Below are 288358 nucleotides of genomic sequence, written 5' to 3'. Positions count from 1 at the left end.
GCTTTTCAACCATAGATTTCAAATACTTTACCAAAAAAGCAACAACCCCAAAAGGTAAGTAATGTATCTAAGCCTCAGACATTAAGGCTATGTTTACTGCACGTTTATTTCGAAATAACTCATGTTATTTCGAAATAGAGTGAATGTCTACACAGTAAGCCCGTTATTTTGAAATAACTTTGAAATAATGGGTTTCTTATTCCAACTTCTGTAACTCTCATTTCACAAGGAGTAAGGGAAATTGAAGGAAGAGTGTTTTTCCTTCCACTTCCTGCTGTGTAGACAGCATCAAAAACCAAGTTAAGCTATTTCGATGTCAGCAACACAATTAATGTAGCTGAAGTTGCATCTCTCAACTTGATTGTAGCCCACAGTGTACTTACTTACTATGTGCCTTACTCCTACAGGTCAGTAATAGAGTTACGGGTAACTGTATGCCAGTCCAGTACTCTATGCACCGCAAAACACACTTTCTGTGATCATGTAATATCATACATAAATCTGGATGAAATACCATATGAAAAGACATGCCTGATAAAAAAGAAATAGTACTAACGTATCAGAGTTTTTCCTAATATCCAACCTAAACCTCCCTTGCTACAATTTAAGCCCATTGCTTCTTGTCCTATCATCAGAGGCCAAGAAGAACAATTTCTCCCCTTCTCCCTGTGACACACTTTGAGATACCTGAAAAACATTATAATGTCCCCTCTCAGTCTTCTCTTTTCCAAACTAAACAAGTCCAATTTCTTCAGCCTTTTCTCATTGCTTATGTTTGCTAAACCTTTAATCTTTTTTTTTTTTTTTTTTTTTGCTATTCTCTGGACCTTCTCCGATTTCTGCACATCGTGAAATGAGGTGCCCTGAACTGGACACAATACTCTAATTGAGGCCTAATCAGTGCAGAGTAGAGCAGAAGAATGACTTCTAGTGTCTTGCCATCCTGCTTCTGAGTCCTATACCAAGAACAATTCAGTCAGATCAGAGTAATCATCCCATCGTACACAAACATGAATGATGTGACAACACAGTTTCTTTCACTGTTTGGAGCAGATCTCTGGATTTGTCCATAAGAAGGCCCAATTCTATCTTCAGACACAAGGATGCAATTCCCTTTGAAAATGATGGAAGCGTGCCTGTGTGTGAGGGCACTGTACAGGAGAATTAATTAACTTGCACACTCCATCATGAACAATTACAAGCAAAATGGACAGTTCAAATCAACATCTACCCACCTAATTATGTTAGTTGATTTCTTTATGAACACTTTTTGCACATAAGTACCATCATGGAACCTTAGTTCAGCTAATTCTTGTCATTTGAGCTAAACATAGAAAATAATGCAACTTTATTAGGTAATATTCATTTTCAGGGCTCGCCAGCCACGCTGTCCAGCGATCTGCGCATGTGCATATCGTTCTGTGCCTGCGCAGATCGCCCGAACCTGGCTCTTCCGGGTTGCAATCTACTCGCCACGGGCAAGTAGATTGTATTATTTGTCGAGCCCTGTTCATTTTCATATATAACAGCAAACCTAGTAAGAACTTCAAATACTTCTGAACTATTTTATGAAGACCAACTACTGAATGAAATGCTACTTTACTTCATCTCAAAATTCAAGTTTTTGAAATACTGAAATGAACAAAAATTCAATGAGAATCCATGTTAAGGAAAATATTTACAATTATAATAATTATACCCCAAATCTTTGAAACAAAGGATCAAATTTAACAGTGTCATAACTGACATGGAACTCCATGGAAATCAATGTATTATCATAGCATCTAGAAGCCTCAGTCACTGACTAAGATCTCATTGTGCTACAAATGATACCCCCAAACCCAAACAATGCAGTGGTACCAATGAACACCAAATATTAATTTGGTCCAGTGTTTTAAAAATCACTAATGGAACACTCAGGAAACATAAGCAATAATAAAAGTTTTTCACCTGAAGTATTTTGTTTGTTTTCTATAAAAATGTCCCCTGTAATTAAAACATTATTTTTATCTCTTGTGAGTTTGTCTGTGCCTTCTACTGTTTATGTCTTAATTAATAATCCTTATTGTCACATGATAACATTTTACACAAAAGCCAGGCGTGACAATCACTAAAGGGTTATAATTTCAGATAAGAAGCATTAGAATATATGAGTTCTAGCAAGTATATAATTAGTGGAGGGGGGAAAAAAGACATATTAAATTATTTCTTTCAAACTTCTCACTTGTAGCAACAGTTGTTCTTAATTTTCCTAACTTCGGAGTGTTTGACTTTGCAACTTCTTTTGGTTTTTTTTTCATATAAAATGAATCTAACAAAGAAATTGTAAGAGGAAAAACTGACACACATATTAAGCACTGCAACACAGACTTCTACCATTTGAGCTATAGGACTAGCTGGCAGCTAGAAAAGGCTATTATGCCACTGAACGGGGATGGGCAGCTAATACCAGATCCAAAAACCTGGTCATAAAGGAGGCCAGTGTAGCTATGTCAACACTGCAATGAGGAAGAATGAAGATATACCTGAGTCTTGTGTCCCTGGAAGGGACATAAACAGTGGCCAGCCATGCTTGAAGGCATCTCATATGGCGTCTGGTCAGTCTCACCACAAATGCTGTGCCATCATGTGACCAAGGTTTTGAAGACAGTTGCATACTATTTTGATTGGTGAAGCCTGTACTGAGTCTATGAGGGTAGTGAGGGAGTTGAACCTGTATTAGGGTAGTGTTGCCTTGGCTGTTACTGAATCTAGTCAAGCACCTATAAACTCGAAAGTCTGTGAGGGCTGTAGCATGGACTTCGGGTAGTTGATATGGAATCCAAGAATGAGTAGCACTCTGATAGTTTTGTTGATCATGTTCCGTCTGTCTTGATACAATGTGCCTTTGATGAGGCAATCGTCCAAAATAGGGAAAGGCTATCACTCCTATATGACGAAGGCTACTATAGCCAGAGTTTTTTAAAAGACTCTTGATGCTGTAGATAGGCCGAATGAGAGAACTCAGTATTGGTAATGGTCACTTCTGACTGTGAAACGTAGGAAATGTCTGCGTGCTGGATGGATTGTAATATGGAAATAGGCATCTAGGAGGTCGAGGGCTGAGAACCAATTTCTGCGGTCTAGTGCCAGTATGATGGTTGCTAGCATGACCATCTTGAATCGTCAGTATGTTACATACTTGTTGAGTTTTCTGAGATCTAGTATGGGTCCACTCCCCATCTTCTACTGTGAGAGGAAGTATTTTGAGTAAAATCCTCTCCCTTGATAGGCTGGTGGAACTAGTTCTATGGCCCTAATTTGTAGGGACACAGATGTAGGAGATTTTTGTAAGAGGGTCCCTGAAGAGGTATGGCGGGAGGGGGAAGCGTGAGGGAGAATGGATGTGAAGAGTATGGAGTAGGCCAAACTGATGATCTCTAGACCTCACCAGTTGGATATTATTTTGGTCTATTGTTGGAAAAAAGACTGTAGTCAGTGGGTGAAGTGGAGATTGGACGGTTCCAGCAATGGTATGGCAGGGATGTTGCTCGAGCCCTGGACCAAAACTTCAAATTTGCTGTTTTGATGTGGATGGTTGGTTCGGGTTGAATTGCTGCTGCTGGTGTGGTCTGTGCTTCTGTTGTCTGAAGTCATATTGTCTTTTAGGTTGCCTGTGTGACTCCATAGGCCTTGGATAGGTGTTATATCTCTGGCGTTTGTTGGGCGGTATGTACATACCCATAGTTCTTAGAGTTGTGCGACACTCATGCAGTGCAGCACTTCGTCAGTTTTGCTGACAAATATATTGGTTTTATTGACAATGAAGTCCTCCATTTTGAGTTGCAATGCCCTTGGTACCACCAAGGCTTAGAGCCATGAAGGTCTGTGCATGACAATTGCTGTGGCAGTGCTGGTTGCAGTAGTGACTGCAATGTCTAGAGCCACTTGGAGTGCCATATGGGCAATGGTGAGGCCCTCTTGAATTATGCCCTGAAGTTGAAGCTGCTTCTGTTCTGGGAGGAACTGTAAGAGTTCTTGCAATTTTGAATAGTCAGTATAATCGTAGTTGGCAAGGAATGTTGAATCGTTGGCTACCCGTAGTTGTAGGGTGATGGTGGAGTAGACTTTTCTGCCCAGTATAGTCGAGCCACTTATGGTCCTTTTTCTGAGGGGTGGACCTGAATTGGTGGTATTCGGCTCTGTGATGGAATGAGTCTACTACTAGGGAGTTTGATGGGGAGGGGATGTGACTTATACTTACTATAAAGTATATTAATACTGGTACATTTTCTATAATGATATGTCTAAACTGCACGGCTATTTCAAAATAAGCTATTCTGGAATAGTTATTCCAAAATAGCTTATTTCCAAATAGCACAACTACACTGCAGGGAAGCCTCAAAATTAGTCCAAGGCAGACTTCCCTAATGTTGGCATGCAATCTTGAATCAGAGCCTCCAAGAGGCAGTGGGGAAGAATAACTTAGAATGGCCTTGCTGAGGGGCTATTTTGAAATAGCAGCAGTGAAGCATCTACATACGTCTTATTTCAAAATCGATATTTCAGAATAGGCATTATTCCTCGTAGAATGAGAATTACAGATTTTGGAATAAGCCATTCGTTATTTTGAAATTATTTCAAAACAACAGAATGGCTATGTAGACACTCAAATTGGTATTTCGAAATAACGCTAGTTATCTTCAAATAACTGTGCAGTGTAGATGCACCCTCAGTTAATCAACTCAGTTTATCATACAAATGGGGAACAGTTTTCAAGTAGCAATTCCTATACTTCTCTGAACTGCACCAGTTCGCCAGACAGACTACTTCCCCAATCAACAAAATCCTGCCTATTTCTCTTCTAAGTATGTTAAGTATCAAGTAATTGACTAATTGAATAGTTGATGCATTTTTCATCAACTATTTGATTAGTCGATAGGGTGCCTCCCTAGGGCTGTTGCTACACTTCAAAGGTGAGAGCGCCGCATAGAGCCCAGGGTCAGCTGGGGCTTCCCCCATTGACCCCAGACTCTATGCAAGCGCTGCTGCTTTGAAATGCTGCGATGGTGTTTTGAAGCAGCAGTGCCACATGAAGCCCGGGATCAGCTGGAGAGCTCCCTGCTGATCTCGGGCTCCACATGGCACTGCTACTTTGAAATGGTATGAGGAGCCTGACACCAAGCTCCCTGGGTATTTCAAAGTGGGAGCACTGCTCGGAGCCTGGGATCAGCTGGGGAGTTCTCAGCTGATCCTGGGCTCCACACAGTGCTGCTGCTTTGAAATGCCGTAAGGAACCTGATGCCACACTCCCCGGAGCATTTTAAAGCAGCAGCACAGCACGGAGCCCACAGAGGAGAGTCCACAGCTGATCCCAAGCTCCACACAGTGCTGCTGATTGGAAATGTCATATGCAGCTGGGCAATACCCCATTTGGCCCTGGACTGCATGTAGTCTGGCCCCAGACTTCAAGCAGTGTTGCCGCTTTGAAGTACCCCCTCTTCTTCCACCCCCTTTGCTGCCTCTCTCTGATAGAGGCAGCAAAGGGGGGGAAGCAACTAGTCCTTCACAACCCTATTTTCTTCCTTATGGCCAAACTTCTGTATGAGTTATAAGCACTCACAACTGAATAGGAGTAGCAGTGGAAACATATTGGGATTCAGTACAGAGGCTGGATTTGCTTATCCATAAAGACAAGAGGAGGTTTGCAAAGGTTTCCAAAAAGGGGGGGAAGGGAGAAGGTTGGATGGCAAAGAACCCGTTTAAAAATTCTGAAGCACCACACTAGTACTCGCCAGAGGTTGAGTATTAACCTATTCCAAATGAGCCCTCTGTCTTAATATGCTGATCATTCTTCAACTATTCTTAACCACTTTTGGGAGTACAGGGATCATCTTTAGATGATTCTCCTTTTGCATACCAGATTAAATATTTATATGTGTGTAACTGATTGTTCCTTCCTAAGAGGAGTACTTTGCATTTGTCCTTATTAAACTTCATCCTGTTTATCTCAGACCGTTTCTCTAGTTTGTCCAGATCATGCGTGTAGTCTGTAGCATTAACCTATAAACTTTTGCTTATCAGTTAATCGGTTAACCGACTACACTATTACATCCCTAACATTTATTTGTGTACATGTTAACTGCTGAATTTTTTAGTGGTTACATGTTTACATGCAGGGCAGGCAAGCGGGAGCCGGTGCTCAAGAGGAGCCAGCTTCTAAGCTGTCTCCCTGTGCAGATCAGCTCCTCCCTGCCTTCCCCCTGCTGCTGCCTGCTGATGGGGCAGTCGGCTTTGCAGGAGTGCAGTAAGCACAGGGAGCCGGCTTAAAAGCCAGCTCCCCACGGGCACCGCCTCCCGCCTTCTCCCCCACTCCCTTGCTGACTCTGATATAGAAGCAGCAAGGGGTGTGTGTGTAACCATTAGGATTAATCAGTGAGCCCAGGCTTATCAGTTAATCGAACAAACGGGTACACACTAACATCCGTACTATATACACTACCCTCTTAATTGAACTGTTTAAATTACACACACAGACACCACCTGATTTTGCTTTTACTAGTATAGCTCCTTTTCCTATAGCCTTTTAAGTTCAGGCCTGCTATCTTGCATACAAAAAATGGTACAGCCATATCACTCTCATACCGTGACATTCTTTAATTTCAGGATCCACTTTAAAACTTTCCATAGCATTTTTAACTTCCTCCATACCTTTATGTACCTGCACATTTCACTGACTAGTCTGAAAATCTTCTGCTTTCAGTCTCTGCAATCTGAACAACCATCCTTTTATACTGCTGCCTCACCAATTGCCCAAATAATTTCAAATCTCAACTAAAACAAGTGTTCTTCCTTTCTGAATAAGCCTTTTAATTTTACTTTTCACCGTTTTAGCTATGAAAGCTACATGAAGGAGAAGTCTTTGGCTACTATCCTAAATGCAAAAGTGAAGAATATATACCTGCCCAAATATAGGTGGGGCATGTCCTTGGCTGCAGTCCTTTATTTATCTGTGAGATTCCACCAAGTGTCCATGATGCCCTCCACAGAACTGGAGGAAATTGGAACAAATATCTCACTTTTTAAAAAAGTGAGTGTCAAAATGCATGAATATGTTACCAATCTCATGCTTTAAAAGATAATAATTTATCATTTTTAGTATTTAGACAGATTTTCTGATTCCAAGGTTACAGATCCCCTTTTTCACCTGATCTAGAAGCCCCATCTCTGTTAATAATGGTTTCAATTCTGCATAGGTATCTAGTAATTCAGCACCATCTACCCAGTGAAATCAAAGAAACTCTGCATAAGTACAGGATTTCACGTTAGCCGTTCTTGATGCAATGCAAAATCAGAGTCTATGTCATCATCATCATGAGGCGAAGCCAGCAGCACAGCAGCCACTCAAGGGAGGATAGCATGGCTACATGAAAAAGAAACAGAAAGCTACTGTGTCAGATAATAGCAACTATTTGTACACATACAGGGGTGAAAGCACAACTTTCTTTCCCCAACTTTTCTTTCTTTCTTGGTGGGTAAGAGAAAGAAGGGAAGTACCCTTTCTAACATTTGTTGCTTCTCCACTCTGGAGCTGAGTGCTGTTGACAAAAGAGAAGGCACAGTGGTGACAAGCATAACAGCCCCAGTTAGCATAATATTACATCAGATTTTGCCCACAACACCTGGAAGCCATTAAATCGTCACTGTAAACAGTAATTCAAATTATTGCAGAAATAAAAACAATGTTCTTCTAATGATATTATATCAATATGATACAGTAGAAATTGCAGAGTTAAGTGATAAATTGCATTTTTCATACACCTTTGACAGCCTCACCTGCTCACTGCTATTATCCATCTTTGTCAGGAGTACTTATATTCCAAACCTCTATACAGCCACTTTTTCAAATCAATTTGTTACATGAAGATTTCCTACTTTCTCCAATATGTGAAAATTCCAGTCCCAAAATTACACTGCTCTGAGGACAGGGACAAGCAATAAACAGTCCTACACTAGGAACAGGATTATCATCAGATACCTCATGAACCATATGAGCTAGAAACAGAAGTACTGTAACACAGCATTTTGTTCCAACTGTAGAAGGTCCCAAGATAGCATACTTTTATGTATAGAAAGCTAGTGGATCCTTTTCATAGATGTTTTAATTTCTCTGTCTTTGTGCTCTGTACAGCTGGACTCATGATAATAATGTATTTCAGAGGGGTAACAGAGTTAGTCTGTACTGTAACAGGAGAAATTTAAAAAACAATAGTCTTTAAGGTGCTACTAGTCTATTTGCTGTTTAAGTTTTTTATAATAATGAAGTATCTATTTCCTTCAGAAGTAGGAGAAATACAAGAAATAGTGACAAAACTTTAATGCCATATCATCCCACTATGTACTCTCTACATATATAATTTACATACAAAACATGTATGTAGATTTTATGACAGCTAGATGTGCATGAAATAAATTTACTAAGTTTTCTCTCACTAACAGTATCATTGGGGGGAAAAGAAAAACTTCAAAAAAACCAAACCGCTCAATATGACATTACTAACCAAAGCAAATGTAAAATCTTATTGTGATAACTGTGTCTTTCTTTAGCCTTCTACTTCCCTATATTTGTTTTCATACTCATCCTATTATGTCCTATTTTAGAGTTCAGTCTAGTACAGTGTTTCTCAACCACTGGTATGAGTACCCCTAAGGGTACTCGAGAGAATTCTAGGGAGTACATCAACACAACTGAAATCTGGAGAAAACTGATTTTTTGTTTTACGTTTTAAAGCATTTTATTATTTTTGCACTTTTTACACCAAAGAATTTCATTGCCCGCCCAGCTACGATTAAATTGTTTAAACAAATGTGTTGCAACAATAGAAAAAAATTGTGTTTCTGAAAACCGTACTTTCTTTTTTTAAAGGGGTAAAAAAAAAAAGTTGAGAAGCACTGGTTTAGTTCTCCCGTACGTGGGTGAATAGTCCCATTGTCTTCCTCACTGGGACAATGAATCCCATGAAAAAGAGTTTGGCAGATTAGACTCTACAACTGTATGTTCTTCAGGGCAGGGAGATTATTTATTTGCCTATAAATCATGATATATAATATTGTAGATATAATCATAAAATAACAATAATTATACAGATGACATCTTCACTTTTAAAATGTGAATAAAAATTACAAATTTATTTATGAAAAATGTTCTCAAAAGTGCAGATTGAAGAAATTGGAAATGTATTCCTCTATCTACAGAACATTTATAGCACAAGCAGAAATGTAAGAAAACTCTGGGAAGTCTCTTCTGTTCTGGAACAACTGTACTGTAGGAATGATAAGATGAAACTCAACCAAGTTTACAAGCTTGTGTGAGACGTCCCAGAGTTTTCTTGCATCTCTGTGTGTGCTATAAATGTTCTGCGAATAGAACCCAGACTCTAAACCATCTTGTATTTGGCGCAGTGACATCAATTTAAGTCCTTTCTTTGAGAAAATTACTTCTCATGTGTTTAGAACCTAAAGCCCTTACTTATCTACCAAGTTCCATTGGAGGCAACAGAAGTTGTAGATGGCCACTTTATATTAATTTTATTGTCATATGTGTTCAGTAGATCTTTTCTGATTTCAACTTTATAGACTATATTTTCTCTAAAGATATATTTTAATAATTATGGCCCAGATCCTACAATCTGTTCAGTACAAACTGTTTTTCCAAGGGGAGTCCTATTGATTTCAATGGAATTCCAAGTAGGTACAGCTGCCTGTATAGGTCCAAATACAGGCTGCCTGTACAGAGCCACATACAATTCCGCCTATATATACCCTACTACAATAGTAATACCTACACAAGTATTAATGTACTGTACAACCAAAAGGATATTTTTGCTTCCCATTGGAGACCAGTACATGTCCGAACAATCATGTATCTCAGTGTTTCTCAAACTGTGCTCCGTGGAGTCCCAGAGGTCGCAAGACATCTCCAGGGACTCCGCGAGGCTGACAAACTGGAAACATCGATAGGTACAACACATACAATCAGTGGACCGCTGGGGTTCCGCATAAATTTTTACACATGTAAAGGGCCCCGGAGCCCAAAAAGTTTGAGAACCGCTGATTTATCTCACACAAAGGCACAAAGAAATACACTAATGACAATTCTGTGAACTGAGTTTTTTTGTTTTACTGTGTCTTATGTAGAACTATAGCTGATGTACTCTCCTCAAATCATCTTAATAAAGTTCAAATGTTTACTTTTCCTATTGCCAGATGAACTTACTTTAAAATATGGTTCAATTATTTATTAAAATAGATACATAGATCAATGCTGTTTCATAGAGAGATATATTAAGAGTGTGTCAGTCTGTGTGTCTGTCTGCAAGTCCATTTTTTTAAGGACTCCTCCTACATAGTAAGAACTAGGTTTTTAGTTTGCAGCCTCCTCTTCTCCTAACCTAAAGCAAAGTCAGAGTTTGCTTGTGCCGGGAGAACTGGAAGCCCCAGGAAAGGGACAGTTTTTCATAATATGCAAAGGGAGGTGCCACTTTTGTAGGGATGCAATATGAGAGTTGCCACTAGGGGCAGTGAGCCCTTAGGGGAGAGCTATATGCAGTGTGATCATTGGGGTAGCCATACCACCAAGGCTAGGTCTAGACTGCAAGCCTCTTTCAAAAGAGAGCGTCTAGACTGCACGCGGAACTTTCAAAAAAGCAAGCCGCTTTTTCGGAAGAAAGCAGCAAGTGAGTCTGGATGCTCTCTTTCTAAAAAGCCTTGTTTGCTTTCAAGAACGCCTTTTTTCGAAAGAGCACTTTCGAAAAAAGGCGTTTTTCCTCGTGCAATGAGGTTTACCGCCGTCAAAAGAAAAGCCGCGTTCTTTCGATTTAATTTCGAAAGAACGCGGCTGCAGTCTAGATGCAGGTGAAGTTTTTTCGAAGAAAGGCTACTTTTTTTGGAAAAAACCCTGAGTCTGGACCCAGCCCAAGGGAGTAGCCACCATCTTGCCTGCCAGCACACCAGTGAGTATCCCCACTGTCCCAAAACCCTTCCCCCTGCTCTTGGCTGCAGCACCGGGAGAGAGGGAGGGGGAGGGAGAAGAACAGGCTCCAGGTAGACTAAGGATGTTAAATTGAGGTTATTTTAGTAATAGAGTAGTCGATAGAATTTTTATAGACTACTTGATAGGGGAAGGCAGCTCTGCTCAGTCCTGGCTCACTCTGGGACCAAACCCCGCTGTGGCTCTGTAATTTAAAAGGCAGCAGGAGTTGGGCAGCCTGCCCCCCCCCCCCACTAAGTTTTACAGTTCAGAACTGCAGTGGGGTTTGGTCCCCTACCCGGTGCTAGAAGGGACTGAGATGGGCTGCCTGCCCATCTGGCTTCTGAGTTTAGTAAGCTGGGTCAGTCCAGCTCAGTCCCTGCTTGTGCCAGGTCGGGGACTAAAGCCTGCTGTGGCTCTGCAATTTAAAAACACAGTAGGAGCCGGAAGCAGGCTGCCCGGCTCCTTCTGCCTTTTAAATTGCAGAGCCGCTGTAGGGTTTGGTCCAGCGCAAACCGGAACTGAGCAGTACTCCCTGCCTTGCTGCTAGAAACCCCTGTCCCCAGAGGGTCCCAGTTCCCTGCTGGGACCCCCGTGGACAGGGGCTGCTGACTGCAACATTACCAGAGCAGCCCCCCTATCCGCCTCCCTCTGCTGCTTCTGATAGAGGCTGTGGGGTGGGGGAAGAGCAGAGACAGTGCTAGGGGGAAATCAGCTTGTAAGCCAGCTCCACCCAAGACCGGCTCCCCCTTCTGCCTCCCTTGCTGCCTCTATTAGAGGCAGCGGAGGGGAGGGGGAAAGGAGAGAGAATGCAAGTAGTCCACTCAACTACTTGATAAGCTTAAACTGTAGGACATGGGCAACACCAGGTAAGTCGGCTAATATACAATATGTTACTATTAATTTTTGACTGGAAAATTCTCAATATATTTCCAACTAGATGAATACAAGTAAACAGAAAAGGAGGGTTTTTTTAAATAAAAATCACATAAAATGCATTCATATTTCTAAATATTTAACTGTATTAAGCAATAACAGTGTATTGACCAAGAGGCGTAATAATGGAACCCTACCAATAATGATGCAGTTATTTATGCAATTAGTATTGCAATTTAATTTTGGAACTCAGCACATTTTTACTACTACACTCTATGGCAGCGTTTCTCAAACTGTGGGTTGCGAACCCCAGGGGGGTCGCGAACAACTTGGGGGGGGTCACAGCTGGATTCGGTTTTTCACTTGCGACCCCTCTCCCCCGGGCCGCGAAGAGCGGCAGGGTGGCGGAAGGCAGCTGCCGGCAACCCGCGCAGCGTGGCCGGGGCCGCGGGACTCCAGGAGCGCTGCTCAGCTGCAGGAGGCAAAGTGGCGGGAGAGCGAGACTGGCGCCGGCACAGGAGCAGACGCACAAGGGGCTGTCCAGGGCACAGTTGCCAGGCGACCGAACACTTCCCCAGCTGGGAGAGGGCTGGGGAATTGGGTCGGGGCAGAGGACCCAGAGGTAAATAAGGGCACATGGGGGCCAGAGAAGGAGGCATAGGAGACATGGGAGACAAGTGGAGGACGGAAGAGAGAAGAGAGAGACGGAACCAAAGGGATGAGGAGCAGAAAAGAGGCACAGAGGAGAAAGAGACGGAGGGAAGGAGCCTGCAGGGAGGAAGGGTGTTGAGGACCGCAAACGCCTTGGAGGAACCCCAGGGAGGGCAAGGAGTCTGGTGAGAAGGGGGGAGAAAACGGCCCAGGGCAGTGGGGGGGGGGGTCACACAAATTCATCTAGCATTTTAGAGGGTCATGGTATCACAAAGTTTGAGAACCCCTGCTCTATGGTACTGTATTTATCCACAGTGTATTTAACTACAATTTATTGCATGCTATTCAACTAAATGACTTTCATAGAATAGTACATAGTACAAAATATACAACCAGTTTACGTTGTTAAGGTTAAAGAACATTTTATGATTTTACATTTTAATATTTAAGAAACTGTCTTCAAAATCATGATCTGTACCATTTATTCCACAAATCCACATTCAGAATTTGTTCATCTTTCATCGAGAATTCTGCTTCAGAAGCCCTGTTTTCAGTTTTTAAATATTACATTTCTAACCCTTGTGGCTGCAGAGATAACCTTGGAAACATGACCCAAGTGTAAACCAATGCTGCAGTGTCTGCCTAGGTCTGCAAAGACCCTGAAATAACAGCTCTGAGACACGTGAACTGTACCATTCATCTCAGTTTGTTCCTATGGATTCTGCAAGTCCACAGCTACAGAATTTTTCGCAGACATTACAGAATTCAACGTTTTTGTTGCAGAATCTTCTATTTTGTTGCATCCAGGCACTTGACATTTAATTCTGTCTCCCTGTCCCGGTTGGATCTGCTTGCAGCTTTCCTTTACTTCTAGTCTTTCCCACAAGTGGGAATTAATACTCCATGAACTGTTCCATAGAGACAGACAGTGGAAGAGGGGAAGCCAGCAAGAGGGGGGATGTCATTGAACTAGAGCTGGAATCGAACTGCCAGCCAGGGAGCCAGAAGGTGAGAGGAAAATCAGAAGCACTGATTGGTGAGCTAAGCTTGTCAACTCGGAAAAACAGTACAGAAGCAGAGACCTATGGAGCCAGTTTGAGGAGCTGCTGAAGCTGGCTATGAGTAGAGCCCAGCAAATCCAGGAATATGCACTTTATATCCGTGGGTATCTATATCCACGGATATGCATGCAGATATCCATTGCTCTTTTTTTTGTTTGTTTGTTTTTTTGCAGATGTGGATACAAAATTGTGTATCTACACAGGGCTCTAGCTAGGAGTTCCCCCCTTTCCTGGTACAAATGCTGAGGAAAAATGTTTCTGAGTCAGACCAACTGGGCAATGTGATAAAAGTCTAAGAAGTGGAGTTAGGATACCTAGAGAGCATAAAAAAGATCCATACTCAAAAATAATCACTGTTGAAAACAGTAAATGAATCTCATGTCAATTAGATTTTCAGCTATGAGCCATACTTGCACATTTATGTAAGGGTGGGAACAGGTACAGCTAACAGGGGAGTTTTGTGAGGGAGTTTCCAGGTGAAGGAAAGTGTGAATACATAATCCTAGGACAAGTAGTTGTCTGTAGTGTGTGTATTTGGGGTGTGCTTGCTGCTTGTCCAAAAAATACTGTGTGCTGGGCTTGTTTGTTTGGAGGACCGTGTGCTGAGACTAGCAACCTGCTAGGCAAGGCTGAGACTTAAGGAGGCTTTGATACCTAATCCCTTTAACACCCATGAAGACTTAACCAGGGGGGTAGGGCTTCTCAGAAAGGCCAGAGCTTTAAAAAGCCCAGAGGAGCGACCAGAGGAGCTAGTGAACAGCAGCAGCTAACAGGGGAGTTCTGCACAGGAATTTAGAGGGAGAGTTTGAAAGGGGTTACATAAACTAAACATTCTTTAAATGTCTTTAAACCAAAACCACCTGATTTAAAAAAAAAACACTATAAAGTAGGAGTAAAAAGAGAATGGACTCAGAAGCCCAGCAGAGTGGTGGCTATCCAGTTTATTGCACCCAAAGCAGCATGGATAGGGGACAGGTGTGTTCATTTGGGGCAAAGAGTTTCCACCCCTCAGAGACGGAGTCTGGCTTTGGAGACCAAGGTGGCTGAACTGGAGCAGCTAAGGGAGGCAGAGAAGTACACAGATAAGACTTTCTGGAACACAGTACAACTCTCTCATCTCTGTGTGGTTGAGGAGGGTGAAAGGCTCAGAGAAGGGGAACATTCAACTGTAGCAGAAGGAAATAATCCCACAGTTGGGATTCTCCTTCCAGATGATGTTGTGGTATCCTCTCACACTGAGGAAAGAGAACTCCAGTTATTAGGAAAAGACAGGTGTTAGTAACGGGGGACTTGATCATTAGAAACATATACAGCTGGGTTTGTGATGACCTGGAGCATCACATGATGACGTGCCTGCCTGGCACAAAAGTTGCAGATCTCTTGCCACATCTAGACACACTTATGTGTAGTGCTGGGGAAAAGCCAGTGATCATGGTACATGCAAGTACCATGACACAGGGAAAGACAGGAGAGAGGTCCTTGAGGCCAAATTTAGACTGTTAGGAAAGAGATTGAAATCCAACACTAAAAAAGGTAGTGTTCTCTGAAATGCTTGCAGTTCCACATGCAGGACCAGGTAGACAAGCAGAACTACAGGGTCTCAATGCATGGATGAGATGATGCTGTAGGGAGGTGAGGTTCAGACTTATTAGGACCTGGAGAAGCTTTTAGGAAAGGGGGAGCCTATACAAGAAGGATGGGCTCCACCTCAAACAAAATGGAATCGGATTACTGGCACTTAAAATTAAAAAGGTTGTAGAGCAGTTTTGAAACTAAGGGCTGGGAGAAAGCCAACAGATGTTGAGAAACACATGGATCAGACAGAGAGGTCCCTTACAGATGGTCTTTTAATAGTGATTCTCTATGTCCTAGTAAAGAAGAGAGACTGGAAGATGACAAAATATAGTTAAGATCTGATGAGAAACTGTCAAATGAAAAAGAGTCCCATTCAATCACATCATGTAATGGCAGACAGCTAGTGACAATTTTGAAAATGATTATATACAAACACTAAAAAAATTAAATAATATGATGGGTGAACTTGAGTGCTTCATATTGAATGAGGATATTGATATGATAGGTATCACAGAAACCAGGTAGAATGACGATAATTAATGAGATGCAGTAATACCAGGGTACTAAATATATCAGAAGGACAGAACAAGTTGTGCTGGTGAGGGAGTAGCACTGTATCTGAAAGGAAGCGAAAATAAAAGGACATAAAAAAATCTTAACTGAACTAAACTGTTCCATAGAATCTCTATGAATAATACTCTTCTTACTATATATTTTAGAAATGTGTGTCTGTCTGTCCTTCTATGAAAGAACTCAATGGTAAGAGCTAGAACCATCAAATTCGGTATGCAGCTTCCTCTTATCAAAACTTAAAACAAAGCCAGGGTTTGATAATGCCAGGATAATGGGATGTGCATGGAATTCAACTGTTTCTCATAAAATGGAAAGGCAGGAGTCTGGTAGGAAGGAGTAACACTGCAGAATGACCACAGGGAGCAGCAAGAGCTGGAGATGGGATCAGACAGCTATAACACCATTGGGCTGGCATGGGTGGAGAAAGAGAGAGCTATCTACTCTATATTTCAGAGAATTTGTGTGTCTGATTGTCTGTGCGTCTGTCCATCCCCCAGCTGGGGGAAATGCACTCCTCCCCGGCTGTTCCATCTGCCGTGGCCAGGGGACAGGCACTTCTCACCTGGCCCCAAGCTGCTGCAATGAGAAAGAGCTGGGGCAGTCCTCTCTCCCCAGGGCAGCAACCTGCATAGCGAACCACTCATCCCCAGTTCCACCCCAGAACAATGATTTACAAAACAAAAACAAAAACAAAAAAACTTATTTGAGTTATAGACCTGAGCAACGCCAGGTAAATCTTTTAATAATATAAATATAGCAGTGATATATTACCAACCATCTGACCAGGATGGTAATAGTGAAATGCTAAGGAAGATGAGAGAGGCCATAAAAATAAAAAACTTAGTAATAATGGGTGATTTTAACGATCCCCATATTGACTGGGTACACGTTACCTTAGGATGGGATGCAGAGATAAAACTTTCTTGAGACCTTAAGTGTCTGTTTTTGGAGGAGCTGATTCTGGAACCCACAAAGGAGAAGAAATTCTTAATTTAGTCCCAAGTGGAGCATAGGATCTGATCCAAGAAGTGACTATAGCTGAACTGCTTGGAAATAGTGACCATAATATAATTAAATGCAACATCCCTCTGGTAGGAAAAACAGCACAGCAGCCCAATACTGTGGCATTTAATTTCAGAAGGGGGAATTACACAAAAATGAGGTTAGTTAAATAGACATTAAAAGGTACAATGCCAAAGTAAAATCCCTGCAATCTGCATGGAAACTTTTCAAAGACACCATAATAGAGGAGCAACTTAAATCTATACCACAAATTAAAAAACACAGTAAAAGAACAACCAAGTAAAAGAAGCAGTGAGAGATAAAAAGGCATCATTTAAAAAGTGGAAGTTAAATCCTAGTGAGGAAAATAGAAAGGAGAATAAACTCTGCCAAATGAAGTGTAAAAATATAATTAGAAAAGCCAAAAAGAAATTTGAATTAAAAAGACTTGGACTTTTCAGTTTAGAAAAGAAGAATTTAAGAGGGGACATGATAGAGGTCTATACAATCATGACAGTGATAAAGTGAAAGTGAGTGAGGAAAAGTTACTTACTTTTTCCCATAAGAATTAGGAGAGAGGGGATCACCAACTGAAATGAATAGGTATCAGGTTTAAAACAAACAAAAGGAAGTATTTCTTCACGCAGCCTACAGTCAACCTGTGGAACTACTTGCCAGAGGATGTTGTAAAGACCAGGACTTAACAGGGTTAAAAAAAGAACTAGATAAATTCACAGAGGATAGATCCATCAATACTTATTAGCCAGGAGGGGCAGGAATGATGTCCTTAGTCTTAGTTTGTCAGAGGCTGGAAATGGTGACTCGAGAGAGATCACTTCATTATTACCTGTTCTGTTCATTCCCTCTTGGGCATCTGGCATTGGCTACAGTTGGAAGACAGCATACTGGGCTAGATGGACCCTTTGTCTGACCAAGTATGGCCATTCTTATGAAGAACAGTTAGCCAGAAACTCAAAAAGAGCAAAAAATGTTTTTAAATTAATACAGGGTATCCCCACTATAAGTTGCCCTGGTATACCACTGTTCCACACTCAAGTCACTGATACTTGTAGGAACTGATGAGTTATAAGTCCTCCCATTCCCTGCTTTTAAGTCGCACAAAACCCCCCTGCAATTTGCACAAAAGGAAGTCAGCCACAGGAAAAAAATTCCATGCTTTAAGTTGTTTCACTTTATGTCCAAGTTTTTTGGAACATACCTTGGACTTATAGCAAGGATGGTCTGTACATCAGAAGCAGGAAGCTTGCTAAATAATCAATGGGGCCACTGACTGATCAAAATGCTAAAGGAGAATCAAAAATGATAAGGTCAATGCAGAGAAAATACATGAATTATTTGCATCTGTCTTTATGGCTGAGGATGTTAGAAGGATTCCAAAACCTTGGCCATTCTTTTTAGGTGACAAACCTGAAGAACTGTTCTAAATTCTCGAGACCGAACATGATATTCTTATCAATAAACTAGGCAAATACAATTTAGATGGGGCTACTATAAGGTGGATGCATAACTGGCTGGATAACCGTACTCAGAGAGTAGTTATTAATGGTTCACAATCCTGTTGGAAAGGTATAACAAGTGGGGTTCCGCAGGGGTCTGTTTTGGGACCGGCTCTGTTCAATATCTTCATCAACAATTTAGATATTGGCATAGAAAGTGCGCTTATTAAGTTTGCAGATGATACCAAGCTGGGAGGGGTTGCAACTGCTCTGGAGGATAGGGTCATAATTCAAAATGATCTGGACAAATTGGAGAAATGGTCTGAGGTAAACAGGATGAAGTTTAATAAAGACAAATGTAAAGTGCTCCACTTAGGAAGGAACAATCAGTTTCACACATACAGAATGGGAAGCGACTGTCTAGGAAGTATGGCAGAAAGGGATCTAGGGGTTATAGTGGACCACAAGCTGAATATGAGTCAGCAGTGTGATGCTGTTGCACAAAAAGCAAACATGATTCTGGGAGGCATTAACAGGTGTGTTGTGAGCAAGACACGAGAAGCCATTCTTCCGTTCTACTTTGCGCTGGTTAGGCCTCAATTGGAGTATTGTGTCCAGTTCTGGGCACCGCATTTCAAGAAAGATGTGGAGAAATTGGAGAGGTCCAGAGAAGAGCAACAAGAATGATTAAAGGTCTAGAGACTATGACCTATGAAGGAAGGCTGAAAGAATTGGGTTTGTTTAGTTTAGAAAAGAGAAGACTGAGGGGGTACATGATAGCCATTTTCAGGTATCTAAAAGGGTGTCATAAGGAGGAGGGAGAAAACTTGTTCATCTTGGCCTCTGAGGATAGAACAAGAACCAATGGGCTTAAATTGCAGCAAGGGAGGTTTAGGTTGGACATTAGGAAAAAGTTCCTAACTGTCAGGGTAGTTAAACACTGGAATAAATTGCCCAGGGAGGTTGTGGAATCCCCATCTCCGGAGATATTTAAGACATTTATCTAACCTACTCTATCAGGGATAGTCTAGACATTATTTGGTCCTGCCATGAGGGCAGGGGACTGGACTCGATGACCTCTCGAGGTTCCTTCCAGTCCTAGTATTCTATGATTCTATGAAATTGAGGTGTCATTAGAGGAGTTTTTGAAACAAATTGATAAAATAAACAGAAACAAGTCACCAGGACCAGATGGCATTCACCCAAGAGTTCTGAAAGAACTCATATGTGAAATTGCAAAACTACTAACTGTGGTTTGTTACCTATCCTTTAAATCATCTTCTGTACTAAACAACTGGAGGATAGCTAGTGTGACACCAGATTTTTTTTAATTGCTCTGGAGGTGATCCTGGCAATTACAGGCCAATAAATCTAACTTCAGTACTGAGCAAATTGGTGGAAACCATAGTTAAGAATAGAATTGTCAGACACATATATGAACAAAATTTATTGGAGAAAAGTCAACATGGTTTCTGTAAAGGGAAATCATGCTTCACCAATCTACTAGAATTCTATGGAAGGACCACAAACAGGGGAGGTAGCGGGTATAGTGTACTTAGATTGCCAGAAAACCTCTGACAAGGTTTTTCACCAAAGGTTCTTAAAGAAAATAAACTGTCATGGGATAAGAGGGAAGATTTTCTTGTGGACTGATAACTGGTTAAAAATAGGAAACAAAAGAAAGGAATAAATGGTCAGTCTTCAGAATGGAGAGAGATAACTAGTGATGTCCCCCAGGGGTCTGTACTAGGACCAATTCTATTCAACATATTTATAAATGATCTGGAGAAAGGGGTAAACAGCGAAATGGCAAAGTTTGCAGATGACACAAAACCACTCAAGATAGAGGTTTAACCTCCTTAAACTGGGAGACTCTGCTCTAGGAATGTCTGTGGTCCCAAAAGAACCACAGATGTTCCTAGACTAGAGAGCCCCAGTGGCTGGGAGCCCTGTTGGACAGACAGCAGCAGGGCCGGCAATCCAGCTGGCCCAATGGCAGGTGAGTCAACAGCCAAGAGCCCTACTGCGGCATGGAACCTGGCTAGGTCTGTGGCAAGGAACACTGCTGGGGCCAGAAGCCCAGCTGAAATGGCAGCAGGGCTGACAGCCAGGACTCCTGTTGGGCCAGCAGCAGCAGGTCCAGTGGCTGGGAGCCCTATTGGGGCTGGGAGCCCAGGTGGAACAGCGGCAGGGGGCTAGGAGCTGGGAGGGGAGTTTGGCAGCAGGGGACAGAAGCCAGTAGGGGAACCCAGCAGCTGGAGGTTCAATCCATAGTTAAGTCCAAAGCACACTGTGAAGAGGTTCTAAAGGATCTCACAAGACTAGGCTACTGAGCAAACAAAATGACATATGAATTGTAATGTTGATAATTGCAAAGTAATGCATATTGGAAAACATAATCTCAATTAGATATATAAAATAATAGGGACTAAATTAGCTGATTCCACTCAAGCGAGAGATCTTGGAGTCATTGTGGATAGTTCTCTGAAAACATCCACTCAATGAGCAGCAGCAGTCAAAAAGCAAACAGAATTTTTTGTTAGGAACCATTAAGGAAGGGCTGAAGAATAAGACACGGAATATCTCACTGTCTCTATATAAATCCATGATATGCCCGCATTTTGAATACTGCATGCAGATGTGGTCACCTCATCTCAAAAAAGATATATTGGCACTGGAAAATGTTGAGGAGAGGGTAACAAAAATTATTAGCAGTATAGAACAGCTACCATATGAGGAGAGATTAGTAAGACTGGGACTTCTCATTTTAGAAAAGAAACAACTAAGGGGGACTATGATAGAGGTCTATGAAATCATGACAGGTATGGAGAAAGTAAATAAGGAAAAGCTATTTGCTTGTTCCCAGAACACAAGAACTGGGGGGGGGTCACCAAATGAAATAAATAGGTAGCAAATTTAAAACAATGCAGAGTCAACCTGTGGAACTCCTTGTTAGAGGATGCTGTGAAGACCAAGACCACAACAGTGTTCAAAAAAGAACAAGATAAATTAATGGAGGATAGGTCCATCAACTGTTAATAGAAATGGTGCCCCTAGCCTCTGTTTGTCAGAAGCTGGGAATGGATGACAAGAGATGAATCACTTGATGATTACCTATTCTGTTCATTCCCTTTGGGGCACCTGACATTGGTCACTGTTGGAAGAATCGATACTGGATTAGATGTTACTTTGGTCTGACCCAGTATGGCCACTCTAAATTCATAAGAAAATAAGAATATCTTATAGAGATACAAGAGATTAATGTTGCTGTGGAATTTAGCCCTTTTGTGCTATGAAGTATGCAAGGTCCTGATCATAAAACATATGCTCTAGGGGCAGAGATAAGGTTGCACATTCAACCTTAAATTAGGTCATTCCTGACTTGTCATGTCTTTACTGTGCAAACGTAGTTTTATATGAATACAGGCTATTTTAAATTTACATTTCTTAGGTCTCTCAGAAGTAAAAAAAATTTAGTAGGAAAAAGAAAAATACAGAAGAAAGCACTTTAAACTTCAGTGCTTCACGTCCCGCTACCTTGTCAAAATTTACAAACTGTACATGTGAATTGCACTATCTGGCCTCTGCAGTACTTGACTAGGGCCACCAGTTGATCAAAGTCAACTGTGCACTGACAAAAGTATTTGGCTATGTGATATGAATATATGTCAGACCTTATAAACTTATACCTTCTTAACATCTTAATCACCATTACATTACTTGGCATTTACTCAATTTATACCTGAATTAAGGTAATTATCATTCAGCTAACTCAATTTCCTGGAAAATGATCAAATAAAACAAATACCCTAATATAACATATCCCTGTAAAGCTCTGTATATACTGCAACTTCTACATACACCAAGACACTTTACACATTAGGTTCAACAGCAGTACCCACATTCTTAAAGTTAGGCACAGGCATGAATACATTGCAGAATTGGGGCCTATACAGGCAGTCCCCGACTTACGCGGATCCGACTTATGTCGGATCCGCACTTACGAACGGGGCTTTCTCGCCCCGGAGCTCACAGGCAGCGGTCAGCCACCTTGACCTCCGGGGCAAGAAAAGCTGCTCCCGGTGCCCCTGGTCTGCTAGGGACTGTCTCCAGCAGACCAGGGGCATCGGGAGCAAAGCAGCAGCCCCGGCGGGTTTGCTCGCGGTGCCCCTGGTCTGCTGGAGACGGTCTCCAGCAGACCAGGGGCACCGCAAGCAAACCCGCAGCCGTGGCAGGTCCCGCGCTTCTGAGGCTTTGCCAGAGCAAAGCCTCAGAAGCGGGGGAACACGCCGCTGTTGCTGGTTTGCTCGCGGTGTCCCTGGTCTGCTGGAGACCGTCTCCAGCAGACCAGGGGCACCGCGAGCAAAGCGGGTCCCGTGCCAGAGCAAAGCCTCAGAGGCGAGGCACCCCGCTGCTGCGGCTTTGCTCCCCGTGTCCCTGGTCTGCTGGGGGGGGGGGGCGCAGCTAGTGTGCCTCCCCCCAGCAGACCAGGCTTTTGTTGTGGACCCTGGGGCGGGGCAGAGCGGCTGGGGCGCTGCCGGTTGGTCCCGCAGCGCCGCTCTGGGCACTACTGGACCAACCGGGCAGCACCCCAGCCCTCTGCCCCAGGCGTCCTGATTCAGCCGCTGCTGGTCAGTTTCAGCAGCGGCTGAATCAGGACGCCTGGGGCAGAGCAGCTGGAGTGCTGCTGGGTTGGTCCAGTAGCGCCAAGGAGCCGCGCTACTGGAGCAACCCAGCAGCATCCCAGCTGCTCTGCCCCAGGCGTCCCCAAGTCAGCCGTTGCTAAAACTGACCAGCGCTGACTACAGGAAGCCGGAGGCACAGTTGCTCTGCCCCGGGCTACCTGGAATCAGCGGCTGATCAGTTTCAGCAGCAGCTGACTTGGGGTTCTTAAGTTGAATCTGTATGTAAGTCAGAACTGGCGGTCAGTTTCAGCAGCGGCTGAATCTGGACGCCAGTTCCGACTTACATACAGATTCAACTTAAGAACAAACCTACAGTCCCTATCTTGTACGTAACCCGGGGACTGCCTGTATACACAAAGCCATAAGGAATAGTAGCAACCTCAATTTAACTATTTTGAGGCTGAACATTTAATCCAACTCTGTTTAGACTTGAACTTTTTGCTCCAGAGTGACTATATTTATTTGAAACTGGATGTTTAGCCACTAAGCCCTCAAGCAGAGTCCAATGATCCATCACTACTGTAGATAGAAAATTAAATAATGAAAAACTTTCTTAAAAAGTCAGCTTCTCTCTTTCAGAAAGATTTGTACCTAATATCATCTAATCTCTTCTATTCCTTCTCTAGGAGTGCATTCCAAATTACATATTCCCTAAGGAGGGAAGATTGTTCTCCCTCTCAGGTATGCCATGCTCTTTGCTCTTCCACACGATGGGGCACAAGTTAACACTTTGGAAATAGTTTTTATTTATTAGTATTTATTTTCAAATACTCAAAAGCATGGTAGGCATGTCACAGAAATAAGAAGAGAGACAGTCTCTGCCCCCCAAAGAGTTCCCAGTCCCAATTATGGATGAGTAAACGTTAACTTCAAGGAACTTGCTTAGGGTTGTATACCAAATAATGCCAGACCCAAAACTAAAAGCCAGGTCTTTTGCTGGCTTCCGGGACCATGTCTAATTCACTGTACTCTAGTGTGTCTTCCAAAATAATTCGTACTTCAGTAATTTCAAGGGACAATCAAGGACCAGAGCTGCACTATTCAGACACATAGAAAAAAGATAATCCCTGCCCCAAAGAGCTTACAATCTAAGTTACTGTTTTAACTTTTCTGTGTCTCAATTCTCCATCTGCAAAACATGGCGAATACTACTACTTTGAACTAATATGGTGCTTTCTCTACTAAGATTTAAAAGGCGGCAAGCATTAACAGCCCAATTTTATACGTAGCTAAACTTCTTCCAGACTCTGAACCTTAGTTAATTCGATAAAGATCTTACACATCAGGTACCTGAGTTCCATTCTCAACTCTGATATAGGTCCGCAGTGTAACTGGCTTATCTTCTTGATATTTCAGGCCTGGTCTACACTACAGTTAGATTTCTGTAAAGCAGCTTATGCTGATCCAACTGTAAGAATCCACACTAAAATGTAGTTCCCTCTAATGTAACCCACTCGCAACACCCACTACCATGACAGGCATAGTGCTTAGGTCAACGTAGTTAGGTTGAAACAGTGTCACTGTACACACTGTGTTGTTTACATAGGCTGTGTATACTTTTCTGAAGCCATATGACTGACAGCACTCCTGGTACAAGCACTTCTACTGAGGGTACGCATTGCTGATACAAGGAGCCTAGTGTGGACATGCAAAAGTGATTTAATTACTGCAGTGGCTGTAAGTCAATATAATGGAGGTCAACTTAATTTTGCAATGTGACCTGCCTTCAGGCACCTCACCTGCAAATGAGGGCAAATTATATTACTCATTAAAGCAGAGGTGGGGAACCTAAGGCCCAGGGGCCGGATGTGGCCCCCAACTTGCTTGGATCCGGGCCCCCAAGCATTGGAAAGCCCACAATGGAACTTGAGCCTCCCAGGGCTGGTGCATCCAAAAATCTACCAACCTGGGCCCCCCTAGGTTCTGATATGTGAGGGGAGTGTGGAGTGTGTGTCTCTCATTCAGGGGCCACATCAGTGAGGGTTGCTGGGGTTGTGTGGTTTTTTATTTTTGTTTGGCTTCTCACTTGCATGCGGCCACTGACCCAAAAAAGTTCCCCCACCCATGCATTAAAGTGTGTTAAATGCAAAGAATTAAAACCTGTCAGGTGATGAAGGGAAAAGAACTCTGAACTTCTTGTCTCCCTTAGGGATGTTAAGAAACAAGTAATTAGTTAATCGTGTAGTTGACAAAAATTTCGTTGACTACATGATTAGTCGATAAGAGGTAGCACTGCAACCATTCAATCCTGGCTCTGGCAACTACCCCCGCTGTGGCTCTGCACTACAAACACTTGAAGTGCAGAGCCACAGCAGCATTTGGTCCCAGCATGAGCCAGGATTGAGCCAGCCTGCCCTAATGCTGGCTCTTAGTGCCAGGACCAGCATTAACCTCCGCTGCAGCTCTGCAGTATAAGCACTAAGAGCTCGCACAGGCGTTGATGCCAGGTCCCAGCACAAACCGGGACTGAGCCAGCCTGCCCTCAAGCCAACTAAAAATTTACTTGCGGGGGGGGGGGGGGGGGGGGGGGGGTTTGCAGGTATTCAATAATGTTAACTGATAAGGATCTGCTTATCATACACTATTATATCCCTAATCTCCCTGACCACCGCCTTACTCCACTTCACTCAGAGAGAAGCATGGTCTTGCACTATCATGCATTCTGTTGGTCTTGTTTTCCTGAGTTTACCCTACATTTGAAACCTAAATGGTTACCATAGCTATTTTTGTATCTGAAAATACAAACTCAATTTAACACTGATTCAATTTGACATCATAAAACAGCCTCCATCACTTTTCACCAGATAGCAGAAGACTAAACAGGTCTTAGTGTAATCACAATAAGTAAAGCTGTTACAAAAAGGTTATATTTTTGTAAATTACAAGTCACTGCATGTAACTGTCAGTTTACAGATATATTTAAGTACTTACAAAGAAAATCAGAACTGTGTGTAAACACTCAAGGATTGTGTCTTGCCACAAATAAATATATATATATATATATATATATATATATATATATATATATATATATATATATATATATATATATATATAAATAAATGGGTATTTGTAAATTTAGAGGCAGAGAATCCAGATCATTATCTCCAAGAGGAAGTAAAGCCCATAGGAAGGACCCAGGGGGAAAAAACCCCACAAAGTTCACTTGACAAAGTTTTTACCAGCTTGCTCAGAAGTAAAGTTCACCTTTCACTGAAGATCTCAGGGATCCGTTGAAGGCCAAGGCCATCTGCACAGAGGCCCACTTTCTTCACATTTGCTTCAAGGACTTTTTTGTTGAGTTCTCAGAACAACTTTAACATAACTATACTGCCACTGATTCCCCCATTTGCTTCCGCTTCCTGACATCCCTCGCCCCACGTACAAGTTTTTTGACAATGAGGCTGTATTAACTTTTGAGCAGATTCCTAGAATAGTTGGTGGGGAGACAGCATCTGTCTAAATGAGGCTCTGTCTACACTGCCAATTAAATAACAAAACTTTTGCCTTTCAGAAGTATTAAAAAAACCTGAAAGACAAAAGTTTTGTTGCGACAAGCGCTAGTGTGAACAGCGCATTGTCGGCAACTCCTGCCAACAGAGGTAATACCACATATTGGGGGTAGAAGTATTTTGTTGACAAAATAGACAGCATTGCCATTATTTGTTGGCTAACTTTTAGCAACATGGCTGTAGTAACAAGCTGTGTTGCCAAAAACTGCATAGTATAGACAAAGCCCAACTAACTCACCAAAAGATACCCTGAGATTTGAAATGACCAAAAAAAAATTTAATCTAAAAAAAAAAATCAAGTTTATCCTTGACTGTAGAGGCACCAAGAGTGCTACTGTAACTAAAACAAAATTCTCCATCCAAGTATTTAAAATACTTCTTTAAGCCTTCAAACCAAGGCCTCAAATGCTTGATGGATACGCAAACTATAAATTATTTTCCCTTAAGAAAGATTTTTAAAAAGTACACTAACAATTAACAGTCATACATGATCTCTACCCTCGCAATCATTTCTGGGTCTGTGATAAAATTAAATAATACAACTTTTTAAGGTGAAGCAGAATTTTCTAGTAAAACCTGTAGATATGTAAAATGGCAACTTCCCTTTCAGTGTTATTCAAGGATGGACAACACCTATATCATCTACTCCGTCTCCCTTGTTCCAAACAGTTTATTTTTAAATGAACCATGCAATGGTGTTTCCACCATCTTCCTTGGCAGACTACCGGTATATACCACAATAGAGTAGATCTCACTTTAAAAGTATTGTTTCTTAATTTAATCCCATTATTCCTTATTACAGTCCTTTACACTATTCTAAATAATTCCACCCATTAGGGGTTCCACCCAATGTTAAAAGTTAAATGTTTGTAGGTTGGATATAATCATGGTCACTATAGTCAAGCAATACATATTTATCTCAGTCTTTTCTTTAAAAAAATCAGTTCCTCCAGACTTCTAAGTATTTTGTTGCTCTTCTCTGAACTCCTGTTTGTCCCACCTGGTAATGAGATGCTGAAAGTAAAGTCAATATTCCTAATGTAGTTACACTGCAGGCTGAATCTCTCTAGTTCAGCACCTGGGGATCTGACTGGTGCTGAACTAGAGAATTTGCCAGACCATAGGAGGTCAATATAGTCTGCATTAGTGACACTTCCACTGCTTACTGGACTCTTAGAAACATTTAGGGGTAAATTAGAGCAAAATAACAGCACAGAACACTGAGAGCTGGGATTGGTGGCTATAAACTAAATTTATGGAACCGCAAGAAACCTGGTCATTTCCATGATAAGTGGAACTAACTAAAATAATGCCAGACCACAGATGTTGCCAGACCAGAGAGGTTCAATCAGCAGTGTCATAGAAGACAAGAGAAACTATTACCCCACAGTTTCATGATGTGATGCTCCGTGTATGCTGCCTAAAATTATACTGGTCTTTTCTGCTGCCATTGCATATTGCAAACTGGGGCCTGATCATTCTGCAAGGCATGAAGAACTCACATTAATATCAATGAGAGCTGCATGCATAACTGACAGGATGATCAGGCCCGATATTTCATTTGCTATTCACTATCATTCCCATCTCTTTTTCAGCATTACTGCTTTTCCAGGTTATTCCCTCACAATGAATACCTGTTTTGGATTATTGCCCCCCAGATGTTTAGGTTGCGTTTTCAAAACTAAATCTCATTTTCTTATTTGCTGCCAATGTCTCTACACAGTCTAGGTCTATTTCTTTTATTTCTCTGTACTCACTGGTATTTGCAACTTTCTCCAGTTTAGCGTCATCTGCTAATTTCATTAGTATGCTGTTCATTTGCTCTTAAATATCATTAATAAAGACAATAATTATGATCTTGAAGCTATAATGGACTGACTATATGTGAAAATGTATTTACACCAGTAGATCTCTTAACAGAACTTAGGTCTTAAACTGGACACAACAGATCTCCGCAGTGCCTAATATTACATGTCTCCCATTCTTTGCTGTTTATCATTTTTTGTTTATGGCCCTTCAACTAGTTTTAATCCACAAGACTGTCAATATTTTGAACTAATTTAAGAATGAGATTTTGAGAGACAATATTTCCAATGTTTTACTCCGATCTAAATAAATTCCGCTATAACTTCCCCTTTATCCACTATAGCCCCGGCCCCTGATGCTACAATCAGATCAGCAGGGAGAGGAATCTTTGCATTCATGCAGAACCCACTGATGTCTGTGAAGGTCCAGTTACAGGATTCAAGCCTAATTTTGAACATTTTATTGAAAAAATAGGGAAAAATCAACTTAGTATGGCAAAAACTGTATATATTAAGAGGGGAATTTTCTCAATATTTGTTTCATTATTTTAGAAGGGTCTAGCATTATTCTCCTTATTTGAAAATCAGAACCATGTCTGCTTTTCTCTTATCCTGTATTACCTCAAAATTCAGCTGTTAATAAAATTGTTCAGATTTTTCAAGAAATTCTACTTACTCTTCATAGTTATACTTATAAAGTTTACCTTGGTTCTTAATTGCCTAAGCTTGTTTATTTTTCCTCATTAAAGACAGAATTTGTTTAAAGGGTTCAGTATGGTGGTCTTATTTAAATAATTAATTTTGTCCCTTTCCTCATTTATTAACTGACCTACTTTCCTTTTACTACTTTCCCCCTTCCCCCTCCCCCATGATATTTATTAAAACCTTTCTTATTCTCCTACACCCCCTTTGGCTAGCATTAACTCGTTCTGGTTTTTGCAGCCCTGATCCGTAGCATGAGTTCACTTACAAACTAGCTTCACAATTTCTTTAAAAAAAAAAAAATCACAACCATGACTACAATTTAAACTTATTCTACCTGATAGGCTAAATATTGTTCCTTTTAAATAATTCCTCTATCCACCACAAATATATTAAAAGAAAAAAATCACATCTGTAAGAAATTATTTTTAATTCAACCACCTATACTACAGTTGCATCTTTGGTTTTAAATTCTCTTTCCCCCACCTTCTGTCCCCCAAATACCTCTATAGGCACAGAACTTACAAATAGATACATCACTGTAGGTTTATGCTCATGTGAAGTCTCACTAACAGGACTCTACACTGTTTGTATGACTGGGGGCCTACTCAACCATCACATAAAATAAACTTCTCTTTTTTTCATTAAACTTCTCTTTTGACAACATGCTTACCAAGTAACAGCTGACAAGAAATGTAGAAATTATGCTTATGACCAACATTTACATGTACTGACCCATTTAATATACCAACAAAGTAGTATATGGAAAATGCTTTACTAATTCATCTCAATTGACATGAAACAACTAATTTGCAGTAAGATTCAAAGGAATTACACTAATTGCTGCTGTAGAGACTTACACCACTATATTAACAAATAAAGTCTATCAATGGCTATTGGCACTGTGGTTTTTGATGGTTCACTACAGAAACATAGCATACAAACTGCTGTACCTGTCAGACAGCTCAAACCAACTAAGTAGTCAAAATTTGTGATCAAGGCAGTCTCTCAGACATATATTTTGGGGGGAGGAGGGAATTGTAGCTTATCTGAATTGTTTATCATGGAATCAAGAACATATCCAGTTTTAAAATTATGTTTTAATGAAGGCTCAAAACACATCCTTTCAGTTATCTGGCAAAATTCCACAACAGGCAACATGAAAAAAATAGTTACAGTTTAAAAACAACAACCCTACCTGGAAAAGGGTGTGGTATATCTTTGACAAGACATTCAACTTGATGAAGACAAATGAATCACCAGCACGTCATGCAAATAGTTAACTAGCTATTTAAGCAATAATTTTAAATGACACTACCTAAAGAGATGGTATAGCAAAACAGGTCAATGGTCCACATATTTTAATATCTTATCTCAAACAATGTATAATGCCAAACGCTTCACAGAAAAATACAACTTCCTACCATCACAACCTATCAGGGCTCCAAATCTGCAAAGGTATCCCTGTGCATCTTCTTCTTAGTGTATATGTGCAATGTCTCAGATGGCATGACAGCCAACATCACTGAGTGCCATAGAGTTCAACAAGGCACCTATAAACTGCTGTCTGTGCAGATATCTCTATAGGATCCAGGCACAATGTTACACCTGGGGGAAAACGTATAAGGTTGGTAGGCCCAAATTTTGACCAGCTAAGTTGCAAAAGTCCTTAAAACTTCTGGTCCAAGATTCTGAAAAGTGACTAATGATTTTGTACATCTAACATGAACTCCCTCACAAGGGTATGATTCAGAAGGTAGATGTCCAGCAATTCATGAAAATAAGACCTTTTTGAGGAATATTAAGTTAGGCATACAAACACTGAGGCACTAAAAATCACTAGTTATTTTTGAAAATACTTGTGTTGGTGGCTTTCTTCCGTCTCTCACACTCCCAATAAAAAGCTTTAATAATATATATAAAAAAACACACACACACAGAAGTCAGTACCCTAGCTACAATCTTACAGTAACAAATCAATATGCACAGAGTGGAGGTAAAATAAGTTAATTAAGAAAACAGTCCAGCGAACATCTTCCAATGGGATTATTACCAATAAATAAAACAATAGCAGATATTATAAAAAAAATCTAGAACATCCATCTAAAGATGGAAATCCATGAAAAATATGGAGTGTTTATAAAAGATTGTCATTTTAACAAATTTTAAAATTTTCTTTCCACTAAAATAAAAGTACAGTTCTTTTAAAGTTATGAACATTTATGTACATCTTTTAGAAAAATTTGGTATTTTTAATACCCTGTCAGTACTACTATGGTAACAACATACAATTTGGTCTACTAAAAATTTGATTTATTTGTAAATAAGAAATAACATATTAACCATCTTCTGATTATATACTTAAACTACTTATTATTTGATTTTACTAATAACCACATTGCACAAAACACTTTCAAAACACAGAAAAAGCCACCGTAACTATCCCAAAGAATATACAATCTATTACTGCAACAAACTTCAGTGTTCTCACATTTAGTGAAACTATGGACATGAAGGAGGGGAGGGGTAAGGCAACAATCAGCATAGTACAACTTTAGTTCATTTTCGCATGAGTTTGAGAACTCATGGTCCATTAGGAGAACTTAAAAAACAAACAAACAATTCCTGTCATCCAGCACATCTTTAGCAATATTCTCCTCATGCTGCATATTAACAAAACAAACAAAAATAGATGGAAGATGCTCAAAAATGAGATCCTACCATATTTTGAGGCCACTAGTAGCCATTAATATAGTAACTAGTTTTCAAAAAGTTTATTTCTTTAACTGGTATGGATTTTAAAGAAATAACATGCCATCACAAAACAAATCCAATAGCTACAGATATCTGACTAAGGTTTTCCAGACTTCATTGTAACTCAATAACTGCTCCACACAGTGCTATGAACTCTACAGCTTCAAGCTGGAAGTCAATCTAGGACAGCCAATAGAAAGTGCACCTGTGCAATTACTGCATTTTCTAATTCAGAATGCTAAACCTGAAACAGATATTGCTTGTGTGCATTGTGAGAAAACAAAAATCAACAATTAAAACAACACAGAGAGGATATATGACATACAGAAAGCTCAGCCTGCATCTATTTTGTCATTAAAAATTGGAAAATTATTATAAAAATATAAGTATTAGGCATATATTTAGAAACTTAAATGTTAACTCTTTAAACATATGGCAAACATCATTTTAAATCAAGAGGCCATGATTATTTCTAAACATATATAAAAATATATTCATACAGATTATAGTTGATAAAAGTTTTAATTAGCATTAATAAAAGACTATTTAGTAACCGAAGAATAGCTCTCACACCAAACTAAACGATGCTAAGCTTCACAAAAGGTCAGAACAATAATCTTTAGCACTACATTAAAGAACTTAATAAGATCACTGAAAAAAGTATCAGGAAACTGATAAACTGAAAAAAATTAAAATATCCTATCTGACAATTCAAGATGATAAAAATCTATTGAAAATATTGTATACTAAGAACAGCTGATAACTGTACATTTATATACTGTTGAGAAGCAAACCATCTTTCCACAACAGGATGTATTTTTAAACCAGAATCTACCTTCATAAACAGGTAACCAAGTTTACCAATAAAGACATTTTATTGCTCTGAAATGAAACAAAGTTTCAATGACTATATTAATTTGGCTGGTAGTATCAATTTTACTGTATTGCCAATTTAAAATAATCAGTTAAAAATGCCTCTGACTATTGTTTACATACTTGGGTTTACCTGACAGGTTTAAGGCTGGCAGATGTAAAATACAAATATAAACAATAACAAAACAGAGTTACTTTCAATTGACCACTGAACTAGCTCGCTAATCAGTTAGGAAGTGCTTTAGAGTATTTTTGAAGGGGGGGATGTTTTTATTATTACACACGTTGAAAATTAAATGTTATCCCATGCTCAATACTACTGAAAGAGCCCTTATCAGCACTTACCGCAAGTAATACTGTTTTAAAGCGAAGGCAGCGTTAGAACAACTTCTGGGAAAGTTAAACTCCTCTACAATTTCTCCCCACTGATTCTTCTCAGATACCTGTCAAAAGCATACAGAGATACACAACACAGACACATACACATCGTTGACAGTGAACATCACAAGGAATATGGGCTGTCATGAAACAAATAAATATATGATAAATATTTATATATATATACACATATATACATAGATCTCTCTCTGTATATAGGATATATGGCTATATTTCTTAGCCTGTCCATGGTGGTCTCGCCTAACATATAATCCTGCTTTCCATCGTATTTTACATTTTGTTTAATATATTTGGTTATTCTGGTGAAAACAGGGAGATTATATTATTTGGGGGTTGTTTGTTTTGTTTTTACTGCCTGGACAATAACCAATCGGGAGTCCCTCTGTCGCCCCCTTTTAAATCCTTACGCGGTCCGTTAAAAACCCAAAGAAGTTTAAAATGATTCACGAAAGTCTTGGAGGGGGCGCCCATTGGTCTCCAGGGTTCAGGGGAGCAGTCCCGGTAAGTCTCCCCAAGACAGATCCATAGACACAGACAGGCCTTTCTTTTGAGGCCTACATTTCTGTCCCTAGCCTTGAAGCCTAAAGATGGCTATTTGATTACACACCGTCTTGGGTGCCCCTTTTGTTATTTCTCTCCGGGAAGGGCTCCGAGGGCAGCGCCTGGTCCCCCCCGGCTGCGAGGATCATTTCCTAGCCCATGCTCCGTGCCGATTATCGATGTTAAACATGCCCGCTAATTTTGAGTTGCACTAAAACTGCACTCAGACGCTCCTCTCCGTCTCTGCCTGTGTGAAACACACACAGAAAGCAGCAATCGCAAGCAAGAGAAACTGACTCACACGCAAACCTACACACTCTGCTCTCTCTCCTTATCCCAGGAAAGAGGGGAAGGGGAAAGGGGGCTGTGGAGGAGGAAAGGGAGGCACAAGCGGTGTGTACACTGCTCCCCCAACGATCCCCCTTCATCTCTCCACCAACAAGGCCAAGCCACCAACCTGCCTGCCTGCTTCCTTCCTTCTTCCACCCCCCACCTTCCCTTACCGGCTTTCAATGGGACGCTTCCCGACCACCCCACCTCCCCTCTCTGCCCCTGAGGGTCAGAGGAGACTTTTGTGAAGAGGTTACTGGGAGGGAAACCCAAATTAAAACTTCCACTCACCTTCCCAAATCCGCCTAAAGTGGTGACTCTGGTGTAGAGAGCGTGAAGATCCAGCTCCTTCCCACCCACCACAGGGATCTTCTTAAAAGGAGACCTGCCAAAGGCGATACACACAAAACAACACAACTTGTCAACTCTGCCCCCCTTTCTTCCCTCACGGGGACTGCCGTGTCCTTCAGGGAAGGGGCTGGAAGTTGGATCTGGCCGGTTTAAAAGCCTCCCCCCTCCCCTTCCATCTCCCCATTTTCCTCACCCTCTGCTGTGGTGAAACTGCCGCAGCTCGTCCAGGAAAGCGAGTCCCTTTCTCCGCTGGTCTGGTTGGGTTTTACCCGTCGAATTTGCCATTTTTTGTATTAAAAAGATTTTCTTTAAAAAAAAATCCAATAAAAAAAACAACAACAATCCCCGGCTCCTCCTTGTCTTTACGAGACCCAGGTGCCCGTGCTCGGCCGGGGATCAGCCATGGAGAGGGGCTTGTTTAAAAAAAAAAGTTTAAAAGGAATAAGGGAGCCCCCGAGAACGTGGTAATAGCGAGTCCCGTCTCCACACAACACACGGGCAGAGAGACACACACAGGGAGGGAGAGGGGGCACCTCTCAGTAATTCCTGCCGCTGCCTCTCTCAGCACCACAAACCCAACCGATCCAGCCTGCACATGAGACTCAACATGGTGCTGCTGGATCACACAATGAATTGGGTTAGTGTTGTGGTGGGGCGGGGGGAGCTGGAGTGAGGTATTGACAGTGTGTGTGTGTTACAGACGCGGCTCCATGCAATCCCCCTCTCCCTCGCTCACACACACACACACACTGTACAGCTACAGCAGCGGCGGCGGCGGCGGCGGCAGCGGGATTCACTTCTCTTCTCTCTCAGACAAAAAGATCTGAGGCCGCCGTGCGGCTGCCTGGGCGAGAGCGCAACACAGCGAACCCCAGAGGCCGGCCTGGGTACTACAAAAGGCAGCTCGAAAGGCAAAAGCCAGCACAGCCCCAGCAAGCAGTTCCTGGCGGGGAACAATAGGCTCCTCTCGCCGCTAAGGGCTCATCTGCAATGTGCCGCAAACTTCACACAAAGCCAGGCGGAAAGAGAGAAGGAGTAGAGGGAAGGGAAAAAACGGCTACTACCGGTTGTTCCAGAGTTAGGGGCAGGGGAAATGTGCCCTTCTTCCCGGACTGTAAAGGGTGACTTATTCGAGGGAGAAACAAGGAGACAGGAAGTTTGATCTGAAATAACTGTATTAAATTGACCTAAATCAAATTTAGTGATTTAAATAAGCTGAAGGGATCATGGGAGAATTTTCATGTTAAAAAAACTTTTGGGTGTCTGACTCTAAGGCATTTTGAATGATTAAGGGACATTTGGTATACTATATTGAAAGGCTCCCAAACTGGTTTAAGAGGTTAGACAATATAAAATTTTCCCAATGAGGAACTCTGACCACTTTCTTAAATGATGATACCTTAGGCAGGTATGCCACTAGGGGAATTAATTGTCTTGCTCGGTAACTTAATTTTTTTTCTGGTCCAGAAGTGATAGTCTTTGTACTGGAACACACTTACTAAAATTACCCACCCTCCCTTAAACTCACATACAGTATATGCTTAGGAGCAGTTAATGAGATTTCCACCTGTATGCTTCTAATATATTTGACCTCATACCACTGGGGGGGGGGGGAGGAGGGATTGTCCCTCATATACATTGACTAAGACCTCTTTTATCTGAGTCCAAGCCACCAGCTGGCAGCCTTGGCCTGGGCATACAATAAATGAGACTCCAGGTAAACTCTTATCCCTGCTACAGAATGTAGGAACCCAAATGAATGCTTTTACAGTTTTTCAGTCAGGCCACCATCTTGCTCCCATTAAAATAAAGGGGGAGGGATGGAGTCACACATTAAATGGGATCCCAGGTGAGTCCTCCCAGGATTTCAAACTCCTCCCTTATTTACAGACCAGTAAGTGGCAATCCCGGTGGGCACTTGTCTATCTCATAGAGTAAATAGGGCTCCAGGTGAGCACTTATTCTACTTTGTGAGACTCTAGAGGAGCTTTATCCTTCACATACAAAAAATTGAAATCTAAGGTTCTAAGCAGCAGTTTTTAAGCAGAATTCCTCATTAAATTCAGTAAGAAGTTCTGTTTTTAAATCAATGGTACATTATGGCTTCAAGTGAGCATTTCAAGGAAAGCAATAACGACTTTCTACTCTGTACTAAAGAGAACAAAACATTTTTTCATATGTTTTTCTTTTAACTTGACTGCTCTTTCAGCTTGAATATAACCACCAGAGATCTAGTAAGATGTTTAGAAGGAACTGTCCTCTATGTGACACTCAGTGTGGAGAGGGGAGACAGGAATCCCTCAGTTTGGAATTAGTTCTCAGGCAGTATTTCAAGCCTCTCTCTCTCTCTCTCTCTGGGTGGAGGATTTTGCTGTGTATTTCTGTGTGAAGAATATCACTCAGCCTTATTTTGTTTAAGTCCCTTATTCAATTTGTACCAGAAGAAGCTTCAGATTAGCACTCATGATATTTTGAGTTTTGCCATTTCAGTACTATATGCAAAGCTGCTAAAACTGGGACAAAACGAATGAGAGCTTTAAAACAAAATAGGGAACTGCGGTCTAAATGTCTCATTGAAATATACACAGCAACAGCCTTTGTCACAACAGGGAGACAGTTTTAAACATGCCTCTGAACTCAGGAGGTGGTCAGGTCTCCTCTAAGTGGGGGAGACTTGGTAGAGGTGAGTCATTCTCCTAGCCTGTATGCAGTCAGGGCGCGGGCAGAGGGAAGGACAGTAGAATTGCGTACCAGGGTTAGGTGGGTTTCCGTGCTAAGCACAGCAGTTGCGCACGGTCCCTTACGTAACTGTCAGCTGGGGATTCCCTAGAGGGGGGTCACTGTATTCAACCATTACACAGACCCCTACCGCCGTTCCTACACGCCTGGGCTGCCGTTGCCGCCGCCGCCACTGAGGCTGCGGCTACAGCTAGAACCGCGGCTCCTCACAAAATGGCGGCGCCCATGGAAGCGGCAGCAGCCCCATTTTGTGCCCACAGAGCTGTCAACAAAACACGGACTTGGCCGGGGCAGAGAGGCGGAAGGCGGCAGCTAAAGGGTGTTTCGGGGAGTGAGGGACTTCACCGGTCCCCCGCCCCCGAGGAGAGACTTTCTATAAAGCGTGCGCGGGGGAAGCGAGCGGCTGGAGAAGCGGCGATTTGAGCGCTGGGATCAGTCGGCAGCGAGGGCTCCGTCGAGACCTTCCGGAGCGGTGGCTCAGTGGTCGGGGCGCTGATAGCTCTGCCCCGTGCGATCCGGGGCGCTGGGCAGCAAGGCGTTGGCCCCATCTCGCCGGCGGGGAGGCTCCGGGTGGGGGATTAGGTCTCAGACACAGGCTGTGCACTGCGAGTGGGGATGGGAGAGATTTGCTGTCTCCCGGAGACCTTGTTCTGGGCTTGCTCCTACTCTTCAACCTCTCTCCCTTCTTGGGCTTGTGCTTGGCAGCTCGGTTTTATGAAACTTTATTGTTATAAGACTCTAGCAAGCTTGCAAGGAGCTGTTGGAACACCTAGATTCTTAGAGTAGATAGTTATTTAGGCTACTTTCCGCACTTAATTACTGTTTACTTCCTTTTACTGCGTGCCTGTGGAATCAGCCGTCTATTACGCTAATGCTTCAGTTTACATTAGCTAACAGCAAGGTACAAAATGTCTAGTGTCTAACCCCCGTGACTCTGCCATCTTATTATGTATTTTTAAATTTAAACAATACTTTGGGCTTCATATTTTAATTTTGAATAGGTTACATTTGATATGGTTTTGTAACTGTTTGCAGTATTGCAATGCTATTTATTTTATAGTAGTAGAAATGTCCCTTCGAGGTAAGCGTTGTCCGTTGGGGGTGGGGTTGGAAGAGTATTTAAATAAAAAAATGAAGATTTTTATCCAATTTCTCTAAAGCTGTTTTTTTGTCTAGGTGAATTGGTCATAGTTATGATAGGCAGTCTACTGGTGGTAGAAAGGTTTTGGTTTTTTTTAAATCTGGAAGTCTAAATATACAGCAAACACTTGCCATATGTGGTGTTGAAAGCTTAAGACTTCTCTTGTGCTGCCTATTAAGAAGTCATAGATCAAATATGGTAGATCAAAACACCATTGTCTTACTGTAACATCTCACTATTGTATGGTTCTTATAATCATAACTTAGTTTTATTTTACACCGAAAGTGTTTAGATTATATGTAAAACCAATATGTACAAGGCAGCTGGCTTACTTTATTTTTATGTTTGTATTTGTGGAATCAATGTTCTTATGGATCATGCAAGTTTTGTGATTGATGTAGGATTATTTACATTGTAAAAGTTTTTAAAAAACGGGTGAGGGTGAGACAGATCTAATTGTGAAACAAAATCCTCACCACTGCTCTATATCATAGTTCCAGTCAGTTTGCAAGCATAAAACAGTAGTGGAAATTCAACCTATTTGTCCATCTGCTGCTCTCTACAGGCCAGGCCACAGCATGCCACTACTGTGTTTTCTCCTTTCCAGAGGATGAAATGTGGGTCACTTCTTCCCAAGGGGCCTTTTCGGTGTGTGGTGTTTTTTTTTTTTTTTTTTATTCTTGCTGCCTGGAAATGTTACTGCTCATCAGAATTGTAATTTTGCTAATCAAATGTTGATTGGAACTATTATCTCTTAACAGTAACTTGTAAATTATTGAAATTGAAGATAGTGTATTTTCTCTCTTGGTATTTTTTTTGCTAATTGCAGTCTATTACATGGGCTAGAGAGGACAGTTACATAGTTTATTTCTTAAATTGTGAACACTACTGTGTGCAATGTACGATAAAATCCTGAAAACGAGTACTGGAACCATAAATGTGGGTTGACATTTGGCTAGAGAAGAAATAGTCAGACACTTGACATGACAGTCATTTATATTTCCAGCATTTTTAGTAACAACACCAATGTAGTCCTGGCCTTAACTTCAGGACTTCTGTGTTTGCACAACTATAAAAAAGTGCACTCTCTAACAAGGGGTACTCAGCAAAAAGGAAAACAGGTATTCTATTCTTTCTCCCACGTTACTATTTAACACTCTAAATTCTTATTACACTTTAGTGTACTGGCTGTTTGGAAAGAAGCTTATAGGCACTAGCTCTGCCTACTTGTTTTTCCCTTTGATATTTTCATTCCCTCTGATCCTTGTTTCCCACCCTCTTCTCTTTTTTCCTCCCCTCTCCCTTCTACTCTATTTATTTTGTGTCTGCGCATCCTAAACCCATAACTCTGGTCATCTGAAGAAGTGGGCTGTGCCCCCGAAAGCTCATGATAACACCTATATGTTTTGTTAGTCTATAAAGCGCTACCAGACCTTTTATTGTTTGGAAAGAAGATGTTACTAAAGACATGCAAATTGTTGATAAATAGCTTTAATGAACTGTACAGAATTCATCCTATTAAGGGTGCCTTTTAGCATATGCTAAATTTTAGTGTACCATGATTGCTTTGTTATATTTAAAGTGGAAAATAAACTGCAATATTATAGCAGGTCTGCAGATTCTTACTCAAGAGTAGTTCCACTGCAGGTGGTGGGCTCATCATGTAAGTATGGGCTTGCAGGCTGACTCTTCAAAACAGTGTTGATAACAAATAACATCATCATAAAATTATTCATTTTGAAAACTTGTCTTAAGTAAATTCATAAAACATACTTCCTTAAAACTTTGTAATTTTTCTATTGTTTGTTTTTTTTCCTTTTAATTATGATGCTACTGTATACAACAGACACACATGAAAGAGAAAAGTGACTATATACAAAGCATTGTTGTATGCATGTAAATTTTTTAAAAAGATGCTTATATGTTATGTGACAATCGCAGTGTTGCTAACTCCTCTCAATTTTATTGCGATTCTTACAGTAGTTGATGGATGTTTTTTTCCCCCAACATCCCAATTAGTTTTCTTTCAAAAAAATGTGTATAGCCCTCATAGGAAAGCTTGAAAACATAAAGCAAGACAACCCTAACATAGAAACAATAAGTCAAATATAAAGAACCCCACACATTTGTCATCTGGTGTCAAAGTCATGATTTGGAATACTTGGGGTTGACAATACAGTATAAGCATAAAATTTTCACACTTTAAAAACCCAAATCTTTTACGTACAACACAGTGAAAACAAAATTACTTGCAGTAAGTTCAAGACTATCATTTCTATAATGCAGAGATATTAAATATGGGCCTCTGAATGTTGTGAAATTGATATCCTAGTGAATATATCTGGGGAACACTAGAATTCAGGTATTTTCATATAGACTGGCAAACTAGTATAATTCTTAAAAGAATTAGTGAGTTGCTTTAAGCAAATGAATTGACTCTCTAAACATGACTAGCCACTGTGAAAGCATTGGTTTTTTATTATGCCTGTTTGGTATGAATTGGTTGGTAGTAATCTTTCTGCAGCCACGACAGCTGTACTTTAATGCTAGTGTTGTATGGGGGGGAGGGGAGATATGAACATTGAATTGAAATATGAAACTGGGCTACATTCCATATTGCTGAATCTGTGGAACTCCTTGCCTGAGGAGGCTGTGAAGGCTAGGACTATAACTGGGTTTAAAAGAGAACTAGATAAATTCATGGAGGTTAAGTCCATAAATGGCTGTTAGCCAGTATCGGTAAGGAATGGTGTCCCCAGCCTCTGTTTGTCAGAGGGTGGAGATGGATGGCAGGAGAGAGATCACTTGATCATTACCTGTTCAGTTCACTCCCTCTGGGGCACCTGGCATTGGCCACTGTCAGCAGACAGGGTACTGGGCTGAATGGACCTTTGGTCTGACCCAGTATGGCCGTTCTTATGTGTTTTTGCAGAATATTAAAAGAAAATTATTATTCTAAGTTTAGAGTCATACTTAATCATGATTCTTTTTTGTTTTTATTTTTAATTTGAACATTTTCACAAAACTAAAGACCAATAAAATGTTTGGAAAACATTTGGGGGAAAATGCACTGGAATTAACAAAAAAACATTTCACCATAGTGTTTCAAGTCCAGATGTTCCAACATTGTGCTAGAATAAAAGGTCTCAATATATTGGAAAACTGGACAATAAACAAATAGTCCTTGAAATATTTGTTGGTCATGTAATGATGGCTTGTATTTCTTTTCCACCTATAAAACAATAGATAGCTAAAATACACAAAATGGTTTCTGACTAAGCAATTGCTTTGATTAGCAGAGATATTTTATGCAGTTGTAAATGAAAAAGGGGAAGTGATTCCTACAATCACCAATATAAGGCCAGGTGGTCAATGAGACAGTTGATGAATTTCAAGCCTAATCCATAGTATGAAAACAATTGAGGAAACTCTTCTAGTTAATGGAAACATGAAAGCAAGCCTGACAAGTCAACTTAAGAAAATTGAAATAACTAGTCTAGTCCCATTATTCAAGCTGATTGAAATGCTTTAAATAGTGTCACTGGTTACTTAAGGACATTTAATTTTTTAAAATAATGACTTTTAAAGCTACTATTAAGATATATAATATAGATATAGATTAGGTAATATTAACTATTAGCAGGTGAGCAAAGCTGCACTGAAGATGCTTAGCAGATATTGAAGGGACAAGTTGAATATCACATTGTACTTACAAGTTACACTTAAGATTATCAAAATTGAAAGAAGCCAGTGGAAAACATTTTTTTTTCTTTATCTGAGGTTCACTTTTAACATTTAGAAGCACTTCATGTAGTCTGTTTCAGTTCCTCTTTCATGCACTAGCATGATGGCATGGTTCTTGAACTTCTCTGGAAAGAGCACATGGACTGATCTTGTCCAGATATTGAATTAGTTTCAGACCCATAGAAAAAGAATTGTTGCTACTTCTGAGTTTTGAGCCAACAAGTTGTCAAGTTTCAGATGCTAGCTTGAGAATGGTGGGAACAAAACCCCCTATGCTCCCTTGCCACCAAACCAGGTCCAGGACACAACTGAAGCTCAGGAACAGGTTAGCCACCCAGCCTTGTACATAGAGCTAAGGAGTAATGGGAAGCAGGTAGGTCCTAGTTCACTTCCAGAGATTCCCTGGCAGATTTAGTGGTGAAGTTAAGGAGTTGGTATACTGTGTTTCACTTCCACTGAAGAGGCATGTTGGTGAAGGGATTAGAAGAAAGGGTAGGCTCATCTATATTTGGTGGTGCTCTTAGTATCTCAGGTTTTCCATGGACTCAGGAAGATAGCACTGTATGTTTTCATGCTTGTCATATTCTTAAGCCTTTACAGGTATAAATGTTGAAACTTTGATTATGGACCACAGCTTTCTGGCAACAAATTGTCTGCCCCCCAAATCAGACTACTTGAGGATTTTACCTATAGGCTGCATCTAGACTGGCATGATTTTCTGCAAATGCTTTTAACGGAAAAGTTTTACGTTAAAAGCATTTGTGGAAAAGAGCGTCTAGATTGGCACGGACGCTTTTCCGCAAAAGCACTTTCTGCGGAAAAGCATCCGTGCCAATCTAGACGCGCTTTTCCGCAAAAAAGCCCCAATCACCATTTTCGCAATCGGGGCTTTTTTGCGCAAAACAAATCTGAGCTGTCTACACTTGCCATCTTGCACAAAAGCTTTGCACAGAAGGGACTTTTGCCCGAACGGGAGCAGCATAGTATTTCTGCAAGAAGCACTGATATCAGACAGTAGGAAGTCAGTGTTCTTGCAGAAATTCAAGCGGCCAGTGTAGACAGCTGGCAAGATTGCTTTTGCGGAAAAACTTGCCAGTCTAGACACAGCCATAGTATATACCTTGATGAAAACTGAATTGTGAGGTAGGGTGGGGGTTTTTTGGTGGGGAGAGGGGAAGGCAAGGGGGACTTGAATTGATAACTACAGTCTTTAGATGAAACTACTTGTAATGTCGCTTCATCTTTGATCAAATTACTCTAATTTATTAATTAGTTTACAAATGGGAATTCTTTAACGCTACAAATTTTGCTTGTGTATTAAAGTAATAAAAGTGAAATATACTTGATGAACCTCACTCAAGGTTATTTGTTGTAATACACACATTTCAAACAGTCTGGGTTCATTGTTCTCTCTCTCCCTATTAAGTTTTAGAAATTGTGGACCAGACTTCCCCTCCATACCACCAGAGACTGCTGAATTCTTATAGCTCATATTGCCTTACTTGGAGTTATTGGTATTTAGCACTTCAGCAAATCAGGCCCTGTGGCCATAATCCAATGTACTTATTCAAATATGTACAATATTTTAAAATCAATATTGCAATAATATACAGTAATTTAGGGAAACATCCATTACTAAGCACACTTCAGGAATTCTGGAGTATTGTCTGTCTTTAGGCTGAAAAACTTTTTTTTCAAAAGCACTTTTTCTAAATTTGTTATCACAGAAATAAAGTTCTTTGTTTTGAAGAATTCTGAAAAACACATGATATGTCATAGTGCACAGAGTCCTGGACTGGTACTTAGGGGACCTCGGTTTCATACGTGCTGCTGGGTGACAGCAGGCATCTCGCTATGTGTCTCAGTTTCCCAGCTGTAAAATGGGAGGAGATGATGATGATACTGACCATAATTGAAGTATTTTTAGATCTACTGATAAAAAGCATAATATAAAAGCTATTATAATCACAATGACTTTGTTTTTCCTCTGCTGTTGCAAAAAGGCAGGGGAAGGGGGAGGTGGCTTTGCAGAGCCAGCACTTGAAGAGAGCCTGCTTTTAAGCCAGCTCCCCATGCATGTCGACTCCTGCCTACCATCCCCCAGCACTGCTTCCTCTGTGGGAGGCAGTAAGAGGGGAGTAGGCAGCTCTGGGGAAGCTGGCACACTTAGGGAGCCAGCTTAAAAACTAGCTCTCCACATGTGGTGGCTCTGTGGAGCCCCCTCTCCTGCCTCCTACAGAGGCAGCAGCATGGGGGCAGGCAGATGGGAGCTGGTGCTGGGAGAAGCCATCTTAAATCTGGCTCCCCACAAGTACTGGCTCTTGCAGAACCACCTGCCCCTCCCATGCTGCAGCCTCTAATGGAGGGCAGAGGTTGGGGGGGGGGGGGACAAGGTTTTTTCAAGCACACTCAGGGAGCTGGCTTGAAAGCAGCTTCCTTTATCAGCTCCTCTGGTGCTGCCTCTTTAACAGAGGCAGCAGGTGAGGGAGAGGGGAGGGAAGCTGGCTTTAAAAACTGGCTCCTGCCTGCCCTTCCCCCCCCCCCCCCATCCCCCATGTGTAAACATGTAACTACTGTAAATTCTAGCAGGTATTATTATTTGTGTAAATATGTATCCCTAAAGTGGATACTAACTGCTGGGGCCAATAATTTGGTTTTTTTTTTTTTTCTTTCTTGGGAGGGTTCAGAAACTGAGGGTAGGAAGTGGTGGTAGGAAGCAATCCACGGAAGGTGCCTTAGAGGGTCCCTCCCAGAGGCCAAACGTAGATGACCTTCCTAGGGCTATAGGCGCCTAGTGGAGTGGGCAGACCTAGATTCCCCTACAACCAGTGCTTTTTTGTGATGGTACTGACAGTAGGCTTACCTGCAAAGATCAGAGTACCAGCACTTCTGTAATGAAAATGGCTGACAGTTGGCTGGGTCTTAAAGAGTACCGGCACTTTTTTTTTTAACAAAAAAAAAAAAAAGCACTGCCTACAACCAAGTAGATGCCAATTGCTAGACACCTTGCCTACTGAGAACCCCATTAAAATAATTTCATAGAGCACTGAGGCCCAGAGGATTAGATTCCCAAAGGGACTTTCCACTGATTCACAAAATCACTGCTGCCTAATCTTGGATGTGCCTGTTTGTCAGCAAACACATGTAAAACCACTGAAGTCCTGATGCTGCTAAATTGCTTAACATTCTGTCTCCGGATTAAATCTCAATGGGATTCTCAAGATGGGTATTCCCTTTCCTGCAATGTCTGTTTGGTAAGTGTGCTCAAAGCACTCCTAATCCTCCCCTCTCCTCCCCCCCCCCCCCCATTCCCAGAGAAAGCTGGGGGAGAGGTGTCCTTCCTTCTGTTTTCCATTATACCCATAGCCTAGTGGTTAGGGTACTCACTTGGGATGCAGGACACCTAGGCTTTAATTCCTGCTGTGCATGATCTAAACCCAGATATTCCACCTCTCCCAAGAGTGCCATAACCATAGGGTAATTGAGACAAAAGGTTGGGGGGGTCTCTCCTGGGTTTGTCACGAGAGAGTCCTGATCTGATTTAGGCACCTAACTACAGGAAAGGGTTCACATCAGAGAATCCTGTCAGGAGGAGACATCTCCTTCCAGCGTATCAATTAAGTTCCTATGGCCCTAAATAATCCTGCCCCTTCCTGTACGTTTCACTTTTGGCTATTTTAAGTGGCTTCCTGCTCAATATGGTGGCTTCTGTGAATCATTTTCCTAGGCACCTAGCTTTCCCTATATAATTCCCAGGATCTTGGTTTCCTAACTTGGGGCTGTGAAAACCCTATGGTGACAGGATGCATAGGAGTTGGTGTTACAATGTCGAAGATGTAAAAATGTGGTTAAAAATGTAACTAAAAAAATCAGAGTGGTAACAGGCCCTGCAAACTCTGCAGTATAAAGTTTAATAAGTTTTATATTGCAGAGCCCTCAACAAAGCCTGTCCAGGACCAGGGAGCTTTTGCTGTCTGCTCTGCAGCGGGCTGCCTGTTTTGGGGGAGCCTGCGTGTAACCTGCAGTGGGCGCACCAAGGACAGGAGCTGCTCTGGTGAGCTCTGTAGGACTGGAGCTTGCTCAGGGCAGCCAGGGAGCTGTTCCAGTCCCTACCAGTTAATCTTTTACATCCCTAGTCCAAGCACCCTTTTTCTGAAGTTGGTCCAAAAAAATTAAAGTCAAAAGCACCCACTAATAGTCAGTAAGCAGGGAGCTAGATTATTTAGTATTCTGGCACTTTATTTTCAAAGCACAGCTCTTTTTTACTTCATTCACTATCACCCTGTTCCTTTTTGTGATGCCCAATGTCAAGCAGCCAGGATGGACAATTACAGAGACAGTCCTGCTCTAAACTTATAGCTACAAGCTGCAGCATGCTCAGTGAAGACAAGATTTTTCAGATAATTTATCTGCTGACTTTTAACAAAACTCTGCTGATGGTGTGCAAACTGAAACTTTTTCAAAGGCTCATAATTTGGCCTAATTTTCTGTTTCTGTGGAAAAACTGCCCAGAAGGTCCATCTCTAACACAAAGGCAAACCCACTGTTAATTTCATGACGGTGCTAGAGCTTCTCAATGAAAAGGTTATGATCATGATTTTCATGAGTAAATCATATTTTTTTCTTACCTAAGACCATGTGTACACTATGAGATAAGGCCACAAAACGGGGCGCTAAAAAACTGACCTTAATAAATTTGAAGTTGAAAGTGCATATCCGCACTGAACACACAAATTCAACACAGTTTGAAGTATAATACATCCTCAGTATGGTGGTTGCCGTTGACTTTGAGAATGATGCACTGTAGGTAGCTATCCCCACATCCTTATTGACTATTAGTGGGCACTTTTGACTTTAATTTTTCTGGGCCCCTTTGCATTCTGAGTTATGCTCCCAGAGCATGCTGACACCAAAATTGTGCAGTGGGTGGTTCTGGCTGCATGTCATCAGTGGCCCATAATGAACTCATTTCCTCTCTTCCCCTCCTGCAATGACAAACAGTCCATTTCTCCCCTTTTTGCTCTTGCTGGTTATCTGTGCAGACACTGCAGCACTGTGAGCATGTACCCCGTCATGGATCTTGTTCATCATCAAAGCTTTATGATGCCTACATTAACCTTTTTGCACATAATGCTGGAGTATGTCCAGAGCATATCCAGGATCCACCAAATTGAGAAAGAAACTCAGGAGGCCATGAACATACTGTTCTGCAAAGCACTTGCATTGAGCAAATACTGCTGGAATTTGATCCTCTGGACACAGTGGAACACTGATTCTGATGCTGTGAGACAAGCACAAACTGGTGGGACTACATTGTGATGTTGGATATGGGACGATCAGCAGTGGCTGCAACATTTTGCATCGTTAAGGCCACTTTCATGGAACTTTGTGAGTTGCTTTCCTCTACCCTGAAGTGCAGGAATACCAGAATGAGACTCGTTCTGACAGTGGAGAGGCGAGTGGCAATAGCCTTGTGGAAGCTTGCAATGCTAGACAACTGTTGATCAGTTGGGAACCAGTTCAAAGTGGGAAAATCTATAGTGGACACTTTGGTGACCCAAGTAGCCAAGGCAATTAACACACTTCTGCTACAGAGGCTAGTGACTCTGGGAAACAGAAGCCATAGTGGAGGATTTTTGACACGCTGGGGTTCCCTAACTGTGGTGGGGCGATAGAACACACATCCACATCTTGGCACCCGACCAGCTTGCCAAGGAGTTCCGCAAGGGGTACTTCTCAATGGCACCTCAAAGGAGCTGGTGGATCACGGGCTCTTTCACGAACATCAAAATGGAATGGTTTGGAAGGGTACATGACACGCGCCTCTTTGGGAACTCCTGCCTGTTCAGCAAGCTACAATCTGGAACTTTTTTCCTGACCGGAAAGTTATAATCAGAGACATTGAAATGCTAATAGTGACCCTGGGAGACCCAGTCTATCTCTTTCTCACATAGTTCATGAAGCCATACACAGGCAGCCTGGACTGCAGCAAAGAAAAGTTCAACTACACGCTAAGCAAGTACAGAATGGTAGTAGAACAGGAGTGGGCAATAATACTTACGGGGGGCCACTTAATGAATTTTGGTATGTGGTCATCGGTCAGGTCCACCCCTGGAAGGGGCGGAGCTGGGGGTGGAAGAGGCAAGGTTGGTGACTAGCCTCACTCCAGAATTGTCTGCGGCTAGAGACTTTGAATTAAAAACCCAGGAAAGGACTTGTAGTTTCAGCCCCTGCTGAAGTAATGCTGCAATTGGGAGCTATTTTCCATTTAAATAAGATCCTACTGCCTGAGCCACCACCTGGAAATTCGGTGGCATGGGCCACATCTTGCCCAGCCACAGCCCTGTATGCAAGAATTTCAGGGGGGGTGATGCTTCCCCAAGTAAGTGTGCTCTGGCCAGCCAGGGAAAGGCAGGAGAGGTGCTCTGCCCAAGCCTCCCTCCCCCCTGCTCTGGCCAGCAAAGGAAAGGCTGGAACTGATTTCCCCTGCCCCCAGGAGCAAGGCCAAGACCCGACAGAGAGGGAGGAAAAATCAGCCCCAGCCTTCCTCTGGCCAGCTGGAGCACAGGGGAGGGACACCTTGAGGGGCAATAGGGGGATGTGCATTTGCACCCTACATCCCCTGTGTACAGGCCTGAGCCCTGTGGCAGAATGTGCTTTTAGGCACTTTAAGGGAATGTTTTGCTTAGGCACTTAAAGGGAAGGTTCCACAGTCTGCTAACTAGGTTAGACCTTAGCAGATGCAACATTCCCATTGTGGAGTCATGGATGTAATGGACTGCATGCCGCACTCCAAGACTCCTTCCTGGACAGGCACCTCTTCTCCTGGTGCAACACTCTCTCCTGGTGCTTCACTTCTCATTCCCTGCATGCTTTCCTTTCCTCATACTCTGCACACATGTCGTCCAGCAGCGTATTCCTGCACTCACTTATAGGGATGTCAACATGTGGTCCACTACACGATTAACTGATAAGCCTTGATTTATCGTTTAATCTTATCGACTACACACACATACTCCTTGTTGCCTCTGTATCAGAGACAGCAAGGGGGAAGTGGGAGCTGGTGAGGAGCTGGCTTTAAGCAGGCTCCCTGTGAGCACTGAATCCACCTGCCCTCCCTCCATGCTGCTGCCTCTGATAGAGGCTGCCCAGAAGTGGGGCTGGGAGCACACTGGCTGCTGGCTTTGCCTCCAAGGACTATCAAATAGTCATGTAAACATTAAGACTTTATGGGCAGGGAGTTACTCCTGCCCCATGGGGCCTGCTGGAGCATCCCCTGTCTGTGGCAGGCCTGGTCACCCTTCTCTTTCCCCATCCCAGGCTGGCTCCCTGGGAGCTGGCTTTACTGACACAGCAAAGACTCCTCACTGGGAGCAGGTGTGGACAGGGGCTGCTGGGCCCGCTCCTGTGGACGTTCTGCTGTGGGCTCTGTAGTCATGCATGTTTTCTTTCATAGCAGTCATAACAGTTACATGGTTAAACACACTGTGGATTCTACTGTATAAAGCTTCACTGCAGGCTCTGCAATCATGCATGTTGCTTTCAGCAAGGTGCCCCTGTATTCAGTGTGCTTCCCTGCTTTGTACTGCAGAGCCTGCAGTGTGTGAAACTGCTATGATTTTTAGCGGTTACATGGTTACATTTTTAACCACATTTTGACATCCCTAGTGCTGACTGAATGTGGCCAGAAACTTGGCCCTTACTCTGCAATGCTTTGTGCTGCAATGATGCCAGACCATTTACTGCCTTATCTTGGTGTGGTAAGATGTCCTACCACGAAGGACAGAATAAGGCAGACTTCTCCAGCAACCTTGTAAGGAGGATTAAAGAGTTCCTTTATGAGAGCTTTATGGAGATGTGCATGAAGGATTTCTACTCCAACTACAGACATGTTAACAAGCTGTTCCAGGGACCCCATGCTGTATGGGCATAGTAGCATCTACAGATCACATCCACTTGCCTTAATTCACTGTTAGCAAGATAAAAAATGTAAACTCACCACAGTGCCCTTCCTGGAATCTGTGCTGACTGAGAGACATCCTGGGCGGAGGGGATTGTCTCCAAAGTTATAAAAAGTTCTTGGCTCTCAGTGACATCGGTTGCCCTGCTCTCTTGCTGACGGTTCTTCTCCATGCTGTCCTCCATGCCACTTCCCGAGGCTGCCTGAGTGTCTTGGGAGGAATCCATGGATTGACTAGGAAAGCTGGTCAGGTCCTCCACTCCCCCAAAGATCTCAATCAGCTTCTCATAGGAGTGGCATGTTTGCAGCAATGCTCCAGTCCATCCATTTGACTCCTTTGTCTTTTGATATGACTGCTCCTTTATTTTTATGCAGCACTGCTTGGCATCCCTGGTGTATCCTTTCTCCTCAATGCCCCTTGCAATCTTGTCATATGTATCTGTGTTTCTTTTGCTGGTTCATAGTTCTGCTTGAACAGATTCCTCTCCCCACACAGCAATGAGGTCCAGGATCTCCTGCATGCTCCATGCTGGTGTCATCCATGACCCTGGGAACTCATGGTACTCATGGAACTTGAACTCATGGTCAGGTATGCTGCTCAGGTGTGCTGCCTGATTGAGGTATGCTTGCCATGCTGGCTACATGGGAAACAAAATTCATATTTTCCCAGGGCTTTTTCTGTTCACCTAGAGAGCAGTAGAATTGAAAGTCATAGCCAGACCAGTCATTGCAGGGCCTTGGGGGACACCTCTCGGAGTGACTTTCACAGCACTGCATCTGAACTACCAGAAAGTTGATCATGCAAGATTGAATTCAGCAGTTATGTCTCGTGAAACCAAGCGTACAGAAATTGACGTTAACAGCCCATTAAGTCGATGGAACAGGCTTGGTATTGTGGACTCATTATTTAGAAAATCAACCTAATACAGCTAAGTTTGACCTATACTCTCAGTATAGACGGGGTCTCATTTTTAGTAATGACTAAACCTCTTTTTATGAAACATTCCAGAACAATTTAGTCTGTGGCAGACACTGGAAAATATCAGCCAAAATGGTTAGTTTGGCAAAGTTTATAAGCAAAGAAGCACGGTTCTTAAAATGAAAATGTCAAGCAATTTGAACTCTAGGCAAAGATGGTGGCAGTGCCTATAATACTCAGTAACAGCACATTTTTGCAAACACATCTGTTTTATGAATCCAAAAAGATACATACATAGGTAATGTAATATGGATTGAAGAAGCTAGTGACTTTTTTCATTTTAAAACAAAGACTACATTAGTATATAAAATTCTGTTGCCTTAATGGTCTTTCATATGAGCTAATAAAATGGAAATTAAAAATGAGCTGTGTAATTTAGGTCTCACAACTTTTAAATAGATTTACTTGATCCTACCACAGGAGCCACTTGAATTCTATTTGAATAACACACACTCCTCTCCCTCTTTCTCTTCCAAGCTTTTGAACCCAATTCTAAACATTTTTATAGCAACTAGCTAGGAAATACATTGTCCAAGAGCCTGGGACAACCAAGATCTCTATGTGAATAATGTGAAACTTGTGAATTATTGATCTGCAGACAAGTTTCTGCATGCACTTAAAAGATTATGGATGACCCAGATGTGTCTATTCTGGGAGACAAAGTCACAGCCCTCAGTGCTAGCACACTACATACAGAAATTCCTCCCCAAATCTATGCATCTCTGAATCCATTTATTCACTCATCCTAGCTAACAAGTCTTTGAGATAAGGACAAGATTCTCATCTACTATAAGTTTGCATTGTGCTACAGACTTCAGTGGAGATGCACAAACTGACAATTTGGTGCAAAATCTTTAATGTGGGGCTAAGAAACTGAAGGTTTGTTTTTTCAATTTGTGGGAGGTTCACTTTAAAAAATCAGGCTCTTGAATATGTAATAGTTACACAGTTGGTTCTAGATTGAGTAATGGAAAATCTCCTTCTGGGTCCTTCCTCTCCCCCTGCCTCTTCATAGTAATCAAGGATGAATCATCAAGTCTCCTATGTAAATGAAGCTCCTGCCCTTCAGGCTGTGGTGGCTCCCACTCTTTATCTACAGACTTAGGCTATGTCTACACTGCATAGTTATTTCGGAATAAGATATTCTGGAATAGTTATTCCAGAATAGTTTATTTCAAAATAGCATGTCTAAACTGCAGGGAAGCCTCAAAATTAGTCGGAGGCAGGCTTCCTTAATATAGACATGCTATCTCGATTTAGAGCCTTAGGAGAAATAACTTAGAATGGCCCTGGTGAGGGGCTATTTTGAAATAGCAGAAGGGGAGTGTCTACACACATCCTTATTTTAAAAAAGGTATTTCGGAATAGGCATTATTCTCAGTAAAATGAAGTTTACGGAAGTCGGAATAAGCCGTCCGTTATCTTGAAATTATTTCGAAATAACAAAATTGCTGTGTAGATGCTCGCATAGTTATTTCAGAATAATGGCCATAATTCTGAAATAACTTTGCTATGTAGACACACCCTCAGTGAGCTAACTGCATGGAGATAGAGTCAAAAGACAACTTTCGGAGCAGAGAGAGAAGGGGCAGGTGCTTTGGACATTGGAGCTCTGCCACTGTCACTAAAGTGAAAGCAGTTGGATGGAAAATGACAGCTGGGGCAACTACTTGCTGTGTGGCCCCTGAAAAGAGCAGGATCACAGGTCACAAGTCTAAGGATGCTGTAGAGGATCACTGAAATGCTGGGCCTTAAGACTGAATTTTTAAGTTTAAAAATAGCTAGGCCACAGTTAACTCGTTACATTCTTGATACAGTGAAATATTAGCCAACAGTACTCACATCTTGTCACATCTTGTCCTGGATATTTTGTTCTCCCTGTGCCGTTGGCTTCTTTTGCGTCTTTCTTTATTCAGCTAATTCTTCTATGACACTAATCTCTTACATTCTATCCTACTGCCTATTCATTTTCCTTCACTTCCAATTCCTGCCAGTGAAAGGCACTGACAAAACTGTCATTTCGCTTGTTTTTCTTCTCAACAATCAATTCCAACGGTCATGGAACTTTCTAATTCTAACATTCTAACCCATTTGCTTATTGCGCAAACAGAAATAGGAACAAAGAATCACTCGTTATGTGTCTTATTGCACTCTGATCAATCCAAGAGACCTGAAGCAGAAAACAAAGTTGCCCTCCTCACCAGCAACAATTTCCTTGTAAACATCACCAAAAAGGGTGGTGAAATGAGTTCATTCACCTACTCCTCTGCCAAAGTCTTCCTCTAGCTCCACTTGGCCAGTCACAACCCACACTACACTTTAGAAGAGGTGCACCTGGCTGGCTAGCTAACTGTGCTTCATGCATTCCTTCTGTGCAATATGGAATACAACTGTCATTCTGTGGTATTTACAAGGAGGCTGAAATTGAAAGTTATATTTCATTTTAAGTGCAAGATTCTTGTGGGATGAACAGAATATACGGTAATTAGATGAAATATTTTGGCTACAGTGATCATCACTACTGTACTGTATTTTTCTAAGAGCAGACTGTGCATGCTCTCTGGCTGAATACCCCCGAATGTGGTAGTATTACGCAATGCCTAAAATTAGAAAGCTGTAGACCTAGCAGGGGTAGAGCTCAGGGACAAGTTGCCATACTTGCTGGGAGTCTTCCAATGACACATTAAAGGTCTTTGTGGATTGGAAGATAAACCTTAATGCTTCCTGTAGCTTATGATTAACATGAAAGGACCCAGCAGTAGCAATAGAATTTCTGTACATTGTAAATCTTGTGCATTTTGAGGTCTATGCATATTTGAATTGAGCATAGACTATAAAACCTGCTTATCCAATTGTAGTATGCAGGGTTGGAAGAGATGGACAGCAGGACAGGTTTGAAGGTAGGCCTAAGGCAGTCAAAATTAATAATTTTTATACTTTCCAATATAGGACCTATCTTGCCACAAAAAAAATTCATGTTCGTTATGTGAAATGGAGTGGAGGATAAGGGGAGATGGAAATAAAAATGAAGGAACAAAATTAAGTTACCTATCCCTGTTTTAAAAGTAAATATTACAGACTTTAGTTCCAAAAACCAAGCTGATGTCCTCCACTCAGCTATTGTGCCTTCCAAGAAACTGAAAAACACTCTATAAAGAGGCAAATGTTATAACTGCATTTCCCTTTCATAAGAACCTGAAACAGTTCTCCATTCAGCACTGCAAGTAAAATCAAAAGAGCCAGGTGCTTCTGAACTGCTGTCACTAAGCTGGAAGGGAAATACAGCAGTTTGATGTCAAACCCAGTCAGCAGTGCTTCAGAAGCAGATAACTTCTTTTAACATTTTTTTTTATTTTAAAATGCTGAGAAACTCATAAAGCAACTCTCTTCCTGCAAATACCTCCTTAAACATATATCTGTTTTAATGCCTAAAAAGCACTCAAATAGCTAGTGTATATAATTTCTTAACTTATACCAGGTCCTGTCCTCACACTTACCTTTTTTTCACCTGTTACTCTTCTCGCATGATTAGGCCTTGAACTTGCAGATATTAAAAAAATGCTCTTTAACTGTACAAACAAGTGGTGTCACTGATGTCATGGTCTATTCATGCAAAAGTCAAGAATGTATGTGTTTGAAGGATGAGAGCCTAAGAATGCAAGCACTTTTGAGTCAGGAGTGTCTAATTGTTATCCCAATACAATTCAGCATTCCCAGTTAAGTTACTTGACAAAATAAAGTGTAAGCGGAACCACAGCTGGGCGGTAGTGTGGTTGGAAGAACACGAGAAAAACAGCATTTTAAAACTTCCCTTCTGTCAAGTGACAGTGTTAACCCTTTGACTATATTTCTGCTTTTTGCTACATAGCCTACGTATGGAACTTTTAAACATTGACAGTATAGTATTTATAATTGAAAGAGACTTGGACTACATTCTGTACCTAAAAGGCAATCCAGCTTCAAAATAAATAATAGGAGTGACAGTCTGAGGGAGAAACAACGTATACATGTATATTTTTGAAGGGCTGAGGATTAGGTAAAAGTTGTCTACTTATCCTGAAAGTTCAGTGCTCTCCATTGAGGAAGTGAGAGATCTGAGAGTATTATTAATTGGGATCAATTTGAAGGATGTTTACCTACTCATGGACTTTGAGAGAGACTTTGAGAGGAGAAAGTGGCTTGACATAGTAAAATCATGTGACAATAAGACATGTTTGGGTGGGAGGATAATGAAATCATTGTGGAGTTTAATGAAGCACACTGTTGATTGCCTGGGGACTTGCTTAGTAGTTATGGTATACTTTAAATACTATATTCTACTTTCACTAACATCCTGTTTAACTTCAGTGTTTGTGTTTATGAAATTACTTAATGAAAATGCTGTCATTGGAATCACTCTTTTGAGTAATTTAATATCCTTAAAGGACTATATTTGCAATTAAGCATTTCAAGGAGAATTTCTTAATATGAAAAGGCTGAATTAAAATAGTATCTTCTCTTGCAAGATGTGTGATAACAGATGCCTATTATCCTCATATGGGGCATGTCTAGACTACAGGGTTTTGTCGACAAAAGTGGACTTTTGTCAACAAAACTATACCTGCGTCTACACTGCCACTGAGTTATGTCGACATAACATCGACAGAACTCAGCAGTTTTGTCGACGGCTTTAAACCTCATTCTATGAGGAATAATGCCTTTTGTCGACAGAGTTCTGTAGACAGAAGGTGTTATTGCATCTACACTGTCCTTTACGTCTACACTGTCATGTCAACAGAACGGCTTGCTTTGTCGACAGAACTGGATGTAGTCTAGATGCTCTTTGTTGACAGAAGCTTTGTCGACAGTATCTGTCGACAAAGCTTCTGTAGAAAAAAGTCTGTAGTCTATACGTACCCATGATTCTGATCAAGCTCAATGTAAGAAAGTAGTAACTATAAAGAGTAAATATTTTTATAAGTACAGAGTACGTGTCTGCTCTATGTCCCTCTGATAACACACATGGCACATTCTTATGTTTATTTTAAAGAAATACAGAGCCCAATTTTCCACAGGTGTAAGAGATTATGCAATATATAAGACAGTGAAGAACCAGTGACATTATGTTGAATGAAATTATTAAGCATATCATAACTTCTGTAAAGTGGAGTTCAGGTTTTTTTAATTCTAGCATTCCATCTTTAGTTTGAGAAATAATATCCTCCTTTTATGTGGCAAAGTAGTTAAACCAAGAACCCTCTGCTCCTTCCCTAATTATTGTAATAGCAATTAACTGACAAGTACATGTTGACTCATACTCTGTTAGAAACACAGGCAGACAAGGTTTTCCAAGTGGGGAAAAAAAATTCATGGGAGGGATAACATTAGTTTTTAGTTTTCTTTTAAAAGAGTTGCCATTGATCCAAAATGCATAAATTTGTAGAGCATTTAATAATACACTAAGTCTCACTCAAACATTTTCGTTATAAGAACATATAGTCAGGAAATCGGCCCTAGCTAATTAGTCTTCTTTTTCACCCTTTGTTCAAGAAAACATTCTTTGTTTCTAAGAACTTTGAAAATGATAGTCACTAATATACTCCTTAAGAAGTAGTTTGAAGTTTGTGATATAACTTAAAAACAAACCAGCAAGGAACCTTTACAATGTTTCAGTACCTGAAAATATCCTTGCAGTACCATGGCTATTTAAAATACTACCTATGATCATGGAGAATGCTGTGAGAGGTGCAGACTATTATTTATATGCAAAGTATAGAACATTTACATAAATAGGACCAATAAATTGCAGGTTAATGGAATGCTGCAGTTAATTCATGATTAGAGCATTCAAAAATCAGGAATAATGTAAGAGTGCAGCAAGATAATCTAATGGATGTTATACATTTAAACTTGTATTTATGGACTTAAAGGTTATTTTGCAATGATGATATCTTGCTCCTTCCACAAACCTTGTATCAAGCTTACTGAATCTGTGTTCTTGAGAAAATAGAAGTAGTCGACACGACTGTAATCTGTAGAAACCTTTACTGAATTGAGACAGCTCCATCCTTTAGAAATTGCTGCTCATCAGCTTGAAACTGGGCTGGAGGACTCAGCAAATACTGTGCAGTACCATCAACTCTTGTGAGTGAGATACTGTAATGCAGTGTTTCCCAAATGGTGTTCTGGGGAACACTGGGGTTCCGTGAAGTGAAAATAAGGGTTCAATGAAAAAATTCCATTACAATAACATCTTGTTATTAAAATAATAATAAATATTAAGCATTTATGAATTTTATTGAAACCAGTTTTCATTTGTGTTGATCTCATAACCTTGTTTAGCATTTGTTTATTATTATCCTTACTTATTTGTGGTCTACTTTTTCAGCTCCATATATAAGACTGCTATTAGGGGTTCCACAAAATTCTTTTGAGTTTAAAAGGGTTCCGTGGCCAAATAAAATTGGGAAACACTGCTGTAATGGATAGGAGGTGTGTTGGCCAGCACCCAGTGACTAAAGAGTAAAACTCAGATAGCTAGCAGGAGTATTGTCAGAAAGCCGGGAAAACCAATAGAAAAGGCTGTTGAAATTGTATATAGATACCTGCTTCCTTTTCTCTTTGTGTGAGTTTTAAGTTAAGGGCTGGAGGAAGCAACGTGCAGTAATCAGAATGACCATGCCTATAAGCTTCAGAGGGGTAGCCGAGTTAGTCTGTAACAGGAAAAACTTAAACAACAACAAATAGTCTAATAGCACCTTAAAGATTAACAAAACTTGTAGATGGTATCGTGAGCTTTCGTGGACACAACCCACTTCTGCAGATGACTCATCTGAAGAAGTGGGTTGTGCCCACGAAAGCTCATGATACCATCTACGGCTACGTCTAGACTGGCATGATTTTCCGCAAATGCTTTTAACAGAAAAGTTTTCCGTTAAAAGCATTTGCGGAAAAGAGCGTTTAGATTAGCATGGAAGCTTTTCTGCAAAAGCACTTTTTGCGGAAAAGCATTCGTGCCAATCTAGACGCGCTTTTCCGCAAAAAAGCCCCGATCGCCATTTTCGCAATCGGGGCTTTTTTGCACAAAACAAATCTGAGCTGTCTACACTGGCCCTTTTGCGCAAAAGCTTTGCGCAAAAGGACTTTTGCCCGAACGGGAGCAGCATAGTATTTCCGCAAGATGCACTGATTTCAGACAGTAGGAAGTCAGTGTTCTTGCGGAAATTCAAGCGGCCAGTGTAGACAGCTGGGAAGTTTTTCCGGAAAAGCGGCTGATTTTCCGGAAAAACTGGCCAGTCTAGACACAGCCTAGATGTTTTGTTAATCTTTAAGGTGCTATATGCCTACAAGGAATATTGGGCATGGGAGTGAATTGAGCCTTAAAGTATGGATCAGCATGGATCGTGAGTAGCGGGAAAACATATATTTAGTCACAATCAGGTTATTTTTCTTAACTTTGCTGTTTGGTATACCTTCTCTGTGTAAAATCCATGTGCTTCCCCCATTCACTATTTAAGCCATGCCCAGAGATATCATTTTTTCTCGGTGTTTTAATCTGTTCTGTTCTTAGTTGCTCTGTGACACCTAGCAACCAAGTATGCTTTATCAAGTATATCTTTTTGTTTTATTAATAAAATCACCTTATTTTAAGTCAATGATCTGATTCTTGTGTCCTGGAAGGAAACAGGAAGTCTGTGTCTGTGTATGCTTGCCTAAGACTGAGAGCTCAGCTACCAGAGACTGCCGTTTGGTTTCTCTCTCTCTCTCTCTTTTTTTTTTTTTTCAATGTCTTTGTGGTAAAAGCACTTGGGATGCCTCTCTGGAAGAAGTGTAAGTGTTTCCTTCTTGGGTACAAGAAGAAAGAGGTGTCTTTTGTTTCACTTGCTGGTGGCAGCTACTGCGTAAAGTCAGAAAATGTGTGACCCTGGGGAGTTTTTATAAGCAGAGCCTATGGAGGCAAGGTATTTAAGGTCTCTTGCAGGCCGTCACCTTCTACACTCGAAGTGCCAGACAGATACATTTTCATGGAACATTATCTTCATGAGATGCAAAACAAAATCTGTCTGGGTCTCAGGTGCTGAATGGAAAAAATCGCACAAGGATAGGAATGAGGAGATCTAGATTTTATTTTCATATTTGATATAGACTTTTGTGTAACTTGTGCCTCAGTTTCCCCATCTTCAAAAAGATTATACTTGTCTACATCCCAGCAATATTTTGAGACATATTTCTGTTATATGTTCTGACATCTTTGAGATAATTTTTGGAAACCTCTCTACTCTTTGGTCTTTTCTTTAGTAGAAAGTGACTGTTTGAAGAGCCATTCTCCCAGAATGCTTTTTAAGCATTTCATATGCACATTGAAAAGCATTTTAATCCAACTAATTAATATATTCCAAGAATATTTGACTTAGACTTGTTTTCAGCTGATCTAAGGATCATTTTATTCTGAACTCTTTTAGTAGCAGTGTGGATGCAAATTAGTTGAACAATTCATCTAATCATTTTACTATTGTGTCACAGTATGCTGGTGGCTTCTTGAAACTCCCAAAATGCATTACTTCTATGAGATGGTCCAGGAATTACAGGCCTAATACTCTGAGACTTACTATAACGGGATTGATTTACATTCTATCATATTCTGCATAGAGCTAGGTGAGGCTGACTGGCATGAAAAGGGAGGATAGCCTCCTCTTGCAGCTCTTGTCCTTCTTTCTCCTGCTACTTCCCTTCCCTGGAGCAGAGAAGGGTCTAAACAGCTATTTTAGATCTTCTAGTATATTTTTAGATAGGGGAGGAGCAAGGGAAGAGCAGGTCTGCTGGACCAATCATAATTTCATAAGATGGGTGGGGAAGGAAGGAGCAGAGCTGGGCTCCGTTTGCTAATAGGTTAACTCACTACTTGTTCTATGAAAAGTGTCAGGTCAGCAGAACTGCTTCCTCATCACCTGTCCCCTTGTGAAATGAATGGTTTGTTTCCTTTGTAGCTCCTTACCTTACCTCTAAGGCTACTTGGAAGGATGCGGGGAGGAGGAGGCGAGGGCAAGAGGTAGAAGAAGAGCAAAGGAACCACATCTGCAGCTCAGAGTTCATGGGCGTTCACGCCTCAGTTCTAGGTAGGCAGGGACTGGGAGTCTTTAATTGTGTGGAGTTGTGGGTACTGGTGTTGTGTGTATTTTGGAGGAGTCTGGAAAGATAATACATTAATTGAAGATGTCCACATACACTGTATAGGGAAGGAACAGGACAATAGCATAAGCTTTAGGGAAGAGCTGCTTTAAAGGTGGGCTTCATTTGGGGCTGCTCCTTTCCCTCCTTATATCTCCCAGAAGCTTGGGTAGGGCAGGGGTGCTTAAGATGACCTTCAATAGTGTCCCTGTAGGTGTTCCACTGGAGTGTATCGGTGTCCCTGCGCTGCTGATTGGAGAACTTCAGTAGCAATGTCCATTCAACACATGCATTCGCTGTCCTCCTCCCCTTGTATACCGTGCCACAATACTAACCCGTGCTGCAGGTAAACCCTCCTTGGGGTATGTCTGCACTGCTCACGTTACAGTGCTGCTGCCACCGTTCTGTGCTGTGGGCAGTGTAGTCATTTGTTATCATTAGAGAAGAGCTCTCATGGTGATTTAAAAAAAAAAACCCAACACCCTAAACAAGGGGGTGGTAGCCTTAGTAAAGTGTACCTATTCTGGCACCTTTCAGCACTAAGACTTTTAGCACTCCATTTTTTTTCACATCCCTGAACAACTGAAGTTTTAGTTTTGAAAGTGGCAGTGTAGATAAAGCCTATGTTCCTTCTCTGTCATCCCTGGCTTGAGACAGAGCTTTAGTTATCCACTAGTGGATCATTAACCTCTTCAGAATTGTTACTCTTCATTACTTTTTGGACTTTTCTTTACTCCATGTATCTTTTATTTTGTTATTCCTTTAAAAAAATTGTTTTTGCACTTTGTTCTTTTCTTCAACCCCCTGTCTGTGTTTGCCTGGCTCTCAAGGCTTCAAGAAATGTATTAGTTGCAAGGAATCTATCCCAGTGACTGCTGAACACTCTCAATGCATCCAGCTAACTAGGAGAGAAACACATCTCACAGAAGTTATGGTTTGTGCTAGCAGCTGAAACCCAGGTCCAGAAAGAATAGAGAAGTAGACACGCTAACTAATGGAGGCAACCCTTCAACTAACCAAGCTGCACCAAAACTCCAGACCAGGAGTGGCCAAGATCCGGCCTACCAAGCCATTAGATCGGGCAGATGGCCTGCCCTGCTGCTCCCTCGCCTCCAGGTCAATCGAGGGCAGGGGAGTGCCCAAAGTCATTCTCTGTTCACAGAGGCTGGCGCCTCCCCCCCCCCCGCTAGGGGTGTGCATGCCTAGAGAGAGCTGCCATCTATTTTGAACAGCGAATGACTTTGTGTACTCCCCAGGTCCCAATTGGCTTGGGAGTGAAGGAGAGCATGAAGTCTCCTCCCCCATCCAGGGGCGTGTGGCACCTAGAGGGAACCATCAGCTGTTCAAAATGTCTGGCAGTTCCCTCTAGGCACCGTACTCCCCTGGCAGGGTATGGGCGAGGGGAGAGAGATTTTGTGTGCTCCCCCAAGGCCCTGATTATCCTGGGGGTAGGGGATCGCTGAAAGTCTCCTCTCCCTGCCAGGGGCATGCAGTGCCTGGAGGGAACTGTCCCTTCCACCTGAGGCCCAACTCCTTCTGCCTGAGGCCAGGCCTTTTCTGGGGGCAGAGCTGGACCATGACCACTACCAAAAATGGTAATGTGGCCCCCCCTGCAAAAATTATTGCCCATCCCTGCTCCAGACCGTGGGAAACCTCACGGCAACACTCTATTTTTAAGGCAAGTGAGCCCATGAGCCACTCATTCAATACCTCTAAGAAAAGAGACAAGAGTTCCCACAGTGACTGAGTGAAAAACAATTTCCAGCTCTATTAGTATCATTGGTACTGATGGCATCAAAGCTGTCCAAATCCAGTACCCAAGGATCATATGGTACCACTCCAACAGAGCACATTCAACTATCTACAGCTCCACTGAGCACAGACAAGAAATCATTGGTACTGACTGGGTATCAGAGACATAGAATCCACCCTGCAAAAGGGCCCTGTGGAATGGATATTGACATCCGTACCACCAGGGGCATGCCAGGCATCGACAGATCATACCACCAGGCCTGTATCGCTGACTCCTTTGGAGCAGACATCTTGGCACTGATAGTCACCGCCAGTCCCAATGCCTTTGGCACTGCTGGATTTCTAGTACGTGACAGACCTTTCTGTATCTGCATCAGATTGCCTCTGCTCAGTACCAAGGCCCCGTACTGAGTTCACCTGGAGTTCCTAACTCACTGGCAACCTCATGCTGTGCACCACCTTTTTCATCCACTGAGTTTGACAGTAGCAAGAGGACGTGATTTCCTGCCACTGTTCTCATCTTCGTATGGTGTCCAATTCCCTTATGGGGTACAATCATACCATCCATCTGTTTTCCAGTCTTCCTACTATGGGCATTCATGGTACCAATCACTGGGCCTCTTCCCATCCTCTAAATGGCCATATTGGGATCCTTGGGCTCAGACAATTTGCCTCTCATAGCTCCAGCATGGCCTACCAGCAGCCATGAAGACATTTACTGGAGGGGGATAACTTATGATGGGCTATGACTGATGTGAAAGATGTCAGTTGTAAACAAGGAAAGGTCCTATTATTTAGCTGTAGTGGAAAATCAAAAACTCAATATGGATAGTTGAAGAACATTTACTTACTGTTTGTTGGATGAAACATTAGCCTACACTTAAACCTTCACGTGTATTCCTAAAATAAAACAATGCAAAGTTCCATATTCTCATAAACATACCTATAATCCCACTAACCACACTACATTATTAAAGGGCATTAGTGGCCCCTAAGCCAGTTTACCCCTCAGTGGCTCTACGAAGTCACTATTGTGTCAGAATTAGTTGATGTTCTAATTATTACAATGAATCAAAAGGCAACTCAGGCAGCATTTCAGGCTTTTCCCTTAGTCATTGCAGTGAGAGGAAGAGGAAGAACTGCTATGCTTTTCTGTCTCAAGGAGATTTGGGTCTGTGTTTTTCCATGCCACTCGCTCTTTCTGTGGTTTTTTTCCTCTTTTGTCACGGGGTGTACTCGCCCTGCACTGAAAAAGGAAGCGTATACCCTGCATTGTGGGCTGAGGAAACAATGCTTCCTCGCTTCTCCTGGACATACTCCAACTAAAAAAGCAGTATAAAAAGGAACAGTTCAGCTCTGTCTGGGCCGGTGACAACTTCTGGGAGGGACACAAGGGGGGGGGGGCACCGGTCACATGACCTCCTTCCACATGATTCTTCCCCATGCCACCTCTAGCCTGGAAGAGGACCCTCTCCTGCTCTGCTCACTCCCTGCCTCTGCTCCGCCTCCGCCACCTCTTCACCTCACCCCCATCTCACAAGCAACACGGGATAGGAGATTAGCAGGGGGCTTAGCTCTGGCCGCAGTTGTCAGGCTCCCATAGTCACTGGCAGCAGTAGGGGGAAGAAGAGTGCCCCAGCTCCAGCCCAGTCTGTTCCTTCATGTCCCAGCCATGTTGCTCTGCTTCCAGTTACTTCCAGTGAGTGTGGGAGGATGATCCCTCCTGCCTCTGCCTGTTGCAAAGGCCACATCACTCAGAGAGGGGGCTTGGAAGAAGGAGTGGAAGTGCCCCTTGGAAGAAGGGGGGCAGCAGGAAGTGGAGTGATGCTGGGACCTGGAAGAGTGGAGCAGCCTGGGGCCAGGTTGCTCTGCTTCCCACCACTGGTGGTGAGTATGGAGGGGGCCAAAACCTGCTGCTGACACCAGGCCACCCACTAATCCTCTCGGCTGCCCAGGGCTCCAATGGGCCCCCCAAAGTGCAAGGCCTGGGATGGCTCTGCCCACTGGCTCTGCCCACTGGTTTCTCTTCCCACTGTGTTTGGAAGGCATGTGACCCTGAATGCCCCCACCATACATTGCCCCTAGTAAGGATTGACCACTGAGGAAGGGGGATGCACATTATCAGATCCATCCCAAGATCTGCTGAAGCCACAGATTGCAGAAGCCAGACCTATGAGATCCAGGTGGGACCATACCCAGCCACCTGAAGACATCTAAAAGAAGGAAGAGCCACTGAGAACTGCACAGGCCAAGGAACCAAGAGATCCTGGAGAGGTCCAGTCTATTGCTTCAAGAGACAAAGTAGGAAATAGTCCAGGGAAACTCTACATTGCTAGAGTTACAGAACCCTTCCTCGGTGGTCAATTCTGACTAGGGGCAATATGAGGGGGGAGATGGGGAGAAGTAGTGGGATCCTTGCTGACCCAGTGAGAAGTGTACTCATCACTGACAGGATCCCAGACTGGGACTCATTGAAGTAAGGAGGGCCCAAGTTCTCCTGCCACCATCCTGGGCAGAGGGCTATTCCTGAACAGCCATTAAACCACACCTGTACTGACTGGCCATTGGGCCATATTGCCTTGAGGGGGAAGTTATCGGTACTGATTCTTGCCATCAGGCAACATTGCCCTGAGGCAGAGGGTTGCCATTTTGACTCTGGCCATTAGACCACACAGCCCTGAGGGAGAGGGCACTACAGTGACTCTGGGCACTAGGTCAGGCTACCCTGAGGTTAAGGGCGGGCAGGTGGGCTTAGCCCTGGGGTACAATGCCCTTGTCCTGCCCAAGATAGAGTCTGGGTATGTTCGGCCCACAACATCTTGCTCTGTGTCCATTCAGCTCCCTGCTACTGTTCTCATACTCTGAACTCAGGTTTCCTAGTAACTTTTCCTCTTCTCAGAGGGATTCTGCTGCTGCCACTCCTCTTTGCTCATCTCTCTTCTTCTAACTGCTCAAATCTAATTGGCATTAAATCTTGTAATTAAAGTATTCCATCCAGTCTCCTATGTAAAAGGACATTGCCTAGAAGAGTCAGCTTGCTGTTCAGATGCCTCTCCATGTGTATCCTGTTGCACATTGACTTACCTGACCACAACATCTGAGAAGAGGATGTCAAGGAAATTGGCTTTCCACTTTTGTTTCTCTGTAGATGACTTGCCTGCCTGAATTCCTTCCATGATGTGGCTCATATAGTTGCATACCTTGTTACACTTTCAGGAAACTGATAATTAAATGTGTGCTTTTCATGAAGTAAAATATGGGTTAAAATGCCATTCTGCTGTCAGAAAAATGAGTTGGGATTTATTTTCAACCACAGTTTGGACACACCAATTAAAACACACCCAGAGTTTTAATGCAGATCAAATTAGTAGATTGCCAATCCACAAGGAAAATCTATATTTTGGAAATTTAAGATACATTAGAAGAATGGGTAAGAGGTAGCAATGCCCAAGTAAAGGAAGTGTGGCTCTTAGTTAATGCCAGTCATTGTTTATTTTTTGCTTCACTACTGTATTCTAACAATATAACTCTTAGAAATGTCAGTATTTGCAGTGGGGAGAGTTGAAGTTTTTAAAAATAAATATATCTTTGCACGTTTTTTATCTCAGGACAGAGTTTGTGTTTACTCTGTTAATTTCAACAGCAGAATTTAATTTGCCTTTAGGGGAAAAAAGGTGTGTGGATAAGTGGGGAGAGAGGAATAGCAACGCCACCAACCCAATAGAAAAAATATATGTAGTATCTATGTCTTTTGGTAGCGGGAGGGAAACTTGGACAAAAACAGAGTGACAAGACTAAAAAGGATCTACATTCAGCCACTAGAAATAGCCAGTATTTCCAGATATTAATATGCTAACTAGCTTTTGAAAAAAATATTGTTGATAAAAACAAAGGAACTAAAAGGTAAAAAATTGAAATGAGCTTTTTGCATAGCTAAGGCCTTTCTTAGCATTTAAAGCACCAGAATCAATCCCCTTTCATGCACTTAATGATATCAAATAATTATGTCAGCTGACAGGAAATAGGAAAGTTCCTATGGCAACTAAAAATATGCACAGGAGGAAAATGCATCAAACAATGTAGCAAACCAAATAAAAAAGAAATACATTGATGATAAAACAAAAGAATACACATATGCTCTACCTTAGTACATGCATTCCTTAATAGCTTATTTTTAGTTTTATTTCTTCCAGGTGGGAAGCAATTCCTGTGGTTAATGGATACTTTAACTATGTCAAATTGTTTCCTAAGATACAATTCACTCGAACAGGTTGAGCAACACAGGAAACAGAATGCCACATATTTATTACATGCTGTTTCTTGATAGATATATACCAAACCAGCCCCTTCACCACAGCATGGGCTGGAAAGGAGAACTTACTCAACAAAAGTACAGGTAAGCGTCAGCATTTAAACTGTAGCGCCTGTGTTTCTACCCATTTAAAGATGTGTTTTGAAAGAACTAGATGTCTATAACTTGACACAAGTGGCTTGAAGTAGAAATGAAAAAGAGCAGTTCTGTTTATGTACCTTACTAACTTACATACTTGGGTAATCATCTTCTTAAGCATTGAAGATGATTACCACTACTCAACATGTAATGGTATATATTCTCATGACAAGACAACTATAAGATTTTTAAGGGGAAGGGGACTTTGGAAGAGCTTCTTCAAGAGAGGTGATCATAGGGGGGGTGACAAATACTTCAATGGAAGAGTCAGGTAGAATTAAGATGGTATGTGTCACTAGAAGACAGATGCCACTAACAGCTGCAGAGACAACAACAGCCATACAATATATAATTGCAGGATTCAGGCGGCTTGTTTCTGAAAGGACATCAGTATGGGTCGGAATGGTGAGGGGTCAGTTACTCTTTAAGAAGCTATATTTAGCAACAACAGTAAATTATTCAAGTACAGAAGGATCCTTCTGAAGGCAGGCCCACTGACGGAAGGAAGTGGCCAGAGGGACCAATTACCCAGGGGCTCAGAAATTTATAAGAGCCCAGGGGTCCCAGTCACTGAGGCAGTAGCTTTGCTGAAAAGTGTCTCAATTGAAAGATGCCTTTTATATGGGAACTGTTTTCCAACCAGTTATGCACCCATCTTATTGTAACTCCATCTAGTTTCCCTAGTTTGTTTATGAGGAAGTCATGCAAGACGGTGTCAAAAGCATTGCTATAGTCAGGATATACCACCTCTACCACTTTCCCCTTATCCACAAGTCTTGTTACCCTGTCAAAGAAAGTGATCAGGTTGGCTTGATATGATTTGTTTTTGATAAATCCATGCTGCTACCTATCATCTTATTATTTTCTAGATGTCCACAAATTTATTTTGTAATTAGTTGCTCCACTAATTTCCCTGGGGCAAATTAAGCTGACTAGTCTGAAATTCCATAGGTTATCCTTATTCCCCTTTTTATAGATAGGCACTGTCTTTTCCCTTTTCCAGTTCTGTGGAATCTTATCCGTCTTTCATTAGTTTTCAGAGATAATCACTAATGGCTCAGATATCTTGTCAGTCAACTCTTTGATTATTTTAGGATATATGTCTTTAAGCCCTGGTGACTTGAAGATCTCTAACTTGTCTAAGTAATTTTTAATTTATTCTTTCCCTGTTTTAGCCTCTAATCCCTCTTAATTTTCACTGGCATTTATTAAGTTAGATATCAATTTCTACTAAATTTTTTGATGAAAAGTGAAACAGAAAAGTCATTTAGCACTTCTACTATTTCCTCGTTTTCTGTAATTGTCCCCCCCCCCCCTTGCCCATTAAGTAACAATCTTACCTTGTCTTTAGTCTTCCATTTCTAATGTATTTGCAGCAAAGGCAATTGCTGAGGAGGACAGCAGGAAGGGGGGGGCTGTGATCATTCCCAACATGAATCCTCCCCATGTCACCCTAAGACTGGGAGAGGGCCAGGACAACCTCTCCTCTCCAAGCTCTGCCTCTGCTCTGCCCCTTCCCATTCCCCCAGCCTCTTCCCCATCCCTTCTTTGCCTCTGCCCCACTTCATCCTCCCCTGAACGATGTGGCCCAGTGGACTAGTGGAGGGGACTCCCGCACAATCATAGGCAACAGTGGCAAGCAATCTAGCCTCAGCTCACTCCAGTCCCCCAGCTCCCAGCTGTGTTGCTAAACACTGGGGAGTGTGTGGGGTGGTCCTGTCCCCTCCCTTGACTGACATTGCTAGGGGTCCACAAATTGGTTTAACTGGGAGCAGAACAGGCTAGGGACACATCATTCTGCTTTCCCCTGCTGCTGCCAGTGAGTGGGAGGCAGAATGAACCCTGCTGCAAGTACCAGGTGGCCCCAGTCCACCAGTCCATCCAGAAACTCTGATGCTACAGGCTGCTGACCCCTTGTCCCTCCTGGCCATGGAACGAGGGGGCACATAATACCTCCCTTGCTTCCCTTCCCCCCCACACACTTTGCCCTTGATTTGCAGAATGTTTTCTTGTTGCTTTTTGAGTCTCTAACAAGTTTAATCTCATTTTCTGCCTTGGCTTGTCTAATTTTGTCCCTGCATACTTGAGTTATTTGTTTATTTTCATCCTTTGAAATTATGATCTAGTTTCCACTTTTTGTAGGATTCCTTTTTGAGTTTCAGATCAATGACGATCTCCCAATTAAACCAAGGTGGTTTCTTGCTATACTTTCTGTCTTTCCTATGCAGTGAGATAGTTTGTCTTGTGCCCTTAACGATGTCTCTCTGAAAAACTGCCAACTCTCTTGAACTGTTTTCCCCTTGGACTGGTTTCCCATGGGATCTTTCCTAACAACTCCCTGAGTTTGCTACAGTCTGCCTTCTTTAAATCCATTATCGTTATTGTGGTGTTTTTCTTCCCACCGTTCCTTAGAATCATGAGCCTTGTCATTTCACAATCACTTTCACCCAAGCTACCTTCCACTTTCAAATACTCAACCGGTTCCTCCCTATTTGTGAAAATAAAATCTAGAGCTGCCTCTCTCTCATTAACTTTCTTCACCTTCTGAAATAAAACAATTATCTCCAGTACATTTCAAGAGCTTGTGCTGTTGGATAATCTGTGCCTTGCTGGACCCAACAGATGCCTGAATAGTGAAGTCCTTATGACCACCAAGTTCTGTGCTTTGGATTATTTTATTAGTTATTTATAAAAACCCTTGTCCACCTCTTCTTCCTGGTCTGTAGTAGACCCTTACCATAGCATCACCCTTGTTTTTTACCCCTTTATTCTCATCCAGAGACTTTCAACAAACCTGTCTCCTATTTCCATTTAAACCTAACTCTAACAGTATACATTTTTATACATAAGGCATCACCCCTCCCTTTTTTCCTTGTCCTTTCTGAGCAAACAGTATCTTTCTATACCCCTATTCCAGTCATGCATGTTATCCCACCAAGTCTCTGCGATGCCAACTATTCACAGAGTTAATGTTATTAACTAGTATTTCTAGTATTTCCTGCTTATTCCCATACTTCTTGCACTAGTATACAGACATCTAAGCTATTAAATTGATATCCCCATGTTCTTTCTTGTTTCTGCCTTATCCCTGCTATAATGGCCCACAGGCACCCCAGTATCTGACCCTTCTCACAGTTCTCCATGTGTTTGACTTACCCATGAGTTTTTGTCTCCTGCTCCTATTTAATCTAGTTTGAAAGCTTCCTCATTGATTTAGCCAAATATGCTCTTACCCTTCTTGGTAAGGTGGACTTCATCACTGCTTAGCAGTCCTTCTTCCTCGAACCGTATCCTATTGTCCAGGAAGCTGAAGCAGTCAGCCTTGCAGCCAGGCATTCTGCTCCAAGATGCATCTGTCTCTGCCTGGGCCTCTACTCTTGACCAGAATGATCGTGTCTCCAGAACCCTGCAGTCACTTCTGATCTTCTTTGGGTCATTCCTCGCAGGATCATTAGTGTCCACATGGATGTGTAGCATGGCGTACTAGCCAAAGGAATGGATGATCCTGAACAATCCCTCTATAATGTCTTAGATATAGGCACCTGGCAGGCAGCATGCCTGCTAGGATGCCAGGCCAACAGATTGGTGCCTCCATCCCCCACAGAAAAGAGTCACCAATCACCACTACCATACATTCCTCCTGGGAACTGCAATCCTCCTCCACATGTGGGGGTGATTCTTCAGTGCAGGGGTAGCATAACCATTCTTCACCACTATAGGGGAGAGGGGTTGGAAGCAACGGTGGAACATTTCCTCCTGCCAGAAGTAAACAGCAGCCAGTATTCTCCCTGGCTGCGTCTAGACTGGCAAGTTTTTCTGCAAAGCAAAAACTTACCAGCTGTCTACACTGGCCCCTTGATTTTGCACAAAAGCACTAACATTCTACTGTCTGAAATCAGTGCTTCTTGCACAAATGCTTTGACGTTCCCATTCAAAAGCCCTTTTCCAGAAATGTTTTTGTGCAAGAGGACCAGTGTAGACAGCTAAAAACTGTTTTGCGCAAAAAAGCCCCAATGGCAAAAATGGCGATCAGGGCTTTCTTGCGCAAAACCGCGTCTAGATTGGCATGGACACTTTTCTGCAAAAAGTGCTTTTGCGGAAAAGCGTCCGTGCCAATCTAGATGCTCTCTTCTGCAAATGCTTTTAACGGAGAAACTTTTCCGTTAAAAGCATTTGCGGAAAATCATGCCAGTCTAGACATATCCCCTGTGAGGAGCCATATCATCTTCCCACAGGGGTGTGACAGCAATCTCTTTAGCTGGTTCAGCGTTGAACCTCTTCACGTGAATACTTCCAATGAATTCCTCATGTGCACAGGTGCTCCTCATCTTAGCCACATCCTCTTGTAGCTCTCCCAGAAGACATCTTTCATAGTGGATAGTTCTCCTAGCTTTCTGAGAGTGGGAAAGGTAGGCCACAGTCTCGGCAAATACACATCAGGATCTGGATAGAGGTATCCATGGTTAGGTTTTCTGTCTGGATGTAGGTGCAAGTGGAGGAGACAGGAGCAATGCAGTTCCTCTTAACTACAGTGATAACATTATGACTCCCTTTTTCAAATTCCCTCCCAAGCTGCCCTGTTTGCAATCCCATGGTTGCTTAGCCTCTGACATTTAAGGCCTTCTTTCCTTGGTCAGCCATACCCCCTCGTTAATCATACAGGGAGAGAGTGATAGCAAGGCTGATCAAAAATGATGAAGGTTGATTCAGGGAACAAAATTGAAAGTGTGGCTAAAAATCCCTGTGTAGATGAGGCTTAAGTCTACAGCCAGCCAGACAGTTGACAACAGCTGTGCCAAATGAATCACTGAATAATTGTAGTATATTAAAAGGAGATGCTGATGATCGATTGTTTGAAATTGAGGGTGTGATATATTTGAAACTTTCAATTTCAATACAGAATTTGTAACTATTAAAATAATTTTAATATTTCATTACCAAATTAATAGCATGTTTTTTCAGTTCAGAAATATCCATTTCTTGGATAACCAGTCCAATCAAAAATGAAAAATAAATGGCAATTTCATTTAATGCACTATATCGCCAATGTAAGTGGGTAATCAGGGCATCAAATACTTGGTTTATATTCATTATGTAAACTTGATTTGAGGTTAAATTAATATTTTCATCATCTGACACATCAGTATCTAATCTTTTAACTTGTCTACTTCTTTTTGTTGGTAACTCAGGTAAAATTTGTAATTTATTGGCTAATTCAGGTGCTTCTGTTTCTAATATATCTTTAATAGTACAGTTTCTGATTTCTTGAATTGTGTTTTTTAAACCAGGAATTAATTTAACAGATAAACAAATGGTCATATCTTTCTTTTGAAGAGCTAAAATAATAAATTCTATGTGCTGGAGAATTTTATTCCAAACACATAAATTACAAATACATTTATAATCTATATGTTTGACAAAATTCTTAGCTGCAGAAATTGTTTCAGGGTCTAAAGAGTCTTCAGAAATTTTTAGAAGAGCACATTTTTGTTTTGTTAGCTGATCATGCATAGATTTTACTGCCAGAGATTTTTGATGACCAACGAGTATTAACGTAATATCTATAGAATTCATTAAAATCTCCCATCTAGTAATAGAACTTGAAAAAAATACACTAAAACCTTTGGATTGTGCTAAAAAATATAATCATGTCTGCGGATACTTGGGCAGCATAACAACAAACTAAATTTAAGGAATGCACTGAACACAATATATATTTAGCTAAAAATTTATCTCTAGTACTCTGGCCTGTACTCCTTTATATGTCCCTGCCTGTCTGCGTACATTGTTTATATTAAGTCCATCTTGTTTGGTTTTATTCAAAATTTCAGTTGACAAACCAAGTCCAGTTTTTATATAAGATTCTATAAAATCTACAAAACTTTCTTCAATCCTAACCTTTCCTTCGCATACATAAACATATGTCATAAATTGCGACATTTGTTCTTTACGTGAACTATTGGGAGTACAATCAAATATCAATGAATAATATTTTGATTTTTTTTATCCTACTAATGATTTCTAAACAAACTTTATTTCCTAATAAAGCAACAAATTTATTTTGAACTTCAGGGGCAAAATATCTTATGGAACCTTTTTTATATGTGTCGATATGTTTTTTCAATTGTGGATTGTAGCGACTAACTAATTTCATTTAATTTAGGAAAAGGCCAGCTTGCAGGTGACCAATAGTCTGACTTGTTCCTCTAAGTGCAATGTTATTCTTAGCATTAAAAAGGATAACACCCAGAACTGTTTTCAAAATCTCCCTCCAATTTTGTTTTTGCAATTTGTATGGCTTTTTCTAAAGCATCATCTATGTTTTCACCATTTCTTAACCATTTTTCTAATAATTTCCATACTAAATAACTTTTCTTATGATCAGATGAATTTCTGTGCTCTTCCAATCTATATAAATGTTTCCCATCTGTAAAACCATTTTTAGAATTAGTAATGTTTGACATCTGTTTCCCAAATAATATACAAGAAAAGCAAAAGAGGGAATCCTGAGTTTTTGAATATATTAACCAGTTTCACTCTGCAGACTCTCCATTTGATAGCTTTTTCAAAAACCAGTCTAGTGAAAAATGCCATCCATCTTCAGACACTGAATTTTGAAAATCAGCATTTTTTCTTGATAGGGACTGTGCTCGACAAGCCAACAACTTATTTTATCACTCATGTTGGGCCAGGATCGGGGACTGTTGAAATTAAAATTTGGAGTAATAATATGTTGATTTTTTTCATCTGTATTTTCCTGTTGTTGTTGTAAAGATTCTTGATCTCTATTGTTTTCCAAGTTATTTTCTAAACAATCTTCGGTTTCTTCTTCCAAATATACCTCAGGATCTTTATCTTCAGCTTCAAGTAATTGTATTTGCTGTTGTATATTTTGATTTTCACCCTGTTGCTGACCAGTGTACCCTCTAAACTGAGCTGACTGACTGGGCAGGGCTGATTAATCACCTGTTAAACTGTGCTGCCCTGCACTTTAGAGGAAACACTGTTGTTGACTAGTACTTGCGTTATTAGTCAACCATTTTGTCCACCCACTGTTTAGATATTTTTTTTCTTCATCCTTTGCTCTTTTTCTTCTTTGAAACTCAGCTCCAAATGGATGCTTTGACATGATCGATCTGTGAGATATTTTAATAAATAAACTTATTACACATTATTAATAAAATATAAATTGTTAAATTTCAGAATATGACTACTAAGTAAAAACATCATTTTTACTTACTAATAAGTGTTTTATATAAAATATATTTAATTTAGACACGTTACCAAAATATGATCTAATTTATATCATTTAAATATTTTTTTAGAATTTTGAAAGTTACTTTTGATAGGTAATTGAGAAGTTTTTGAATACGCCATTTGTTTAGGGAATTTGAAGCAAACCTATCTATTTATAATGTCTATGAATGGAAAAGCGTTGTAGGGGATCAAATATCTATGCCAAGCATCAATACCAAAATACCTGTAATATTCGGATTCAGTAGTGAGCGTGTTGACAGAGTATTCACAGGCACACATATTGAAAAAACACTGCATCCAATGTGAACTATTCATGTCGGTAACACTGTAAACGCTCAATATGTCCAACGCTCCATGTAAATGGAGCAAAGGAAGCTGAAGCCTGATGCCTTTCCCAAAAACGTGTAAACAGAGCCTTTTCAGCACGCCTGTTTCATTTCGTGTCAGGCCTGGAGACAGGCTTGTGTAAACTGGGACTTAGGTTAGAACGTGTGATGCTCTTTACTTTTGCAGCTTCTTATTTTTGCTTATTGCGTCTTTGCATCCCTGATTATGATGCTCCCAAGGTGAGTGCCCCACTTGCCCTTCCCCTGTTACGGTAGTGGTACCTGAATCTGCAATAGCAAATTATTTAGTTTATTCACTCTGGCTCCAAAATGCACTCTTCATCAATAGTTAGCAACCACTGAATGGCATCTGTCTTTCATTAACTCTTGTATTTGTATACCCTTTTTATACTAGGAAATGGCACTGTTTCAACAGTTGAGATTCAGCAATCAGCTTAGGTGATTGCTGGCCATGGTTTAGCTGTGGTCAATACAAGTTCAGCTAACTCAGTTATTAAAACAATATTATTAGTGTAGAAAGGAGAGTGGTCTCACAACAAAGGAATGAGTGAATAAACCTGAAATGTTAGCAGACTATGCAGTCAAAAAGTATGATCAGATTGCTAGAACAGCACTGGGACTCTGAGTAAGAAAACTAACACTGCCACATTGACCTTCATCATGAATTTTTATATCAATCATTAGGAGATACTTGGAGTTAAGCAATGAGGTTTATTATAAATTATTCTGTATTTTTTAATAAATCACTTTAGAATTATATATGGTACTTTACTTCCTCTCCCATTTCTTCCCAATATGCCAGTGAAGCACAAACCATTCTGATTTGCTTTATCAGTTACTCAGTCATTAATTATTTTAATTAAATACCTTTCAGTGATTTTGATATCACTTAAATAATGCTGATTAAATTAAAGAGACAAAAAATTGAAAATTGTACCAGAAGTAAATCCAGTTCTATGCAAGAGGACCTTACTGCAAGAAGAAACCGTGGGCATTGGAGTCCACCAATGACACTGCAAGGAGGAATTGTATTATTACACTCAATTAAAGAAAAAGCAAATACTTTCATTTACCAAATCATGTTTACAGAATAGGTGTTAGTCACATTGTTCTTATTCATATAAGAATATTTATTTATACATTTGCAGACCAGTTTGATTTTGCATTGTGCTTTTGTCATCTTAAAGAATTGAAAGGGGTCTCTGAAAGCCATAAACCACTGTCTCCTGGGTGGCAAGGCAAAACTAGGCACAGCCTACTCAAAGCTGCAGCCATTCTGGCCCTGGCCCTCCTGCGTCCAACGGCTACTTGGGGTTGCTGTGGAATGTTTAGGGTGGTTCAGGCAGGTCCCTGTGCGCCTGGGAAGGCAAAGAAGCAGGGAGCCTCCTCAGCAGCCCAGCCCTGAATCTGTATGGAACAGACACAAGACTTGAATTTCAGTTACATGGATTCTCCCTGCTGCTGCCTGCAATTCCATTCATCTGACTGGCTCCAGGATGATTGCTAGCCCTGCTCTGCAGACCATCCCACCCAGCTTGCTGTGTTCCTGCTGCTGTCTCTTCTGTTTGCCGGTTTCTGCTCCTGCTCAGCCCCTCACCCCATCAAGCCCCGCCTCTCCCCCCCCCCCCACACCTTGGCAGAGTGGGCTTCTTCCTTGCTATCCCCCCCCCTTTCTCCTGTTTTGCACTCTCCCTGCTCCGATGGTTCCCTTCCCCTTGCTAGTGTGTGGAATGGGGGTGGGTTTGGTTTCACTTTCCCAGCCTAGTTGCTACTGAGACTGCTGCTGGGAACTCTTCTCCCCTTGCCAAGTTGCCCATTACCCACGTGTGCTCCCATAGTCCCTCTTCTCCTTGCTAGTGTGTGGAGTAGTGGAGGGAGCCTTGCCCAGCCCAACAAGCCTTGCAGAGATAGCTGCCCAATCCCCTCCCTTTCGTGCCCTCTCCTCCATGCTTCCTGTTTTCTGTGCCCGGCAGTGCAGTTGGGTGGGCATGAGCGGTGGGGAGGGAAGGAGGGAGGAAGGGGAGAGGCTGTGGAGAAGGAATAGAGAGTGAGGGGAATGAGGAGAGGGGGATGGAGAAGGAAAGGGGATGAGAAAGTGGGCGGGGGAGGGAGCAAGAATGTCAGCAGCAGCTGGGGCTCCCTGGTGAAGCAGGCCCATCTAACCCTTACCCTGACTGACCTGCTCCCCTAAACCTGGACTCATTAGAATCATAGAACTGGAAGAGACCTCAGAAGGTCATCAAGTCCAGCCCCCTGCTCTAGGCAGGACCAATTCCAACTAAATCAACCTGGCCAGGGCTTTGTCAAGCCAAGACTTAAACACCTCTAGGGATGGAGACTCCACTACTTCCCTAGGTAACCCATTCCAGTGCTTCACCACCCTCCTAGTGAAATAGTAATAAAAATGTAGCCGTGTTAGTCTGGTGTAGCTGAAGCAAAATGCAGGACTATGTAGCACTTTAAAGACTAACAAGATCGTTTATTAGATGATGAGCTTTCGTGGGCCAGACCCACTTCCTCAGATCAAATAGTGGAAGAAAATAGTCACAACCATATATACCAAAGGATACAATTAAAAAAAATGAACACATATAAAAAGGACAAATCACATTTCAGAACAGAAGGGAGATGCGGGGAGGGGGAGGAAGGTATGTGTCTGTGAGTTAATGATATTAGAGGTGGGGAAAAGTAGATGTCTGTGAGCTAATGGTATTAGAGGTGATAATTGGGGACGCTATCTTTGTATTGGGTAAGGTAGTTGGGGTCTTTGTTCAATCCCCCCGGAAAGTGTCGAATTTTAGCATGAATGACAGTTCAGAGGATTCCCTTTCAAGTGCAGATGTAAAAGGTCTTTGTAGCAGAATGCAGGTGGTTAAGTCGTTGAGACAGTGTCCTTTCTGGTTGAAATGGCAAGAAATAGTTTTTTCTTTGTGATCTTGTCTGATATCTGTTTTGTGGGCATTAATCCTTTGGCGAAGTGTCTGAGACGTTTGTCCAATGTACATAGCAGACGGACACTTTTGGCACATGATAGCATAAATTATATTTCTGGATGCACAGGAATATGTGTTCTTGATCTTATAACTCACTTGGTTAGGTCCAATAATGGTATCAGCAGAATGAATATGTGGACAAAGCTGGCAACGGGGTTTGTTGCAAGGGAAGATACCAGGGTTGGGATTAGTGTGGTATGTCCTGTGGTTGTTGGTAAGAATCATCTTGAGGTTAGGTGGTTGTCTATAGGAGACTGTGGGTCTGTCTCCCAGAGCCTCTTGGAGTATGGTATCTTGTTCCAGTATAGGCTGTAGTTTATTGATAATGTGTTGGACAGGTTTAAGTTGGGGGTTGTAGGTGATGACAAGTGGTGTTCTATTGTTGGTTTTCTTGGGTCTGTCTTGAAGTAGATGGTTTCTAGGTATTCGTCTGGCTCTTTCAATTTGCTTTTTTATTTCTCTGGGTGGGTAGTTGAGATTTATAAATGCTTGGTAGAGATCCTGAAGCTTCTGGTCTCTGTCAGTGGGATTAGAGCAGATGTGGTTGTATCGAAGGGCTTGGCTATAGACGATGGATCGTATGGTGTGTTCTGGATGGGAGCTGGAAGCATGTAGGTAACTGTATGAGTCAGTGGGTTTTCTGTAGAGAGTGGTGTCTAATTTTCCATTGTTGATTTGTACTGTGGTGTCCAGGAAGTGGATCTCTCGTGTAGAATGGTCCAGGCTGAGGTTGATGGTGGGGTGTAGGTTGTTGAAATCTCTGTGGAATATCTCCAATGTTTCTTGGCCATGCGTCCAGATCATAAAGATGTAATCGATGTAGCGTAAGTAGAGAAGGGGTAAAAGGGGACGGGAGTTGAGGAAACGTTGTTCTAGGTCAGCCATAAAGATGTTAGCATACTGTGGGGCCATGCGTGTACCCTAGTGAAATAGTTTTTCCTAATATCCAACCTGGACCTCTCCCACCACAACTTGAGACCATTGCTCTTTGTTCTGCCATCTGTCACTACTGAGAACAGCCTCTCTCCATCCTCTTTGGAACCTCCCTTCAGGAAGTTGAAGGCTGCTATCCATTCAACAAGCTCCCCACACCCCTAGTCCACTGATCCCCAGCAAGTTGCATCTGGACCCCCTATCCTATGAAGTCCCACTTCCTCAGCACCTGGATCCCACACCAAACCCCTCCCCTTGACTCCTCCACTGACCTCAACCAAGGTTCCATTGGCCCCACACCAGAACCTTCCACTGAGCTGTGCATTCAGATCTTCCTTTGAGCTGCCCACACTGCCCCATATCTGGATCCCTCCACAATAACCCCCACCACACTTGGCTCATGCTGGGCTGAGCCTGCCCAGCCACACCTGGTATGCCTGGCACAGAGGGGCAGGGCCAACCCTTACATAGTGTCAGGGTCAGGTGCAGCCTCACTGCCAAGTTCCTGTACTGGGGGAAGATGGGGTTTTAGGGTGATCTCCCCACCTCAGTGCAGCCAGTGGCCTGGGCTCCCCTCTGCTAGAAATGTGAATATATGTTTTCTGTGTGACCTTCCTGTCACAAACTTCCAGTATGACATTGGATTCATCATTTAAGGCTTGGTCTCAAGGGGAGTTTTTCAACTGATTAAAAAAAATGGTGACTAAGGAACTTAATTATCCTGTGCCTCGGTTTCTCCACTCCCCAAAATGGATAATAATAATACTTGCCTGCCCCACAGGAGTTTGTGTAAATTCATTGGTTTTAGGTAGGTGTTTTGATGTCGTCAGATGAAAATTGCTGAGAAGTGCAAGTTTTTACAATTTCAAAATCTTTCTGCATTATTCATGCAGTAGCCACTGCTCCTGGATTACAGGAGAATTTCAGTTTGTGACTTTATGGGATGACTCCTCCCGTTGTATGATGCTGAAGCAATTTGCCAGAAGAGGCAAGGATAGTGAGAGCAAGGCTCCCCCATCATCAATTTTCAAAGGACTAGTAAAAAATGCAGGTATGCCAGCCAGCCTTGTGCTGTTTTTGCAGAAAGTGTGTGTACTGCAGGGAAGGCGGGATCTTTTGTGGCAGTAAGTACCCTGTGCTGGCTTGCTCAGTGGAACTGGGCAGAACACTGAATGGATTCTCCTCTACCTGGGCCAGAGGAGCCCTTCAGAGCTTTCCCACAGGTAAGCAGTGGCCTGAGCTGGAGCAATTTACATTTTATTTTTTTTATTTGTTCAATTTCTGTGATGGTCAGGGCAGAGGAAGCACTTGGTTGGGGAGGGCAGTGATCTTGAGCCTGGGGAAAGAGGGCTATGGAGGGAAGAAAGAAGGAGCAGAGGGAGGAGGGGCATGGTGTCAAGGAAGAGAGAACTATGTAGCACTTTAAAGCCTAACAGGATGGTTTATTAGACCAGACTAACATGGCTGCATCTCTGTTACTAAGGAAGAGAGAAGTTATTGTTATGATAGATCTCAACTTTTTTCAGTGGTTGGGAGATTGTTTGCTTCGTGAGAAAAGGGCTGGGGATTTGGTTTCTTCATTCCTAGGGATATTGGGCCTATCAATTTGATACATAAAGCTGTATCAGAGTGAACAGATTTCGCTGGTTTCCTTTATGTTGCCTGTTGTGAAACTAAGCAAATATCTAAATAAGACTTCTTTGTATTCCCAGGAGTACATGTATCTCTGCTTCAGAAGTTCTGTCATAGACCAAATCTTCCATAAAATATAATTCTACCAAAGACAATGGAATTATTCCAGCAACATGTAACTCCTAAAAACACTCATAAGTCCATGGAAAGTTTCACACATGGAACTGAATTCTTGTCTAAGTTACAACTTGATCCTTCAAGGCACATGTGGTGGCATCACACAAGGGCATTGAGTTGTTGCAATGTCTATCATTATAGCACCTAATATTCAGGTGCCTAGAAAATCTCAGGAACAACACTGCTGTCTGCAAAACCAAGTTAGGCTCCCTTCAGAGTCATTCTTTCTAGTTCTCTCTCTTTGGCCCAATGACTGTTCCACCGTGGAGAAATACTTAAACTGTCAGGGTATGTATGCACTGGCATAAAAGACCCACAGTTGGGTGGGTCAGCCAATTTGGGCTCATGGGCTCAGGCTGTGGGGCTAAAAATTGCCATGTAAACATTTGGGTGTTTAACTCCAATATTGACATATTCTCATGGAGAGAAAGAAACTTTGTGATCCAGTGGTTAGGGCTTCCACCTGGCAGCGGGGAGACAGGTGATCCAATCTCCCTACTCCTATCATTCTTTATTTATTTATCATATCCACAGTGGAATAGTTTCAATAGGAGAAACTGAGAGAGCCCTTGTATCCCATGGCTCAGTGAGAGATAGGAGACCCTATTAAAACTCTTTCTTGCCCTCTTGCAGAGAGAGGAATTGAACCTGTAATTCCCAGGTGACTGCTCTAACTTCTGGACTAAAAGATGTAATGATAGTGTCAGCAGCAGCAGCACCTCCTTCTTCTGGATTTTGAAGAGGACCTGGTCTGGTAAGAATGCTCAGAGGCCACCTACGAGAGCGGGTGCCCCTGGAACTTAGGCAGCTGAGTTCCTATCTTCCTCCAGTTCATGGATCACTTTGGGGTTTAGTTGGCAGATTCTGGATGCCCAGAAGGAGGCGGCAAAGCACATGACCAACAGGAGTGGCAATAAAAAAATGGTAGCCCGCAGGGTTAGTCCCTGGTGGGCCGCCACTGCTATGTTTATCTGCGCCTCCACAGGTATCAGAGGATCACAGCTTTGGTTGGCCGCAAATCACAGTTTGCACCAATGCGAGTGGCAGGAAGCATCATGGATTGGGATGCCATTTCCTGTTGCTCACATTGACCGCCAATGGCGATTCATGGTCAGCGAGAGCAGAAATCCTCTGATACCTGCGGAGGCTCAGGTAAACATGGAGGTGGGGGCCCACCAGGGACTAACCCTGCGGACCAGATCTGGCCCACAGGCTGGAATCTGCCCATCTGTCTAAAATTTAGATGTCTAGGAAGTGGAAAGTTAGGCATTGAGTCAGTTTAGGTGCCTATAGGTTAAGTGGCAGTCAGGCTGGAGTTTCCTGGGTCACAGTGGTGCTGAGCATAGGGTTTTAGGTGCTTAATTCTGGAGGTTAGACACCTAAGCTGGTTTGTGGACCTTACCATTAGCTCTTCCTAAGAGTTACTATATGCTTTTGACTCCTAGTTGAAGTTGCTCAGCACCTTGTAGAATGGAGTCATTAGTAATTAGGCATGATTACTCACATGCTGAGCCTTAGCAATGAGGTATGAGATTACATTACAGTCTTTTTATATAATAAACTTTGCATTGTTAAATATAACAGTCCCATAAAAGGCTCATTGCCCATATTAACCTGAAAAAAATGTTTTATTCTATCAGTAGTTCAAAATATTCAGTTGTCTGTTTAATACATTGAAACACCTCAATTGAGAGTTAATTTCTTTCAACTCAGGTACACAATTCTACTTTTAGATTAGCATATTTATTTTTCTTCAAGAAACAATCGTTTGGGAAGTAGCAGAAAGATGATTTATAGGTTAAAATCAAACACAGTGGCAAATTTAATATCTAATGAAGTCTTTTTACCTGCATCTATGATTTACTAGTAATTGAGAAATATGAATAAATGTATCTGTGTGCTTTGTAACAGTTAATTTTGCTTGCTATTTTAAGGTCAGGAATGCACTGTCGCTTAATTTTCTTCAGCATTATAAGTGGCTCTTAACCTTACTGGTAAAGTTGAAGAACACCAGTCTTTGAGATAATCTGGTTACGTCACATGTGCAGTGCCAAACACATGCAGTGTGAAGGTTTAGGTGGTGCAGAAGTACACTTGCATTGTGAGGGTATTTCATGAACATTACATTTTGTGGTAATACATATATGATTTTATAAGTATGCTGGAATGTGTTATTTAAGAATAGTAACAAAAATGTGTTAATGGTGCTTACCAACAAAGATGTTTGTATTCTTATTCCCACATGCCACAGGATGAATTCGATACACCTGGGACACACCTATCCTTACTCCAATTTCTGGCCCTTTAAGAATTGGCAATGTGGGATATATCATTCTAAGGGAGATTGCAAGATAAAACCACTTGCTGGAGAAGAAGCAGGGGTAGGAATACAGGTGCATCCCTTCTCTTCTTGGAAGTGCAGCAGAGGGCAATAAGCTGTTTGTTACTCTATGAAGTCAGGTCCAAAATAAGTGAAGAATGGTTCCCTCTGTGGAAAGAATCAGGTTCAGATCCTGCCAGGATCTCAACACAGGGCTGCTGGGGGATATGGTCTAAAATAAAGAGGAGCTTTGACTTTTGAAATAAAGCATTTTGGTGCTTGATTGTGCTTAGGCAGTTCATAATATAGGGTCTGTATACTAGCCTGTGTTACCCTTCAGTTTAGTTTGGTTTTCCACTGCTACTAGCTCCACCAGAAGGGAATCGCATCAAAGTTGCATAGACCCTAAAGAGAGTGAATAATTTGCTTTGAGCATTTGTTTATTTTGTCTTATTTTGGATTTTGTTTATCTTGGATGGGCCAAATCACCTATATGTTTCTGAGGAAAACTTAGTATCAGAGGGGTAGCCATGTTAGTCTGAATCTGCAAAAACAACGAGAAGTCTTGTGACACCTTATAGACTAACAGATTTATTGGAGCATAAACTTTCGTGGGCAAAGACCCACTTCGTCTTTTCGTGAGTCTTTGCCCATGAAAGCTTATGCACCAATAAATCTGTTAGTCTATAAGGTGTCACAAGACTTCTTGTTGAATGAAGAAAGAAAACTGAGGCAGAGCTGCACCCTGATGCTGGGAGGAGGTGTTTGCTCACATTTCTTTAAAATCAAACACTGATTTCTATATGAACTGTTAAATTGACCTAGTGTTTTGTTTTGGCCTCCTCCAAGCTTCAACAGTAAACAGTCTGCAACTAAATCAGTTTTCACTGTTGCTTAGCTTCATATGTCACACAATAAAAGATCTGAGAATTCTTTTATAGTCAGGGAGGTATCCCAGCATGTAAGAATGTCAGTTTCTTTTGTGTGTTTTGTTATTTATATGTGTAGGATATAAAATAAAAACTCAGAAATTATGTTAAAAGAATGTTACGGTAAAGTCAAGCAGCTAACCATTTAGGAAATGCTATCATGGTAATCTATACAATTTTAATTGCCCCCCTTAAACATCTGCATTTTGACACAGTCTTTAATTACATGATAACACATTCATTTTGGGGGGGACCCCTGCCTTACTCACTGCTCAGCATATTCAATGTTCTCTTTTTCTTCCTTGTTCTATGTGTCGCCCTGACTGCTTATTTTCTGCATATAATTCAAACCCTGGAGAGAGAGGACTTCACCGGAGGGAGGAGGAGACACAGTGTAAAAAGGGAGCCAAGTGACTGTGCCATGTGTTGCTTCTTGAAGGAACCTTCCAGTCCCTCTCCCTGGGCCAGGGCAGCCAATCCCACCAGCTCCTGGGGGCAGGGAGCCCCAGGAGCAGGGGGCACATACCTCTGAGCCTGGCTGGAGTTGTCCCTGGCCTGGAGAGACTCTCAGAATCATGAAAGCTCATGATACTCTCTCTAAATTTTTTGGTTAGTCTCTAAGCCCTGGTCTACACTAGGTTCGAAATAACTCCCCTTATTTTGAAATAATAAGCAGCATGTCCTCACTATCAAGCCTGTTTTTTCGAAATAAGGGGCTGGTTATTTCAAACTAACAATTCCAGCTTTCCATGATGAATAACACTTATTTTGAAATAGTTATTTTGAAATAGCAGTAATGTGGATGCTTCGCTGCTGCTATTTTGAAATGCAGTCTTCCTGGGGCTCTAAGTCAAGGTACAGCTCCCACATTAAGGGAGCCTGCATCAGACTAATTTGAGGCTTCCCTGTAGTGTGTAGCTATTTTGAAATAGTTATTTGGGGATTTATTATTTCAAAATAAGTTATTTTGAAATAATTTCCTACTGTAGTCAGGCCCTAAGGTGCTACAAGACCACTGGTGTTTTTTAATTACAGACTAACACGGCTGCCCGTCGGAGACTCACAGACTCAGTTTCTCCACTGAGCTCCTACGTCCTCATGGACACCTCAGCAGGGGAGGTGCAGGGCACAGGCAGTGCCCCTCATTCGGGCTGAACAGGGAATCTGCTCTTGACACTTTCCTCAGCAACCCCTCACCCTGTGCTCAGGGCTGCTGCATTCTCCTAGGAGGGTCTCTGCCCTTCTCCCACTGTGGCTCCCATAACCAGAACATTTCTGGCTTACTCAGTCCCTGTCCCCTGCCAGGAGCGGGATGGAGCTGCTTCTCTCATGCGGGATGTCTGTTCAGGGTCGCTACCTCTGTGCAGCATAACAGCTGTCTAAGTGTATGTCTACACTACCCCGCTAGTTTGAACTAGCGGGGTAATGTAGGCATACCGCTCTTGCAAATGAAGCCCGGGATTTGAATTTCCCGGGCTTCATTTGCATAAGCGGGGAGCCGCCATTTTTAAAACCCCGCTGGTTCAAACCCCGTGCAGCGCGGCTACACGGGGCACGAACTAGGTAGTTCGAACTAGGCTTCCTAGTTTGAACTACCGTTACTCCTTGTGAAATGAGGAGTAACGGTAGTTCGAACTAGGAAGCCTAGTTCGAACTACCTAGTTCGTGCTGCGTGTAGCCGCGCTGCACGGGGTTCGAACCAGCGGGGTTTTAAAAATGGCGGCTCCCCGCTTATGCAAATGAAGCCCGGGAAATTCAAATCCCGGGCTTCATTTGCAAGTGCGGTATGCCTACATTACCCCCGCTAGTTCGAACTAGCGGGGTAGTGTAGACATACCCTAAGAGAGCCTGGCGGGGGAGGTGGCAGCCAGGGCCATCCTTAGGCATACTCAGAGTACGCAGTTGCATAGGGCACCACTATTTGTGGAGCACCACTCTGCCGGGAGGGACAGCCCCGCCAGAAGACCCCACCAGACCAAGGGACTCCAGCGAGGAGGCCAGAAAGCTGACCCCGGCTGGGGAAGTACCAGGCCAGGGGAAGGGAAAGCGGGCACGGCCACGAGAGGCGAGAGCATGCTCCATCAACCCAGGCGGCAGTGGATAGGCAGAGCCGGGGCTGCGCTGGGGACGGGGTCACTCATGGCGCACCAGAGGGGGCGGTGCCATGTCGGCATGATGTTGCGGCGCCATTTTTTAAAACAGCCAGCCGCGGATTGGGGAAGGAGACGCGCTGAGCGTGGTGTGGGGAGCAGAGCCTGGCTAGAGGCAGGACGGCGGTGGGGCTGGGAATGCTGCCCAGGCACAGAGAGCAGCTGGTCCTCTCTCTCCTCCTTCCTGAGGCCTGTCCTGCCTTTGCCAGGGGCGCAACCCCCCGGCATTTCCCCCTGCCAGCGTCGTGCTCCAGGCAGTGGGATGGTACGCTCTGGACAGAGGCGGGACCCTGGGTGCAGCTCCCATTGCGTGGGCCGAGGAGGTGGACCCAGGCGGTGGCTAGTGCATGCTCTAGCCATGGCTGCACCACGGGAGACACTGAGGAAGAGGCAGGGGCTTGGAGATTCCCTCCACCCCCCTCAAGCACCCAGCCATGAGGAGGGGGAGCATGTGCCCCCTGCCTGCCTCCTGCTGCGCCCAGGTACCTTCTGGCTGAGCAGGATCGTGCTCCTGCGCTGCTCTACTGTGAGTTTCTGCACCCACCCCAAGTGCAGGCAGTGCGCAGCTCTCCTCCCTCCTCTCCCCAGCGCGCAGGGGGCGGGAGGATGCCCCGCAGGCCAGGCTGCCTGCAAGGAGGAGCCCTGCTGGCAATGCGGGGACCACTCTTCCTCCCCGCCCCAAGCACATGGAGGGAACTTTGCTCACCTGTGCCCTCTTGTTGTGGAGGAAGGTCTCTGCACTCTGCTCTGTAGGTGCCCACCCATGTCTAGCCAGAAGTGCAGGGACTTCTGGGGCCCGATCGCAACAGACTCCAGCCCTGCAAACTGGAAGGCAAAAGGGAGGAATGCGGGAAAAATAGAGGGAAGGGGTGGGAGAGGAAGGGGCTTGTGCTGAGGGGAGGGGGACAGGTCAGGAGAAGAAAGGGACAGGCACCAAGGGACGGGGTGGAGGAGAGAGACAAATGGGGGGGGGCAAGTGGAGACAATGAGGAAAAGGACAGGAGGGAAGGTGTCAGTGGGAGGGGAACAGGGTGATGCTGGGACAGGAGAGGGTAAGGGCTGGAGGGGGAGGTGCTGGGAGAAGGCTTGAAAGGGGTAGGAATGAGGAAGGCAGGAATGGAGCAAGGCATGTGTGAGGGCATGGGGGCAGAGGGTGGGCATCAGGGAAAAAGAGGGCAAAGGGGCAGGGGCAGTGAGGAAGGGGGAGAAGGGGTAAGGCAATTTTGGGGGTGAAGCAGAAGGGCAGACACCTGCAGGGGAGGGACCAGAGGAGAGAGGCAGAGCAGGTGTGTTAGGAGAGGGAGGTGTTAGGAGAGGGGATGAGGAGGGGTAGCTCACATGATCAGAGTGGGGCTACTGGAGGAGTGGGCACAGGGGGAAGAGAAGGGCTGGTGGAGGGGGGCATGTCTCAGGAAGGCTGAGGGCAGTGAGAAGGGCAGGAGTCAGGACAGCAGGGGAGGGTGAGGGGTTGGGGGACATCAGGCACCAGGGGAGCTGATGGAGCAAGGGGAGGAGACATGGCAGCAGAGGGAAAAGGTAGAGGTTTATAAGATATTTATTAATAACTTGGGTGCCACAGTGGTACATCCAAACAAGCCACATGAACTCAGTATTGGTGCACAACACAAAATTCATTCTGCTCATGGGAGGAAACTCTTAGAGGGAACACTTCCTCCAGCCTCTCTGCCCCTGAGTTAATGTCACACACATTGGGGTAATGCAATTGCAGGATAGTTGCATGAGAGGGGTTTAGTGGGGGCCAAACTAATCCCTACTGGTAGGAGGATGGTGGGAAGAGTCCTTAGAGGGGGGGTCACATGACACCTTTTACTTTTGGTCACGTGTCCATCTTGTCCTGAGAGTGTTGCTTCCAGAGGCGTGGCTCATGGTTGGCCAGGGCGTGGTTAACAGGGGGTCAGGGATGTGGCTAATGAGGGTCAAAGAGTACATTTAAAAAAAATTCTTTGGGTGTACACCCTAATGAAATGTGCTGTGCACGCCTTTGACAAGAAGCAGTGGAGCATGTAACAGCAGGGCTGGGTCCTAGAGAGAGCTGAATGAGCTGCCTGCAGTACAGTCTGAGGGAAGGGATTGGCTGCTGGGGTCTCTGGGAAGGGGAGAGGGTAGGAGGTGGAAAAGCAAGTCAGGCATAGGGGCACCAGTTTAATAATCCCGCCTAGGGCGCGATAAATCCTAAGGATGGCCCTGGTGGCAGCAGCGCACACCTGGTTCTCCCAAAGCCCGGCTGCTGGGGAGAGGGGCCCAGTGAGCCAGAGTCCCCTCCCCCATTTCTGGTTTGTTTGGCTCCTGTCCCCTGCAGCCATGTCTGGGTGGAGAGCAGACAGGATTGGCCACTGCTGTCTCCCCAGCCAGGCTCTTGCAGGACCTGTTGGGCTTTGCAGAAGCAGCGAATCTGAGTGGAGTCAGCCAGTGTGAGAAGTGGCCCTGTCTCTGCCGGTGGTGGTGGTGGTGGGGGGGGGGGGGGGTTAAGTGGAAACACTTAGGACTGGACAAACAGGGCCCATGCCCAGGGCACCATGGCCAGAAGGTGAGGGCCAACTGGGCATAGGTGTTGCTGGACAAAGGGGGTGGAGGATACTGGGCAGGGGAGCAGCGTGGCAGGACATGCTGGAAGTGCAGGGCTGGAGTTGGGGGCACAGGTGGGAGGACTCCACATGCTTGTGATATGAGGGGCTGGTATTTTTATCCCCATTTTGCAGATGAAAAACTGAAGCACAGAGAGATTATTACAATCTAACATTTCTAAGTTTTAGTGCAGTAATTCTTCATTTGGCACTATAGATGCGTTTCTGAAAACGTTCGTGCTAAGCAAAAATGTGGTGTGCGGGGTCAATTTTCCCATTAAAAATAATGGAAAAGATGGGAGTTGCGTTTCAGGTGGTGGTGGCAGCAAAGTTAATTTTTTGTTGGTGCTCGGTCATCAACGTCAACATTAGATATCTAGCAACACAAGTCGCCATGGTTTGTTAAAACACAAAGATAAACACGAGTGAACGGAGGAGCGCTGTGACCATGTGTATTCATCCACTTATGCGTATTACCAGTTTTCACCAACTTATACCGCCACACAAAGTAGTCCGCCACTTGATTATTTTCGTGTTATTTTGGGGACAATCATATTATTCAAAAAACGTTCCCTAAAAAAAAATATGTTTTAAGCGGGCACATGTTAAACGAGTAATTACTGTACCCAATTTGAAATACTTAGGGCCTGATTTTTTTCAGTGCACATAGCATTGAATAGCACTTTATATTCAAATCACAGCTCCCTCTAACTTCAGTTGCAGCACTGAGTGCTAAACATTTCTGAAAATCAGACCCACCCCACCCCGCTCTCAAGACAGAAAACATAGTTAGTGTCTACCTATGAAATTGTGTGTTAAGTGACATGCCTAGCACTGGACAAAGGAACTCTTTGGCAGAAGCCTGGGTAGAATCCAGATCTCCAGGGCAGGATTCAACTTTCTTAACCATGAGACCTTCTTTTCTTTTCCGGACATTCTTCACATCATTCACTACGCACCTTTTAGTTGCTGATATATGTGAAGTAGGATTTCTACAAACAATGATCCCCTTCACTAATCTACCCTGAGAAAGATCCATCTTGTGAAGTGCATGAGGCTAGCCTCCTATGGAGAAAAATAGTAGCTGATCATGTAATTAAAGGCATGGAAAATGTCAGCCCAAACAGTTTGTTTGAAAATGTTATACTGAAAACAGTATCTTATAGTGGGAAGCATTGGGTTGTAAGCTGAGTGTGAGTGAACTCTATCCTGGCATCTAGTGATGAACTGGGAGGAGAGACCTCAGGAGGAGATTTTATTTGCATAGCCACACCTACTCTCTTGGGGCTCAGTAAACAGACATATGTTGCCACTGTGATCTATTTTGGAGTGTTTTGGATTAAAATTTATTTTATTGAATGCTAGGGTAATGAAATATTGACATTCTTATTGTGTGAGTAAAGGATAGAAGGGATGTACTTAGCCTGCCCTAACTGAGGGGGTCACCTTATTTTAATGTCACTTGCTAAATGGGTGTAGTGATGCCAAACCCCAGTAAACATTGGGGGTGGGAATGACACAGGTGTTCCTGTTGGTGGTCTGTACCTGTTTGAAGGGGTTTAGAAGCTATTTGACCCTCCCCCTTTGGTTTTTATAGCAACTAGACTTATCTAAGAATCCTGTGTCTTTTTCAGTGATTGCTAGAGCTGAGCTCACTGGTAAGTTGGTCTAAGGGGCTGAACTTTAAACCTGGTGTGGATACATGGTTCTGGTGAAAAGACAATGGAAAAGCAGCAGTGCAGAGGTCCTCTTTTACCCAGTGAAATCTCCAAAGAGCTGAAATCACTCAGAATTAGGCTAAGTGGTGGAAATCAGAACACAGCATAGCAATGAGAGGCAGCAGTGATGGTGGCAGCTGTGAGCAGTGGCAGTGATGGCTATGGTAGCAGTGACAAACAGTGGCAGAGACCGCTGAGTGGAGACAGAGGCATCAGGCAGTTACCCTCTCAGGAGTGAGAGGTGAACCCGCTCAAATGTTTCCCTGGTTGTAGGGACGTTGCTGATCTCAGACAATAAATTGTGAGTGGGGCTCAATGAAGGGAAAGGGGAGTAGTGTGTTAAAGAGCCATTGATCTCTTGGACTTCCCCACCACTAGAAGAAAAAGAACACTGCTTAAGATACTGTCAGGCCTGTGTTTTACTTATTGATGGTGCACTTTCAAATAACCATTGTCGTGTTTTCCCCAACTGAATACTGTATTTTCTCTTTTTATTAAAAGTTTTCTTTTGTTAAACACAGACTCCGTGCTGCCTCTTTGAGGTGCCTGGGTTAGTGTTTATTTTTCCCAATTTACTGGGTGGGGTCTTGAATTGGCTCTGCTTTGTATTGTCAAGAGGAAGCACAAGATATTGAACCCAGCCCTCGTTGCTGTGTACAGTACCTAAAAATAGATTGCAAGTCTAAACAGCCTTACCAGCTCAGTCTAGAAAGTGGATGGTAGAAACATACTGCTAAAAACTTAACCTGTATGCCAGTATATTATGATAAAATTACCGATAGTAATAGATGCTTTTCCTTCAGTACACATAATAATGAAGTCTCTCAGCTAATTTATTTCTCTGTCGAATCAGAGAAAATAAATCTAAGTAAGAAATTACTTGCTTATGTATAAGTGATATAGTGTTAACCTCTACATTGATCATGTTATTTTACAATTAATATCAGACATGACAGATTTAAGATACTTACTGTAGATTGCTACTCAGCTTTTATTAAATAGGTCTGATGTGAACAAGATACATACCACAGTATTACATGATTAGCCTTGTTCTTTAGCTAAAGTTCAGTATGTACTAGTTATAGTAAATCATTTATGGGTTGGTATCAGATGGGATAATGAACAACATATGTGTCATTTCCACGGCTTAGCTCAATGAAAGTCCAGGGCTACGTCTACATTGCACTCTCTTGCACAAGAATATATGCAAATGAGCTGCCATTTTGCGCAAGGGGCTTTTACGCAAGCAGGAACAGTCTATACTGCTCTTTGTTGCACAAAACCCCCTCGGCTATGTCTACACTGGCATGATTTTCCAGAAATGCTTTTAATGGAAAAGTTTTCCATTAAAAGCATTTTTGGAAAAGCGCGTCTAGATTGGCAGGACGCTTTTCCGCAAAAGCACTTTTTGCGGAAAAGCGTCCCTGGCCAATCTAGACGCGCTTTTCCGCAAAAAAGCCCCGATCGCCATTTTTGCGATCGGGGCTTTTTTGCGGAAAACAAATCTCTGCTGTCTACACTGGCCCTTTTGCGCAAAAGTTTTTTGGAAAAAGACTTTTGCCCGAACGAGAGCAGCATAGTATTTCCGCAAAAGCACTGACAATCTTACATGAGATCATCAGTGCTTTTGTGGAAATTCAAGCGGCCAGTGTAGACAGCTGGCAAGTTTTTCTGCAAAAGCAGATGATTTTGTGGAAAAACTTGCCAGTCTAGACACAGCCCTCTTGTGCAAAAAGCTGTTCTGCCTGAAAATAAGCGGCAGAACGTCTCTTGTGCAAACTCCCCTTGTGCATGCATCATTTGCATATGTTCTTGTGCAAGAGAGAGCAATATAGACGTAGCCCAGGAGTGTGGTGCGGCATCAGAACGTACATTATATACTTCTAACTTTAGAACAGTTACGAAAGAATGGTAGGTTATTCGCAAGCAAGCAGGGGCGGCCCGTGAGCCTAGGCAGACTAGGCAGTCGCCTAGGGCGCCGCCGGCCGGGGGCGCCTGATGATGACATCACGGGGCGCCCGAGTGCCCGATGATTACGTCACGGCCATTGACAGCCGTGCAGGCGGGGGCGCTGATTGCGCCTTCAGCCTGGGGCACCACTGCCACAGCCGGCCTCAGGCCGCTCCTGCAAGCAAGGAGTGTGCAGCTGACTTCCCAACCCCAAAGTCCTAAAGGCATGGCTCCGGCACACCCAGCAGATGGCTCCACGTTCTGCCACTCTGATGAGCAGCCCCGGGCAGTGCCTGAGGCAGCCCTTAAATAGCCTGCTGAAACAGGGCAGATTATAGTCACATGTCTGCTGTTGCTGGGCAGACTTGGGTCCCCTAACACTGGGTTTTCCCGCCAAAACACAGGGTTTTCCCGCCAAAGCGTGGGAAAAGGAGGGAGAAGAAGAACAACCAAGATGGAGTCCGGTTGTTGTTGTTTCAGACCCCAAAATGGTGTCCGTGCCCAAAATGGCTTTTGTGAGGAAATCTCTCCCTACAGTCAGACAAAAGTTTGTGAATGGGTTTGCCGGTTCACGGTATAAAAAAAATTGGGAATCACTGCTTTAGAACATGCAGAAAAGAGGTCCCAGTTCTGCATAGTGTTGAGTCCTGTCAGGTATGTGTATATTGCAGCTAGGAGTGAGCTGCCCAGCCAGATAGCAGGCTCCAGCTAGCACATTAAAAATAGCAGCATAAACATTGTGGCTGTGCTGGAGACTTCGGCCGGTCATCTGAGCTCAAGCCCCCCTGTGGTATCTGGTGGGCTTGAGACTACAAACTCTAACATTCACGCTGCTATTTTTAAACACTAGTTTAAGCCCCATTCATGTGAGTCTGTCTACTGGTGCTCCCAGATGCAGTTTAGGCATATCCATTGACTTTAGTTGAAGCCAGAAGTTTAAAGAATCAAATCAAGAATTATTTAACAGTAGGGGGTACAAAATTGTATTTTTACATCTTTGGACATTTTCAGTCATTTTGTTCATTTATTTCTCAGACTTCACTTACAGACTACTGCTTGGAAGCCTACTAATAGGAGTTCAAAAATACAAGATCAAAGGTATTATATAGTAGGGTATTGTCAGAATAGTTTATGTGTAGATACCAAGTAGGTTCCTTTCATTTGACTTGCTACAGCTGACCTAGTGATCTTGCTTGTGTTCATGAGGTTAACCCCACTACACTTATTTAAATAGAATTGTCACTGTGATCACACTCTTCTTTTCACTTGTGTGTGCCGTGTTATAATAGAATAAAGGAAATCAATTCCTCATGGTGGCACAGAATCTATTGGACCTTGTGAAGCCACAAAAAACCAACATCCTGAAACCAGATTTTATCAGCTTGTAACCAAATGAAAACTTAGATGGCAACAAGAATTTCTTAGTAAGGTACTGGAAAAGTAACTAGAATATTAAACAGAAGATTTGTTTTTTTTAATTAAGTGTTTTCCCCATATTTCAGTATCCTTTATCTTTAAAAATTCTAACAGCTTTTCTAGCTCAAAGAAATAACTTTTTGAATAGCTGTTTTTCAGAATGTTCCATTGCAAAACCACATTTACCCACAACAAAAGCAGATTACCTAGAATTTATAATGTAATATTGTTACTCTGAGTCATTGTAATGATTCCACATTAGTTTATCATCGCTTTCACTCAGCACCAGCACATTATCCAAATGGTGTTAGGTAGCTTGCATATCTGAATGTTGAAGGGTTATAAATGTTAGCTGCTACTCTGATTTAGAACTTGAAGGGACAAATTGATGTTTATAATGAGCATTTGTTTATTAAAAGAATGATAAAATCTTAGGAAAAGCTTTAAAAGAAGATGAGGATAACTGAAGTGCAGTAAAAAGTTGTAAATAAATTCTATGCTAAGTTTTGCTTAAGTGCTTATTGGTGTATTATCTCAGCTGTGATCATATTCTAATAGACAATACTAATATCACATTCATTCCACTAGAGCAGAATTGAAAGGACTTGATGTTTGAATTATTGTCTGGAACCATAGCTCAGATACCCAGCAGTAAACTCATCATTAAGTCAATCTCACTCCCTTAACTTAAATTTTTATGGTGTAACATCACATCTCCAAAGACTATAGTCTACCTTTTTAGTTTATATTGTAAACATCAATACCTAGCTCTTGGCTTTTGTTACCCTCGGCAAAGTGAAAAAGCACATGTCTTGCAATCTATACCCATTAACACAATTTCTCTCCCTAAACATTTTTCTTCCTTTGATAATCATCTGATTTCTCTGTGTGATAGAGACAGCCATGCTCCAAGAGTTGTCATGCATTTTGCTGCTAAACATAAATTCAACCTTTAACTCTTGCCATTGTGTCAATTCTGACATCAGTAACTACATTTGTGGCCACAAAACCTATATATATATCTGCAGCCACAAACCCTATATATAACAATATATTAAATAATTTTGGGTATCAAAATTACCTCTTACTGGAAAAATTTTTGCAGCTTCCACTAAAGATGTGGTGGATAAAAACACGTTTTTTTTAATTCATGAAAATTATATTTTTTATTTTTTTATTTTAAAAATAATTTATATTGTTTATCATTCAAATTTTAATCTAAGGTTTACATTTACTATTTATTTAAAAGATTTTAATATATAAAAATATTCTCTATCAGGGAGCCCTCTTCAAATTTTAATGAGTTAGAAGGTGCTGCTTTTTAATGATACACAGAATCAAAGAAAACTTCTAACTGTGGAAGTCACCTCAAGCTTTATAATCATGCAACAATGTTAAGCACTGCATTAATCATCTATATATTTTGGACTTTACAGTAGCACAAATGCTGGTATGTCTAGGTTTGTAAATGTAAATACTTTCAATTTGTTATGCAGAAAAGCTTGAGCCACAATTACTTTTTGTTTCAGTTTAATTAGTAATTGCGGAGAAAATATTGTGTTCATTTGGACTAATTCATTCAAAGATAGATATTGATTAGGAGTTTAAAAAGTAGGAAAGCTTCATTATCCCCTATCAGTCAGTGATTAAAAATCAGATAATAAAGGATGAGATCTACTAATTCTAAAAAACTTGAAGGACATGGAGCCAGATTTCCAAAGGTATTTAGATGCCTAAAGATGCATCTAAGTGCTTTATGGAATTATCAGGTCTGTCTAAACATGTTAGGCCCTTAACTCCCGTTGGCTGCTTTTGAAAAATCCTACTGGGCTTCTCTTTACCCAATTAAATTCCTTTGAAAATATGGCCCATAGTAACCAGAAACAATCTGTCAATTGAATAATTACAGGTTAGAACAGTCCTACTGGGTCAGACTAGTGGTCCATCTAGCCCAATATTCAGGCTGAGACAGTGGCCACTACCAGAGTTTCAGACAGAGTCCACAGAACAGGACAATTTGAAGAGATTTATCCTGTGTTACCTTACTGGCTTCTGAGCATGAGGTTATATCTGTAACCATCTTGGCTAATAGCCATTGATGGACCTATCTTCCATAGACTTATCTAGTTCTTTTTGGCTACGGCTACACTGCCTTTTTTTTTTGCGGAAGAGGATACGCAAATCATACTCTCATTTCCATATCCTCTTCCGCAAAAATACTGCAGTATAGCCGTAACCTCAGAACCCAGTTATATTTTTGTTCATCACAACATCCCATGGCAATAAATAACACAGGTTAACTGTGTGCTAGGTTAAAAAGTATTTCCTATTGTTTTTATTAAACCTTACTGCCTAATAATTTCATTGGATAACACTTTGTTGTACTATGAGAAAGGATAAATAACCCCTCTCAATGCACTTTTTCAATATCATTCATGATTTTAGAAACCTTTCTCATAATTCTCTGTTTATCATCTACTTTCTAAGATGATAGCCCTAATCCTTTGTAGTCTTTCTTCATACAGACACAGTTCCACATGTTGATCATCTTTGTTGCCTTTCTCTGAAATTTTTCAGGTTCCATTACATGAGTGGTTTTCAAGCTTTCTGGCCCATGGCCTACACCACTCAATACAGACCTTTCCACAGACCACCAGCCAACTTCCCATGATGACAAACTGGGTGCAGAAGGTGGTGGGAGTACGGGGTCTGGCTGGGAGATTAGGGATAGGAGTGGGCTGAGGATGGGGAGTTTGGGTGGGAGGTAGGGTGCAGGAGTGGGCTGAGGATGGGGCAGTAGCGGGGTGAGGGTGGAGGGTCTCAGAGGGAGGAGTATGGGGGCTCTTACCTGGCTCCAGGCCTCCTGCTGCTCCCAGGCACCGCCCCCCACTGCTCCAGTTGAATATAATTCCAGTCAACAGAAGCAGCAGAGAAAGTCTCCAGGTGAGCGGTTTCCTGTGCTGCCATTACCCCAGGTGGCGAGTGGAGGGGGGCGGAAGCAGCAGCACACAGAACTGCTTCCTTTCCTCAAAAACCAAGTCCAGCCTCTGAGGCTTTCCCCCCCCCCCCCCCACACACACACAGTGGGAAGCCAACCTCATGGTGAGGGAGCTGCAGGGCTAGAGCACCAGCTCAGGTTCCCCACTGCAGGGGGTGAGCCCCAAGTCTGTGGCCTACCTGCAAGATGGTTGCAGACCTCTAGTGGCCCATGGTTTTGAGAACCACTGTTCTACAGCATGCAGCAGGTTGGTGCACCAAGTGGCCCTGTTGATCCTGTTTCTGTGCATTAATATTTCCATAGGGTTCTTTGATGTACTGGAATAGTCATAGCTAAAATATTTTGCCATATAAAATAATTTGAATGTGGATGTTACATTACTACTTTTGTTGTATTTTTAGTGTTCCACTCACATAGAGCGCACCTCCCCCGCCAGCCCAATTGACTTGGTCATTCCTGTGGATTTTGATTCTCTCTTGGCTCTGACTCACTACACCCTGAGCCATTCCCCCTAGCCAAGAGGCCCACAAGGGAGGTAGCTCGCCATGCTGCTTGGCAAAATGCTCCTTCACACCCCAGTAGTCTGTGGGGATCTCTGCTAGGGCAGCCCTGGGGCACCCCTAGAAAGGAGCCCAGGGACTGGCCTGTGCGTAACACCTCCTGCAGTCCCAACAATTCCTTCCTTTTATGTAACCCTTTGTGAAATAGTCCTGGAATACTGGAAATGAAGATGTTTGGGTTCTCTACCTGACTCTAAGAACAAACTAGAGTCTTGTAGTTGGATGTAGCATAGCCAAGAGTTACGATACTCCTGTTTGGGTAATCTGTAACCGAATATAGGACCTCAGGACCAAAAACAAGCCTTCATCATTTAAGCTAGAGGACTAGGGTCAATAGCATAGAGAGGAAGCAGGAGCAGAAAGGGATAAAGACATAGTGTCCGTGTGGGTACACAAGCATTTAATTTTGTATATTTCTTCTTTAAAGGCTGTATGGCAAAGTGAATGAGACCAAGGTCTGTTTAGCTTACAGTTGATAGAGCTACAAATGGAACACTCTTAAGTGGTATTGCGACACACTTATATTTCTTATTTGTTAACAAGGGAAGGATACTCTCCTAAGTAGGCATATAAGACCTTGGTAATAATAAAATTTGTGAAGGATGCAGAAATACTAATTGCAATCAGTAGCTTTACTGGCAAGAGTGCTGATGGATTATATGACTATTGGCCATCTTGTAGTTGAGTTAGACATTTTTCCAGTTCTGTAAGGAAATATAACAGATCTATCAAACGTGAGATATGTGACACTAGGCAGGTCTATAACACGACTGGCCTATGTAGAGTTTGGAATTCTCTTGGAGCCCATTTATTTTCTTCTGCACTGAGGGGAAGGAAGGGCTGAGACAGAGAGCAATGAAGAAACTCTTGCATTATTAGGATAATGTGTTTCTACAATCTCAGTGAAAAATCTGGGCCCACCAAAGGTCAACCCAGATTTCCATGATCTAGCAATTATTATAACTCTGATGATCATACTGTGTTAGTAAAGTGCAGCACTACTAGTAGTGTTGCCTGCTAGTGATCATCCTCACTAAAAGTCGTTTGTTACAGTCCAAGGCAAGAACTCATTCAAAGAGAAAAAAAATTACCTGGCAGTTCAGGCAACAATTCAAATCCTCTGCATATCAAAGAGCTGCTTCACTGTTATCTCTTCAATGGGATGGATTCCAGCCACTCCTTGCATTTGCAACTTCCTTTCTTGCTATTTCCTCACCTTCAGTGTTCTTTTCTTCCACTGAACTTGGATTTCTATTAACTTTCTCTCTCTGCTACTTCCCCTTCATTTCTCCATACAGGGATCCAGCCGCTGCTGTCTGGTTATTCTCTGCAGAATTCTCCTCTCTAATCTCAAGATCTTTCAAATCAACAGAAAGTCTCCCATTGACATCAGTGGACTTTAGATTAGGTCCTAAATGACCAAATCCAATTTCCGTAACCTTCTGACTCTGACACTTTATCCCATACCAGCACTCTTCCTTTTGTTTTCTTCTCTAAGGGTACGTCTGCAAGGCTATTTTGGAATACCGAAATAGCTATGCGGCATCCAAGAAACACGTCCACAATTTCAAAATACATTTTGAAATAACAAACGCACTATTTTGGCATCCCTGTAAACCTCATTCCACGAGGAATAAGGGATGTCTCAAAATAGTGCTTTATTTTGAAATTTGCATAGTGCATATTGCATACTTATTTCAGTTTGAGTGTAGTCTAAATGTAGCCCAATTCATATTGCTATACTTTAATTTGCCTTCCTCACTTAGCTCAACATGTTTTGCCCCATAATCAATATTCTAATATTTTTCTATTCCTGGGCAGAATACATTTTTCTATGTTCAGTGAGATATATGTGACTATATACAACCAGTAGAAACAAAAATCTAGCTATGGGCACTCTGCTGATCAGCTGGACAGCATTTGAATCTTTCCTGAGTGGCCGCACAAGTGCCAAGCTTACAGGGAACACTGCATCTATTTTGGGAAGAGTGTGCCTGACTAATTTTGATGTGCTCTCTATAGTCATTCTGTTGCACTTACGAAGATATTGAGGCATTTGGCATTTTTCATTTAGCTTCAGAAGGGTGATGTTAGTCAGTAAATATACCTTCAATTTTCTTTTCAATAGTTTATTCTAAATTGACATCTTTCTTTAGGATACAGAATGGAAAAAATAATACAAGTAAAATATACAGACACTGTACAAATACTCTTTCCTCATTGCTAATATGGAACAATTTCACAATCATTATCCTGTAAGACACTTGATCAGACAACCTGCTAGATGTCTTCCAAGAAACACTGAAAGATCCATCATAATACCAGAGAATAATTACTTTCATTATGTATTCAAATTCATCTGAAAACCATCAAGACATTAAAGAAGTTCTCATCCAGCTATTCTGTATTGATACAATGCTCAGTACTGCCTATAGAATTGGATGTCCTTGATTTACCTGATTAAACAATGGGCTAATCAAGTCTTGCCTTTCTAGAAAAAGTTCCTGAGTTTCCCGAATATTGTAATTTGGAGGTGATGAACTCCAGTTCTTGAAATGTTCTTATCCATGTTGTCCTCTAAGATTTTTCTTTTCCTGGCCACAGTACTGATACAGAGTGGCTAATATCAATATTTTAATCATGTCTTTCTTTATAAATTGATTTCTGCTGAAACATGTCCTACAATAGAAAAATAGTTTTTTATTCAAGGGTACGGTACCTTGTTATGAACCTGGGTGGATCCAATGTAAATCCAGCTTTGGATATTTGTGAGATATGTGTATGTCCATATCCTTCTTACTAAACAGGAACAAATACTCTCTTTAGGATGACAGGGGAATAAAAATCAGGTTATCCTTGGAAAGGGAAAAGAAGCAGAGGTAATCTTAAAATGCTGCAGTACATGGAAGATCAAGGGAAGACCTTCTTTATGGTACTTTATTGAATTCTACTATGTAGCAAATTTAAACACATATCCATTAGCCTTCACAAAGTAAGAATTTGGAAATCAAACAGAATGTGATCTATCATCTGTCCTAAAGGCACATCCCATTTTGTGATAAAACAACGGACAGGGTATTACTAAATCTGAACCGGGGGCATAAATACTGTATGTATTATGTAGGAAGTGAAAAAAAGTAGTGCAGCAGCTACTGCTTGCCCAAACCCAAGGGTCTTCCAGGAGTAGCCTTACCTTTCTCTGACCTCTCTTTCTGCATGCAAGGGGCAGTAGGATATATATTAGAGCTAAAAGAGAAATATACACAGTATGATTTTATCATATATTCAGATGTTCCAGTTGTCTCCTCCAGACTTCTGCTGCTTCATTGGTCTGGTAGATCTCTCTCCCCTCTCCCTCCTCCCCCCGAATTTTTAAGAGAGCACCACCCAACTTCTCCCTTTTGAATGCAGGGCAAGCAAAACCATTCCCCTGTCCTGACCTCAAGAGTATTCTGGGAACCAGGAATTCTATTCTGGTTAGGGTCTTTATATCATGACAGTTGCTATGGTATTTGAGCAACTACTAGAGTTAAAAAGTTTCCAGTGTCAATCAAATGAAGTTTCTTCTCCACCTTCCCCCTAGGTGTGAATCAGGGTCAATTCAGTGAATTTTACATTTGGACCAGAAAGTGGCATAGTTTTGTCAAGTTTATGTTCAGTGCAGAGAGAGAGAGAGACTCATGGTGCTCTGATCATGTTCACTCCTTATGCATGTTACAGCAGCAGTCTGAACTACCCTTTCACTCCAAGAGTATGTCCTTCTACATCAAGTACACTAGCAGTTCAGGGTGGAATCTTATATTACTGTGTCCACATTGTAGTCCTGATCTTGAAGTTTTGATCTACATAGGCAGAGCCATGTCCCTTTGCAGAGGTCCATTGACGATTATGAAATGCTGCCTGCATGGATCAGTGTGCAGGGCCCTGGCTATGTAACTCTCCAGTAAATAGAGAGGACATAGTTCTCTGCTTCTCTTAATATCACATCTGCACAAGCAGTTAAGTTGTTATGATTTTAATCCCTTCTTTCTGTTGCATTCTCACTCATATCTTTGCTTGACCCCTCTCTCCTGGTCCATGGTCTATTCCAATGCTTAATTACCTACAGGCTACATCTACACTGGCCCCTTTTCCGGAAGGGGCATGTAAATTTCACCAGTCGTCGTAGGGAAATCCGCGGGGGATTTAAATATCCCCTGCGACATTTAAATAAAAATGTCCGCCGCTTTTTTCCGGCTTTTAAAAAAGCCGGAAAAGAGCGTCTAGACTGGCCCCGATCCTCCGGAAAAAGTGCCCTTTTCCGGAGGGTCTTATTCCTACTTTGAAGTAGGAATAAGACCCTCCGGAAAAGGGCACTTTTTCCGGAGGATCGGGGCCAGTGTAGACGCTCTTTTCCGGCTTTTTTAAAAGCCGGAAAAAAGCGGCGGACATTTTTATTTAAATGCCGCGGGGGATATTTAAATCCCCCGCGGATTTCCCTACGACGACTGGTGAAATTTACATGCCCCTTCCGGAAAAGGGGCCAGTGTAGATGTAGCCTAACTGTTACACTTTACCTTTCCTAGTTTTAGACCATTACTCTTTGTTTTGTCGTCTTTTGGTAATGTGAATAATCCTCTTCCTTTGAACGAATTTATACAACATGATCTTTTCTCCCTGGAGTCTGTTCATTGGCAGCCTATAGAAGTTGAGCTCCTTCAGTATAACTTCCTATTTTTATGCATCATTCACTAGATAATTATTTTTTGCTGTGTTTTTTCTTTAGCTTTTCAATTCCCTTCTCAGGTTATGGGTCCAAAATGAGTGAGGTCACAGCCGCATTCCCAGCGACAGTATTCTATAACCCAGTGTCACTCTTATGATGTTAACAGATTAAATTTAGTCATCCCCCTGAACTCTCACTGTATCTCTCCACATGAAGAGAACAAGGAAGGAAAAGGGAGCAGCCATTAATCATCTGCCATTCCAAAGTGTAATTAGATAAAAAGCTAACCTCTTGTGATTAGTTAGGACTTGTGGTAAGGATACAGTGAAATTTGCAAAAATCAGAAGCACTGATATCCCTGCATGTGTTGGATTTTTCCCCATAGGGAAATTTGTAATAATTTTCAGAATATCTTAATTGATAATGACAATTATAGATACCCAGTTATTCCGCCTCTTTGATAAGTTTGGATGGATAGACTCTGGCCAAAAGATGAGCAATAATTTCTGATATATAAGCATATTGACAGCAAGTGCTAAACTAATGTATCTTGGGCATTGTTTGTTTATTTTTAGGCCTGATCCTGTGGTCACCAGACTAGATTTACATATAGCTCATTGCAGGATCAGAATTTTAGACTGTAAGCTCCACAGGGCAGGGACTGATGTTGTGTGCTGTGTACACTGCTGGGCATATCATCTGCCTTTCACAAAATAAACTCTCAATAGTATCAGGTATCTTACTTACCTTGTATCAGTCAGGACTTTTAAAATCCCTGGTGTTCCAAATGCAATTTACCTAGGTAATTACATTTCTAAAACGCACAAACAAAGCTAGTTTAAAAATATATAAATATATATATACACATTCTCAATGAGCAATATTGGGTATCTCTGGAAGAAAAGAAAACTTGAAGCAATTATTTTTCTAGTATCCTTATTAGTCTCAGGACATTTGTGCTGCATTACCTTCTTTTTAATATAGTAAGCGATAATTACACCCCTTGGGTACATCGTGGTGGCTGCCTAAACACATCTAGAGTTGTTTTCTTATTACAATAAAAATATTTGAAATTAGAGACTATTTGTTCTTTAACATCAGGAGCACAAAAGGACATATGAACAAACTTCAATCTTTTAAAATGCTTTTGAACTGAGATATGCTAAATACCAAAACTTGATTGGCTCACCCTCAAAATGACCATACCTCTCTGTTTCATTACTTTTATTTTTAGTTTTTTCATCTCTGCTTCTTAATCAACTTTTTGCATTAGGAAATCTAGTACAGATGAGCTGGTTGAATACCCAAAAGGTCTGTATTCTGGCAGATAGGTGCAAGTATTGCAACATTTCCCACCATCTCCACTACACTGATAGTATTCAGTGACTTCATCAAAGTCAGGATTTCAGTAGAGCCTAAGGGTATGTTGACACTAGGAAATTATTTTGAAATAGCTTATTTCCAACTAATAATTCCCAAAATAACTATTTAAAATAAGCTAGTTTGAACTAATATTTCCCGAAATAACTATTTCGGACTGATGGCTCCCAAAACAACTATTTTGAAATAATCTAGTTCAAAATAATTTCCTAGTGTAGACATACCCTAAAACAATAATTTGTCTACCGAAATTATTATAATAACTCCCCCCCATCAAATGAAAGAATAGAATTAAAATTATTTCCTATCACAGTGTGATTACATATTACTTGGAATGTCTATGCTTCTGTACATTAGTTGAACCTGTACCCTATGTAGTTGGCCAGCTGAAGGCTGAGATATCCTCTTATGCCCTATTTTCAATGGTTCTTGAGTGGTGTATAGAGCTTGTGTTGACCGCACAGGTGTGAATTTCATACAATGTGAATGTGCCATTTTAATAATCCATCTTAAGCTACAGGAGAGCAGTAGTCATCATAAATTTTCTCTCTAGAAGAGTGAGCACACTTTGTTACTGAACAGCAACAGAAGTGTTTTTTACTTATTTGCTAGTCTGTTTAAATCCAAACAACATGCGGAAATAGTGTTTTTTAAATTAAAATCAAAGTCCCATTGATTCTGTGGCACAATGTGACTAAAGAGTCAGTGAAGCCACATCTTAATTCTGTGGTGACATTAATGTATTCTATCATTTTGAGCAGCCTTCATTCACTCCTATCTGGACCTTACCTCCCCAACCACATTTCACAGTTAAAAATACTTACCTGACATAACACGTTTTCATTTTTTTCCCACCATGATTATTTTTGAAGATGAGTTTTTTGTTATGGTCTCCTGACAGCCTAGCTTCACTTCTCTGGTTTTGGTACCCCATGATACTGTTCAGGAGATCTCCATCATTCAGAGGCTCTCTCTCTCCATGTGCACCTGGGAAGGGGGAAGCTTGTAACCACCTTCACCAGCTCACTGGCCCAGCTTCTAGGTCTTGGCTGCTGCATAGTTCTCCAGGCTGTTTAGCTTGTTAGCCTAGACATTTGTCTCCCCAACTCCCTGGCTGCAAGCTGGATTCCAGCTCTCATGCTCATTAAAATGGAGCAATACAGGGAGCATAGCTAAATGGAACAGGGCCAGGAGCATTCACTCTAATCCTACTAGCTCCCCCTGGTGGGGAAATATGTAGAGTAAGCGACAGCTGCAGATTTGTCCTAGTAGATTAATCCAAACATAAAATGTCAGATGCAGGGTGTGATATTGCACCCCCATATTTTTTATGGAAAAATGTTTTAAAATATGAATAGAGCTTGTAATCCCCCGAATATGTATATTCCATCTGTGTGCATGTATCACTCCTGTATTTGACGTTAGAAATATGAAGTATAAACCTGTTCATCGAGCTAGGTGGGCTAATGAAAGCCATTTGTAGTATCAATGAACTTAATAGCCAGGTAGGGCACTCAAGACAATGATCTGTGAATAGTCTTGTTTTTCCTGTAAGACTGGACTAAAGTTGGCCAGGGCACTTGTCTTGGCAGGACACCTAATGCTGGAATCCTTTGTGGATATGGTATTTTTCACTGGAGGGAGAAAGCACTGAAATACAAAGGATTCCTTCCTGCTTTCAGTAAAATCTACAGGCAGGGAACCAAGCAATAGGGGAATTGGCAGTTGCCAGACAAAAAGATACCCCCTGCTTACCACTGAGATGACTGCCTGCTGCAAACAGCTAAGACTGAACAGGAGGAAGCATCAGGCCCAAACTAGGATGCTGCCTAGCTTGTGATAATGATGATTAAAACTACTATTACAGTAAGAAACTGCAAGCAACAAGTTTCTTAGAGTATTAAGCTTAACTGGCCTTTTTTGTTTTATTTTGCTTAGTAATTTATTTTGAATGGTCTGTTATCATTTGCAACCACTTAAATCCTACTTTTATAGTTAATAAATCACTTTTGTTTATTATTAAATCCAATGTAAATAATTGTTACGGGGGGGGAGGGTCAACAGCTGTGCATCTCTCTTTCATTGGTAGAGGAAACAAACGTATGAACTTGCATTGTGTAAAACTGTTATGCAGGGTAAGATGTATTTATCTGGGGTTCTGGTCCTGTTGGGGATGGGTACTGTGTAAGTCCCTTTTGACTGACCCTTCCCGGAACTAAGCTGCTTTCAGTGACTGTGTTACTCTGCTGTTGACTGTGACCCCCAACTCTGTGCCTTGCTGGATAGATCAGAGGTTCTGGCTTAGTAGAACAAGGTGATGGGGTGCCCCAGAGGGCAAGTAGGTGGGCTCAGTGGTATAATCAGCCCATCAGGTGACAGTCTCAAGGGGATCTCTGTGAATGAACTGATAAATAGGATAACAGTTACATTGGGAAATCTATGGCAGAAATACTGAATTCTATGGCATCTTGGAAAATACAGAATTGTTTAGCCTACAGGACCTTAACTCAGATGAACAAGATGGTCAGACCCCTCAGAACTAGTTCCTCAGTTCTTCAGACAAGGGCATATAACATCACATTAGTTTACACTCAGTTCACGTTGGAAGTTCTCTCTGCTGTTCTAAGGGGTAAACATAATCTTTTAAAAATGATAAGTCTGACTCTGGTGCACAGTTCTGCAGCAAGGGAGGTGGGGGATTCTTTGGCAAATTGTATGGTACTGGACACATGGAAATCACATGGCCTTGCTAATGATTCCTTAGATTATGGAGTCAGATTTCTGTAAGTTTGCTCTTACTCTTTAACAGGTTACATACATCTCAACTTATCACAGAAAAATCATTGTATATGCACAAACCTTCAGAATTGAAAGAATAATGCTAACAATATGTATGTATGATATGACAATCCATTATTTGCTTGCAACATAATTATATGTTTTAGAAACTTACCCCATGAACACGGTTTTCAGAGTCTGAAAGCAAAGAAAAAGCAGATGCAGTGCAAAACATATGCTACACAACCTACTGTTAAGTGAAAAAAAAAATCAAATGTGAAAATAAAAACTTTATGCTCAGTGAGCTGATGAACACAATTTTTAAAATTTGGCTGAAGAAAGTATGTGCTGTTAATGTCAGTATAAAAAGACACTGAAATTGGAAAGATGAAATAACTACAAATGAGCAACTGCTTAAAAGCTAATTGCTCCTGTTTCCATATAATTCAGAGATAAAATTCACACTAAAATTCATTTTGTAAAGAGGAAGAGATCTGTGAATCTGAAAGAAGAATTTTCCCCTATGTCTCTCAAAAACCCTGGGGCTTCCATGCTTCCATGTTAAGGAAAAACAATAGGCCAGCAGAAGTGCCATTGGTTTGCATTCACTATTTGCAGAAAGAGTGGAATTTGCCCTCTGAAACAGCAGACTCTAAACCTTGTGGATCTTAGCAGAGCCACCAGAAGGAAAGGTCTATCCACAAAGAGGCTTTTTGCCTCTACATAGGGTGCCAGTTGCCTATTCCACTACCTGCAATTGGTATACAGCCACCTGCCTCCCTGCCTCCTCTTGATAGTATGATTCCTGCAATCATTAGCCATACTGCTAGGGATTCTCTATATCAGGTGTGCTGCCATCCCCTACAAAATCTCTTAGTTCCTATTGGATGGAAATCAGCCAATGGGAGATGAGAGATTTTGCTGGGGGGGGAGCAGCGCTTGAAGCCTCTCCCTCCCTCCACGCCGCAGCACAAAGAGCCACATGCACAGCCAGCCAGCAATCTGGGGCTGCTGGCAGGGAAGCCTGAATGAGAGTGCTGCAGGCCAGAAACTGCTCAGGTAAGTGCCTCCTGGCCAGAGCCTGCCTCTGCCACCCCACCCTCTCCAACACCCAACTCCTTCAGAGACCCTGCATCCTCTCCTAAACCCTCCATCAGGTAAGAATCCTCTCCTAAACCCATATCCCCTCCTGGATGCAATCCCCTGCCCTCTGCACCCTCCCATCCCCCAGCCCAGGTCACAACTCCCTCCCCACAGACGTTTCACCCCCTCCTGTACCTCTTTCCCAGTGAGAATCCCTTCCTGCACCCACATCCCCTACCAGACCCTGCACCCAATCCCCTGCCACAAGTCACAACCCTTCCTTCACCCATACTCCCTCTCAGACCCCACGTTCCCTCCTGCACCCCAGTCCTCTACCCTGAGTAACCTTCTGCACCTTACCTCCATTCCAAAACCCTGCAGTCCCTCCATAGAAAAGTGCAGCACTTGACCACTTACCAAAACCTTGGCATGGCTCCCCATCAAAAATTATTGCCCACCCCTGCCCTATACTGTCCGCTGTCCCCAGAGACCTCTGGGTATGTCTATATGGGCAGCAATCCTAGTGATGCATTGTGAGTTGGAAGATGTAGAGAAGAGAGGGAAAGAGTGGCGCTTGACAGCCATAGGCCTGGATCAACATGAAGCCCCTCCCCCGGGACAGGGGAACATAGTGCTGAGCTGGCAGTCTCCTGTCTCTTTCCCTTGAGCCCGGATTCTGGGTTTGTGGTTGCCTCCCATCACAGAAGTGGTGGAGGGTGCAGAGTCTCTTGGGTTTAGGAATGGCATTAGACCACAAAGGCTACTGTGGAAATCAAATACCTGATAAAAATGCAGGTGACATTGACAGATTGTCTAAAAAGACAGCAGAATGACTCTCTAAGATTAATAGACTCTAAAAATAATGACAGTGAAAATAATCCTATTTAGTCAAAAGCATATATCAAAATATATTTTCTTTAGAAATCAATAGCAATTAATCTATAACCACAGTGACGGTATAAACTTAAAACAATCCAGAGCACCAAAAACATGGTAAGAGTAATGTGTTAAAATTAGTCAAGCAAATATAGCAGAAACATTAAGAACAAGATTTTAAAACTGATAAAATCATGAAGACAGTATGCAGGCAAAGGTTCACACAAAGCATTTTCTCTGGTTCAAACCACATTTTATGGGACATAAAATTTTGATCACAATCCAATTTTGTGCATCTGAAAGAATGTTGTTTTTTTCTAGTTTGTTTTGTTTATTCAATTATTGTTTTTATTTTTTATTTTTGTTGTTACCTTTAAAGAAGACGCATAGTGGCAGAAAAGAACTGGTTCTGACAGGGGTCACTGGAGGAGCCTTCAGAAATGTTAAGGTCTTAAGGGCCTGTGTGTCTGGTCCATTTGTTGGATTGTGTCTCAAACTTACAGTGTAAGCTGTGTATGACAGGTCCCATCTTCTTAGAGTCAGTGAGATGTATGGTGCTAGACTGTCACTCAAGAGACGTAGGTACTGTTCCCAGCTCTGTCATAGATCAGAGCTGGGAACACTTCTGTCACAGATCTTGGACAAGTTCCTTCCCCTCTGTTTGCCTCAGTTTCCTGATTTGTAAAATGTGAATAATGATGTTGACCTCCTTGGAAAAATACTTTGAGACCTCTGAATGAAAAACACTATGCAAGAAAAAAGTTTTATTGTCAGCTGTTTGTTTTTACAATGCTCGCCTGATTCTAAGTAGTCATCATCATTGTGTTCCCATTATGCTCCTGGGCTACGTCTAGACTACATCCCTTTTTCGTAAAAGGGATGTAAATTAGACGTATCGCAATTGCTAATGAAGTGGGGATTTAAATCTCCCCCGATTCATTAGCATAAAAATGGCTGCCGCTTTTTTTTGGCACGGAGCTTTGCCGGAAAAAAGTGCCAGTCTAGACGTGGATCTTGCGGAAAATAAAGCCTTTTCTGAAAGATCCCTTATCCCTTATTGATAAGGGATGCAGTCTAGACTTATTGATAAGGGATAAGGGATCTTTCAGAAAAGGCTTTATTTTCTGCAAGATCCGCGTCTAGACTGGCGCTTTTTTCCGGCAAAGCTCCGTGCCAAAAAAAAGCGGCAGCCATTTTTATGCTAATGAATCGGGGGAGATTTAAATCCCCACTTCATTAGCAATTGTGGTACGTCTGATTTACATCCCTTTTACAAAAAAGGGATGCAGTCTAGACGTAGCCCTGGTGTTTAGGGCAGCAATGAAACTGCTCTACTCCTGTCTGTTTGTGGCAAATCTTTCAATGGTTCCCCAGCTGTACCCCAGATTCCCCAGCTTGGCTTCCACTGCTCTTCACCATGTTGTTTATGGGTGATCTTGTTTTTCCTTTTATTTAAGTGTCCATCTTATTGCTACTCCGGTGATGGAATCAGTTTCCATAGGAAGCACATGGCCAATCCATCTCCAGTGCCTCCTAGCAATGATGGTGCTCACATCCTCTTGCCTGCACAGTGTGAATAGAACCTGGTTTGAGATTATTATGGGCCAAAAGACACAGAAGATTTTTCTAAAGCAGGTTGTATAGAATGAAGATAGTTTGGATGGGTCATACTTTCTCATTCCCTAGCATTCGGCACTATAATGTAATGTTTAAAGTTTTCAGCTGTGATAAATCTTGAGGTTGGTTTTGGCGTTGTATTTGGATGATTTCCAGATTGTACTTAAGCTTCTGAAGGTGGTTTTCACTTTATTGATTTTGTTCTGGATGTCCTGACTTGTTCCACCCTCCTAGTTGATGGAGCTGCCCAAGTATGTGTTTCTACATTGCACATTGGTGAAAACAGTCCTCCGTCCATAGTGGTGATGGTGAGGCAATATTAAAGGTCATGATATCTGTCATTTTGTAGTTGATTTTCAATCCAACTTGTTAGCTGAATACATTGAGTCAAATTGTTTTTTTGTATATATGGTATTGTGTATATGATAGGGGAGTGAGATTCTCTGCAAAGTTCAGGCCTTCAAGGAATGGGAACAGTGTCCTCTTAATGCCTCTTGACATGTCTTCTGTTGCATGCAACGTTACCCAGTCAATGGCAATGTTGGAAGAGGATTTCAGACAAGGCACTCCAGACGTTCTCCTGTTTTGACTTCAAAACTGAGCTCACTGCATGTAAAGTTGAAATAGAAACTTTAGGTGATCTTGATTATATGGAGAGGGATTACGTATGCCAATAAAATATGCCATAGGCTGTTCCTGTGAACGCTATCAAAAGCCTTCTCAAAGTCTATGCAATTTATGTAGAGTTGCTATTGACATTTGAAGCATTGTTTTATTATGTTTTGCAGAGGGAAGATGTGATCTGTGTATGTATGTCCTTTCAGAAACCAGCTTGCTCTTCTCTGAGAACCCTACCAACTGTCTCTATGAGCTGGACTATGGTCTTATGCAACACTTTTTTTGACATGGATGAAAGTGTGGTATCACTCCAGTTATTACAATCATGGAGTAAACCTTTGTGGGCTATAGTAAAGATTCCAAAGAAAGAAACTCTCATCTGGCACCTTTTTCCTTTCTCAGACTGATGTAAATAGAGAGGCCAGGATACATGCTACTAACTCAGGATTTACCTTGAACAATTCTGCATTCAAGTTATCTTTGCCAGGAGTTTTCCCATTTTTTAAGAATTTGATGGCTTGAATGATCTAATGATATCTTTGTTTAAGTCTTCACCAAGAAGTTAGGTGGCTATTGGATACTAAAAATGATCCAACAGCGTGACACTGTTGCAAAAAACAGCAAACAGGACACAAGAAGTAATTCTTCTGCTCTACTCCACACTGATTAGGCCTCAACTGGTGTATTGTGTCCAGTTCTTGCAGTACAGTTCAGGAAAGATACGGCTAAATTGGAAAAAGTCTAGAAAAGAGCAGCAAAAATTATTATAGGTTTAAAAAGCATGACCTATGAGGAAAGATTGAAAGAAATGAATTGTGTTTAGTCTGGAAAAGAGAAGACTGAGAGGAGACATGATAACAGATTTCAAGTACCTAAAAGGGTGTTACTAGCCGGAGGTAGAAAAACTGTTCTCCATAACTTCTGATGATAGGACAAGAAGCAAAGGGCTTAAATTGCTGTTAGATAGGTTTAGACTGGACATTAGAAAAACCCCCTGTCATTTTAAGTACAGGAGGCCTCCACTTTACGACGGCCCAATTTATGACCCCCCGCACTTATGACCTTTTCCATAAGTGTGGAAGGGGCAGAAATCCCCCGACTTACGTCCTAGTCTCCACATTTACAACGGCGTATGATGCCTGTTGTAAATGCCGGCTCGAGTTGTAAATGCGGGGGGTCGTAAATCAGGCCGTTATAAAGTGGGGGCCTCCTGTACTTAAAATGACAGTTAGGAAGTTTTTCTAATGTCCCATCTAAACCTCCCTTCCTGCAATTTAAGCCCTTTGCCCCTGACTTGCGACGCTATTCTCAGAACTGATCGCAAGTTGGGGGCAGCCAGTACTGGAATAAATTGCCTAGGGAGGATGCAGAATCTCCATCATTGGAGATATTTAAGAGCAGGTTAAACAAACACCTGTCAGTGTAGGGGACTGGACTTGATGATCACTGAAGTTTCCTTCCAGTTGAATGATTCCGTGATTCTACCTCTTCCTAGTTGGCGTTTCTGCATTGGTATCAAGATCTTCTTCTTCTTCTTAGATGTTTGCTTCCTCGGTTGTTGGCTCCCTGTTCAGCAATTATTTGAAATGCGCTGTCCTGTGCATTTTTTGTTCTTTTTCTTTTGTTAGTAGATGGTCTTGTTTGTCCCCGATGAGAGTGTTTATTGGTGTCTGCCATTCATCACTATTCCTAAGTATTGCCATAATATAAATAAGAAACAAAAATAGAAGGAATCCTTTTGATCATCTTGTCAGACCTCTTGAATACCACAAGCCAGAAAATTTCACCCTTGAGTTTGGTCAGCAGAATATTAGGCCTATTCTTCATTTTTACTGTTGTTTTAATGGTCCTAAGAACAAAGGCCCTGCATATTGATGTGGGGAAAATTATTTCTTAGCTCTGAAGGTAGAACCCAATGTATAGCAGGTGATGAGAATGAAAGAAGTATGCTACATTTCAAGCTGAACATCCTTCTCACTGTATTTGCTAGTTGAGATGGTGTTTTGATGCGCAGGAAGGAAAATAGCTCTATGTAAATGTATCTCTCTTCATTTCTTTCTTTCTCCAGCTGGTCAGCCACAGTCAGGGCAATTCCTACCAATATGCAAAATATGCAGCCACACAGGGCACCACAAAATTTGGGGCACCAAATTGCCCCAAATTCCATGGTGCCCTAAGCAGCAGCATGCTTGGATGAGGTGGCACCAGCTCCTGCAGTCATCCCCAACCCAGCCCACTTTATTCCACTGGCTCCTAGCCACCTTGCTCTGCTTCCTGTGGCTGGTGAATGCGGGGGAGATTCCACCCATTCCCTAAGCCCCCTCTCCCTTGAGCAATGTGTCTGAGAGCTGCAGTAATGGAGCAGTCTGGGGCTGGGTTGCTCTGTTTCCCATAACCACCAGTGAATTTGAGGTGGGCGCGAACCCTGCTTTCTCCCTGCCCTGCTCCAACCCCTCTCCCCAGCTCCTGAGCCCACTGCTCTGAGTTCAGTTCTCCCCCATTGGACACCAAAATTTCTAGGGACATTTGGCCACAGGCTACCTGTTCCTTCCCCTTTTTCTTTCTCAGCACAACCAGAACCATTACAAAGCTTTGACTCTCCAGGGAGTAACTGCTCCAGTCATTTGGATCAGAAGCATAACAAAATCTGAGGTGTGTTCTGCCCCCTGCTGGAGGCATCAGTGCTCTGATACCTGCTACCTATGGGTACGTCTACACTGCAACACTATTTTGAAATAACTTGCGCTATTCTAACTAACTTAGTCCACGGCTACACAGCAGGTAGTTATTTCAAAATAGTGTCAAAATACTGTCAAGCTGGAGGACTTCTTACTCCAACTCCTGTAACCCTCATTGTATGAGGAATAAGGGAAGTTGGCGGAAGAGTGCTCTATTTCAAAATAAGTACTGTGTAGACCAGTGGTCCCCAACCTTTCGTGGCTGCTGGGCATCCGGGGGTGGGGCCGCTCACGCACCGCGCTTCCGGGGGTGGGGCCACGTATGTGCCCTGTGCCTAGGGCCGGCACCGTGCATGTGCCTCGCACCGGGGGTGGGGCCAGCCCAGATGTTTCAGCGGGCGCACATAAATGCCCCGGCAGGCACCATGGCGCCCGCAGGCACCGCATTGGGGACCACTGGTGTAGACGCTCCCTATTTCAAAATAAGCTATTTTGAAATAAGATATGCAATTGATGTAGCTCAATGTGCATAGCTTATTTTCAGCTAAAGCCTATAGTGTAGACGCACCCTGTGAGACGAAGGGTATGTCTACACTGCACGGCTAAGGGTATGGCTATACCAGAGGAATCCCGAAATAGCTAACCTGTGTCTACACAAGCCTCCCGTTATTTCAAAATATTTTACGAAATAACAGATGCACTATTTCGCCAACCCAGTGAATCTTGTTGTATGAGGGATAAGGGATGGCTTGAAATAGCACATTATTTCAAAATGTAGCGCCGTGTAGACACTCCAAATTTCAAAATAAGCTATTTCGAAATAGATTAGAAGTAAGATACGCAATTTGCATAGCACAAATGGCATATCTTATTTCAAGTTTAGGGTGCTATGTAGATGTACCCTTAGTCTTTGAGGCCTAGAGAGGACTGGAGGAGCCAGAGAGCCAGCCGTCCAGTTAAGAAGGCTTGCCTGCTTCCTCTAGTGCTGAGTGTACGTAGGAGAAGAGAAGACCTTCTCAGTGCTACCCCAGGGCTCTAGGGTAAGCACTAAGCAGTCACTTTTTGCGTGTGTTTATAGTTTAAAGGTGCAGACAGCCAAACCTTATGGCTGTGTCTACACTGGCATGAATTTCCGGAAATACTTAAAACGGAATACTATTCCGTTTTCAGTTTTTCCGGAAAAGGAGCGTCTACATTGGCAGGCTGCTTTTCCGGAAAAGCCCTTTTTCCGGAAAAGCGTCTGTGGTCAATGTAGACGCACTTTTCCAGAAAAGAGCCCCGATCGCCATTTTCGCGATCGGGGCTTTTTTCTGGAAAAGACTACTGGGCTGTCTACACTGGCCCTTTTCCGGAACAGTGTTCCGGAATAAGGACTTATGCCCGAGCGAGAGCAGAATAGTTTTTCCGGAATAGCGGCTGATTTTGTACAGTAGAGCATCATTGCTTTTCCGGAAATTCAAGGGCCAGTGTAGACAGCTCGCAGCTTATTCCGGAAAAGCGGCTGATTTTCCGGAATAAGTGGCCCAGTGTAGACACAGCCTACATGTGTTTATTGTTAACTGTTTACGCCTGACACCGATCTCTGGCACAGGCTGATCTGCTCCAGCCTGGGTGCTGCAAGAGGCAGGTAAACTATTCTTTTTAACAAAACAACCCCACCTCTCCACCTAAACTTTAGCCTTCTTGTTTCATAAGAACACCATTTGAAGTACAGCTAACAGGAAGGAAAGAAGGAATTCTACCATCCCACTTTGTCCCTCCAGTAAACTGACCTCACAGCTACTGTAACAAAACTCACAAGGCTAGTATTGATCCAAAGCAGCAGCATCAAGACCCAATGCTTTTGGAAAATGACTTTTCCAGAAAAAGCACAGGAAGAAGAAGGAGCCCAAACCAACTTCTTCTCACAGGTTTACCCACTACCTTCAGGGACAAGCTGCAAGGTGAGTACCGCACAGAGAGCTTGTCAAGAGTTCTTAAGAAAATCCTCCTCCTCCTCAGTCTCATAGTCTATAGTACTGAGGAACCCATTAAAAAAACCATGCTTACTCCAAGCAAAGATAAGTACCATATGTAAGTAGAAATCTGGCAGCAGCTGACTGAAGTTATAACAGGAACAAAGGGAAGTGTCTATCTGTGCAAAGGCAAAACCCGGCTGACAAAAAGCAGACAGATACAATCTGTAGCTATTCAGCAATTGGACTCCAGCTTGGTACTTCATAAAGCAAGCTGTGCACTTATCAGAATGATAGATTATTGGTTAAGGGAAGAGTATGGGTATTGTTAATGGCTTTGGGTCTATTTGAAAAGCCATCTCTCTGCTTTGGTGCCACAAAAATGGTCAGTAAACGCGTGTGGGCTGAAACCCCCTTGATTTAAGAGGGAAGGAACTGTTGTCAGGGAATTTTTCCACAACAGTCCCAAGTTTAGAATACATTTTCCAAGTTTCCTACCTTAGTCTACAACAGCCAAATCTTTCTGCCTCCAGAGCAAACCACAGTCTCTCATATCTTCTCCCAGGATTTTGAAGAATGAAGGCTGAGCTGAGGTTTAGGATGAGAGTATTATGACCTGTGACCAATCTCCCCAGTATTTGGAGAGAAGGTGTTCGTGTGGAGAAGAGACAGTTTTATGGCAAAGGTGTGTTTTGTTCCTGATTTTGGAAGATCTTAAAAAACCTCCTTGCATCCAGAGAACATTTTCCTCAACCTTGAATTTGAGCAGGTTTCAGATCTTGGCTCCTAGGTATCTCCTCTTGGTTTATAGATTGGAAGAATGAAATGTATACTTACTTAGTCCTAGTCTGTTAATTTTCAGTCCATAAAAGCTTTAAGGTCTTTAAGTTTAAATTTTTTTGAGCATATTTAGTAAGGTAAATCAATATATGTTCTCTGATATTGCTCTATCCTATTATCCTATAAAAACCCAGTTTGTTTTAGATTAGTGAATAACTCCTTTCTTTAATTATTTCTAGATCTGTGTAAAAAGGGTAGGCCTTTGAGTAGCAAAACAGACTATTTCTCCCACTTGATAAGCATTTCCTCCAGCAATAATGTCATAATTTGAGAGGTTATTTAATTTTCCTCTGATTTAAATCTTTGATGCATTTATTTGTTGTCTTTATGACAGCATAACATATTGGACCTCACTGTGATGGAGTGTGGTCACAGAAGACACCCTTGGGGGAGTTTCCCAGAATGCTGATCAGAGGCACACAGGTCCGATGATGAATACCCAAGGGGGGAAGGACAGAACCAGGTGGACAGTTTTATCAAATAAAAAATATGTATTTATGACAGTGGTGAATTTATAGTATTTATTCTAAGATTTTTAATAGACCGTGTTAATAATGAATTTACAGTATTTATTATATTCTATGATTTCTAGTTAAACGTGTCAGAGATATAAGGATGGGAACGGCAAGGGGAATAGTCTCTAATCTTAAAATATCCAGCTACACAAATTAAATAACAGTGATAACTACAAACTCTATGTACTACCCAAAACAACTACAACACTAAGCTTATACAACAAGAAAAAATCAAATCATACATATCAACTTACACAGCACACAGAACATTTCACAGATATCGGTTCGGTTGCGAAGGCCTTGGTTACGCCCAAGAGTCGGGGAAGGTGGCTGGTCGGTTGATCAGGCCAGCAGCGCTTTGAAGTATACGAGAAGGCACACGCACGGTGGTACGTGTGTTGCGAAGACCTCCTCGAGCGAACTGTGCGATGGGTATTTATCCCCAAATCTGCACATCGCTTTCCCGTGCTTGCATATTACCATATATGGCCCAATGGTCACCAAGTGGGGGGTCTGTGTCCCAGAGGTTGGGCCGAAACTGTGCAGGTTTCATGCGACCAGGTAAGCCCCGCAGTTCTCACGCCAAGGTGACGGGTGGAATAGTCTGAGGCTATTTTCCCCTTTTCACACCTTCCCTTTTTCTAAAGGCAATGGTATGCAGGAAGGGTGCGGCCGGTTTCTCTCAAGGAGTACTGCAGCCCACTATAGCAAGAGTGGCCTGGACAAACTTTTTTACTGGGGGGGGGGCAGTTTCTTTTCTCTAACAAGGCATAGCGAGGATGTTTTGCACCCGGGGGCAAAGCCCAAATTTGCGCCCCCCTCCCAATCATTTGTTACTGTGGATCTGTTATTATTTCTAAGTCAGCAAAAAAATAAGAACATAAGAGAAAAAATCACAAACACTACTAATAGCCAAAGATCCTTGGATCAATTAGTAGATCAGTTAGTAGATAACAGTAGAACTATCTTAAGGGGGATTGGATTAGTATGGGGGTGCCTGGCTCTGGGAGAAAGGAGGGGAATATTTTGTTAATGTTTTGGGTTTTTTGTATGTATTCCCAAATAAAATCACAAAATGTATATTAATTTTATATCAATAAATATGTCATTTTTTTCAAATTGCACAAAGAATTATATGTTTATGCAAAATTTCAGATTTACAAAGTATCTGAAATTTTCACAAAAACTTGTTCTATTTGATTGACCATGGTCTATACCTGTTTTCATTTCAACAAAACAAGTTATGTATCATATAAAATTTTTTAAAATACCTTAAGTTTATATTTAAATTAAAACTCATTTTATATGAGCAAATAATTTTATACATCAAATTATTGTATTATATTAAAACAAGACCTGAAAAATATTATGAAATATACCTAAAACATAATTTATAAGAATAAATAATTACAACTGCCCTATAGAAGTACATTCTCTTTGATGTCCCTGAAAGCTATCAGTTTTCATTTGTGTGGTCCTCAGAGGGCTTCAAGTTTGACATGCATGATCTACATGTTTGTTAGTCTTTAAAGTGCTACCAGATTATTGTTTTTTAAGTTTTTCCTCTTGTTATAAAGTATCTTTTATTTACAAAAAATAAGTAATATTTTTCAGGTCTTGTTTTAATATAATACAATAATTTGATGTATAAAATTATTTGCTCATATAAAATGAGTTTTAACTTAAATATAAATTTAAGGTATTTTAAAAAATCAATATACTCACCCCTGCCCCAGAGCCAGGAACCCCCATTCCAATTCAATACCCCTTCCCCAGAGCAGGCACCTCAGTCCCCTCCATACCAATGCAACTATAGGTAAGTCTCATTAATCTCTGTATTAATCATTTTCTCATTGATTTTTTTTATTTTAACTTTGAATCAAGCCCTTTTAGTTTTGTAATAAGTCTTTCATTTCTTGTATTATGTCCTTTTATAGAAACCTTGTATACTTTTACAGAACATAGAAACTTTGTATGAAGCCTTTTTACATAGAAACCTTGTATCTTGTAGACTTTTTAGCCCCCCTCCTCCCTTTGCTAAACTGATTGTCCTGTTGAGTGAATGAGATGTGAATGGATAAGGAGTGAAAGAAAAGCATCTCTGGACACTTGCAATGTTTGGAGAGAGGTGGAAGCCAGATTCAAGAACAATAAGAACAATGGGACCTGTGAAGTAAGCTCATTGAAAGAAGGCTGGACCTATGGATGCCTTGGGAGTAAGCAGAACTTGCCTGCTTTTGGAAGGTTCCTTTTTGAAGGTGAATGGGGGAGCATTAAAAAGAAAACCACTCAGAAGAAGGTGCCATAGATGAATAACTGCATATGTATATGATGACTCTCTGCATGAGAGGGAAGACACTATACATCTGTAAGGCATCTTGCAGTCAACATGGGAGCATTGATCTGGCTCCAGTCCCCCCCCCCCCCCCCACCTAACTAATCTGGCCAGCAGTTAGGTGGAACAGCTATTGGTGAAAACAAGACATGTATGTGTGCTGTATTATATGCACAGATTGACTGCTATGTGTGTATTACCAATAAATATGGCATTTTGCCTTTTCCCCAAAAAAGATCCGATGCAGTACTTTTAAGTACAACACAACCATCCCTGCCCCAAAGCCAGCCCCCCCATACATTCTCCCCTCCTCCCCCCAGAGCAAGGCACCCCCAGTGCCGGGGGGGGGGAGCACTCCCTCAATCAAATCCTCCACCCCCCACCCCCAAGCCAGGCACGGAGGAACCTACCCTTCTACAGAGCACTACTCCTCCCACCCTGCTGGCTGTGTTGGCTTGCACTTTGTAGAGAGCCGGTGCAGCGACCTGCACTGGCAGCCGCAGCAGCACTTAGCCGGCAGCTCAAGAACAGCGTGCACTTGGTGCGCTCGGTCCCACACCAATCTGGTACCCCCCTAGCGTGGCGCCCGGGGGCAATTGCCCCCCTCCGCTTCCCCTTCGCTTCGCTCTGATGCTGACAAAGCTACCTTCACTTGCCTCCTTCCTCTTTGGGGCTTCTTACTACCCTGTCCTGCTGGGCCAAATCTCCTGGTCTCCCACAGCCATAGCACAGAGCTAAGATTACCGCCTGTTCCTGAAGAGCAATACAAACACTGAATCTATTCAGGCCTGAAGAGAACGTAGTTTCAAGCCCAGCTTCCAGGAGTCCAACCCTCAAATGGGATCAGAATCCCAAATAAATGATTCGGACAACCCCCCATTTAACAATGAAAGGAGGATGTACACACTGATTGCTCCCCTGGTAACAATTATTTACACTGGTCTTGATAGTAAATAAAACTGATTGATTTAAGTACAGACAGTAGGATTTAAATGATTGCAAGTGAAAACAGACAGAACAAAATGAATTATACATTTAAAATTACAAAAAACACATAGCTAGTTCTCACACTTATTACAAACTTACCCTAAAACTGTTCTTATTTCAGCCAAACTTCCAAGCCAGAGAAGATCTTTTTCCCTGGGGTCTCTGGTTCATTCTCTTGGGAGTGACATGCAAGCCAAAGACAAAGGGACTGCTCACTTCCCACTGTGTTATAGATTCCATTTTTGGTGGGAACTTGGCCTTCTCCCCCACCTTCTATGGAAAATTACATGATCAAACCCTATCAGTTGAGGTGATCACATGCCTTACTAGGACCAACCACTGCTAAGACTTAAAGGACAAAAGAGACTGTTTACAGGTTATCACCTAGACATTGAGGAAAACACCCTTGATGGCTTTCATTTGCACATCTAAAACCATAAACCATTCCATACTCCATATTTCTAACTTTACACACCTGAACGATACATACACCAAAATAAGATATACAGATCCAGAAGACAGGGTGTGTATCTAGACTACATCCCTCTTTCAACAGAGGGATGTAAATTAGACACTTCGAAATTGCAGATGAAGCCGGGATTTAAATATCCCGCACTTCATTTGCGTAATCACGTAATGGCGCTCTTTTGAAATAGCGTTTTTTCGAAAGAGCTCCATTATGTGATTATGCAAACAAAGCACGGGATATTTAAATTCTGGCTTCATTTGCAATTTTGAAGTGTCTAATTTACATCCCTCTGTTGAAAGAGGGATGTAGTCTAGATACAACCTGAGACATTACAACTGATAGGTTACATGAGGCATTTTGTCCAAAGTATCTTCTAGTTATGCATGTCTGTGTCCATAAGTCACAGCTGAAACTGTCACACTTTCTTAGCTACCTAGGTTTCCCTGATAACAATAATAGGTCTTCAGGACTATCACCCATGAAGTTCAAAAGGAGAAACTTACACAGATGCCCTAGTGTTCTTTTTACACAGATGCCCTAGTGTTCTTTTCTGTCAAAACAGCTAGCATACGAAAAGTAATCACATTCCCTGGAATCCCAATGGACAAGTTTTCTTAGCATCTTTTACAGAGCATATTTTAAACATACAGCCATGTTATTAGTGCCAGAATGGCAAAAGTACTTTTGTGGTTATTTGGGACCAGATTTTCAGCTGATATAAGTTGACTTATTTTTTTCATGGACAATCTCCAGAGTAAGAATTAGTCACAGAAGAAATTGTCAAATAAGAAATATATCTGAAAATGTTGGAGTTTGAGGACAGTTCACAAAAGAAGAAAGTGATTGGTTATTTAATAAATTACTGATTGTGAATTATTGGCCAAATGCTATAAATAAAATAGGGACAAAAGAACTGCCATCTTGTGACAGACTAGTAGTGGTACTTTCTGGTCTGTATCCTGTCTGATGGCTAATACCTGATGATTTAAAGAGAGGTGAACAAATTCTATAATGAATATTAGGTAGTAATCTGTCAAGAGTAATAGTTCTTAACCTTAGTTTATTCTTGGCTTATGCCTTGCATCATGACACCAGAAATCTCAAAACAAATCTAATTTATTTGCCTCCCCCCTACTATGACCTTATTCATAAAAAGAGGAATCAAAACTAACTTCTAGAATCCACTTATATAATATGCCTTTTTTAAAGCAAATCAAGGTATTGACATGGCAGTCCCAGAGAATGAAGTCCTTTATCCCATATAACACATACAGCAGCATAGGCATTGGGAAAGGAAACCTTCCCCAACTGCAAGGCTGTATATTTTAAAGTATCAGAGGAGTAGCCGTATTAGTCTGTAACTGGAAAAATTTAAAAAATAACAACTAGTCCTGCGGCACCTTAGAGACTAATAAAAATGTACATAGTATCATTAGCTTTCGTGGGCACAACCCACTTAAGGACCAGCTCTGGGATGGGAAGTTGGTTTGGTTTGCACACACAGTTTTTCTTTGGCTGCTCAGACTTCTTTCTGCTGTGAGCTTCATTACCAAATGTCATGGTAGATTTTTGTTACATAGCTACCTCTTCATTGTTAACTTTATTGAGACCAACAATTAATTTCACATACAGATTCTTTGCCAAACACAGGTAACCAAGCATTAAAAATTTTCAGTCACTACTGTGGAAATACATTTTTCTTTGCTATTTGAAAAACTTTTTATTATATATGTATGTGACCTTTTCTCCTGATATAATTCAATTCTCACATTAGTATTTTATGATAATAAGACTATAAACATCATGAATTCTGTGAAACAGGACTTGTCACCAGATGTTTTGAACATTTTGAACATGTTTTTCTTAATGATCAGTGATTATCATGTGGCTTGCGTACATTATTTTGTGGCTATGTGGTAGTTTCTATAAATAAATGTTTGAGCATTGGTTACCTATTTAATTGCTAACATGAGTAGGCATTATTAATTGATGCACCATTACAAGTAATTGATTATGGACAAGATTAATCAGAGAAATGTATTCACTAACACAAATTCTGATACTCTCCCATTTGACTGATTGCCCAATCATTTTCATTTTCACCATGAAGTGAAGGAATTATTAGTTCTCTTGCTGTAAAATGTACATATTTGCAGTCATTAAAATAGGTACTTAACAGTAATGATTCCATTAAAGAAAACCTGCTCATTAATTAAGATTAAGATACTCAACTGTAACAGATATCTTTAAATTATTTCACGTGTATAATTTAGAGATAGTTATTATATATAGATATAATTTAAAGATATTCAACAGTAATGAATACCTATTTTAATGACTGCAAAAAATATGTGTAAATGATCAGAATATCACTTGTACATTTAAGTGATTTCTCTTGCCATGGATGACTTTGATGACTTTTCTTATTTTCTGCAGTTCTTCTTTCTGTTTTCTGTTTCCTTGGAATTTTTGTGCCTTGTGCCCCTACTCTTCTGTTCTTTCAGTGCTTTCAGAATGTTTCACTCCCTCGCTGTCTCCGTGCAACAATTTTTATTAAGGAGCAGGTTTTCTTTCATAGAGGAAGCACTCCTGTCTTTGGAATGTACATCATCTCGCTTTAGAACAGTCTGCTTATCCTGAGCTTTGTTTCCCAACTTAGTAGGGTAAAGGTGTATTTACTTTCTGCCATTTTGTACAGCTAATGTATTCTGCCAGTATTTCATATCGAGTAACACATGAATGGCAGGCCAAGCCACTCTGTTTTCCTAAAATTACATAGAAATTCACATGACGTATGATTCATTAATGACAGTGGGCTAGATTGATACGTAGACATGCCTCCATTTACATGGGTGGAGCAAGTAAGACGGGAGCATCTGGAAGAAGAGCAGTGGTGGGTCTGGTGCGTGCAATCCCCCTGCTTTGAAATCTATGGAAATTCCTCTGTAACTAATAAAGAGTGCATGTTGGGAGAGGGGGGGAAGGGGGAGATACAGGTACTAATATCTACAGCATGTTCCTTTGCCCTGGTGGATATCCTCTGAGGGTGAAATCCTGATGCCTTTGAAGTTATTGGGAGTTTTGCTATTGACTTTAATGGGACCAGGATTGCATCTTAAGAATTCCTTTCAAAAGTTAATGTTGTTATTATAGAAGTAGTATTACCCCCTCACTCCCAATAGCTTATGCAACCATGATGGATTAAAATTATTCTCACTAGGCTTTACATCAAGGGGAAAAGGACAGGTTTTGTTTATATTGTTTAAAGAGCAATATGTAATTCCTCATTTAGTTCTGTTCCTGCTAAAAGCTTTCCCCATCAAATATATTACAATAGAGTTAAAAATGTGTTCAATTTTTACATTAAAATGTTCCCCTTTGTACACATTTCAAACTTTGGCAGGTATGGAAGTACTGTATAAATTCTCAAAGGGATGGTTTTTTTGAGAGTTGGATTTAAGGTGAGAATTCATAAAAATGCCTTTAGTGAGGCATAACTGAAAGACTTCCAGTTATCCATGACAAACACATTTATATTGATTTGATTTTTTAATTAGGAAATTATTATTATTTTTGGATAGTGAAAACCTCTTTGGGAAAAGCATTAATCAGTAGTTTTTGCTCCTAGACGACTATTGGACTGAATTGAATCTATCGACTTCTTCATATAATACAATGCACTATATCATAGAAAACATTTAGATGTTAAACTAATAATCGCTATTAAATGTCAATGACATATCTGAGATGAGACCCTACAGGGTGGTGTTAAAGTCACTGTAGATACACATAACTCAATGCTCAAAGGTATCTTAGTTCGAACTAGGGATGCAAATGTAGGCGACTGAAATTGCTAATGAAGCAGGGATTTAAATATGCCACGCTTCATTAGCATAATCTCTCCCGTGCGCTATTCCGATCGCCAGATGATTTGAACCAGGAAGTGCGTTCTGGGCTGCGTTAATTTGAATCAAACTCCTTGGTTCGAACTAACATTACTCCTCATTTTTGGATATTTAAATCCCCGCTTCATTAGCAATTTCGTTTGCCTACATTTGCATCTCTAGTTCGAACTGGGGTACAAGTATAGACGTATCCTGAGAGAAATGGATGGCAGCTGCTGATGGACAGTTCTGTTTTTTCTTCAAGTGGTTGCTCATGTCCGTTCTAAAATGTGTGTGCGCACATGCTGCATGCATGGTTGTTGGAAGACTTTTCCCTACTGGTCAGCTGTGGTTCCCCCTGTGATGATGTCTCACGGCGTTGCACATATACCCTGCCGACGTAAACCCGGCTTTAGTTCCTTCTTTCTGCCAGTGACGGCTTTTTGCTTCGCAAGTAGTTAGTCCCAAGCATTGAATTCTTCTTTGTTTTTGTTGTGTAGATTAGTTATTTTCTTCGAGTTTCTTAGTGTAGTTAGTTTTGGGTGTGTGTTTCCTCCTTCTATTTTTCATGCTGGAGCATGCAGCGACCCTAGCAGTGTTTCAAGCAGTGTTTGAAGTGTGGCAAGCATATGCACAGAGGGGTTCCTTACCCTGACTGCTTGAAGTGTCTTGGAGAGGGTGTCAGCCGAAATGGTCAGGGCAGTGTGTGCGTGTGTGTTACACCCAAGTCTTCAACTGCTGAGATGCAAAGTCTCATTGCAGTGGGCAGCCTAGGAGGCTGGAGGGCGCCCCGAAAAATAGTTTAACATCTGTGACTTTACTGCTAGGACCGGGGTCCCATCACAGAGGGCAGCCAACAGGCTCTCAGACACCCCGAGTTTATAGGAAGAGCTTATTACACCTCAGATTTTAGCTGCTAGGATACAGAAATCCCTTCACAGCGGGCAGCCTGGAGAGGCTGAGAGGTGCCCCAACAGATCTGTCCCCTGGAAGCGACACGATCCAAAATGCCCAAGCTCTTCCTATACCTGTCCCTTTTGACCGGCTGAAGTTCTTTTGTTTGTGTTCGGTTCGGATACAGAAGCACGGGTTCAAGTCAGAAGCTTGACACGCACTGGCTTATTTATAGGAGAAAGAAAGAGAAAAGAAATAAAGAAACTTGGTTCAGTATATATATATTTATAAGTGAATGAGGGCACCCCACTTATTCCCAAAGTTTATAGCTAAATCACCTTACCAAAGGCAGTTTACAATAGAAATGAAGCAGCTTGACTTAAGAAAACTATAATAAAGTAACTAAACTTACAACAGAGTGACAATTAAAGTGTACACATAAAGAAAACACATTGCAGGTACAATTCTCACCCCTGCGTTCCAGACTTGGCGTGGCCAGCGTCTTTCTCTCAATCCCTCGGGAAGAAGTAGGGCGAGGTTGGGCGTCCCACGGACCTCGGGAGACAATCAATACCTGCCAGCAGGTGTAGGTGATTGGAGCTCAAAGGGGGTGGGCTACTAACCCCCTCTTTATACCCCTTGGGTCACGTAGGCTTCTTCCTGGTCTCAAGTGGCCAATTAGGAAAAATGGCTTTGAACGCCAAGTTTCCCACGAAGGGAAAGTATAATTCACACCTGGGAAGATGCAGACAATGGGCACCTCTGGTATGTGATGGGCAAAGATTCCTCTCCTGAAACAGTGCAGGCATGTCAATTACTGATACTAGCCATCACGGCGATGGGAGGCCTGCCAGTCATCAGCTAGCCCATTTACTGTCTGGTTTCTGTTTATGGTAGAGTCAGGGACAGGCACCACACCTGCATTCCCAGGGCATCAACAGCTGACTGCCTTTCTCTTGCTCTCTGGGGAGGGGGAAACAAGATGGGGTTCGTGTCTGGCTACAGAGGGTCACATGCCAGATAAATGTGGTACAGTAATTCCTTGCTTAACTTGTGCCCGCTTAACACGTTTTTGCAATAGCATGATTTTTTTTAGGGAACATTTTTCGAACAACACGACCCGTCCCCGCAATAACGCGATTTCCCCTACCAGCCAGCTGGTCGCTGGCAGCTGTGCGGGGCTTCCCCAGCCTCCCTGCAAAGCGGCAGAGGTTCGCCACTCACTGCGCTGTTCCCCGGTGACTCCTCCTCACTGGACACAAGGCATCCGGCCAGATGTTGTTTGATTAAAGTTCTCTGTGCTAAGCCCATGTGCCTCTTCCCCTATACTTTAAGCTGTATCCCAGGGATGGAATTTCTCTGTGTTTTTAAATTGTTCTTTTTTTAGTTGCTTTAAAACACCTACTAACCAAGTGAGTGAAGATGGGATTGGGAGGTGGATGGGGCTTTGGAGAAGGGGTAAGGCAGGGTCAGGGTCTCAGAGAAGGGTCAGGGAAGAAGGCAGGGCAAGCGTATTTGGGTTTGAGGTAGATCCTGGATTGCACTTAAATTCATAAAGTGAATTTATACTTTAAAAGTTTGGAGGCCACTGCTCTAAAGTATCTGGCACTGGTCAGAATGGGATATTGAAATATCTAGAGCAAGGTTCTGAACAAGCATAGCCCTTTCTGAGTACATAATTTTAACTATGGTTTCTGAAACAACCCTAAATAGATTATCTGCATGTGCAATAAAACTGCTGAAAACCAGCTCAGTTTCACCCATTGCTGACACCTGTTGTCAGGAATGGATAATTTTCAATATAGATAATGCTGAAGAACCTGAACTCTGCCTGGGAACTTAACTGATGAGAAGTAAATTCATCTACTGACTACAGAAAAGTTATGCCAGAGATTAATTTGGGCTTAACCTGTTTTGCTGTAGTTCTGTCAGTGGAGCTGCATCTCCTGGAAGCATTGCTGCTGCTTTGGCTGTTCTATCTCTCTTTGTTCAAAGCAATAACAGGAATCGGATTGGGGTCAGACAAGGGTGATGAAAATGATCAGAGCCATGAAAAACTCTCCTATGAAGAGAGATTGGGAAGATTGGCATTGTTTACCTTACCTTAGGAAGCGGGTCATTAAGAGGGGACATGATAAAAGCATATACAATAATAAATAGCGTAAAGGAGTGATTTTCAACCTAGTGGTCCTTGGACTCCTAGGCTGTGTCTACACTGGCAAGTTTTTCCGCAAAATCAGCTGCTTTTGCGGAATAACTTGCCAGCTATCTACACTGGCGGCTTGAATTTCCAGAAAAGCACTGACGATTTCATGTAAGATCATCATGCTTTTCCGGAAACACTATGCTGCTCCCATTCGGGCAAAAATCTTTTCCAAAAGACTTTTGCGCAAAAGGGCCAGTGCAGACAGCACAGTACTGTTTTGCGCAAAAAAGCCCCAATTGCGAAAATGGCGATCGGGGCTTTTTTGCGGAAAACCGCGTCTAGATTGGCCATGGAGGCTTTTCTGCAAAAAGTGCTTTTGCGGAAAAGCATCCTGCCAATCTAGACGTGCTTTTCTGAAAATGCTTTTAACGGAAAACTTTTCCATTAAAAGCATTTTCGGAAAATCATGCCCGTGTAGACGTAGCCCTAGGGAGTCCTCAGACTATGTCCAAGATTTCTATAGGAATTTTTTAGGGGTCCATAAATGGAAAGGGGTTGAAAACCAGTGGCCTCGAGGAGTGAGACTGGAAGCTTCTCTTCTCTGTATCTCATGACACAAGAACACAGAGACATTCAATTAAATTTAAAAGACAAATTAAAAACCAGTAAAAAAGAAAACACTTTTTTCACACATCACACAAACAACATTTTAGCAAAAAGGGATTGGGCATTTATACGGGTGACAAGAATAACTAGAGTTGTAATAATTCTAACTAATTTTGGAAAAGATATTAACCTCATACTTCAGGATTTAAAACAATCTACAACTATTACAGGTTGGGAGGAGGTTAAATGTTGGACTGTCAGATTATACCACATCTGCTTAAAGTAAAGTTTCTTGCAACTACTTCTAGAGCACCAGATGCTGGCCAATGTCAGAGACAGCATAGTGAACTGGCTGGACCATGGGACTGATCCAATCTGGCAATTTCTGTTATATATTTCTATTATACATTAAAATACATTAGGACAGAGTATCCTGAGTCTGAATGCACCCCACTACCACCCCTATTTCTGTGCTGGCATGGAAGTGACTCACACTTTGAATTTACATATTTTTGCATCACTGAGAACTTTGGACAGTTAAGTCACTTACCAGAGCTTTCTGTAGTTGTAAAGGGGCCCTCCAAGATTTTTCACACATTCCCTTTGATTCCCCTTCTCTCCCACAGGCATCACAGAGGGACAGACCATGGCAAAAGAGGTTGAGACTGAGCTCTTGTAGGAAATCATTAAATCCATTCCTACCCCAGTTAAAGGGGTTGGCTTGGCTAGACAATAACTGAGGTGATCAGTGATAGAAATGTAGCCGTGTTAGTCTGGGGTAGTTGAAGCAAAATGCAGGACAATGAGGTGATCAGTGTCCCTGTGGTGCTCCAATTGGGAGTTAGCTACCTAAATACCTTTGAAGATCTGGACCTCAGGGGCTTGAGTTATGTTCTGAGCCCCTCTGCTATTTTTTTCAATTCATTTTAAGTTCTCTCCTTTCTTCCTTCGAGATTCTTTGAATTTTAGAAATTTATTCATATACAGGGATTTACACAGATAACTCATCAACTAATGGGACTCTTGCACTTAAATCCCTGGTGTACTGAGGCAATAGCATAGCCTTTACTCTTTCAAAGCAAACCCTAATTTATGAGCTTTCAGTGGAGGAGTAACTACAAAACTAGCCAGCGCTCTGCCTGCTTTTGGTTATATATCCTTCTCCAGACAACTAAAAGTATGCAGCATACAACCCTAGACAGGTTGTGCTCATCAATCACTAAAGTAAATGGCTAGATAGAGAGCCCTTACAAATGGGAATCTGTTGTGAACATTGAAGATGTAACCCATGGGCCATGGCCCTTCTAATAAAAATATTAACTACCTTCCTCAAAAAGAAATAGATTGCAGGTGTGCAAATTGCTCCTTGTGTCATGCAAATACAGTCAGTAAGTACTTCCAAGATCAGAAGATACAGTTGCATACATTCCCAGAGTACTTTTCAGACAGACTGCCTTCACATCTGAATCTTTCAGTTTGTAGGTGAGCTCCCATGGAGAATGTATACGGTTACTGCATCTTTAAGGCCTAGCACTTTCTGGACACGGAGTACAAAATGACTCGTTAGGTGGAGAAACAAGATGGGTGAAGTAATATCTTTTATTAGACCAACTTCTGCTGCCAAGAGAGTCAAGCCTTCAAGACACACAGAGCTCTTCTTTGAATCTGGGAAAGGTACTGAGAGCACAGCTAAGCCCAAGGTGTGAAACAAATTGTTTAGCATAAGTAGTTAGCACATATTCTAAGGGGCATTCAAGGTAGAGTGGTCTGTTACCACCTCTGTAGTCATAGGATGTAAAGAAGAGGTCAGTAGGTTACAGAATATTGTATTGAATCCTAAATCCACTGTTAAGTGGAAGCAGATGCAACTGCAGTTATATGAAGACTGAAAGAGGTCTGGAAACAGTTGGTAAATGAGGGCTCTTTTACCACATTAAGAGAATAAAGTAACACTAAAACCAAGTTGTTGCTCTCGTAATCCAATTGGAAAAACTTAAAAAACAACAAATCGTCTAGTAGTGCCTTAATGACTAACAAAACGTGTAGATGGTTAGTCTTTAGTTAGATGGTTTTGTTAGTCTTTAATGTGTTACCAAACTATTTGTTTTTAAGTGTTTCCTGTTACAAACTCAGCTACCCCTCTGATGCTTCTAATCCAATTGGACATTTTAGCCGAAATGAATTGCAAATTGGTTGTTTAGATAATGAGAAACATAACAGTTCTACTGTTTCATTGTAATTGGCTAGATGTTCTGAATTTATTAGGGCTTTGACCCCTCAAATACTTTTTACACATGAACAAGAAGAAGTCCTGTGGCATCTTATAGACTAACAGATTTATTGGAGCATAAACTTTCGTGGGCAAAGACCCACTTCGTCAGATGCACAAAGTGGGTCTTTGCCCACAAAAGCTTATGCTCTAATAAATGTTAGTCTATAAGGTGCCACAGGACTTCTCGTTGTTTATGCAGATTCAGACTAACATGACTACCCCTCTAATACTTTTTACACAAACTTAATTTAAAGCAGGAGGGTCATTCCATCGACTTTATGGTGGTGTCTATAGTATCTCAGTTTATGTACATTTCTGTGATTATTGAAGAAGTTTTATCAAAATTTAAAGTTGGGATGTATATGTGAGTGTGGTGTAGTATAGGAGTAGTTAGAGTCAAATATGCAACATGTTTAACACTAAACAAAAATGTTTTGTATACAGTTCCTAAACTATAATCGAATCTAAGACTAATTTGTTGCACTATATTATGAACATGTAATTCCTTAACATTCAGCAATAAGTGAAAAATAATTTGTAAACAATGCAAAGTTTTTTCATGCAATAATTTCATATAAAACTCCTAAAATGTAGCGTGTTTAAAAAAATATAGCAGCAGCTGTACCAACTATTATAGTTAAGGATGCACAAGCCTTTTCATTCTAACCCCCTGCTCTAATTTGCTTGTAAAAATATCTTACACATTTACCCTAATGAGCTGAAATTTTCAATTTTTGGCATGTACCAGTATGAATATTTTTGTGTTGGAAATTTAAGCTAAAATGGTTCAACTGCTTCTGAATAGAAGGCTAGTGGACAAGATATCAAATTACAATAATCCTCATACCTACTTTTTTCCTTAAATTGAAAGGCTTCTGGGCTGATATTAGAAGATAGATGATAGATGAGTCATTTTAGTGATACACATGACAAATGCTTTTGATGCTGGTATTATGGGGTGCTCTGCTCACCACTGGGCAGCACCTTCTTGTGGAGATTCTGGGATTGCTCTGCCCAGGTCAGTGCCTCCCTTGTTTCTTCCACCACTGCTGCCAAGAGTCACAGTATTGCTGTGCTGTGACATGGCCCTCTGGCCAGGTCACACTGTGATTTTTCCCTTCCAGGCAGTCCTCATACCTGCTGCCTTGATTATATTTATATATCACTCCTGCAGTAACTCAGGCAGTCTTCCCATTCACTACTCCATACAATACCACTCTCCACTAGATAGTAGGAGAACTCAGATCTGCCCTCTACACTGGGTTCCAGTCCTGGGCCCTGTGGTGAGCAGTTAAGATGTGTGGCTATTTAGTTGCTTCTCCAAGCTTTTCCTTCACCTGCTTTCCTATACCTACTAGGTAAACCCTTTCTCAGGGGCTCACATTGCCCCCTTCCTTCTGCTCCTGCTCCTGCTGGTGTCACTAATCCACCTTCCCCAAGAAGCAGCAGCAATTAGGTTGGTATAATTATGTGGATCAGGGTACACATTTTCCACATCCATCCGAGTGACAATAGGTTTGTTAACATTGCCACTTTACTACGCTGTAATTTTCTCACCTGGGGTCACACCCTCTTCCCCAAGCACAAGATACAGTACAAAAATCACGGCTACATCTACACTGGCATGAATTTCCGAAAATGCTTTTAACGGAAAAGTTTTCCGTTAAAAGTATTTTCGGAAAAGCGTGTCTAGATTGGCAGGATGCTTTTCTGCAAAAGCACTTTTTGCGGAAAAGCATCTGTGGCCAATCTAGATGTGGTTTTCCGCAAAAAAGCCCCGATCGCCATTTTCACGCTGTCTACACTGGCCCTTTTGGGCAAAAGTCTTTTGGAAAAAGACTTTTGCCTGAACGGGAGCAGCATAGTTTTTCCGGAAAAGCACTGATGATTTTACATGAGATCGTCAGTGCTTTTCCGGAAATTCAAGTGGCCAGTGTAGACAGCTGGCAAGTTTTTCCGGAAAAGCTGCTGATTTTCTGGAAAAACTTGCCAGTCTAGAAACAGCCCACTAGTATAAACAGGTTTCCAGCGCTGGAGGAATCGACCTCCCAGCGCTGTTAGCTACTCCCCTTATTTAGGTGGTTTACAGCTCTCCAAATGCTGGTGCTCTGGCCATACTTTCACTTCAAAGCTCTGCAATGGCAGGGCTTTGTTTTAAGTGTAGGCTTAGCCCTAGTGATATTGATATTGATAGAAATCTGTAGCATAGACCTGTCTTATAATCCAAATTAGAGATGCTATTTTCACATTTTTGGAAATGTATGTCAGTATGTATGTCTTTGATTTCTAGTCAATCACAGAAATTGTTAAAGCTGATGAGTACTTTAACCATCCTTTATTCAAGTTAGATGGAAAGAGCAATTAAGGTCCTTTTCCAGAATAAGCTGAAACAAAAGCAGCCACCATCCAAAGTGCTTGGCCGCGTGGAAAAACTAAGCAAGAACTAACTCATTGGGAATAAGTGAGCAGTTGCAATCAATGTTCCCTCTACTCTTTTCCATCTGTGTGTGGATTTTTTCTATGTGTGGAATACATTTTATGTGCACCAAGACATGTGCGAATGTACACCACAAGTAGAAACAAACAACCTAGCTCTGGGCATCCTGCTAATCAGCTGGGTGGCATTTGAAAGTCTCCTGAGTGGCTGCACAAGCTCACAGCGTACAAGGAACATTGGTTGCTGTCCCTAGGGACTGATTGCAAATGCAGGGAGTGTGTTATAGATTTCTTGGAGTTGTGTGTGTGTGTGCGGGGGTGACGAGAGAAACAATTTGAAAGCCAAAAGCAGCAGTGAGAGAAGCAGTCATATTCATAGAGTACTCATAGACTCATAGACTTTAAGGTCAGAAGGGACCATTATGATCATCTAGTCTGACCCCCTGCACAGTGCAGGCCACAGAATCTCACCCACCCGTCCCAGAATAATCCTCTCACCTATATCTCAGATATTGAAGCCTTCAAATACTTTGAAGACCCCAAGATGCAGAGAATCCTCTAGCTGTGATCTGTACCCCATGCTACAGAGGAAGGCGAAAAACCTCCAGGGCCTCTGCCAATCTACCCTGGAGGAAAATTCCTTCCCGACCCCAAATATCACGATCAGCTAAACCCTGAGCATGTGGGCAAGACTCATAAGCCAGACACCCAGAAAGTTCTCTAGTAATTCCTATCATCCCTCCATTGACCTATTTCCCACTGATAATGAATGGTCAATTAGTTACCAAGATCATGTTATCTCATCAAACCATCCCCTTCATAAACCCATCTAGTTTAATCTTGAAGCCAGATAGATCTTTTGCCCCCACTACTTCCCATGGAAGGCCGTTCCAGAACCTCACTCCTCTAATGGTTAGAAACCTTCATCTAATCTCAAGTCTAAACTTCCTACTAGCCAGCTTATATCCATTTGTTCTTGTGTCCACATTGGTATTAAGCTTAAATAATTCCTCTCCCTCCCTGGTATTTATCCCTCTAATATATTTAAAAAGTGCAATCATGGCCCCCCTCAGCCTTCTTTTGGTTAAGGTAAACAAGCCAAGTTCCTTGAGTCTCCTTTCATAAGACAGTTGAAGCAAAATGCAGGACAATGTAGCACTTTAAAGACTAACAAGATGGTTTATTAGATGATGAGCTTTCGTGGGCCAGACCCACTTCCTCAGATCAAATAGTGGAAGAAAGTAGTCACAACCATATATACCAAAGGATACAATTAAAAAAAATGAACAAATATGAAAAGGACAAATCATATTGCAGAACAGAAGGGGAATGCGGGGGGGTGGGAAGGAGGAGGAAGGAAGGTAAGTGTCTGTGAATTGCTGATATTAAAGGTAGGGAGAGTGGGATGTTTGTGAGTTAATGGTATTACAGGTGATAATTGGGGAAACTGTCTTGGTAATGGGTGAGAAAGTTCAAATTCTTGTTAAGTCCTTGTTGGCAAGTGTCGAATTTTAACATGAATGACAGTTCAGAGGATTCCCTTTCAAGTGCAGATGTAAAAGGTCTTTGTAGCAGAATGCAGGTGGCTAAGTCATTGAGAGAGTGTCCTTTCTGGTTAAAGTGGCAAGAAACTGTTTTCTCTTTGTGATCTTGTCTGATATCTGTTTTGTGGGCATTAATCCTTTGGCGAAGTGTCTGAGATGTTTGTCCAATGTACATAGCAGACGGACACTTTCGGCACATGATAGCATAGATTATATTTCTGGATGCGCAGGAATATGTGTTCTTGATCTTATAACTCACTTGGTTAGGTCCAATAATGGTATCAGCAGAATGAATATGTGGACAAAGCTGGCAACGGGGTTTGTTGCAAGGGAAGGTACCAGGGTTGGTATTAGTGTGGTATGTCCTGTGGTGGTTGGTAAGAATCATCTTGAGGTTAGGTGGTTGTCTATAGGAGACTATGGGTCTGTCTCCCAGAGCCTCTTTGAGTATGGTATCCTGTTCCAATATAGGCTGTCGTTTATTGATAATTATCAAAAAATAACCTTCCTCCAACCTGACAGTTCACCTTTCAATATGACCTGCTGTAGTCTCCCCTTTAACCAGTTGCTTATCCACCTCTCAACTTTCATATTAATTCCTATCATTTCCAATTTAACCAATAATTCCCCATTTGGTACTGTATCAAATGCCTTACTAAAGTTGAGGTAGATTAGATCCACTGCATTTCCTTTATCTAAAAAATCTGTTACTTTCTCAAAAAAGGAGATCAGGTTGGTTTGGTATGATTTACCTTTTGTAAAACCATGTTGTAATTTGTCCCAATTTCCATTAGCCCCAATGTCTCTAACTACTTTCTCCTTCAAAATTTTTTCCAGGATCTTACATACTACAGATGTCAAACTAACAGGCCTGTAGTTACCCGGGTCGCTTTTTTCCCCTTTCTTAAAAATCGGAACTATATTAGCAATTCTCCAGTCAAATGGTACAACCCCTGAGTTTAGAGATTTATTAAAAAATTTTGCTAATGGACTTGCAAGTTCATGTGCCAGTTCCTTTAATATTCTTGGATGAAGATTATCTGGGCCCCCCGATTTACTCCCATTAAGCTGTTCAAGTTTGGCTTTTACCTCGGATATAATAATATCTACCTCCATATCTTTAGTCCCACTTGTTAAGTTACCATTATCCCTAAGCTCTTCATTAGCCTCATTAAAGACTGAAGCAAAGTATTTGTTCAAATATTGGGCCATTCTTAGATTATCCTTAACCTCCACTCCATCCTTAGTGATAGAACTGTAGCCGTGTTAGTCTGGGGTAGTTGAAGCAAAATGCAGGACAATGTAGCACTTTAAAGACTAACAAGATGGTTTATTAGATGATGAGCTTTCGTGGGCCAGACCCACTTTTTGATCTGAGGAAGTGGGTCTGGCCCACGAAAGCTCATCATCTAATAAACCATCTTGTTAGTCTTTAAAGTGCTACATTGTCCTGCATTTTGCTTCAACTCCATCCTTAGTAATTAGCGGTCCTACTTCTTCTTTTTTTGTTTTTTTCCTATTTATATGGCTATAAAACCTTTTACTATTGGTTTTAATTCCCTTTGCAAGGTCCAACTCTACCTGACTTTTAGCCTTTCTCACTTTGTCCCTACATGCTCTAACCTCAATAAGGTAGCTTTCTTTACTGATCCCTCCCATTTTCCACTCCTTATATGCTTTCTGCTTTTTCTTAATCACCTCTCTGAGATGCTTGCTCATCCAGCTTGGTCTAACACACCTGCCTATAAATTTTTTCCCTTTTCTAGGGATACAGGCTTCTGACAGCTTCTGCAACTTTAACTTAAAATAATTCCAGGCCTCCTCCACTTTAAGGTCCATAATTACTTTAGTCCAATCCACTTCCCTAACTAATTTCCTTAATTTATTAAAGTTAGCCCTTTTGAAATAAAAAACCCTAGTCTCAGATTTATTTTTGTTTATCCTTCCATTTAATTTGAAGTGAATTAGCTCATGATCACTCGAGTCAAGGTTGTCTCCTACAGCCATTTCATCTATGAGGTCCTCGCTACTCACCAAAACCAAATCTAAAATAGCATCCCCCCTTGTTGGTTCAGCAACTACTTGATGAAGGAATTCATCAGCTATCACATCTAGGAAAATCTGAGTCCTATTATTATTACTAGCACTTGTTCTCCAGTCTATATCTGGAAAGTTAAAATCTCCCATGATTACGCAGTTTCCATGAGTATTTACTTCATTAAAAACATTGAAGAGGTCTCTATCCATATCCAAATTGGATCCTTGTGGCCTATAAAACACCCCAAGCAGTATCCCAGGGGAGGATCTGATAGTTTTCTTTCCCAATGTGATTTTTGCCCAGACAGACTCTGTCTTCTCCATTCCATCACTTTTTATTTCTTTACAATCTACCTCATCTTTGATATACAATGCGACTCCACCACCTTTACCCTTATTTCTGTCTTTCCTAAACAGCACATACCCTTCAATACCTGTACTCCAGTCATGCCTAGTATTCCACCATGTTTCTGTTATTCCTATAATATCTGGTTTCACTTCCTGGACCAATAGCTCTAGTTCCTCCTTTTCATTACCTAGGCTCCTCACATTGGTGTACAAACATCTTAATTTTTGCTGTTTGGCCTCATTCACATTCTTTACCCAATTTGGCACGGACGTTATACCTCCAATAAGACCTATTAGACTAGTATCCACCCCACCCTTCCTCATGTTCATTCTCCTACCCCCAGCTATATCCTTTCTTACTTTGTTTTCCTCCCTCTCAGTGTTAAAATCTGGCGTAGAGATTACCTGGGCATCTCCCAACCGTCTCCCCCAAATTCCTAGTTTAAAGCTCTCTTAATCAATTGAGCCAGCCTCCATCCTAGAAGTCTATTTCCCTCCCTACTTAGGTGAAGTCCATCCCTAGAGAACAGTCCTCTGTCCATAAATGTGACCAGTCATAAAGGATAGCTTAGTGGTTTGAGAATTGGCCTGCTAAATCCAGGGTTGTGAGTGTGGCCCCAAGAGGGAGCAGAGACAGAGCTTCTTGGGGGCACAGAACTAGCTGGATGGCAAAGTTTGGAAATTGTGAACAAGGAAACTGTCTGCTGCTGTCTCTGCCTTCAGTGTTTAGAGAACCAGAATTCTGTTCACATGCTTTGTAAATAAACAGGATTGCACCAAAGAATGTAACTAACTAATCTAATCAATTTCTTCTCCTAATAGAAACTACCAGCAAGGACTGAACTATTGGCTAACTGTTCAAAAGTGTCTCTTTGCCTTATGGACCTGGTCTTCCCATACAACATATATATAGGAGTATTCATTACTTGCATGATAAACATTTGCAGTAATGCATGGCTCTGACTCTACAAACATTTGTATTTAACTTGAAACTTGTAAGCAGTTTTGTTGACTGTGGGACCGGGGCCTAAATTTGTACAAATGTTTAAAGGTCACATTTGACTTTGGATGGTTAAGAGCTGTTGTAAAATGTTGCATATAAGAAAAATGTAGCATTTAAAACATTCCCATCCCACATTTTTTCATTTTAAAATTTAGCTAATTTACTGGCTGCCTGATGCACTAGTCTTTAATTCCATCACTGTGCATTTGGAATTTGATTGCTAACTGAAAGAGGCACTCCCTCTACAGGACACTTTATAAAGTGAAAAAACATCAACTTTTTTTAGGGATAAGCATGCATGTATTTTATTGGCAGGAAATTTGTGTCACCATGGCTATGCAATATATTCTTTTAATACTATAATTTTTACAGTTACTAAATGAGATTTAAATATAATCCAGTACTTTAAAAAGTATTGAACATAAAGATATGTTTTGCTTCAAATTTTTGTTGACACTTTTTTCATTTTATTTACAACTTTAAAAACTAACATATAATAAAAAATGTAAGATGTATAATTATACATCATGGACATTTTACACTATTTCAGAATAATTTTTATTCACATTTTTAAAAACACCAAAATATATTTTCCACGTGACTTATTTGTAAATCCTGAAAATGTGTGCTGATGTTTGATAGGTAACTAAGGTCATGTTTGTATAGCTGTGCTGCCTCAATGCATCTGGTGACAATGTTCCATGCTGATGGGAGATAATTTTTTTCTGATGATCCAGTTGAAGAAAATTGTTGATGCCTGTGACCCAACATAATTTGGCTAGAGTGTGGGCTCCAGAGTGGATCTGAGGATGAGAGCTTTGGGCTGTAAGAGGGAGCTATAGCTTTGGGAGAGGCAGGGGGGAGGGGGTTAGTGCCAGGGTTGAAGCAGGAGGTGCTGACCTTGAAGAGCTCCCAATCAGCTGTGCAGCGGGGGTGCTAAGGCAGGCTTCCTGCCTCTCTTGGGCACCTCAGACCATGCTGCACCCCAGACACAGCCAGCAGCAGGTTCCCAGCCAGTAGAGTGCAGATCTATTGTTTAGGGAAGGGGCAATGTGTGAAGCCCGGTGCACTCTCCTCCCCACCCACCTAGGAGCTGGGCCTGTTGCTGGCCACTTTGGGGTGCAGCACAGTCTGCTGTGCCAGGAGAGGCAGGTAACCTCCCTTAGCACCCTCACTGGTCCCCTGGTTCCCCCTGCAGCAACGAGACCCAGTACCTGACATTCCACAGCCCAGTCCTGGGTTGCAGCCCATAGTTTGAAAACCAGTGCTCTAATGGGAATAATACAACTACCTCTGTGAGTGGCAGAAGCTGTGTCATTATGATTCAGGACTGGGCACACAAGCACTAATGTCAGTGTGACTTATGACAAAGGGTTGTTCATAAAAATTATGCCAACATAGACTGCAGTGTAGACATAGCTTAAATCTAATCCAGTCTCTCCCATCCAGTACCACAGAGAAACCACACAATTCATAGTCCACGATCACACGATCAACACCCAGTTGCCAGGAACCCTCATACAGAAATGAGCAATATACAGATTTGCCAAGATTAGGCAATGAAGTACTGAGGTTTTGGGAGCCATAAAAGGTGTCAAAGATGAAAACAGAAGAGTGCAGATGGAAGATGGCAAATTAATTAGAAGATGGCTGTAGCTTTATGAGAAATTGTTCTGTAAAAAGAATCTGAGGAAATTCTAGAGGGAAGTTTGTTTAAGCCACAGCCTAACAACCTATCAACATGGTGGGTTGTCAGGCAGCACTCAAGAAGATGAAACATGGGAAGTCAGTGGGATTGGCTGATGAACCAATTGAGGCATTTAAAGCACGAGGCCCTAAAGGAGTTGTGGTGATTGTGATGAAATTCTTCCATTTAATCTCAAATTGGAAAAAGGCCCAACAAGCAGAGGAAGAGCACATTCATTCCTATCTTCAAAAGTAATGGGGAGGAGCAAGAATGCAGTAATTAGAGACCAATCATGCTTATGAGTCACAAGATGAATGAAAAGGTTGGAAAGAATTATGGACAACAGACCTCATGAGGAACTGGATCCCCAAGCAAATGACATGATGCAGGTAGCTGTTATCACGGAAAAGCTGTAGAAGCATCAGATGAAAAGGTAGGATCCTGTGAAATGATGAGGTATGGGATGTGTTAGTCAGAGAGTGTAAGATCTAAGAATCCCAGAACAAAGACCACAAGGAAGACTCATAAAAGGATGGTTTAAAATGCTGAAGGAGGACATGAAGAAAGGCAGTGACTTCTTGGAAGATACATTCAACAAGAATCCTTGGAGGTTAAGAACAAAACCTGCTGGCCCCAACTAATGAGGCAAGGGAAAGGTGAAGAATATTATATTGTAGTGATCTCTCTGGGTATGTCTTGATTACATCCCTCTTTCGAAAGAGGGATGTAAATTAGACATATCGAAATTGCAAACGAAGGCAGGATTTGAATTTCCCCTGCTTCATTTGCATAATCGTGTCAGCATTTTTTAAAAAACTCTATTTCGAAAGTGAAACCATGGTCTAGATGTGGTTCTTTCGAAAAGAAAAGCCTTTTTCAAAAGATCCTGTAAACCTCATTTTTGGAGGAGTACAGGATCTTTTGAAAAAGGCTTTTCTTTTTGAAAGAATCGCGTCTAGACCACGGTTTCACTTTTGAAATAGCATTTTTTGAAAAAATGCTGTGACGTGATGATGCAAATGAAGCATGGGAAATTAAAATACCAGCTTCATTTGCAATTTCGATATGTCTAATTTACATCCCTCTTTCAAAAAGAGAGATGTAGTTTAGACGTACCCTGAGTCTCCACTCTGGTCCATTCTAAATTCTTTGATTCCTGTATCCTCCATCAGAAAATGAAGGATACCACTAGCAGCTGGAGGATCCTCAGCATTCTGAAGGTCCAGAGCACAATCTGGGAACACAAGAGCTAGCTATTGCTGGTTTCCCAGTAGATTTTCCCCAACACCTGCCTGAAATACTTGTCTCTGTATATACATTAATTTATGCATGTTAATAAAATCCTAAGGAGCTGTTCTACTTCCCACCCTGCAAACTGCCTATATTTCATTACTGCTAAAACTCAGGTTAATATGCCAGTTACTGTCCAGTCTATGACAAATACCAAATATTTATAAATATTAGTAAAAATACCTGTACAGAAACTGGAGGAAGTTCTCCCAACCATTACACATACCAATCAGAGGGGCTTCATTAAACCACCTGTAACATTTGATAACTGAATCTTGATCTCTCAGGCCTCCATTGCAGCAATCTCTGTAGGGTATCCATTGCAGCTATCTCTGAAGCAATCTGGTCCCGCCCCTTCCAGATTAGGCCTCGCCTTTTGCCCGAATGGGAGCAGCATAGTATTTCCGCAAGAAGCACTGATTTCTTACATGAAATCGTCAGTGTTCTTGCGGAAATTCAAGCGGCCAGTGTGGACAGCTGGCAAGTTTTTCCGCAAAAGCAACTGCTTTTGCGGAAAAACTTGCCAGTCTAGACACAGCCTGTTGAGTTCTTCAATGGACACCAACTGTGGAGAATTCAGCCAAGAGGAGATGAAAACAGTTTTACAATAGAAACTTTTTTTGCACTCATTAGAGTCAATCCGGTCACATATTTAGCCAATGAATGGTTTCATGAACTGCATAATGTTAAATGGGTTTGTTTGGGTGAGGTTCATCTAACAAGAATCATATTTTTAATATTATGGGGTTCTAGTCTAATTGTATGCAGCCAAATTATGGTAAATTGGAAGTTTTCCAGGCTACACTGCAACGTCTTATGAACTTTTCCAAAAATCAGAGTTTTATTATTTTGGCTGAAAAAATGTACTAACTTTACATTTCATTTGTTTAACAATGTCTATAGATGAAAATCATTTTATAGTCAGGCATTGCCTTTCATTTACATGTTTCTGTGGGAATAAATGTGTTTTCTTTTTTCCTTGATTTTTACAACTGTCATAGTTAAGAAACTGCTATTTCACTCTGAGGGTTGCTTTGATATGCAGTGTTAGCAGATTGAACTAGCCAATATTGCTGTTTTGTAGAGAATTACAGGCATTTTAAATTATTTAAAAAACTTTTTGGAAATGGCTGCCACAGGGTTAATTCTGTGTTTAAATAGAAGGAATAGATTTCTATAAACCCAAGTGCTTTTGGAAACCAAAAGCAGTGCAGAGTCAGTGCTCAAGTGCAGGAAATTATGATGTGGCAAAGAAGTAAAGAATTTGGGTGCAGGAATATTTGGGAAGAAAATATCCATTTAAAAATGCATAAAGACAACCATCACTCAATGTAATCATTGTACTATAATCACAGCATTTTGGCCCTATATTTTGAAACATAGCCACATTATATTATTAGTATGGTGAAATACATGGCCTGCTTTGTATGACTGCATACTTGAAATATCTAATATGTAAAGGGAATGGCAGGGAGCGGTAGCAATCACGTCCCTTGGTCCATGCTGCTTCCTTCATCTCCCATTGGCTGGGAACGGTGAACCACAACCACTGGGAGCTGAGGAGCTCTGTGCCCGTGACACTCCAAGTACACAAACCTCCTGGTGAATGAGTGGCTCACCCTGGCGAGCTGGAAACCAAAGTTTGCCAACCACTGCAATATAGGGCTGGCTTATGAAAGGGTCATAGTGGTTTGCTGTTTTTATCTATTCATCTGGGGGAGGGGGTTGGCTTATCAACAAACAGGCTAATGAATGAGCATATACAGTATTTCTGTTGGCAGCAGTGACTGTTTCTCTTTTTCATGATTATTATTGTATATACTCCACTTGGGCTTTGCCTTTTAATCTCACTGGTCACCCCCAGACTGCTCACATGAGCACATTCTACCACAGAAAGAGACATCTGCTTTTGCATGTATTAATAATATGCTGCTGTATAAATGATTAATATGAGACACCACAGGCCTTGAGTTACAATGTGGTAATTCTCACTTAGCTGCTTATATGGCTCTCAGCCTCTAACCTTGTGATTCACAATGCACTAGACATGATTTATTACACTGTAAGTCACACTCTGTTGTTTCTGCTAAAATTTAGTGTATGGCATGTACAGAATGGATCATAGAGTAGATTGGAAGGTGCAGATCAGATCTTGCACCCAAGGGCATAGTTGAAATAATCCTCTAGATTGGTCAATTATGCAATGTTTGAGATGACAGCTGAAAGACAAAACAGTGAATCAGACTATCAAGGCTCAATCCTTCAAAGTGCTAAGCACTCTGCACTTGGATCAGCAAGTGGTTAACATGTGGTTGATGTTGATCATACTTGCAGTTAAGCACGTGCTCATGGTACTTGTTGGATCATGACCAGAATGCTTAGAACTTTGCAGGATCAAACCCAAAGGAAACCTGCACAACACTTTCAAAAGATGAGCCTGAGACCTTAAATTCATGACTTTGTTAGACATTAAAAGTCACACCTTAATAAAGATTCTGGATTTATGGTTTATCACAACAATCTGTATTCCAAGACTCCCTCCTTTTGTCCTATGACTACAAGAGTATTGATGGGTTGCTTCACCTTGAATAATCCCTTAGAACATGTGCTAATTACTTATACTTATGCTAAATTATCTGTTCCATCTTGTATTTAGCTGTAATAAACCATCTAATAAACCATCTTGTTAGTCTTTAAAGTGCTACATTGTCCTGCATTTTGCTTCAGCTACCCCAGACTAACACAGCTACATCTCTATCACTATTTAGCTGTGACACTCTGAGTACCTTTCCCAAATTAGAGCGCTGTGTAGCTTGTCTCTCTCACCAGCAGAAATTAGCCCAATAAAAGGTATTATTTGCCCAGCTTATCTAATTCTAGGACAGTGGTAGTTCTTAAAACAGTGACATAAATACCATAGGTGCTCAGTCCCCAAAACAGCCCTTTAACTTTAGGCAGTGAGCAGTCCCATATGCATAAATAGCCTTTAAGGTGCGGCTAAACTACTGGTTGTTTTTTAAGATTTTCCAGTTACAGACTAACTCACCTACCTCTCTTAACTCTGAAGCTGCATAAATTGAGAGAGAGAGAGAGAGAGACTGTGTGTGTTTGTAGATCAGCTCCTCAATAGCAGCCTGACTGGGACAATGACCAGCACACATACATTTGTAATAGTTGTAATAGAGCAATTGCAGCTTGTTACCTGATGGGTAGGTAATACACAGATTCTGGAGAAGGGAAGGATTCTCATCTTTTCTAGGGAACATGAAACTTCATTCAGATAAAACATTGAGAGGATGGGGGGACCTGTCTCTTGTCCCTGTCTGTCTTGCCCTAGCATAGACTACTCTACCAAACTGAGCTAAAAAGTAGGGGTTTTTAAGATCAGGAATTCCCGAGGCTCAGTCATCCGCCATTGTTTAATTGTTTGGGTATCAAATAGACATCTCCCTTCAAGGATGAAATATGTGGGAAAGGGTGCTGTATTCTCTTCACCCTATACCCCAGGGCAAAAGCATCTATCCCTTTTTACTAAGAAATATAGAGTGAAGCTGAAATAAATTATATCACCCACAGTATGGTGAAAAGTGGCTCTGTTATATTCATACCCGGCAGGAGCTTGTAAGGGCAATTAATGTTCATACACAGCTGGACTGTGGTTTCCCGGCCTATCGACAGAGCTAAACAGGAAATTTGAGGTAGAACTCTGGTTGGTTTGTTATAAGCAGTGCTTACAGGATTTATGGGTGAAACCTACTGCCACAGTGCCCATAAGGTGGCCAGATCCTTAAAGTTTTTTCATTGACCAAGCAGGTAATCTTTGCCTAGTTAGTTCATTCCCATGGTGGAAGTATGAAGAAAATCACTCCCCCCATCCTCAAACTCTAAGTCTTTTGCTTTTGTGATGGATTTCTGAAACTGTACATGAAATAAACCTTTTAAATGAAACAATGCCAATAGAGTCATCCCTTTGGCATATCAGTAGTGCTGGAAGTATGTTAATCCCCCTGTACTCTCTATTTATACCCTTAGGCTACAAAGACTCTAGCCAAGAAAAAGAACAATAGCTGACTAGAAATCTCTCCTCTGGCTGTTACTCTCATCAGCTGTTTATCCCCTTTATTAAGGATGTGTGGGAACAACCTCTGTTAAGGACAATGCTCTACAAATAAGTGTGATTGTCATGTTGATTAAGTGGCACTTGGCCATGTGACTTGCATCTCACCCTCTAACCCTCTGCCCTGTTTTATTGTTATTTAAAAAAATAAATGTTCTAAATGCTCATGTTCAGAGAACACCTAGAAATTTAAGGTGATCCTTTTGCTCATGTCTGGAGAGCAGTTCACTGCAGGATCCTTAGTTTGGCATGGACAAAATGCATGCCTTTTTTGTTGACTAACCTGGCAAACTGTCATCTGAAGAAGTGGGTTGTGCCCATGAAAGCTCATGATACCATCTACATGTTTGGTTAGTTTTTAAGGTGGGACTAGTCTATTTGGTTTTTTTTTAAGTTTTTCCTTTTACAGACTAATTTGGCTACCCCTCTGAAGCTTTTAAGATGTAAAGGTTTGTTTTCACAACTAATCAAATGTGACAAGCAATAATTAGATTACAGTGTAAGAAAGTTTTAAACAAGAAATTTACTACATGGTTGAGGGAAACTGTGATGGCTCTTTGCAATGGAGTTCTGAAGGAGAAGCCTGCTAATTCTCTACCAATCTGACCTTTTTCTTTTTCTGTAGTTACAATTGTTTTTTCAATGGTTAATAATGCCTATGTAGTTTTCATAAGACATTTTCAATATTCATGTCTGGTTCATAACTGTAATTATCTCCTCTATTTAAAAGGAGCAAGTGTCTGATCTTTTCTGCACACAATATAAATCCAGGCTGAGGTCCTGCTTCTCTCACCCTCACCATGGTTGTAAATAGAGAGGTAACACCTCAAAATCTGTACAGTGTAAAGAAGTGGGTTGTGCTCATGAAAGCTCATGATACTACATATATTTTTTGTTAGTCTCCAAGGTGCTACGGAACCCCTCCTTTTTTTAAAGTTCTATCCTACTGACCCTCTATTATTCAGACCCTATGAACACAGACACTCAAGAAATCTGTTGTTTGCAAACATATCAAACTCTGTTTGTTTGATCTCCACTGTGTAACCTGCAGTCACTGAGTTTTGCAAAGCTCTTTGCTGCTTGTATGTTCATTGAAATACCATTGACACTTCTGGAGGAATAATGAGAAAAATTGCAAATGGTTTCACTAGAAACGAACAGTGACTTTCAGTGTGGTTGGCATGCATGAAACTTGAGGATGCCCATATTGGGAAAGTTATGTGTGGATAGCAAGTAAAGCACTGGTGTACTCCAGACTGCTAAATTTAGAAATATGGAATAGGTTTAGTGATTCAATTGCTGATCACATTCCACCTCTGACAATTTGCAAAACTGTGACCAAATGTAAGCTTTCATTCTAATCGTAAAAGTATAATTGAGGGTAAATTATTAGACAACCTGGATTTAAAAGAGTCTTCTGAACTGGTTTCTTGATATTCTTGGGAAATAAATTTTGTGGCTAAAAATTTCTAACTGTGCCAATATCAGAGGAGCAACGTGGTTTATTTATGGGGCATGCTGACCTTTTCAGGTAATAGGAATAATTGAAACCTCTGTGTACAGCAGGGCCCTAAATTAGGGGATTTAGTATTCACTGAGCTGTGGATTAATTTACATGATCTTATTATAATTAAAGATGGACCAAGGAGGTACATTTAATTATTATTATTTGTGCTGCAGTACTGGAAACAGGGCCGGCCCGAGCCATTCGTGCGGGTCCCGGGAGCGCGGTGCTGCCCCTGGCAGTGCAGCGCATGTGCAGCCCTGTCCCCGTCCAGTCCAGCGGCCCCGTGCAGCGCCCCCTACAATGGGACGCCTCGGGCAGTAGCCCGGTCAGCCTGTAGCTTGGGCCGACTCTGACTAGAAATGCCAGTCATAGTTTGGGACCCTATGATGTATAGGGTTATACAAACACAGAAAAAACCATTGTCCCTGTCCCCAGAGTTTGCAATCTGAATATAAAGGAGACACCAAAAGTGGATTCAGCACCCAGGAAGAGTTCAAGGCTGTGGAGTTCAGCACTGAGTATTCTAAGTCAACCCCACTTAACTCCTTTAGATGGGATTTGAGGTCTGTTTTTAGACAACCTTTACATATAAAACAGGACTAACTAAAACATTAAATTGTAGTGTAAACTTTGGTAGATACTTATGGAGCAATTTTTTGGACAGGAGAAGAAAAAAGTTGGGAGACAACCTGTCAGATTCTTTGTTTTTTGCTGGACAGTGGAAAGAGGTGAGGTATAAATACCTGTAACTACTTTTAATTATCATAACTTCTCTGTTGATCAAAGGATAGCAGGGAATGTCCCATCTAGTTTATTCTAATTAGGTCTCAATCTCCAAAAAAAATGGTTGATTTTTAATCTACTCCTAGTTTTTCCTTCCTTTACAAGCTATCTTTGAACAAATGGAAAAATCTGGACAAGGCAAACTGTGCAATAGGAGTTTCTATTGTGTGTGTGTGTGTGTGTGGGGGGGGGAATATATACACACAGTGGGCTTACTACAGCTCTCTACTCCCAGGACCTCTCCTCCTCACTGAGGTGGGCTTGCTCGCTAGCCCTCCCACCCCCAAGCCTCTCTTCCACATCAAGATGTGCGTGTTTACCTCCCCCCCAACCTCTACTTGTTTCTGGGGAGGACACATTCTTCAACAATACAGTCTCCACCTCTTGGCCACAACCTTTCCGGACTATGGGATTTTCCTGCCCATGTGGTGAAATAGTCTAAAAACTGATGTGACCAAATTCTAGCCTTAATAATTATTTATTAAAATTGCCCTTTTAAAAAATCTGGTCCACTACAAAAGTTGCATGTTCATGTCATCAGAGCAGGGTTTGCTTTTCTTCAGCCACTGTTTGATCCTAACCATGGTAACTGAATTAGTTTCACAAGCTAGGAAACTGAGACAAATACTAAAAAATCATTTACAAAGATAGCTGAAGAGGCAAGGTGGGTGAAGGAAATATCCAGGAAGGGACAACATTTTGATCTTGTGGCTCATATTCCTGCACTGCTCCTCAGAGCTCTGTGTAGCTGGAAACCTGGCCCCTTCTACCACCATAAATCAATCCAATAAAAGATATTCTCTCACCTACTTGGTCTCTTTCATATCCTGAGACCAACATAGCCACAACACTACAAAAAAAAATAACAAGGTACGGCTGAATTGGACCTTGAATTGCATTCTCAGATCCCATCACATAAAAAAAAAAGCCAAGTCCTGAGACACAGTCACAACATGGTTCCCATATGTACCATAGATTGAAGGTTGATCTTTTTATTTGTGGAATTCTTTGTTTTAAGCAGATCCCCTTAGTCAATTGTGTTTAGATGATGAACAATGGCTCAGTGTGGTAGGAAGAGTTTTTAAGCCTCTCTGACTCTCAAAGGCCAGCTGGAAAACTAGTGAAGTCTTTGATTTAGTAGCAAAACCTGTTTTCATTACTCAGCTTGAAGTCCTGAGGACAACCCAAATTCCTGCAACACTGAACTTTCAATAAGACACTGTTTACTTGATTGTGTTGTCAATAAGGTGTTATTACTTTAAGTACAAGATAAGAAAGGATTTTCTAGTTGCTCCAATTAGGGATGGTGAATGTCTTGTCTTGTCTTTGCAGCTCACTGGGAACCAACCACAGAAAGAGAAACACAAGGAAATTGGATGAAACTATTTTCTGGGTTTATGTCATTCAATTAAAGCTTTTAAGATTTAAAGTTGCATGAGATCTCTTAATTTTTTAAAACTGCTCCTAGTGTAGAACAGTTGTATAATATGCACCATTATAGGAGCCATGGCTTTTGCTAAAGCAGATTGTGTGTGTGTCTGTATGTATGAGTGTTTAAAACAATTATAGGTATATAAAGCAAGACACATTTTTGTCAGGAGGAAAAAGTCTCCTAGTTCCTCTGTCATTAAAAGAAACTTGCAAGAAGCAGTTATAGGGCCATAATCTGTCACTAACCCAGAACTGCAAGCCCCTTTGAGATGTAGATCAGTGGCAGGATATGGCTTTTACATAGCTAACTACTATTTAACAACAGATATGGAAAGAATTTTCAGTTTAGTTTTTAGAAATACTTGCCACCAGCTATTTCCCATCTGGAGACCTGTGGAGAGAGCTGCTCTCCCATCAGTGCCCCATTACTGATACTACCCAGCAGAAATTCTTGTCTGATCTAGTTTGTGCCACAAAAGATACAGCATGCTTTAAGAAAACACAGTAACTAAAAAAAATCACTCTCTGACCTTTCTCACACTGTCAGATGCAAATGTCACAGATTCCATGGACAGGCAGCCAAAATGGCAATTTCCTTTAGATTTTTGCTTATTCCCTTTAAAACTATATTTTAGGCCCAGTTTTGCAAACATGTAGCTATGTATGTAATTCTCCCCGTTCCTTTAATTTGTAGACTTGAATACGGAAGCTTGTCTACAGTTAAAGGCTAATTTGGATTAAGATGTCCACACATGCAGTTATTTGGGAACAGCTATTGCACTTTAAAATCACACCCTACTTTAATCTGAATTACTTTCCATGTGTAGATAAATATTTGCAGCTGTGAAGGATAGGAACTAGAGTCTTAAGGACATAGTAGAACTTCATCAGCCGGCTACTCAAGTAAACCGCATACAGGCATGAAGCTATCTAAAAGTTTCATTTATTAATTCAGGTAAAAAACCCAAGGGAAAAGGGACACACTGGGCAACTGGCTGTGGGAGCTGAGGGATTTCCGGGGCATGCTGAAGAAATAGATTTGCTCCTAATCTCAGTGACTACAGACTGTTTTTCTTCTCCCCACTGTAAAAGGTGCTCTCAAAACTGCTTGCAGCCCCTAGACCTCCAAAGAATTAGCCCTGTACCATCCCTTTGGGATTAGTACCTGTTCTATGGTTGACTGCTGAGCTGTAGATATTTGTCACGCTCACTAGTGTTGCTGAGACAATAAAAAGAAAAAAGCCCACACACTGTTACAATGGCTTATTTTAGATGACACAGCATGCTTCAGTTCAGTCTGGGCAGGGTCAAACAGTTAGACTGGTTTAGAAAATGACCAGCTGAATGAGAAAGGGGTATCTAACAGGAGACAGTGGTTAGGTAGAGCTAACCTGGATTGCATACAGTGGAGGTAATACACTCACTGGCTGTATGTGGACATAAGCAGAGGCTGCTTATTGATGCCTGCTCGTTAGCCAAGAAGCAGGAAAATGATAGGGGAAGCTGGTTAGTAAATGGTTACTGTCAATAAAAACATCTTTTATTGAACAATTGTTAATAATGGATAGATTATTAAAACAGAACATTTTTTGAATTGATTTTTCTCCATTTATGCTGGGAGTTTGGATTTCATGCAGTTTGGACAATGGGAACAGATGCCTCAAGCTAAACTCATTTAATTAAAATTGTCCATGAATAATGTGCCTTATAACACACATCTCTCCCTGTGAGAATCCCTGCATGCCTTTCTTCACTGCTTCAAGCTCAGGCTGCTTCTTCAAGGCCGTCTTCTCCCCTTCCAACTGGTCTGCTCTTTTCTTTTACCGACAGCCCCTTACTCAACACACTGCCAACCATAATAGTCTTATCTATTCATTGATCAGATCCTTGCACAACTGGCTCCATGTCTTCCACCATGATACCTCTTACACACCCTCACTGAACATGAGCCCATGACAACCACTACCTTAAAATCTCACCGAGTATGTCGTTGCTGGAAAACACACGTATGCTTCACTCGGGTTATCGTAGGTTTTGTTTGCGCTGCTGTTTATGTTGCCATAAGTTATGTTGCTCAGGGGTATATAAAGGCACCCCCGACAGACACCCCCCAAGTAATGTAACTTACATTGACTTAATGTGAGACCTTCATCTCACTACGTCAGCAAGCAATGCTCTCCTATCAGTATTGCTTCCGCCTTATGCCATGTAGGATTAATTATGTCAATGGAAAAGCAGTTTCCTATCAACTTATTGCAACTTCACCCAACCCGCTAACGTGACCCCACTTCAGGAATTGCAGCAGTGCCAGTTTAGCATGGTAGTGAGGCCAAGCCCTAACTGGAGAGACATTTGTAAGGAAGACACAGCACTTCAGCTTTTCACATGTGGGCAGTCTGAGTTAAAGCCTACAGGGTGCCACTCGTTAGGGGCCAGTGCTGGCTGCCAAACAGCGGTGAAAGCAGTGTTGCAATAGCTTCACGCTTATTTGTACCTGAAGGCTTGTCTCCACTCCACTGGGGATTGACGCTGCAGCATTTGATCCACTGGCCATCGATTTATCCTGTCTGCTTAGATGCAATAAATCAATCTCTGAGCATTCTCCTGTCGATGCCAGCACTTTACCAGGATGAGAAGAGTAGCCAGCATCAATGGGAAAGCAGTTCCATGCCTGAGATTAGTATGTCAACTTCAGCTATGCCATTTGGCCAGTGAAATTGTGCCCTTTAAGTCCCACCTCTGCCATAAAGCTAAAAATAAATCAGCCAATTAAAGCTTATTTGCGAGAACAGAGGCATTTTCTTTATAATTCAAAATTAAGCAAATGTGTTTATTTTGGTATCCCTTGCCCCTTAGCTGCCACTGGTCTTTTGGACTGTAAGCTCATTGGTGAAAGGACAACACTTAGTATAATAGGTCCTCACCAGGGCTCTGGCATTACCACAATAAACAGAGTGATTACCTACCCAGCTTTCCAAGGTACTGACTGGAAAGCCAGTCACAGCAAGAACGTGACATAGACTGGTCACAATTTGAGTATGTTTGGAATTTGGGTTACATTTTAAAAATTGAGGAGGGACTGGGAATAAATATGTTGCAAGGGTGTGATAGTTATGTTGGTCCCAGGATCGTAGAGAGACAAGGTGGGTGAGGCCTCTCACCGAAACAGGGTGCCCTCAGTTAGACCAGTTCCGCTGTGCTTTCACAGGTGTGACTGTCTCCTCACTAGCCCTTCCTTCTCCCACAAAGCCACACCATGGATAGGCTGGGGGCTGCAGGTTTCAGCAAGGGGAAGGCAAACCCCCTCATCCAACAACTAGGGGAGAAAGCAAGATTCTGGTTTCCAGGTACCTACGCAAGATGAGACTTCCTAGTCCTACCCACAATTCCGAGAGAAAAATTACTGTTTCCCCAGGGGGTGCCAGAGAGACAGTTCAATGCAGGGACATTGAAGGTGGGCAGGGGGTACCTGGAGGCCGAAGGGAACACACAAGGGGGAGCAGCTCAAGAAGGTGGTGGGGTGGTGGCGGGGGGGTTGGGAAACTCAAGGGCATTAGGATAATTGTGTTTGAAATATTGGTTACATTTTAAAAATGAAGGAGGAGGGACTGGGAAAAAATGTTGCAAGGTTGCAAGCCATGTTGGTCTATCGAACGAGAAAAATATAACAAGGCAGGACAACTAAAAGCGAGCGTGGTGATTTAATAAGCACAGTAATGGGTGTTGCCGAGTGTCTGAATCAATGCTTTGCTTCATTGTTGACTAGCAAAAATGCAGTTGTAGTCCAGAGATTAGAGTTTTTTTAAGGGGCTAATCATATCAAAGCACATAATTAGCAAATTAGAACAATAGAAGGTGCCAATTTTAATTCTGTTTGAGCTTACAAATAAAAATCCAATTTACAGAGCAGGCTCAGGAAGAAGCCAATACTACGATATTACCAGGCTATGGGAAATGTTTATTTCTTACTAGAGGATTTATCTGGCATTGCTTGGGTCCTTATGGGGCTCAGGGCAGGGCAGGGCAGGAGTCAGGGCAGGAGGCTGGGAGGTGTGGGGGAGCTCAGGGCAGAGGGTGCAAGGTGCAGGTCTCAGGGCAAAGGGCTTAGAGCAGAGGATTGGATGTGAGGGGGGGGCATCAAGGCAGAGGTGCAGGAATCAGGTTAGGAGGCTGGGAAGTGTGGGGCTGCTTCTGGGTGGGAGTGGAACTAGTGTGTGTGTGACCATTTCCCGGCTCTGGTGTCTCCTGGGAGGGGGTGCAGTACCTGACTTTGTGTCTTCTTGGGGAGGAGGAGGTGCAGTTCCCAGCCCCAGGCTCTGCTTCTCCATGGGGGGAGGGGAGCAGAGCATTTCCTGGGCCCAGCCTCTCCTGAGGAAGGGTATCTCCTATATGTGTGTGGGGGGAGGGGGGGAGAGGGTGTGGCCTGGGTCATGGTTCCTGGCCTCCCCTCGAAGGGTGCGGGGCATTTCCTCCAGGAGTGACTCAGTGATTCTTGGCCCTGGTGTCTCCTGGTAGGGGGTAGACTGTGCTGCCAGGACCTGGGGGTGTTCCCAGTAGGGCTGCAGCGGCAGGGCCAGTGGGCAGGGGGCTCCCCCCTTCTACCACTGTTCAGGGTAGGGGGGTCACTTACCCTGTCTAGTGGCCAGCAATATCAAAAGCCCTGGCTTCAGCTGGCCATGCTCTTGCTGGTGCAGTTGCCGCCGCTCCCTGCCCCCAGTAATCACTCTGCAGTATCGCTATCCCTCCAATCAACCCCCTTCCTCTCCGTGTTATAGAAAACAATCCCATTCCAGGCACTTCCCATTTTCCCGGCACAACCAAGCCCTGACTTTGTTTTAAGCTAGGATAAGAGGAAGTTGTGTACCACATTGGGTGATCCTACCTCTAATAGTTTAGGAGGTGTTCTTGAACAAATGGACTTGCACACACACACACACACACACACACACACACACACACACACACACACACACACACACACACACACACACACACACACACACACACACTCACCAACCAGAAGATCAGGATCTCTACTGGTAGATCGTGGAGCCATTGACAGGTGATTCTGACAGGTTTGGCTGGGAGACTGTCAAGTACCGGCATTTCACCTGCCCCTTTCAGCATTGCTGTGTTGCTCCTTCCCGCTACCTTGGAGCTGCCCCCCAGCCCTGGGAGCCTCTTGCTTGCTGTGCATGGCACAGGAGGAAGAGGAGGGGCTGCTGATGTCAGGGTGCCCCTCCCACCACCTTGTACCCCATCTCCACAGAGAAGCGGGGGGGCAGGGATGGAGAGTTTGCTGGCTGCTTTTGGGAGGGGTGCAGGGCCAGAGTAGAGGCGAACCTGTCGTAGCCCCCTGCACCACCACCCAGAAGCCACCCATGCTAAACAGTGCCCAGCTAGAGCGTGCATTCTGAACCCCAGCCCAAGTCCTGAACCCCTCCTGCACCTCAAACCCCTGCTCTAGTCCTGAGTCCCCCTGCACCCAACATCCCTCCCAGAGCCAGTACCCCACACCTCAACTCTCTATGCCAGGCTCAGCTCAGAGCCCCTCCCACACTCCAAATCCTTTAGCACAAAATCAGAGATCACATCCCCCTCCCTCACACCCCAGCCTGATAAAAGTGAGTGATGGGGGATGGAAGGGGGATGGAGTGAGCAGGGGTGGGGCCTTGGAGAAGGGGTGGGAAGGAGGTGGGGCAAGCGTGTTTGGGTTTGAGGTGGATCCTGGATTGCTCCTTGATTGCACTTAAATTCAAAAAGTGATCTCATGCTTTAAAAGGTTAGAGACCACCGGATTCGAGAAATATTACCACAATTGAAAATGCATGTAGGTTGTGTTGCTGCTGTTATATCGAGTCACATCCTAATCACTGGGTACATATACATTGCCTAGCATTACCGGGTGTGTAGGCCTAGCTAATACAAATAAATACTTGCTATCGAGCCTGCTCTCTTTCGTGAGGGGAATTACATAACCCTTCTTTCCTATTTTGTCAGACATGAAATGATAATTGGGGCATTAGGCAAAATCCAGACCAGATGTAAATTGGTGTGATGCCCCAGACAATGGCTGGACCAAACTGCATTGCGAGGTATACAATGGAGTAAGCTACACAGCTTACTGGCATGTGTTAGAAAATGGGTGTAATTGGTAAAGTAGTGTAACTTGCGCCAATGTGGTATGCAGTGGGTATGCAACATAAGAGCAATTTACTTGCAGAATGGCAAAAAAGGGAAGGAGATAGCCAGTAAACTACTAACACAGTGAAACAACTAAGTGTGCTGCAAAATTATATATTCCTGCTAAAGCATATGAACTGCTCAAAGTATGAGCCTAGGCTGAGTTATCTTGTCTAGAACAAGATTTAAGCACCTGAGTTAACACATTAGCTAACATTGAAAGAGAGATCCATTCTCCTGACAGACACCTCCTGACCTTCTGAGCACTGGAGCCGGCTAAGGTGGGGGGGACTGTGCTGCCCAGCCTCCCAAACACTGGGGCTGGTCAGGACACAGTGGGGATCATGCTGCCTGGCCTTCTGAGTACTGGGGCTGGCTGGGATCACTCTGCCCAGCCACTTGAGCACCAGGACTGGATCCTGGGTACGCTGTGGCTATGCTCCCCAGAGGTGGGGAGAGGGGTGCTATGGGTGCTGGCTCAGGCCCACCAGTGCACGGCAGCATCCAGAGCCCTGACTATAGCTGGCCACTCTCTTAGGCTATGTCTACACAGCAGCATTATTTTGAAATAACATAGTCCACGTCCACACAGCAAGTTGTTATTTTGAAATAATGTCAGGCTGGAGGACTTCTTACTCTGACTCCTGTAGCCCTCATTTCATGAGCGGTAAGAGACACAGAAGGAAGAATGTTCTTTCTTCAACTTCTTGCTGTGTAGTAGACTGTGCCAAAAGTCGAGTTAAGCTATTTTGACTTTGGCTACGCAATTGACGTAGCTGAAGTTATGTATCTTAATTTGACTTTTGCCCTGGTTGGTAGATGTACCTTACTAGTGGACCATGCTTGGGGAGCACCGTCTTTCACCTTTGATAATAGAAAAAGGAAAAGTTCATGAGTGAAGTAAGAGCTGTAGATTGTTTTTAGTTGTAACGTGTCTATGTCAAATAAACGCCACACCTCGAGCCAGAGGGGACAGGTGTAACAAACTAAAATTCATATTGGACATGCAGTCCCAGAGGATAAACCTGGATTAGAAGGAGACTCGAGAAGGGATCCAAAGGCTGAAATACTGGGAAGTAGGGTGCTCATTATAGGCCTGATCCTGCTGAAATGAAATTTTGGAAGAAACCGAATCTCAAATCATTATAGAGCTTACATTGGTTTTAAAAAGCACCTAAATCATCTGTTTTTGTGAGAGCATAATGATTTCTTCCCCTCCATATCACAGCTCTTCTGTTGAAAAGGAGGAATTCCATCATCCAGACTTTAGAAAAGAAGCTGATAGTTCTCAACAGCAGTGGCACAAATTAATGGCAAGAGCCTGAAAAAAAATGCAGTAATATGGAAAAGAGCCAATATTAATATTCTAACAATTTAAACGTGGTACTTGGTGGCAGCACTACTGTTCTGCTTATAAAAAAGGAAACACAAATGAAGCCAGTGAATACATTTTAAAATAAACTTTATTAAAATGATAAATATAGAGAAAAGTTTTAATGTTTAGAAATAGCAAAAGTCCTTAGCAAAAAATACAAAATGTACATTCATCTGCATCAAATCATATCAACTTCTGAAAAAACCTTACAAATAGTGGTATTGTTATGTAGTTTATAAAGTTGCTTAAATAGCCCATTAGAGACACAAGATGGGTGGATAATATTGTTTACTGATACAACTTCTCTTGGGGAAAGAGACAAGCTTTTGAGCTACACAGAGCCCTTCATCAGGTCTGCCCTCATTGGATTTATCCCAAAATGACTTTGGCACACAGCGGATGATGATGTCACAGTTTGTGATCTGCAGCATCACACGTGAAAACACTTATTTATATTTTCAAGCAGATTCTAATTTTCCCTTTCAAAGTCTAGTGTAACAGTCTCTGAGTGACCGGGTTTCTAAAGGAGTTACAAATACTATTGTTTCCCCCCTCCTGAATGGTTCATTCTTACCCTTCAACAGTTCAGAGAGGCCAAGTAATCTCATTTTTAGCAGGTGTAGGTGAAATCTAGGTAAATTACATGGAATGTTAAGGAACATTTTATTTAAGATATTCTTTATTAAGGCACCATACTTTTCACTATCTGTAAGGGTATGTCTACACTAGCCACCCTAGTTCAAACTACGGTGGCTAATGTAGTCATTCGAACTTGCAAATGAACTCCTCATTGCAGGAGGAGTAACGGTAGTTCGAATTAGGAGCTTTAATTCAAACTACCTAGCCCATGCGGCGTGTAGCCGCGGGCAGGGAGTTCGAACTACCGGGCATTTAAAAATGGCGGCACCCGGGAACATGCAAATAAAGCCTGAGATATTTTAATCCCAGGCTTCATTTGCAAGTTCGAATGACTACATTAGCCACTCTAGTTCAAACTAGGGTGTCTAGTGTAGACATACCCTAACTGTGCTCAAAATAAGACTATATATACAGAGAGAGAAGTGATACAACAGACCAAATGCACTCCTGTCATAGGCTACGTCTACACTGGCATGAATTTCCGGAAATGCTTAAAACAGAATAGTTTTTGTTATAAGTATTTCCGGAAAAGAGCATCTACATTGGTCACAGATGCTTTTCCGGAAAAGCCCTTTTTCCGGAAAAGCATCTGTGGCCAATGTAGACGCGCTTTTCCGGAAAAGAGCCCCGATCGTCATTTTCGCGATTGGGGCTTTTTTCCGGAAAAGACTACTGGGCTGTTTACACTGGCCCTTTTCCGGAACAGTGTTCCGGAATAAGGACTTATGCCCGAGCGGGAGCAGCGTAGCTTTTCCGGAATAACGGCTGATTTTGTACAGTAGAGCGTCGTTGCTTTTCCGGAAATTCAAGGGCCAATGTAGACAGCTCGCAGCTTATTCCGGAAAAGCGGCTGATTTTCCGGAATAAGTGGCCCAGTGTAGACACAGCCATAATGTTTTCCTGAAGGAGGAATAATTGGCAAATGTGAATTAAGACTATGAGGTTCAGGAGAATAATGCTAGGTGACAGCAAAAGGAAGAGATGGTATACGCCCTTGACTTTACAGTACAGGCAGTCCCCGGGTTACGTACAAGATAGGGACTATAGGTTTGTTCTTAAGTTGAATTTGTATGTAAGTCGGAACTGGTACATATTATAGGGGAAACTCTAGCCAAACATTTCTCCAGAGCTCAGTTTTATTCTCTCACACCTCACTTCCCTCAGTCCTTTATTCTCAAGATGAGGTGTCTGCTGAGAAAAGCCGCTCCGCGTCTCCCTGGTCTGCTGGGGGGGCCGCTAGCTTCACATCTCCCTGGTCTGCTGGGGGGAAGCAACTAGTGCGGGGTTGCCTCACCCCGTTTGTAAGTAGGGATCTGATGTAAGTCGGATCCATGTAACCCGGGGACTGCCTGTATTGCAATTCAGTGGCCTGAAAAGGTCACTGGGAACCAGGGGCTCCTGTGTGTTAACCCCGGCTCTGCCACACATCACTGTGTGATCACAGAAAGGCACTTAACGCTCTTTGCCACAATCTCCCCACCTATAAAATGGGTGATAAACGCTGTGAAGTTATTTACATAAGGCCAAGCTATTGTCCCTTCTGAGGCTGGTCTCTCAAGTCCCTCCTGATTTTGTTCTTTTTCGTTAGGTAAATATTCCCCCCCCCCCCCCATCCTCTAAAAGAGTCTTAATATGGATTTTTTTCTCATCATGATTATTGATGAATGTGGCACCAACCTCCTGGGTAGGTACTCGCATGGTCAGCCTGATCACTGTGGACACGCTGCTTTTTTCAATGTTTTAGCTCAAGCAGAGCTGGCATGTGTCTGTCTACCTGTGCTAGGATTCACATCTCCTAGCCACTGTGTTGCCACATGCTATTTTGTGATGTATGCATTCCTTGCACACTGAAAACTATCATGGAAGGGAATGGAGTTCTGGCTGTAAAAGAAATACAGAAGTGAGCCCTCCCTGCATATTGATTTAATATGTGATGAGAATGTGGACTCTCACTACTGCGATAGGTAAGAAGCCACTTAGAGTGCACAGGTTCACAACAGAACAGGAAAAAATGGACTACTTAATGTGCATCAACTGGATAAAGACACATCACCTGATTCTCCTCTCCCACTGCTAGTCAGGGATTTACCTCTGACCATAAGCAGGTAGCAGCGAGAGGAAAATCAGGCATGTAGTGCTTCCTCTCATTGTGATTCAAGTCCATTCTGACACGGTTGATTGAAATATCTTGTAATCTGTGTAATCCCCGCAGTGTATTTCTTAGCTTATATGGCACAAGCAGGCTTATCATGGCAACAGCAATGGCTGAACCTCCAAATGTTTAATTGTTGTCATCTTTTCTTTTTCCATCCCTTTCTGGTTTTGACTTTTCCTCTTAGCTTAAGTATATATTCCATGATCGAATTATCCAGTGACAGCTGCTTCAAGTGATCATCACATGGCAGCTGTGTTGTTTTTAATACAAATGGCTTGGTGTCTGAGGTTTTGTTCACATTGAATAGCAGATGAAATAATCAATGGCAGAATGAAACCAGTGGCTGCTGCATTTCAGAAAGAAGCTGCCCCTTGATAAGAGAACAGTCTACTGAAAACATCATGAATGTTTTTTCTGTCCAGCTAATGCTATTAAAGACATCATTTTCCTCTTTCCAGGTGATAGCAATTACTACAGGGAGGGGCAACCTAAGCTAGTGAGTGGCTGCATGAGTGGCCCTCCATCTCAGGGAACTGCAGGATTGTCATAACCAAGATGTTCTCCAGGGATAGGGTAGTTTTGCTAACCGCACTTGCATACATAGAATTCGAGGGGTGTGCCAATTGAACTGTAGCAGCGCTTTGATTGGATGCAGAAGAAGTGTGTGGCTCTCATAATGTTTTGTGCAATCAGCACGCACCTCAATTCACGTGCCCCAAGTGCATGGCACTTTTGTGCTACTGATAGGAAAAAACCTACACAGATGAAACCTAGCAGAATCTGACAAGCCTGTGTGTGGGCTTGTAAACAGAATGTTTCATGGGCCACACACAGAACCCTCATCGGCCGCATGTGGCCCTCAGGCTACAGGTTGCCCACCGCTGGCCTACTGTGTCTCATGGCTTTGTATTTTCCAGTCCTTGCCTTTGTATCCAATGGTGTCCAATGATGCCCCAGATAGAGGTGACAGTTATAAGAAGCTATTTGCTAGAGGGAGTTAATTCCCAACTTTTGATTAGCCGTTAGCAATATTTTGATTCACCATTATTCACCAATACTAAACTGATTAAGTACTCTCAGCGTATAACACTCTTATTCCAATTTAAGTCGGTAAGTGCTGTCTGCTCCTGTCCAGATTCTGTCAGCTATTTTCCCAATATGTTTTTTCATAACTTTGAGATGATTCTCATGCAGGAGTTTCTGTGTTAAGTATTTCTCTCGTTTGATCTTGCTCTTTGTCTTTTGTGATACATCCGGAATTGCGTATGAAACAATAAACTTCACACAGTATATGATATGCTAGGGAAGGTGAAAATCAAGCATGTCAGTCATGTAGAATAGGATATTATTACTTCTAATGAGGAGCTGACAGCTCATGCTCTCACACAGATGTAATTTTCGAAGTCATGCATGGGAAAAAATAAGCCCCAAAATGGTAACCAATCACAAATCCCACTGATAATCGAACCTGGAGATATTTTGAACAAAAAGAGGTCTCAACCATGCTTGTAGTTGTGTCCATTGCTGCATACTAACTCAAATATTCTAGGCCTCAGAGTGATGGTTGCGGTGACTGTTTGGGTGGTTGTGTTGATTTGTGTTTGGGTTGCAAACATTCTGGGAGAGTTGTATGGATTTGTGCAGGTAGCAATGAGAGGCATGTGCTGTGGTAAGGGGCTGTGGGTATTTGGGATTATTGTGAGAGTTGGTTCTGTTTCTGTGGGTTGTTGTGCTGATTTGTGTCAAGAGGAAGTGTGCTCAGAGAGTGGGGTTGATTTGTGCGGGTGATAAATAAGGGTGTCTGCTGTGATGTGGCAATGGGCCGCGTAATCCACCATCTGTGCTGTCTCCCTCATACAACCAATGAAACTGTTGCATGCAAATTAGGGGCAAAGTTAGGGTGGTGGATGGTTGAGTTATCTCTACTATCCCAATGGTTGAGGCCTCATGACATGGCACACATACATGCCTTACTATAGTTGTAGACAGCACAGGTATAATTCGTAACGTTAAAATAGCTGAGTACTTAAAAACTGGATTGTAACAGACCACAAAACCAATGATGATTCAACCTGGTAATATTCTGAACATAAAGAACCCCTATAGCAAGCTAATAGCTGCTTCCTGTGCTTCATGCACAAATATAATAGTCTTCATAGTGACACACAGAGTGACTTTCTTGCAATCTCGTTACATAGATGAAATGTTACATTATCTTTAGCAAGGCTCCACAAACTATAGAATCTACTCACCCGTGGTGAGTAGATTTCAGCCGCGTGCCCCATTTACCGGCAGCGCGCGCATGCGCAATGTGGCTCTTACGCATACGCAGTGCAGGGCTGGTAAGCGGCTTTCGCCGCTGTTTGTCAAGCCCTGATCTTAAGGGTACATTTGTATTGTGTACCACACTAGCTAATTGTCCTTGTGAATACAGAACTCTGGGAAGGAACAGTGTCCTGAGATACATTAGGGCTATGTCTACACTGGCCCCAAATTCCGGAAAAGTCATGCAAAGCAGGTAAGTCAGAATAGGGAAATCCGCGGGGGATTTAAATATCCCCCGCGGATTTAAATAAACATGTCCGCCGCTTTTTTTCCGGCTTGGGGAAAAGCCGGAAAAAAGCATCTAGGCTGGCGCGATCCTCCGGAATAAAGCCCTTTTCCAGAGGATCTCTTATTCCTACTTAAAAGTAGGCCAGTGTAGACGTAGCCTAGCTGTCTGAAAATAAAGGAACTACTGATTTGTAATATTGGCTTTGACAGCAACTTTTCCCATAGCCTTGGGAAACTTGTTATCTGCTGACTTCCTGTCTGGGACTGACCTCTCTCCCCACCTTTCTTCCCCAGGTGAAACATCTGGGTTGAGTCCCTCTTCCTTAAAATATTGGAGCTGGTTCAGACTTGCCCAGATGACTGCTGGACTTGGTTACATCTCCTCTGACATCCTTCCTGGATTCTGATCCAACCACCACCAAAGTCAGTAGAAGTCTTTCTATTGACTTCAATGGGCTTTGGATCAAAGCCCCTGATGAATTTTATACTGGAACATTTAACTAGTTTGCTCCTCCCACAATCCTAAATTGCTTCATAACTCCCGAGATGCCTCCTATCTGGCTGCAACAAAAGCCTCCACCTTTTCTCAGATGACTTCCCCAATTCAGTACATCAAAGCTCTATGGAAACACAAGTTTCTTATAAGCAGATGATACAGAAATTTAGGAGCAGCAGTGTTTTATTCCGTTCTGTATATGGATACAGAGGAGGCCACCCAATAGACTTAGATGAGGTACACTAAGAAGCAAGTCAGTCCCAGAAAGGAAACCATCATGTAATACAGTTTATAATCTGGATCCTACCCTCTCCCTGAGACATTTGAGTTGTGATGGGCATTAAGAAAAATTAAAGGGGTGGGCTGCAGAGGGGGAAAGAGTGAACAGAAAACAATGTTACCTGTTCCCTAAACTTAATAATATTAGACTATGTTGAAGCAACAGCTTGGAACACCTTTTTTTGGAAAGATGCTTCTGAGGAATAAAAGCCAAACCCGTACTTGTTTTACTGAAATATTGGTAGATGACTAGGTGGCAGCTTTACAGATCTTCAGTGATAGGTAATAGCCATTCTGCCTAAAATGGTCCCAGGGAGTGTGTTGAATGGACTCTGACCTTTTATTATTTGCATTTAGTTGTACTTAGGGGTATCAACATGCAAGGCATGGTACATGTGTAACAAAAGAACAGTCCCTTGCCTGGAAGTGTTTACAGTATAAGTATATGATAAAACAATGAGTAGGTGTCGGTGTGCAAAGAACAAAGGTGGGGACAGTTATGTTTAGTGTAAGTAACTAGTGATCACTGCCCACCAGCCACCTCGCAGTCAGCAAGTGGCCGAGACACTGGAGAAAGGGCAGGATTGTGGCCGAATCCTAGAATTGGAAGGACCAGTCTGAATTTACTCCAGAATTTGTTCAAAGAGAGGAACAGCCCAACTCTCTTGCACTGTGGGAGAGGTCAGAGTCCAGAAGTCATTCAAGCTCTTTGACTCAGAACCACCATTTTAAAATTGGGATAATAATACCTCTTTAGCTGCTAGATCAGACAGAGCACTCTGTGGAGTTATGTCTGTCTATAAACTGGCAGATGAAAATTACTCTATAAATTACTCATACGCTATAAACATACTCTATAAATTACTATTACTACTAAAAGTGTGCTCTGCCTATGCTTTTAACTATTTACCCTTCCCCTTCAGATTTGCAGCTCATGATTTTATTGCAAGTCTCAAGATATTTAAGTTTTTCTTAAATCACCTGGCTCCAGTAGCTTGGGATTTGTCAAAATCTTTGCATTTCCTCTTTTTTTTTAATAAAAAAGAGTACATTTTAACCTGTCATTATTAGAAAGAAAAGCTTGAAAATGAAAAATCTAAAGGCTCAAAATCTAGACAGAAAATAAAAAGAACCTAACATTTTTTATTATATAAAGAGTTTTCAAGTAAATTACATGGATTTCTGGGGGCAGAGCTCATGATTTTTGAATGACTGAGGCAGGCAATGCTGGATTATCTTCACACTTGTGGACCATGCAGCTTCTCTGTTGCTCCTGTCCCAGCTAAAACTGCCGATGTAGATCTATAGTGATGCAGAGCAGCTCTTTTGCCCCCCACTTCAGATTTAGCTCTAGATTTGGGCATTGTGCTATGCTCCAAGTAATGGAGGATAATGTGGCTATACTGATTTTTACCTGACAGGAAGTATTACAAGACTAATATTTATCATTATTTTACACATATAATTCTGTGTATGGATGTGCGCGCGCGCGTGCGCACACACACACACACACACATACACACACACAGAGTTGCCAGGTCTCACACACACACACACACACACACACACACACACACACAGAGTTGCCAGGTCTCTCTCTCTCTCACACACACACACACACACACACACACACACACACACACACACACACACACACACACACACAGAGTTGCCAGGTGTCCGGTATTGGCCCAGACAGTCCGGTATTTGCGGCCTCTGTCTGGTAAAAAAAAAACACACTAGAAAATACCAGACATGGAAAATGTCTGGTATTTTTTGTTTTTCTTGGACAGAAGGCTGCTTCAGACATTCCTCCCCTGCTGCATCTGGCGGGGGCGGGGGCAGCGGCGAGCAAGGGGATTTAAAGGTACAGTGAGGGGATTTTTTTTTTGCTCAACCAATTTCCCTCCCACCCACCATGTTCGGTATTTTTTCTGAAAGTATCTGGCAACCCTACACATACACACTAATCCAACAGCTATATACACACATTAATTAGAGCAATGTTTTTTTCCTCATTCTAACATACAGAATTTCTCTGACAGTATTTTAAGTTCCCAAACTAAGGAGCTGCTAAATGCATAGGGTCAAATCCTCCACCAGTGTAAACTGATTTTAAATGAAGATAGGCTGATTTATACTAGTTGAGGATGTAGCCTATAATATTCAACATTCTTCACAAAATAAAATGAACAACAATTTTGAATGAAAAATATAGAATTAATTTCAAATTGATTTTTTTGATCAAGGGGAAGCCTAAATTTAAAAAAAAAATCAACCACAAAATGTACTAACCTCCATGACAATGATGAAAGACAGTTTGGCTGCAATCACGTGCCAGTAATAAATGTTGTGTTCATACTGATATTGGTGCCCAGGAGGATATCGGAAATCACGATATCTAATGACAGTTTAGAAAAGTCAAAAAAGTAATTTCAGCAACCTCTGCAGTAACGCACTATAGCCAGGGGATGGAGCAAAATGTGTCACATTTAACACAGCCTAGAGTCATGTATGCAACTAAAACAATGGGTAAATTTTACATCTACAGAATAAGCTGAACCTATTGAAATACATTTTTCCACTATACCAAAAATACATTTAACTCACCTTTATATTGTTTTGAATAATGCATTATTAATTATTGGGGGAAATAAAATGAATCTAAGGTTCAGAAAATTCAATTCTTTATTTTACTTTTTGACTGTCCTTGAGCTTATCTGAATCTTAACATTATTAAAGAGATTTTTATAAAGAAAATTAGGATATTTTATTATGGTTTCCTTTCCAATGACAAAGAAAAATGATTTGACACTTGCCTGCATGTTGTTTGGTTGCCAAACCAGGGAAGTGGAACTGGTTTGCTTTCACTTTTGAAGTCCGATATATTGAAGACAGAAAGTGTATTGTTGATATACCCCTGCATGGTGTAACTGCTGTGATCCCCATGGGGAGGGACTGAAAAGGACCAGTAATAAACCAAACGAGGAATCATATCAGATGTAAATGCAATTATCATTGCCTGTATTTTAGAAGAAGACAAAAAGGGAACAGTATTTAACTGGCAGCCCTTTTATATTTCATTTATTTATTTATTCATTCATTCATTTTAAATATTTTTACCCCGCCTCTCTATTTAAAATATTTAAGGCAGCTTACAAAAGTTTTAAAACACAATAAATATAAGAATAAAATACAAAACCCCAAGGCGGGGGGGACGGACATAAAACCTGCCAAGACACCTCAGGAGGAGGGACACACATACATACACAAACTCAAACACTAATAAAAGCACAGGTAAAAGGTGGCGTTAGCCTGGCACCAAAACAGTGCCAGTGTTGGCACCAGGCAAATGTCAGGGGGAGATGGGGGGAGAATTCTATAGCTTGGGGGCAAAGGCTGAGAAGGCTCTCCTCCATGTAGATGTCAGTCTTATCTCCCTCCATAAGCGGAGGAACACAGAGCAGAGCCTCCCCAGCTGACCTCAATCCCTGGGCAGGTTGGTTTGGGAGGAGATGGTCTTTCAAATACCCTGGTCCCAACCCATTTAGGGCTTTGTAAGTCATAACTAAGACCTTGAACTGTGCCTAGAAACATACTGGAAGCCAGGGCAGCTGCCAGAGCACCAGCATGATGTGCTCTGTATAACAAGTGTTAGCTACAACTCAAGCAGCTGCATTCTGGATTAGTTTGAAGAGTCGGAAGACTCTTCAAAGGCAGCCCTACAGAGAGCACATTGCAATAGTCCAATTGGGATGTGACAAGAGCATAAATCACCATAGCCAGCTCATTCTTTTTCAGGAAGTATGACAGCTGGCAGATCAGCCAAAGTTGCCCAAAAGCACTCCTGGCCACTGATGAAATCTGGTTCTCAAATGCTAGAAAAAGGTCCAGGAGGACTCCCAAGCTGTGTAGCTCTTCTTTCAGTGGAAGTATAACCCCATCCAGAACAGGTAACACACCGTGTTCCCGGACAGATGGCTTCCTGATCCACAGGACCTCAATCTTATCTGGATTCAGCTTCAGCTTATTTGACCTCATCCAGTTTATCACTGCCTCCAGACACCAGTTCAGATTGGTCGTCACCACATGTGGATCTAATGTCACAGAGAAATAGAGTTGGGTGTCATCTGCATATTGATGACGCCGTCCTCTAAATCTCCTTATGACCTCTCTCAGCAGTTTCACGTAGATGTTAAACAGCATAGGGGACAAGATGGAGCCTTTCGGGATCCTGCAGCACAGTCGCCATGGGGTCGAGCAGCACCCCCCTAGCTCCACCTTCTGAACGCATCCCAACAGGTAAGACCAGAACCACTGCAAAATAGTGCCTTCGATACTCAACTCCACCAGGAGCTCCAGAAGGATACCAGGGTTGATGGTACTGAAAGTTGCTGAGAGGTCAAAGAGAATCAACAGGGACGCACTCCCCGTCTCTATCGCTGGCATAGGTTATCTACCAGGGAGAACTAAGGTGGTTTCTGTTCCAAAACCAGGCCTGAAGCCAGATTGAAATGGGTGTAGATAATCTGTTTCTTCCAAGAAAGCTTGGAATTGCAACGCCACTGCCTACTTGAGTAGCTTGCCCAGGAAGGGAATATTAGTGACTGGGTGATAGATAGTGGGTCCAGGGAAGGCTACTGAAGGAATGGTTTTATCACCACCTCTCACCTTTCCCGGTGAGAGTACAAGCTGTGGTGTGAGTGTGTGCCTGTGCCTGACTGTTTGAATTTTACAGTTTGAAGTGTGAATTGAGAGTCTGATTCCAGGTGAGTGCTAGCAGTTTCAGTTTCAGCTTCTGTGGCAGTTGGGACTGAGAGCCTGCCATTGTTCCCTTGATTGCCTCTGATTAGCCTCAGGCTCAGCCTTTTCCTGTGTGACTCAGAAGGGGGCAGGTCTGACCTAGGCAAGCAGGCTTTAAAAAGCCAGAGCAGTGCGACCAGGGGACTGCAGACAGGGGAGTTGAAGAGGGAGTTGAGCAGAGGGAGTGACTGATGGTGATGAAGACCCGTAGCGCTTGTGCCAGTACTTCTCCTGTCTCCTCCACCTGTGCCTGTATCCAGACAGAGAACCTGAGCATGGATGCCTCTACCCAGGTCCTGGTGTGGTCTTGCTGTATTTGTGGCTTGCAATTCCCACTGAGTGATCTCCAGGCTGGGGGAGACAACCGTTGTGAAAGGTGCCTGCTGGTGGAATCTCTCAGGCAGCAGGTGGGAGAGCTACAGGAGGAGGTGGCCAGGCTGAGGAGCATTCGAAGCCATGAGGAATTCCTGGACAGTATTCCTGTGGAGTCCACGGAGGTCACTGTCCTAGGATGTGGGACTGTTGACCAGCCACTTATGGAGGAGGCAGTGGTGCAGGGTGAGAACTGGCAGCTGGTTACTTCCGGCAGCAGGCAGTGTTCCACCCCTGCTCCTAACCCTCCCACTGTGTTGTTACATAACCGTTACACTTTACTTTCAGCAGGAGACAAGGAGTCACCCCCCACAGTGGAGGAGACCAGGCCTTGCACCACCAAGGTTGAGCAGTCTCCTGCCACCACTGCGAGGAGGAAACGTAGGGTAGTGGTGGTTGGAGACTCTCTTCTGAGGGGAACGGAGGCACCCATCTGTCGCCCTGACAGCTCATCTCGAGAGGTATGCTGTCTGCCAGGGGCCCGTATCCGAGATGTTACGGAGGCATTGTCGAGGATTATCCGGCCCTCTGACTACTACCCAATGCTACTCATCCACGTGGGCACAAATGATACTGCCAGGTGTGACACTGAGCGGATCAAGTGTGACTACAGGGCTTTGGGGGTACGGGTGAAGGAGTTTGGAGCGCAGGTGGTATTCTCTTCTATCCTTCCTGTCAAAGGTAGGGGCCCGGGCAGAGAGAGGTGCATCCTGGAGATGAATGCCTGGCTGCGATGATGGTGTCGCTAGGAGGGATTCGGCTTCCTTGATCACGGGGTGCTCTTCCAGGAAGGACTGCTTGGCGGAGATGGAGTTCACCTTTCCAGGAGCGGGAAGGCCTTGTTTGGACACAGACTGGCTAACCTTGTGAGGAGGGCTTTAAACTAGGTTTGTCGGGGGCAGGTGAGCAAAGCCCACAGGTAAGTGCTGCATGTGCGGGACTGGGAGATGGGTTGGAAATGGGAGGGACTACGGCCTATAATGGCAAGGAGAAAGGAGGGTCAGGGCACAACAGGGAGGCAAGATCAAATCAGTATCTTAGATGCCTATATACAAATGCGAGAAGTATGGGTAATAAGCAGGAAGAACTGGAATTGCTAACCAATAAATACAACTATGATATCATTGGTATTACAGAAACCTGGTGGGATGGGACGCAGGATTGGAATGTTGGTATGGAAGGGTACAGCTTGCTCAGGAAGGACAGACAGGGAAAAAAGGGAGGAGGGGTTGCCTTGTATATTAAAAATGTACACACTTGGACTGAAGTGGAGATGAACGTAGGAGATAGCTGTGTAGAGAGTCTCTGGGTTAAGCTAAAAGGGGTAAAAAACGAGGGTGATATCATGCTAGGAGTCTACTACAGGCCACCTAGCCAGGTGGAAGAGGTGGATGAGGCCTTTTTTAAACAATTAACAAAACTATCCAAAGCCCAAGATTTGGTGGTGATGGGGGACTTCAACTATCTAGACATATGTTGGGAAACTAACACAGCGAGGCACAGGCTATCCAGTAAGTTTCTGGACTGCATTGGAGACAACTTTCTGTTTCAGAAGGTTGAAAAAGCTACCAGAGGAGAAGCTGTTCTGGATTTGGTTTTAACAAATAGGGAGGAACTAGTTGAGAACTTGAAAGTGGAAGACAGTATAGGGGACAGTGATCACGAAATAATAGAATTCATGATCTTAAGGAAAGGTAGAAGGGAGACCAGCACAATTGAGGTAATGGATTTCAGGAAGGCAGATTTTGATAAGCTCAGAGAACTTGTAGGTAAGGTCCCATGGGAAGCAAGACTGAAGGGAAAAACAACTGAGGAGAGTTGGAAGTATTTCAAAGGGACGTTGTTAAGGGCCCAAAAGCAAACAATTCCGCTGTGTAGGAAAGATAGAAAATATGGCAAAAGACCAGCTTGGCTTAACAAGGAGATCTTGCACGATCTCAAAATAAAAAAGGAGTCATATAAAAAATGGAAACTAGGACAACTAACAAAGGATGAATATAGGCAAGCAACACGGGAATGCAGGGGCAAGATTAGAAAGGCAAAGGCACAAAATGAGATCAAACTAGCTACAGGCATAAAGGGAAACAAGAAGACTTTTTATAAATACATTAAAAGCAAGAGGAAGACCAAGGACAGGGTAGGCCCACTGCTTAGTGAGGAGGGAAAAGCAGTAACAGGAAACTTGGAAATGGCGGAGATGCTCAATGACTTCTTTGTTTCGGTCTTCACCGAGAAGTCTGGAGGTGTGCCTAACGTAGTGAATACAAGCAGAGAGAGGGTAAGTGTAGAAGATAGGATACACAAAGAACAAGTTAAAAGTCACTTAGGAAAGTTAGATGTCAGCAAGTCACCAGGTCCTGATGAAATGCATCCCAGGATACTCAAGGAGCTGATAGAGGAGGTATCTGAGCCTTTAGCTATGATCTTTGAAAAATCATGGCAGACAGGGGAGATTCCAGAAGACTAGAAAAGGGCAAATATTGTGCCCATCTATAAAAAGGGGAATAAGAACAACCCAGGAAACTACAGACCGGTCAGTTTAACGTCTGTCCCAGGGAAGATAATGGAGCAGATAATTAAGGAAATCCTATGCAAACACTTGGAAGGTAATAAAGTGATAGGGAATAGCCAGCATGGGTTTGTGAAGAACAAGTCATGCCAAACTAATCTGATAGCTTTCTTTGATAGGATAACGAGCCTTGTGGATAAGGGAGAAGCGGTGGATGTCATATACCTACACTTTAGTAAGGCATTTGATACGGTCTCGCATGATATTCTTATTGATAAACTAGGCAAATATAACTTAGATAGGGCCACGATAAGGTGGGTGCATAATTGGCTGGATAACCGTAGTCAGAGAGTTGTTGTTAACGGTTCTAAATCCTGCTGGAAAGGGATAACAAGTGGAGTTCCTCAAGGGTCTGTTTTGGGACCCGTACTGTTTAATATCTTCATCAATGATGTAGATATTGGGATAGAGAGTACGCTTATTAAGTTTGCAGATGATACCAAACTGGGTGGGGTTGCGACTTCTTTGGAGGATAGGGACATAATTCAAAATGACCTTAGCAAGTTAGAGAAATGGTCAGAGGTAAACAGGATGAGGTTTAATAAAGAGAAATGCAAAGTGCTCCACTTAGGAAGGAACAATCAGTTCCATACATACAAGATGGGAAGCGACTGTCTAGGAAGGAGCATGGCGGAAAGGGATCTAGGGGTCATAGTGGACCACAAGTTGAATATGAGTCAACAGTGTGATGCTGTTGCAAAAAAAGCAAATATGATTCTAGGTTGTATCAACAGGTGTGTTGTAAGCAAAACTCGTGAAGTCATTCTGCCGCTCTACTCTGCACTAGTTAGGCCTCAGCTGGAGTACTGTGTCCAGTTCTGGGCGCCACATTTCAAGAAAGATGTGGAGAAATTGGAAAGGGTACAGAGAAGAGCGACAAGAATGATTAAAGGTCTAGAGAACATGACCTATGAAGCCAGGCTTCATGAACTGGGCTTGTTTAGTTTGGAAAAAAGAAGATTAAGGGGGGACATGATAGCGGTTTTCAAATATCTAAAAGGGTGTCACAAGGAGGAAGGAGAAAATTTGTTCCTCTTGGTTTCTGAGGACAGGACAAGGAGTAATGGGCTTAAAGTGCAGCAGGGGAGGTTTAGATTGGACATTAGGAAAAAATTCCTAACTGTCAGGGTGGTCAAATATTGGAATAAATTGCCAAGGGAGGTGGTGGAATCTCCCTCTCTGGAGATATTTAAGAACAGGTTAGATAGACATCTGTCAGGGATGGTGTAGGTGGAGCTTGGTCTTGCCTTGAGGGCGGGGGGCTGGACTCGATGACCTCTTGAGGTCCCTTCCAGTCCTATTATTCTATGATTCAAGGCAGTGGGAACTGTCCCAAATCTAAAAGAAGCATTAACAACAACAGTCCCCTCTTGGCTCAATTTAATATGCCACAAAGGGCAGGGGTCAAATGAGCACATGGTTGGTCGCACTCCTTCAAACACCTCGTCCACATCCTCAGTCTGCAATTATATATACACATAATATTTTCTAGGCATTTTAGATTTCAACAAGTATGCATTACTGCAAGAAAAATCAGAAAGTTTGCACTTTTCCATTCAGTGGTTCTCTTTGCAAATAGATATGCAGTCATTCAATGGCATAAAACAATCTCTCTGGAATAAGCACTCTATGGAGTTTCTAAATTACATATTTTGTTAAGGATGCCTTTAAAAAGCAGTGCAATTCATGTTTGTTTGTTTTTTCTTACAGACACTTTCACTGAGTCAGCAACCAAATTAAACCTACAGTACCATACATTCCATTTAAGTTCACATGTTTCCTACTGAGTCCTTCTCACCACATATACTACTGCCTGATGAACATCATGCATAATGATCCGTACTAAGATGCATACCATTACAAATAAATTAAATTTCACAATGAACATTTTAAAGATAATTCAAACCTAAAATACTACAGATGATTAACCTAAAACAGGGTGGGGAACCCTTTTTGGGTTGGGGGCTGCTGACCCACAGAAAAATCAGTCAGAGGCCACACACAAGTCAGAAGCAAAGAAAACCCCAAAACAAAAACCCAAGCCCCTCACTGATGTGGCCCCTAACTGAAAAGAAGACAGACACTCCCTACATTCCCCTCGCACACCAGCCCCGGGGTGGGGAGGGCAGAGCCTTGAGGTCCAGATCCAGGCAAGCTGGGGGCTGCTTCTGGCTCCCGGGCCTGAAGTTCCCCACCCCGATATATAAGCCACTAAACATTCCTTACGGGTCATGCCCTGCCCAAATTCACTTCTGCAGCTGCTGGCTCAGAGATTCCAGTTGTTAGCAGATGTGAAAACTGTTTCTGATGCCAAGACAGTATTTCCTCTCTTGCCAGCAGCTGCTTAATAACACGTCACATATTACGTGGCCTCTTATTGCCATTCAGTTCCAAAGAGTATCCATATCCCACTCAGAGAGAGCACCATAATCTGTATGTAGGAATCAGGCCTGGGCTTTTTTCGAGAGAAGGGTTTTCTCTCGAAATAACGCTGCTACACGGGGCGTTTTATTTCGCAATAATGCGATTTCAAAATGGCGGCTGGACGCATTATGCTAATTAAGCATGGGATATTTAAATCCCGTGCTTCATTAGCAATTTCGGTACACTACATTTGCATCCCTATCTCGAGATAGGGAGCAAGTGTAGACATACCCATACATTATGTTGAACAAACTGAACATCTATTGTATTTTAAACTTATTACCCCCCTGAAATATGCCAAATTACCCTTGAGGAGTAATTAAGGTTAAGAACCACTGACCGAGTCCAACATCCTGTACAATGGCCATTGAACTTCAAATAATTCCTAGAGCAGATCTTTTACAAAAATATCCAGTCTTGATTTAAAAACTGTGATGGAGAATGTACCACAACTCTTGGTAAACTGTTCATTAGTTAATTACCCTCACTGTCAAAAATTTACACCTTATTTCCAGAATGAATTTGTTTAGCTAAGGAGTGGGAAATAATTTTTGATGGGGCGGGGGGAGGCAACTCATTCTGACCCGTATGAGGGCATACAGGGTATGGGAGGAGGTTGTGATTTGGAACAGAGGTGCAGGAGTTTGGATTATGATTTAGGGCAGGCAGGGGTTGTGACTTGGGGCAGGGATTAGGGTGTAGGGTCTGGGAAAGGATGGGGTGCAGAAGCTGGGGTACAGAGATTATGCTGGGACTGGGGGCATCATGCAAACTCCCCCTCCTCAGGAGCACACTGAGTGCAGTGACGCACATGGCCCCTGTCCAAGGCTCCCACTGGGCCATGGGATGATGGGCTGCATGTTGCCCACCCTGGTCTAGTTGCAATATCCAGATACTGGATTGTGTTACACCTTTCTCTGCTAGACTGACAAGCCCATTAGTAAATATGAGTTCCCAGGGTGGAGACCTGTTGCGATGAATGGAGGTGTAATATCCTTTTCTGGACATTCCAGTCATTCAAATAGCTAAAGTCTTTTCATAATGATTAATTCTTGAGACCTAACCCTAATTGTCTAGCCTGTAAAAGTAAAGTATAAACAGTAGGTCCTACAGAGTCCCTAGAAATGCTAGGGAAGCAGGAAGTGAGCTGGCAGGAAGCCAGGAGTGTCAATGGAAACAGAGTGTGAGTTTTTGAAATGGAAGCAGTGACCTTCCTATGTCTGGGAGATATGAATTCAGTCAGCAAGCAAGGCATGGAGAATCCAGCGACATCTATTCCTAGTGAAGGACTAAATCTTGGAACAACCAATATGTGAGTAGAACAGGGAATGTTTAGTCAGACGTGATCAGGTTCTTTTCTTTTTTGGGGGGTTGTTGGAATTCTCTGTTCTGAGTATATGTAACCACCCTCTTACTCTGTAACTGTTGAAACTGAACCCCAGGGGGAAGTAATTCTCTGTATTTTAATCTTTTTTTGGTAGTTGCTTTGTAGCATCTAGCAACTAAGTAATGTTTCACGAAGCGTGTTTTATTTGTATTATTAATAAAAAATAATCCTTTTAAGTCCGTGCTCTGATTCCTGTGTCCTAGAAGGCACAAGGTTTTGTGTACACATGCCTAAGACTACCAGAAGAAATAACAATTTCTCAAATTCTCTCCAAGAGGAAGGCTAAGGAGCTTGAGAATACCCCACAGGAAGAAATTCCCAAATGTGCCTTCCTGGGTTCTCAGGGAGGTTTTTGCATTTGGGTGGTAGCAACAATACCAAGCCAAGGTCAGGGAATCTGTGACTTCGGGGAGTTTTTAAACGGAACCCTTTAGTGGCAGGGTATTTTAAAGTGTCTTGCAGGCTCCCACCGTGCCAGAGTGGGGAACTATGATCAAGTCACCCTTAACATCTGACAAAACAAAAATGATTAAAAGTCTAGAAAACTTGACCTGTGACGGAAGATTGAAAGAACTGGGTTTGTTTAGTCTGGAAAAGAGAAGACCGAGAGGGCACATGATGACAGCTTTCAAGTACTTAAAAAAGGGTGTTACAAAGAGAAGGGAGAAAAATTATTCTCCTTGATATCTGATAATAGGACAAGAACCAGTGGGTTTAAATTGCAGCATGAGAGGTTTAGATTGGGTGTTAGGAAAAACTTCCTGTCAGGGTGGTTAAACAATTGGAATAAATTGCTCAGGGACATTGCAGAATCTGTCTTTGTCTAATCTGCTTTTAAAAATCTCTAACCACCTGTCAGCAATGATCTAGATCAGGGGTCTCCAACCTTTTTATGCTTGAGATCACTTTTTGAATTTAAGTGCAATCCAAGATCTACCTGAAACCCAAATACCCTTCCCCTGCCTTCCTTCGGCCTCTTCTCTAAGGGTCTGCCTCTGTTCACTCCATCGTCTCTCCCTTTCACTAGTCTGGGACAGAGGGTTGGCCTTGGATTAAGGGATTTAGAGAATGAGAGGGGTTTTGAGCTGGAGGCATTTAGGGTGTTGGAGGGGGTTCTAGGTGCAGGCTCTGGAAGGGCATTTGGATGCAGGAGTGCCCAGGGCTAGGAGTGCAGGGGAGGGTTTCTCACTGGGGTAGGGTTTCAGGATGTGTACTCCAGCTGGGCACTGCTTACCTCAGGTGGCTCGTGGGTGATAGTGCAGTGGGGCAAAGCAGGTTCACCCCTGTCCTGGCCCTGCACCACTCCCAAAAGCAGCCAGCAAACTCCCTCCCAAGCCCAGTTGTGTCCCCTCTCTGCTCTTTGGAGATAGGATACAATGTGGGAGAGGGGGCACCTTGACATCAGCACCCCTCCTCTATCTTCCCTGCCCTGCACAGGAAGCAGGAGACTCCTGAGGAGACAGCTCCAAAGGACAGGACAGGAGATGCGCAGCTGTAAGGGGAGGGGCAGCTGAAGTGCCCGCACTTGATAATAGCCTCTTGGCCAAACCAGTCAGGATCACCTGTCAGAGGTTCCAAAATCTACCAGTAGATCCCGATCTACTGCTTGGTGACCACTGATCTAGATGGTGCTTGGTCCTGCCATGAAGGCAAGGGACAGGACTTGATGATTCCTTGAGGTCCCTTGCAGTTCTAGTATTCCATGATTTTTTTGGTAAAGCTAAATAGCTTGAGCACCTTGAATTTATCACTGGAAGATAGGCTTTCTAATCCTTTAAATCATTCTAGTGGCTCCTCTCCGAATCCTCTCCAATTTATCTACGTCCTTATTGCACTGTTGATAGCAGAACTGGACACAAGTATTCTAGCATCAGTCACCCCAGTGCCAAACACAGAGATAAAATAATCTCTCTCCTCCTACTTGAGATTCAGTTGATTATTCCCCACAACCTCCACATCACTAGACAGGTCCATCCTGGCTAGTTTGATGTTCTCCTTGGCTGCTTGATATTCAAAGGACTGCACTATTGGGCACAATAAGATTATGGCCAGCACCAGTGTTCCCCCTAAGCTGCGGGGCAGCACAGCTTCACAGGTGATTAAACAGCCCCGCCCAGTCAGAGGCTCAGGGCTCCATGACAGACTGGGTGGGGCTGATTAATCATCTGTGAAGCTGTGCAGCTTAGAGGGAACACTGGCCAGCACCCCCAGTTCTGCCTGAGATCTTGTGCTCTAGAATTGAAAGCCAAAAGTTTCATCTTTATGACACAGAATAAAACCTTGACAATGTGAACAGAGTAGCTGATGCACTGATGGGGAAAGAGAATGGAAGCCAACTGGGGAGCCTGATATCCAGAGTGGGAAATAAACAGAAAGAGAAAGGGGATAAATGAAAGCTGTAGAAAAAAGAGTTTGAAAGAGAGGACAAAATTAGATATACAGGAAGAGGGCAAGATTTAACAAATTGATAAAGGGAGTGAAGAAAAATGGACAGAAATGAGAAAAAGGAACAGTGGTGACAGAAAGTGGAAAATGGAAGGAGAGAGAAGGCAATAAAGTAATAGAAAGAATAAGGGGAAATGTGTACCTTCAACGTTGGTAAAACTGTATTCCATTATTCATATTCATTCCAGTCCTTGTTTCTAGGGGTGAATTTCAAGATGAGATTATATTTAATATACATAGTTCCTCACCTTTGTGGGAGGGTGCCAACAATTGTTTGAAGTGTACCTAAGGTAAGTCTTGATTTGAAGACATTTGCACGAGACACGAAACTCTTGTGTGTGGGAAAGGAGATAGAAGACTTGAAATCTCTCACCAGATAGGACCACTAGAAAGAACTTGGGTGGCAGGATCGAGGGTCAGACCCTGGTCTCAACTTGACTTCTATGGTACTACTAGGCTTTGGCTCTAAAAACCTAGTATCAACTTTTAGTTTGTTTTGATACTTTGAAGTTTAGCTAAAAAAGCTCTCATTCGTTTGGCTGATAAGAGGGAAAGTGGAGGTAGCCTTTAGATAAAGGAATCTTGTTTTTAAGGTTTTGAGGATAAATTACCACTTAAGAAGGACTTTTGAGAAATATTTGAGCATAAATTAAAAGTAGGGTATGTCCTTTTAAAAACCATTTTAAAGAAACTTAATGAAATGCTACATGATTTAAATTTATGTTAAGATTAGTTATTTTTAGCATGTTTTCCCCAGGGAAAAGTTAGAACCAAAATGCATGATATTAATATGTTTTCTAATTGCTGGGAAAGAAGGGTGAACCTGATGTGTACATTACCCAGTTCGTAACTTAAGTAAAAGAACAAAAGTTGTAATTAATTTTATAACATTCATTAAAATATATGGTTTAGATATGGGCAGATCACAAACAAGCTAAAAGGAATAATAAAGTAAGGTTAAAAAAGTTAAACCCTCTTCTCCACTTGAAGAAAATGAATTTGCTGCTTCTCTTAAGCATCAAAATATTTTGGGATATTATATATACATAGCTTAATAACTCTTTTTAACTGATTTTTGGCAAGGTTCCAGTTTTCACATAATTATAAATCTGAATCCAGTTTCACTTTTTCCCATCCTGCAGAATAATCTCCAGATGTGTGCAGAGCTACCAGGGCAGAAACATGAAAGCTAACTCTACTGTGTTGTCTAAGAGGAAACTTTCCCCCCGAACTGAGGGCTGCTTTTTAGAGTATCATGCTGGAAAAGCACAAACCAGTAGTGTGCTCTGTTTTCCTAGTACAGTGAATACAGTTTTCCATTTATACCATAACAAATTAAAATCAGTCTTCAAATCAACAACAGATGGTCTGGTATGGTACAATAGCAGCTTTGCTGCTTAAACTGCAAATCCCAAGACTGATAGTTTAAAACAAAAGTTTCTTGTAGTCTTGCAGGTGCTGCAAAAGTACTATATGCAGTGGAAGAATATATGGTGCCTTAGGCTATAGCAGCTAATCAGCAGTAGCAAAACCAACAATTGAGGGGAGAAGAGGAAATACAGATTCTGTATATTAAGGGTAAATCAATCAGGTAGGAGGCAGAGACTGTGAGCGAAAGTTCATCTGTATGATAGTGCTCACTGCTCCTCAAAGGCATCCAAGGAGGACACTGCCCAGAGGAACTCAGCCTGGAGGTGTGAATGGACAAGGGAACAGAAACAGAACCCACAATTGCAGAGTACACCGTACTATCCTAAATACACACATTTCCAGCTTCCTCCTTTTTGAGTGATGGATGGCCCTTTTGGCCAGGGCCAGGAGAAGGTTGCCAAGGACATATCATGACTTTGTGGAGCTATTGACAGGGTATAAGCGAATCAGGAGATGTGGGAAGAAGTATAGTCAGAACATCAGTAGGAGGTCCTGGTGATTGTGCAGCAGGGATTCTATTAACTTCCAGGTGCAATTATGTATTAAATTAAATCCAAACATATAAAAGTATCTAAATGTATAATTAAATCACTAAAACAATCTTAACTCTGACCTGTAGTGACACTATACAATAACCATAAGGATTACAATTAAGTCATTTCAATTATTTGTGCTCCCAGAGTAGTTTAAACTATTTTTCAAAGGTGCATTATATGAGTCAACAGTGTGATGCTGTTGCAAAAAAAGCAAATATGATTCTAGGTTGTATCAACAGGTGTGTTGTAAGCAAAACTCGTGAAGTCATTCTGCCGCTCTACTCTGCACTAGTTAGGCCTCAGCTGGAGTACTGTGTCCAGTTCTGGGCGCCACATTTCAAGAAAGATGTGGAGAAATTGGAAAGGGTACAGAGAAGAGCGACAAGAATGATTAAAGGTCTAGAGAACATGACCTATGAAGCCAGGCTTCATGAACTGGGCTTGTTTAGTTTGGAAAAAAGAAGATTAAGGGGGGACATGATAGCGGTTTTCAAATATCTAAAAGGGTGTCACAAGGAGGAAGGAGAAAATGTGTTCCTCTTGGTTTCTGAGGACAGGACAAGGAGTAATGGGCTTAAAGTGCATCAAGGGAGGTTTAGATTGGACATTAGGAAAAAATTCCTAACTGTCAGGGTGGTCAAATATTGGAATAAATTGCCAAGGGAGGTGGTGGAATCTCCCTCTCTGGAGATATTTAAGAACAGGTTAGATAGACATCTGTCAGGGATGGTGTAGACGGAGCTTGGTCCTGCCTTGAGGGCGGGGGGCTGGACTCGATGACCTCTTGAGGTCCCTTCCAGTCCTATTATTCTATGATTCTATGATTAGACTTTTCTTTCCCCTGATGTCTTAGGGTAGAGTTAAGTTTTTTGGCTGCCCTAACTGTGTGATAATATGTAGGGCTGTCAATTGATGTGCGTTAATGCCTGCGATTAATACATGGCAGGACTGACGCATTAATTTTTTTAACGCATTAATCGCAGGCGTTAATGATGCGCTGCCCCTTTGAAGTGCCGCCCCAGCGTTTTCAAGGGGAAGCACTGCAAAACTCTGGGGTCAGCTGGAGTGCCCAATCTCCATGCAGCGCTGGAGTGCCCAATCTCCATGCAGCGCTGCCCCTTTGAAGCGCCGGAGCGGCACTTCAAAGGGGCAGCGCAACGCTGAGCCAGAGATCAGCTGGACACTCCAGCTGACCCTGGGCTCCTGCAGTGCTGCCTCTTGGAAAAGCCGCCGCTGTGATTCAAAGAGAAAACTGCACTGCACCTGGGGTCAGCTGAGAACTCCAGCTGATCCCTGTGTTTCAAAGGGACAGCACGCACGATTAATCGTGATTAATTTTTTTTCATCGCTTGACAGCCCTAATAATATGTTTCAATTTTTTTTGTTTCATATTTGTGCCATGGAGAAGTATGTTTTATTCTTAGCAAAGTGACCCAAGGGAAGTTACTAAACCTTAATTCTAGCTTAACAGAGCTATTTTTATTTCAGAATTTTCCAGTTTTTAATTGAAATTATTATTAAAAACTTTGTACATGACCACTAATCAAGCAAGCAAACAAACAACCCTCCCAAAAATCAACCAACCAAACAAAAAAGCCCTGATCTCATGAAATATTTCTATCGATTTGAAGAGGTATGTACTATCAACTTTGAATCCTATTTATGTTAACTTTTAGCACCAGATTCACTAGTATAGTCTAGCTGCTTTACACCACTCTGGTGCAGCACAGAGCAACTTGAGTATTTTCCTCTACCACTTGTCTTCCACATTTTTGCTTGTGAACCCCCTTTGCTCTAAATTCCCTTGTTGCCTGCACTCCCCTCTACAATCCTCAACTCAGCTTTGTACACATGTACAGCAGTAATAGAATTTTGTTGCTATTTGTCATAACTGAAAAATATATCTGCCAGCAGAGGAAAACATGAAACCTTCTCCTTCAGGGAAACTTGCCACGAATTGCTCTCTTTCCCAATAGCTGCTATGTCTTATTTAATAGCAGAGAAAGAGGGCAGTTGGTGGAAATTACTGAAGGAATAGATTATATGTTAGAGCTTCTATTGGAGAACCAATTCTTGTGCAATTCATAATGGCAAAAAAGACCCAATTTGCTTATGGGTAAGATTTCAGTATGATTTAACTATATGGGAAGTTTGAAGAGTTTCTACTTCATTAATAAGACCATTGGAGGGGGGGAGATCCAAAACCAAGTGTTACATTTCTTAAAAGATTCATTTTTAAATTAAACTCAGCCTGATTAATTAATTCATTTATACTTCTAAGAAAATTCATTCTATACCTCAAATGTTAAATGCTGTAATTCTGAGGTAACACTGTATTTTTTTTCCTCTAACAAAGGAACTAAATCTCTGCTTTAAGTGTAAAACTGCTATGAGGCCATGGCCATAATAAATACAATAATAATTAATAGAGTTTAATTTCAACCTACTTCTCAGAAAATTCATTCTATATTCAGTGAGTGCTGTAAGTTTAGGGAGGATACACTGTATTCTTGTTGGACACACAGTTTCTCAAGGATGTCACATTGTGAGAAGTGAAACTTCCTTTATTTAGGCCTAGGGTTAGGGTTTTTGAAAGCATGCTTTGGAGCCAAAGTCTCGTTTAAAAACAAAACAAAAAACTTAACGATGCCTAAATCACTTAAATGGGACTTAAGAGCCTACATCGCTTGTGTGTTTTTGAAAATGTTATCTTTAGTCATTTTGGTTAGTTGATACAAACTAATATTTAACACCCTCATTTGACCAGAACATTTAGTGCATATGTATTTTATAATTCTAAGGTCATACTTACATTGGTTACCACAGCCAGAATTGCTATTCCTTGCATGATTGGCTGCCATGCTCCTATATCTTGTGCTTTCTGTGGTACCATGCGCCTGAACTGGGTTGTTATCTTCCAGGCATCAACTCGTATTTCCAACAAATTATTGACAAGAGCCAGAAGAGGAGCCAGTGGGAATGATGCCACAAATAAAGTGACAAATCCAAACTGTATAACTGCCAATGAGAATGTGACATACATTGGTGATGCCATAACTCCAATGTCTATATATTTACCCACACCATGAGAGAGAGAAATACATGTTGTAATGGTTTCAAATAGTAGACCCCGTGTGAAAATACACACAGAAAAGTAAAATAAATGCCTGAAAGATGGAGAGGCCTATCAACGATGAACAATAGATTGTAAAAGTGTGCTAGGTGCACACACAAAAAAAATCCATAACTCACACATATGAACTATTTTCAATATTTAAATATCTGCTTCTTTGTACATCTTTTTACCTATAAGGCTTGTAAATTTACTTATTAATCCAGTGCTGTGCTATAAAGCCTCAATTATGAATAACATGATTGGTGTTTTGGAGCTGAAATCAGTATGATTAAAATATGATTAAAGTATGGCTGGTGACAAATAAATTAGTTGACAATGACAGTGTTCTAGTGCCTGGCTACTTTTTCCAGTGGATAAAGTAAAAGATGAAGAGGCAACAGACCGATTCATACAGTCCCTCTACACAGAAGCCATGTCCTCTTTGGTGGTAAAGTGGATTGTTGTTTATTTTATTTAGATTAAAGTTTGTGTGAAATGAAGAAAGGTAAATGTGTTAATCTCTATTATGTGTTTACGTTATTTATCTGAAGACTTTTTCTGAAAAACACGTTTGGATCTAGACACTATTTCATAATAAATCAGTAATGCACTGCTGACTTACCCATTTCAAGATACTCATAAAACAGTCCAAGTTTTCCAATAGGCTGCAGATGGTAATCCTGTTCCCAGCGTGGAATAGTCTTCTCTGATCGAGCAGCTGAGCAGCATCTTCCGATTAGATTCTTAATCCAGCTATCAGTCAGGAAAAAAGTGATGGCTCTCATAGTTAGTCTACCTTACCAAAGGCTTGCTTTTGTGCTATTACCAATGCTGAAAATTGGTTCTTGATAATGACTGAACTACTGAAGCTCATTAATACAAACAATGGGTATCTGATTGGCTATTGCCAGTACCAATTGTAGTCATTTACATCAATGCAAAGTGGGTGTGCAACACTACCATTCCAATTTGTTAGCATTTTACACCCACTTTTCACTGGTGTAAATGACTGCACAAAGGGAAAAAGGCAACAGAGAATCAGGCCCTATATGTTCCTCCGCTTTGAATCCTTCCTTCTCTAAAAGCTGTTGGTCTGAAATGTTAGCACCTGAATTTAGGAAAATCGATGTTGCAATTATAACTATTTTCATCTGTTACCTTAGAAAAAGGAGCAGCAACAGATAAACTTTTAAGGGGGAAAAAAGGTATCATTTGCATATAAATGTCCTTCATAATAATGGAAGAGAAATCTTCCATTTGTAATTACAGAAATACAAAATGAAATGTCAGCCAAATGCTTTTAAGCGTGAGGCACCAGTTTCACAAAAGATGTGTTACTCCTTCAGATATATAGTAAGAATTGCTTTTTCACTGTTTTTCTAAGTTTCCAGATCATCCAACTTGTAATGCATCCCTCATTGTGGTATCTTTTCTTACAATAATTCCTAAATATATCCTGAAAAATAGATGGATTGAGACTGAATCTGAAACCATTCAATATGAAGTAAAATGTGACATTCTTCTTTTATACATTATCTTCCTCCTTTCTCTTCTTTCTTACAGTTTATGGGCCAAATCATTGCAAATAGGAGTTCAATGGGAGTGAGGTTTTGGCCTTTTCTCTTTTCCTCCATTTCTAAGTCTCCTTTATCCATATTTGTGCTTTAGGTCACTCCGTATTTTCAGTCCCCTTCTGGTCATCTCCTTGTACATTTTTCTCCTACCCATCAGTCACCTATTATCAAGGCCCCAAATCTACAGTCCCTAATAATGTTCCAATATTCGGAGAGTTTTTTGTTTAAAGCAGCTTTACTTGACAGACAGAATGCTCTCTGTCTCCTAATCTTTTTCCTTCGTTGTCTTCAATCCATGTATCATGGTAGTCAATGTGTATAGCTCATGTCTGATTTAGATTGCAAGATGTTTGCGTCGGGGACCATCTTTTCTATATTTGTATAGTTGTAAGTATTTGATCAGTGCTCAGTTAAGTAGTAAAAGTCCCTGATACAGAGGGCCAGATTACAAAAGGGACGTTAGGGGCTGCAACCTAGAGCCCCAGGCTAAAGGGGACCCCACAAAAAGATCTTTGGGTGACCAAAAGTGCAGATATTTTTGCAGGAACCGGAGCCACCAAAGCCCGTGTTCCGACTGCTATGTGGGTGTGAGGGAAGGAATGGGGTTCCATGCACTGCTGTTGCTCTCCCCACCTTAGCTGGACTGGAGCTGCAAACGCCAGAAACTCCATCTACACACTTCCCTCACCTTCAGGATCTGGCCATGCAACTCCCAGTGCTCAGGAATTATGGGCAATAGGAGATGTTGTAGGTGGTGCCTGCAGGTGTGTGTGGAGCAGCACACAGATCCACCTGCCCCCACTCCTGTCCCTCTCTGTGGCCTGTGCCACCGAAGGGGAATTGCCCCAGTGTCGAGCACTCCAACTCCCTGCTGCAGTCCTGACTTGCAATACCAGCGCCACACCCTACCTCAGCCTCCTGCCCTGAGCCCCCTCCTGCATCCTAACTCCCACCTAGACCATGTATCCCACCCCACCTGCTGCCTTGAGGCTCCTGCTGAACTTTAACAGACCCTCTACTGCCAACTCCTGCCCTGAGCCCACTCCTACGCTCCAAATCTTTTGGCCTCAGACTAGACTCTCTCCTGCACCCCAAATGACTCATCACCAGTCCCACCCTAAAGCTCACACCCTGAGTCGGAACTCTCACCCTCTCCTGCATCCAGCCCACCACCTCAACTCACAGCCCCCTTCCTCCTGCACTCTGAATCTCTCATATTTGGCCCCATCTACAGAGTCCCACAAAATCTGATAGATATGGGCCCCCAGAAAAGTTAATCCATCACTGCTGATGCATATCCAATTCAGTACTCTGAATTGCTGTATGTAGACACGTTTGAACCTTGACAATTCAACTTTTTTCATCCTATAGCATCAGTAATGGCTGTTACATTACTGTTACAATGATTAAAAGTGTTGGAATTGGGTGGATTTGTTTTCAGTGCAAGCAAATACCAGGCTACATTAACAGTTGATCTGGGAAGAAAGAACAGACCTAGGACTTGACTATTGGTTCCAAGTATGAGTGGTGATGGATAAGCACAAGTAATGGGCTATACAAATGGGGACAATCATGGATATAAATAAGTCAGCTCGCACAAAGAAACGTTTTAGCTACAGGCCTATTGATTTTTAGACACAGATTCTGCTCTTTGTTGCAACAGGGCACACTTAGAGCTACTCCCCTGAATTTACTCTGGATTAACAGTAGTATAAAAGAGAACAAGATCTGACCTTAGTTTCGCATGATATTCTTATTGATAAACTAGGTAAATATAACTTAGATAGGGCCACGATAAGGTGGGTGCATAATTGGCTGGATAACCGTAGTCAGAGAGGAGTTGTTAACGGTGCTAAATCCTGCTGTAAAGGGATAACAAGTGGAGTTCTGCAAGGGTCTGTTTTGGAACCCGTACTGTTCAATATCTTCATCAGTGATGTAGATATTGGGATAGAGAGTACGCTTATTAAGTTTGCAGATGATACCAAACTGGGTGGGGTTGCAACTCCTTTGGAGGATAGGGACATAATTCAAAATGACCTTAGCAAGTTAGAGAAATGGTCAGAGGTAAACAGGATGAAGTTTAATAAAGAGAAATGCAAAGTGCTCCACTTAGGAAGGAACAATCAGTTCCATACATACAAGATGGGAAGCGACTGTCTAGGAAGGAGCATGGCGGAAAGGGATCTAGGGGTCATAGTGGACCACAAGTTGAATATGAGTCAACAGTGTGATGCTGTTGCAAAAAAAGCAAATATGATTCTAGGTTGTATCAACAGGTATGCTGTAAGCAAAACTCGTGAAGTCATTCTGCCGCTCTACTCTGCACTAGTTAGGCCTCAGCTGGAGTACTGTGTCCAGTTCTGGGCGCCACATTTCAAGAAAGATGTGGAGAAATTGGAAAGGGTACAGAGAAGAGCGACAAGAATGATTAAAGGTCTAGAGAACATGACCTATGAAGCCAGGCTTCATGAACTGGGCTTGTTTAGTTTGGAAAAAAGAAGATTAAGGGGGGACATGATAGCGGTTTTCAAATATCTAAAAGGGTGTCACAAGGAGGAAGGAGAAAATGTGTTCCTCTTGGTTTCTGAGGACAGGACAAGGAGTAATGGGCTTAAAGTGCATCAAGGGAGGTTTAGATTGGACATTAGGAAAAAATTCCTAACTGTCAGGGTGGTCAAATATTGGAATAAATTGCCAAGGGAGGTGGTGGAATCTCCCTCTCTGGAGATATTTAAGAACAGGTTAGATAGACATCTGTCAGGGATGGTGTAGACGGAGCTTGGTCCTGCCTTGAGGGCGGGGGGCTGGACTCGATGACCTCTCGAGGTCCCTTCCAGTCCTATGATTCTATGATTCTAGGACTCCCACCTCCAGTTTTCAAGATGGCTGTTAGTAATGACTATGCATACTTGATTGGTGAAGAAATGTCATAAGTTCCCATTACATCTCTATCAGATATGTATTTAAATTAGTTTGTGCTGGTTTCCTCTCTTCCCCACCTCCATTCGCTATACCTTTTCCAACTTTCAGTACCTAGATTGCTCCCTGTGTTCTGATAAGCGCAATGCTATTTAAGAACTTTGTGAAGTTACACAGAAGACATGCAGACTCTGGTTTGACGGTATCATTTACATTAAACATTACCCTTTGAGAATATCTGTCTTATGAACACAGCTAGGAATGTCAAAATACAACCACACAAATATATTTAAAGAAATAATATTTCCAGCACTGTATGACATCATATATATTAGAGTAAATACTAAACTGCAGCATGCAATTTTAAGCAATAAGAAGGTGAATTTTACCAGAATAGCCTCCAGTTTTGGGCACTCAACCTGAGACATGTTGGGATGGATTTTCACAAGTGTTGAATATCCACAACCTGAACGGAATTCAGTGGGAACTGAGGATAGATAGCACCTTTGAAGAATCAGGCCTAGGGTGTTTCAAGCTGAACACCCAAAAATGGCATCCAAATTGATGACCATGCAAAACTCTGGTCTTGTACTTCATATGCCTAAGTATTTGCTGTTATTGAAATCTAAATGCCCGAATGCTGACTTGCTTCAAAAAGGAGCAGGAGCGGGGCCTTAGCTATCAAATATTTGACCTGTTTGTTTCATTAGGCCCCTTTTAAAAAACATTAGGTACTTACGGAAGAAGCACTTCTTGAATGTTATTCCAAATTGCTTTACCTCCCATTATTATTATTAATTGTGTTGTAAGTTCAAGGAGACATCCACCTGGATCACACTAAAGGTTCAGAGAGATAGGACAAATGCCATATAACTCTTCAGGCAAGAGTAAAATGTTTTAAATAAAATACATACTAATTTTTTTAAATTACAGTATTTTAATCTTAGAAATAATGCAAGATGACAAATAAGACCAATCCCTTCTATCACTTAGATAAAAGGCCCAAAAGACCAGATCTGACATTGCTGTAAGCGGCAGGACACCAGTGAAGTCAATAGAATGGTGGCCCAGATCATACTGCCTCTCCATGTTGCACTAACATTACGAGAAAATCACTCTAGTGGAGGGAGATCATTGGATAGTGGAGAGCCGGTGCTGTGGATGTTATACCACCCTCTCTGTGTTGTTGATATAGGTGGTATGCATGGAAAAATGAGTGTGGCTGGGTTTTTGTTATGCCACAGTGGTTCCCCGTGAGTCAATGACAATCTAAGTAACTTTAAGAAACCCTCAAGATACTCTCAATTATGCTAAGGGGCTGGCCCAGTAGTTAGCAGAGAACTGGGAAGTGCAGAGGCTACGTTTGAACTCACCTTGTGTGCTCTGCACTTCTCAGCAATAGCAGGCCAAGGGCTTGTCAGCACTCAAAATGATACAACAGCTAGCGTAGGTAACCCATCTTTGGGTACGTCTACACTACAGCGCTAATTCGAACTAACTGAGTTCGAATTAGTTAATTCGAACTAAGCTAATTCGAACTAAAAACTAGTTCGAATTAGCGTTTTGCTAATTCGAACTAGCATGTCCACATTAAGTGGACCCTGAACCGGGCTTAAGGATGGCCGGAAGCAGTGCCGGCAGGGCATCAGAGGAGGACTTAGAGCGTGGAGATGCTGTCTCAGGCTAGCCGAGGGCTGCGCTTAAAGGGTCCCGACCCCCACCCCGGACAGACAGTTCTCAGGGGTGCCCTGCTTGCAAAGCAGTCCTGGCTTGGATTGCCCGGAGTACCCACACTAGGCACATCACAGCACTCGGCCATCAGACCGGCTGCACTTGCCGCAGGCTGCCATCTGAGGAGAGGGGACAATTGGGGGGCTGCAGGAGAGCTTCCACCCCCAGAAGCCCGCAGAGCCAGCCCAGTCCTCCCCATCGGGGGCTCGTACCCCATTCCTCCCTCACCTCCTTCCACTTACCCTTCCCTAGCCCCTTTTCTTGATGTACAAAATAAAGGACAATTGTGTTCAAAAATAGAATCTGTCTTTATTGAACAAAACTGGGGGAGACTGGGAAAAGGAGGTGGAAGAGGGGAAGAGAGAGGCTGGGAGAGGGGAGGGCAACTACAATGATCAGGGGTTGGGAACAGGTTCCATATGAAGAGAGGCTAAAGAGACTGGGACTTTTCAGCTTAGAAAAGAGGAGACGGAGGGGGGACAGGATAGAGGTCTCTAAAAGCAGGAGTTGGGTGGAGAGGGTGCATACAGAAAAGATCTTCATTAGTTCCCATAAAGAAGGACTAGAGGACACCAAAGGAAAGGAATGGGTAGCAGGCTTCAAACTAGTAACAGAAAGTTCTTCTTCACAAAGCAAAGAGTCAACCTGTGGAACTCCTTGCTGCAGGGGGCTGTGAAGGCTAGAACTAGAACAGGGTTTAAAGGGAAGTGATATCAAGTCATGGAGGTTGGGTCCATGGAGTGCTATTAGCCAGGGGGTAGGAGTGGTGTGCCTGCCCAAGGTTTGTGGAAGGCTGGAGAGGGATGGCACGAGACAAATGGCTTGGTCACTGTCTTCGGTCCATCCCCTCCAGGGTCCCTAGGGTTGGCTGCTGTCGGCAGACAGGCTACTGGGCTAGATGGACCTTTGGTCTGACCCAGTACGGCCATTGTAAGCTCAGGCCTCAGGGTCGGGGGTCTCAGTGGACCCCCTTGATTTTCATGCACACCTGCTCCTGGGTGGCCAGGCTGGCAGCTCTCCTGCCCTAGACGGCCACTTTCCTGTGCCTAGTGCGGAGATTGTGGACAAGGTCCACGATGTCCGCACTAGCCCAGGCGGGTGCCCGCTTCTTGCGGTCCCGGGCAAGCTCCCGGGAGCCGCCAGCCTGGTCCCGGGAAGAGGGGGAGGGCTGGGGGGCATCGGGTGGGTGGCTCGAGCCGTGCCAGGTGCAGGGTCTGCTAGCTGGGTGCTGGCAGGCTTGCACCTGGCACGGGCACTGTAGCCAGCCTGTGCCCCTTTAAGGGGTCCGGGGCCGGGAGATGAGCAATAGAGTTTCCCTGGTGTTGGCCAAAGTGGCCACCAGGGAAACCTGGGGAGGGCTAGCCTCCCACTAGTTCGAATTAAGGGGCTACACACCCCTTAATTCAAACTAGCTAGTTTGAACTAGGCTTAATCCTCGTAAAATGAGGTTTCCCTAGTTCGAATTAAGCGCTCCGCTAGTTCGAATTAAGTTCGAACTAGCGGAGCGCTAATGTAGCGCCTATGAAAGTTAGTTCAAACTAACGTCCGTTAGTTCGAACTAACTCTGTAGTGTAGACATACCCTTAGAGAGGCAGTAGCTAGGTTGAAGGGAGTATTCTTCCATTGACCTCATGCTGTCTGTACTGGGTATTAGATCAGCATAATGACATTGCTCAGGTGTATGGTTTTTTCTCATCCCTGAGCAATGTAGCTGGAATGATCTAGCTTTTCAGTGTAGTCCAGGTCCTAGGCTGATACCTTACATTGTTAATTAAGAAAAAGAATTACAGCAGAGTGGATTCTTACCTCTTCATTTCTGTATTTTCCTAACCAGTAAACAGGGTCTCCAGGGAATCCTACAAATTTACCCTTAAAGAATGCAATGTAGAAACATGAAGAATAATAGTTGACAAACTGGAATAAGAACATCTTCATTGTCAGACTGTTTTCATAATCAGTCTGCGTCCTTGGCAGTTCTGTATTTTAAAAAAAACAAAAGGAAAAGAAAATTAATATTTGAACAGCTTTAGTGCCCCCATCAAAAATGGGCCTATGTCCTGCATGCTTGAATGGAATTTGCAGCATAAATTAGATTGTTTAGGGTCCCTCAATACATGTTAGTCATTATGTTAATTATAAGACTGTTGTAAAGAAGGAAATAATTTGTTCTTTGATGCTAAAAAAACCAGAACAACACTCTTCTCTATGGCTCCCATAGAAAGAAAAAACCCTAGCAGACTCAATAAATAACAAACATAACACTTTGAACTGATGGAAATAAACCATATTAAAATTACAATGCTGTACACATTTAAAGCAGAATAGCGATTTAACGTAGATGGGCTGGATGGAAAGAATAATAATATTTGTGAATGGTTATCTGTTTACTAATGAGAGAAAAGCATCCTGCATTGGACCAGTGACTGTATTCCATTTATTTACAAAAAAAAAGGGGCTGATCTATCTATAAACAATAGCTAAAGTACTTGAATGTGATATCTGGTACTGATCTGTTTTCAAAAAGTCTTCCTTGCCTTGTTTGTTTCACAAGCATCAAACTGTAAACAACAGATCTTTCATGCTGACTATACAAGGATTTCTTAAGCAAGGAGTAAAATAGATTTATTTGACAAAAGTGAAAAGCTCTATTTGAAAAACTCTAGAAATTGTTACATGCTAAAGAGGGAAAATGCTGAAATACTTAAGAATGAGGTTGTTTTCTCTCATAGCTCTTAGCTGAAGTTCTATCTTAGCTATGGCATAAACTTACCAAAGTCAGTAATCATGATAGCTACTTTTTCATAGATTATGTTCAGAATCATGATGATTATAAAACTGATGATTGAAGCAGTTATTGAAGTGGCTGCCTGGGGAGTCAGGTACTTCTGAATTGCTTCTTTTCCAGTAATGTGCCGTGGCAATGTTGCAGAAAACACAAGGAAAACTGAGAGTCTGTAAACGATGATTCCAATAACTGAAGCAATGATCAAAAGAATCTGAAAATGGAGCACGGTATATATACTAGTGTAAAATTATATGGCTTGGGAAAAAGAATGGTTTGAAATATATATATTATGGAGGGAAACAAACTGATTGGACACTTTTTCTCCCCCATCCCATAATATGAGAGCAATAGGAGATTCTCTGAAGATAAAGCACAATAAATTTAGAACCCATAAAAGAGAAGACAATTTTGTATAGCATAGGGTCAACTTGTGGAAAAAGGGATCATTAATGTTATGACCAGTAATAATATTTATAGCCATGATATTTATAGCCTAAGATAATGAGAAAGATAATTAGAGCTCATGCCTTGCAGCAGAGGTGGGCAATAATTTTTGATGGGGTGCCACTCCAAGAATTTGGCAAATGGTCAACGGCGGCACTTTTCCCTGATATTAATGGAAGAGGTGCAGAGTCTGGGATGGAAATTGGGTGCAAAAGGGAGCTCAGGGTAAGGCACTGGTGTGCAGGAGGAGATGTGGGGGTCTGCAAGGGCAGGAGAAAATTCTGAGCTAGAGGAGAGGCATAGGAGGGAGTGCAGGGTCTTGAAGTGGATTGTGACGTGAGACAGGCATGCAGGAGGGGGGCAAAAGGTTGGGGGAAAGGAGGAGAGGGTGTGATGGTTCCCCTCCAATGCTGTATAAAAATGTAAATATGCATAATTCGAAGATGCTTTGAACAACTTTAATGTTACAGTCTGCTGGATCTGTATATCCTATTTTGGTGCATGTATCATTCTTGTATGTGAAGTCAGAAATATGAACTATGAGACTGTTTACAGTTTTAAGTGTGCTAATGAGAGCTATTACTGGTGCCTGCCCCCCTTGGAAGCCTTAACGACCTGGTGATCAATTTAATGACTTGTAAACAGCCTTGTTTGTCCTGTGAGTGGAAAGGTGATTAGATCAGTAAGACATGTGACCAAACCACTTGGTACTGGGATTCCATTTTGATCCAAGTATTTTTTCCATGGAAGAAAAGCTCATTAGGGTAAAAATCTGTTTTCAATACGTATTTTAGTGAATTAGAACTAGCCATGTGTTTTCTTTTCATTTTAACTTAGTACCTTACTTTGATATCAGGGGTAGCTTCTCATGAAGCTATTATTTTTTAAGAGGTACATTATATTAAAGAACAAGACCAACAGAATTTTACCCAGAATAAGACTGCACTTATACAGAAGGTCATCCGTACACACTTTCCACAGGCAGTGTATGGCACGTGCTCTTCTTGCTGGAAAGAGAATTGAGTTACAAAGTGATTAATCATACATCTGCTCTTTTTTTAAATATATTTTATGTGATCTGTGGAGCACTTTGCTATGTTATTATTAGTATCCATATATGCTTAGCCACAATTCCGGTTTGTGCTTCTGTCATTCAAAGACGTATTCTGTGAATAAACCCCCCTCAATACTATATGAAATGGAACTTCTCTTCCTTCATTTGCTTTTATTTTCTTGACTTGTCACCAGGCTTTCAGGGACAATGAACAACCAGTGACCACTGTGGGCTTCTCATAACAAAAATTATTCTAGGCTAAGCTGTTCCAGGAACAGAGGCTCCATTTTGTGGCTACAGATGAGTGTATTGCAGTCCCTCTGGCGTTAGGAAACTGCCGTTTACTAATCACCCTCTCACTTGGTGTTGTGGATTACAGAAAGTTGCCAGTCCCATGGCTACAGTAATCTGTACAACCAGCTACAATAATAAATCTGATTTCTGTGAGCCCTAGGCCCCACATTTTAGCCTGATACAGACTGGTGTATGCTAGGCCTGCAATTTATAAGATCAACGTATCAGGACAGATCTGTAGCTGGTGCAAAGGCAGTATAGCTCCATCGATTTCAATAGAGGAGTGCTGATTTATATCCATTCAAGATCTAGCCCATCACTTTGATGAGGCTTTTGTTTGAATTTTTAGCTTTCACAGTATGACTAGTTCTAAAAACATTCCTTACCTGTGTGATTTCATTTGTTACTACATGAATGCATCGCGCTTCATATTCCGGACGTACGGATTCTTCCTGCTCTAAAAATTCAACAGTGTCCCATTCATATTCCAGTTCAGCCTGCCGTCGCTTCCAAAACTCCAGAAACAAAGTAACTAACCAAAGGATAAACAAACAGAGCTACAGTATATATGTGCTGTGCCGTGTCTGAACTTCATTACTGCAATCTGTGAATTGTTAATTTTCTAGGTCACTTCTTGCAGACATGCAATGCAACCTTTACTGACTGGTGTGATGGTTCAAAGACTTTCTGAGGGAGACAATAACTGGATTTATTACTGCTTTAACAGTATAGGTGTTTTTATGATATCAGCCTATGGATTCTTTATGCTATAGAATGCATACAAATTTATTTTTCCTTCCTGAAAATACACAGAATAGGAACAATTTGAATTTTATATTGCAGGATGGTTTTTCAAAGCAGACTGGTGAATTGAATGAAAATAATGTTGGAGAGATATGGATGCTTTAAAATTAAAACCTTAGTGCATATAGAAAACTAGATTTACTCAACATTGCTTGGGTCTTTAATTCGGGGCATGTCTACACTAGCCGCCTACTTCAAACTAGGGAGGCTAATGTAGGCATTCGAAGTTACAAATAAAGCCCGGGATTTAAATATCCCGGGCTTTATTTGCATCTTCCCATCCGGGCGCCATTTTTAAATCCCCTTAATCTGAACTAACTGCCCGCGGCTACACACGGCAGTCAAACGTTAACTCGAACTAAGTTCTTAGTTCGAGTTAACTGTTACACCTCCTCAAATAAGTTTTGTTTTTTTTCCTTTTAAATCATTGTTCTGGGGTGAGGCTAGGGAGGAGGGGTTCAATATACAGGCTGCCACAGTGAGAGAGGACAACCCCCATCCCTCTCTCACTGCAGCAGCTTGGGGCCAGGTGGAAGCACCTATCCATGGCAGCTGCAGCAGGCACAGCCTGGGGAGGGGTGCATCTCTCCTTCCTGGGGGCCAGACAGACACCCAAACAGACAAACCCTCTGAAAAATATAGTTACTAGATAGCCACTCCTTTCTCCATCCTCCACCCACTGCTGGTGCAATGGGGTTATAGCTGTTCTGATCTCCATCTCTGGCCCCTTGCTGCCCCCTTGGGTCATTCTGCAGTATAACTTTCTCCTACCAGACCCCCCCCCTTTCCATTTTATGAGAAACAATCAAATTCCATGCACATCCCATTATCCTGGCACAACTAAACCATAACCTTGCTTTGAGTTATGATAAGAGGAAGCTGTATAGTAAATTTGGTGGTCCCAGCTCTTACTGTTTAGGAGGAGCTCTTGAACAGACTCACAGACGGACAAACAGATGCACATTTCTAAAATATGTAGTAAGATTGCCATAGGGAATCTTGCCATTGCTCATTTAGGCTATGTCTACACTGCAGCGCTATTTTGGGATACCGTAGTATCACAAAATAGCTATCCTGCATCTTCACAGCAATCCTGTTATTTCAAAATATAACGGGCTTGCTATTCCAACATTACTGTAGACCTCATTCCACAAGGAGTAAGGGACATTTCAGAATAGTGGGTTATTTTGAAATATTGTGCTGTGTAGACAGCTCCAAATTACGAAATAGGCTATTTTGAAATAAGATACACAATTTGTATAGCTCAAATTGCATATCTTATTTTGAGCTACAGTGCAGTGTAGACGCGCCCTTATTTTACAATAGAGTTAGTGCCATATCTACTAAAGGTTTTCTGAAAACAGTTACAGTAAATGCATCAAACATACAACAAACAGTAAAGCTCTAAAGGCCAACTCAGGAGAGGCTGTTGCATGAGTGCAGCCATGGAAAGAAGGCTCTTACCTTTGCATGGCTTCACACAGGCCTTTCACCATGGCAATCCCTATGTGTCCCCCAGGTGCAGGGAACAGAGATTACTCATTCCAAGCAGAAGGCCAAAAAAGGGATGTGTAGGGCCTGACCTACTTCTATACCAGCCTGCACAACAAGGAAAGTGGACCAAGGAGGAGCAAGTTTCTCCATTGCTACACCTGGCCCCTGATCTGGTCCCCAGCATAAATGAAAGCATCTTAATGGTGTTCCAATTAGCATCAATTGCAAGAGGTCCCTAAGGACTTTTCCAGTAGCTAGGAATTACTGGAATGCAGCATTGCCCCAATTTTATAGCACGCTGACCCTCCCCCTACTACAAACCCTGCGCTAACAGCCAGGAAGTGTGCTTGGCCCAGAAGATGCTATGATGGCTCTGTCACTGAGGGAGCTGCCTACACAAAGGCAATGGGACAACTTTACTTTGAGCAGGGCAGGTTCTTCTATCTGTATTTTATTTGATTTTGTCTTTCATTTATTCAAAGAAGACATGTTCTAGTGATTAAAATAAATTACCGGGGGTCTGGAGATCAGGGTTTTCATCTTGTCTGGTCTTGGGCATGCCAGTTGCTGTAATTTAGGAGTCCATACCCATGCTAAAGGGGGCACTGGGAAACTTCATTCATTCATGTTTTGTAGTTATTTGGGGTCTTTGAAGGGAACATACTACAGGACAGTTATTAATAAGTATATAAATTACTCCGGGGGGAATTCTGCATCCAAATTTTTAAAATTCTGCATATTTCATCTGTTAAAGTAGCATTATCATGCTGGTTTCAATTATTTTGGCAATTCATTTTCCCTACCGTACAATGGATGAAGAATAGAAGCGAGGATCAGTAAAGGAAATCCCCAAAGCCCTGTTGTTTAATAATAATATAGCCTGTATTAACCCTTTACTTCTAGCTATTAGTTGACAAATACAAACAGTCAGAGGCTCTATGCTACATTACAGGCAACTGAAGACCAAGTGAGGGCTGGAGACTCACACTCAGAATTTATATTGCCTACTGACCATCTCCAGAAAGGTCAGTATCAAACAGTTTATGAGGTACATTTTGATAGTCCAAAAATATAGACCAATTCTAATCTCTTTAAAGCACCACAAGCATTTGTAAGTCCACACTGTTCTTTACAATAAGGCTCCTTTACACCACTCTGGAAATGTAAAGGAGTCTTCAAATTTTTACACTTGTTTTATACTCATAAGAGAATTCACTAAGAACTATGAAACCAATTCACTAAGCTGGCAGGCTGTAAAATTCTGCTCTTCCAGAGGTGACAGAGCCTGCCCCAACCCTTCCTCCCAAGAAACACCCCAAAGCCCTTTCTCTCCACACCAAGCATGCTGCCATAGCAAATGAGAGGGACAGAGTGTCTCTCTCTCTCATTTGCTCTCTTTTATATGTGACTTCCCAGCTCTCCCATTCTAGCTATAATTTGTGTCTCTACTAGCTGTTGTGGGCACCCAACACTCGCACTGCTGGGAAGGGGCACATGGCCACTCTTGCGACTTCCCTTTGCTTCCTCTCCAGTAGTCATTATTCCTTGGGGAAGTAAATAAATCTGTGGGGTCATGAATTGTGCAGTGATGCAGAACTCCCCCAGGAGTAATTAATGATTGTAATACAACTATAGGGCCAAAAAGGTATAACTTCTTAAATTCAATTACAGTAAACTTCCAGTAATCCAGCATCTTTGGGACCCAGGGGGTGCCGGATTATTGGATATGCCGGAGTACCGGAAGGGGGGTTATGGGGGGGGGGGGAGTCGGCGGGGAACTGCGCAGCGTGGGCAGCATTCCAGCTGCTCTGCCCCTGGCTTCCCCAAGTCCACCATTGGTCAGTTTCAGCAGCAGCGAACTTGGGGAAGCCAGGGGCAGAGCAGCTGGGGTGCTGCTGGGTTGGTCCCGCAGCACTGCTCAGGTGAGGGGTGGCACTGCGGGACCAACACGGCAGCACCCCAGCTGCTCTGCCCCTGGCTTCTCCAAGTCCGCCGTTGGTCAGTTTCAGCAGCACCGGACTTGGGGAAGCCTGGGGCAGAGCAGCTGGGGTGCTCTGCCCCACGGCTTCCCCAAGTCCACCGCTGCTGAAACTGACCAATGGCGGACTTGGGGAAGCTGGAGGCAGAGCAGCTTCAATTGTCCGGCTGGCCAGAGCACTTCGGGTTCCAGTTGGTGCCGGACTATCGGGAGTGCCAGACCACTGGATGCCGAACAACTGGAGTTTTACTATACATGAAAATTACAAATGAAATGGCATCAGGGCCATGGCTCACTTGGATTCAGTACAATTTTGATGGAATTGCTATAAGACAATTCAGCTTCTTCCATCATAAGTTTATAATAATAATACTAATAGACCCTTGTAGGCATTACTGTAGTTATGCAGTTTAACTTTTCATTTTTGGAACAACATTTCAAAAAGAAAAATAAAAAAAAATTTGTTATTATAAGACACATTACAAATAAGTTAACTGTTGGGCCAGCGGGGGGGGGGGGGGGGGGGGGGAAAGATAAAATTATCATCAAGCTACTCTAATTTTGATGTTTAGAATTCCCTACTGGTATCTTGAGCATAGTACACCTTTGAAACATTCTTAAAAGAATCACATTTAACTTAATTAATTTAAAGAAATCATTACTTTAAAGCACTGTATATTAAGTTCAAATTAAAAGATAAAAATATATGTTTTATAGTAGCAAGCATATTAACCTTTCCTTATTAAGCTGACATATTGTTCTAAAACATTGATTGTCTTCTCTACCCTTAAAGCAGCACTGCTGAAGACATACAAGTTACTCTGTAACTCTGTTGACTAGCTTCCAAGTCAACATTATTTGTTAATCAGCAACAACAAGTAAGCAGTTTGGTTCAGGGGCTACTGTTAATGCCAATTAGCAACCATGCAAATATGGCCAACCAATAGAGGCTCAAATGGCCTCTCCCTTGGCCATAGATCAATGTTGCTACTACTAATTCACAGTCCCAGTCTGTCGGGTGGAAGGGTTGGGTGGGAGGAAAGATCCTGTTCCTCATCTCTCTGGAGGGAGGAGATAGGGAGGAGCAAAGGTCCTAGCTGGTCACCATCTCTAGAAGAAGGAGAGAGGGGAGAGGTTCCAGGCCTGGTTCCTCACATCCCTGAAACCCAAGTGGCCATCTCACGCTGCCTTGTCCATCACATCCATTTCCAGGCTTGAGATAGAAGAGACGGTGTCTCAGTGAGAACATGGGTGACACTGTCAAATGTCAGAGGAGGAGAATGGGAAGGAAGCCCAGACACATCTGCACTCCTGCTGGTAAGCAACACATGGGTAAAGCAGAATCTTGCCGATGAAGAAATTGGGAAGTAGCGTATACTGTGATCACTGCTATTTGGCAGGTAAACACGGGCCCCTTCTTAACAAAATTCTGGTGGTGCAAGGTCGCATGAAACAAGACACTCTCTGGAAAAATAAACTTTGTCTTGTCCACTGAATCTAGTACAGAATAGAACCAGTCAGTGGGCACCCCCTGATTAAAGAGGCAGGTTTTTTGCCATGAGATATCCCTTGTGCTTGTAATTACTGCATGTTTAGAGTATCAATTACATAAATGAAGAAGGAAAGACATAATTACTGGAGTGTGTAATAAATGGCTCTACTTTCCCCTTCGCCTTCCTCAGTCTCGCAGCTGCTAGTGGGAATAGACAGCTCCAAGATTCCTTGGAGAAAAACAGTTCCTTTGCCAGACATATTTAAGCATGTAGCTCCTGATGGCTTAACATTGGGCAGTTCTAATCCCTCTTTCTTGCTTTTCTCCAAGGCTAAAAGGGTGAAGCCAACACTGAAAAGCAACATTCCTATCTGCCCCAAAAGTTCTAAAACCTGTCTCCTAATGATGCTAAAAAGAGTTAGTGTACATCAAGAATGGGCAAAAAGTGGCTCAGTCGTAGTTTGCCAGGGTTCGCGGCAAACTGCGGCCAACAGGAGCTGCGAGCGGCCATCTCTGCGGATGTGCAGATACATAAAGCATCTAGCAAACCACATCCAGCCCATGGGCCTCTTTTTGCCCACTTTTTGTGTGAATTCCCCTTTGTAATATTGCTGAACACTAGAAACTGAAATAGTTGTACATTTAGCTACACTTCTGGCTGATACTGTAGGTATGCCCAAAATTAGATGACAAAACTGTAGATAAAAAGCAAAACCTTGAAATCTACTTACCCCATATTCCCATAAATACTGCAAATACTAGTGTTCCGAAGCTATCAAATATACATAATTTCTGTAAAGAATTAAAAAATAAAGGCTTTAGTTATAACGTATCAGTCATTTTTCTATCTGGGATTAGAATATGGAAAGAATGTTGCACATTTTGATTTTAGTTTTGAGCTTTGGTTTAAACAAACTCCACCTTTCCTCCTACTATTCTTTCAATGTTCAAAACCAAAGAATTAAATGCAAAAAACTACATTAAACCTACAATGCAAATATGCAGGAAAAGGGTATACAAATGCCACAGTATCAATGTTCCACCAATTTACTGTACTGGAAGAGGACAGCTAGTACTTCAGTGCTAGGGATTTCAGTTCACATCTCTCTCTCTCTCACTCACACACAGAGTACTCTCTCTCTGACACACACACACACACACACACACACACACACACCAAGAGCAAGTTGGGGTTGCCTTTTCCTTCCAACATTTTCCTTTTCACGTGTTTCTCTCTTGTCTCTTTCATATTGCTCTGAAGAAGAAACATTAAACTTTGACCTTGTCTACACTTACTGGGAGAACGGCATGGCATGAATCAAGCTCCCAGGAGTCAATTTAGTGAGTCTAGTAAAGATTGACCACTGACTGCGCTCCTGTCGACTCCCTGCAGTGGAGACACCACAGTAACGCGATCTAAGGTACGTTGACACCAGCTACACTATTCACGTTGCTGGACTAGTGTAACTTAGTTCAACATTGCCCCCTAGTGTAGACCTGGCCTTGCACTGGTGAGGGAATAACTGTTCTGCTATTTTACCCCATGGATGGTGTAAGAGGAAAGAGAAAGGCTATTGCAACTAACTTAGAAGCCCATTTTTGCAGGATATAAATGGCATGTTACCTTAGAGGATTCACAGGTGATAGTGAGGTTCCAGTATGTACATTCCTTGTCACACTGCGGGCACATTATGATGTTGCCGCCTATGTTGGGATCACACACTTCTTGGCTAAAAGTAAAATGGATCAATCACATAAGCACGAAACTCAAACTACCTTTAATGCTTGTACATGGTGTGATAACTTGGTGAAGTGAAGAATAAATTGCTAAATGCACTGCTTTCAGACAATGTGCTTTCTCCACTTTCACTCTTAGTTTTCAAAATACTGAAAATTACATTATGAAGCATGGAAGGAATTATCTCCCCTTATTCTTGGTGCTATTCTCTAAAACAAATCATGTTGAGAACAAACTGGAGATCTTAAAAAAATCCCATTGTTCACATTTTCAGAATTTCAGGGTGATGCTTTTACCTGATTTACAATGGGCAAATCCACCATTTAGTGTTCAGTCTGAGCATGGTGGTAGGAGATGTTTGAAGTTGAAATGGAGAATTCTCTTCCGGTCAGGGAGTATCATAGACGCTATACTGCCAACATCAAATTGAGATGCAGAGCCACTTGTAGTAGCCAAAATGTCTGAAGACACAGCTACAATGGGCACAAGAGGAGGTGGTGATCTGCGTAAGTGGAGATCTAGTAGCCCCTTTTCCACCAAGGTCTCTCTTCAAGGAGTTAAGGGGGAGCAGAATTTTCCCTGTTCTGCTACTCTGTTCTCCTATACGAGCGGGGAATAAAGGGCTTGAATTCTGAGCAGTGCCTTTTAACAGGCCCTCCACTCATATGTGAATTTCACCTTATGAGAAAGTTTTTACTCTCCCTTAGGGAGTAACAAACATAAATGGACATATTACAGTAACTTGTGCTGAGGTTTTGACTTTTCACCGTTTTCTTTACATTTTTACATTCACATAGAATTCACATAGAAGTGACAGGCTACAAACACCAAAAAAACAGAAACTTAAATATAAGTCTTCGAAATATTCATATTTGTCTATCACTTTTTTGCCCTGTACATTACATCTTTAACTTCAGAACCAATCCAGATGCTATTCTTATTCTCTACGTTTGTTTTTCAATTAGCTTGATATTTGTTTGTGCAGAGATAGATCCACTACTCACCAAAGTCAATGGGAATCATTTCATTGATTGACTAAATATTGGATTAGATCATTTGTGAGCTCTTTCTGACCATGGTAGCTTTAGTTTCCTAAAAGATATTAATGATTTGATTCTGTTTCAGATGTTGAGCTGCATTTTTTTATTTTCTCCCCAGGATTTATTGTCATTTTCTTTGACTGGTTGTTTAATTTCCTTTTATGCATTATTTGTTCTGAAGGCAGAAACCTGATATATATTTTGGGGTGCTCTTCTAATGTTTTAGCTGCTCTAGTAATTTTGCTCATCTGCTCCTTTCATTCCATGGACTTTTTATTTGACATAAAATGTGTCTCAGTACATTCTGATTTGTGAAGCCTTTAGGCCATAAAGTGCCATAAAGATTTATAGCAGAACTCCCCACTGATTTCAGTAGGGAGTTCTGTTTAGAAGCTGATGGCATGAGATGGCTCTTTGTTTGCTTACAAAAAGAGGACAGAGAGCAGAGGAGGAAATATGCAGAATAAGAAAGCAGAATGCAAGGCAATTAGAAGTAAGGGGGAGTTGGAGGACTTTCATGTTCCTTTGACTACATGACCCAGCAATGTTCTTGTAGCCCTGATATATGCTTGCCATTTCCTTTTCACAATGTTCATTCACCATGAACTTCAACCTGGGATCTCTATCAAGGTTCACATTATTTTATGCCTAGCAAACTCTGTAGGTGAGAGCCAGAAGGCAAGAGGTGAGGCCAGAGCCTCTTCTCTTCCAGCCATGCTACAAGGGATGCTCAGCACAGTGGCTGCACTCTCCTGACCTGGCAGCCTCCAGCCACACTATCTGCCTGGGATGACAGACAGGCAGTGTGGCTGGAGGTAGCCTGGGAAAGTGCATTAGTGGCTCCCCATGCCAGGGGGACTGGAGCCAGCACAGCAGGAGGACAGAACCCCCTCCCCATCAGGTAACATGGGATGGGGAAAGGCTGGTGAGAGTGTGTGGGGCCCAGGCTGGGAATGGTGGACAAGTCATGTGTGAGGGTTACATTGCCCCTCTTTAGCTGTGTTCCCTTGGTGTTCCTCCCCACTACTCACCATACTGTGTCTAAGTGAAAATACATTTGAACTATCCAACTGGTACCTCCATGTGCAGTTGTCCTTTGTTATGAATCCATACAAAAAACAGGCAAGTCCTACTACTGCTGCCACAATCAGCATGTGAGTGTAAAATCCAAGCCAAGCAAAATATATTCCAATTTTCTCTCCATAATATTTCCTGTGGGGGGAAAATACAGTCAAACCCACAGTTCTTTCCCAGACACCTATCTAGTCCACATATTTAGGACTAAACTCTATATTCATATTTTTATACTGTGTGACTGCAGAAGTACAACAGCTAACTATTTCTGTTAATTTACATGATTTTTTTTATGTTTTCATGTAATTTCTGCTTCTCACAGAAGCTCAATTTTGATTGGTTACAAAGCCACATACCTGTATCTTATAAATCAGAAACAAAGCATGCTCAAACATGTCTGCAGATATGGGCAAACATATCTGTAATTAGAGTTAAGGCAGGTTTACTCAGACTGAGGCTCAGGAGTTGCAAGTGGCTCTTTAATGTGTCTCCTGCAGCTATTTGCAACACATGATATTAAAACACTGTTTGATTTCATTATAAGCTAGTCTTAGTTATTAACCAATAAAGACAATTTTATTCTGTTACTAGCAGACTGAGGTCCTTCAGGGCAAGGCCTTAGGGATGTGTCTGGGGATGCAGAAGTCAGGGTCCAGGGGCGAGTTCTCTCTCCCTACACCCACTAGGGATCTCAGAGTGTAGTAGACTACATGATTAACCATTAAACCTGGGCTTATCAGTTAATTCTATCCACATGCATCTCCTTCCCCCTCCGCTGCCCCTGAATCAGAGGCAGAAAGGAGGCAGAGGCAGGAGCTGGTGCTTGTGAGGAGTCAGGTTTTAAACTGGCTCCCCACAAGCACCGGATCCTGCGGAGCCACCTTTCCCCCCAACTCCTGCGCTGGTGCCTCTGATAGAGAGGCAGCAACATGGAGAGTAAGGGGAGAAGCCAGTAGGAAGCTGGTAGGAAGCCAGCTTTTAAAGTGGCTGCTGCGCGTATTGCCTCCTGCGGAGCCTCCTGCCCACCCCCCACTGCCTCCCAAAGAGGTGGGGGAGGGGAAGTGGGGACAGGCAGGAACTGGTTCTCAGAGGGGAGTCAGCTTAAAAGCCAGCACCCCATGACCACCAGATCCCATGGAGCCATCTCCCGCACTCTGTGACACAGACTCTGTTCACAATGGGCCTAGGCTCACTGAGGACAGAGGCTGCTCTGCGGGATGCTGGCACAACCTCTGTCCGTGGGGAGATCAGACCACAGGCTGACAATGGCTGCTGCCTCTAGTGGCCACTCTGCAGAATAGTTCTCCCCTTTGGGCTCACTGCCCCCAGTGGCCACGCTCATATCTTGTCCCTTAGAACAGCACCTCCTCCCTTTGCAGGTTATGGAAAACTGTCCTTTTCCCAGGGCTTCTGGCTGTCTAGGCACAATCAAACCCAGACCTTGCTTTAAGTCAGGAGAAGAGGAAGCTGCAGACCAAATTGAGAGGCCTTAGTTCTTACTATTTAGGAGGAGTCCTCGACCAAACAAACAGACAGGCAAACAAACGCTCTAAAATATATAGTGGACATGTGTGGATGTGTGTATATTTCCCTTCTTGCACTATTTAAATATAGTATTGTAGCCAGCCACTACTGTGGCTATTTTGAGTATTGTTGATCTCTAATTTGGCCCTTGAACCACTGAGGTCTGAGTATCACTGAATTTAGGCATGAATCTTCAAAGTGCCAAAATGGGAAAATTCCTAGGTTCTTTGGAATTGCACTGGTCATATGTACACCCACCTGACAAGATCCAATGGCTGCAGTTTGTAAATACTTCGGGGGTGAGCCCACTCCTTGTAAAGAAGATACCGTTCATTAGGGTAGTTGGGGTCCTCTGACAGGCAATTGAATCTCGACTGCAAAAGACAATGGCATATGGAAAAACTATCCCATTAGAATAATCACTCTCGGTATTTCTATCTTTAGGGGCAGATGAACTTGTTTACATGACCAGACTAACTGAACCAACCAGTGCCATTGCAGCCCCACTGGCTGTGTAAAATTGTATCTTTGTAGAGCTATACTTGAGAGATCAGTGGCAGGAGTAATCTCTTAGTGCTTCAGTATTGCTTGGGCTCTGCTCCCCTCCCCCGTCTGCCTGGGGCAGATCACTTTGGCTTGGCCTCCATGGCAACCCCTCCCACCCCACCTAGGGTCAGGTAGTCAGTCATATTTGTTATCAGAAGGGGGTCACGGTGCAGTGAAGTTTGAGAACCACTAGCCCAAGCTGCATTGCAAGTTATAATAAAGGACTAGAAAGCAGTGAAAGTAGAGAGGCTTGTTATTAAGGCCCCAATCTTGCAAATGCTCAGGGCTCGACAAATAATACAATCTACTCGCCACGGGCGAGTAGATTGTAACCCGGAAGAGCCGGGTTTGGGCTGGCGAGCGGGGCTCACCACAGTTCGGCGAGCCCTGCAAATGCTTATGCACATTTGACTCATCTCATTGAAGCTAATGGGTTTCTTCATGTGCTTAAACTTAAACATGCAAGAAATGCATTTTTTGCACATTCATGGCCTAGGATTGGGAGAATAAATAAAAAAGCGTTAGTTATAATTAAAGAATGAGATTTAATTTAAACAGACTGTGGGCACCTCTCATATACTATCAGATGCTTTCCTTCGGGAGAACGGTATACTACAATGAAGTCTGAAAACTATGGAGGAAAAAATGCAGGACTTCCAGCATCTGTTTTAAAAAAGGCTGCAGCGGGAAGTATTCCTTTGTTTCTTTGCTAAGTTGGTTATAAATGTATTTGGTGAAAATGTGAACTTGTATTAAGAATTTTAGTGGGGTTTTTCCATTCGCATTCTACAATGCAACAAGACAGACAATGAGTGCGAACATATGGCTTTCCCTTCTGGAAAGAGGAAGTGGTGCATTCTGGGAATTTCTGGTCATGGAGCATCACAGACAATACAGTCTTGCAGGAGAGCCTGGCCCATAGAATAGGGACATGAGGCAACTGAAATACATTCAACTCCCAGCAGGCATCTCAACAGCATTTCCAGAAGAAAATATGTCAGTTTCTGAGTGTTTGGTTTTTCAAAGAAAAATTGAAATCTTTTGTCAAAAGACACTTGCGAAAAACTTTTTATTTGATAATCAATATTCCCCTAAAAACAGTCTGAAGGAAAATTTTCTTCCAGCCATTCTCTCTACATAGGACAGTCAGTGAACAAATAAAATCAATGCCTTGCATATTTTGCTATAGGAATCATACAAATGCCTTCAATCAGCATGCAAATTTATTCACAACTAAGATACCTTTTCCAAGAATTTGACTTACATCATGAAGAGGAAACGCTGCTTTGTAGATCCCAGAGTCTAGGAGTTTGTTAATACCAAACTTTTTCACATTGTCTCTTACTGCATATTCCACACGGGAAAGAATAAAGTAAACCTGAAAAAAAACCAAAATGCCCTGTATCCGTTTCAATTTGTAAGTGAGCAATGTAAACTAGAACTTTGTCACCACAGAATCATAGACATTAAATAGGGGTAAGTTATCTAGATAAAATTCACTGTACAAGGCCATTGTTCCATTTAAGTTCCACTTAAGCTCTATTTTGGGGTATAAGTGGAACCCAAGTTGGATAAAGTTTTGGAATTTCATCCTATCAGATCATCCAGTCAGTCTCCTCGTGAATGTAGGATTGTTCCCTATAGTACATTTCTAACATTTCAGGAAGGTTGTTACTGGCAACGGTATTTGTGTTGTTGCAATTGAAAAAAGAGAAATAAACAAATATCTTTGTGTGGGTTTGGAGACAGAAAAGAAAAATATTTATATTGACTTACAATTCGGCTTCTGGTTGCAGGATTGAAAAAGGTGTCTTTGTCTTGAATGTAAAAATCAGACAAACGGGCCTTTTCAAATGGGGCAGTGAAAAACTCTTGCTCTGGTTTGATGATATTTTCATCCACTTGGAAGAATCGACTAAACCAGTTGAAAGCTGAATCTCGGGTTTTCAGGTCATCGGGCTGCAGAGGCAATTTGATGTGCATAACCTCGGCATATGTACATAGCACTTCCCAAGGTGCGTGCACTTTTACAAAAATAAGTTTTTCATCTAAGACCTAAAGTGAAAGAATATTAAAAATATATATGCAAAAAATGAAAGCAAAGAACTCTTCATATACTTTTCAGCAACACAGATTTTCCTTCCTCTTAGAAACCCTTAGGAGATCAATTCGGTGTGAACATCTCATTAACGTCTGTGAAGGCACCAAGGGCAGATGAGAACTCTCTGGAGAGAATGGCATTTTAAAAAGATCACTAAATTGTTGCTTTAAAAGTAACATCTCTGCAAAATATTTTACAAAGCAATTTACATTTTAATACACATTACCTATGTGGATTTCTTAATGCTGTTTATAGATCTAATCCTCAGGAAACTTGCTATTTTGAACCATGAGCACGGCAGGATTACCAAAACGGACACAAATTTACAATGCACCACTTACAAGTAGCAATATATCTGGGTTGGATTTTCTCCTAACAGTTCTCCTTGTTGCATGTTGAGGTGCATGCTATAGTTTGGGGACCAAATTGTGTGCTGGGACACACAGGTGGAGCTTCCACTTCAGGTTTCTATCTAATCTAAAGCCTAAAGATGTGGATTTTAAACCCAATTTGGGAAGAAGTGGTAGAGGGCCCTCCCTGTTCCAGAGCTCATTGTGTTACAAAATAATAATAAAAATACTTTGTGCCAGATTCTGTACTGCCTCTCCTGGGAGCCACAGCACAGAAGATGTAGCCCAGGAAGCAAGGAGGGGAAGATCCATCGTTATTCATCCTGGATTTAGGGTACTGCAGTGGCTAACACAGCCCGCAAGGAAATGAGAATATCTCTAGTGGTTGCTTCATCTTGTAATAGCCTGCCCAGAGCTGCCGACAGATTGGTCTGCAGCCCAGAATCTCCCTCGTGTAGAGAGCAACAACTACTCACACTAGGCCGGGGGTTGCAAGGAGCATCAGCCTACAGGGTTATTACTGCTGCTCCTTCATTAGGCCAATTCCTCCCAGCCCCTGGTGTCCCATTTCACAATTCCTATCTGCCACAAGGGTAAAGAATTGGCCCATTAGAATGGTTATTGGGCTTTATGTTTTCAATGTGCTGAACAAACTATTTAGGGTACATCTAGATTGCAGAGTTTTTCTGGGATACCTCTGGTATCCCAGAAAAGCTCTGCCGCATCCAAGGAATGTGTTTGCTTTTCCGAAAAAAAAAATGGAAAAGCAGATACATTTTTCGGCATCTCTGTAAAACTCGTTGTACAAGGAAGAAGGAATGTTCCAAAAGAGGCTTTTTTTCCCGACATTTGGCCCAGTGTGGATGGGCCAAATGTCGGAAAAGCCTCTTTTGGAAGAAAAGCAGAAAAAGATATGCAAACTGCAATTTGCGTAACTTTTTCAGACTTTCTTTGTAGCCTAGACACAGCCATAATCTCCCCAACCTCTCTGTGAAGTAGGTAAGAACAAGCTTCGCTTTGCAAAGGAAGGAATAGAAACGAAGCATAAGTGACTTTTCCCAAGGCCACATAGCAAGTTAGTGACAGATCCATGACTACCACGCAGATTCCTATTCCTAGACAAAATGAAGGAATGAGGTGGGTGCGGGGGGCTCTCCTGACCATGACATCTTGATATTATAGGAATAAAAAAGAGGAAGAGGCTACAGTTCAGTCATACACTTCATTTCCTTTCCCGTATTGAGCCAAATTCCACCTTCAGCCACAACAGCGCAGACACAGGAAAGGATACTCACCGATCTGGTTGCTTCAAGTTGCAAGCCGTTGCTTATCAGATTAGACTCATATGCTTGCCTCTTCCGCTGTTAAAATCAAATGCAAGTAGTAAAACATCTTTGTTTGCTGATTTATTTAATTTGTGTAAAGAAAATAAAGGAACAGGATTATTCAACAAAAGTGAAGAACTACCCAGCTGATAAGTTAGGCTATGTCTAGACTGCAGGCTTCTTTCGAAAGAGGTTCTTTCGAAAGCATCTTTCGAAAGAGCCTCTTTCGAAAGATCGCGTCTAGACTGCAGGCGGATCTTTCGAAAGAGAAATCCGCTTTTTCGAAAGAGAGCACCCAGCGAGTCTGGATGCTCTCTTTCGAAGACGGCCTCTTTACATTGAAGAACGCCTTCTTTCGAAAGAGGAGCTTTCGAAAGAAGGCGTTCTTCCTCGTGAAATGAGGTTTACCGCCATCGAAAGAAAAGCCGCGTTCTTTCAAAATAATTTCAAAAGAACGCGGCTTGAGTCTGGACGCAGGGGAAGTTTTGAACCCCTGAGTCTGGACACGGCCCCCGTGTCATCAATATCTACACTGTAGTTGCTATGGCAATCAGTGCTTTATTAACCACTAATCTTCTATTTTTTTCTAAGAACTATAACACTTTAAAATGTCCCGTAGTTATGTGGAATACCTGTTCTCTTGGATTGCTGAAGGCACTCGTTCTTTAGCCCACATTTTACAATTACAGGTGGGGCAAACCAAAAGTTCAGATCTTGATCTATATCTAGTAGGACTGTGGATTAATCACATTTAACTCACACATTAATACAAAAATTAATCATAATTAATCTCAGTTTTAATCATACTGCTAAACCATAGAATACCAACGGAAATGTATTAAATATTTTTGACTTGTTTCTACATTTTCAATTACAACACAGAAAACAAATTGTACAGTGCTCACTTTATATTTTTATTAAAAATATCTGAACAGCAAGAGTGGCAAACAAAATAAATAGTTTTTTTCAATTTACCTCATACAAGTACTGTAGTGCAATCTCTTTATCATGAAAGTGCAGATTATTATATTAACAACACTCAAAAAGAAAATAATATACAACTTTGGAGCTAACAAGTCCACTCAGTCATACTTCTTGTTTAGCCAATCCCAAAGAGAAACAAGTTTATTTATGTATCGGGGGTAGCCATGTTAGTCTGGATCTGCAAAAGCAACAAGGAGTCCTGTAGCACCTTATAGTTTAACAAATGTATTGGAGCATAAGGTTTCATTGGAAAAGACCCACTTCATCAGATGCAACTGATGAAGTGGGTCTTTGCCCACAAAAGCTTATGCTCCAATACATTTGTTAGTCTATAAGGTGCTACAGGACCCCTGGTCAAGCTTATTTATATTTGTATGAGATAATTCTGCCTGCTTCTCATTTATAATGTCACCTGAACGTGAGCACAGACATTCCCATGGTAATCTATAGCAGGCATTGCAAAGTATTTACAATGCAGATATGCTAAACATTCATATGCCCTTTGTGCTTCAGCCACCATTCCAGAGGAATGCTTCCATGCTGATGATGCTCATTAAAAAAAATGAATTAATTATGTGACTCACTTATTGGGGGGAAAATTGTTTCCTGCTCTGTCTCTTACCTGCATTCTGACATTTATTTCATGTTATAGTGATCTCTGGTGATAACCCTTTCACTGTAGATTTGCCAAAACACAAAAAAGGTCCAAATATCAGATTCTGAAAGGGAGCTATAGCACTTGAACCAAGGTTTAAGAATCTGAAGTGCCATTCAAAATCGGAGGGAGAAGTGTGGAGCATGCCTTTGGTAGTCTGAAAAGGCAACACTGATGTGAAAACTAAAAAAACTCCCTAAACCACCACCACCACAAAATAAATAAATAAATAGATTTAAAAAAATAAGCCTTTTGCTGGTACATCTGACTCAGATGATGAAAATGAACATGTGTTGATCCAAACTACTTTGGACCATTATTCAGCAAAACACATTAGCAGCATGGATGCTTGTCCTCTATAATGGCACGTGAAGTGTGCCATTGGCAAGTGAAATGGACATACAAAGCTTTAACACATCTGGCACATAAGTATTTTGCAATGCTGGCTACTGCAAAGCCATATAAACACCTGTTTTCACTTTCAGGTGACACTGTAAACAAGAAGTGGACAGCATTATTTCCTGCAGATGTAAACAAACTGGTTTATTGGAGTAGACAAGAAATCTGACTGAATGAACTTGTATGTTCTAAAGTTTTACACTCTTATTTTTCAATCCAGTTATTTTTTTTGTACATCATTCTATATTTGTAAATCCAGCTTTCAGGATAAAGAGATTGCACTGCAGTACTTGTAATGGGAAAATACTATTTCTTTTGTTTTTACAGTGCAAATGTTTTTACTAAAAATAAAGTAAGTACTGTTCATTTTGCATTGTGTCACAAATTAAATATTTAAAAAGGAGAAAACATCCACAATATTTAAATAAATGTAATTATATTATTATTTTACAGCATGATTAATTGCATAACTACGTTCTTAGTATGAAACATCACATAGATGAGTCATCCCCAGATTTTGGCTCTGTGACAACAGTCATCAACATTTCTGTTCTTCTTTTCCTTTCCTCATCTAATTTAATCAAGGAGGGAATCCCATCTTTGTGTGTAGCTTGTGTTACTCACTGGCAAATATTATTCACCTCTAAATTCTGCTATGACAACCAATGCTCATTCTCTTGCCAATAGTCTGCAATTCCATTTGACTTCCACAATAATGACAAACTCACATTACGATTCTAACTAAACCCTCACCAACCTCATAATCCACAAATGCACCATCCTAAAAATAAAAAGTTGGTATCTCTAGGGATAGTAGTATTGTCCCTGCAGCTATCAGTGTCCCTACGAGGTGGGGTGGGGAAGAGAGCCATCTTTCATATCATACCCTTCCCTCATGTAACAAAGGAGTTGGCAAACGGGGCAGCTACTGGCCCCAGGATGTGTACAATGACAGCAATTTGTTGAAATCCATTAAAAATTTGAATTTTGTTGACAGTGTCTCTTACTTGGCAGTCTATCCAAAGGTTCTGAAATCTGTTTCTGATGCTCAATTCTCCTCTCTGAACACCTCAAAACACAAAATCAAAGAAAACCAAAACACCGCAGACTAGAACAAAATAATGAACTTACAAAGAGATTTATATTTTATTAGCTAGGTCACCTAAATGATCACTTATTCTAGATGAAGATCACATATTTAGTCTTCTTGGTTATTAAGTGCAACCATTTGTTTTCAAACCCTGGAACATTTTGTTAGTTGTTTATATTGTTCTGTGCTTAACAGACTTCCAGTATCAAAACTACAAAGAGCCTAGATCCACCTAGTCTGATACCGTGCTTCCAGCTGTAACATCTGTATTTAATGTTCAAGCCTACTCCAACCACCAGCGGCAAAACTCTCATTGGTTAAAATGGAAGCAGAATCAGAACCTTAATAGGAACATAGGAATTGACATATTAGTTCTGACCCAAGATCCACCTGCTCTCCTGTTTCTGATGGAGGTCTGTACCAGATACTTCAGAGTAAGGTCTAAGAACTTCACAAAAGGCAAATGTAGGCAAATGCCTCTTGCATCTCTAATAGTTAGAGATTGGTTTAAACCCTGAGGTTTGAAATCCCTTCAAAAATTGCTGTTAGCATTAACTGTGATATCCAATCTTTTGTAAGTACGTGTTAAATTTCTGGCCTCAGCGATTTCTTGTGGTAACACATTCTACAGTGTAATCACCTGTGTTAAAAGAGTATTTCCTTTTACTGGTTTTGATTTTCTCATATACATATTAATTAAATATACATCCCTTTGTGCATTATGGGACATGGAAAATAGAATTATCTTTTTCATACCACTTATTATTTTAATATTTTTATGATGTCTCATCTTTGCCATATTTCTTTTTGATGCCTGCTGTCATTTAGCTAATGCATGACACACACAGACAAAAATAAAGCCTTTTTTCTAGATGATGTAAATGTCAATATTGTGTTTATTTACTTGTGTCTAATTCTTATTTCAAATCTTGCTAAGCAATTTTCTTCAATAACGTCATCATGGCAATGAGTTCCACACTTTGCTCCTCAGAACATCAGAGAGGGATCTCAGTCAGTCAGCAAGACAAGAGAACTTGAGCTCAGACTACCTAAAGCTTCTCCCAGTGAAGAGACAATTCTCCAATCTCAGTATTGCCATCTCTCAGGGTGTTACTGGGAGTCTTGCAAAATTGGTTGTTTTTTTTTTTAACAAAGCTGCTGCTTCTGGCATAAAGTGATTATTTTGCTCATGGTTGCAAGACTAAAAGCTAGAGAATGTAAAGTGAATATACCATAAAAGGTGCCAATCTCATGATTTCTGCAGGACTGACTCATGATTTTAGAACACTTGGGATTGGCAACACTGCCCTCCATCCCAGCTGTCAATGATAATTTGTAATAATTGTACTTGGAAAGAAACTAGTTCTGGACCCACCTCCTCATGAAGTTCCCCATTTGTAATTCCTGACTGCTCTCTTGACCCAGTATGGGAGGTGAGAAAGTGAGAGCAGGATTCAAGTAGGGCTAACACATGAATAAGGACCTTATTCCCAGGAGTTCCTCACTACTGTCAACCCTGCCAAACATATCTCTCTGCCAGACTGTAGGTGTAGTTCTTCTTCTACCTTAAGTTAAAGGGCTCTTTCTTCTGTCTTATCTCTCTGCAACATAGATCATCTTGGCACACAGCCTATTTATGTAGTTTTGTGCCTCTTGCACACCCAAGAAATGGCATAAAATGGACTTGAAATATCAATATTTGTTTGCAGTGTTTATTGTAATAACAGATTTTGTTCCTTTTATTCAGGCATGACACATTAAAAAACAATGGAAGAACCTGTGTTGTTTTTTTTAAATTGTTCAAAACATTTTTCTGTTTGTCAGATGGCTAAATAAAATTAGATTAATTATATTTGATTAGCAGGAACAATTCAGAAAAGGTTTGTTTACTTATGAAAACAAACCTCTCCTATCCTGCTAGTCTAAAGTTATCTGTAAACCTTTTTGTAGAAACTGCTAAATATCCAATATTTGCTGTGGGTTATTTCTTTTTGTCTGGATTAAGATTTTTTAACATTATTTTTTATAAAGCATGAATTGTTTTATCTTTATCGGCTACCACGAGAAACTACAGTTTGGATTCAACTCCCACTGAAGTCAATGAGAGTCTTTTAATATAATTTAATAGGAGTTGTATTGGGACTAAAACCACATTATCTGTTAATTTATTTTGAATTTACTTTTCTATTGTTGCCTCGTTAGTTTTCAACTACAAGCTATTTAAGGCTCTCAGCAGGAAAAAAAACCCGACATATTGGAACATTTACTGAAACTCTAGTGACTTGTAGAAGACAATAGCCCATGGGGACTAAACTGAGCACATCAATTGTGAAGATTTAAATTCACAGTTAGTGGGAGAAATTTGAATCTCAGATATGCTGAGTATACCCTCAGATATCTTTTAAAATATACTTGCAATGTACCGCCTCCATTGGAGTTTGGAATCTAGTTCTAAATTGTTTTGATATTTAACAGTGCTTGCAATGTTAGTTTCAGATAAACTTCAAAGGACTCAGAGTTCCAGTTCGGATGCTTACACAAAACAAATCTGTCTGGAAAGCTTACAAGAACAGGAGTTCTTCACTGTATTTTAGCATTGCTCACTTTCATCTTGACTCTGCTGCAAAGTCACAGTATGTGGGACCACATCTGGGGAGAATAAATTATAAGACAAGACATTCACCCCGTACTAATCCTGGATGGGGTTCATATAGGCAAGAGAGGCCAATTACCCATGGGCTCCACCTGGAAGGGAGCTAGAATGCAATGAGGCTTAATTTGGGAGTAAGTTAGCTGGGAAGAAACAGGTTGGGTTGGCAACAGAATATACACAGTCACATTCCTTGATATTGGGGGAGAGAGGTAAGTAAGTAGGAACCTGTAACAATAAGGTAGCAAGAAGTCCAAGGAAGGAACAGTAAGCGCTGGGAGAATAAAGACCAGAGCTACTGGGTTCAGCTCCCTAGATTGGAACCTGGTGTAGAGTATGGCCTTAGGAGTTCCTACAAGCTCTGGCAGAAGTGGCATGCTAGGTGCACCCTGTTTGTGGACTGGCAGGGACACTGAGGATGGAGCCTGATAACACTCTGGATGGGGGGGAAACTTCAAGGTGACTTGGCGAGAGGGCTAATCCATGAAGAGGAAAGTGCTGCAGCTTCAGAAGCATGAGAGAAACCACTCAGCGAGAGAGCAGGAAATCAGACTGGGCAATCACAGGAAGGGGCATCTGACTATGTGACAAGCCAGATAGGCTATCAGGAAGCATCAGAGCAGTAAGAGAGCATGTCCTATTACAGGGACAAAATCGAGAACCCAAAGCGCTTGTTTCCTCTCTCCAAGTATCCTAGTCTTGTTTTTATTTTGCCTCCTTTTTATCCAATCATGCTACTCATGCAAACAAATTAACATGGGTAGTCAGTTACACTTTACTACTGAGCTGTCACGCTGCAAAGTGACTCTGGTGCAAATCCCTTGACCATTCTGACTTTCTCAATTTCAGATTCCTTCAGTGATCATTCAGTTCTGCCATCTTCCCAGCTAAACAACTGTCCTACACTGGGGTGTAGAAAGTGTGGCCTATTGGTCATTCAATGAGCCTGGCATAGTGGCTGGAGAAGCAGAATCAGGACCTTGGTCAGGGTTACCAGATGTTCTGATATTAGAGACTTTTTCTTATATAGGAACCTATTACCTAGGGACGTTAATGGTTAAGAGGGGGCTGGAGCAGCACTTGTCCAGTGAGCCTGGGGCATGCCATGGGCAGGGGTTCTCCTGCCTGGCCAGAACAGCCCCTGTGGTAGGGGGCATCCCTCTGTCTTTTTGAAATATACAATCATTTAAATAAAGCCTGTACATTTTCCTTTTATTTTCCACCTCCCCCCCACACCTCCCTTATTTGAGTTAAGGTTGACTGAATAAACCTGCTAGTTTGCTTATAAAATGAAGTGGTGTGGCAGGCTCTGGCCTCAATACCTTCTGCACTGCAGGTGCTCTGATATGAAAACAAGTATCTACGCACTGGAGATGCCTTTGAACACTGGGTTTCAATAGTGCACACTTCAGCAGAGATTTTTTTTTCTAACAAACCCCAGACATCTAATAAACAAGTGAGGTCTAATCGCAGAAAGTGAACAACAGAGTTTACAAGGGAAGGATGGCACAGGTAAATCCTATACTCACAAACGCAGAAAACTCTCACCTTTTAAAGCTGTCAGAATCCTATTCCCTGACTAACAGATAAATAAAGTGTATTATTAAATCAATGACAACATATTTGAAGTGTTTTTCAACATTTAGGGAAAAGAGTCCACATTTCTGAATTTCACAACAGGATTCTGATGACTCCCTTCTTCTGATTTCAGAATATAAAAACCTCCCACATTAAAAGAGAAACATCAGTACATTTTTCTCTACTTTCTTCTTCTTCCGCCTCAATTTTTCACTGTCTTCTTGCTCCTTCCCTTCACTCATCCATTGTCTTGTCTGTATCAACACAAGCTTTGAATCCTTTTACTAGTTCTCCATCTACAACTACATCAAATTCAAGCTACTTGCTCTGGTCCTCATGATCCCGCACAATTCTGACTCTCCCTACTTCTCTATCTTTGTCTCTTTTTTTGTATCACCACCCATCTCCTCAGCTCTACTGCTGCCCGTCTTAGCTTGTTTGTCCTTGTCTTGTATAACATCCGTGCTCCTTCACACTGTCCCTATCCACTGAGGCTATGTCTACACTACAGGGTTTTTGCACAAAGACCCAGAGAGTCCATACCTCAAACGTGATTTTGCACAATAAATAAATAAATAAATATACAGTAAATTGATAGGACAGAGGGCTTTTGCCAGTAGAGTAATTTCTCTCCCCATGAGGAATAACTCCTTTTTGCGCTACAGCTCTTGTGCAAAAAGATGTGTGTGGATACTCAACAGCGGTTTCAAAAAGAGCCTATCAGAAAAAGCACAGGTACTCTGATGGACATTCTGTGAATGGCCATCAGAACTTTCTTGCGCAAGAGTATCCATGCAGTGTGGACACTCTGTTGCTCAAGAACTTTTTGCGGAAGATCTCTTCTGCAAAAAGCTTCTTGCGCAAAAACCCCGCAGTGTAGACAAAGCCTGAGGCCCCTTTTCTAAAGGCCACTACACTCTCTAGTTTCAAAACTCTCTTGGACCCCCACTTCTGCTGTGACTCCCACCAAAACATAATAGACTGATAGTGGCAGAGTTGATAAGTAATTGGAAATAGTGTGTGTGTGTGTGTGTGAATGTAAAATAGAAAACACATCCTCCATACTCCGTCAGATTATCTCACCAATAAAATTATAAAAAAGGGGCTAGCCTCTATCTTGTGCACCTGTATCCCATGATCCTCCCTTTTTGTGTCTGCAGTTCATATAGGTGTACCCATGAATACACAGGTACTTCACCATGCATACACAGAGCCCTACTGGGTCTAGAGGCACAATAGTCTGTGCACATACAACAAACGACAGGACAGGGGCCTTAATCCCTTCAGGACAGGGACTGCACCTTCTTTTATGGACGCAAAGCACCTAGCATAATACTGATAATCTTATTAGTCTGAAAATGCAAGAGTTAATTTTATTCACAAAATAAAATACTAATTTATTGCACATGTTCAATTTTCATCGCTATTTGGAAAAACACTCACTTTAAAAATACATTTGGGTTCTGACCAAAAATGACAGACAAAAACATAAAAATGTAATTGATACAACAGTGTTTCCAAAAGGGCAGCTTTTTGTTTTTAATTACCTCTCCACTTCATTTTATTTTTGGTACTTGTGACCATGTGTAAAGCTACATCCACCCACTGTTGTACTCTATTAAACACCATGAATGACATTCCTTATGGCTCCTTCAGAGATGCCAACTGCAATAGTGTGTGTTGAAAATCAACCCATCCTGCTACAAGGTTTTTTACTCCTACTTCCCCTTTCCCGACTGCAAATCATTGTTTATAAACCTGCTGCTTTCGGTGTTGTGTTGTATCCTTGTCCATCTCCAGCCGAGTCTATTAAAACTCAAAAATTTAAAAGAGAAATGTTGCTGAGACACAAGAGTGAAGTATTGTGTTAAAGTGCAACGGACAATATGAAAGCATCCAGGATTAAAATGTGACCTACGAAGCCTATGTGCTGAAGTAATATGGCTAGCAGTGTTCTCCTTGTTCTAGGTGTTTTTATCAAGAAAATCTGCTGTTGGGCCTATTGAAAAAATTAAATAACATCTTGACCTTTCTCTGTAGCAGTTCAATAGCACTAGTCCTAATATAGCACTAACAAGAGGCTGGTGTAACTAGGAAGCCAATGTATTTCAGGGGATCATGGTGGAGTATCAGTCTGGGGTGTCTCAGGAGAAGAAAATACTGGGAAAGGGAGACAAAGAGAAGGAAGATATGGTGTCACTAGAATACATGACTATGGGCTTGTCTCCACTACAGGATGGACTGATGCTGCAGCGATAGATTCACCAGCAGTCAATTTAGTGAATCTAGTCAAGACCCACTAAATGAACCGCTGATCACTCTCCTGATAACTCTGGTACTCCAGAATGAGATGGGGAAAGGGACCCCAATAGGAGATTTTTTTCTGTCAACCCCTACACAGTGTGAACACTATAATATGTAAGGCTTAAAAATACAAGTCTGGCTTCATTCTGAATTATGGAGTTGGGTGAATTTTTTTTGGCAAATAGAAAATTCACCGAAATGTGCCATTTTTGGGAACAGTGATACCATCTGCCAAATTGATTTTGGGGAATAGTTTCAGCCAAAAGAAAAATGGAAGATTTGAAAAAAATCAAAACATTTTTGCAACATTTCATTTTGCCCTTTCATTTCAATGTAGTGTTTTGCTTTGAAATTTAGATAATTTTTTTTAAAAGGTGAAAATGCCAAGATGGCCCAAAACAAAATGGAAAAAAATGAAATAAATTTTGGTTTGGGTCAAATATTATGTTTGAACTGAAAAATTGTGTTTTGTTTTATTTTTGTTTAGTGAGACACCAAAAAACAAAAAAATCAGTTTCAGGTCAATCCACACCAATTCCTCTCCTTCCTCCAGCCACCAGATTGGTCTCTGAACTGAAAAATCAATTATTTTTTCCATACAGGTTATGATGTGAAACAGAAACATCTTACTTTTTGCTTTTTATTCACATTCTTCTTGTGATTCTCTTTTTTGCTCTCATCTTCATACACCAAAACAAAGTCAATTCGTCGTTGGCCATCATTAAAATACAAGGAGTCAGGGTTTTGATCAAACTCTGCCTGTAAGGAATGCAGAACACTATAAACATGAAGCTCTTTACAAGTGAATTCTTTTTGCTAGTTGACTATAAGGAGCAAAAACACTCAATGTACATTACACACTTATGTCAGTCATTATAGTAGAAGATGCTGTTTCCTTTTGTACTGAGCCAGATCTCTGGATGACATCAGGACAGCAGAACTTCTAATTTTGTCCTTCAAAAGCTGCAGATTAACGTTCGCAAATATGGTAATGGAAGGGCCAGTACAACTAACAAGTAAGGCAGCTGTCAATTAATTTACATGCTATTGTGGTATACTGTTACAGATCCTTTCTATAAAACATTTTGGTTCCTGCAGGGACTCAGATTAACTGGCTTCCCATCTTTCCCAGAAATCTTGCCAGAAGTCTGAGCTTCTCAACAACTGAAAAATACTTTCATGGCTCCCCACACACTAATATCTGTAAGAATCAGTGACACATGCATGACCTAGAGAAAGACAGAGCAATAATGCAAATTCATACACAAAATGTGACATCCCATGTGGATACACTTCTTATTTTATTAGTAAAATCTCAGCAGGCACTGAACATTGTTAAACACCACACATCCATCGTGTTATAATATATGCCAAAATCAAAAAGATTAATATATCCATAAGCCATCACCCAGTCCCTAGAGGGAAGTAGGACAGATTGTCATATCCACTAATAACATCTTAATGTGTTAATTCATGTGTATGACATTTTAGGTACAATTGATGATGGGTTTGATGCAGAAATCTGAATTCTGGAGTTATGATTTTGCAATTAATTTGTGGGACTACCTGTGGGCATCACCACGTGTAATAATGCTAATAGTTAAGATTTCATTATGGCTATTTTTAGTACAGACACTGACATGTTGCAGGCAATAAACAAAAATTCATGGAAGCCCGTGACCTGTCTGTTAGGGGGTGGCTGAAGTCCAAGCTCTGCAGGGGTCACTGACAGCTATGGGACCTCTGCTGCAGTGCACAGATGAAGTCAAAGAGATCTCTTCCAGTCATAGAATCGGTGATCTCCATGATGAAATTGTATACTTAATAATGTTCATCACCACATCCATTTTATTAACAACTAGACCTTAATGTCACCAGAATTCTCTCTGTCTGAAGGAGAAATGGGCATCCACATGGCCTAGGTTTAACTGGAAAACATTCATTAGTCCAGATCCTTGGCTGGTGTTGATTCCACTGAAGTCAATTTTACTATGTGAACAGTTTAGGATCCGGCCCAAAGTTGTCTGAGAGAAGATAGGTCTTCCTAGAGCAGTGGTCACCAACCAATAGATCAGGCTCTACCGGTAGATCCTGGAACCTCTGACTGGTTTGGCTGGAAGTCTACCAAGTTCCTGCACTTCAACTGCCCCTCTTCGCACTTCCCTGCTGCTCCTGCCCAGAGCTGCCCGCTGGGAGCCTCCTGCTTGTTGCGCAGAGTGGGGGAAACAGGAAGGGAGACACTGATGCCACTCTGTCCCCCTTCTCTGTACCCTATCTTCACAGAGTAAGAAGGGTGGGGCCTCAGCAAAGGGTTGGGGCAGGAGTATTTGGGTTTGAGGTAGATCCTGGACTGACTTAAATCGAAAAAGTGATCTTGTGCTAAAAAAGGTTGGAGATCACAGTCCCAGAGGCTTGCAAATCTGGTGAAAACAAGAACTTCTGTCCCTGCCTTTCCTATACTTACCCTCATGTCAAAGTAATGACTCGTGTGAGGCAAGGTAAGATTATATTCTTCCTCCTTAAGCAAAATAAATAGCTTTACACAACAAATAGGAGTACAAAGTATTTCTAATGGCGTTATTCACTGTTCTGTGAATGGTAATGTTACCTATTATTACTAAGATGTTTAGACACAACTGTAATAAATTCCTCCACGCTTTAAAGATTTGGGTTAATTAATGTTTAAAACTTCTTGACATCCAACATCTTTAGATTATTGCGATGAGACTGAGTGGCTGTGTATACACTGCACCTCTTTTCCGGAAAAGGGATGCAGATTAGACAAGTCAGAATTGCAAATGCAGTGGGGGATTTAAATATCCCCCACTGCATTTGCATGAACATGACTGCCGCTTTTTTCCGGCTCGGGGCTTTGCTGGAGAAAAGCGCCAGTCTAGACGGGATCTTTCGGAAAATAAAGCTTTTTCCGAAAGGTCCCTTATTCCTCTTAAAATCAGGAATAAGGGACCTTTCGGAAAAGACTAGCGGACATTTAAAAATGGCGGCGCCCAGCTTTATGCAAATGAAGCCCGGGAAATTCAAATCCCGGGCTTCATTTGCAACTCCGGTTGCCTACATTACCACCCTAGTTCGAACTAGGGTGGTAGTGTAGACATACCCTAGGGGAGTTTGCAGTTTCCTTCCCCGACCAGGGGCGCTTGGCACTAGAGCAGGGGTGGGCAATAATTTTTGCACGAGGGCCACTTCAAAATTTCTTGAAGTAGCCCTGGGCCACGCCAGAAAGAACGGGACCTAAACTGGAAGAGGTGGGGCCTAAATAGGAAGGGGTGGGGCTACCTCACTCCCAGACCATGATTGGTCTGGGGTTGGGGGAGCCCTCTTTCCCCCCCTTCCCACTAGGCACCCATACCCTGGAAGAGGCTTGGCACGCTCCCCTAGCCCTTTGAAGTGCCATGGGCTCCTCGCAGGGCCAGGACAGGGCGAAGGAAGCTTCACGCAGCTCCCTGCCCCCAGGCCCTGATTGGCCTGGGGGTGGGGGAGCGTGCAAAGCCTCCTCTACTTTCCCCCCCGCAGGGCGGGGCAGAGCAGAGACAGCTTCAGGCACTCCCCCCCCAGTCCCTAAAAAAAAGGGGGGGGGACCCCGACAGTTATTAAGGACATAAAAATAAAATAAGAAAAAAACCCAGCATGGCCCCCTTTAAGGCCTTTGAGGCTTTCTGCCGGCGGCTATCTTGTTTTCCTGCTCCAAGCCAGAAGACAGCTCCACTGTGGAACCAGGTAAGCGGGGGTTGGGGGGAATCTGGGGCAGGGTCCGGGAAGGGGGGGGGGGGCCAGGAGCTGAGCCCGGTTGCTGAGTGAATCGTAGCGTTGCCAGGTGTTTGGTATTTTCACCTCCTGGCGCGGGGAGGGGGGGGGGGGGAGAAAAATCAGAAAATACTGGACATTTTAGGTGTCCGGTATTTTATGATTTTTTTACCGGACAGACGGCGAAAATACTGGACAGTCAGGTTCAATACCAGACACCTGGCAACCCTAGATCCACCCCCTTGGCAGGCCGGATCCAGCCCACAGAGACCCTTTTACCCACCCCTGCACTAGAGGGAAACACCAGTTGTTCAAAACAGCTGGTGCCCTCTAGGCGCCGCATGCCCCTCTGAGGTGCTGTGGGGTGGGGTGCACTTGGGCTTGGCAGGTGCGCTCTGTGCGCTGCCGCTCTCTCTCCCTCCATCCCTCCTCACTCCGGAGCAAGGGGCAAAGAGTTCATGTGCTCCCTCACTTCCAGGTCAATTAGGGCCTGGTGGCTAGGAGAGCACACAAAGTCTCCTCCCCTTGCCAGGGGTGGGCCGTGCCCAGAAGGAAAAGCCCCTTTCCACCAAAGGCCCCACTTCTTCAGGGGTAGCCCATGACTACTGCCAAAATTCGTGAAGTGTCCCCCCTGCAAAAATTATTGCCTACCCCTGACCTATTAGGTCATCCCAGTTGGCTACACCAGGTTGCCTGCAACAGCTGTCGTTTTAAATATAAAATGCAGCACTGCTAGCGCTATCTTCAGACTGGTTTTAAATTTCACGTCTCAGGGATTAGCTGCATGATGACTATGTTGTAGTGTGGTGTTAAAATATCAAAGTATTGTAAATTAGTTTTGTTTTTTAATGAGCATCCTCTTTTCTACTGATGTAGAACCTGATAACAATTTTACTGTTTATTGTATTTCTTGGAACTAAAATAAACAGTGAAATGATGTTAGATACTGGATAGGCATTTTTTTCATACTGATTCTTCTTCAACAATTACACTATCATTTGCATTAAAAAAAATAAAACATTATGAACATGGGAAAGAGTAAAATGACTAAAATCAGGTCAGCAACCAAAACATAAGAATCATTCTAAAAAGAATTTATAGCATTCCTGTTACTTAAAGGACAACAACAATAAATAGTGACCTAATCTCTATTCCATAATTACAGAAGACTCTCATATATCTAAATCAGTAATAAAAAGGGGAAGATAGTAGGGACCCATATATTTAGGTAGCTGAACACTTTCCATTATAAAAAGATTCTTGCCATGTTTTAAAGAGACGCTCTAACGCCACTGTTGTCTGCAGCAGGCCTTTGGCACTGAGCAGAGAGAAAGCCTTCAGGTTAGAGAAGAGCCTTTTCTTTGTCCCATGAAGTTTGATTCAGATTTTATTGAGATTTTTAAAGAGTTGAAAAATCACTAATTCTCTCTTTTCACTTCTGTACCTCAGGGAACTCTTGGCAGGTTTCAAAATAACGGAAGACGAGCATTCTAAAGATCTCAGCCTTCACCCCATGGAAGCAGCAGCAGACCCTACACTGAAAATGCAAGTGAATTGAGCTGCTGTAGCAACTGTTGCAGTAGAAGTGAGGGAAAGGGAAGGAAGCTAGGCCAGGCTTCTGCCAATCATTCCCTTCTTCCTCCCTTTTGGACCCAACATATGGCCCAGCAAACTATGCTTTCCCTTGGGCAAAAAGCTCTCTCAAACTACTGGCTAATATAGATAGTGCTGTAGTACAATATATAAAAGTCCATGCTGCAATGCTAAAGATACAGCATTCAGACTCTTATGACGATGAATAAAGGGGGGCAAAGGAGGAGGGATTGTTACAGTTGCACATAACATAATTTTTGTTTAAAAGGAAAACAGTAATTTCAGATTTTAAAAGCTGTGTATTTTGTATACGTATGGTATTAATTCGAACAACACTTCTTTCGACAAACATGAGCAACATGTAATCCTTTAGAGTGTAATGTGCACTGGAGAAAGGGTACAGGAACCAGTCGTGAACCGGAAGTTGGGCAGTGAGAGATAGAGCCAGCTGTGTGCAAAGGAGGGGGGACAGATACAGGGCACCAAGAGTGGTAGGAGCCAGCTGCTTGCAGAGGAGGCGAATGGAGAAGAGGTGCTGTAGATGCTGTTGAGAGCAAGTGAAAGTGCTGTCTGCGCTGCAGCATGGCTAGGGAGTCTGGTGGTCTGCTGTCAAGTGCCAGGCACTCATCCAGGGGAAGGTCTACGGTGGTTTTGCCAAGGCCAGGCCTATATGAGTACTGAGGGGAGAAACTGGTGGTGAGTCTCAACAGCAGCCAGCTTCCAGACTCTGCCCTGGACCCAGGGGAGGACTCAGTATCTCTTGGCAGGCGGGGCAGAGGGGAGAGGGCCAGGGAGAAAGAGCAGGAGTGAGAGAGACTCTGCATGCTCCACCCACTTATCACCTCTGCCCCAGCCTGCACCCTGGAGATAAATTAGTGTCTTTGAGCAGAAGGCAGGGAGGGAGAGGGAAAAGGGAGCCATGACCCCACATATCACACCCACCGATTCCAGAAACAAAGAGCAATTCCAGAAATAGTCATTTTGGAAACACTATGGCAACAGCAGCAATTTCCAAAAACAGTGGTCCTAATGATCACATGCTATTTTTTCCACAGGACTCACACCTCATTCAGTACACAAGACAGATGTATAAGGGGCCAAATCAAGGTTGCAAGGGCAACCTTAAATCTGGTGTTTCCTAACTTTTAACAACTTGACTTTGCAACCTAATTTTCTTTTAATAACATTCAGGTTTTTGCTTATATCAGCATACAGACTATCCTAATGGGAAGGAGCAATAACACTACAAGCCTGCAGAGGTTGGCCATTCCTCAGTGTCCTATACCTCAATAGCACAGGTATGTATCACCTTTTACGTAGCTAAGGGTATGTCTACACTACCCCACTAGTTCGAACTAGCGGGGTAATGTATGCATACCGCACTTGCTAATGAAGCCCGGGATTTGAATTTCCCGGGCTTCATTAGCATAAGCGGGGGGCCGCCATTTTTAAATCCCCGCTGCTTCGAACCCCGTATAGCGCGGCTACACGGGGCTCGAACTAGGTAGTTCGGACTAGGGTCCTATTCCGAACTACCGTTACTCCTCTATTTAACCATATTGTGATAGTAATATACCCTTACTTTTCATTTTCAAGTTTAAAACTGTTAAGAAAATGCTTAAAAATGCTACAAGGAGTCCTGTTGCACCTTAGGGTATGTCTACACTACCCCGCTAGTTCGAACTAGCGGGGGTAATGTAGTCATCCGCAGTTGCAAATGAAGCCCGGGATTTGAATTTCCCGGGCTTCATTTGCATGAAGCCGGCTGGCGCCATTTTTAAATGCCGGCTAGTTTGGACCCCGTGCCACGCGGCTACACGCGGCATGGACTAGCTAGTTCGGATTAGGCTTCTAATCCGAACTAGCTAGTCCGTGCCGCGTGTAGCCGCACGGCACGGGGTCCAAACTAGCCGGCATTTAAAAATGGCGCCGGCCGGCTTCATGCATATGAAGCCCGGGAAATTCAAATCCCGGGCTTCATTTGCAACTGCGGATGACTACATTACCCCTGCTAGTTCGAACTAGCGGGATAGTGTAGACATACCCTTATAGACGTCTACACTACCGCGTTATTTCAAAATATCGAAATAGTTAATTCAAAATAGCTTATTTTGAAATAACGCATCTACACACAAAATGCATTTCGAAATAGCACTTTGCTATTTCGAAATACCGCATCCACACTGAGTGGACACTGATTCGGAGTTAAGGCCGGCTGGAACCAGGTCAGGGTTAGGGCATCAGGTAAGGAGTGTCTTTGGCTTCGTCTAGACTGGCCACATAAGACGGAATACGCTTGCAAAGCAGGCAAGTCAGAATAGGGAAATCCGCGGGGGATTTAAATATCCCCGCGGAATTTAAATAAACATGGCCGCTGCTTTTTTTCCGGCTTGGGGAAAAGCCGGAAAAGAGCATCTAGACTGGCGCGATCCTCCGGAATAAAGCCCTTTTCCAGAGGATCTCTTATTCCTACTTGCAAGCATGGCTAGGGAGTCTGGTGTAGGAATAAGAGATCCTCCGGAAAAGGCTTTATTCCGGAGGATCGCGCCAGTCTAGACGCTCTTTTCCGGCTTTTCCCCAAGCCGGAAAAAAAGCGGCGGCCATGTTTATTTAAATCCCCCACGGATTTCCCTATTCTGACTTGCCTGCTTTGCATGCCTATTCCGTCTTATGTGGCCAGTCTAGACGTAGCCTTTATGTGGCTATTGCCTGAGGCTATCTGAGGCCTGTGCTTAAAGGGACACCTCCCACCCGGGCAGCCGGTTCTCAGATGTCTCTGCTTGCTTGCCTGCCTTCCACTTACCCCTCCCTAACCCCCCTTCCTGATGTCAAATAAAATACACCTATTTTCAAAAATATTAACTCTCTTTATTTAACAAAACTGGGGGGGGGGGGTGAGATGAAATTCTGGTGAGACTGGGGAAAGGAGGCGGGAGAGGGGAGAAGAGAGGGTGGGAGAGGGGAGGGGGAAAACTGGGAGGAGGGAGCTGGAAGGGGGAAGCAAGGGGAACAAGGGGGAGGGGAAGCTCAGGGTTCAGGGGTGGGGGTTGTGCCAGGCTGACTCTCTCCCAGCACGGCGGGTGCTGGGGCCTCGGCATCCCGGGGGGATGGGGAGGAGGGTGTGGAGGTTGAGGTGGGGAGTGTGGAGATTGAAGAGTAGGGTGTGGAGGCTGAGGAGGGAGAGACGGGAGGGGAAGAAGGAGCAGGCGCTGTAGCGGCACGAGGCTGCACTCTCTGCACCAGGGTGTGCAGGTGGTTGCATATGGCACGACCCTGGGCAAGCAGCTCCTGCTGGAAGTCCCTTTCGTCCTGCACCCACTGCTCCAGGGTGTGGTGCAGGGCTCGCAGGGCCCCCCGGTGCTGCTCGCTGTACCCCTCTCTCTGTTCGGGTGGTCCTCCGGCGGAGCCCTCGGGTGCGGGAGGAGGTCCCAGGCGGGGTGGTGTGCCCTGCACGCACAGCTAGTGCGGCTGTGGAGGAAGAAGAGAAGTGGTCAGTTCTCCCAAGGGGGACAGTGGGTGAAGCCCAGCCCCCTCTGCAAGGTGAGGATGACCGTGCCCTGCACCGTCAGAGCCGCCGTGCTTGCACAGAGGCCATGGTTGGATTGTCTGGCTATCCCCAGGAGTGGGAGCTGCCCCAAGACCGCACCCAGGCCCCTGTGCTGTGTATAGTGTGGCCGAGGTGGGGGGCAGATGTTAGAGGGGGCTTGTGAAGGGAGGGCGTCCTGCTGTGTCCTGCACCGGGGTCAGGAGCATGTCAGGTCTCTTCACACACGCGTGTGGCTATCAGGCCACGGCCCCTGCATGGCAGGCAGCTGGAGCCACCTTCCCAGGGGTGGCACGGCAGGTTGCTGCGTGGTAAGCAAGGGCCATGCACACGGTCCCTGGTCTCCCTCCCCACCCTCCATCCCCCGGGAAGGGGACAGTGACGGCACTTACATGGCCTCCCCAGATGACCCTGCTGACTCCTCTCCTGGGACTGCTCGGGGGTCCTGCTGGCATTGTGGCTCCTCCTCCATGCCCTGGTCAGGGCCCTCCGGTCCCGGCTTGCTGTCTCCCGGAGTGGTACGGACCACACTGCCCACCCCAGAATGCGGTCCAGGGCGGTGAGGTAGCAGCAGGTGTCTGCCCCTGCTGCAGAGCTGCCCCAAGTGGGCACTGGTGTATGCCTGCCACAGCTCTTTGATCTTGAGGCGCACCTGCTCCTAGGTGCACCTGTGGCCTTTCTTGCCCAAGGTGGTAGCTATGCGGCTGTAGACGGCTGCACTCCTACATCTAGTGCAGAGATAATGGACATTGAGGGCCTGCCCCCAAACCTCAATGAGGTCCATGATCTCCGCACTTGTCCAGGAGGGTGCCCGCTGTCTACGACACCCGAGTGGCTCCTGGGTGCTGGGGGAGTGAGCGGGGGAACGTTGGCCGGCTCTGGCTGCCCGCCTCATTCTGGGCCACTGGGTCAGGGGCAGCGACTGCTGGTAGGCCTGGATCTGCCACATGCAGTGTGGCCAGAGTCTACCCTTTAAGGGCTCAGGGGCTGGGGGAGAGAAGAAGAGTTTTCCTGGTTTGGCCCAGAGTGGCCACCAGGGAAAACTGGGAAGGGCTGGAGGCCCCCTATTTCGAAATAAGCGTCTTCAGAGCACTTGTTTCGAATTACCTATTTCGAATTATCTATTTTGAATTCCTCATAGAATGAGGTTTAACTAATTCGAATTAAGCACCCCACTATTTTGATTATATTTCAAAATAGCGGTTTGCTTGTATAGATGCTATTAAAGTTATTCAAAATAACGGCTTTTATTTCAAATTAACTTTGCTGTATAGACATACCCTAACAGATGTATTGGAACATAAGCTTTTTGTGGGCAAAGACCCACTTCGTCAGATGCATGTAGTGGAAATTTCCAGAGGCAGGTATAAAGATGCAGGCCAGAATAAGGCTAGAGATAACGAGGTTAATTCAGTCAGGGAGGGTGACTGAAAATACTTAAAAATGCTGTTATCATGGCTTAAATTTAGCTGGATTTCCAGTAAATGTTTTCAGCCCCTTGGAGATTTTATAGCATGTTGGATGAGTGGGCTTGGGGGGATTATTGCAAATACTTTATAAGATTTTAAGGTCTGTCTGTTATTAAAATGAGGTGAACTCACTGCAGATTCAGTGGTTCTGTTTAAAAATCAATGGCTTGATATAACCCAAACATTCTAGATAGGCCATTCGTATCTGACAGCTCTTCGGGAAGAAATAATCATGGGTCCAATTTTCAGAGCCTCAATTTAAGCAGCTAATACATTCCAAGTCTGATGTTATAATTACGTCCTAATACACAGCAGACTGATATTGACGATCAGTATCATTAAACAGTATGAAACAATACATTTACCAGTAGAATAATTACACTTAGCACATATTATGTCATGATTTTGAAGTCACAAAACACTATACAGTATACACTGTGGAAGAAAACAAGCCACAACACTATGATCAACTGATCAATCAATAATTCAATAATTCAAGATCAATCAATATGATCAATCAACAGCAAGGTAGGTACCCTTTATCCACATTTTATACATAAGGAGAACGTTCTAGAAGTGACTGCTCTTCAGCATTAGCCTATGCGCCTGTTTCAGGGAAACAATACCATATTCTCTCTGTTATTAGCCAGAGAGAAACAAGTCTACATTCACATCAGCTGCTTAGGACTCTCAAATGGTCTGTGGACAGAGGCAGGGAAAATCAGTAAAAAGATAAGAATGGAGAAAAATGAATGAACTAGTAAAAGTCAAGAATGTTGTTTGTTTATCTTTTACTACACCACAACCAAGCACAATATTTTAAGAGAAACTGATTATTTAAGTGACATCCCCTCTGCAGGAGTGAGTTGTCCAATTGGCACTTGAACGGCAGAAAACACAACTCACACTATCTTTGAAAGATGAAGGGCAACTTTCACAAGATTAATTGCTCTTCAATTATTTACCATTGTAGTAAATACGTGCCTGTCTTAGACATCCAGTTATATATAATGGGCCTTATCTGTAGCTGGTGTAAATCCATCTTAAGGTGACCAGATGCCCCAATATAAGGGGCTTTGTATTATATAGGAAAATATGCTCCTTGCACCTCCCCCCCCCTCCCGATTTTTCACAAAAAAATCCCGATTTGCTATCTGGTCACACTAATCCCTAGTGAAGTCAATAGGACTAAGTCATTTTACACCATCTGAGAGTTTGACCTATTGTTTTGCTTTATCTTTAGATGATTTTTCCCCTTCACACAGTACAACATAAAACACCCCCACATTGTCAGTGTCAGCAGTTAGTCTGGAAACCTTCTGGTATGTCCTAAGTTTAACTACTCAGCTTCGGCAGAAGCGGAGAGACTCAAAGAGGAACTCAAAAAGACTAAAATAAAATAATATCCATATGGCTTGGGACCTCTTCTGGCCAGAGATTTTCTTCATTGTGTGAATTACACAGAGCCAAATACATTTCTGACACTTGAACTAATAATCACTGAGGCCCCTAGTTCTGCCACTCTTGCTCTGAGTAGCGCTATACTCTGGAATATTCCCAAAGGCTCCATTGTCCGTTGGCCTAAAAATCACAAAGCACAGGAGATAGTCAGAACAGCAGGAGGGGAAGCAGCATTTTAGAAAGGCTGAAAGGCTGCACACTAAGGGTGTGTCTAAACTACATGCCTCCATCGACGGAGGCATGTAGATTAGACAGATCGGCAGAGGGAAATGAAGCCGCGATTAAAATAATCGCGGCTTCATTTAAATTTAAATGGCTGCCCCGCTCTGCCGATCAGCTGTTTGTCGGCAGATCGGGGCAGCCTGGACGCGACGCGCCGACAAAGAAGCCTTTCTTGATCGGCACAGGTATGTCCTGGCTGACTGGACTGTGTAAACGCTGCAAGTGGAGGTGTAGGAACAAGACAAAAGGGCAGGAATTGGGCCAATGGGAACAGTGAGTTTATCCAGTGAGCAGAAAAGGCAAAAATAAAACCCAGTGTTGTGGAAGGAAAGGGGAAGGCACCAACGGGCAGAGTGGAGGAGAGACAAATGCCATGGGGCCAATAGGAGACAATGAGGGGAAAGTGCAGGAGGAGTGGGTAGGGCGGAAATGGGAAGTCAGTGGGGGTGGGACAGGGAGGAGACAGAGTGAAGCTGGGAGAGGAGAGGAGGGGCAATGGGATGAGAGGAAGGAAGAGAAGAGAAAATGAGTGGGTGCCAGGAGAAGAGCAGTTGAAAGGAGGGGTGTGCATGAGAAAGGCGGGGGTTGGAGCAAGTCATGTGTGAGGGCGTAGAGGTGCGTGAGGAGAACTGGGGCAAAGGGTGACGAGGGGGTGGCCACCATGGAGGAAGAGGGCAAGAGGGCAGGTGTTAGGAAGGCAGGGGCAGTGAGGGAAGGGAGAGGCCCCAGGAGGGTTCAGGGATAAGGGAAGGTGCAGATGCCAGGGAGATGGTGGGAGGAAACAGAAGGGCAGACATGGGGAGGAAAGGGAATGGAGGGGAGGGACAGGCACCAGAGGGCAGAGGAGAGAGGCAGGGCAGGTGGATAGAGGGAGGTGTTAGGAGAGGGGATGGGGAGAAGAACTAGAGGAGGGGTGGACACAGGGGGAAGGGAAGCGTGAGTGCAGGGTCAGAGAAGATGGGGAGGTGGGCAGGCCCGAGGAATGCTGAGGAGAGTGAGAGAGCAGGAGCCAGGACAGCGGGGGGGGGGGGGGGGGAGGGGCAGCAGCAAGCACGAGGGGAGCAGATGGGGTGAGGGGAGGATGGGAGACATGGCAGCAGAGGGGGAAAAGGGAGAGGTTTATGACTTGGGTGCCACAGTGGCACACATCCAAACAAGCGCACATGACCTCAGTATTGGCGCACAAGACAAAACTTACTCTGTTCATGGATGGAAAATAGTAACGGGAACACTGATGGTGAGTAAAAGAATGGAGGAAGAGGGATCATACTGAAGTACAAGTTGTGAAGGAGGGGTGGGGTGGGGTGGGGAGTCCAGCCTGAGGGGGGTGGGGCTAGGACTGGCCCAGCCTCGGCTCTGCCCAATGGCCGGGGGAGGGAAGAGAGCCAGGGTTGGCCTGGCTTCACCTCTGCCCAACGGTTGGTGTGGGGAAAGTGGGCAGGCCGGGGTGACCACGCCTTGGCATGACCCTTGGCTGGGGAGAGTCAGGACTGCCTATCCCCAGAGACAGTGGGGTTGGCGAGCATAGCAAGCAGGGAGCACCGCCTCTAGTATAAGATTAAAATAATTAACACACAGGGAGGTTGTGAAGTGTAATTAATTGTCAAGTGCTTTGTGACCATCTGATGAAATGTGCTATAGAAATGTAAAGTTATTTAATTTATAGACTTAAATATTTTCGATTTCTGTATTGACAATGTACACTGCAACTTGACTGACATTAAGACCCACAAAGTCCTTTATTTCTGCTATCTGCAAATTCATCTGTCAACCACAGGAAAACAGGGTGTGCGTGTGCATCACAAAGCAATAAATCTGTTATGCTGTTAACTGTTTTTCTTCTGACTCACTCTTTGTAATAAAGTGTAATGAAGTACTAAAACAGAAGTTTGTTTTTAGTTCTGTTTTTAGCAACAATGAGCAAGCATCACTCAAACGGAAAACTTTCCTGTACTGTTTCATTACCTAAGATGAAAGGAGAAAGCTTCTACTTACTGAATGAAGCCCAGGACTTAAAGCCTTTGTGCCAGGTAGAACATTAGTCTGACACTGACTTAAGAAAACTGATGGTAACTGCTGACATGCTGATGATGTCAAAGGCATTTGAATTCACTGTGCTAATTTTAGGCTAGACATCCAGCTGACTTTCTATTACATTTTTCAACTTTTGTAACCCATACAAGACATTTGTTAAGCTTCATTAGGAAGAGACCAGAAGATTTTTCCTTTATATAAGGTTGAAGCCAGTGTTTTCCTGTAGGACTGATTTTCAGCCCCCACATAAAAGAGAGGTAGTAGAGAAATTCGTGTTTTTGGGATCTTTGGGTGCCGGCTAAAGCTATATCTGCACTCTTCTCCCGGAGGCAGCATGCAGGGTCTGTGAAGCTACACAATGCAGTGGAATGCAAGCTGCGTCTGCTCTGTGAATAGGGTGACCAGATGTCCAGTTTTGGACCCCAGAACACCTGGTCAAAAAGGGATCCTGGCAGTTCTGGTCAGCACTGCTGATTGGGCTGTTGACTATCCAGTGTGTTATTTTAGGTTTTTGACTGGCCCTGGGCATTTCTTAATTTTTATTTCCCTCTTACGCTTAAATTTAATTCTTTGAGTGATGAGTTTCAAAATGCCTAACCTGTAGTGGCTGGAGTAACTATCCCTATGGTCATTTTAAATTTTATATATATATAAATATATATATAGGTTTTTGGTTTCTTCTGGTGTTGCATAGCTGCACATTACCTCGATATTGGTGCACATAACACAATTCATTCCCTCTAATTTTTTCCATACAGGTGCAGAACAATGGCCAGGAGTCTCCTAGAATCAAGATCAATCTCCTGGAGGCTCCTGCAGCTGAAAGTCTGGCAACATAGTGGGGCTAAGGCAGACTCCCCACTGCGCTGGTCTGCGCCACTCCGGGAGAAGCTGGGATGTACTTGTAGCCCCTGCGGGAACCTTTGATTGAAAGCACTGCCCCCACAGCTCCCATTGGCTGGGAATGGAGAACCATGGCCAATGAGGAGGGAGTGGGGGAAATCACAGAATGATGGTTGCTTTTTTTTGCAACAGTGTCACACGGTTGACTCATATTCAGTTGGTGGTTCATTATGACCCTCAGATCCCTTTCTGCCGTACTCCTTCCTAGGCAGTCTTTTCCAATTTTGTGTGTGTGCAACTGATTGTTCCTTCCTATGTGGTGTACTCAGCATTTGTCCTTATTGAATTTTGTCTTCTTTATTCAGAGCATTTCTCCAGTTTGTCTAGATCCTAATTTTAATCCTATCCTCCAAAAGACTTGCAACCCTCCCTGTCTGATATTTTCTGTCTGATATAGCCCTCCCTGTCCAATGATTCCTGTGTTACTGAGGATGTCAAGAATGTTCATGTGTTCTAGAAGCAGATGTTCCAAGAAGCAACTCTCTAAATTGTCTTAAAAAATGCTACTCTACATTTTGTCTAAGAAGCCTATGTCTGCGCTAGGAAAGTTTGATGACAAAAGTGCTGTCGACATGCAAAAGTCGCCACAACTGAAAAACAATCAAGCCAGTTCTTCTGCCTCTCACTGTTGACATTTCATAACCGCATTGCTAGTACCATGTTGACAGGTAAAACAAAGCAATGTGGGTGAGCATCCCATAGTGCAGTGTTGTGGGAAGGCAGAGCTGATCCCTGCGCTTTGTGGGATTCCTGCTGTTTTTTCCCACAGCATTCTCAGTTGCTGGGAGCAGTATCATGAGTAGCTCTATGAGCTCCCTATGCAGAAAATGCCAAAGCTGCTCAACTGTCTATCCAGCCCTCCCCCTGCAGTGAGGATGTTAAATATCGGTTAATTTACTAGTTGAGTAGTCGATGGAATTTCCATCGACTACTCAACTAGTCGATAGGCACTTCCGCATTCCTCCTTTGAAATGTTCAAGAGCTCCTGGTGGGGCTTTTGAACATTTCAAAGGAGGAATGCGGAGCTCGCATGCAGCCCGGGGCCAGTGGGAAGCCCCGCTGACTCTAGACTGCACGCAGGCATGCCAGCTTTGAAATGCAGAAGAGTGCCTAGCGAGGGCTTGTGTGCATTTCAAAGTGGAAGTGCTCTCATGGAGCCTGGGGTCAGAGTCAGCCTCTGGAGTCAGAGTCCCCCGCTGACCCCAGGCTCCATTGCTGCTTTGAAATGGCATGTGGAGCCTGAGGTCAGTGGGGATTCCCCAGCTGACCCCGGGCTCCACGCAGTGCTGCCACTTTGGAACACTGTGGCGGCATTTCAAAGCAGCAGCGCTGCATGGAGCCTGGATTCTGTGTGGTGCTGCCGGACTCTGTGTGGTGCTGCCACTTTGAAGTATCCTATCTTCATCCCCTCCTTTGCTGCCTCTATCTGACAGAGGCAGGAAGTTGGGGAGAACTGACTAGTCGATTTGACTATCCAGTAAGCATTTGCTTATCTGCTAGTTGACTAGTCCTTAACATCCTTACCCTGCAGCAGCAGTCTGCCTGCCACTGTGTTTCTAGTGCAGGGCAGAACAGGAGCATTCCAATGATTTGTTCTTTGTTCTCCAAACATAACAGCTCACTCAGCTGCCAGAGAGTTGAGGGGCACATGCCTGCAGTGCAGCAGAGATCAAAACACTTAGCAGAGACATTAGGGCAGGCATTGTGGGACAGTGATAGAAGCCAGTTCTGTGCACAATACAAACTGCAGAGTCCATACTGGCTCTTTGTCGACAATAGAGGGAAGGGAAAGACAAAATTCTCTTATGGGATGGAAGTCTGTCATCACCAAAACTGGGTGTGTGATTGCTCAAATTGTTTTGTTGCAAAGGGGAAGTCTTTGGTGACAAAACTTGGTAGTGTAGTAGACAAAACCTTTCACACAACATCAGTAAACATTCTCAACAGAGTAATGAAACAGAACACTTCTTCCTGGCTCATTCCAAATTACAGATATTTGAGAGATTAAGGCGGTCTAATTTCAGGCCAGTTTGAGGCCTAACCTCCATATTTATGTGAGTATAAGTGCAAATCTGAGTAGTTGCAACTCCAACTTTCATGACTCGTGGCCACAGCTTTTCAAACTCATGCAGTATTTGAACTGCAGACACTAATTGCAGCTGCAAAAGGAAGGCTATTCTTTTGGAAGCATATTGTTAAACTGTATAAAACACTTTAATTTCATTGGAAATCCAAAGGCAGGGCTGTCCGTAAGATTTATGGTGCCCTACACAGGTGGAGGGGGGAAGAGCTCTGTGGGGATGGATGGGACTGCGTTCAGGGCTGCAGGGACAGGAGCAAGACTGAGAAGCATATACATGAGAACCAGAGGGTGCTGCAGCACCCCATATTTTATGTGAGGTCCTGGCCACTGCCTAGAGTCCCGTCTGCTTGCCTCGCACGGGCTGCATATGCTTAATGATGACCCTGTCTAAGTTAAAGTGAAAGATTACTCACCCACTCGGAAGTATGAAACTTTTGCTGGTCTGGTGTTGTTCCATGGCTGGGAACAATAGTCTGTTCCACTTCTTCCAAGACTAAAAAACAAACACAGAGATGTGTAGTAGATCTGTTTGTAGCTTTTAAATAAGTAGCTTGAAGGCAAAGTGCTTTACTTCATTTCACATTTTCAAGAATTGTTTAGTTTTGTCTTTTCAGAATTTCAAATATAGTCGAGCGTGGTTAATCAATATACATTTATAAAGCTGGGGTGATACTTGACTCTAAGATCTGATTTCATTTGTCTATGGAGTTACATTAGCAAAACAGAATAAAGAATAGCACCCTCAATTTTCATTTGGAATGGAAGACTTCCTATTAGCATAGGGTGACCATCTGTCCCTTTTTTACGGGACAGTCCTTTAAGTCCTTCTCCCAGTATCCTGACTTTGCCACCAACATACGGAGCTTCAGCCGTGGGAGCCCTGAGCACCGGTAGCTCCTTCCCCACTTCCCCTGTGGGGCTGAAGCCCCAAACACCACTGGCTCCCTCCCCCCCCCACTGAAGGGCTGAAGCCGTGCGTGCCAGCAGCCTCCCCCTTGGGACTAAAGCCCCAAGCACCAGCAGGCCCCCCATTTGGTGTCCCGTGTTTGGCATAGGGAAATATGGTCACACTATATTAGCACCTTCCTGTTCCATACTCCATGTGATGGAAGAAAGTTATCACTAAGGTATGGATTCTACTACTTTCACTCATACACTAAACACACCTGTCCAGTCCTAGATGAAGGACTTTGCAAGACCAGGGAAGTCATTTATGGCCCCTCTGCAAACTGGCCCTCCCCAGCCCTGGCTTGCCAGCCAGCCTCCCAGTCAGCTTCCTTCCTACCACTGCCTCACCAGACACCATGCTCCTGACTCTGCCAGGCTCCCGGCCCCACCAGGCTCCTAGCTACCAGCCCTCCACGAGGACTCCCCTGGAACATCCCCTGCTCCCCCTAAAGCACAGGGCCTGAGGTTGCCCTGAACCATCTTATAGATGGGACGGTTCTGACTCTGAGTTACCACAGAGAATTCTTTCCCAGGTCTCTGGCTAGCAAATCCCACCCCATGCTCAGGGTTTAATTGATCAGCATATTTGGGGTTGGAAAGGATTTCCCCCAGAGGTCAAACTGGGAGAGACCGTGGGGAATTTTCCCCTTCCTCTGCAATGTGGGGTACAGGTCACTTGCAGGTTGAAAATGGAACAAACAGTGAATTCTCTAGAATGAAATCTTTATATTAAGATTTGAGGACTTCCATAACTCAGCCAGAGGTTATGGGCCTATACAGGAGTGGGTGAGTGAGGTTCTGTGGCCTGTGATGTCAAGCAGCTCAGATTAGACAATCCTGAGGGTCCCTTCTGGTCTTAGGAAAAAACGGAATAGCTTTGGGGGAGAGTGTTAGCTGGGAAGAGCCTTGGAACTAAGAGCAAAAAAAACAAAAAAACAAAAAAAAACTACTAAGGATTTTGTGCATTCTTTTGAGCTATCCTTTTTATTTACAAATAAATTCCTGACTCATCAATTTATCATTTTAATGGAAACAATCAGCATGACTGTATATCGAAGTAGTTGGTCAAAAAGGAGAATGATTATTTATGCTTCTAATTTATATCAGAGTGACAGCTCCTCTGTACTTAAGGCTAAAACCAGCTTTGTTTAAAACTCAGTTGTTCTAAGTGTTCTAAAGTCCATACAATTGATCAGAATGGCTTGAATTTTGGAGTGAGTCAGGGCACAGGGCATGGGGAGTAAAACAGATTTTTCTTAAAATTGACATATGCTGGCAATGTGTGTGGAGCTATGTGTGTTTCCCCTCCTCACAAATGGAGATCAAATTAAGGCTCAGATGATTATACCAAGGTCTCAGATGCTTGATGGTTACTGCCAACAGACTGTATGGCAAGCACCAGCTCTGGGAGGAAATTAAAAAAAAAGTTAGTTGAAAAAGTTTGTTTCTCCATTTAGGCACCCTGAGGCTTCAGCTTCTATTCACACATCTAAAACACTGAGCACGCACTGCAAGAGAGGCTAACTATTTGGAAAACTACTCAGCCATCATGGGCCTAAGTCCACGCACTCCCAAGTTTAAAGCTGGCCCAAGGGCAGAAATCTGCAGTGAAAGAAAAATCCTATTGCCTTTATCAAAGGGATAAAGGTGAAATGTTATCTGAGTATAGGAGAAAATTCATAAAACACCAAAACAAAAATAATTTATATACATTAATGTAATTATTTAAATGAAGTATACTACACAAATGCTTGTTGGGAGTGGAACATGACTGAGGTAGAAGAATATGCAGAGAGATGCACTGAGGGAATCACGTGATGGGGAGAAGATGGAAACCAGACAGAGTGACTGAGGGAGACTATGGTCAGTGGTGCCTTTAACCTCTAAGCCCAACAATTCACTCTAGTGTGTGTGTCAGTAATATAGCATGTGTCAGTCTCCAAGGATGTGATGGAGGTAAAGTTACCCAGTGATAGCTAATGCCCTTCCAAAACAGTGAGCTCAGCAAAACTCTCCTCTGAAAACCAGGATATACAGAATTATGCTCAATGCCCACACAACCTTAACTCTGCCCTTTTTGAGACATGCCCCAATACAACCAATCTCTTTTTCTCAGCCTTTTCACTACAATGGATAGGTTTTACTTGCACTTGTCCTCTTAGCCTCAAACACTGAGCCTTCTTCCCTGGCAGAATACTACTCCAGAAAAATTTAACAAACATTTCATACCCTTTTATATCCCCTTCAGACTTGCAAAGGGGATATTGCCTAAACCTATACGTCCCCCTATCCATCACAGCATCCAGACTGCTTTTATAGTTCATTTTATTACTGACAATACCCCTGTCAAGAGGACTCCAATACCCTGTTACTGCCAGAGCCTACACAATTCTGCAGTGTTGATAACACAGCTGGTAGATGGAAGGGGTGAGGGCTCAGACCCAGATCTCCTCTTTCAAACTGCTCTAGTTTCTCTCTCCACTATTCAGTGCACCTATACCTAATACAGTACATGCAGCTGGAGTGCATGCAGATAATTGCCAGTGGTGATTTCTAGCTCCAGGGGTGCAGAGTTAAGATTGTGTGGGCATTTATCTTAACTCTCCATTTTCTTGTTTTCAGATGTTTGAGCCTGTGGAACTCAGCATTCTGGAAGGGCATGAGCTATCACTAGGATAGTGGTAAATTACCTGTGTTGCTGAAGTGTTTTACCATTCAATTATCTGGAGAAACCAAACCAATCAAAATAGAACTATTCCGAGCATCACGATCTCTTTTCACAATATTGATCATGTGCAATCTTAAAAACAGTTCTTCGCTTCAACTCTGTCAGACACTGCAAAGGACAAAAACTCAGCCACAGCCGTGAGTAAGATGTCTACCATGTAATCACGAACGCAAGGCCAGTCTGTCAGAATGTGTGAGGACATTGGGGAATTGAAAATAGTTACCTTGCCATAAATGTCATCTGTCACATTCCTCACAGTGTCTGGTAAATGAGAGCATTGACTGGTTGTCACAGCAGTTTAAAAATAACACATTCCAAATCCTTCACTCACAGGGGAGAAAAAGATACGGAACACTGCACTCTCATGGGGTACATTCCACTCCTGTGCAGAGGGTCAATACAAAGCCTGTTGGCCAGTCAGCTCCTGCTGAGCTTTTTAGTGGGATTTGCCTGCTGCACATACTTTATACTTGCCCTTTGCACGTGGAAAGATTAATCGTCAATTATTTAGGAGAGTTCACTGGCTGACAACATAAAAACGTAATCCTACATTTTGAGACAATGAGTAACACCCAGGTAGGTTTTGTAGGGAAACATAGGTGCTTACACGCCTTGTAGAAATGTCACAAATTAAAAAGTCCAACATACATTTACAGCGAGTAAGTAAAATGTAATACGTTTTAGGTGAATTTAAACATTCCCCTGCAGTGTTCAGTCCCATGGTTGTAGGCCGGTGCTACTTCACCAGAAGCAGTACATGAAATTGATTAGTCTTCTTTAACTGTCCAAATTGACTGGAATAGCAAAATAAAATAAAGGTATCAACAGACCTAGAGTTGGAGCTACTGAATGGAGTCAGATACCCCAAGCTTTGTTCTGTCCATTTGGTATAAGCCATACCATCCAAATGTAGTGCAATCCTAAGTCTGTATTTCAGTATGCTCCTTTGTAAGGAGAGCTAATTGTGTGACTTAGGCCTTGTCTACATTAACCCCGCTTCTTGTGTGTGGTAAGGTTGGCAGGGTTTGCTCTTCTGACAATGCCGGGTATTCTTCTCCATCCCCAAAGTCACTCAGAGATAGATTTATCACATCTAAGCAGATGCAATAAATTGATGGCTGGTGGATCGATTGCTGCAGCATCGATCCCTGGTGTAGCATAGACAAGGATTTTCAGTTCCTTAGAAAAGGGACTGATGCTCCTCATACTTGTATCTGGTCACATCAGTGGAAAAATCTCCATCAAGGAAAGCAGATGGGCCCACCTATTGGTCACTGACAAGCAAGGAAGCAAAAGGCTTTCTGAAGAAAAGAGAATGTCCCCTTGATCACAAAGCCACACCTCAGCAGGCACTGTTCCAGGAGCTCTGGAAAGGGATAAAGCAAGATATGGGTATACATTCTGGCTCCTGAAATGAAATTTATTCTGCAGCTTATTTTCCGGAGGTTCAATTTTCAGAAGACCATGGGATGGCTCTGAGTGGTCACTCCCTGATTCTGAGGAAACCAATGGTCTACAGATGAATTACTTTGACCCTGTTCTGTTGAAAGACTAGGACCAATACTCACGCATCTCCTAGCAATAGATTATCGGCACATTAGATATGAGGAACTAACAATTGCTTCTATCATAGAAGTAGTAATATGAACACCTGCAAATAGATATCTACGGGTACGTCTACACTACCCCCCTAGTTCGAACTAGGGGGGGTAATGTAGTCATACGGAGTTGCAAATGAAGCCCGGGATTTGAATTTCCCAGGCTTCATTTGCATAAAGCCGGCCGGCGCCATTTTTAAATGCCGGCTAGGTCGGACCCCATGCCGCGCGGCTACACGCGGCATGGACTAGCTAGTTCGGATTAGGCTTCTTAATCCAAACTAGCTAGTCCATGCCGCGTGTAGCCGCGTGGCACGGGGTCCGACCTAGCTGGCATTTAAAAATGGCGCCGGCCGGCTTTATGCAAATGAAGCCTGGGAAATTCAAATCCCGGGCTTCATTTGCAACTCCGTATGACTACATTACCCCCCCTAGTTCGAACTAGGGGGGTAGTGTAGACGTACCCTACTAGAGTCTGTCTCCCTCCAAGACTATAGAGTACCTATTTGGGGAGAAATTGGTGCATAGACTAAAATGGGCTTTATGCATCTGCTCATTCTAAAGAAAATAGCCTAGAATAGGTCTGAAGCCCTCTGAATTTTGGGACAATAGAAAAATTGTATTAATTAAAGCCTAGAACAGGGATAGGCAATAAAAAAATGGCAACCCACCAATAGTGCCTGGCAGGCTGCCACCACTACGTTTACTTGCACCTCCAAAGGTATCAGAGGACCACAGCTCTGGTTGGCTGCAAATCAACATTCACGGCCAATGTGAGCAGCAGGAAGGTTATGGAGCAGGCTTCCAGGGAGCTCTGGCTCCAGCTTTCGTGGTTAGTGTGAGGGCCTAACCCTTGCTGCTGCCCAATGTCACATTCCCTGGTAATACCGTGGGCTGCCCTGGAACCCATCCATAGGATGGTTGAGGCAGCCACTGTGGAACTCCCCAAAGCACAGGGCCTAGGGCAGCCACCCTGAACCTTCCTATGGATGGGACTGTTCTGTCCAGAGTACACTCTCTTTTTCTAGTCATAGGTGAAACTCTGAATTCATAGCTACCAAAAACTACTCCTTAGGTCAGGAATTAAGATACTCCAACTTAACTTCTGTTTTTGGGTCTGGATGCGGGGATAGATAGTGAATTAGGCATGACCCTCACCTTTCAAGAGAAGGCCAAAGGGGGAAAAAACCCTAAAAAAATCTGAGGAAGAGAGATAGGTTGGAATATCAACACCAGAAGTAAAGGAGTCTTCTTTCCTCCTTATTAGGTGGACATATAGCACTACTTGTCAGGATCTTCTCAATTGTTAAATAATGTCTGGATAACAAGAAACAAGGATATACAACAGTTGTTTTCTTGGATAAACTATTTTCAGAACTCACTTGTGATCAAAGATTATAAAGGGACATTATGTATGTTTCTTTATAAGGAGGAATTTACATCAGGGGTGGGTAATAATTTTTGATGGGGTGCCACTCCAAAATTTTGGGAAGTGGTCGAGGGCCATACTCTTCCATGATATTAATGGAGAAGGTGTGAGCCAAGTTTGGGTGCAGAAGGGAGCTGGGGGTAAGGGACTGGGGTGCAGGAAGGAGTGTGGTGTCTGGGAGGGAGTTTGGATAATGGAAGGGATTGTGACCTGGGGGACTGGACTGGGGGTGCAGGGGTCTGAGTTATGACCTAGGACAGGAAGAGGTTGTGACCTGGGGTGCAGGGGTTTGGGTTGTGACCTAGGACATGAGGAGATTGTGATCTGGATCAGAGGTCTGGGGTGCCAGATCTGAGAGAGGATATGGGTGCCGGGGGAGCATGGGGTTTGGGTATTTGGAATAGGGGGACAGGAGTGGTGGGCAGAGGTTGGGGAAGGGGGAGGATGGGGTGCCAGAGAAGGACTTCCCTGGGTGACTCCCGGCCAGCAGCCCCGGACATTTTTCAGGAGGCTTCCGCACCTGCCCCGCTCCTGCATAGGCTGCAGGGCCACGTGCAGGTGTGAATAACTATGAGCTGTAAGGGAGGGGGCATGGTGCTTCATGGCTGCCTGTTATTCAGAAACGGGCCAATAGGATTGTGCTGGGGTGGGGGCAGCACCTGAAGCCTTCCCCCTGCTCCTCTCCAAGTTCACAGTTTTGAAAGAGAAGTGGCCCGGCAGCTGCCTTTCTGAGCAGCATGCAGTTGGAGAGCAGCAAGCAGGGAGCCTGCCTCACGCTCTCCGCTGCCTCCACAGGCCGGATCTCGTGGCTTGGTGGGCTGGATACAGAAAGGGCTGGATTTTGCCCAGGCCTGATTTACATCATTTGTTTTATTACACTTGTGCAGTCCTTTGCATAAACACATGTAACTAAAACCTGAGCTCTGCTAATATAGGGGCATGCATTTAAAATGAAATTGATTTTTTCTTTATAACCTTTCATAATACAATATTTATAGTTAACCAGGTCGATATCCATTTTTAATATTAAAAGTTGGTTCTCTCGTTCTGTTCCCTTACAGACCCATATAAGAGTAGGTAAGAAACAGACAGCAATCAATAATGCCCATTCTGACTTTTAAACTATTGGTAAATGATGGTGTTAGCATATTCACAATTCCCACATATGTAAATATTGTTAAACCAAAGACTCTATATCACCTAATAAACATTTATTTTAGTTTCAGAATATGCAACCCATAGATCGTTACACACACACACACACACACACACACACACACACACACACCCTCAATCTTAAAGGAAGTGCAGAGGCAGCTTTTTTGTTTGAAAGCCTTAATTTAAATGTGTTTTTTTTCCTTACAGCTGAACAAACAGAGCCCTAAGAACAAATTATTACAAATCCAAAACTAAAATATCTGCTGACATTAGTCATAAAGACAAAGACAATTCTGTGTTGGGAATATAAATACAAAGAACATCAATATAAGCCCTGTTGCCTGAAACTGGTCAGAGCCAAGACAAGTCTCAAAAAAGGGAACATGCAACTCGCAGATTGTTACAGTGACAGATTAGCCCTAAGGGGAAATGATTATGCAAACTGTAGTGCTTGTACATTAAAAAGGCACGATACTGTAATGTTTAGGGGTTGACCTGTTCGGTAACCAATTGTTGCTGAATTCTTAGTGCAGACCTTGATTTGAAAGTTGGCCACTTGCCCATGGGCTGGGAAAGGTTCTTAACTGCCTATGAATAGGCAATGCTGTCTCAATAGAAAAACAGACAAAGGGCCTGACTCTGTTTCTATTAAAGTCCCTGGCAAAACTCCCATTCATTTCAATGGGAGTTGGATTGGGCCCCATGTTAGTTTATGCATTGGACAAAGGGCCAGAGTCAGATTAGTTCCACTACTATAAATCCAAAGCAATTGCAGTGAAATCCAAATGCTGGTGCCAGATCTTCACTGGAGTAATTTAGACCAGAATTGAAACTTCAGAGTGAATTCTACTGATTTATACACTACACAATCTCAATGGCGTGCCCAAGGAGTAAATTAAAGCAGAAACTGATCCATTAGTTTAGCAATGGTAAAGAGTTCATCTTGGAGGTCGAAGTGTTATCCCTCCTGCAACATGGTTAAGAATTATTACAAGTTTCATGTATCACAAAGGCCAAATCTAGATGAGGAAAATAGCTTGTTCTAAGATATGTTTAGTGCTATTAAAAAACGTTTATAAGTAACAATTCAAGTAGTGTTTAAAAAGATGTTATCTGCTGCAGTCAAACCTAGGGCATAATGGAAAAAGCTGATCAGGAAATTCAAAATCCTTCCTGTTGACATAGGCCAGTCTTATTCCCTGAGAGCAGCACCTGGAGAGAAAACTCTTCATGCATAGCTGTCTGTTTATCTATGTGCGGGGTCAACCATTTCTGTGTCATGGTCCTCAAGTCTCATCTTGCAGCCTCTGCAGGACTGAGGCTATGGACTGGAGGAGGGTAGCACCAACATGTTACCTGACTCCTTTCCCCTGCATGCCAGAGAGAGTCTACTGAGATGCAACCAGTTTTCTCTTCCCCCAGTCATGCATTTTAAATGAGGATATTTGAGGTAGTGGGGAAGGAGATTAAGGATATGAAGAAAGGTGCCCAGAGCTAGTACAGAGGGCAGTGAACTTCTGGGTTAGTGGGCTCATGAAATTTGGAAGCTGAATCAAGCATCAATCTGTGATTTCCACAACCAAGGATACATTTCCTAAGAGGAAAACATCTTTTAGTCTGGCCTTTTGGGGATAGGCTTTCATTTCTCCAATTCAACCTGGAGAGATATGTGAGGCATGATTTACTCTTCAAGCCCTACAACACAGGGTGAAATCCAGAAGTTGATAGCAAAACTTCCATTGACTTAAACGGGCCAAGATTTCAGTCTACACTGCTAAATCACATAGTCACTGGGTTCCATATACAGTAAAACTCCATTAGTCCGGCATCCAATGCTCCAGGACTCCTGATGGTCCGGTACCATCAGGAACCCGGAAGTGCTGGAGCAGTCGGACAGGCTTCCCCCATTCAGCTGCTGCTGAAACTGACCATCAGCTGAATCGGGGAAGCCGGGAGCAGAGCAGCTGGGGTGCTGCCGGGTTGGTCCGGTAGCGCTGCCCCTCGGGAGCAGCTCTGCCCCGGGCTTCCTGGAATCAGCCGCTGATCTGTTTCAGCAGCGGCTGAATCGGGGACCCCTGGGGCAGAGCAGCTGGGGTCCTGCTGGGTTGATCCCACAGAGCCATCCTTTGGCGCTGCGGGACCAACCCGGCAGCACTCCAGCTGCTCTGTCCCAGGCGTCCCCAAAAGCAGCTGGGGTGCTGCCGGGTTGGTCCCGCAGCCCCGAGGGGCAGCGCTACGGGACCAACCGGGCAGTACCCCAGCTGCTCTGTCCCAGGCGTCCCCAACAGCAGCTGGAGTGCTGCTGGGTTGGTGCCGTAGCGCCGCCCCTCGGCGCTGCGGGACCAACCTGGCAGCACCCCAGCTGCTCTATTGCAGGCATCCCCGATTCAGCTGCTGCTGAAACTGACCAGCAGCGCCTGAATCAGGGACTCCTGGGGCAGAGCCTGACTATCGTATCGGGGGGCTATGAGGGGTCTGGGGTGGCATCCCCTTCCACCCCACTCCAGACCCCTCATAGCCCCCCCTTCTGATAGTCCGGCATATCTGATAATCCAGCACCCCCTGGGTCCTAAAGGTGCCGGATTATCGGAAGTTTACTGTAATAGGTGATACATATACCCAATGCCTGTGGTTAAGATTACCTGATACTTTCCATTAGAGGACACTTTTTTCTCTTGTTTATAACTTTGCCACAATTAAGCCAGCCAGGTTCAAATGTTTCATACTGGGTGCTGCCTGCTTTGGGCTGAATTGTCACAGCTATAATAATCTAGTCATTTCTGAAAACAAGACTTAAGAGGAATGTATTTTTGCCCTGTTAAAAATGCTCCCTGCTGTTTTATTGAGAAGCTCTAGTGTCCCCTGCTCTGAGGCAATAGCTTGAAATTTGCCTTTGCCTTAATTATGCAGCCATGGAAATACACCCAAGTTAAGACTTTTTTTTTAATATCCTCAGTTTAGAGGAGTTTGAATTTGAACAGAGTTTCCCTTTTAAATGATTTTTTACATCCCTTTATCAGAGCTCTCTGGACATCATTACTGTTTGGGCCCAAGCACCAAACAGAAGTCTCTACAGGGCTTGAGGACGGAAAGTATGGAGCAGATTGCAAAAACATGAGACCTGCCCTTCCTCTTCCTCAGGACATCTCCAGAGACTTTGTTTCTCTGACTAAAAAAATTCCAGGACTTCCTTCTGGAGTTGGCCAGGATTCTTAGAGGTGAGCTGAGGGTGTTGAACTGGTGTCAGAGTATGTACAGGACCAGCTGGTTAACAACCAGTGCCCTCCTCCAAAGAAAAGACTGCATATAGTGGAGGCTCAAGTCCTTGTGCCCTACCAGGAGAGCAACTATGGGGGAGCCCTGTCCCCTCTAGAAGGCTGGAAAAACTGAAAAGGAAAGAAAAGGGGATTGATTACCAGGGAGCTTATCTCAATTGACAGAGCTGGACAGGTCCAGAAAAGGGCTGAATAAGGGTGGGAGACAAACAACCAGACCAATCACAAAAGAGGAGAGAGATCCTCAAACAAAACACACAAAAAGGGAAACAAAATGGAGGGCAGGCCACACCACAGGTTGGAACTGCAGAAACATCAATATGGAAAAAGCTGCTGCTGCCGCTTTGAGAATGGACTCCAGGGGAGTGCAGTTGCAGCAATAGTCAAGACAATCTCCCACCACCACCACCACCACCACCACCTGGCAGAATAGTACAAGCAGAGTAGCCACACACCCTCTCCAGCTCCAGCAGCTGGAGTGGCGGCTCCACACAGCAAGGAAGTGTGCCCGATGCACCAATGAATCTAGGCTAGGCAGTGAAAGAGGCTGTCTGTTGGGCCCTGCCTCATTTGTGGCAGACTGGAAAGTGTGTTCCTTTTGTGGCTACCAGAAGACAGTGGGCCTAAGTCTGCCTAAAGCTAAAATCCTGTCCCTTCAACCAAGGGGTATGAGCCACTGAATTGAGGCCACAAGTAAATACTGAGCACAACAAATTAAATAAATAGGAACAGGAGTGAGGTCAAAGGTTGAAAATCGCCAACCTGAAGCAAATACTTACCAGCAGCCACATACCACACTACAGAAACACTTCCCCAGTAACCTATCCTTGCAACAAACCTCATTGCCAACTCTGTCCACTCATCTATACAAGCGACACCATCACAGGACTTAAGCCGCAAGATCAGGCACTCATCCATCTGCACATCTACTACTGTAATATATGCCATCAAGTGCCAGCAACGCCCCTCTGCCATGTATACTGGACAAACTGCACAGTCTACACCAAAGGAGAAATGAACACAAATCAGACATCGGGAATGGTAACACACACAAACCTGTAGAGAACATTCAGTAATGGATTTGAAAGTAGATATCCTTTTACAAAAGAATTTCAAAAACCTGTTACAAAGAAAAACGTGAACTGGAATTCATTTGCAAAATCAACACTATCAATTTAGGGCTAAATAAGTATCGCAACTGGCTAACGCATTACAAAGGCAATTTCCCCCCTCTGAATAGTCACATCTCCACATCATCTGCTATGAATGACCATCTTCCATCCTGACTTGATTAGCTTCATTAAGCTATGTCTAGATTGCAGGCTTCTTTCAGAAGAAGCTTTTCTGAAAGAGCTTTTCCAAAAAAAACTTCTTCCGAAAGAGAGCGTCCACGCTGCCAAAGTACATCGAAAAAGTGATCTGCTTTTTTGAAAAATAGCATCCACACTGAATGGATGCTATCTCGCATTTACGCTGTGATTACTGAGGACGGAGTAGCTACCAGGGTACCTGTGCTTTTTCCTCTTTCTTCTTTCGAAAGAACTCCCTCTTTCCATCCATACATGCCTTTTTCTAAGAGAGTTCTTTCGGAAAAAGACTTCTTCCTCGTAGAAAGAGGTTTACCAATGTCAGAAAAACCCCTCTATTTTTTCGATTTTTTGTCAAAAGAACGTGATTTCAGTGTGGATGTATGTGAAGTTATTTGGAAAAACCGTCATTAAAAAAAAAAAAAAAACACACCTCTGTAGTGTAGACATAGCCTACACAAGCAACATCTTCTTTATATATACTCCTGCTTCTGTAACTTCCACTTTGATTCGTCTGATGAAGTGGGTTTTCCCACAAAAGCTTATGCCGTAATAAATCTGTTAGCCCCTAAGGTGCCACAGGACTGTGTTGTTTTTACAAATACAGCTATCCTCCTGTGATTACATAGTTAAAGATTGCATGTATGTACACAAAGATGACTGAATTAAGATAGCACAGACTAACTTAACTTTGGTACTTTCAAACTTCTGTGTGCTTTACTTTACAACTCTAATACAACCTCTCAAATCCAGGACTCTCTGGTCTGGCAACATCTGTGGTCCAGCAGGAGCAATGCAGGGGCTGGGGAGGCCTGGCCTCAGCTGGGCCAGGCAGCAACTGGGGAGCCCCCGGCCTGGCTGGGATCCCCCAGCATCATCAGAGCCAGGTGGTGGCTAGGGAGCCCCCAGTGTCAGTGGGGCCAGGCAACTCCCACCCACCCAACCCCACCTAAGGAACCTCCAGCTACAGCAAAGTTGCCTGCAGCGGGGTGGCCACAGCCAGAAATCCTGGCAACCCCCAGTAGCAGCGGGGTTGAGGTGACCGGGCAGCCTCTGCTGGGGAACCCACAGATGAAGTGGGGCTGGCGGAGGTGGGCGGTCTCGGCCAGGGAACCCGCAGAATTCCCAGTGTCAGCAGAGCGGCCCCAGCAGTAGGGCAACCCTGGCTGGGGAACCCTCACCAGCACCAGGCCCAGCAGTCCTGGGTGGCCCTAGCCGGGAATCCTGGGGAACATCCAGTGGCAGTGGGACCAGCAGCGGCCGAGTGATCCCCAAACTCCGGGAGACCCTGGGGCAACGGGCAGACAGCAAGGTGGGGAACCACGCTGGGCCAGATTTAGTGAGTCCATCAGCAGGGTAGGGAGCCCCAAGGAGAGGAGTGGGGCAATCAGCAGGGGAGCACTGGCCTTCCCTGGTCCGGCAAACTCCCTGGTCTGGAACAGCTCAGATCCTGAGGATGCCAGTTCAGGGAGGTCCAACCTGTATAGATGTAATGTGCCATTGGGTCAGCTGTTGCCAATAAGGAACCAACGAGAGCTGTATTAAATTCATCTATATGCAGAAATCTCAAAGACTTGTCTCTTTAATCAACAGAAGTTGCTCCAATAATAGATATTACCTCACCCATCTACCACCTTTAAATAAGGAGAAAGATTACTGCTGGCTACACACAACATAGTTAAATAGCCAGTTACAAATAAACCAAAACATTTTAGAAGTGCCCCGATCAGAAGAGATGTAGCATTAATTGTTCCTGAGGAAAGGGAAACTTTGTTAAGACTCTAGAATTTCACCTAATCAAGCAATTTGATTAGTAGCATATGTGTAGAAGCTAAAAAATACATTTCTTATTGTTTGATCATCTTAAAATGTGGGAATTATGAGAAAAATAACTGACACTAGGCTTCAGCAACTTCCTTATCAGATTTGCCTAGTTTTCAAAGCTAATACAAAGTGTCTAATTTAATGGACATTCAACTTAATACTGGAAATCCAAGCTGTATTTTGGCTCTGCACAGCTAAAAAGTTTTGAATCCTGTTGACAATTCATGAAACTCAATGACTATAGTTTGTTCCTAGCTATGTTTTGATAACTTTATGCTAAACAGCTGTGGCTTCTAAGATAGAAGATGTAAGCTACCTTTTGGAGGAAGGAGGCAAGGAAGGAACAACAGGAAGGATACATCAGTGTTCCCAGCCTGCCATTAATGTTGAACCAAGAACATAGTAAGGGTAACAACTTCCTTTTACCCAGGCTGTGTCTAGACTACACCTCTCTGTCAACAGAGAGATGTAGATTAGGCACGTTGTAATCCTAATGAAGCACTGATTTAAATATCCCTCACTTCATAAGCATAAATGTGGCCACCACTTTTTTTCTGAAACTGAGCTTTTTCGGGGGGAAAAAATGGCTGTCTAGACATGGATCTGTCGAAAATAAACCCTTTTTTGACAGATCCTGTAAACCTAATTTTTTGAGGAATACAGGATCTGTCAAAAAAGGGTTTATTTTAGACAGATCCGCATCTAGACTGCCGAGTGGGGGGGGGGGGGGGGGGAGGGAGGCCGAAAAAGCTCTGTTTCGAAATAAAGCAGCGGCCACATTTACGCTAATGAAGCGTGGGATATTTAAATCCCTGCTTCATTAGCCATTTTGACGTGCTTGATTTGCATCCCTCTGCCAACAGAGGGATGCAGTCTAGACGTAGCCTCAGAGCCAGAAGGCAGGGTGCACTGTATGACAGAACAAGAATACAGGCAGTCCCCGGGTTACGTACAAGATAGGGACTGTAGGTTTGTTCTTAAGTTGAATTTGTATGTAAGTCGGAACTGGTACATATTGTAGGGGAAACTCTAGCCAAACAATTCTCCAGAGCTCAGTTTTATTCTTCCACACCTCACTTCCCTCAGTCCTTTATTCTCAAGCTGAGGTGTCTGCTGAGAAAAGCTGCTCCACGTCTCCCTGGTCTGCTGTGGGGGGGGGGGGGGGGGGAGGGGAGGGGGGCGCTAGCTTCGCATCTTCCTGGTCTGCGGGGGGGAAGCAGCTAGTGCGGGGTTGCCTCACCCTGTTTGTAAGTAGGGATCCGATGTAAGTCGGATCCATGTAACCCGGGGACTGCCTGTAAACTGAAACATAACACTAACATAACAAAACCCAATTTGGAAAATGTGAAAAAACAATCAGCACAGGGCTAAGAGTGATTAAACAAAATCCCAAGGTCTCAATAGTGAAACCCGTAAACTTTGGGTGATATGTGACTCAGCAATCAGTCAATACTCTGCTAAAGATGTAAGTCTGAAATACAGGCAGGGCCAACAATGTTACAAGCTTTAAGAACCAACATTGCCAATTTATAGTTTGCAGATCGCTAACACACAGAATTAAATACAGGAAAAACATAACAGTCACCTCAAACTAGTGGGCAGTGGGCAAGAGATACCAACCCTTCTGAAAGCCCTGGAGTGCAAGGATTACAACAAATGAATCTCGGTCCCAAGGACAAGTATGCAGTTGCAAAGTCAGCACAATATAAATAAAGAGCAAAAAGTTATGCAACTAAAGTAAATTCCAAGACATATAATCACATACGGCTTTTTGGGGAAAGGCTTTCATGTTTGATCCTTCCCATCTCAGCGCTCTTAGATTTGCTGGATGTGAACAACTCTAATTTGTGAGCAGACACAGAGGAGAGCACTTACCCAATGGAAAACCTCCACCAACAGCAAGACTACAGTATTCTCAGGGTTGAGAGCAAAATAGCTGCAATGCAGCCAGCTGGCAACATTCATTTTCCTAATTCAGAGCTTCAGCTGACAGGGTGCACACAGCCCAAGAAGTATATACAGAGCTGGATCATTGCAGGCCTTGCATATTTACAGAGTTAGCAAGAACCCACTGCCTGCAACAGCCTCACACTAGAAGGAGCACAGGAACGGCTTCTTTCTCCCTCCCCTCACCCTGCTCCTTGAGGCTGGGGAAGGGTGGGATAAAATGGGATTATGATTCACCACCCTACCCCATGGATTGAGGCTGATGCAATAGGAGGAGCAATAAAGTGCACTACGCATCATGGAACAGCACTGGCAGAGACTAAATCCCCAGTTCTCCTGCTGGGGACAATGCATGATCTCGAGGACTAATGCACAGATGAGATCCGAGTGCCACACACTAGCCCACTACTGTGTACAATGATGATGAAACTGCACCGCAGGGATACTCAGACTGAGGCTCACAAGAAGCTCTTTTATGTCTCTCCTTTAGCTCTTTGCAGCACATGATATTAAAACACTGTGTGATTTACTTATAAACCAGCCTAAGTGATTACCCAATCAGGGTGCTACTCATATGTAATTAACCAATGGTAGATGATAAAATGATAATGCATCATCAGTCATTTATAAACTATTTCCATCATACTGTTTGAGTATGAATTTTGAATACTAGAGTAAATAGAACTATGAATTCACCCTACGGTGGCTCTTTTGGGTACTGTTGATCACTAATTTGGTTCCTGAACCCCTGAGATCTGAGTATTACTGCTCTACCACATGCTCAGAAATCTACTGAAAAGGCTTTTGTAAACTTAACACCATGGGCACATTTCATATTCCCCAGTGAGGAGGTGTCTGATTTCTGTCTTTTAGGGCCAACACAAGTGAGACAATTTTAGGCACTTCAAGCACATGAGAAGTACAGTACAAATGTGCAATTACCCTTCCACAGGTTTGGGTGGGCAGAGCGTCAGAAGACAATATAATATAAAAAGACGACAGATAAATGTCAGTCTGCAGCGGATTAAAATATTTATAACATGAACATGTGGAAAATTCCTGTTTTGAGTGTTTCTCAGGGGAAATAAAAATAGTTATCATAAGGGATGAACATGTGTTTAGAAATGTAACCGGGGAATTGCTAAAGTCATAGCGGTTACATGCGCTATGGGCTCTGCAGAATAACGCTTAAATAAGCTATAATACTGCAGAGTCTGCGGTGAAGCCTCCCTGGGAGCAGGGCTGGCAGGGGCCACTGTTGGCTCCACTCTTCAGGAGGAGGCTTTACTGAGTCAGTGAAACCACCTCGCTGGGGGCGGAGAGGCTCTGGGTTGGCTCTGCAGCTAGCTCCCCGGGAGCAAGCCGCTCCTAGGGAGATAGTGTCTAGCCTGGGGGGAAGGGGCGGGTCTGGTCCAAGCCCTCAATGGACAGGGGCTGAAGCAGCCACCTACCCAGAGTGGGCAGGAAGTTGCCCCAGCACCTTCTGGTTAACTGGAACTGGTAAACCTCACCCATTAAGGTGAGGTTAACCATTTATATCCCTAATTACAATCACATGTTGATACTTGGGTTGCCAGGAGTCTGGTTTTCCAGTAAGGGGCTGGGCCTAAGCCAGGCTCCCTACCTGCCCTGGCTCCGCGCAGCTCCCGGAAGTGGCTGCCAGGTCCCTGTGGCATCACGTACTGGGAGTGGCCAAGGACTGGGAAGCACCCCAAGTGCCAGCTCCATCGCTCCGATTGGCTGGGAACCACAACCAATGGAAGCTGTGGGGTCAGTGCTTGTAAATGCAAAGAGATTCCCTGGCCAACCAAGCACTAGGGGCCGCAGGGAGCTGGCAGCCACTTCCTGGGGGCTGCAGTAAGTGCTTCTGGGACTCCTTACCTCTAACACCTTCCCACATCCCAACACTCTGCCAGAGCACCCTTCTGCATCGCACCCCACTAATCCCTACCCCCACCCCAGAGCCTGCATACCTGGCCACGGACATCACCCCCCTCACACACTCCAGCCCCCTGCCCACCCAGATCCCATACCCTCTCCTGCAACCCAACCTCCACTTCAGGCCAGTGACAGTTCGGGTGGGGAAGAACAAGAGACAGAGGGAGAGAAGATGGAGTGAGCAAAGGGCAGGGCCTCAGAGAGGAGGCATGGCAGAGCGCATGGTTTTGTGCTGTTAGAAAGCTGACAACCCTAGCTGACTCTTGATGGTGGAAAATAATCTGGCCTTTGACCCAGTATGTCGCTCATCTATAAGAAAGCCAAAAATGGTGGGCAGGATAGAAAATTCTCCAGGTTGCAAAGTTATGATGGATCCAGTGAAATCACAGAGGAGTGTTAGGACATCAAAATACAAAAATGAGACAAACCAGCTTTGCTCTCAATTCAATTTTACTGTGACTGAAGAGACATACTGTTACTTTTATACCATTACCGCCCACAATCTGAAATGTGTTGGTTTTGATCTTTTCATCAAGTGTTAGTGAAATGTTCAAATAACTATGCCCTCAAGAAAACAAAAATGCTTTTCCTTCCAAAGTTATTTCTGCTTCTATTATAATCCATTCATTAACAATTGTGGAGCTGGGAAGGTTGTTAAAAGTCACACCTTCCAGCTCTTGGTTCACAGAACTATTTTTAAATCCACATAAGGTCTTCTATTTCATCACAGTTTTATTTACACATCTTATTACACAAGTTTCAGCTAAAGCAATAGTGATAAAACTTAAGGTAGTAGAAGACGTGACAGACAGGATCAACTCCCAGACTGCCACACTGGGCAGCACAGTATGTGAAGGAGGTTAGCAGCCCTCAGTTGTGAAAGAATAGGTGAAGGGCTATTTAGAAAAGCTGGACATGCAGAAGTCCATAGGATCTGATCGAATGCAGCCGACGGTGCTGAGAGAGTTGGCTGATGTGACTGCAGAGCCATTGACCATTATCTTTGAAATATGATCTGAAAAAGGCAAATGTAGTGCCCATCTTTAAAAAAGGGAAGAAGGAGAATCCGGAGAACTACAGACTAGTCAGACTCCATTTAATCTCTGGAAAAATCATGGTGCAGGTCCTGAAGGAATTCATTTTGAAACACTTGGAGGAGAGGAAGGTGATCAGGAACAATCACCATGGATTCACCAAAGGCAAGTCATACGTGACCAACCTGATTGCCTTCCATGATGAGATAACTGGCTCTGTGGGTATGGGGAAGGCAGTAGATGTTCGACCTTGGCTTTAATAAAGCTCTTGATACAATCTCCCACACTATTCTTAACAGCAAGTTAAAGAGACATGGCTTGGATGAATGGACTATAAGGAGGACAGAAAGCTGGCTCGATTGTCAGGCTCAACTGGTAGCGATCAATGTCTCAATATCTAGTTGACAGCTGGTATCAAACGACTGCCCTAGTGATCGGTCCTGCACCTGGTTTTGTTTAACATCTTAATTAATGGCATAGATGAGGGGATGGATTGCACCCTCAACAAGTTCATGGATGACACTAAACTAGAGGAGAGGTAGATACATTGGAGGGCAGGGATAGGAGTCCAGAGTGACCTAGGCAAATTGGAGGATGAACCATGTACCATGATTTTTCCAAAAGAAATCTGATGAGCTGAGACAAGGATAAGTGCAGAGTCCTGCACTTGGGATGGAAGAATCCGAAGCACTGCTGCAGGCTGGGGACCAACTGGCTAGGCAGCAGTACGGCAGAAAAGGACCTGGGGATTACAGTAGATGAGAAGTTGGATATAAATCAACAATGTGCCCTTGTAGCCAAGAAGACTAACAACAGACTGGGCTGCATTAGTAGATGTATTGCCAGCTGATCAAAGTGTTTATTTCCCCCCTATTTGGCACTGGTGAGATCACATCTGGAATACTATGTCCAGTTTTGGGTCTCCTATTACAGAAAGGATGTGGACATATTAGAGAGAGTCCAGCAGATGGTAACAAAAATTATTAAGGGAACTGGGGCACATGAATTATGAGGAGAGGCTTGAAGGAACTGGGTTTATTTAGTCTTTATAAAGAGAAGAATGAGAGAAATTTGATAGCAGCCTTCAACTACCCAAAAGGGGAGTTCCAAAGGGGATAGAGCCAGGCTATTTTCAGATGACAGAACAAGAAGCAATGGTTTCAAGTTGCAGAGTGGGAGGTGTATTTTGGATAGTAGGAAAAACTATTTCACTAAGAGGGTCGTGAAGCACTGGAATGGGTTGCTTAAGGAGGTGGAAGAATCTCCATCCTTAGAGGTTTTTAAGGCCTGGCTTGACAAAACCCTGTCTGGAATGATTTAGTTGGGGTTGGTTCTGCTTTGAGCAGAGGGCTGGAATAGATGATCCCCTGAGATCTCTTTCAATCCTAATCTTCTATGATTCTAAGACAAGCTGAAATTCCTGATATCAGCCATGTCACACCATTAAATGTTTTCGTGCAGAACACCACAGCAAGTTCAATGCAAACTATTGCATTTTGGGGGGAACAGGAGAAAAGTCACCTAGCTGAAGGGCATGACTAGTTCATACATTTTTAATGACAGATGAGATCATTATGATCACCCAGTCTGATTTCCTGTGTACCACAACAGAATTTCACCTGGTAATTTCTGCATCATCAAGCTCAACAACTTGTAATTAAAGGAGAACATCTCTCTTAATTCCAAAAAAATTTAATAAGTTCATTTTAACGTGGTTACAGACTGATTTCAAGAGAGAGTTTTGATTAAATTGATAGCAAAATAGGGCCCAATAAATTAATCTAAGAAATATTTTGCTTACTTCTTTTAAAAGCAGGGAGTTTGCAAACAAAAGAGCATGACTGAATAAAAATGTGTTCAAACCCCAGGGAAAACCACATAAGTAGGGCCTTGCCAAATTCATGGTTCATTCTGGTTGATTTCATGGTTGTATTCCAAAATTTGCCAGTTTCACAATTTCAAATGTTTACCTCTAAAATGTCATCATGTTGTAACCATGGGGATCCTGACCCAAAAGGAGGTTGGGGGGCGTGAGGTGTTGCAAAGCTGTGGAATGGTACTTGATTGGTACCCTCCTTTCTGCACTGCCTTTGGTTTCTTGGTCCCTTATCTCTTTTCATACTACTGGAAGATTTTGCCTTGGTCAAATCCTGTTCTCATTTTTACCATGTAATTATAAATCAATTGGGATATAAATAATTTATTTACATTTCAGAATACATAGAATATATTACAGTATAAACAAGTCATTGCTTGAAATTTTAGTTAGTACTGACTAGCTAGTGCCTTTTTTTAAATGTACCCTGTTGTAAAACTAGGCAAATATCTAGATGAGCTGATATACCTCCTGGAAAACCTCTGAGTACCCCAGTTGAGAACCACTGCCCCAGTGCACAGATGGGGAAAGGGGAGGAGCTTGGGCAGAAGTCAGAGGAATGCACTAACCAACTCCTTAATTACCATTCCAGGAAATGCTAGTGCCTCTAAAGAATGGGTTCCCAAATTGGGGGGCGTGCCCCCCTGAAGGGGTGTGAAGAAATTCCGAGGGGGGGGAGGGCACGAGGCGACCCAGCCTCCTCCCCCCCATCAAGTTTTGCTGCCCCGCTCAGTTCCTTTTTTTTTCCTCAACAAGTTTTGCTTTTTTTTTTTTTTTGGCAGGGTGTGTGTGAGGGTTTTTCAAAAATCAAGTAGGGGGGCATGATGCCGAAAAGTTTGGGAACCACTGCAAAGGGACATAGAGTAGGTGGAGACATGCGTCCACTACATGCTAGCCAGCAGAATTGACCTGCTGCACAGTAGGTGGCAAGCTACTCTTTAATGTACATATGTACGAGGGGTCTTTCAGGCAGAATGCCTTCAGTGTTCCTAACAAAGGGCTGCACCTGCCAGGAGCAATCAAGCCCTGAATAAAAAACAAAAGTTCTGCACACTTGGTGAGTATCATATATATAGTAGCCCAGTGTCTGAGAGTCTGTAACGCCGAAATGCTGGCTGTTCCCTCTGGGGGGCGCTGTTGCCTGAAATGCTGGCTGTTCTCTCTGGGCGGCCCATGCTACATGGGGAGTGTTGTGCCCAAACGGCCGCTCACTCCCTGCGACCGCCTGGCTGAGCAGCGCAGAAGTCAGCCGAGCGCCATGGCGGGAGGCGAAGGGGGGCAGGGCGGTGACGTGTGGCATGACAGCGGTTCCAGGCCCCGCCCCCAGGCTGTGAACATCACCGCCCTGCCCCCCTTCGCCTCCTGCCGTGGCTCTCGGCTGACTTCTGTGCTGCTCAGCCAGGCTGCCGCGTGGGAGCAAGCAACCGTTTGGGCTCCATGCTCCCCATGCAGCACAGGGAATGCGGAGCCCAAACGGCCATTTGGGCTCTGCGGTCCCCCGAGTGAGAGGCAGGAGGGAGAAAGAGAGAGACAGAGAGAGAGGCAGGAGGCAGAGGAGGCAGTAGGAGGAGGAGAGAGAGAGACCGGAGGCTCAGGAGAGAAGACCGACGTGGAGGAGAGACCTGAAAATCCCATCTTATGACAGGCTAATTGGATAGTTTTGGAAGAAAGAGGAAGAGAGAAACCAAACCTAAAACCACACACAATTGAAAAGCAAAGGTTTATGCTTAGAAATAAGAATACAAATATGACCCATTGATTTCCACATTACTTAGTATTACATCCTAATAGCCTTGGTTTATTAGATGATGAGCTTTCGTGGGCCAGACCCACTTCCTCAGATCAAATAGTGGAAGTCTTCCACTATTTGATCTGAGAAAGTGGGTCTGGCCCACGAAAGCTCATCATCTAATAAACCATCTTGTTAGTCTTTAAAGTGCTACATTGTCCTGCATTTTGCTTCAGCTACCCCAGACTAACACGGCTACATTTCTATCACTATTCTAATAGCCTTGGTGATTCAATCTTATGTGAGGATCTTGTTGAATGTGACTTTTCTTATACTATCCCTTGTGAAAGCTAATAGAATACACTGATACATGCTACTGGCTGTAGCTATGAAATATGCTACATTTAAGAAAGTATTGGCACATTTTTTATTACTGTGTTTAAGAAAAGAAACACAGATGTTCAGTAAGAATTGGAAATTGTACTGATACATTCATGGATAATGAGAAAAGATGCAGAATTGTTACTTAAAATCTGACATATTTCAATCACACTCAAAATAAACTTTGCTCCCTTACACAAGATACTTTTGTAATGCCAAATAGATATAATGCCTTTTTGTTAACATAAATAGGCTAACACCATGACAGTTAAAAATGGAGGCTCTTTTATCAATGCTTTTTAATTATACCTAGATTTTTATTTATGGTCATGTAACTTATGGCCTGATCCCAGATTCCTTATGTAGGCAAAACTATCTCCTGGGAGTTTTCCTTACATACAGAATATAGCATCATTGCTTTGTCAGACTTATTACAGAGGAGATGCATTTGTGCTGAATTCACATTAGTAAGCTTCTAGTGATCACTTTGCCTCTCCCTCCAGTTACTTGCCCAACAGACTGTGTGCACCTGGTGACTTTGTACAGTATTAGAAATTTTAAGTTGCCTTTGAGGGTCAGAAGTAGGTTTGATTTCAGGACTTAGCTCTATCTTTCCCCACAGGCTGGCATGTGCTATGCGCATCTCAATACCGAGTGCACCTTGTGTCACTCTTGACTAATTTTCTTCTGGTTGGTATTTCACATAGCACTGACCAGCTCGACAGGGAATCATGTTCAGGTCAGGAGGGCTATTGGGGGAGGTCGTCTGAAGTGGCAGAACAAAGAAGGAGAAAGTGGAGGGGATGCAGGATGGTAAAGAATTCTGCAGGCTCCTTCTGCACAAAAACAACAAGATCTTTGTTTGGGAATCTACTTTTTTGTGCAAGAAATCCAAAAGAAAATCCATCTAAGAAGGATGATCAGAGTTTATTTCAGTGTACTGTATATGTTGAAATGTACATGCTGCAACATGAATTTGGTCTTATTTTAAAAATAAGAGGAACATATACTCCCAAAATATTTAATTAAGCTCTTTCTCCGCTCATGGTTGGCTACGGACTGTTCACGTCGCTGTTAACGATACTATTAAATGGCTGGGCACACTGCACATACACTGCAAGATTAACAAAGATACTCTTGACCATGCCTATATCTGGCATAGCTTATGCTTTGGAAAATAAAGCCTGGGAAAGAATGCTATGAATAACGCTCATGGGACCTGACCCTGTAAACATCTCTCTCTATAAAAAAGAGTATTTCCTGTGGGACAACAGAGTGATGTCATTGCATCACTCTGCATCCTGCAGGCTCCACCCTCACATGGCCTCCCTGCCTCAGAAACTATTCAGGGATGGTAAAGCCTCCTGGCAGCCTGGCCTGGGCAGATTCTGCCTCCCTAAAGGCTATGGCCAGAGCTGAGCATGCAGTGCTCTTTGGAGGCAGAATCTTCCCAGGCCAGGCAGCCAGGCAGCTTTGCCTGTCTCCAAACAGTGTCCAGGACAGAGAGTGACTCCATTCAGGGCTTGGGTGCCACTCCAGATCAGCTTGCCACAAAGAAATGGGGCTGCAGTAGCGCTGCCACCATCGCTTGGAGGGGAAACTCCAGGTAGAGGCTCCAGGGTAGCTGGACCTGGAGACATTGGGGGTCTTCCCGGCAGCCAGAGGGCCTGAGACACTGCATGGGATCAGGCCCACAAGGGAAGTGGTGTGGGGCCTGGTGGCTAAGAGGAGGCGATGGCTGGTGCCAGGTCAGCCCTGGTGGCCCCCTGCTCGGGGGAAGCAACCACTGCATCATGTCCCCTTCTGGCGGCTACCACCATCACTGTGCATGTGATGGGCTGAGCTTTGGCTCACTGCTTGGGGATGGGGGCCGTAAGGCCGTGCTCCTCCCAGGAGGGGGCTCTCAGCCTCCCAGCCCAAGGGGCTGCTTCAGCTGGTGCAAGACCCAGTCAGAGTCTGCCTCAATTCCCACCCCAAGTGACCGCACCAATTCTGAGCCCCCCAGGTGGAAACCACCGCTACAGTCTGGCAAACCCTGAGGCATCACAGAGGGGAGGCCCAGCAGCATTCCGAGAGGCTGCAAACAAGACCAAGTGGGGACGGGCTAGCCGGGGGGATGAGGGGAAGCCATGCCTGCTTCTGCATGGTGGCGCCTGGAGACCCCCCTCATTGCATGGCTCCCCGGCCTTTTTTCCATCCTCCATGTGTGTCCTCAGCCCCTCTCCTACCCCCTCACAGACTCCCATCCCCACTTCTCAACCTAGCATCCCAAAGGAACCCCTGCGCTCTGCCTCTCTCTCTAGCCTCTGTCTCTGGTTCTCCCCTCCCCCTTTACATCCTCATCCACCACTGGCCCCTGAGCCACAGAAGTATCCCACAGTGGTTTTCGCAGTGGTCACAAGCAAGTATCACATTCAGCTCTTTGTAGAACCGGTGGGCCGTGAACACAGCACCTGAGCGGTGGTTTGCCTTCTGCACCTTGTTGTAGGTGTTTCACAGCTCCTTTCTATCATGAAGCGTGACATCTGTCCTTAGATATCATAATTCTTGTTTGCTCCTATGGGTGGAGCACAGCTGGGACTAGACTGCCTTCTCTCCCCAAATGCTGATGAGGTCCAGCATCTCAGCATGGCTCCAAGCAGGGGATGGCCAGGAGTGTGAAGCAGCCATGGTCACCTGTAAAGATGTTCTGAGACCACTGCACACATTGCCGAACATACCAAAAGGAGACTTACAAAATTCCCAAGGAATTTTAAGGGTGAAGCTGATTTTGTCATCGGTTTGAATCCTACTGTCCTGCCCTCAGGTGAACAACAGAGTGAGAACAAGCATTACGGGAATATCTCTGGAGGCCAACTGCAATGCTGTAATAGACCACAGTGTCTACACTGGCACTGCAACCCTGTGCAGAAAGCAGTACATTTCTCGTTAGGTTGTGTTTTTTTTACTGTGCTGCAATTACGCAGTTACTATGCACAGAGTTACTTGGCAGCGTGTACAGCTCTGCAGATGAAGTGCAAAAAGCAGATTTACTGCACAGAAAGTTGCCAGTTTAGACATACCTAAGTGTGCATCACCAATGCCAACCCTGCAAGCAGCTGTAAAACTAGCTTTTAATGAAAACTGAAATGATCAGCTAAATTGTAATTGCAAATGACTGTTTGGTTAGAGTTTGATGCCTATGAGGTATCTAACTAAAAATTCTAGTTTGAAACATATTTATAAATTTTCCCCATCTTTCTTAAATTATCACATCTATAGGGAGGCAGATATTTGAATTCTGTACTACATTTCTTGGAATATTTTGATAGAAAATATTTCTCATTTACCTTTTTTGCATATTACTTATTTAAGATCCCAGAAAAGGAATTTAAGAAATATCTTAAATATGGAAATCTACAGCTCATGATTTGATCTGCCAAATCTTATGAATCTGAGTCCCCTTTTGTGTGTGTGTGTAACTAAAAATGTTTACAGGTTTTGTCCCAAAGTTAAGAAAACTACACACTTTTTCCCCCTCTAACTTGACAGTATTTTCATGTTTTTTGGTAATTTTTAAGAGATCCTTCTGGTTTTTTCCCCCTACCATCTAACATATGCATAGCAACCAGATTTTTTACTTAAAGCTTTGTACAGTAGCTGGGTGAATAAACTTTCTCTTTTTTCAAAACCTAATAAGAGTAATATAACCTCTGGTGTTCTATTTGATTAGGTCACACTATCTCTGAAACATTTCCCTTATCACTTTAGTAGTATTAAGGGATTAAAAAATTAAGAAAGCTCCGACTCCCTTATCAGGCTATATTTTAAATAAGAGTAAAACAAACAACGTATTACTTCTTTCCAAATAGAGACTTTGTTTAATGCTCAGCCTCTCTTTTTATATATCAAAAGGCCCATACGTGTGGCTTCCTATTTATCTTTTTTAAGACTGGAGTTCTTCAGGGGGTACAGGGACAGGGATTTTATTCATATTAACTGCCTCTTAGTACAATGCACAGAATATTATTGTACAGTATTAAGATGAAAGACTAAATGAAGAGAGTATCTTCTTTAAAGGACCGGTTCTGCAAACCTGATAAGTTGCTCTTATTCACAAGAACAAACCAATGGGACTACTCATATGAGTAAGGCTTGGGGAATCAGACCCTCACTTAGGCTTTTTGAGCCTTACTCATTCACACCTTCCAGAATTCTGCCAATTATTCTACTTAAAAAAGACACACAGAAAGAGATGAAAACAAAGAAACAGATCATAATTGTAGTCCTAGCCCATTAACAAACTAAAAAACCTCTAGCAATGTTACAGCACTCTAATTGTCTTGATCTTGCTTGGTTAAATGTCATTATCTCTCTCTTCCAAGCAAACCTAGAGCAATTCATATTTCTTGTAAATAATTTATGCTATGACTATAGCCTTCTTTCTGTTGAATTATCCACAGACATAGCAAGTGATTTTTACTTTGTACAGTATTACAAACATGATTGTAATTGGCTCATTAGAACTATTTGTACTCACTATGCACACTGTGGTACCCCTTAAGTCATGTGATATTGTTTCTGTTCCCTGACTAGATGATGTAACTGTTATAAGTGGAAAGAGTCATTCTTTGCCTATGAATTTTCCACGAGCAAGTTGCCCCTTTCATGAATTCATTCACTATTTGTAAATATTTGAGTCATCTGTGTGAATCAAAAAGGGCTGCAACAGCACTTCTGCCACTGCTCTTTATTCACAATAGCATGTGCAGAACTTTTGAGTTCCACAAACACTCTTAGAAACAAGAAAACATCCATTTGTTTGATAACAATTGAACAGAAGGGTGTGATCAGCATTGAAGTATTGTTGGAGGCTAGAAGAAGTTTTGATTTTTTTTCATATCTTTCTACTGAAGCATCCTCTTCAACCTCTCTGCATATTTTCAGCTCCTCCTAGCTTATCAAACTCTTCAGTCTAGAATTCAGCGGTTCCCAACCTTTTCCAGATGGGGACCCATTTTAACAATTCAGGAAGACTTGGTGATCCAGGGCAATTCAAAAATGGGGGAGAGGGCAGAGCCACCTGGGGAGACACTTGGCAATCCTTTTGAAATGTAATGGCGACCCATATTTGGGTCCTGACCCATAGGTTGGGAAACTCCGGTAGATCTTGCCCCATACAATGGCTTCTTTACACTGTCTAAGCCCAGAGTGCTAGCCTCTAGTCCTGTGGTAGACACTCTGCAGGCGGCCCATAGGGGTTCTATGTGCGGCCCATGAGACATTTTGTTTACTGTTGCACACACACAGGGTTGTCCAGATTCTGCTGGTTTCTGTCTACATAGTTCTTTTCCTACCAGTGTAACTAAAGCGACATGTACGTAAAGTAAGGGCATACAAAGTGAGATACATGCTGACGGCGCACACAAAGACTGAGAGCTATGTGTTCCCTCAGCATCCAATCAAAGCACTGCTACTGTTCAGTCAGTATGTAGCCACAGTTTCTAGGTACCCAAGTGCAATTAGCAAAACTACCCAATTTTTTCTATCTTTATTAAAACAATCTTGTGTTCCACTGAGATAAAAGAAGGACACTCATGCGGCCCACTCACTAGCCTAGGCTGCCCATCAATGCTCTAGTTCAAATGTAGGGCTCCATATTGATGTCAACAATACTACCCAACTTGTATTTGAGTGAGAAAGCGAGCCATCTCTGCATAACTCCACTAATCAGTGCCAAAATCCTGAGACACGCTCTGGTTTTACTCAGACACACTCGAACAGGTGGTTTCCCAGTGTTGTACCACCAAAACTTGAACAAGGGTCTCAATATTTCCACCTCAATCTGTGGTACATGTGATATTTCCTTTGTAAAACACCCTATCGAAAGCCTACCGAGTGCTATGCTTACCTGCATGCCTCCAGCTTCCACTCCAGACACACCACACGATCCATTGTCTACAGTTAAGCACTGAGGTACAACTGCTTATGCTCCAACCCCTCAGACAGAGACCTACACCTACAAGATCTTCAACAAGCATTCTGGAAACTACGATACACACACAAGGAAGTGAGAAGACAGATTAACAGAGCCAGATATGTACCTAGAAGCCTTCTGCTACGGGACAAGCCCAAGAAAGAAACCAACAGAACACCACTGGCCATCACCTACAGTCCTCAGCTAAAACCCCTCCAGCGCATCATCTATGATCTACAACCCATCCTGGACAATGATCCCTCACTTTCACAGGCCTTGGGAGGCAGGCCAGTCCTTGCCCACAGAAAACCCGCCAACTTGAAGAATATTCTCACCAGCAACTATACGCCGCACCACAGTAACTCTAACTCAGGAACCAATCTATGCAACAAACCTTGGTGCCAACTCTGCCCACATATATACACCAGCAACACCATCACAGGACCTAACCAGATCAGCCACACCCTCACTGGTTCATTCTCCTGCACATCTACCAACGTAATATGCGCCATCATGTGCCAACAATGCTCCTCTGCTATATACATCGGCCAAATTGGACAGTCCCTACATAAAAGAATAAAAGGACACAAATCAGATATTAGGAATGGCAATATACAAAAACCTGTAGGAGAACACTTCAATCTCCCTGGACACACAATTGCAGATCTAAAGGTAGCCATCCTGCAGCAAAAAAACTTCAAGATCAGACTTCAAAGAGAAACCGCTGAGCTACAGTTCATCTTCAAGTTTGACACCATCAACTCAGGATTAAACAAAGACTGTGAATGGCTCGCTAACTACAAAAGCAGCTTTTCCTCTCTTGGTGTTCACACCTCCAGATCACCTACAACAGGGGTGTCCAAACTTTTTTCAAAGAGGGCCAGATTTGATAAAGTGAACATGCGTGAGGGCCAACCATTTTGCCTGACATTCTTTGAACCATTAAAATTAAATGCAAATTAACTATTTTATGCAAAGTTTATTGCAAACGGCATACTTTTCATTTCGTCACATGGATGACAAATCTAAATAGGTGTTAAATCACTCTGCCTTTCATATCTGAAGGCCAGATGAAAAAAAAATCCAGGAAGCTGAAATATGTGTCAGGAACATTGTAAAGTACATTACATATTATTGGTAATAAAGGCTGTCTGTCAACTTTTAAGTTCAAAAAATATGAACAGGAACATAACACCAAGTATACATGTTGTGTCCAAATATATTTATAACTGATTTAGACCAACTGACATTAACTGAGATTTTACAATGTATTCATCTCAATACATATGGATTCATTGGGGGTCATAAAAGATAGATATTGCCAAATTACCTGTGGGGCCGTATTAAACCGGAACACGGGCCGCAATTGGCCCGCGGGCCGGACTTTGGACATGCCTGACCTACAAGAAGTGGGCCTCATCCTCCCTGATTGGATTCACCTCTTTATCTGTAGCCTGATTCTGGCCTGCATATTTATACTTGCCTCTGGAAAGTTCCACTACATGCATCTGACGAAGTGGGTCTTTGCCCACGAAAGCTTATGCTCCAACACTTCTGTTAGTCTATAAGGTGCCACAGGACTCCTCGCCGATTTAACAACTATGCTTCCTTCCTCGTAAGGCTTCTCTAGATGGAGCCTTTTCTTTGCAGCCTCTCCCTGCAGTGCTCAGGACTGAAAGAAAGCACAGATCCCTGAAGCAAGATTGATTGAGGGATTGATTGTCCTGTGGCTTCTTACAGGGCTCAAAGTCTGGTTCTATTAACAAGGGATTCCCCTCAAGCCACGTCCAGTTCACTAGTGAGCTCTTCCTGTGACAGGACTAAGGAGAAATGGGGCGAGGTCCTTGAAATTTGACAATGTTCATTTGTATCTTGATCCTTTCACTGGCTTCACAGAATAGCAATAACACTGACTACCCAAACTGTCATACATTTAACCCATATTTATCCATCCTTTGGCAAGAGCTCTTTTCAACTAGTGTTTGTATAGAATAATAGCTGCCTGCAGAATTTTAATGCAAAGAAAACGGTGCAGTGGGAGTTTGTTCTGAATTAAGTGCTGTATTATGTAAATATTTAAGGTCCCATGGTGAATCATATTTTAAAAAATCCTGCCAAACTTGATTGACCAGATTAACATAGCAGGGGGTGAGGGTGGGGGAAAATCTCTCTATAAGAAATTGAAAGGAACAGAAACTGTAATCTCACAAGTGGTGGCAGTCACTACAAACCTTGGCTTTTCAGTTATTTAAAAAAAGAATAGTAATTAGTGGATTTAATGTAAATGCCAAATGGAGGGGTTTGTTCTTATTCAGCCTTCCTACAATATTTTGAAAGAAAGAGAGCCGCAATTTCAACCACATGAGGCATGAAATCAATTAAAGAACATTTATGCTTCAGCACACTTGTAACTACACTGTTTAAAGTTAAGTCAATTTATACTTTAATGAATTTTTGTTAATTTCCCAATCTGGATGTGTAATACCTAAAGATATGAACATACAGCATAAGCTTGTCTCTCTAAATTATGTAGTCTCTCTCTGTTTTCCTGATAAAAGGCCAATTTAATGGGTTTGAATTTTACTCCTCTACAAACATGACATGCAAATTTAGCTAATATATTTACTACCACAGAAAAAACAACTAACCTCTGGCCTTTACATGACCCCCTTTTGATTACATAGTATAATGCACTTTTAACAGCTTCATTGCTGCACAAAGGCAGTAGTGCATACAGTTGCCAGATGGTTTCACAAAAAATACCGAACCCCTCCCCCCCCCAAAAAAAAACAGAGAAAAAAATTCTGTCGAGAGAGAAAAAAAGGGGGGGGGAGGGGGGAAACAAGGGCCAAAATGAAGTCGTAGCTCTCCCCTCCCTCTGCCCATTATTTTCTGCATTTTTTTTACTGGATGGAAGGCGCAAATACTGGGCTGTCCGATTCAATACCGGACACCTGGCATCCCTAGTAGTGAAGTAAATAGGATATTTATATCAATACGTTTGAGAGCATCGACAGCAGTATAAAGGAGAAATTTACCTGTTGTGCTCTTGATTGTAGGACATAGTATTGCTGAAGGTACACATGGGATACAAGCATGGCTGTTGATCCACATGTGTGGCACTCCATCTACACAATGGGGAGAAGGGCAGCTGCCTCTCCAGCACCATTGATGCTATTATTTTGGGCTCTGAGGATGAGGGGTGTTCTTTGAGCCCTGGAATGAATCCTTGCGCCATTGACATTAATGAGAGTTTTGTAATTGACTTGAGTGGAACCAAGACTTCACTCCTGAACTCCACATGGCAAGCAAGGAGATATATTGTTCTCTCCACCAGCTGTCCAGTGCTCAGGACTGAAAAAAAACCACAGCTCAATGCTATACTATCTTAGCAAACAGAAATATTGCAGTGTTCAGATAATTCTCCGAGACAATGCCAAAATTCCTATCCTGTAGTGCAGCAGAATCACATGAAAATGAGAGATGCTTGGGTAAAGCCAACCCCACCGCTCGCTGCATCTCCTGCTTTTCTTTGTCCCCAGGCCTGATGTGCTGCTTGGAGAAGTCACTGTACCGCGGCAGCAGTTACAGGCAGTCCCCGACTTACGCGGATCCGACTTACGTTGGATCCGCACTTACGAACGGGGCTCTCTCGCCCCGGAGCTCACAGGCAGCGATCAGCCACCTCGAGCTCCGGGGCGAGAAAAGCTGCTCCCGGTGCCCCTGGTCTGCTGGGGACTGTCTCTAGCAGACCAGGGGCATCGGGAGCAAACCCGCAGCAGCGGCGGGTTCCCACGCTTCTGAGGCTTTGCCAGAGCAAAGCCTCAGAAGCGCGGGAACCCGCCGCTGCTGCGGGTTTGCTCGCGGTGCCTCTGGTCTGCTGGGGACCGTCTCCAGCAGACCAGAGACACCGCTAGCAAACCTGCAGCAGCGGGGGGGGGGGGGGTCCCACGCTTCTGAGGCTTTGCCAGAGCAAAGCCTCAGAAGCGGGGGACCCCACCGCTGCTGCGGGCTTGCTCATGGTGCCTCTGGTCTGCTGGAGACCGTCTCCAGCAGACCAGGGACACCGGGAGCAAAGCGGTCTGGCCACAGCAAAGCCTCAGAGGCGAGGCACCCCCCGCTGCTGCTTTGCTCCCTGTGTCCCTGGTCTGCTGGGGGGGGGGGGGGGGGCCCAGCTAGTGTGCCTCCCCCAGCAGACCAGGCTTTTGTTCTGGACCCTGGGGCAGAGCAGCTGGGGCGCTGCCAGTTGGTCCCGCAGCGCCGCTCTGGGCACTACTGGACCAACCCGGCAGCACCCCAAGTGCTCTGCCCCAGGCGTCCTGATTCAGCCGCTGCTGGTCAGTTTCAGCAGCTGCTCTGCCCCAGACGTCCCCAAGTCAGCCGTTGCTGAAACTGACCAGCGCTGACTACAGGAAGCCGGAGGCACAGTTGCTCTGCCCCGGGCTTCCTGGAATCAGCTGCTGATCAGTTTCAGCAGCAGCTGACTTGGGGTTCTTAAGTTGAATCTGTATGTAAGTCAGAACTGGCGGTCAGTTTCAGCAGCGGCTGAATCTGGACGCCAGTTCCGACTTACATATAGATTCAACTTAAGAACAAACCTACAGTCCCTATCTTGTACGTAACCCGGGGACTGCCTGTACTCAATGGACCGTGAGGTGCTGCCCCTACCATGGTCTGCTGCCCCTGTGGACCCCCCCCCGAACAGGTTGCCCTCAGGACGCAGGAGCAGTGTGGGGCCCTGGCCCATGAGCCACCTGCCCCAGTGGGCACAGGCCTGCATGGTATGACTGCTGCCGCCAGCTCCCCACCACACCTGCCAACCACTTGCTGGGGAGGCGCTGAGCGCTACCCTGAGCTCCCAGCAATGGCAGCACAAGGGGAGGGGCCCCAGCCATGCTCATCACTTCTCACTCATTCTGGTGTTTTTAGAAACTTCGCAAATCTTCTCAAATGTTCTCTGTGACAGACAGCGTGATGGACACCTCTCCTTTTATAATAGTATAGATTTCTTTAAAAAGAGATTGTTACTTTTTTTCTGTTCAATTTTTTAGTAAATTTATCTCTTAACTCTAAGTTTCATCTCTTTTCTGTAAGGTTTACTGAGAAGCAATCCTATTCCAGGCTCACGCTATTTATCTGGCTCATCTTGGTTCAGTCTCTCAACATTCGCTCAGTTATGTCAATTTTGAGGACTATATTTTATTTGGCAATTGTCTCTTTTTTTGGTTTTATGAGAAGCAATCCTGTTCCAGGCACATCCCTTTTTCCTTGCACAACCAAAACCATTGCTTTAAATTATGATAAGAGGAAGCTGCATACCAAATGTAATGGCCCTATCTCTTACCATTTAGGAGGAAACAAAAGGAAAAACTATGTAGCACTTTAAAGACTAACAAGATGATTTAACAGGTAATGAGCTTTCATTGGCCATACCCACTTCCTCAGATCATATTCTGAAAGGGTATGTCTAAACTAGCCCCCTCGTTCGGACTAGGGAGGCTAATGTAGGCATTCGAAATTGCAAATCAAGCCCAGGATTTAAATATCCCGCACTTGATTTGCATCTTCCTGGCCGGTCGCCATTTTTGAAATTTACAAGTCCGGACTAACTGCCCGCGTCTACACACGGCAGGGACCCGGTAGTTCGAAATAAAGCCCTAAATCGAACTACCTGTTATTCCTCCTGGAATGAGGTTTAACAGGTAGTTCGATTTAGGGCTTTATTTCGAACTACCGGGTCCCTGCCGCGTGTAGACGCAGGCAATTAGTCCGGACTTGTAAATTTCAAAAAATGGGACCAGCCGGGAAGATGCAAATCAAGCACAGGATATTTAAATCCCGGGCTTGATTTGCAATTTCGAATGCCTACATTAGCCTCCCTAGTTCGAACAAGGGGGCTAGTGTAGACATACCCAAAGAGAATGGGCATGACCATATATGCCAAAGGAATACAATGAAAAAAGTGAACACATTATTAAACTGACAAATCAGATTTAGAACAGAAGGTGGGGTGAAGGAGAGAGAGGGAGGGAGGGAATTGCTGTTTAAAAGTCAATGAATGGCTAATCGGGGTGATAAGTGGGGAAGCTGTCTTTATAATGTGTAAGGTAATTAGCATACTTGTTAAGGCCCATTCATAAAATGTCAAATTTAAGCATGAATGAAAGTTCTGAAGTTTCTCTTTGTAATCTTGTGTTAAAGTCTCTTTGAAGTAAGATGCATGTAGTAAGGTCGTTAAGACTATGTCCAGGTAGGTGGAAATGCAAACTGACAGGTTTTTCCTTGTGAAGATGTCTGATTTGTGGGCATTAATTCTTTGGTGAAGTATCTGAGAAGTCTGTCTAATATACATAGCAGGAGAACACTGTTGGCAAATGATGGCATAAATTATATTTCTGGACGAACAGGAATATGTGTCTTTGATCATATAACTGACATGGTTAGGTCCAGTGATGGTGTCACCAGAGTAAATATGTGGACAAAGATGGTAACGGGGTTTGTTGCAAGAGAAAGTTCCAGGGTTGGTATTAATGTGGCATGTCCTGTGGACATTTAAGAGGAGTTCTTGATCAGACAGACAAATAGACAAAGTCTTTAAAATATATAGAAGATTAATTGATCCATGTAGACCTCTCCTTTGTAACACAGACAGGCAGAATTGAACCTAGGACCTCTGAAGCTTAGTGCCTGAGCCTCTACCACTTGAGCTAAAAGTCAGCTGGCTCTAAGCTAAGGCTGTAGATCAGACTCATTCTTCTCTCTGTATGAGGTCTCAGTACACCACACCATACCCAGCTGGTGTGGGTTACACCAGCACACACTAATTGTTTCCCAGCTAGATTGAAACAGCACATTAAAGTGTCCTAAGGAACCATCAGTGCTTACCAACAGGGCCTATACGAACCAATTAACGCACAACATTACCCTGCTGTTTACACAAACTCTTATGTTAACTAGTAAACAGAAAGTATATTTAGTGACTTATGTTTGAAAGAGGACACAGACCACCCACACAAATCGTTAAAAGCACAACCATAAGATGTTCAGGAGGAGAAATTCCTTTCCTTTTTCATATGGTCTATAATACTGTAAATAAAATACACCAGCGTGCCATTACTATCTGCAACAGACATCCAAAAGGAACACAAACCTCACCTTCCTCAAACTTGTACTCAAGTGCAAAACCTTAAGCTTGATCTCATATGTTTATATATTAGTTAAATCAACTGATCAGAACACTGATTGTCACACTGTCCATTCACCCAGGCAAGTTCTTTTAATTCTACACTGCTGAGTGCTGAATTTGGAAGCAAACCTGGCACAAAATAAGGATAGCAGGTATGAGTGATCTGACGGGAATTACCATAGGAACTGTTTCTCACTTGAGGCCCATTAAATGCTTGTAGGTCAAGAATCTGTTAAATAACATGCCTATACTATGATTAACACTTGAGTTGTTACAAAGGATGATGCCAAAGACACATACTGAAGCGATGACTACAGCATAGAAAATGAAGTTCTGTTTTTCATTACTCTAGTTTACAAAGCTCAGCAACTGCACTGAACCTTCCACAATTCTTCTGTTCTGACTCTTGCACTCCCAGTACAAAACCAACAAACATAAACCCTCTGTGCTTCGTCTTTACGGTCACATGCTATTAAATTTATATCTTGTTAAAATACACACCTGCAGAGTCTTTATAGTCTCAATGACTTCTACATGGTTTCGAATTTTTTTTCTTATATCAAGTACAGGATACTTAATTTCTTTAGCTTACACTTAACTATTTCATGGTGAAATAAACTACCCTTTTCCTGACCTGCTTCTGCTAAGCCAGGCTAACATAATGTTGCTTTTTTGCCCCTCCCTGCAATTGAACACAAAGTTATCTCACACTGTTAAATCCCAAAAACCAAAGCAAAATCCTTCCGGTTGTCTGTGCAAAGGAAAAATAGGAAATCAGTACAAGGCCAGTTCCATTTGCTGTAGGTAAATGCTCTTACACACCGTTGAAGGGTTAGCTGTTTTTAAATGCAGTAATAGAAGCCTCAAATTTGGCATCAGCTACCCTCTGTGGTTTGGCGCCTGTTGAGTAGCAAACCAGACCATCTGAATCCACAGCATCCAAGCCATCATTTTCTATGAAATTACAAGGCCTGGGTGCCAACAAATGCTAGGATGAAGAGGTTTAAAGGATATGGTAAGATGTACTTTAACAAGAATGGTGTTCTTAAAAAAACCACATTTGTATTTTGTCTTTCACATACCTGACTATTCCATGCATGTATCAGCAAATCTTTTTGATAATCTATAGCTGTAACTTTTAAAAGATCCACTGGTGTTTAGTCAGCCTCTTGTCATCTGTATATTTATTCTGTTCAAATTCCAAAAAATTGTCACCGCACATTATAAAATGTACTTCATCCTTATTTAAGGCTATCATTTTTTCACTGAATGGACTTCCTGTACTTTATTTCTCCATGCCACTGAGGTTGGGGGATCTGTTCTTTTCCAAAACCAAGCTATCACACATCTGGTAATTGTGTTATCAATAGATCCTTCCCCAAGCCAATAATCTCCACTGGACTGTTTAGTAATAAAGTAGTGGTTCTCAAACTTTTTGGCCCATGGACCACCTGGCTCCATGCAAACCTTTCCGCGGACCACCAGTTGCTAATGGAAACTCACCACTAATTACATAATTATGCCCGAGTCAGTATGCAAATGCTGCAGCTAGGGAGAATAGTTTAATTTAAATTATTAAACAGATGAACTAACATGAGAAAATTAAAATGCTTTATCAAACTTCATTTTAAATCAAGTAAAATATTAATTTAATGTCTGAAACCTTTTGTGTTAATGTTTTCTTTATTTATGGTGGGGTGGGGAACCTTTTATCGGTTGGGGGCCACTGATCCACAGAAAAATCAGCTGGAGACCACAAGTGAAAAGCAAAAAACACTCCTCCAAAAACCCCCAACCTCACTCATATGCCCCCCAACTGAGATACCTCACACCTCTGGTGCTCCAACCCCATAGGATGAGGGGAAATGTCAGGGAGGACTGAGGTTCAGGGCTTCCCATAGGCCAGATTTACTTTTCAGAGATTCCAGAGTTCGTGGATTTTGTGGACCCCCTTAGGCTCGGGGGGAGGGGGGGAGGGGGCAAAAATGACAGGTTCAGTGTGTGGGACAAGGCTGCCAGCAAGTGGGATAGGAATGAGGGTGGAGGATCTGGGCAGGAGGTGGGGTGCAGGATGTAAGGATATTTTCATGTTTAGTTTCAACTCCCTCTCACCTCCCAACCAAAACTATTACACCAGTGGTCCCCAACGTTTTGGGGATGCCGGACGCCTGGGGGCAGGGCCGCTCACGCGCTGCGCGTATGGGGACGGGGCCGCTCACAGGCCACGTGACTGGGGGCGGGGCCAAGCATGCGCCGCACACCCAAGGTCAGCACCGGCATGCGTTGCGATCCCGGGCAGGGGCTGCCCAGGTTCCACGCGGCACCCCCGGGGCCGGGGCCGGGGCCAAGGCTGGCGCCAGGGCCGGCAAGCGTATGTGCGGGGGCCGGGGCCAGGGCACGCGCTGCGCACCCGGGGGCGGGGGTCAGGGTCGGCACCGGCACGCGCGGCGCACCCGGGGCCGGCCATGCGCCCGGGGCTGGCACCTGCCGCACACCCGGAGGTGGGGCCAGCCCAGATTTCTCCGTGGGCGCATGTAAAGGGCCCGGCGGGCGCCATGGCACCCACGGGCACCGGGTTGGGGACCACGGTATTACACAATTCAACCCAAATTTGGCCAACAGTTTCTGGTCCTGAAAAAATGCATTTTTTGATGAAAAGCCATCTGTCAATGTAACAGACTGCCCTGTCTCTCAAAAGGCTGGAGTGCCTGGGGCTAGTTAACCATGATAACTAATGAGGCATTACTGGGAAAGATCCAGGGTATGTCTTATACTACATTAGTTTCACTGACAAAACTTTGTAAACACAAAGAAATCAACAAAAACAAAGTAACCAAAGCATGTTCACACTTGCTCCTGCTGTTGACAGATCTTGTCCACATTAAAAACTCCATCATTGACAGCATGAAGAATACTTTGTAGGCATGTATCCCACAATGCTTGGCAACAGCACCTGTCACCAGGTGTTGTGGGAACGCAGAATGGAATGGGTTGCATCTTGGGACTGTGCAAAATGTCTGATCAGGCACCACTTTGTGTCCCAGCGCTTAAGTGGTTTCTGGCTTCCTTTTGCGCCATTTTTCCAACTGCCATTTTTTGCTGTGCACTCCGGCATCTACAGTGAGAAGGTATGGATCCCGCACTTCTCTCATATGCTCTGTTATGAGCTGTGAGGCTATCACACATGGTAGTGCAGATAATCAGGAAGTTACTGACAAGGAAGACTCACAGGCACTCAACATTCTGCATGATATGGACAGCAGCAACTTATTGTTGCTTTTGGCACTCACAGAGCAATTTCACAGGGTAGACTGTCACTTTTGGGGTAGGGAAACCAACACTGATTGGTGGGATCACATCCTCATGCAAATATGAACTAAGAGAAATGGCTACAGAACTTCAGGATGCATAAAGCAACCTTTCTGAAGCTGTGCCCGAAGCTGGTCCTCAACCTGCAGCAAGCACAAGAACACCCAAATGAGAGCTGCCCTCTTGGTAGGGCAGTGTGTGGGAATTGCTGTGTGGAAGCTGGCGACCCCAGATTGCTACCGGTCAGTTGCAAATCAATCTGTAGTGGGAAAGTCACTCATTGGAGCTACACTACTGCAAGTGTGCAGGGCAATAAGTCACATCCTGCTATAGAGAACCATGACTGAGAAATGTGCATAAAATAGTGGATGGCTTTGCAGAGATGGGCTTTTCTACCTGTGGGGAAGGGGCAACAAATGGTACACATAGTAAAGTTTTAGCACTAGGCCACCTTGCAACAGAGTACATCAGCAGGAAGAGATACTTTTTGATGGTGTTTCAGGTGTTTGTGGATCACCGTGGGGATTTCACAGACAACATGGAATGATCTGGAAAGGTGCATGCATTTTCTGGAGCACTGGCCTGTACAGAAAGCTGCAGACAAGAATTTCTTTCCAGACACAAGATTACAGAGGAGGATGTGAAAATACTCATAATAATTCTGCGAGACCTGACTTGTCCCCTTACAGCCTTGGCTCATGAAACCTTACACAGGGCACCTGGACATCAGAAAGGGGTGTTTTAACAACAGGCTAAACAGGTGCTGCATGGTGGTGGCCTATGCCTTTGGCAGACTGAAGGGGAGATGGGAGATGGAAGAGTCTCTAGGGCAGGCTAGACCTTATGGAGGATAATATCCCCCCATGGTTATAGCCACTTGCTGCCCTTGGCATAATTTGTGTGACTTTAAGGGTGAAATGTTTGCTCAGGGGTAGAGCACTGAGACACAGTGGTTGGCTGCAGAGTTTGAGCAGTAACATACAGGGCTGTCACAGGAGCCAAGAGGGTCGCTATTAATATCAGGGAGGCTTTCAGGAAACATTTTAACAATGAGGGGCACTAACATATTTCTGTTTTCAAGTTGCTTCCCTGCTGCATGCCATGTAACACATATCCATGCAAGAAAAAGCTTGTACCTTAGAGCAAACTGATTGCTATGTGAATCTGTGGAACACAAAATAAAAACATTGTACTGTTATAAAACTTGACCTTTATGGATCATGGTAAGGCACGATGACACATACCAAAGCACATATTTGCTATTAAGGAAAGGTCTTGGAAAGGATAAAACCTCACAGTTGCGTATAGGTCCAGCTATCATTGTCAAAGTTGTGAGCAGGGGGTGGAATGTATGAGAAACTGAAGACTCCCAGAGAGTGAAAAGGAATGTGTGAGCACTGCTGAACAATGAATTGTACATGTGCTTCAGAGGAGGTTGACCCCAGATCTGCTCACTCTAAAGCTTTATTAAAAAAATTAAGATTCTCCGTTTGCAGTGGTGTCCCAAGCAAATACTTGATTCTCTTTCTGTCTTGACTTTCCATTTCCCAGTACTTATCCTCTGCGGAGGAGTGTCGTACCACCTCCCTAACCATATCTTCTCTGGTGCATCTTGGCCTCTTTCTTATCTACCAGAGCCATTTTGCTGATGTGCATGTGTCAAACCTCAAAGCACAATGCACAGAAGAGGTATTGTTAAATTCCAGCTTAACATTGAAACATTTCACTTACAAACACCTTTTGCAACATACCAATCACTTTCTCACTGACCCTTAAGAGGCACAGCTCTCTGCAAGCACTATAAGCATGCTGAAGCAAAATGCAGGACAATGTAGCACTTTAAAGACTACCATCTTTTTAGTCTTTAAAGTGCTACATTGTCCTGCATTTTGCTTCAGCTACCCCAGACTAACACGCTACATTTCTATCACTATAAGCATGGTGAATGTTGGGGTAGGTGGTGTATATGTATCTTCTTTTGTTCATGTACAATCCTTGCGGGGCTTGTGGTGCAGTTGCAGAGAATTCATTCTAAAATTATCCCACACTTCTCCCCAGGCAGGTATCACTCTAGCAGACATCTCACAACTGAGAGCAAGAAGAGAAACCGGGGCTCAACTACTGGATGCTTGTGGCTTTTTCCCTGCTTCATGTGCTGCTCTGGTGCCGGCACAAGTGACTGCAGAATGATGCGGGACAGGGTAGAGGCTAAAACCTCGCTATAAGTCCAAGATACATTCCAAAAAACCTAGATGTATGGCAAAACAACCTGAAAGCGGGGAATTTTATTCCCGCAGCTGACTTCCATTTGTGCAAATTGGTGGGGCTTTTTGCATGACTTAAGAGCGGGAAATGGGAGTACTTATAATGCATCAGTTCCTACAAGCGCCAATGACATTAGCGTAGGACAGATGTATACCAGGGCGACTTATAGCGGGAACACCCTGTAATATAATGGGGAAGGAACAAAACTGCACTGCCATAGAACCTGAGGCAGAGGATTAACGAGAACCTCCAGAAAATTTTCCAGAATACTTCTCTGGAGGATTCCATTGAGAGCTCAGAGTGCACCGACACCCTGCTTCGCCATACTGATTAGCTACATGGGGCTCCGTGCAACTCACAGAAACACAACCAAACTTCCACTTTTAAATACATTACACCCACCTCTTCACACCACAGCCACTTACCCTGCATCTCATCTCCTGCTCCCTGGAGAAGAGGTGCTGAGACTAGCTATGCACCTCAGGAGTGGAGAATAGTTCCTGGCTTCCTGCCTCACCGGGTGACCCCGTTGGGAGTCCCACATCCTCATCTAGTTCATCTTCTTCATCTATTATTTCATCCTCTGAATTAGGCCCTCTTTCTGCTGCCTCTGTGCCCGTCAAAGCATCCACTGAGCTTTTGGCAGTGGAGGTGGAGTCACCACCAAGGATAATGTCCAGCTTCTTATAAAAATGGCAGGTCTTAGGTGCGGCCCCAGTGCAAGTTTTCTCCCTCGCTCTATGGTAGCCTGCTTTAGCTCTTTTATCTTCACTCTGCACTGCAGCAGGTTCCACTCTCAGCCCTTTTCACACAAGCACTGAGAAATTTGCCCATTCGTGTTCCAATTCCCATTGGTCACTCACAGCTTGGACTGAACATTCCTCTCTGCACACACTGATCAGATCCAATAGCTCCGCAGTGGTCCAAGTGGGAGAGCACTTGACTTACAATGATAGAAAAATCTCTGCTGCCTCGGGCATATTCAGCAGTAAATTCCAAGAGATATTTTGTCTTAATAACCCCCCCCCCATGGGTAATATTAATAGTTAAATCTTTAAGGAAGCCACTGTGATATAGAATTCTGTAAACGTCACAGGCACATAAGAAAAACATGAAATAATCCCTAGAAAGTCTGCGAACAACAGAAATTAGTTGAATGGTAAACAATGACAGATCCGTTCTAAAGAGTGATCTAGATTTTATGGTAAATTGGGCTCATTTGAACATTACGCATTTTAATACTGCTGCATGCAAAGTGATAGACACAGGACCCGAGAAAATAGTTTCATTTGCAGGATCAGGGAGTGTCTTTTGGAGACCCAAGGCTTAGAGGATAACCAGATGACCATGAGTATGACATATAGCTAAGAGAGCAAATGCTATTCTTGGATATTTAAGGAGATGTTATTTTAAGTGAACACAGTATTAACAAGATCATTACTGGAATGTAGTATTCAGTTTTGGTGTCTTACTTCAAAAAGAATATTAAGAAACAGGAAAAGCTTCAGAAAAGGTCTAAAAGAATGATTTTTGAGGTTTGAAACATCTCGGGGCGGGGGGGGGGGGGGGGGAGGGGGGGGAGAGTAACGAAACCTGATCCATTGAATTTTTCCAAGAGATGGCTGAGAGGTGATTCATCATTGTAAGTATACATGAAGAAATGATATTTAATATAGAGCTATGATCTGGCAGACAGTCAAATAACAGGATTCAATTATTGGAAGATGAAGCTAGACAAATTTAGACTGGAAATGTGGTGTACATTTTTAACAGTGAGGGTTACTATTGGAATAATTTATCTCAGGAAATGCTGGATTTTCCATCATTGAAAGACTTTAAATTAAGACTTCAGATATGCTACAAATCAAAGGAAGTTAAGGGCTCAATGCAGAAGCTTCCTAGTGAAATTCCATGGTATGTGTAAGACAGGTGAACTGAGCAGATGATTATAATGGCCTTAACATCTACAAAGATATGTGAACTTTTTAAAAATTTCAATTAATAATTATAAAATACAAATTATTTAGCATGCTGATCTGTACTGTGGGTTTAAAGAGATTGCAGATCTGTCAAAATCCTTCCCACTCTTTCACTTTTTTAAATGGAAGAATTTTAAAGAATCACACTTATGATTTTACTGTCTCCCAGCAGTGTTTTCCCTGAGGATCAACACTCAATGAAACTGGGACTAGTCAGCATCTAATTACTAGCATATATATGATTCACTGCCAAGACCAGATAAGCATTAGAGTTGCCGTCCAGAATTTGAGCTTTCTGTTTGGGAAATAAATTGAGACAATATAAATGAGAAAATAGAAATGTCCGGTATTTTTTAAATAAGATGTACTGTAATGTCGATTGTGATGTAATGTCGATCGTGTCCGGTATTTTTGTTAAAACCATCTGGCAACCCTGATAAGCATTCTAAATCCATCATAGACACAACATACAACCTTTGCCATATAATAAATGTATAATATAAAAGCCTTGTATTAATTGGGCTAACTATTTCATGGCTACTAAGTCTTCCTGCCTATCTTAAGGTTTTATACTGCTGTCCCTCTTCATGATATCGGAGGGCCATTCATGAGACATACGTTGCGAATAGAGAGTCCTTAATGGATTTCATAGAATATATTCTGTGCAGAATAGGAATTATTTTGTTGGCTGATTTTTGGTTTGGTTAGCTTGTTGAATTTCTTTGTTTTTAGTTTTTCTATTGGTACTGGGGCGATGGAGCTGCTAACATCAGAGATGGAATGGCATTCTGCAGGAAAGGTGGAAAGGCTCCATCATTTACTTTCTGTTTCTTAAATATTCTGACATCCTCTGAAAGTTGTAAATTACTATTATAAGGCAGTAGTTGTGTTGTAGTTACATATATACATATTCCCACCCATATATATTTTAGAAGATTTGTGGAAAAAATAATAAAGACTATTTTAAAAAAATAGTGCAGTAGCATCCATACGTGGGATTTCAGGCACTATCACACACAAGTCCATATTTTGTTGCTGGGATGCTGCATAGTAATGTTGTAAGTAAAATGGGGACAGAGTGAGGGTATGTCTACATTGCCCATGTTACAGTAATGCCACTGCAATACTGCGGTGTAGGCAGCGTAGTCACTTTTTAGTGCCAGGGGAGTGATCTCCCTACGATTAAAAAACGCCAACCCTGAAAAAGCAGGTGTAGCTTTATCTTGGGGAGCACATAAAGCACTCTCCACACTGGCATTTTTCAGCTCAGTTATTAGCACTCAGTGGGATTTTTTTTTACACCCTTGGACAACTGAAGTTTGAGGGCTGAAAGTTGCAATGTAGACACAGCCTGAGAGCGGAAGATGGCAGAAGGAAGAGGGGAAGAAAAGAGGCATGTAAACCAAAGGGTAAATATCTATACAGGAGGAGGAGCAGACAGAGAACTTGAGCCATAATTAACAACTTGATGGTTATTACAGGGATGATGATTACTGTTCTGTGTTTGTACATCAGCTAGCACAAGGGAGTCCTGGTCGATGAGTAGGGCGGAGAGCCCAGGCTGGACAATGGCAGTGGAACCAGAATTTGGCACCCCTGCCGGGGGTAGAAGCCCTGCTAAGGCATCAGCAGTTGGGCCGGCATCCAGATCAGCAGCAGCAGGTCAGGCAGCCCTGGTGGGGCTGGGAGCCGCCAGTGGGACCAGTGGTTGGCTATCCAGCCAGACTGGCAGCAGTGATCCCAGCCAGGCCAGAGTTGTGGAGTGCCAGTGTTGATCACCCCTGAGCCGGTAAACTCTCATTCATGACTGGTCAGGTCCTGAGGATGCCAGACAAGGGAGGTCCAATCTGCATATGAAAAAAATGAAACCCAACTCCTATTTGTCTTCATATGCAAAAGAGGCAGCACAGTGCAAAACACTGAGAATGAAACTCATGAGTTCTAAATGCACCTCTGCCATTTATGTGGCACCAGGTAAGGCCCTTCATCCCTCTACTCCTTAGGGTAGGTCTATCCTACAGTATGCAAATTCAATCTAAACTAGCCTAAAATATGTTTTTCAGACTAAGTCCATATCAACATTTCTGTCAATCTTTTGACACATTTAGGAGAAAAACTACCTGTGGAAACAGCAACAAAACTATTATTGTCATACTGAACTGTTCCTGCATTATTCCAGAGTCTTGCTCTCCCAAATATTAAAGGAATACCAAAGCTGCAATATAAATGTATTATTAAAGATGAAAGCAATTTCTGTCTCTGCAGTGCAAAAAAAGACTTTTCTTCTATTTGATTTTTTTTCCGGAGCTGTTGTCATTGGTTTGTGCCAGTCAGCCACTTCATTTAGTATTTCAGCATGAGACTGGAACAGCAATAAATAGAGCAGAGCAAGCGGTATATTAACCCTTCAATGCATATGCTCAGTCTAATATGTTTTGGCTGAACAGCAAATCAAATTGCCCTACTGATCTATCTCAAATTAGTCTGCAGCAGACTTGCAGCCCGTAGTGCGCTTCAGGATGAGATGTACCTTAATTATTTTTTAGTTAGATTACTAAACAGAGAAGCAAAACAGAACTAAGAGGAGTGGCACCGAATAAACAATGTTTTGTACTGTAGGGATTCATATCCCATATGTAAATCACCAAGAGAAATATTTCCATCTATATACACATTTTAGAGTGCTTCTGTCTGCCCGTGAGTCTGTCTGTGCATCTGTGAGGTCGTTTGTCCAAGAACTCCTTCTAAACAGTAAGAGCTAGGACCACCAAATTTGGTAGGCAGCTTCCTCTTGCCCTAACTTACAGCAATATCAAAATTTGGTTGTGCCTGGAAAATGGGAAGTGCCAGGAATGGGACTGTTTTCCATTATATGAAAAGGGAGGGGACAGGGAAAGGGGGAATATGAAAGGGAGAGAGAGAGAAGGGTTGCAATACTGATAGTGGCCACTGGGAACAGCTGCAGCACCAAGAGAACAGCAAGCTGTAGGGCGAGGGCTAAGCCATCTTGCTTGTCTCCAGACTGGGTAAGTAGCCCTCTACCCCTCCCCTCCCAGTCCCAAACCCTGCCAGAGGAGGGAACAACCTCCAGAGCCTCATTATTCCAGACAGCCTACAGGCTGTGGCAGAGGGGAAGCATTGGACAGGGGACAGCCCCTGGAGCCTGGTGTCGTGTCTCCCCTCTCCCCTCCCAAGATAGCCTGCAGGCCACAGGGGGACTGCTGGAAGGAGTAGCACCCTGCAGAGCCCTGTTCTCCCAGACAGCCTGCAGGACTCAGGGGGAGCAGCAGCCCCCAAAGTCAACAGACAGCTTGAAGGCTGAGGGGGGGGCCATAGCTGCAGGAGGAGGAGGCAAATGCATTACTAGGTCACTGAATCTAATACCAGCACCTATTACAAAATAGATTAATTTTAAATCTTCCACAATTGTGTAGCTTGAAGCAAACTATAGCAGAAAGTTAGTTATATTTTGGTAGGTCGGGAAATGTCCTGACAATTCACTGGAGAGTTTGGCACACATGCATATACACACTCACTCATTTACCTTGCTATAGTATCATTCAAGTCTAAGTATTGGAGTGATTTACAAATCATAACATATACACAATATTCTACATCGGTAAATGATTTAGAACACACTTTTTTGTGCTCTAAATATACTTAAGTATTGTGAGATGGCAAGAGAAAATGAATGAGAATGGATAGGAAATGGGAAGCTCTGGGTAGCATGAGAAAATAATTACAGCACCCTCTCGGGAGAACAGAATTTAAAGCAAATGTAATGAGGTGAAGAATCATTATAATTATTCTTCTGTATTTGTACTGAAGTAGCAACCAGATGGCCAGTCATAATAGGAACTACACTGTGCTGGATGCTGAACAAAACACAGGAATAAGTTAGTCTTCAAGATCCCCTTTGGATCCTAAGAGAGAAATGGGCAGGAAGCTGCTGAAGATTTTTGATGAATTTAAGAGGCAATACACCATTACTTACATATGAATGCCAAGAACTGTTCAGGATGGAACAGGGAGAACTAACTAGAAACAATGGCTGAAGAGCAAGGAAAAAATTAAGACAGACAACCAACTAGGTGAAATTCAGAATCTTTTTCAAAAAAGAAAAAGGTAGAATCCTCATCAGCATCCAACCTGGCAGCATGAATAGTAACATCTCATGAACAATGCAAAACAGCAACCTGCAAAAGATGTTTCAGTGGTAATAGCAGCACATTTTCAAGATAAGGAAGATGAGAAGAAAGGGTTCAGGTTCAATAATACACCTAGGTTCTTGAAAAGGGGACAAGTGTTTGATTTGAGTCAGAGAGAGATGTGGTGTTGCAGTTTTGGCCTATAAGGCTTTCCTCAGATTAAATATTAATTTTGACTAAGACGAGCCTGAGGTTGTTATGGCAGATTTGGGAGTTGATAAGACTGAGGCAGGCAGAGCTGAACAATGAATTGTGAATATATGCAGAGTAAGGATACCCCAACTAAAATTCAGAAAAGAGATCAGTAAGGAGAGGAGAGGAGAAAGAGGGGTGCTAAAGAATGACTGGTAAAAGGCATTATCACAGGAGACCTATTAATTGCCAATCATACACAAATATACCAGAATAGAGCAAAGCCAAGAAAACAAATACCTGTGACTGCAGCAAACAATCCCAAAAAAAGTGACACCAGCACTATGCTGGAATGGCTTTTCCATCTGTGAAAACTGCCTTTAACAATTATTACTCTAGGGAGAACTCTGTGAAATTCAGGAAATCCCTATGCATACACAAAGCAATTTGGATGTAATAGATGGTCTGGCACTAGTAAAAGTACATGACATTTTGCAGAGCTGTCCACAATAAATCATTTAAGGTGGCTTCTAGAGAAAAAATGGTTTTAGGAATTTTAGTTCCTGCATTCCCATTTTACCTCAATTCCCATTCCACCACTTGGGGCCAGTAGTCGCTTCAGAAACAAACTCATGTCACAAATATAACTCCCTTTGAAAATATAGGGATGTCCATGTAATGGAAAAATATCCTTCCAAATTGCTAAAAGCCCAGCCAGAGGGCTAGACCCTGCAGTCCTCACTCAGTCAAAACTCCAATAGACTCAGTGGGAATATTAAATCATCTAAGAATTTCAAGTGGCGGCCTGTTTAATACTAATATATATAGCAGAGACTGCTTTTTTTGGTAAATGCTGGTGCACATTTGTGTGATAAGTAGGACACAAATATGTGAACTGCTAGCGTCTCAGGTCATCAGTTATATTTTATGGTCCTCTCTCCATAAATATCTCTATAGTTACTATAAAAAAATCTGCAGACATGTTACCTTAATAACCCTGTAACCCCATTGTCCATTTCAGTAAATTTCCAAAATACTCTTGTCACTTCAAACTGATGTATCCTACAAATCCATTACTTGAGCCAGCTGGCTTTGAAAGCTGAACCCAGCCCAGATCCAAAGCTGATATACAACCCTGACCAGAAAACAGTTTAACTGTTCTCTAAAGGACAGGATGGAAAGGAAAAGCCATGAAGTGACTATAAAATTCCACTGCTGATCCACCCTTGAATGGGGGAGTGGAGTAAAACTATGTTACTCTGACTCACACAAAGTGGAAAAATGGTTTTGCATTCTTCTCTATAGTACAGGCAGTCCCTGAGTTACGCGGATCCGACTTATGTCGGATCCGCACATACGAACGGGGCTTTCTCGCCCCGGAGCTTGCAGGCAGTGGGACCGCCCAGAGCGCAGCGGTCCCGCCACCTCGACCTCCGGGGCGAGAAAAGCTGCTCCGGGTGCCCCATGTCTGCTGGGGACCGTCTCCAGCAGACCAGGGACACCTGGAGCAAAGCCGGGGAGGCCAGAGCAAAGCCTCAGAGGCGCGGCACCCCGCCGCCGCTGCCGCTTTGCTCCCGGTGCCTCTGGTCTGCTGGGGGGAGGGGGGGGGCGCAGCTAGTAGCCCCGCCCTCCCCCCCAGCAGACCAGGGAGACGTGGAGCAAAGCCCCGGGCCTGTGGTAGAGCAGGTTGGGCGCTGCCGGTTGGTCCCGCAGCACCGCTCCTTGGCGCTACTGGACCAACCCGGCAGCACCCCAGCTGCTCTGCCCCAGGAGTCCTGATTCAGCCGCTGCTGATCAGTTTCAGCAGTGGCTGAATCAGGACACCTAGGGCAGAGCAGCTGGGGTGCTGCTGGGTTGGTCCAGTAGCGCCGAGGAGCGGCGGCGCTATTGGATCAACCCAGCAGCACCCCAGCTGCTCTGCCCCAGGCGTCCCCAAGTCAGCCGCTGCTGAAACTGACCAGTGGCTGACTACAGGAAGCCCCTGCCCCGGGCTTCCTGGAATCAGCCGCTGATCAGTTTCAGCAGCAGCTGACTTGGGGATGCCTGGGGTTCTTAAGTTGAATCTGTATGTAAGTCAGAACTGGCGTCCAGATTCAGCCGCTGTTGAAACTGATCAGTTTCAGCAGCGGCTGAATCTGGACGCCAGTTCCGACTTACATACAGATTCAACTTAAGAACAAACCTACAGTCCCTATCTTGTACGTAACCCGGGGACTGCCTGTAGTATGCAAATATTTCCTGATTCCATCTGAAAGTGGAAAGATTCTCACTGCTTTCAAGTCTGTGGATCAGAGCCAAAATGTGTACAAATTTGTACTGAGCGCATAATAACCTCCCCCTCCCGCTAACCTAGTAACGCACTTTAGATTTAGTAGCACTTAACAAGCGTTAATGTTACAGACGGTTATGCCTTTATGAGTAACAAACAGCACCAGTACCTACATTTTGTCCATTTTTCTACCAATACTAAAGTTCAATCCTGATATTATGAAAATATCAATATTGTGCAGGTGGCATCAGAACTACTCAATTGTTTCTGAATATTAGTAAACAGGAATCCTGTTCATTTGTTAAAACTTGAGATATGTAAATCTATTCACTCTCCCTTTGATGAATGGAGGGACTATACTGGATATCCAGTCTCTCCTACCACTGACACAGATAACATATCAGCCGTTTAACAAATAAAATAAGCAAGAAAGTAATCACTTGTGTAGAAACAAAAGGGTTCTGGATACCATGGTTATCATCCAAAATCACAGGACCAGATCCTCTGCTGGTGTAAATCAAGGTATCATCACTGAAGAGAATGGAACCATATCAGTTAATAGCAGCAGAGGATCTAGCCCAGAGTTTTCTCAACCATATTTTTTTACAAAGTACCCCTTTTAAAAAAAGTATAATTATCCCCAGTACCTACAGTTTTCAGACACAATTTTTTTTCTACTATTGCAACATATTCGTTTAAACAACTTAATCGTAGCCTGGTGGGCGATAAAATGTTTGGGTATAAAAAGTACAAAAATAATAAAACGCTGTAAAACTTAAAACAAAAATTAAGTTTTCTCCAAATTTCAGTTGTGTTGACGTACCCCTCAGACTTCTCTCGATTACCCCTAAGGAGACTAGTACCACTGGCTGAGAAACACTGATCTAGCCCATTACATCTATGATCTGGGAGGAAGACACTTGGACAGAATTCACTCCAATATTAAATGCAAAAGTAACAGTTCTGCCCTTAGCTGCTGATGGTATGAAGACTAGTATATAATGAGCATTAACAGCCTTTAGGCATTTTACTGTCTAGAGTACACACATTCCAGCACAAAGCCTTGGACCAGACAGCTTCCTACTTTGTTGGCTGCCTCCTTCTACTCCCCCCCATTTGTGGCTGTCAAATTAAGGACTATAAACTTGGCAAGACACGTGAGCAAGATGCTTTCTTTTGACCAGTATGCCAATAGCATGGCCCAGTTTGGGAGGATAGGAGTGTGTGTGTGACTGAATTATTTTCATTTTCAAAAGGTACCGACTGCGCCAATCTGAGGCCCATCCTTCCTCCAAAACAAGTTCTGTATGGGATCCTGGCTACATCCTCATTTTACCGCAGTGTTTCCTCTGTGCCATCAAACTCATTTCCTTTTTCCCCCCTCTTCAAAAACTGGCCAGTTTCTGCATAAAGTTTTCTATATATTTATGCACACTAAACTAGCTCTATATAGTCGGGCAAAGATGTGTTCAGATTAACTGCGAAAGGAACCACATGCATCTCTTGTATTGACAAATCCTCTCTCACCATTACCTTGAAATTCCAGCCAGACCTTGCACTTGAAACTTGCAGAACAAAAATCGGTCCTAAAACCTAGTAAGTGCCCGCATCAACCAGATCCCTCGCTAGCCCTCACTCCACAGTGACACACTCATTTCCTGGGCAGCTTCATTCATACCAGTAAAATCTCAGTCCAGTTGGGCGTTCCCATGTAAACACCCAAACTCCATCTTCAGGCATCTCTTTGGCCTCGGCTCTTCGCACAGTTAAAAGCAGAAACAATCTGCCCGCGGGCTTGGCTTTCAACCAGCGCTGAACACGCTCGGAGAGAAACTTGCCCAGATGAGCGGCAGGGCGGGCACACGGAGAGTTTTAGTAAGTGAGATCGAAGAGCCCTCCCCCCCCGACAATCTCTTCCCCAGGAGGAGACTAGATAATATTCACTTAATCCTCCCCTCCCCGCCCGCCCTGCGGTGTGGGGCCAGGACTAGCAACCCTCTATCTGTGTCCAGCTGTAGCACTCTCCCTTCTATTTCCAGGGTGCCGGCGGCTACTCATATGCTCCCCAGCCACGCTGGGATCCAACTCTTACTTACCAACCTCCCCATCCTCTTCCTCGTCCTCTTCTTCCATTTCCAGCAGCACGTCCTGGTTCTCCGCTTGCATTCTCCCCGAAGTTTTGCCTCCCCCTCGCTTTGACAGCGACGCGGCCTGGCGCCCGAGTTCGGTCTGGGGCAGAGTCTCGCAGGAAACCTTCGCAGGAGAAGCGAACGCTGAGCCCGGCCCTGCAGCAGCGCTGAGCTCCGCTTCCGACGTCCCGGCCGCGCCGCAGTGAGCTCTGGCTGGGCGGGGCGGGCCGAGGGAGGACGCCTGGGGGAGGCCAAAGGCAATGCACAAAGCCAACGGCGGCAACCTCCACCCTCCTGGCGAGCGTCACTCAAGGCGGGAGACTCTCTCGTTGCCCCGAGAGACAGGACAGCACAAGGGGAAGAGCGCCGGAGTGTGACTGACACCTTCTCCCTCACGGTCCCTGCTAAGGCAGAGCCACGTCCCAGCTGCAGAGCCCGAGCTGCGAGTGCCACTCCTGCAGGGCACGTGGTGTCAGGCAGCCCCGGGTTATCACACCACTGGCTGAGGGAGAAGGGAAGGTCTCCCACTGAGACTCTGGTGGGCCCATTGCCACACTCTTGCCCTGCCCTTGTGTTCTCAGCCCAGACATAGGCAGAAAAGAAGTTAACTAGTACCCACGTAGCAGCAGCCAGTGGCAGGCTTCTTACATAGGGGTTGTTTTCAAAGTGGTGTCCAGGACAATGGGTGGGGTGTGTTTTACAGTTTCCGCTTTGAAAAATTAAGTGGCCAGTTTCTAACTAGTGATAGAAATGTAGCCGTGTTAGTCTGGTGTAGCTGAAGCTCATCTTGTTAGTCTTTAAAGTGCTACATAGTCCTGTATTTTGCTTCAGTTTCTAACTAGTAATGAATTAGTAATCTGCATAGACATCAAACAAAAAGGCGTGTAATACACATAGCCACATACATGCAGACTCTTGAGCTGTTGCCTCTGAACTGAAGAGTGGGTTTTATAGACTGGCCTATGCTGAAATTGGTCAGATTCCTGTTAAGTACTTTGGAAGTCAGAATCTGGGTCTTGTTGTGCTAAAAGCTAGATGCTGAAAACAAATCTTTCCACCACAAAGAAGGATTATGGGCTTTGTCTTACTGCATTGTTAGTTCCAGTCAGAACTGAAGTTTTGTCCCAACAAGGAGGCTGTGTCTAGACTGGCATGATTTTACGGAAATACTTTTAACTGAAAGTTTTTCCGTTAGAAGTATTTCCGCAAAAGCGCATCTAGATTGGCACGGATGCTTTTGCGCAAAAACTGCTTTCGCACAAAAGCATCTGTGGCCAGTCTAGATGCGATTGGAGCAAGAAAGCCCCGATCGCCATTTTAGCCATCCTTTTTTGCGCAAAACAGTTCTTCCCTGTCTATACTGGTCCTCTTGCTCAAGTATTCTTGCACAATAGGGCTTTTTCCCGAGCGGGAGCATGAAAGTATTTGTGCAAGAAGCACTGATTTTGTACATTACAAAGTCAGTGCTCTTGCGCAAATTCAAGTGGCCAGTGTAGACAGCTGGCAAGTTTTTGCGCAAAAGCAGTTGCTTTTGCGCAAAATCTTGCCAGTCTAGACTCACCCGGAGTGCTTTAGGGCTTCTCTACACTGGAAAGTTTTGTTGCCAAAAGTACCTTTTTGGTGACCAATCCCAGAGAGCGTTCATATTGCAATGTGACAAAAATCGTGAAAACCGCTCCTCCCCCTGGCTTTAGCAAAAAGTTTCCACTTCCACGAGGGACTTTTATCTCTCCCAGGGCCAACATGAGTTGAATGCAGTCAGTTCCCCCACACATGGCCTCACACTTTATTATTGGCCCTGCCTGCCAACATCCTACTTGAGGAGTGTCCCAAAGCTGTGGGCTGCGCATGGCAGCGGTGGCCTCCCTGCTTGGCAGGAACCCCAGGCTGCAGGAGAAGAAGAGAAAGCCCCCCCCCCCCCCCCCCCGCACTGCCAGCCCAGGAGCTCTTTGTGCCACTGGGGGAGCAGTTGCGCAGCCCAGCACAGGCAGGGCCACAGGCCCAGTGTGTAACTGCTGGTAGGCCAGGCCACAGTACCGCATTCGAACTAGGCCCCACAAATAATCATGCCAGCCAGCCCTGACCTCGTCCCCTCCCTTCACTGTCAACAATCATGCTACAGTAGGGTTCATTTGAAGAAGTGGGTCATGCCCACGGAAGCGCATGGTACCATGTACATTTTTTGTTAGTCTCGAAGGTGCTACAGAACTATTTCTTGTTTTTAAAGTTTTTTCAGTTACAGACTAACATGGCTACCCCTTTGAGACTTTTACAGTAGGGTTAAGTTCATTGAACTCCAGGATGGTTCCCACAGTGCCTGATTAGCTACTCTGGCCAGTGCTTTGAACTCCGCTGTTCTGCAGCAGGGTAAACAGGTAAACAGAAATGAACCTCTTTCTCCTGAGAGCCCCAGGAACTTTTAAAATCCATTTCCTGATGGCTGGTTCACTGTGTAGTGCTCCTCATGGCATCTTCTCAGGAAAACGGGTGGCTATCACTCAAGACTCTCTCCTGCTTGGAGCACCTGCTTTTGGATCTTATCAGTGTTTGGAGTGAAGAATCCATGCAATCACAGCTGCAAGTGACCCATATGAACTGGGAAGCATATGGCCACTTCCTGAGTCCCATGTGAGAAGAGGTATGAGCAACACATCCTGCAATGCAGAGCCAAGATAAAGGTGTACCAAAGGGTGAAGATGGCAAACTGCAGGGTCTGGTGCTACACCCACAACATGCTATGTTTATAAAGAACTGGACACACTCCTAGGTGGGAACCCCACATCCACAGCCAGGCACTCTCCATAGCACAGAGTGAGAAACAGGACTTAACCTAGAGGCAAAAGTTCTTGATGAAGACCTGGAAGCAGGTGAGGAGGAGGGGCTCACTGCAGGGTCAACCAGTGTGGCAGGCAGTCAGGAATTGTTCTCAAGTCCCAAGGCTCATGAAGAGTCTCAACAATTATAAGTGGAAAATGAAGCAAGGGAAGAGATGCAGGGTAAGTTACTTTATTGCGAGTGCGGGTGGGGCTGCAGCTATATGGGGCGGTAAGTTGCTCTACTGCAGCCAGGGAATGAGGGCGCCAGCTGCACGGTAAGTTGTTCTATTGCAGCCAGGGAAGGGGAGACAGCGGCAGC

At 42.9% G+C, this 288358-nt stretch overlaps 2 protein-coding genes across 10 annotated transcripts in view; both read right to left on the bottom strand.

Moving 5' to 3' along the window:
• Positions 1-35252, bottom strand: part of ARID2 (AT-rich interaction domain 2) — a 203135-nt gene extending 167883 nt beyond the window's left edge. For all 5 annotated transcript variants that reach the window (XR_012904298.1, XR_012904299.1, XR_012904297.1 and 2 more), the window contains exons 1-3: positions 34348-35252; positions 34095-34188; positions 32880-32977 (exon numbers count right to left, since the gene is read on the bottom strand). Coding sequence is in view for 1 of the 5 variants with exons in the window: in XM_075930435.1 (XP_075786550.1) it covers positions 32880-32977; positions 34095-34188; positions 34348-34439 (284 nt within the window). In the remaining 4 variants the exon portion in view is untranslated. The remainder of the gene's footprint in view (positions 1-32879; positions 32978-34094; positions 34189-34347) is intronic.
• A 62979-nt stretch (positions 35253-98231) lies between these two features.
• ANO6 (anoctamin 6) lies at positions 98232-285808 on the bottom strand. Of its 5 annotated transcripts, XM_075930407.1 has the most exons (21): positions 285191-285807; positions 233032-233111; positions 216175-216303; positions 205855-205920; positions 203885-204163; positions 203373-203486; positions 201821-201936; positions 200042-200176; positions 197811-197916; positions 196918-196978; positions 190805-190950; positions 190000-190077; positions 188612-188837; positions 187648-187817; positions 184850-184947; positions 180237-180367; positions 179312-179517; positions 163352-163554; positions 162828-162933; positions 105070-105092; positions 98232-98710 (listed from the first exon to the last, which is right to left on the bottom strand). In XM_075930407.1, exons 1-21 carry the CDS (start codon positions 285258-285260, stop codon positions 98593-98595), a joined length of 2661 nt encoding a protein of 886 aa, XP_075786522.1. In that variant the 5' UTR covers positions 285261-285807; the 3' UTR covers positions 98232-98592. The 5 variants fall into 5 exon arrangements, with proteins under 5 accessions (XP_075786522.1, XP_006126554.1, XP_006126552.1 ...); XM_006126492.4 differs by lacking the exon at positions 105070-105092 and having other exon boundaries at positions 98233-98710; positions 285191-285806; XM_006126490.4 differs by lacking the exons at positions 98232-98710; positions 105070-105092 and adding an exon at positions 154481-158503 and having other exon boundaries at positions 285191-285805.
• Positions 285809-288358: the final 2550 nt, after the last annotated feature.

The sequence above is a fragment of the Pelodiscus sinensis genome, chromosome 1, assembly GCF_049634645.1.
Source record: "Pelodiscus sinensis isolate JC-2024 chromosome 1, ASM4963464v1, whole genome shotgun sequence".
Taxonomy (NCBI): domain Eukaryota; kingdom Metazoa; phylum Chordata; order Testudines; family Trionychidae; genus Pelodiscus; species Pelodiscus sinensis.
This window is presented reverse-complemented; position numbering and strand designations above follow the sequence as displayed.

Coding starts and splice junctions, on each gene's coding strand:
- ANO6 (XM_006126490.4), bottom strand. CDS start 285,260: ATGCAAGCGGAGAACCAGGACGTGCTGCTGGAAATGGAAGAAGAGGAC. Junction 205,921..216,174: donor ATGTGAATAAAAAGCAAAAA/GTAAGATGTTTC, acceptor TGATTTTAACAG/CGGAAGAGGCAAGCATATGA. Junction 162,934..163,351: donor GGCAACCAAACAACATGCAG/GCAAGTGTCAAA, acceptor AACTGTCATTAG/ATATCGTGATTTCCGATATC.